General features: G+C 32.6%; 1 protein-coding gene and 1 long non-coding RNA gene across 6 annotated transcripts; both read left to right on the top strand.

Annotated features, from left to right (window-relative positions):
- Nucleotides 1-84,082: 84,082 nt before the first annotated feature.
- STXBP5 (syntaxin binding protein 5) lies at nt 84,083-277,343 on the top strand. Of its 5 annotated transcripts, none has more exons than XM_074309600.1 (28): nt 84,083-85,061; nt 87,506-87,603; nt 116,555-116,636; nt 118,750-118,850; nt 135,505-135,639; nt 137,812-137,875; nt 142,495-142,578; nt 149,952-150,075; nt 179,003-179,081; nt 198,463-198,617; nt 202,107-202,179; nt 203,668-203,815; nt 203,901-203,968; nt 204,292-204,332; nt 206,474-206,694; nt 210,808-210,986; nt 215,473-215,598; nt 216,708-216,859; nt 235,991-236,053; nt 240,890-240,949; nt 241,049-241,096; nt 254,926-254,976; nt 259,172-259,411; nt 260,908-261,277; nt 263,899-264,064; nt 271,521-271,632; nt 272,494-272,714; nt 274,237-277,343. In XM_074309600.1, the coding sequence occupies exons 1-28, from the start codon at nt 84,894-84,896 to the stop codon at nt 274,276-274,278; spliced, it is 3,471 nt and encodes a 1,156-aa protein (XP_074165701.1). In that variant the 5' UTR covers nt 84,083-84,893; the 3' UTR covers nt 274,279-277,343. The 5 variants fall into 5 exon arrangements, with proteins under 5 accessions (XP_074165701.1, XP_074165700.1, XP_074165705.1 ...); XM_074309599.1 differs by having other exon boundaries at nt 235,988-236,053; XM_074309604.1 differs by lacking the exons at nt 240,890-240,949; nt 241,049-241,096.
- Nucleotides 179,479-185,088, top strand: LOC141565876 (uncharacterized). The gene is made up of 2 exons (XR_012489171.1): nt 179,479-182,017; nt 182,999-185,088. It is a non-coding gene; the product is annotated as an uncharacterized LOC141565876 (long non-coding RNA).
- Nucleotides 277,344-288,358: the final 11,015 nt, after the last annotated feature.

Here is a 288,358-nt window from a genome sequence, read left to right as displayed (position 1 = left end):
ATAACAGTGTTATCTATTGTTACCATTACTCTAGGTATCCATATACTAAAACTTTACCATAAAGACAAGGTGAACATGACTCAGGCTCATGGGGAATGATATCAATCTAAAGAGATAACAAAAGAATTAGTAGTGGAGAGCAGTGGAGAACTTTAGGCCTGTTCAAGGATTTGGAGCATTATTTTGTGCTTTTCTTTTTCTGAAATCATTCAGAACGAGTGTCTTATTTATTTATGCCAACAATTTTCCCATGACAAATTCCTAAGTGACTCTAGATGAAATGGAGAAGTATACTGTTAAACATGGCTGGAAAACATTTGGATGAGTTAGAGCCACAACATTTTGAAAAGGAAATGAAGTAATCGGAGTCCTGCACAACAGTTCCTTGCAGCAAGAGAAAGAAAGAAAGAAAAAAAAACAAAACCAAAAACCACTGCATGAAACTGGTTCTTACAACATTCCTTCCAATGATGAATAATGCTCCAAAGCAGGCTTTTGACATGAATAAATTAAGCATAGTGCCTGTTTGCAAACTGGGTCATTCTCACTGCTGCTTTTTCAAACAATGCATAATGTGTAATGTTTTTTAGATTCGTTGACATAATACCAAAAATGAACTACTAATATTCTTTCTTAGCAGAGAATTTAAAATCCACACTAAGAATACATAATCATAGTTGGGGGCTAATTTGTTTAATGTATGTTTGCCTCTCTCTTTTCTCCCTCCACAAGAAAAAGAATAATGTTAGTTATAGCATAATTGAGATTTTGAATATTTTATTTAAAATTGTATTTCCTCAAGAAATCACACATATGAATAAATTCAATTCAGTCAGTTTTTATTAAGCACCTACCAATTGCTGTTCAAGACATATATATGACATACAGAAAGACAAACAGGAAACAGTCCTTGTTCTCAAGAAACTTATTTTCTCTTGTGAAAGCTTAAAGTTGAAAGATATCTCATGTTTGTCTTGTTCGTCTAGTTTCTAGATAAGGCAGAAATTTCCTCTACACCGTCTTGGATAATGTGCTATCTCTTCTTGAACAGTTCCTATAAGAATTTATAACTTAATAAAATAATTTAATTATTAATAAATAAAAGTTTCTTATAACAAAAATCCATTTCTAATAACTTTTATCCTCTGTTCAAATTCAGACCAAGAAAAATAAATGTTCCCTCTTTTCCATGTAACCAACTTTTCTTAAAAATTTTTATTTTATTTGGAGAAATAGAATAAGAAAAAAGAAAAACAGAATAGCAATACAAAGTGAAACAAAAGAGAACATCATCATGTGCCCAGCAGAATATCAAAGAGAATTCAAAATATATTATAACTAATACCAATTTAAGAGAAATATATAATAGTAGAAGAAATTATATTCATGAGCATCCATCTTCCTTTAAATTGTTCTTTGGTTCTCTGCTGTGTACCTTTTTTACTCCCCCCCCCCTTCCTTCTTTCCCATTACCCTCAAGCAGGCTATAATTAAGAAGATATTTTTATATATACATAAGTAGATATTACATAAACATACAAACACACATACACATAAACACATCCCTCCCTTGTCTTCTCTCACTGTTTGCTTCCCCACCTATCCCTCGTCCCTTATTTCTTTATAGATTTTGGAGGTTGCTATACCCTACATGGTATAGATGTAATGCTATCTATTGAACTCATTCCCAATGTGAGTAGGTTTTTAGAACTACAAGCCTTCCTCCTCACTCTAATGCCTCGGTGTCTATTATTCCTCTGCACCTTATTCGTATAATATGATTACTATTTTTACTTTTATTCTGCCAATCTTTCTTTTGCGACTACCTCATTGTTGATATAAATCTTAAACAAAAAGCATACATTTCCCATGTTAAAAAAAAACATAAACAATTTGTCCATGTTTAAACAATTTGTCCATATTGAGTTCCTTAAAATTGATTTTTGATATTGGATCTTATATGTTAAATTTTCTGTTAAATTTGGATTTGATTGATAAAAAAAAAATCCTGAAAATCTGAAAATTTATTTTATGTCTTTTTTTCATTCAAAAGTATAGAAACTTTTGCTGAATATAATATTTTTGGTCTCAGGTATAATTTTTTTTTGCTTATCTGTAAATATGATTCCAAGATCTGTAGTCTTTTATTGTAGCTGCTGATAAGTCTTGTACAATTCTAATTGTAGCTTCCCTGAGGGAGAGGGAGATGGAGAGAGAGGGAAAGAGAGAGAAAGGAGAGGAAGAAGGAGAGATATGATGGTAGGGACTGAATTCTAGGGAAATCACTTTGATGGCCAAATCAAGGCTGGATTGCAGTAGAGAGAGAAATCTGAGACAGATGCAGCAGTAGGCTAATGTACTTATAAGTATGAAAGGATGAGTGTAGGCAGCATCGAAGAGATGCTGCAAAGGTGATGATGACAAATCTGATGTGGCAATAATCAGTAACTGAATTTTACATTATATTAGTGTAGGAAACATGGAGATTAGAAAGTTTTGTATCAATGACAATCAACAAGTTTCCTATAAATTACCTTTAAAAGTTGCTCAGAGTACTGATAAGTTAACTTTTTTGTGCTACATAGTCAAAATATGTATTAAAAGGAGGCCCCATATTCATACTCATACTTTTTGCCACTAAGGCCAATTCTGGATCCACCACATTAGGATACCATTTTAGTTTTCTTTCCCTGAATAAATGACTGTAAATTTAGGAGACATAGTCTAGCTCTGGTAGTGATAAAAGAAATAAATGATTGTTAACTCATCAACAGTAACTTTGAAATTAGTTGCTTTTAAAATGCAAGTGCATAGGGACAACTAGGTGGTACAATGGTTAGAGCATGGACCCTGGAATCTGAGTTCAAATCTGGCCTTGGACACTTCTATGCTTGTGTGACCCCAAGCAACTCACTTAACCCCAATTGGCTAAAAAAAAAAAAAAGGAAATAAATAAAATGCAAGTGCATAATATGGCCTGAGATGAGGGCTAATGAGAAAATTTCAAATATACTTTAGTTCAGCGTCAGAATCTAAGTGAATTAGTGAGTAAGAAAAGTACAATTTAATGCATATTTTAAACTAAAACAAGTAAAACCTAAAGAAGTACTTTATTTCTCAACAGTTTAAACATGGGACTAATGATGGTAACCTAAATTAAAGAATAAAAGTGGGACAGTCCAGCCTGAGAAACTATAAATCTAAAGAAGTTGCTAATAAGAATAGTTCTCACTTAAAAGAAATTGTTTGGTACTTTGAAACTTGAGCTGCCATTTGCAGTAGCAATTCAGGTAGAATTAACTGCTTTAAACCTGAACTAATATACTTGATTATCAATATATATATATATATTTGTGAGTTGTCCTTTACACTCTTGAATTGTACAAACAAACTGTTTGCTTATATCATACTAAAGTTATCAAAGAAGGCTAAAAAGTATAAAGGTATATGAAGGTATATCCAAGGAAGCCAGATAGAGCCTGGGAAAAATCAGAATAAGGGGCTTGGATTTGTGTAGAGAAAATTTTGCTTTCCACTTTCTTGATTTGTGGGAAGTCTCAGGAAACTTCAAATAATCTAAAAAACCACAAGATAGAAAATCCCCAAACTAGAAAGGGCTACAATGTGATTTTGCATTTGTTCAAGAAGAAAATTACAAGTTATTCAATTCCAACCAAAAAGCACATAAATGTTTGTCTATCATTTACAAAGTACTTTTCTTTTCTTTTTTTGTTTGTTTTTATTTTTAAAGCCTTTTATTTTCAAAACATATGCTCAGATATTTTTTCAGTATTTATCCTTGCATAGCCTAGTGTTTCAGATTCCCCTCCCCCACCTTCTCTACCCCAGCACCCCACCTAGATAGCAAGCAATCCAATATATGTTATACATGTTAAAATATATGCTAAATCCAATATGTGTAAATATATTTATACAATTTTCTTGCTGCACAAGAAAAATCAGATCAAAAAAGAAAGAAAATGAGTAAGAAAACAAATTGCAAGCTAATAACAAAAAAGAATGAGAACAATGTGATCCATATTCAGTTCCCATAGTCCTCTCTCTGTAAATGGCTCCTTCATCATAAGATCATTGGAAATGGTCTGAATCATCTCATTGTTGAATAGAGCCACATCCATCAGAATTGATCATCCTATAATATTGATGTTGCCATGTGCAATGATTCCCTGGTTCAGCTCATTTCACTTAGCTTCAGTTCATGTTAAGTCTCTTCAGGCCTCTCTAAAATCATCCTCCTGATCATTTCTTATAGAGCAATTATATTCCATAACATTCATATACTATAACTTATTCAGTCATTCTCCAATTGATAGGCATCCACTCAGTTTCCAGTATCTTGTCACAACAAAAAGGGCTGCCACAAACATTTTTGCACATATGGGTCCATTTCCCTCCATTAAGATTTCTTTGGGCTATAAGCCCAATAGAAATATTGTTGGTTCAAAGATGCACAGTTTGATAACTTTTTAAGCATAGTTCCAAATTGCTCTTCAGAATGGCTGGATTCACTCACAGTTCCATCAACAATTTATTAGTGTCCCAGTTTTACCACATGCCCTCCAACAATCATCATTGTTTTTTTTTTTTTTTTTTCTGTCATCTTAGCTAATCTGAGAGGTATGTAATGGTATCTCAGAGTTGTCTTAATTTGTATTTATCTGATTAACAGTGATTTAGAGCATCTCTTCATATCATGAAAAATGGTTTTAATTTCTTCATCTGAAATTGTCTGTTCATATCCTTTGACCATTTATCTATTGGAGAATGGCTTAAATTCTTATAAATTTGAGTCAATTCTCTATATATTTTAGAAATGAGACATTTATCAGAATCCTTAAATGTAAAAATGTTTTCCCAGTTTATTGCTTCCCTTCTAATCTTGCCTGTATTAGTTTTGTTTGTATAAAAACTTTTTACATTGATATAATCAAAATTATCTATTTGGTGTTCAATTATGAGTTCCAATTCTTCTCTGGACACAAATTCCTTCTTTCTCCATAGATATGAGAAATAAACTATCCTATGTTTTTCTAATTTATTATAATATCTCTCTTTATGTCTAAATCATTTTGACCTTATCTTGGTATGTGGTGCTAGGTGTGGATCTCTTCCATACTAGTTTCCAATTTTCCCAGTAGTTTTTGTCAAATAGTGAGTTCTTATCCCAGAAGCTGGGGTTTTGGGGTTTGTCAAACACTACATTGCTGTAGTTATTGACTATTTTGTCTTGTGAGCCTAACCTACTCCACTGATCAACTACTTTATTTCTTAGCCAGTACCAAATGGTTTTGATAACTGCTGCTTTATAATATAGTTTTAGATCTGGCACAGCTAGGCCACCTTTATTGGCATTTTTTTCATTAATTCCCTTGAAATTCTTGACCTTTTGTTCTTTGTTATTTTTTTTAGGTCTGTAAGATAATTTCTTGGGAGTTTGATTGGTATGGTACATAATAAGTAATTTAATTTAGCTAGTGTTGTCATTTTTATTATATTCACTCCATCTATCCATGAGCACTTGAAATTTTTCCAACTGATTAGATCTGACTTTATTTGTGTGGAAAGTGTTCATATAGTTCCTGATTTCCCTTGGCAAATAGATTCCTTAATAGTTTATACTATTGACAGTTATTTTAAATGGTATTTCTTTTTGTATCTCTTGCTGCTGAACTTTGTTGGTAATATATAAAAATGCTGATGATTTATGTGGTTTTTATTTTGTATCCTTTAACTATACTAAAGTTGTGAATTGTTTCTAGTAATTTTTTAATTGATTCTCTAGGGTTCTCTAAGTATACCATCATATCATCTGCAAAGAGTGATAATTTGGTTTCCACATTACTTACTCTAATTCATTTAATCTCTTTTTTCTTATTGTCAAAGCTAATATTCTAATACAACATTGAATAGTAATATTGATAGTGGCCAACCTTGTTTCACTCGATCTTATTGGGAATGGTTCTAGTTTGTCCCTATTACATGTGATGCTTGCTGATGGTTTTAAATAGATGCTACTGAACATTTTAAGTAAAAGTCCATTTATTCCTATAATTTCTAGTGTTTTTAATAGGAATTGGTTTTATCAATGCTTTTTCCCTATCTATTGAGATAATATGATTTTTGTTAGTTTGATTATTGATATAGTTGGTTATGCTAATAGTTTTACTAATATTGAAACAGCCCTACATTCCTGGTATAAATCCTACTTGGTTATAGTGTATTATCCTGGCAATGACTTCTGTAATCTCATTACTAATGTTTTATCTAAGATTTTTGCATCAGTGTTCATTAGAGACTTTGGTCTATAATTTTCTTTCTTTGTTTTTACCCTACCTGGTTTAGCTATCAGCATCATATCTGTGTAATAAAAGTAATTTGTAGGACTCCATCAAGGTACTTTTCCAAATTCTGGAGATACAAAGATTAAGAAAAAGATATAGTCATTGCCCTCAAGAAGCTTACATTTTGTTGGGGAAATATAATACTTTTGTTGAATCATTTCAATCATGTCTCTTTGTATCCCCATTTGAGATTTTCTTGGGAAAGATACTGAAGTGATTTGCCATTTACTTTTCTATCTCATTTTACAGATAAGAAAACTGAGGCAAAAAGGGTTAAGTGACTTGCCCAGGTTCACCCATTTAGTAACTATCTGAGGCTGAATTTAAACTCAAGCCCTCCTAATTTCTCTGTGCCATATAGTGACAAATATAATCTATATAAATGGCTAAATATCTATATGTAAATAGTAAAATGAAGAAATTTCAAGCAATCAAGAGAGTGCTAACAGCTAGAGAGATCCTGAAGCAATCTAAATTAATGTGTTTTAAAGGAAACTACGAAGGCACAGATGAGGAAGAATGAATGCATTCCAGACATGGAATTATATATATATATAAAGCAGAGATGGGACATGGAAGATTATATATGGGAATCAGCTATCTGATTAGTTTGATTATAAAAAGGTGACTAAGGATACAATGTCATTAATAAAGATTGTCATGTATGGAACATATATAGGACACTTATATTTTAGTTATAAAATCAATTCAATCTCTTAGCAGAGTAATAAACAGAAAGCCCTCCCCCAAATTTGGATAACAATATAGGTGAGAAGATTTGTGACTAAGTCATTTAACTTCTTGAATGTGTCACTAATTCATATTAAATGACACAGACAAGTCAAATCTTTAAGGTTAAAACCTACATATAAGTCAGAGATTTATCTGGAGAGGGAATTCTCATGGCGAATTTCCTTAAAATGATGGAATTGCTGTTCTTAAAGACAACCAAAATTGGGCTAAAAGTAATGAATATGTGAAAACATTAAATTTCATATTCATTTACTATTATGGATATAGCTACATTGTATTTAAAGGACTATCAAGGTAATTTGGAGTATAGGAAACATTCAAGAGAAGTTGAAAGAATTTTTTGAAAAACAAAATATTTTTTCACTTGGCCTTGAAACCAAATCATATTAATACTTAGAGATATTGCAATTATTACTTCAATTTCTCTAGGAGGAATTTAACATCTCTTATGAAATTTAACTGAAGCCCCTATAGAGAAAGTACATCAGATTAGTATTAGAGGAGAAAAAAAGAAATATTAAAAAAGGATAATATGTAATCATTATTGGGGAAACAGTTGTGCATTTTTATTCAATGAAAATTTTATTACAAAGCACTAAACTGGCAGCTAGCTGACACAATGCACAGTCAGGAAGATTTGAGTTAAATTCCAGCCTCAGACACTTGTTAGCTATGTGTTCTCAAAACTTCCAGTGCTGGAACTCTTGTCTTCCCAGAAATCAGCCAGAGTCAGGATCACTAAACGTCTTTATTCTTGATCTTTTATGGTCAAGATCAGGGGATTAGGTCTAGCAATCTCACACACACCTTACTCCCTCAAATGCCACAAAAAACTGAGTGTGAGTCTCAATTTCCTCTTCCTCCTCCTACTCTTCCCACATATGTCACTTCCCCCTCTTTGTCCCACCAATCAAGTCAGCACAGAATAGCTGGGGAGAGTCAACTTTCAAACAAGTTAATAGGGAACCTTCCAATTGGCAATTAGTCTCACGTGCTCCATTATCAAAATGCATTTGCTCAGTTCTAGCCCTTTACATCTCCTACTTTCTTTTGTTTTAGACCACAGGTGGTCGTGCCATCCCTGACTTTTCAGAGAGGTGTGAACCCCCAAAAAGAGGTGATCACGCCCCCTCTGACTTCTCAGGAGGGGAGATGAAAGCACTAAAAAGGAGATAATCACGCCCTCCCTGACATCTCAGGAAGGGAGATGAAAAGCACCAAAGGGAAGTGGGGATTACTAGCGGGTTTCTGGGTTGAAGGGCCTCATTAGAGACAAGTATGCACAAACCCATCAGCATGGGAGTTATTACACAGGCACATAGCAATAATGCAGAGGCTATTAGTGATGACTCTCCCCACAGTCAGTGCAGACTCGATGTGGTGTAACAAACAGGAATTGTACATGCAAATAGTGATATAACAAACAATATAAATCAACACGGTTTTGTAAAAGGTTCCCAGAAGTCCTAGAGAAGGAGGGTATGCAAACATCAGTCACACATATGCCTTTTTCAGCAACCAAGAGATAGCCCAAAACCAATCTATTGTCCATTGCTTCACATGTTAGGGAATCCAATGATCCCCACAAATTTTAAAAGTCCCACATCAGTCTTTTTATATGTTATGAAATCCAATGATCCCTACAGGTTTTGAAGTCCCGCAACAGTCTTATGATGCCTCAGAGAATCCAATGATTCCTGAGGGCTTTCAAAGTCCTACAATAGTCTTATCATGTCTCAGAGAATCTAATGATTCCTGAGGGTTTTCAAGTCCAACAATTTTTGATGTCCATGAGTCAAACACCATAACTGCCAGGTTCTTTCAGTGGTGGGCACAGTCAGCAACAGAACCACCCAATGTTTCTTGGGTCTTCTCCTTGTTTCAAGGGTCTGCTCCGTTTCTCTCCGATGGACAAGGCAAATACGGTTCGTTGGCACCCATCTGATTCCTTCTCCATCTGTGGAGATACAAGCAAACCCTCTCCCCCAAGCAGTTAACCTATTTGGTCCCTTCTATTCACCACTTTCTGGGTCTCTCCACATCACCTGGCGATTATCTAAAGACAGTGAAGCTGCTTGCACTGGACACTGCCCTTCTTGTGGGTTATAAAACCTGTCTGCTGGAGCCAGAGCATCTTTGTCAAAAATTATAAAATTAATAGTATAGAGAACTAAATTTAGATGTTCTCTAGGGTTACCCGTGACTCCCCCTTTCTTTTGTTTTTGGAAGAGTGTCTTAATATCTGTTTCTTCTCTCTACTATTGCCTGCCCTTGAGGATTAAAGGGTATGCAGGTGGTATGTAAAATCTTATACAGTGCACAAAAATGTGCAAAATGTTTAGACATATATGCAGGTCCATTGTCTGTTTTTATTGCTTGTGGCACACCCATAATTGCAAATGTTTGTATAAGGAATTCAGTGACCACTCAGGCTGTCTCTTTTGCTGCTGGCATTGCAAATGTGAATCCTGAAAAGGTGTCTACCACGACGTGGATAAAAGATAGATGACCAAAAGATTTATAATGGGTCACATCCATTTGCCAAATTTTATTAGGTCTCAAACCATGAGGGTTCTTCCCTGGAGGGAGTGTAGGAGCATGGAAAGGAAGGCAAGCTGTACAGGCTTCTACTATGCTCCTAGCTTCTTCTCTTGTTATTCCAAATTGTAAACATAAAGCTCGGGGAGTCTGATAATATTTAGAATGAGACTCTTGTGCTTCTTAAAATAAAGAGTATTGGCCAAAATGGTTAGAAGGCTATCTGCCTTTGAATTACCATCAAAAATAGGACCTGGAATTCCACTATGGGAGTGGACATGCAAAATATAAATCTTACCTGGATGCTTTCTCACTTGCTCTTGAAGTTCCTTAAAGAGCTGATATACATTGGAGGCTACAAATTTTATTTGGGCTGTGGCAATTCTTTGTACCACACCCACTGAATAGGCTGAATCAGGTATTATATTTATGTCTCCCAGATAATAAGCAAGAGTTAGAATGATTGCATACAATTCATTCTGCTGAGTGGACTGAAAAGGAGTTCTAATTACTCTCTTTATAATTAAGTCATGAGAATATACAGCGCAAATATTATGTTTGGATGCATCTGTAAAGATAGTTGGTCCTTTAAGAGGAACTTTAGAAACCTTTTCTTCAAGAATCCATCGCCAATTATGTAACAGTCTGGTTATCTTTAATGGAGACCCGTGTGTAAAATTTGGAGCCATGGCTAATAAAATTTGCCACTCTGGGATGGTTTCACAGCACACATTAACTTGTGCATTAGTATAAAAAGTGTATATCTTGTCAGGTCTTATCCCAGATAATTGTACTGCTCGTTTAATGGCCTTTAATAAAATTCTAGCCACAAGCACTGGGTAAGGAATAAGGCTTTGTTCTGGTTGTGCCTGGGAGGTTCACCCACTCTATCACACTGTCTCCTTGATGAAGGACTGCCTCTTGTGTAGCAAAAACTGATATTTCCAAGGGTTTTTGAGTGACTCTTTCAACCACATTGGATAAAGCCAGTTCAACTTGTCTCAAAGCCTCTTGAGCTTCTTTTGTAAGCTGGCATGGTGAATTTAAAGCGCTGTCTTCCCTTAAAATGTCATACAATGGTTACAAAATGTTAGGTTCTTACTAAGTGCTAATGAGATAATGAGATACTAGGTTCTTACTAAGTGCTAAGTCAGTACTTGACAATTCCCACAGAATCGAGAAAGAGCTATCAATCTGTCAATCCTTTCCGTGTCTGGGCTGGGTGAGGTTTCCCGTGTTGGGACAAATTAAGCCACAGGCTCCACTCCTGGTGGTGCCCTTCCGTCAATTCCTTTAAGTTACAGCTTTGCAACCATACTGCCCCTGGAACCCAAAGACTTTGGTTTCCCAGAAGCTGCCCGGCGGGTCATGGGAATAACACCGCCGTATTGCTAGTCGGCATCGTTTATGGTCAGAATACAATGGTATCTGATCGTCTTCGAACCTCTGACTTTCGTTCTTGATTAAAGAAAACATTCTTGGCAAATGCTTTCGCTCTGGTCCGTCTTGTGCCGGTCCAAGAATTTCACCTCTAGTGGCACAATATGAATGCCCCTGACCGTCCCTCTTAATCATGGCCCCAGTTCCGAAAACCAACAAAATAGAACCAGGGTCCTATTCCATTATTCCTAGCTGGGGTATCCAGGCGACTCTTCCGCAGGTTGATGAGAAAAGATTTAGAAAGCAGTAAATAGAAGGTAATTAGATAGGTTAACTGCCTGGGAGAGAGGATTTGCTTGTATTTCTTCAGATGGAGAAGGAATCAGATGGGTGACAATGAGTCGTATTCGCCTTGTCCATCAGAGAGAGACAGAAAAAGAGAAAGACCTCAAAACAAAGGAGAAAATCTAAGAAACATCTGACACTGAAAGAGCATGGCTAACAAGAAGACTGTTAAAGAACTTTAAAAACCAGCAGGAATCATTGGATTTCCTAACACAAGATGAGACTAATGGACAATGGACTTATGGACATTTATAAATTCTCAATTTATGATTATTTGATCATGTTATTTGTTACATACTTCTAGTATGTACAATGTTACTATGTTACTATGTGTTTATATAATCTATGTAATTATGTGTAATGCCTCCCATATTGATGGATTTATGTTTCAAGGTTATGACCACCCTATGTTCTAAATCAAAAGAAAGGGGGAGATATTAGGTTCTTACTAAATGCTAATGAGATAATGAGATATTAGGTTCTTACTAAGTGCTAAGTCGGTACTTGACAATTCTCTAGTTCCGGCCTTTCCTGAGGAAGAGCTTGCATGCTTAGGAGGAGCAAGTTCATTGGTTGAAGTAATTTTTCCCAGAAGCCCTTGCATTATCCCACACCCATTCTCTGGGAGGATAAAGAGGGCAGCTCTGGAGGAAAAAGGGAGTTGTTTCTGGACTAGACTTGAGGCTGCTCTCTGCAGGAAAGGAAGTTGGCTCTCTACAGGAAGAAGAATCTGTCCAAGAGATTTGAGTTAACACAGCAGATCTCCTCCTAGAGAGAGATCGGCAGCTTCTGGAGACAACAGCATTACAGCAAGTGACAGGTAGTCAAGCCTAGCATGAGACGCATCCATTGGATATCTCCTATCAATTTCTGGAAGTCATTTAAGGTGTTTAGCTTCTCTGTTCTTAAGGAGGGTTTTTGTACTGTAAGCACCTTAGGATATACTTCATATCCTAAATATTGAAAAGGAGCATGTCTTTGAATCTTTTCTGAAGCTATGTGCAATTTATAATTCCTTAGTGTTTCTACAGTTTTTTTGTAGACATGCTTCTAACATTTGTTCCTCAGGTGCACATCCCAATATATCATCCATATAATGTAATAACATTACTTTTGGAAATGCTTTTCTTACTGGACTAAGAGCAGCAGCAACATACATTTGACACATAGTAGGGCTGTTTTTCATTCCCTGTGGCAAAACTGTCCATTCATATCTTTTATAAGGCTCAGCTAAGTTAACGCTGGGCACTGACAAGGCAAATCTTTTCATGTCCTCCTTATCTAGAGGGATAGAATAGAAACAATCTTTAATGTCTATAACCCATAGAGGCCATTCTCTTGGCAACTGAGTAGGAGATGGAAGTCCATGTTGAAGAGTTCCCATAGTTTCCATCTGTTCATTTACCTTTCTTAAATCAGTCAACATCCTCCATTTTCCAGATTTCTTTTTTACAACAAATACTGGGGAATTCCAAGGACTTAGAGAAGGTTGTAAGTGTCCTTGGTCAAGTTGTTCCTGTACTATGTCTAGTAAGGCCTGAATTTTATCCCTACCTAAGGGCCACTGTTCTAGCCACACTGGTGTATCAGTTTTCCATTGGATAGGAACAGGTGAAAGTGTTGGCAGGCCTTCAACAGCAGCTCTGCCTAAAAAACCGAAGTACTCATTTTTAACCCTAATTGTTGTAAAATGTCTCTTCCCCATAGATTGATAGGGATTTTTTCAACTATAAAAGGAGTAAAAACTCCTGTTTCACCTTCAAAAGGGGTAGCATTAACTTCAGCTGCTATTGATCCTCCTACCCCAGACATGTAGGTGTCTGCCTTAGTCCTTGGCCAGTGACTGGGCCAGTTGGCACCTCTAATGACTGTGCGATCTGTACCTGTGTCCACCAGTCCTTCTAATGGTATGCCATTTATATAGATGGTGAGCATAGCTCGGTCAGCTGTCACAGTTGCTGTCCAGTATATTCCTGGGTTTTGCTGCTTGGAGTCAGAACATGGGTGACTGTCACCATATTGCTTATTAGGGGTCTGTATCAATAAACCCAATGCTACTACTTCCCCTGGTTGATAAGTCACACATTGTCTACCTGTGTTAGTGACTGGGATATGATCTACACATTCCCCAGTTTCCCATATCAGTATATGAATGAACACTGTCTTGTAAGTACTCTCATGAGGTAAAATGGTCAAGCCTACTGTGCCTGGAAGCAAGGGATCCATGGGCTGGAGAGGAACAGATTTCACCTCTCCAGGAGGTATCTCAGTTGTCCCAGCTGCATACAACTCTATCCTCCTTAATTGTAGTCCCTTTCTCCCATCATGTTGCTTCCTGGCTGACTGATTGTGTAATCCCTTTCTCCCATCAGATGGCTTCCTGGCTGACTGGTCATGTCTGGGTATTGGACTTGGAGGCACTCTCTGGGTGTGGCATCAGCTGTCATCATGCCCCAAGTGTTTTTTTTGCCTGGGGCACTGGAGCTGGGCCCCTCATCCCATTTCCCTGAATTAGTCTACACTCTGATGCCCAATGGACTCCTCTCTTGCATTTTGGACATGGGGTTTTGGGTCTTGTTCTCCCAGCCTGTTTTCTCACTCTGTCTCTATGCCAACATTGAGCTTTCAGATGGCCTACTTTACTGCATTGAAAGCATTGACAAGTCTCTCTGGAAGTCCCTTGCCAAAAGGGACCCTGTCTTCCCATGTTGGGATCTTGGAAAATCTGCACCATAGTCTGGCTATAAAAGGTATTAGTGCCCACTGTGGCACAGCATCTTATGATCTCCTCTAAAGGAGCATCCTTACCTAGTCCTAGTATAATCCTTCTACAAACCTCATTGGCATTGTCTCTAGCAAGTTGCCTTACCAAAGTGTCTGTTACTTCATTTTCATCATTAATCCATATGACAGCTGTCTGCAAATGTGACACAAAATCAGCAAAGGGTTCATTTGGTCCTTGTACAATTTTTGTGTAAGTCTCACCCTTGTAGTTTTTCCTGGGGAGAGAAGCCCATGCTTTGATAGCAGCAGCAGCAATTTGCTCAAATGATGTTATGGAGTAATTAATCTGTACTGAAGCATCTGCATAAGAACCTACACCTGTTAGTAGGTCACAGGTGATTGAAGTATTAACTCCACTTTGACTATTTTGTTGAGCTTGAATCCTACAGAGCTGGCTATATTCAGAAAACCATAACAAGGTTTGTCCAGTTCTAAGCATACCTTTGCAATGACTTTCCAGTCACTAGGAGTTAAGGCTTCATAAGCCAAATTGTGTACTAATATCTTAACATAATCTGATGTAGCCCCAAAGAGAATGCAAGCTTTTTTCACGTCTTTAAGGACATCCATATTAAAAGGAGCATATCTTCTGCTTTCTTGATCTGCAGAATTATGCTGTTGAATCACGGGAAAAATTTGAAGTTTGAAATCATTATCTATTTCTTTTCCATTTTCAATCGCTTCAATAAACCCTTTCTGTAATCTAGTTATGGGGGTTGGTGATTACTGGGGGGGAGGTGCTGAAGATATCACTGCCCCTCTCACTCCTCCTCCTCCTTCCTCCATCAGTCCCTGAAGGTGGAGTTGATGTGGGCTGATCAATAATCTGCTCTGTAAGAGGGGTTGAAATTTCTTCAGGATAATAAAAGTCAACACACCCGAATCCCTCATTCAAATCCCCTTGCCCTCTGGCAAGGCCTTGAGTTTGCTTCTCTTCTATCTTTTGTTCCTCACACTTCCTCCTCTGTTCATTTTTAGAACTTTTCCTTCTCCTATAACTTGCTCAATAGCTTAAGTCTAATTGAATCACGTTGTATATATAAAATACCTCTGCAGAAATAGATCAAGACGCATTTTTTGAGTAAAATTCTTTCACTTCAAGTCCCACTAGGTTCCAGTTATCTACAGTTAGTTTTTCTTCTTTTAAGAACCAAGGGTTTCTTGAGTTTCAATGAGTCTAAAAGATTATCCATTTGTGGGCTGGTTACAAGTAAACTCTTCTCATCAATTATCTTAATTATATCCTCTATAGCATTTCTAGATGAGGCTGAAGCAGGGGCTGGGGTTGGAGCAGGGTCGGCTGAGGCCGAGGGAATGTCTGTACTTAACACCTGCCCCATCTCAGCTATAAGAGATTGCTGGTTTAGTCCTTAACAAGGTAAATTCCTTAATTCTATTAGAATACTCACCTAATCTCTTGGTCACTGGAGGCCTTCAGTGGAAGTAGGGTGCCAGCCCCACATTGAGCTCCAGAATGCTGGAACTCTGTCTTCCCAGAAATCAACCAGAGTCAGGATCACTAAATGTCTTTATTCTTGATCTTTTATGGTCAAGATCAGGGGATTAGGTCTAGCAATCTCACACACACCTTCCTCCCTCAAAGGCCACAATAAACTGAGGGTGAGCATCTCAAATTTCCTCTTCCTCTTCATACTCCTCCGACACAAGTCACTTCCCCCTCTTTGTCCCACCAATCAAGTCAGCACAGAATAGCTAGGGAGGGTCAATCTTCAAACAAGTTAATAGGGAACCTTCCAATTGGCAATTAGTCTCACGTGCTCCATTATCAAAATGCATTTGCTCAGTTCTAGCCCTTTACATTCCAGGAGATGCTTGCATGATAGAACTATCTTTCTAGGGAGTCATATACATAAGTACATGTTTTTTTTGTTTGTTTTTTTTTTACCTAAACATTTACCTAAATATATATATATTTTTAAATTTAGGAATGACACATATTCATAGATGGCATCTCCCATGGGGAATCTCCCACTAAAGATTTTGATTTTGGCTCTAGAATGACATGTACAAAGTAAACATGTCTCAAAAAGAGGAATCAGGTTTTTTCATTTCTCTAACTCATGTTTCTGCCCTAGTGTTCTGAGGCTATCTTTTTAATAAAATTTAGTTATGGTTCATGTCTAAGATCCCCTCAAAAGAAATCACCAAGGTCTCTTATGTACAAATGTACAAAAATGGGTATAAAATATACAATGGTAGTTTATTTTTCCCCACCTCAGAAAATGTTTGATATCAAAGACTCATAAGGATGTATTAACAAATTTGAAAAAACATAAAATAATTATTCATTATAATCATTATTCTATGCCAAATTAAAGCATTTGTGGAATTAGGGAATGAGCATTCTACTTTTGCTTCACATCTGTACTATCAGAATAACTCACAAAGTCCAAATAAAATTGACTAATTGGAATGGATTACTTAGACTTTTCAGATTTTGGTAAGATCTGAATGGTGGTCATCTTCTCTGAGAAGCAGTGTGGTTATAGTAGCTACCTCTAAATGGGAAACCATCATTCTACCTGATATATTCCTGATCTATAAAACTCTCCACCACAAATCTGTCAAGTCAGTTTCCATGGACCTCAGATTTAATTTGAAGAAATTAAAGAGCCAGGGACTTAAGACTGAGTCTCAGGGTTCATTAGGCATGTGTACACTGCTACTCCTATATGCCTGCCATCATAATGCCCAGTAGGAAAAGGGAAGGAGAATAAATCATTTTCCCTACTTATTCACCTCCCCAATCAAGGTCATCTAGCAATGCTAAGTATGTCCCAAAGCAGAAGCAAAGTCTTTTCCTTATTTTCTCTTCAAATCCATAAGGTGGGTGGCTTTTCTTGTTTCAGTTGACAGCATCTTCAATGCAACCCCCCAGCCTCCAGGACCAAGAAAAAACTACTGATTTATCTTATCAAAGCAGAGTGCATATCCAGCAAGAAGCTCTTGAGCTATGTGACATATATCCAGAGTGCATGTCCAACAGTGAGTCCAGCCCCTCAGAACCAGATTGTTGGCTTAGCTCCATGAGATCCTTCCTGTTAAACAAACAAATAAACAAAAAAATAAATACATGAATAATTATGATGCTGAAGATTTTATCCCTAGAGGGTTGAGGATCTGTGTGTGGGTGCTACACAGTGCTCTGAATACTGTGGGCACCCAAGCACCAAATAATAATTACAGTAAATGGATAATTTACATTGCTGGAAAAAATGCTGCCAATGCTCTGACAGAATCATTTGACTGTGCCAAAACTTTCGCATAAACTCTCTCTAAGTTTGGAAATAGTTAGATGCTGATCAAGAATTATTCCTAGGTGAAAGCAGTGATTTAATTCATCTTACTGTCAATTAATCTGTTTACTGCTAATTCAGTGGTGAAGTGTGGGAGTGGACTGGTAAAACAATTTTGTGTAGAATGGTAACATTTTTATGCTTCTTTACAAAACTGGTCTATGAAGAAACTTGGGTAATTAACCCATGGTAATTAGTTTTAAAATTCTATTCTCACTCAATGCAATTCTACAGGAAAATGGAGGCTTCAATAGAAATAAATTCACCACAGGACCATCAACCACTCTTACTGAAATAAAGGTCACACCCACCCACATGACTAACACTGTCATCATTAAGCAGCCCCATTTCCAAACACTTAGAAAAGAATCTCTGTTAATATATTTATGTATACATACACAGTGAAAAGCTATTTCTACATATTTGCTTATATATATTAAACTGGAATGAAAACTGGTGGAGGATAGGAGAGAAAAGTATGGCTGGAGGAAAGAAGGAAGTAAAAGAATTTAACAACCTCACTCTTGACTTACATGGGAGTTTCCTTTTAAGAAACTATAAAAAATATGACAAACCTACCAAATATAGCAAAATGCAGAAGTGCAATGTACTAAATAAGGCCCCTATGTGTAACAGAGATCAAGATAGGAATAAAGATAGAGATAGAGAGACAGTTAGTAATAAAAGCAGAAACATGAAGACCTTAAAACTTGATGGGAAAAAATGCATATATACATAATTACTGGTATTTATTATGTTTTATATATATATATATATATATATATATATATATATATATATATATATATATATATAACAATAAAATTGCCAATAATATCCCAAAATTCCTTTCATCAAAAGTAACTTAAAATCACTTTAACCTTATAAGGAAATCCAAATTCTCCTTTCTCATGTAAACTTTAAGTTTCTTTTCCCTTCATCCTTTTTAGTCCTCAGAGACCATATCTACTTCATCACATTATTAATGGTCAAGAACAATTATTTTCCTCGAGTCTCAATGTATCTAATTACCAAATAAATTCCTACCTTTTTAAAAAACCTTTTCATTCTTAATGTGTCATTGATTACTCTAAATGCAATTATCCATTTCCCATAATGCACCACAGCTTCCATTTTACATATGCAGCGATCAGAGTATAATCCTGATCATTAGATCATTAATTTTGAGCCAAAAGGGATTTTAGAGGTAATCTAGTTCAATCCCATCATTTTATTTATTTAGAAACTTGAGGAGGCATAACTTAAGTGGAAACTTGAATTACCACAAAGTATACTTTTCTTATTGTAATCATGCCCATACTTTAAGAGCATTGAAAAGCATTGTATGAAATGCTTTTCGGTGGCCACATAATTAAAAGGATGCTGGCTACAGAGGAAGAATATTTTATAAAGTATGTTTTCAAATTTGGAGGTAGTTTCAGGGGAGTTAAAAAAATTAAGTTGGAGATTTAGACCAAAAACCAATTTATTTATGCTCATACCTAGTATCTTTATTTGGAATGATAGATAGCATATTTATTCTTACTCATGCATGTTATCTTGAAGTAACAGCTGGTTTCCTGATCCTTTTGTGTTCTATGTTTTATATCTGTAATTATCTACATATAAGTGATAGTGTAGATAGTAATGTCTTATATAATACATGCATATATATTTTACATATAGTATATCTGGTATATGTAGCATATAAATATATCGTATATATATGTATATACATATCTTTCCTACATGTAGTTTTCATATTCCAATATGTTATTATAGACATATTATTTTATAAACTCCATAACTTAAGTGCATGCCCACCTAGGTATTTAGAACAAAAGGATAAAAAATAGCTCTGCATTGATTTAAGGATGGTGAAGAAGTAGATTCAAGCAAAATACAGAATTATCATGAATATGTGAGAGTCATAATAAAGGGATTTTTGGAAATGAACCATTCACTTATGAAACAAATGATGCTGCCCTTATGGACACATTTTCCTCACAAAGTATGACTACCTCTCTATCATTCAATTCCTATGGATAGAATAGTTTATTTTCCCAAGTTTCAAAAACACATTGTTTCATGGTCTCAGTCAAGAAGCTTGATCATGTAGGAAGATCTAGGAAGGAGGATAAGAGACAAAGGAACAAGGTAAGAGTCACCCTCTCTTTGATTCACTTATGAAGAAATGAGTTTTCATTCTGTCCAAAGCACTTTGTACAGTTAGATCAGAAAGCAATGTTGCAAACTTCATTTAAAAAATAGATGGAGGTAGAAAAATAAAAAAGATGAATACAAGCATGTTCTTCAACTACACACTGTCACAGTGATCAGTTATTCAAAATAATTACTGCAAAGCAAGAGGAAATGGTCCTATGTTGTGGCAACAGGGAAGGAGGTTGGTTTAGAGTTAAGGCAGAATTTCCTGATGATAGCTTAAAACCACAGTCAACTGGCATTTAACTATGGTGTGGGAGGCCCTGTGCTGGGTGCTGGGAGGATGCTGAGATCTGACCCTTGGGAATATATGGTCCACTTAGGGAGACGAGACAAACAGTAAGGCAAGCAGTAACTCAATAATACTGTCATTAGTGAGAAGAATGGATTCTAACAAGATATCTTGTTGTCTAAAACAGTGTTATCCCTGGTAGGAATAAAAATGAGTAGAAAAAGGCTGCATCTTAGGATTTCAGCCAGAGTACAATTACTTAACAGAAATATGCAATTACTTTAATTTATGTTCTTATCATTGTGAATGTTTCTTCCATTAGTAGATCTCACAACACATCCTATACCTCTTCGTTCTATGTGGTTGTTTTCCATATTTGTTGTTCTCCAAAATCCTTCTCTTTTGGATCTACTTTATATTTAGAGATATTGTTGCAATACTTATGTTCTTCATTGTTAACTTCGATTCTTTATACATGATTATTCCATTTTTTCTGGTTATGCTTGTCTTTGATGATATATTTTAAAAAATCATTATTATTTTTGTTTTCCCCAGTTACGTGTAAAACATTTTTTGGTTATACATATACATTCATTTTTTACATATTTCCATATATATCCAGTTGGAAAAGAAAAAGAAGAACAAAAGGAAAAAAACACAAGAAAAAAATGAAAATAGTACATGTTTGATCTACATTGAGTCTCCATAGTTCTCTCTCTGGATGAGAATAGCATTTTCCAAAAAGTTCTTTGATTGAAGGGGGGGTGGAAGGGGTGAACCAATTAAATGACTTGCCTGGGGACACACAACTGATAAAGGTTAAATGTCTGAAATTGAATTTGAACTCAGGAGGCCCTGAAGTCAGGAGGACTTCAGGGCCAGTGCTCTAGCCACTGCACCATCTAGCCTACCTTAATGCTACATTTTGCATCATTTTTTTGAATGCAAGTCATCATCATGGAAAAACTATAGGCTATCTATTTATTGATAAGCTACATTCTTTGGGTAAACTTCAATTTTTGCAGTCTTGATGTTCCATAATTTATAGAACACTAAGTCACTGAGAAAATATTAATTTTTAAAAGATGGGTTTTTTGTGTCATAAAGTAATTTAATACTGAAGGTATTACATCTATGTAAATGCCAACAAATGTGCTATTTTCTTCCTCTTCAATTCTCATTCCACTTCATTGTCCACCTTCAGTATACCTATAACATATATTCTTATAAAGTAGACAGATGCTATGGCTATGCAACTGCATGTCATAATCTGGGCAATATTTGTTGTTCATCTGCTTGGCTTTTCTTGAATGCATTACAAGACCAACGTCCTTCAGGTAGCCATGGAATTCATTTTATGGTTTTCTGACTTTCAATGCAATAAGGACAATACAGTATAAGTGAGTGCTAGACATGCTTAATGTCTTCCTATTTTATGCTTTACTTGCTATTGATGATCAGAAGATCATCACACATAATTATCACTATGACTATATCTGTAAAAGAATCTTACATGATTTGAACATATGTATGGGAAACACCTTGTCAGAAGAGAATATCTAAGGTTACATTTTATTTCACTAAATCAAATTGGCATGCTAGTTATTCTCTGAATCTAATATTACAGCTCATTTATCCATACATTCATATAGGCTTGTCCCCATGAATGAAATTCATTTTTTCCTCTACCCTACACTTTAGAATCTTTGACTTCCTTTCAGACTCAATATGTTCAGGTACCACTTTCCCCTTGAAGTATTACTTGATGGCCTCCCAGATAATTCTCTTTTTCAAAGTACCTTGTATTTTATTCTCTGTCTACATATCAAATCCCATTATCAGTAGAACGTAAATTCCCTAAAAATAGAAACTTTAAATTTTGTCTTTGTGTCCTCAGTACTTTGCACAGCATTTTGTAGAACGCAGGTGTTTATTAAATACTGACTTGTGAATTAAAATATTTTCTAAATAAAAAAAGCATGGTTGGATTTTCCAAGTAACTATACAATGGAAGAGGGATACATGGATATGTGTATATAAGATATATATCTGTGTGTGTACATATTTATTTATGATATATGTGTATATATATATGTGCATGTATGTATATGTATACATATGTAAATATATAGAGATTTTTCAAATAAATAGTATTGAAAATAAATCAGTAAGCAGTTGCTAAGCACTTAACTGGCACTGGGCTAATTGTTGAAGATATAAAGAAAAATCAAAAGCATTCCCTGCTTTCAAGAAGTTTCCATTCTAATGGGGTAAGAAAACATGAGCATAAATAGGTACACACAAGATATATGCAGAGCACTGGTAAAATAACTTTAGGAGGAAAGGTCAGCTGTCAGTCTGGGGAAAATGCAGATCATTTCTGGTAGAGACTATTTCCAACAGGGTAATGGAAACAAATGGTGGTTAGAAACAAAAGATAGACTTGTAAAAGAGAACAAAGCAAAGCCTACTTTGTTATTATCCACAACTAATTACCTTGTGTAACTATTATGAGTTAAAAAAAAGGAGAGATATCTGTGAAAGAGTCCAGGTGAGCTCCACAGAAGACATCAGAAATAAAATAGTAAGGAATCAGATTAGTAGAAAAGAGTAGAGAAGCTACTCCAGTTGTGGGGCTAGGGTAAACAAAGATATGGGTGTGGGCATGCTGTGGGCAACTGTTTAGTGGCATTAAAATTTTCATATAGGGGTGTAATGGGAAATGCAGGTAAAAATCATGTGGAAGCCAGATTAATGGGCCAAAGAGTTTGAACCCTATCCTGGAAGCAATGGGAAGCAAAGTTTCAAATAGTACTGGAACTATTGAGTCCAATTTCCTTATTTGAGGCACTAGAAGCTAAATAATGAAACACAGCTGATGCCTGAGGTCGAATTCAAACTTTGTAGACTCCTATGCAATTCTATCAAATATGACATACTGCCTTTCTGATTCAATAAAACAATTCTTTAGATTAACTCATCTAGCCACTTTATGTATACGTTTATATATATATAAATGTATAAGAGAGAGAAATGATGGAAGTAAAGAGATCTATTAAAAAAGATATGGTGGTATAGGTATATAGACTGAATAAGATGCAAAAGAAGACCTGAAAAAAGTATTGGTTAGACTTTGTGCCTGAAATGAATTAATTATAAAACTTTCCAGAAAATGGTCTAGCTTACCATTTGACCATCCAATATTCTATTGAACATTTGAATATAAAACACTTTCAGATAATGTCTGAAGAAGCAATTGTAATAATAAGAGCTAGTATTGACATAGTGCTATAAGGTTGCAAAACACTATGTATATAATATCTCATTTGATTCTTATAACAACATTATGAGGTAGGTGCTATTATCATCTCTACAAACAGAAACACAGAGAGGTTAAGAAACTTGGTTATCCAAGGTCACAGAACTTTTATGCGATTGAGGTAGGATTTGAATTCAGGTCTTCCTAATTTCAATTTTCCCACTGTACCCATTGTAACACCTACCTATCTTTAGCATATGACATAGAATAATCAGTCTATTATCATATTTCAATGAAGCAGCCAACAGAATTTAATACATAGTTCCAGAGTGATTTGCATAGATCTGGCAAGATGGATAATGCAATTATTTTTTAAAAATTTTTAAAAATTAAACCACTATTACTTATTATAAGAATAACCAGGATTTTTCTTAGTAGGCAAAAAGACAATACAGTTAAAGAGAGTCTTATCTTTTTTAGAATTAGCTACAGAGTTTGTGAGTATGGAATTTAGCTGTCAAAGGAGAAATATTCAGGAAGTCTCATTCATTTTCAAAGACAGCACTAGAAGCAAAATATTCAGCAATAAAATGCAGTGTGTTATGGACAATTTTAGTTTTTGCTTATAAGGCTGACTCATCACAGAAAACATTCTTTATACATTTAGAAGCAACAACAATGCTCATATCAATAGTCTTTTCTTATTTGCTGAGCAAAAGAATGGGTGTAAAATGTGGAAAATACTATTTATTTTAATATTACAAGGGCACATATTTGTCACGAGCAAGGATCATGGTGTTTGGAACCAGAGAAATTTTCTAGGTCAAAGAGGTCAAAGAGTCACATATCATTTCTGACACTTCCAAGTTTTTTATTGTGCTACATTTCAGAACAAGCAAGGAATAAGAAAGCCTTTAATATGCCAGTCCCTTATTGCTGCAAATATCCTCTGTGTAAAACCTCTCCTTAAACCACTACAGCATAGAAGTATAGGAACTCAGAGGAAGCAAAACCCTAACATTATACCACACAGACTATACCACAATACCCACTTGGCTAAAGAATCTGTTGTTAATTAGGGGTTTCCCTATTTCAAGACTATCATTTTATTATCATAGTAAATACAGGAATTCCAGGTGACTTAATTGAGCAGTTATGGTGTTCAGAAGAGGAGTTATTGTTCCCTTTACTTAATGACTGAGATGTAGCCAAAGCATCATTGTCAGCTGATTTTAAAGGACATAAGGTCCTATTGTTTTCGTGTTATCTGGAATGAAATGTTTCCACAGAGGATTAACATAGCAACGACACAACAGCCCATCTGCATACTAGTCCCTGCCTAAAATGGATCCTTGGCAATCAATAAACATTTATTATACACCTTATATGTACCAAGAACTCTGCCAAGTGAACTAGTGTGTTAAATGAACCCCCAAGAAAGAAAAAAGTGACAAAAAACAGTTTCTGTCCTCAAGGATCTTATAATCTAATGGGGGAGATAAAATACAAACACACACACACATACATTCACACACACACACTCACATATACATACACACACACACACACACACACACACACACACACACACACAGCAAAGTATAAAATAAATAGGAATGATTTACAAAGGGAAACACTATAATTAAGAGGGATTGGGGAAGGTTTCCATTAAAATATGAGATTTTATTTAGGTCTTAAAGGAAACCAGAGAGGTCAAAATAGATAAAGCAGAGGAGATAAACAAGATTTTGGGCATGGGAGATAGAAAAAGTGACTGAAGTCAAAGGAAAGAAATCCTGTTCAAGGAATAGACAAATCAGTATCACTAGATCAAGGAGCATATTGGCAAAGGATTAAGGGGGAAGAGGACTAGAAAGATAAAAGAGGGATAGATTATGAAGGACTTTGAATGCCACATGGAGAATTGTGTATTTGATGCTTTAAGCAATAGGAAATCACTGGAGTTTATTAAGTAGGGAGTGACATGATCAGAACTGCACTTCAGGAAAATCATTTTGGTGGCTGAATGGAAGATGTATTGGAGTAGGGCAGATAAATTCATCAGTAGGCTATTGAAATAGTTCAGGAATGATTTGATAAAGGCCTACCCTAAAATGGTGGCTGTGTCAGAGGAGGTAAGGAATATAGGGAAAAAAATATTTCCAATATGAAAGATAAGAAGTTCTAATTTGAACAAGTTGAGTTTAGACTTCCAGTTTGAGATGTTTGTAATAATGGCCATGAGAGATGGGAGATTAAAGATCAGCAGCAGAGACAGATAGCCCTCAGAATTATAAATTAAGAAATAGTAATTAAATACATTAGGAGCTGATGAGATCAACGAGCTATAATGTTTGGACCACATGTTGGTTCCCCTCCATATATACTAATAAAGATTAACTGTTTGTAAAAAGGCAAAAAACAATTCCAAAAACACAATAACTATCATCTTACATATCTCTAAGTATGTATGGATAAACTTTAGAGTCACCTGTTTTACCTGCCTGGCCATTAAGAGATAAAGGGGAAAGGCAAGGCTAAGCTACTTCTCTTGTAGAAAGATACTTGTCATCAAAGCAGAACAGTTGAAGTATGTGCTTATAGATGGAATCTCAATTTGGCTTCGTATTTTGTGGCATGTTTTATCAGCACCAATGATCCTTATGTCCACTTAGCTCTACAGGTGTAGGTACTACAGATACTTGTAATAGAACAGGTACCTACTGTTCCTTGTATTCTCATAGGAACAATCTTGAATTGAACTCTAGATTCAAAGTTGCCTCTTACTATTTGAGTAGCATTGCTTCCTCTGGCTGTGAGGCCCAGAAAGACTTTCTCCCACCTTTCTGACTGAATCTTCAATGAACTGAAATTTGTTAATTATTCACCCTTCAATGTATCATTTCACCTTGCCAGATGTGGGTCCTTCTCATCATCCAACCAATTCTGCTTTGTGGGACAGAATGAAAAAAAGGGATATCGTAATAGCATATTATGAGCTACAACTGGCATATTATGAACTACAACCCCTAATTAATGCAGTAGGGTTTATTCTTCTTATTGATCTGATACACTTTCTATTGAGAACACGGAATATCTTAGAAATCACTCCCAAATTCAAAGACTCTGAGTGCAGGCAAAAGATCTCAGAGGTCATTTAGCCCAGATTCTGCTTGAAGATCTGCACAAACCAATCAATCAGAAAGTATTTATTAAATATTTACTTACTAAGCAATGATTAAAAAACAGTGTGCTAGAATAGTTAGAGATCTAATCAAGGCCTCTTCAAGGCCCTTTTGTGACAAAAAAACATCTATGTGATACCCAGGGAAATCATGTAATAACTTCTCAGTACTCATATATTGCAGGGCAGGTAGCATTCCAGATTACCTTGCAATTTGCTTTAAAAAATTCTTATTGGGAGTTCCTTATAAAAAAACAATCATGGGTTCAGTTCAAAAACGTTCATCATCACAAGTACATTTAAATTTCATCTTGCACCCAGAATATTTATGAGTATGATTAAAAGTATTCAGTATTCTGAGTCATCTTGCCACTGATGTTCTGAATTAAACAACCCTCTGGAGCCTTAAGTGAGGCCTCAGCACAACTCCTAGCAACTTGATATGAAGTTAGTCTTCATGATCCTATCTCTAGTTACTATGGTACATCTATTTCTTCTGTTCTCCTGACCTTGTGGCCAAGCACTTTCTGCTCATGTGATTCTATCATTGCTAAGACAGGCAGTGATTCAGTTTTACTAGTTCATGCTTTCTATTGTCTATATATTCATTTTATAGATTATATAGTTCATGTTTGGGTCAATTAGCCATAATGTGCCATTGGAGAGTTCCATGTGAACTCTACATATAAGACAATCATGCAGTATATCCGTGAAGAAAATCCCTAAAATTTCAGTGTTGAAGTAGCATAAGCCTAAAAGATAAGGAAGAATTATAAACAGGCTGCTTCTTTCCCCATCTATGAGCACTCTACAGCACAGAGTGAGAAAACCACAGGCAAGTGAGCATTAACAAAGACAATATTTTCTTCATTACTTCATCATTCTCTTTTTTATAACTTTTTATTTTTCAAGATACATGCAAAGATAGTTTTCAACATTCACCCTTGCAAAAGCTTGCTTTCCATATTTTTTCCTTCCTTTCCCCTCTCCTCTAGGAAGCAAGTAGTACAATATAGATTAAACATATACAATTCTTCTAAACATATTTCAAGATTTATCATGTTGCACCAAAAAAATCAGATCAAAAGGGGAAAAATGAGAAAGAAAAAAAAAAACAAGAAAACAACAACAAAAAGCTGAAAATACTATGTTGTGATACATATTCGGTCCCTCTCTGGATGCATATAGCTTTCTCCATCACAACTCTATTGGAATTAGCCTCAATCACATCATTGTTGAAAAGAGCCAAGAACATTACAGTTGATCATGACATAATGTTGTTGCTATGTACAAAGTTTCCTTAGTTCAACTCACTTTATTTAGCATCAGTTCTTGTAAGTCTCCACAGGCCTTTCTGAAATCATCCTTCTAATCATATTTTATAAAACAACAACAAGTGTTATTGTTCATATACATTCATATACCATAACTTATTCAGTCATTCTCCAAATGATAGGCATTCACTCAGTTTTCAATCCCTACTGCATCCTTCTAACAATAAGATCTGCTTTCAATCTACCCCAAGTCCTTCTACTTTCCCAAAGATGAACAGAGACTAAAAGAAAATTCAACATAATAATAACAAATCACATTTGTATAATGCTTTTAAGTTTGCAAAGGTCTTTCCTCTCAATAAGCTTGTACAGTGGATAATATGAGTATTAACTTTTCCATTTAAAAATGAGGAATCTGGGGCTCTCTAAAATTAATTAAATTCTCCCTGGTTGATTTTACAATTAAATTCAACTTAAGAAACATTTTTGTGATCTTCTGGTTCTGCTCATTTCACTCAGCAACAGTTGATTTAAGTCTCTCCAAGCCTCTCTGTATTCCTCCTGCTGGTCATTTCTTACAGAGCAATAATATTCCATAACCTTCATATACCACAATTTACCCAACCACTCTCCAATTGATGGACATCCATTCAACTTCCAGTTTCTAGCTACAACAAAAAGAGCTGCCACAAACATTTTGGCACATACAGGTCCCTTTCCACTCTTTAGTATTTCTTTGGGATATAATCCCAATAACAGCAATGCTGGGTCAAAGGGTATGCACAGTTTGACAACTTTTTGGGCATAGTTCCAAATTGCTCTCCAGAATGGCTGGATTCTTTCACAACTCCACCAATAATGTATCAGTGTCCCAGTTTTCCCACATCCCCTCCAACATTCATCATTATTTGTTCCTGTCATCTTAGCCAATCTGACAGGTGTATAGTGGTATCTCAGAGTTGTCTTAATTTGCATTTCTCTGATCAGTAGTGATTTGGAACACTCTTTCATATGAGTGGAAATAGTTTCAATTTCATCATCTGAGAATTGTCTGTTCATATCCCTTGACCATTTATCAATTGGAGAATGGTTCGGTTAAGAAACATTTTTAAAGTGATCACTGTGAGTAGGATACTTTATTAAGAATTAAGGATAACAAGAAAAAATAAAATAGTTCCTCCCTCTAAAGAGCTTATATTCTAATAGAGAGATTCATTTATGATATAAGGAAGTATAGCGTATATAAATGATTTCAGCAAAAAGAGAGTGGGAATCAGGAAAGACTTCATACAGGAAATCCTACCATTTTGGTTCTTTGAGGAAAATGTGGTACTGTGGATAATTAAATCTGTAATCAGAGTAAGTAGGTTCAAATCTTGCTTACTATCTTTGTGATTTTGAGTAAGTCATTTAATTTTCAATTTTCTTCTCAATAACTTGAGGGGGTCAAACTACATAGTCTCTGATTTCCCTTCAATTACTAAACCAGTCTCAATGATTCATTCTGTAAAGCGAAGGTAAGATCGGAACACACATATATACACCATATGTACAAAGATAGATATTCACTGTCATAGAAAACAATTGATAGACTTGTTTAACTGGGGCTAGTTTAATTGAAAAACAGAGTGCATAATAGAAAATAATATGAAACGACTAGAAATATAGATGGAATCCAAATTGTAGACTTTAAACACCATACAGTTATAGTGTCTTTACTTAAATCAGTAAGCAAAACCAAACCAAACAAGTTAAAATCAAAACCTATTCATTAGGGTTTAAAAATGTATCTTTAGTTCTAGCTTAGAAGCCCATCAAAGATTTTTTCCTTACCACTTTATAAGAGAAACAGATATCATCACAAATCTTATGTATCAAAGTTCATCTGGATGATTGTATCAGGCCAAGCATGCTGTTCATATTCATAAGAGCTGGTCTTATTTACCAAAAAAAAAAAAAAAAAAAAAAAAAGAAAACTATCATTGAATTATCTGACTAGTTTATCATTTGCTAATTAGAAAAAATAATAACAAAATTCATCTGGAAGAATGAAAGGTCAAGAATATTATGGGAATCAATGAAAAAGATGTGAAGGAAGGTGGTCTGGCAATACCAGATTTCAAACATTACAAAGCAGTAATCATGAAAACAATATGGCACTAGCTAAGGAAAAAAGTGGTGGAACAGTGAAATAAATTAGCTATATAATAATACATAACAGTAAATTACCCAAGTAATCTAATATTTGGTAAACCAAAGATTTTAGCTTTTGGGACAAGAATTAACTACTTGACAAAAATGTCTTATATTATATACTGAGATAAGGTCAAAATGGATATATGATTTAGGACACAAAGGGCTTTATCATAGGGAGCATGTTCTTGTCATATCTATGGATAAAGAAGAGTTTTTGAACAAACAAGATATAGAGGGGATCACAGGAATGAAATAATTTTAAGTTCATGAAATTAAAAAGCTTTTGCACAAACAAAACTACCATAATAAAAATTAGAAAAAAAATAGAAAACTTGGGCAGGGGGAATTATGGCAAGTTTCTTTCACAAAGATCTTATTTTCTTTTTTTGGGGGGTGGGGTTTGCATTTTTTTTCTTCTTGCATTTTTTATTAATTTTATATTTTTTTTACATTACATATGCATGGGTAATTTTTTTTTTTACAGAATTATCCCTTGTACTCACTTCTTTTCCGAATTTTCCCCTCCCTCCCTCTACCCCCTCCCCTAGATGACAGGGAATCCCATACATGTTACATGTGTTACAGTATACCCTAGATACAATATATGTGGGTAAAACAGAGTTTCTTGTTGCATGGTAAGAATTGGATTCAGAAGCTAAAAGTAGCCTGGGTAAAAAGACAATAGTGCAAACAGTTTACACTCAATTCCCAGTGTCCCTTCTCTGGGTGTAGCTGATTCTGTCCATCATTGATCAACTGGAACTGAATTAGATCTTCTCTATGTTGAAGATATCCACTTCCATCAGAATACATCTTCATACAGTATTGTTGTTGAAATTTATAATGATGTCCTGGTTCTGCTCATTTCACTCAGCATCAGTCCATATAAGTATCTCCAAGCCTCTCTGTATTCATCCTGCTGGTCATTTCTTACAGAGCAATATTATTCCATAACATTCATATATCATAATTGCCCAATCATTTTCCAATTGATGGATATCCATTCATTTTCCAATTTCTAGCCACTACAAAAAGGGCTGCCACAAACATTTTGGCACATACCGGTTCCTTTCCCTTCTTTAGTATTTCTTGGGGATATAAGCCCAGTAGTAGCACTGCTAGATCAAAGGGTATGCACAGTTTGATAGCTTTTTGGGCATAATTCCAGATTGCTCTCCAGAATGGTTGGATTCCTTCACAACTCCACGAAGAATGTATCAGTGTCCCAGTTTTCCCACAGCCCCTCCAACATTCATCATTATTTTTTTCCTGTCATCTTAGCCAATCTGACAGGTGTGTAGTGTTATCTCAGAGTTGTCTTCATTTGCATTTCTCTGATCAATAGTGATTTGGAACACTCTTTCATATGAGTGGAAATAGTTTGAATTTTATCATCTGAAAATTGTCTGTTCATATCCTTTGACCATTTATCAATTGGAGAATGGCTTGATTTCTTATAAATTAGAGTCAGTTCTCCATATATTTTGGACATGAGGCCTTTATCAGAACCTTTAACTGTAAAAATATTTTCCCAATTTGTTACTTCCCTTCTAATCTTGTTTGCATTAGTTTTGTTTGTACAAAAGCTTTTTAATTTGATGTAATCAAAATTTTCTATTTTGTGATCAATAATGATCTCTAGTTCTCCTTTGGTCACAAATTCCTTTCTCCTCCACAAGTCTGAGCGGTAAACTATCCTATATTCCTCTAATCTATTTATGATCTCATTTTTTTTTTCTGAGGCTGGGGTTAAGTGACTTGCCCAGGGTCACACAGCTAGGAAGTGTTAAATGTCTGAGACCAGATTTGAACTCGGGTCCTCCTGAATTCACGGCTGGTGCTCTATCCACTGTGCCACCTAGCTGCCCCATGACCTCATTCTTTGAGATTCTATGATCCCATTTTGATCTTATCTTGGTATGTGGTATTAAGTGTGGATCCATATCTAATTTCTGCCATACTAATTTCCAGTTTTCCCAACAGTTTTTGTCAAATAATGAATTCTTATCCCAAAAGTTGGGATCTTTGGGTTTGTCATACACTAGATTGCTATAGTTCTACACTATTTTGTCCTGTGAACCTAATCTATTCCACTGATTAAATAGTCTATTTCTTAGCCAAAACCAAATGGTTTTGGTGACTGTTGTTTTATAATATAGTTTTAGATCAGGTACAGCTAGGCCACCTTCATTTGTTTTTTTTTTTTACATTAATTCCCTTGAAATTCTTGACCTTTTGTTCTTCCATATGAATTTTGTTATTTTTTCTAGGTCATCAAAATAGTTTCTTGGGAATCTGATTAGTATAGCTCTAAATAAATAGATTAATTTAGGGAGGATTGTCATCTTTATTATATTCGTTCAGCCTACCCAAGAGCACTTAATGTCTTTCCAATTATTTAAATCTGACTTTATTTTTGTGGCAAGTATTTTGTAATTTTGCTCACATAATTCCTGACTTTTCTTTGGTAGATGGATTCCCAAATATTTTATATTCTTAACAGTTGTTTTGAATGGAATTTCTCACAAAGATCTTATTTTCAAATTTTTAGGGAACTGAGGAAAATTTATCAAAAAATAAGATCCATCCCCAGAGATTCTAATAAATAGTTATTAGAAATAACCCACAACATTAGCAAAGTTGCAGGATGCAAAATAATTCCACATAAATGCTCAGCATTTTTATATATCACCAACAAAATCCAACAGCAAGAGATACAAAGAGAAATTCCATTCAAAACAACTGTCGAGAGTATAAAATATTTGGGAATCTATGTAGCAAAGGAAAGTCAGGAATTATATGAGCAAAATTACAAAACACTTGCCACAAAAATAAAGTCAAATTTAAATAATTGGAAAGACATTAAGTGCTCTTAGGTAGGCTGAACAATATAATAAATTTGACAATCCTCCCTAAATTAATCTATTTATTTAGTGCTATACTAATCAGACTCCCAAGAAACTATTTTAATGACCTAGAAAAAATAACAACAAAATTCATATGGAAGAACAAAAGGTAAAAAATTTCAAGGGAATTAATGAAAAACAAACAAACAAACAAACAAATGATAGTGGCCTAGCTGTAACTGATCTAAAACTATATTATAAAGCAGCAGTCACCAAAACCATTTTGTATTGACTAAGAATAGGCTAGGTTCACAGGACAAACTAGTGTAGAACTATAGCAATCTAGTGTTTGACAAACCCAAAGATCTCAACTGTTGGGATAAGAATTCATTATTTGACAAAAACTGCTGGGAAAACTGGAAATTAGTATGGCAGAAATTAGATATGGACCCACACTTAACACCATATACCAAGATAAGATCAAAATGGGTCCATGATTTAGGCATAAAGAATGAGATCATAAATAAATGAGAACATAAGATAATTTACCTCTCAGACTTGTGAAAGAGAAAGGAATCTGTGAACAAAGGAGATCTAGAGATCATTATTGAAATTTTTGATTACACCAAATTAAAAAGCTTTTGTACAAACAAATCTAATGCAAACAAGATTAGAAGGGAAGTAACAAATTGGGAAAATATTTTTACAGTTAAAGGTTCTGATAAATGCCTCATTTCCAAAATATATAGAGAACTGATTCTAATTTATAAGAAATCAAGCCATTCTTCAATTGATAAATGGTCAAAGGATAGGAACAGACAATTTTCAGATGATGAAATTGAAACAATTTCCACTCATATGAAAGAGTGTTCCACTATTGATCAGAGAAATGCAAATTAAGACAAGTCTGAGATACCACTACACATCTGTCAGAATGGCTAAGATGACAGGAAAAAATGATGAATGTTGGAGGGGCTATGGGAAAACTAGGACACTGATACATTGTTGGTGAAGTTGTGAAAGAATCCAACCATTCTGGAGAGCAATCTAGAATTATGCCCAAATAGTCATCAAACTGTGCATACCCTTTGATCCAGCATTGGCAACCTCAGTTACCATCATGCCCTACCTATCTTTTGATTGATATCTTGGAGCTGGGCTCCACCTCTCATTTCCCTGGGTCAATCTATATTTGCAGGCCCAGTAGAAGCTCTTGCGACATTTTGGACATGGAGTTTTAGGTCTTCTCTCAGCCTGTGTTCTCACTCTATCTCCATATCTACACTGAGCTCTTAGATGTCCAACTTTTCCATATTGAAAACATTGACAAGTTTCTCTAGAAGTCCCTTGCTAGGAGGGACCCTGTCTTTCCATGTTCATCATAGTCTGGGTGTAAAAAGTATTTTTTCCCACTGTAGCACAGGCTTATATCCCAAAGAAGTACTAAAGAAGGGAAAGGGACCTGTATGTGCCAAAATGTTTGTGGCAGTCCTTTTTGTAGTGACTAGACACTGGAAAATCAATGGATGCCCATCAATTGAAGAACGGTTGGGTAAATTATGGTATATGAATGTTATGGAATATTATTGTTCGGTAAAAAACGACCAGCAGGATGAATACAGAGAGGCTTGGAGAAACTTACATGAACTGATACTGAGTGAAATGAGCAGAATGAGGAGATCATTATACACTTCAACAACAATACTGTATGAGGATGTATTCTGATGGAAGTGGATATCTTCAACAAAGAGAAGATCTAATTCAGTTCCAATTGATCAATGATGGACAGAATCAGCTACATCCAGAAAAGGAACATTGGGAAATGAGTGTAAACTGTTTGCATTTTTGTCTTTCTTCCCAGGTTATTTTTACCTTCTGAATCCAATTCTTCTTGTGCAACAAAAAATTTGGTTCTGCATACATATATTGTATCTAGGATATACTGTAACACATTAAACATGTATGGGACTGCCTGTCATCTTGGGGAGGGTGTGGAGGGAAGGAGGGGAAAATTTGGAACAGAAGTGAGTACAAGGGATAATGTTGTAAAAAATTACCCAGGCATATGTACTGTCAAAAAAAATTATAATTGTAAAATTAATTAAAAAAAAAAGAAAGAAAAACAAATATGAGGTAACTCATGTAAAGCAAAAAAAAAAAAAAAAAAAAAAAGAGTCATTTACCGAGTTGATAAATGGTTAAATGATACAAATTCTCTAAATAACTAATTTTTTTGTGTGTATGAGGCAATCAGGGTAAAACGACTTGTCCAGTATCACACAGCTAATAACTGTCAAGTGTTTGAGGCTGCATTTGAACTCTATTTTATATCTTCTCTATTTTACTACCTAGCTGCCCCTCCAAACCACCATTGATTAAATACTAATAAAAATAACTCTAAGATACCACCTTATACCTAACAGATTTGTTAACACAACAGAAAATGAAAATAACAGATGTTGGAGAAGATGTGGGAAAATTAGGACACTAATCTACTTTTGGTAAAGTAATGAACTAGTCAACCCTTCTGGAAAACAATTTGGAATGACACCTAACAGCTGTGCATACCTTTTGACCCACTAGTAAATCTGCATTCCAAAGAAATCAACAAAAACGGAAAAGGAATATTTATAACAGCTTTCAGTGGGGGCAATGATTTGGAAATTGAGGGGATGCTTATCATTTGAGGAATGTCTGAACAAGTCGTGGTATAAGATTTTGATTAAATACTATTTTTCAATAAGAAGATATAGCTGGATAGTTTCAGACAAATCTGGGAAGACTTATATGAATTAATGTAAACTGACAAAACCAGAACACTACTATAAGGATAATCAACTGAGAAACATTTAACTACTCTGATCAAGACAGTGATCTAAGAAAATTCTAAAGGACCCATGATAAAAGTACTCCACCTCCAGATAGAGAGATGATGAACTCTAAACATACTTTTGATTGAAACATACTTTTAAAATGTTTTATTTGTTTTATTTTAGTGTTTTCTTTTGCAATATGACTAATATGGAAATATTTTGCATGTCTTCACATATGTAATCTATATCAAATTTTTTGCCTTCTTGAGGAGAGAGAAGTGGTGGGAAAGAAAGAAAAATTTTGGAACTTAATTTTAAAAATTATTCTTAAAATATTTTTATATATAATTAGAAATTTTAAACTAACTAAATAAAATATATTAAGAAAAATTGTTTTAATTTTAAAAAGAGCTGGGCTTGTCATTGGCCAATTCCTTTGTTTAAAACATAGATGTCTGACAAATTGGTTAATTTATGTAAATTAAATTATGTAAATTAGATAGAGTAAATTATAAACACAATCTATGTACCTTGTCCAAAACATTCTTTGCCCTGGGGAGGCAAAAGCATTTTCCTTTTATTTGCTTGCCCAATTCCATCTAGGAGTATTGAAATAGTAAACGTAGTAAAATCTTATGTGTAAAGGTGAAAAATCACTGCTAGTGCTGATTAGCAGGACTTTCAACAAGAAGAGTCATGCTGGGAAATCTTGATATTGATGCTAAATACAAATTAGCAAACTGATGGAAAGATATCCCATATCTACCTGTGGAAATATTAGGCATTTTGCCCATTTACAAAGTAACCACTGAGACTATTGGGGCCTAGTAAATACAATTTATCAAAATCACATTGTCAGTTGTTGCTAAAGTTGGTCTCTCAAGTGGGTAGGTTGAAATGAGAAGAGATCTTTTTACTGAAGTTAAAAAGATTGAGTGAGGGTAACAAATATTGTCTGATCCAGATAATAGTTTAGAAAAAGACATTACAAGTGATGAAATAACTATGTTTAATATCTCAGAACTAATTTAAATGATGGGAGAGGATTGAGTTCAGGGGTAAATGATTTTCTTCTTATTACTTCAGCTTTAGAATCTCTTTAGGCAGATGTGTCAAACACACACACACACACACATACACACATACACTTCTCTGAAAATGTCTATGCACATTCATTCCTCCATATGTTATTAATCAAAAGGATTTCGCTTAATTGCAATGGATTCAAAGGTATTTATAATAATTTTGAATTTGAAATTTGGAAACAAAGACTAATGGTGCTAATGAGATATACATTTTTAATAAAAGACAAATTGATTAAATGTCTTTCTTAGAAAAAAATGGTCCAGTGACATATCTTATGAAGGCTTATGTTTGGGTTCTTCATATTTTCAGGAGCACAGTATGCTTCTATCCTAAGTATTATATTTTGTTTGTTTTAGCATGGCATACTGGGATCTTAATTCCATGTTATATGAACATTGGTCAAAGGAACTAGAGCTCTTTGTCCCATAGAAGATAAAACTCAAGAAGAACAGGAGGTAAGGCATGATAGCTTCACACTGATTTCACTTGGCATTTCTTCAAGCATTAGAAAGAATTTCATATGGAAGAGAGATTAGATTTGTTCTATTTTTTGGTCTTAAATAGCAGAAAGTGAATTTTATCCCAGAGCCTATTCTTTAGGTAAAGGAATAGAAATAGGAGAATTAGAAGTATAGATTACAAGAAAGTTTCTGCAAAACTGTAGAGGAAAAAAGGGAAACAAAGTCTATAAATAATAAATGGTTAAATTAATTAATAAAAATATAATAATGCTTTTTACCTTTAATTTTTATTTAGGAGTCTTTGAGAAGGAATTAACTCCACAGTCTTCATCTAATTCAGTAAGACACTCAGTTAGCAGGATTAACCTTTTCTCTTTCATGGCTTTACTGTAGCTTTGCAGATACAAATTGCTTTCATTAGGGCATGAAAAGGCTTCTGGCTGCTAGTCTCAAAGAATCTGTTGACTTATCCTGATGTGAAAATGGCCAACATGCTGTTAATTGCAATTCAACCTTTATGAAAGAAATGAAGCATACTTATAAACACTTGTAGATAATCCATATCTATATGAAAATTCAAGAGTTATGTAAGTCTCATGTAAAACCAGAGAGTACAAAAAGTTATATTCAAGAGTAGAAGGAGAAAACATATCTTCTTGCATCTTTAGTCATAAAACATTAGATATCTTATGTGATTCAACCTTTAGCCATTTGGTCTTAGAAATTTTTCTGAATTGAACAAGTAGGAATAAAGCTAACAGACCAGAATAGGACATTGATGACATAGCAGTCTACAGTATAGTAATATTATAGTGTACAGCTGCACTATACAAGAACTTAGAATAGGATATTCCCCTGCTTTCACATATTATAAATGAAGAAGCATGGGTTTAGTACATGAAAGTTAAGGACCTTCTGCAAGGGCACATAACAGATTAAGGCAGAACCAGGATTAACTTCTATAATATCTAAATTTCTGATCTGTCCCCTACTTATGTCACTCTGCATACTATTATATCTACATCCTTTTTAGCCCCTCATGGGCACAGCTAACTAAGCCAGCCTGTTAGAGTTCCTTCTTAATGGAATTTCCATTGTTTTTTTTGCACACAGTTGTCTTTAAGAAAGATCCTGGAGAGAGACAATATAAGATTCTGCATAAAGAGCCAAGTTTAGTGTCAGCAAGAATCAGGTTCCAGTCTTTCTCAAACTATAAGCTGCAGAGAGCCAGTGTTGACCTATATTGCACAGGGAGTATACTTCATGGAAAGTACCCTGTACCAATGAAATCATAAGTAAAATTCAAAAACAAAATGCTACATTTGATCCTTTGCAGAATCTTTTTATGAATTTTCCCCCTTCCTTTACAACGTAAGCTCACTGAGGCCAAGGACTATCCTTCTACATGATTTTAATTAGATCTTTAACTTTTTTGACTAATGCTAGCTGCCTTTCAGAGTGCTAATCTTAGGTTATTTAACTTTAAAGTCTTTAATTTAATTTGAAGTGTGATATAATAGGGAGGAAATCTTCCTGAATTAAGAGTCAAATTACTTTGATCTAGTCCCAACTCTATATTAAATACTTGTATGGCCTTGAAAACATCACTAATGTCTATGAGTTTTAGTTTCTTTGTAAAATGAGGGGAATGGTTTAATTGATCTTTAAGGTTCCTTCCAGCTCTAATATTGGCAGCTAGATATTGCAGTGCATAAAATTCTGGAGTCAGAGAGACCTGATTTCAAATAAGGTTTCAAATTCTTACTAGCTGGGTAATCCTAGGGAAATCACCGATTATTTCTTTGCATTTTCTCATCTATAAAATGAAGTTATTTATAGTACCTATCTCCCAGAGTTGTATCAAATGAGATAATATTTTTATAGCTTCTGGCATTTAGTAGGCACTATAAAAAATAGTGGTTGTTATTGTTGTGTTACTACTATTAACATTGTATTTTATTTCTTTGGGAAAGGGGGATATCCATATCTGTGATTTCATCAGTTTAGGTAATTTGTGTTGTAAAGACTCCTTCCACCAATATAGCCTGGCCATTTGCTTATAATTTATAAACTTAAAAAATTGTCTGAGAATACTGAGAGATTAAGCAATGCCCTTAGTCACCCTGATAACATGCAGGACTCAAATCTAGAATGCACTCTGTTAAAATGCCACTAAAATAATTCATGTCTATATAAATGAGATAAACTAGTCTAAATAGCTTCATTCTTGTGGTTGTGCTGATAAAGGGATTTTTTTTTAATGATCCTTTATTGTTTAGTCACCCTTAAGTTATAGAATTTATTTCTATTGGGTTATTCTCTTCATCCATTCCTTTTATGTCAAGGTAAAAATTAAAAGCTTCATGATCTCAGAGCTATTTCATATTTTTAACTAATCCATTCATCACAATGTCGTGCCAGCACTTCCAATGAAGGGCCTATGGAACTATCCTAGGTCTTCCTCAATTAAGAAGGAATTCTAAGACATTATGCCTCCTGATCACAAAGGATCTATAATATCAACAACACAAAGAACAAAGCTGATCCTTATTATCTATAGCTAGGATATGTCATGGAGCAACTAGGTGGCACAATAGGTAGAGCACTGGCTCTGGAGTCAGAAGGACTCAAGGTCAAATATGGTTGAAGACATTTACTAGGTCCGTGACCCTGGGCAAGTTTACCACAGTTTCTCATTTGTAAAATGAGATGGAGAAGGAAACAGCAAACTACCCTAATGTCTTTGCTAAGAAAATCCAAATAGAGTCAGGGAGCGTTGAACATGACTCAAACAACTCAACAACAACAAAAAGGTGAATCATCCAATATGTACAAAGATTAGAAGACTTGCTTAGAGTCACACTTTTTGAAGAAGAAAGTTGGTTAAAGGAAGATATGGAGAATGTAGTAAAACTTTTAAGTTAACAATCACTTATTAGAAGTGTACTGTTTCAGATATTGTACTAAGCACAGAAGGTACAAAAAAAAAAAAAAAAAAAAAAGCAAAAGTGCTACAGCCTAATTAGGGAGACAAAGTAAATAATTATATACAAAATAATTTTTAAATGAGCAACAGAGGAAGTCAAAGAGGCCAGGAGAAAGATATAGGAAAAGAAAATTCCAGGCCTGAGAAATGGTCAGTGCAAAATCCCAAACTTGAGGAATGGAGTCTCTTGTGTGATAAACAGCAATTAATACAATGTTAAATGATCATGGAGTACTTAGAGGGACAATAGTGTGTAAAATTTTGGAAAGATAGGTTGGGACTAAGGCATAAAAGTCTTTAAATAACAGAGGATTTTATATTTGATCTCTGAGGTAATATGGAACCACTGGAGTTGAATGCATGGAATGGGGTTGACCTTGTTGGAGAACTGCTTTAGGAAAATCATTTTGACAGCTAAGTGGAAAATGGACTTATTTAGGGAAAAAAATTGAGGAAAGAAGGCCAACGAGAGGGCTATTGTAATAGTCCAGGCAGGAAGCAATTAGAATGTGCATCAAGGTAATGGCAATGTCAAAGGAGAAAAGTATATGTGTATGAAAAATATTGTAAAGGTAAAATCAACAGGTTTTGAAAACAGATTAGATAGGGGGGAGGGAGAGGTGAATGAGAAATAAAAGATCACCTAGGTTTTAAGCTAGAATAATGGAAGAATGGTGTTGTCCCAATAATAAGAAAGTCAGGAAAAAGGAAAAAAACACACAATATAAATACATATATTGTGTTCATATATTTATATATAAACATCTATACACATACATATTATGTGCATATTACATACATATTATGTGTGTATACATACATGTATATATGTATCTAAAATATCCATGATTAATAATATGTGAAAGAATTTTTTTTTAATCATCTATTTGAAAGTTAGGGACATTCTGTTCCAGAGTTAGAAGGTAGAAAAATCAAAAACCTTTATTTTACTTCTTTATAGATTAGTAAAGCATGAAACCTATTGACAGATGCTTGAACCACATATCATAGTTTGCAATTCTGTTTCATCCAAGTTTATTTTCCCATTAAGTGATATTTGCAGTTTCATTTGTTTTAAAAATAATAAGAACTTTTTTGAATGCTAAAAAGTAAAACTAAAAGCAGATGGGTCCTGTAACATTTGGCTAAGTAGTTCATAAAAATTCTATGCAGGCATGAAGGCGTGTAAAAATTAAATGTGGTCCCAGGATAAATTTTCTCTGGAGATCCTGGGTTTAAATTTCTCCTTAATGCTATCTATGCAAAAGCTTTTAAGCTATCTGTCCTCAGTTTCTTTCTCTCTGAAAGGGCAGGGTGGAGAGGGTCAAGCCAGATATCTCTGAGATTTCTTCCAGTTCTAGATCTATAATTCTATGTTTCATTTGTATGTTTACAAACGTCTAAGATGCACTTCACCTTTTTTTTTTAAAAATTGCTTTTTATTTTTCCAAATATATGAAAAGGTAATTTTCAACATTTATCTCTGCAAAACCTTGTGTTCCAAATTTTTCTCCCTCCCTCTTCCCAATCCCTTCCATGAGACAGCAAGCAATCCACTATAGGTTAAACATGTGCAATACTTCTAAATATGTTTCCATGTGTACAGGAAAAAGTAGATGAAAATGTGAAAGGAAAAAAAATGTGAAAAAAAAAAAACAAGCAAAGCAAAAACAAAAAGTAAAAACACTATCTTTGATTCACATTCAGTCTCCATTGTTTTCTCTTTGAATACAAATGGCTCAATTGAAACTGTCTTGAATCACCTCATTGTTGAAAAGAGACAAGGCTATCACAGTTGATCATCATATAATCTTGTTTTTTCAGTTTACAATGTTCTCTTAGTTCTACTCAGTCCACTTAGTATCAATTAATGCAAGTCTTTCCAGACTTTTCTGAAATCAGCCTGCTCATCATTTCTTATAGAACAATAATATTCCAGTTCCTTGCCACACCAAAAGGATTGGAACAAAAATTTTTGCACATCTTGGGTACTTTTCCCCTTTTTTCTGGTCCCTTTGGAATAACCAGAGCCAGTAGAGATATTGATAGATCAAAGGTTATTCACAATTCATCACAATTTTTATCCCTTTGCACTTCTCTCCAGAATGGTTGGATCAAATTTGTTCCATTTCACTCATGTGAGAGGCAGCATAGCATACTGGATTGGAACTAGGTAGATCTAGACTCAAATTCCTTCTGACGCTAACTGTGAATCCCTGGAAAAGTCTCATAACACTTCTGTAATTTAATTTCCTTATTTGTAAAATGGTCCTAACCAAATAAGATACTGTGTGTAAAGTGCTTTGCAAATATTATTATATAAATATCAAATTTCTAAAATTAATATTTAGAAATTTTATAACATCTTTTCTCAAAATTCACAACTTAACTAATAACTATCTCAAAAATGTCTGCCTTTGATTTTAGAAAGACATGGAAAGATTTACATGAACTAATGCTAGGTGAAACAAAACAGAACCAGGAAAACACTGTATACAGCAACAGCAAGATTGTGCAATGATACATGAGGTTATTCTCAGAGGTTCAGTGATCCAAGGCAATTCCAATAAACTTTGGAAGGAAAATGCCATCTTCATCCAAAGAGACAACTATGGTGACAATGTAAATTAACACAGAATATGTTCACTTTTTTTTCTTTTTCTTCTTTGTTTTTTCTCTTACAGTTTTTACCTTTTATTCTGATTTTTCTTTGCCATCATGATGCATGAGGAAATGTGTAAAAAAATGAATATACATGTATACAAAAATGCTGTTTTTATGTGTAATGCAAAAATAAAAATTAATTTTTAAAAAGTTAGCCTTTAAGATTATATCTTTATTTCAGTGAGCCAGAAATTAGTGGTGTAGATATCTTTTTCATTGGTACAAATTACTATCCATATCTTATTGTCCTTCTGTATGATCTGTGTCTATATTTTTCTATAAACCTAGCACAGAGATTTGCTCTATCCTCTTAGAGGTCTTCCTTAAGATCTTTGGATATATCATGGATACCATTAAAACATTTGGACTATCTATCTATTATACATCTTTTGATATATCTGATCCAATCTATGGAGAATTATTCATATCATGGATAATTTTTCTTAGGCCATTTCTTACATATGTCATTGCCATTGCTGTACTTTAGCCTACTCACACCATGCAGCTTTCCTAGATGATATTTTAGTTAAATAAATTCAGTAACATTTTTAGAATATAGAAAAAAATCCAATTTTTACTACTTTCTTCATGCATAACTAAAAAAAAAACAAAAACCTGATGTATTTTAAAAACCTCAAACTTCTACATTTAGACTTCCTTAAGGAATAGCTATTCTATTGTTAAAAATAATGATACAAATGATTGCAAATTTGTTCTCATGTGACTCAGAAATTTTTTGTGTAATTTTCCATCTTGTTTTGAGCATTGTGGAGTAGATCCAAGTATGAATATCTCTCAGTAGTCAATAAGAATACTAAGCTTATATTAGTTTCACAAGGAAATTAAAACAAAATAAAGAATGTGTCTTCATTATTTTATCACTTTGGGATATTTTGTTATTTGTCCCTTCTTTTGAAGAGGCTCAATGACACTATAGTACATGGATTTGCTTGTGAATTGGATTTAAGTGAGTCAGTTGTACAAAACATCAGTGTCACTCTCTCTTTTTGAAGTCCAGTAAAAGGACAAAAGTGACTAGATATGGGTTGGGATGCAATGGATGATCCTAGTGTTTTCAATGCCTAAGCTCAAAGTACTCTGCAGAGCCTGCTCAATTACCTCCATGTTATTTGAACAAATTGTTCTTATCTATTCATTCTGCCTGAGAAAGTCTTCATGTACTTGGGGTAGAAATCCCCCTAACTCACCAACAGGTTTGAGGCCTATAGTTTACACTCATTCTGAGAGTACACTCCTCTGAGACAGTTTACTTGTGACTACTGAGCATGTTACAGCTTCTTAGAGCCATAGGTAAGAGTTGGATGAAGCTGGGAACCAAAATAGATGAGTAGTCCTGAAAAGATCTTAGCAATCCCTCACACAAAAGGTGCTACTCCTCCCTGAACATCTCATATAACCAGCTAGCATGTGACTCAATATGGATCCTAAAAGATTCCTTGCATCTATACTTTCACAAAGTTAAATCTAGTGTTACATAAAAATTAGTCAGAAGGTAAGGATTGCTAGTATTACTCAAAGCCTTATAATTTTTATTGTTTTTAATAATATTTTTTGCAGATAATGATGAATGTTGGAGGGGATGTGGGAAAACTGGGACACTGATGCATTGTTGTTGGAATTGTGAATGAATCCAACCATTCTGGAGAACAATTTGAAATTATGCCCAAAAAGTTATCAAACTGCATACCCTTTGATCCAGCAGTGTTACTACTGGGCTTATGTCCCAAAGAGATCTTAAAGGAGGAAAAGTTTGATTATGACTCTGGAAAGGTATACATGAATCAAGGACAGTAGGGTGCTTATAGTTAAGCACCTACTCAGTGTGATTGATGGGATAATGGTTCTCTAATTAAGCATATACTTAATGTGATATAATGATGTAATCACTCTTATTGGGGTATACTTAGTATGATATGGTGATGTAATGTTCTACAGCTGGCACATGTTCAGATGCTGTAGTGATGTAACCGTACTGATGTATTTAAAGGCTGAGAGGACTGGGAACTGGGGGTCTCAGACACAGACACAAGAGAATACTCCAGACTCCATCTTTGACCATCCTTTTGAGTCTCCTGCCTCATTCACTCCTCCACTATGACCAAGGACTCAGATTGATCCTGAGGTCCTCCAGAGAGCTAGTCCCAACATTACAGGAAAGGCATCCATATGTGCAAAAATGTTTGTGGCAGCCCTTTTTGTAGTGGCTAGAAACTGGAAACTGAATGGATGCCCATCAATTGGAAAATGGCTGAATAAATTATGGTATATGAATGTTATAGAATATTATTGTCCTATAAGAAATGACCAACAGGATGATTTCAGAGAGGCCTGGAGAGACTTACATGAACTGATGCTAAATAAAATGACAGAATCAGGAGATCATTATACATGGCAACAAGAAGACTATACGATGATCAATTCTGATGGACATGGCTCTCTTCAACAATGAGTTGATTCAAACAAGTTCCAATTGTCCAGTAATGAAGGGAATCATCTACATCCAGAAAGAGGACTATGGGAACTGAGTGTGGACCACAAGATAGCATTTTCATTCTTTCTGTTATTGTTTGCTTCTCAGGTTTTTTTTTTTCTTTCTAGATCTGATTTTTCTTGCAGCAAGATAATTGTATAAATATATATATATACATATATTGAATTTTACATATAATTTAACATATTTAACATGTATTGTACTACTTGTCATCTAGGGGAGGGGGTGTGGGGAAGAGGGGAAATTTTGGAACAGAAGGTTTTGTAAGGGTCAATGTTGAAAAAAAATACCCATGCATATGTTTTATAAATAAAAAGATTTAATATTAAAAATATTTCCCCAATACATGCAAAGATGACTTTGTAAAACCTTGTGTTAATTTTTTTTCTCCATCCCTTTCCCTTTCCCCTTTTCCTAGACAGCAAGCAGTCTGATATAGGCTAAACATGTGCAGATCTTCTAAACATATTTCCATATTCATCATACTGCACAAGAAAAATCAGATCAAAAGGAGAAAAACATGAGAAAGAAAGAGAACAAGCAAAACTAGCAATAGCAAACAAGGTGAAAATATTATGCTTTGATCCACATTCAGTCTCCAGAATTCTTTTTCTGGATGTGGATGACATTTTCCATCACAAGACTATTGGAATTGCCTTGAATCACCGCATTTTGAAAAGAGCCAAGTACATCACAGTTAACTTTGTTACTGTGTTCAATGTTCTCTTGATTACATCAGTTCATGTAATGTTTCCAAGCTTTTCCAAAATTAGTCTGTTGATTGTTTCTCATAAAGCAATAATATTTCATTCTATTCATATACCAGAACTTATTCAGCCATTCCTCAATTGATGGGTATCCACTCAGGTCTTTTTTTCCTCTTTTATATTTTCTTTGGGATATAGACCCAGTAGAAACACCAATATCAAAGAGTATACAGAGTTTAGTAGTTTCAAATTGTTTTCCAGAATGGTCAGATCATTTCACAGCATTACCAAGAATACATTAGAGTTCCAGTTTTCCCAAATCCCCTACAACATTTGTCATTATTTTTTCCTATCATCTTAGCCAATCTGACAGGGAGTGAAGTAGCACCTCAGTGTTGTCTTAATTTGCATTTCTCTAATCAATAATGATTTAGAGCATTTTTTCATAAATTAGAAATGACTTTAACATCTTCATCTGAAAATTATCTGTTCATATCCTTTTAACCATTTATCAATTGGGGAATGACTTGTATTCTTATAAATTTGAGTCAATTTTCTTTATATTTTAGAAATGAAGCCTTTATTGGAAATACTGACTGTAAAATTTTTACCTCAGCTTTCTTCTTCCCTTCTAATTTTGGTTGCATTGGTTTTGTTTGTGCAAAATCTTTTTAATTTAATATAATCAAAATTATCCATTTTCAATTCATAATAAATTCATAATTCATTCTTCTTTAGCCATAAATTCCTCTCATAGATTTGAGTAGACTATCCTTTGTTCTAATTTTCTTTTAGTATCACCCTTTTTGTTTAACTCATGAACTCATTTTGACCTCATCTTAGTATAAGGTGTTAGATGTTGACCAATTTCTAGTTTCTGTCATACTATTTTTCTAGCAATGTTTGTCAAACACTGAGTTCTTATCCCAGAAGCTGAAGACTCTAGTTCTATCTAACACTAGATTATGATACAGAGTGTAAGGGTGTATTCGGGGTGAGAACACTTTGTTCCAAAAGCCATGAAGGTATGGGAAGCAGGTGTTGTGGAGCACTTAGAGCTTGGTTAGACATCAAAGACACCAAGGTCATCCACTACATCTCAAGTCATCACCAGTCATCTTGACTCTTTTCTGCCACTGAATAATTGTGGCTCTGGAAGAGACTGAGGCTAATGACTTTGTACAACTCTGACTCACTTAAATCCAATTTACACATGAATCAAAAGATATCACCATACAATTTTACCATTCCTACCCTTAAAGTCCTATGTTGATGGTGAGTGGCTAAGAAGCAGGTGCAGATATAATGGAAGTCACAACCCTGCACGCAGGTGGCCCAGGCCATAAGATTGTTTCCTCACTAGAAATAGCAGTTTTAATTCACCAGCCCCTTAGGTGTCTGAGCAGCCTTTTAAGGATCATATTGCTTAGTTCAGTGTGTGAGGAAGGAGGTAGAAAATGTGCCCTAAAAGTTGTCTGCTTTTCTAAACTTGGTCTCATTAGTGCCTCAGTCAGGGATCCCATACTAAAGTGGAGACACTAAAAATGTATAAAGACTCCAGAAAAGTTGATTCTGCTCATCATCAGTACATGGTATCTGCACATAGTTATAGACAACACAAATCCAGTAGACCTGAAAGAATAGGTCTTGTTGTGAGAGAACTAAACAGGTATATCCAAATAGCAGCTCTGAGTGAAATAAGGTTGACAAATGAAGTAGGAACTAAATACATGTTTTTCTGGAGTAGCCACAATAAAGGAAGAGTTATGAAATTGGTATAGCTTTTAGAATCAAAACTAATCTAGCAAACAAGCTCACATGCCTTTCAAAAAGAGTCAATGACAGGCTTATGACAATGAATTTTTGTTAGGTTCTTACTAAGTGCTAATGAGATAATGAGATATTAGATTTTTACTAAGTGCTAAGTCAGTACTTAACAATTCTCTAGTTCCGGCCTTTACTGGGAGTTTTATTTGTGAACTCCTGGGGAGGCGCAAGTTCATTGGTTGAAGTAATTTTTCCCAGAAGCCCTTGCATTAGCCCATTCTCTGGGAGGATAAAAGAGGGTGGCACTCCAGAGATAGAGAGTCTCTGCTCTAGGCCACACTTGAGGCGGCTCTCTGGAGGAAGAAGCCTCTCCTCTAGACCAGAGAGCGATCGGCAGTTTCTGGAGACAACAACACATTACAAATTTTGATACTTGCAGGAAAGTAACATGACACTATCATCAGTGTCTATGCTTCCACCATGATGAACTCTGATGAGATCAAAGAAAAATTTTATGAAAACCTAAAGACTTTTATCATTCATTAATGTGGCAAAAAAGGACAAGCTTATAATTTGGGATGACTGTATTGCTAGAGTAGGCTCAGATTACCAGACTTGACAGGGAGTACTTGGGAGGAACAGAGTTGGAAACAGCAACAGCAGTGGTCATTTACTATAAAGCTTTGTGTATCTTATAGCCTTCTCATCACCAACACCATATTCAATTTACTATAGTCATTAACTATTATATATCCTGTGAATCTATTCCATTCTGCTGTTCCACAACTCTATTTTTTAGCCAGTATCAAGTAGTTTTGATGACCATTATATAGTTTTAGGTCTAATACAGTTAGACTATCTTTCTTCACATTTTAAAAAAAAATTCCTTGAATTCTTGGCCTGTTGTTCTTCCAGATGAATTTTGTTATTATATTTTTCTAGCTCTATTAAGTGATTTCTTAGCAATTTGAATGGTATGGCACTGAATAAGTAGATTAATTTAGGTAGAATTTTCATTTTTATTATATTTGCTTGGCCTACCATGAGCACTTGGTATTCTTCCAATCGTTTAGATTTAAGTTTATTTTTTTAAATTAATTTTATAATTATAATTTTTGACAGTACATATGCATGAGTAATTTTTTTTTATAACATTATCCCTTGTATTCATTTTTCCAAATTTTCCCCTCCCTCCCTCTACTCCCGGCAATCCCATACATTTTACATGTGTTACAATATAACCTAGATACAATATATGTGTGTAAATACCATTTTCTTGTTGCACTTTAAGAATTGGATTCCGAAGGTATAAGTAACCTGGATAGAAAAACAGTAGTGCTAACACTTTACATTCACTTCCCAGTGTTCCTTCTCTGGGTGTAGTTGTTTCTGTCCATCATTGATCAACTGGAAGTGAGTTGGATCTTCTTTATGTGAAGATATCCACTTTCATCAGAATACATCTTCATACAGTATTGTTGTTGAAGTGTATAGTGATTTTCTGGTTCTGCTCGTTTCACTCAGCATCAGTTCATGTAAGTCTCTCCAATCCTCTCTGTATTCCTCCTGTTGGTCATTTCTTACAGAGCAATAATATTCCATAACCTTCATATACCATAATTTACCCAACCATTCTCCAATTGATGGACATCCGTTCATTTTCCATTTTCTAGCCACTACAAAAAGAGCTGCCACAAATATTTTGGCACACACAGGTCCCTTTCTCAACTTTAGTATTTCTTTGGGATATAAGCCTAGTAGTGCTGGATTAAAGGGTATGCACTTCACTTACATTAATAGATTTATTAGCCTAAGTTAGACAAAATGGCTTCTAATTGTTACTTTAATTTTCTCTTCATTGGTGGCAAATTCACCCTTTTCATTTTTGATACTGACAATTTTATTTTCTTCTTTCCTTTTTCTAATCAAATTAACTAAAAGTTTATTTTGTTGGTTTTTTTTCATAAAACCAATTCAGTTTTGTTTATCAGTTCAATAATTTTCTTACTCTAAATTTTATTAATCTCTCCTTTTATTTTCAGAATTTTAAATTTGGTATTTAATTGGGTTTTTTTTTTAATTTGTTCTTCTAACTTATTTAGTTGCATGCTCAATTCATTGATCTCTGGATCAAAGGGTATGCACAGTTTGATAACTTTTTGGGCATAGTTCCAAGAATGGCTGGATTCTTTCACAACTTCACCAACAATGCATTAGTGTCCCAGTTTTCCCACATCCCCTCCAACATTCATCATTCCTGTCATCTTAGCCAATCTGACAGGTGTGTAGTGGTATCTCAGAGTTGTCTTATAGATTTAAGTTTATTTATGTGAAAAGTATTTTGTAATTGTGTTCATTGTCTTACAGATAGACTTCCAAATATTTCTCTTTCTATCTTTTGCTGCTGAACTTTGTTGGTAATGTATAGAAATGCTGTTGATTTATGTGGGTTTGTTTTATAACCTGAAACTATGCTTAAGTTGGTAATTGATTCTAGTTGTTGTTTTTTTTTTAACTTGATTCTCTAGGATTCTTTAAATATACTATCATATATCATCTGCAAAGAGTATTAGTTTTATTTACTCATTAGCTGATTGAATTCATACTTATCTGTCTCCTTTCCCCCATCCCTCCTCTTCTGATCACTACCTCCTCAATTTGCTTCCCCCTTTTCAGACCCTCCCTCTTTATTATTCTTTTCTCCTTCTACTACTGTTCTCCCTTCTATTAGGTTCCCCATTTCCTTTCCCTTTCCCTCTCCTACTTCCCTATAAGGTGAGACAAGCTTCTATATCAGACTAAATATGTCTAATATTCTCTCTTTGAATAATAAATTCTGATTGAAACAGACCTTTTATGAAGTCCTTCCAAAATATATTTTTTGGGAAATTTGTTATACTCCAAATATTTATGGATTCTGTCACTCCAAAATCTATTCAAAGGCTTGAGGGAATGATTCTAAGGGAAGCCAGGAAAACCTCAGGCAAAGTCCTATCTCCTCTCTAGGCTACATTTTCTATCTCTGTACCTTTGTACTTATTGTCACTTATGTCTGGAAAGTAGTACTCCCTTCTTATTTCTATCTCAAAGAATCTCTCTCTTCTTTTCAGATATAGTTCAATAACCATATTCTGCATGAAGCTTTTATTAATTCCTTCCAAATCCTTGTGCTTTCCCTCACAGTCTCACTCTATCTCTGTCTCTCTCTGTGTATCTCTGTGTGTGTTCCTATCTTTCTCTTCTCTCTCTTATATATACATATCATATACATTTATTAACTTTATATTTTTATGTTGCATATATTCTTTTACATAATTCTTATCTCATAAGCACCTTGAGAATAGAGATTGATTCATTCTTTGTATTCATATCACCAGTGTTTAGCAAAGTATCTGGCATATAATGCTTAACAAATATTCACTGACTGCTTTGTTGATCTTCTCTGGATGATTTTATAAGGAAATCAAATAGATGAAGAATGTCTATTGTCCAGATTATGACTTTCAAATAGATGGGCAAGCAACAAGATTCATTCATCAGTGTAAATATCTTATATAGATACTACAAATGTTCAATAAATTGGGCCCACAATTAAATAGAAATAGACTGTTTTCAGAAATTTGCAAAATTATGATCCCAAATCTCTCAGATACAGTGTTTTTTAATAAACAATCTTTTTTAATAACAATGATCTATCAATGTTATTATATAGTTGAGAGCCATGAAACACTTCAATCAATAAATAAATAAAACTGTGTCACTCGGAGAGTAAGGAAGATATGCCTAATATATGTGAGGAAGTTATCACATAAAAACAATAAAGAACTATTTACAAGTAATAAATGTCAAAGGAATGGACAGGAAATTCTCAAAGGAAGAAATAATTTGAGATATGACAAAGCACTTCTGTGGTTAAATCTCATACTTTTTAAATTTGTAAAGCTGACGAAAAAAGAAAGAAATGACATGTTGGAGGAGCTGTGGGAAAACAGGCGCATTAATGCATCTCTGGTCAGGTGGAAGGTCAGGTTAGAGGGCAGAACTTTGAACAAGTATATTTGAAACAAGTGTACTTGAAAAAGGTGTTAACTCAGTGGAATTTATGAGATGATTGTTCTCTAGTTCACATATATACTTAGTACTTAGTATGGTGATGTAATGGTTCTCTAAGTTCACATATAATCAGTATGCTGTAATGATGTCATTATGCTAAGGTATATAAGGGCTAACAAGGACTGGAAGATAGACATTCTATCTTTGATTAGCCTCATGGTGGCTCTCCTGCCTCCTGAACTATGGGGGAGACTAGTTCAGACTGGGAAACTGAAAGCACAATAAAGATTTTGGACTTTATTCCTGACTATTCTCATTATTCTGCTGAGACCAAAGCTGGTCCTAAGGCCCTCCAGAAAGCCAGCCCAAACATTACAGTCAGGCATTCTGAAAAAGATTCTGGAATTACATCCAAAAAGTTACTAAACTATATATCCTTTGACTTTTCAATCCCACAAGTGGGCCTATACTTCAAAGAGATTTTTTAAAATGATGAAAAGGCCTACTAATTTTTGTTTTGGAAAAAAGAACTGAAAGTTAGAGGGCCTATTACTTGGGAAATGATTGAACAAATTGTGTGTGTGTGTGTGTGTGTGTGTGTGTGTGTGTGGTATAACTATGCCTCAATATGATATTGTGCAATAAGAAATGATGAAAGGGGAGATTTCAGAGAAACCTTAGAATGAATTGATGTAGAGTGAAGTGAAAAGAACCTAGAAGACAATCTATAATATAATAATATTGCAAAAAATTAACAATTTTGAAAAACTTGAGAACTCCTCATTACAATGATCAATCATGATTCCAGAGATCCTTCTGAAGGATACTACCCATCTTCTGACAGAGAAGTGATGAACTCAAGATGCAGAATAAAATATACTTTTGAAAGACAGGACCAATATGAACATTTATTTTAATTGTTTTATATATATACATATATATATATAAACAAATATATATATATATATATATTTGTTACAAGGGATTTGTTCCCCTGTGGGAGAAAAGAAAGGGAATTAATCTTAAAAAAAATAATTTAGACATAAGGAATTATTAAGAAGAATTAGAATAAAGGAAAACATCCAAAATGTATTATGTCTAAGAAGAGAGATCTTTATATTTAACATATATATATGAATATATATATATATATATATATACACATATACATGCTTTAACATATGTCACAAATAAGGGATAATTGATGGGTAACCTATGTGTTACACATGTATCCTTGCAATGTGAGGAAAAAGTTATGAAAGTCCTTATATTATGTTGAAGACTTGTAAATTTAGAAGACATGGATAACAATACCCAGGATGAGCAGACAAAGAATTATAATTTATACCTTTGGGAGGGCTATCCATGCTGATGAGATCATAAAGTTTATTTGAGTATCTGAGTAGAGAGTTTTTACATATTAAAAATAAATATCAATAATTTTAAAGCTAATGTTCTCCAAACTTATATATATATATATCATATATTCTATAGTATTTGATGTCATATTACATAGAATGTGTAATATCACATATCATATTATATTAAATATGTCAATATTCCAATGCATCAGTAATGTTATATTTGTGAGTATTCTCTCCAATGATGCTGATTGCAAAAGAGCTATTCCTGTTTATCCTATGCAATTTATGATGTTGTTATTGTTGTTATTTAGTTATTTCAGTCATGTCTGACTTTTTGTGATCCTATTTAGGGTTTTCTTGCCAAAGGTACGGGAGTGGTTTGCCATTTCCTTCTCTAGCTCATTTTACAGATGAGGAAATCACATCATTTCTCGTGCACAATTTTTTTTATTTGTAATATGTTACAACTTACTAATACATGTCATGAACCTCTCTGTTGTCCTCTGGGTAATTCTCAATTGCAAGTTTTTTTGTGGGTTTTTTTTTTTTTGGTGTTAGGAATATCGGTCTTTCTTTAAGGGAGAAACTGGAGATCAATAAAAGCACTTTGCAGTTTCCCAAAGGCAATCCAACCTGTTCTTTTCCCACTCCAGTAAGCTATGTCATTGTCCATTTGCAGTGTCTGTCCTAGCCATATGGAATTACATAGTAGATATATAATCTATCTGACTGCATGTAAGCATCTGTTCAACAAGCATTCTTCAAACATTATTTTTTTTCCTTGATAAGTAGTTAAGACAAGCTCTTCTGAATAATTATGACTCTCATTTGGGAGGCTCTGCAATGTTCTTGGGGTTTATACAACCAGGATAATGTTATATATGAATGTATGCCCTCACTACTTATAGGTAATAATTCTTTAACTTAATCTCTGTCTTGTACTTCCTTCATGCAGTAGTAAACACACTTTTATAATGCCTCATTTGAAATTAATAGTCAATAGATAATTTACCAAAGTTATCTCTGTTCTTATCTTCACTGAAGTGCAGGTTTGACCATGATACCCCATCCCCATCAATTTAGTAAACTCCAGTAGTTTCCTGATTTCTCCAGGATTCAACATAAAATCTTCTGTTCGTTTGTTCATCTTTTAAATCTTTTTTGATTCTCTTACACCTTATTTACCTCTGTGTATTCTATGTGACACCAGCTAGCTTACTGTACCTAGCACAGAAAACTGCATCTAGAGATTCTGGAGCATTTTTACTTATTGTCATTCATGTTTTCTCTCCTCATCCAGCCTTCTTCAAATTTCATCTAAAATCTGACTTTCTGAAAGAATACTTTTCCAGCTCCCATTAACATTAGACTTCTCCCTCTGATATCATCTTCAGTTTATCCTGTATATATCTCTATGTTCATAATTGTTTAAATGTTGTCTCCTCCATTAGACTGTAAATCACTTAAGAGGAGGAAGTATTTTTGCCTCTTTTTATCCCTACAGTTCTTGGCACATAGTAGTGATTTAATAAATTCATTTTGAATTGACTTGTTCATCTTTTAAGCAATCCTGTATAATTTTAACATAGGGATAAGACATAACCCTATATAATTTTAACACAGGAATGGAGGGGAGTATCTTTAATAGCAATTTACTCTACCAAACCAAAAGATTGTTTTAAAAAGAGAAAAACAAACTAATTTGTCCACCATAACAAACATTTATTAAGTTCTTCTGAGGTATCAGGAATGGTGCTAAATGCTGGAGATGCAAAGAAAGGCAAAAAAATTCCTGTCCTCAGAGAGCAAACATTCTTATAGGTAAGATATTTTATAAATAACCACATACAAAAAGATTTATAAGCATAAATAGAAGGTTATCTCAGAAGGAAGGTGAAGTTAACCAACAATAAGCATAGTGGAATCCTAAGTTCTCCACATCTTTCAGTCAATTGTATTATTGTAAAAATGTGTTTGACTGGAATATTACTTGCCAAAGCCTGCCTGTTTCCATTATAAAACCTTATCAAGAATGCCCTTGATCTATGTGTAGATTAATATCAAAAATTTTGTATAGCAGGAAAAATTGGTGCATGGTTCAGTAGCTTTTTATATTCTCTTATTAACTTTTATCCCTGCTAATATTAAGACCTGCTGTTTTTTCCCCCAATCCTTTGTTTTCCTTTGCTCTTTCATATATCTTGAAAATTGATCTCTCAATGCCTTCATGGTTATGTCACTTATAGCACAGACCTCCTTTATGTGTGCATAAGCTCACGTATTCAAAGCTAAAAAAGATTTCATATTATCCTGTCCTGTCCCCTCATTTTACAGATGAAGAAAGTGAATCCAGAGAAGTTTTTTGTCCAATGTCTACATGAAGCAAGTAAAAGAAGAGAAATTTGAACCAGGTCTATTTTCTGTCTGCTTCCTTTTCCCAATGTTGCCTCGTAATTTAGTCTACCTGCTCACCCCTCTTTCCTGACTTCAAGACCATACTTATTTCTTCAAAAACTCATTTGGAACTTGATGTTATCAGTCAAATGTTAACTCTGCTGTCCATGATGATGAAAAAGGCTTTGTAATTAAAAATTTTTACAGATGTTTTCCATTTTAAAAAGTATGATTTCTATTATATTCTTAAACACACTTAGGAAACTTTGTGTTTCTTATCAAGACTTTTTAAAACTGGTTTTTTCCTTCATTAATTCTCTCCATTTTATGTTCCTAATTTTTTACAGTTTTCTTTATATAATTGTACAAATGGTAGATCTTTTAAAGCTACACTGATTTTGACTTTCTTTGGAATTTTCCATCACACCTTCTTTCCTCAGGAAACTTATTGGCAAATCTCATTATTCTGCAAGATTGAATCTATCTGTCACTCATTTCTCATCAGTACCCTCTGTGCCTTTGAATGGACCCTTTAGCTAGAGGACAGAGCTGTGAGCTCCAGGGCCTCTATTTAAGAAAAAAGAGTTACAGTACAGTCCCCATTTTGCACCAGCAATACTGCTTTTGGATTTCTCTCTCATGTACACCTGTACTTGGTATCTCTGCCCCTTTCTAATTCGTTTTGTATATTATCTCCCCACATTAGCAGAGATTGCATTCTTTTAAAAACTGTTTTTTCATCTCTAGCACTTAATACAGTGGCTAGAACATAATAGATGCCTAATAAATGTTTGTTGATTGACTAAATCTAAATTAGTTTTCCTTGCTATTCTACTGTTAACACTTCACTTGGCTAATAAGCATCGATCTTCTTGGTTTGGCAATTTACATTGATTAAAGTTCAGTGGGAAGAGGATAGCTAAATGGCACAGTGGTTAGAGCGCTGGCCCTGAAGTCAGTAGAACCTGAATTCAAATCTGGCCTCAGACATTTAACATTTCTTATCTGCCTGATCCTGGGCAAGTCACTTAACCCCAATTGTCTCAAAAAAGAAAAGAAAGAAAGAAAAAAGAAAAAGAAAAGAAAAAAGTTCAATGGGAAATTATTATAAATGATGTCAATATACATTCTTTCATCCATCCTTCTCCCTTTTTTTTAACATTAACAAATAGTTAGAATTATTGAAATAACAAAATGGGGTTTTGTTTTCTAAGTGCATGCCAATTTTTTTTCTAACTTTTCTTTTTTCTTTTAATTTTTTGTTAATGTTGAACTTTAAAAAGTTGGTATTTGGATGTACTCAGTAAACTGATTCAAAAATCATTCTCATATATACTGAACTATTTCTTCCTGTTAAAATAGAATAAAAATCATATTTTGTGTATTTTTATTTATCATATATTATATCTTCCAGTTTTTTCTTGAAAAAATGAACATGATGTAGAGTTTGAAAGATTCTATTTGATTATGCCTCAGGAAATTCATTATAAGGATAACCTCATCATCCTGTAAAATCTTATAAGATCTCATCAATCTTGGCATTCTATTTACCACTACCTTCCACATCTCTGATTGGAGGATTGGGCCATGAATTCCAAACTTCTATTTAAGCAAGAGATCCAAAGTCATAGGATTATCAAAGATGACCTATAACCCCAGGGCTAAGGTTATGCTTTTGTTTGATCTCTTTCTTTAATTTTGCCTTAATATCTCAGGGAAAATTTTTGACTCTTTTCTTATTAGTAACTTGTTTAAAATTATTTTTTAACATTTACTAATAATTTTATATTTTAACTCTAAACAATAGTGATTTGTAAATACACATGTACACATAAATAGAATTTAATTATGAAAAAAGCTATTAATTTTATACTATGGAATGTTATAAAACACTATATTTTTATCACTCTAAATTGATCAATTAGCATTTATTAAATGTCTACTATGTTTCAGGAACTATACTTGATGCTAGGGATAAAAATATGAATAATAAAACAATTCCTACTCTTATAGAATTTATATCCTACTGGGGAATAAACATATATAAATACAAATAAATACAAAATAGTTACGTGAAGGATATGACAAACCTTTTTTTTTTTTCATTTAATTAGCTGTCCTGTAAGAACTTAGATACTATATTTCCAGTGTTTGAATCTATATATATGTATACCCACATATATGCTTATATACATGTATAATTAGTCATGGTATTGATTCATTGTTTGTGGTATGCAGACATAAATATAAGAGAGTTCCCTGTTTTTCTTGTTTGAAAATGCTTTATCTGGTTACTGCAACCTGTTGCTTTGGGGAAATTGCCTAAAGCATGAAAAACATCATTCCATTCTTTTATTTAACTGCAGATCTTTAAGTTTTAAATTATTGGTCTTTCTTTGTTTACCCATTACAACTTTCTCTTATGTTTAACCAATACATAGTTCAGGTCATAATTCCTTTTATTTTTCTCCTTTAAATTCTCTTATTTATGTTAATTTTCCCTCTTTTAAAACAAAGCCTAGAGCTTTTTGTTTTATTTTTGTTTGTTTTACTTACTTTAAAATGAGTCCTATCTCTTGAAATAAACATTTCTAAATCTGCACAAACCCAAATTCCTTAAATTTACTTACTTTCTTTCTTTCTTTTTATCTTTTCTTTTCCCTGACCTGAAAAAACAAAGTATCATGATTCCCTTACTCTCATCCAACTCTCCCTACCTAGCTCCTTAGTTTGAACAACATCCCTTTATGGAACTCTTTTCAAAGACAGTTGTGCTCAATTCATCTGCTTCTGGACTCTCTTCTAGATATTCTAGAATTAAATATCCTACTAATGAAGTTTGCACATACTTTTCTTTGCTGCATAGTTCCATAAAAGGTAGAGTTTCTGACAGAGGAACAATACCTTCTCTATTCACTCAAATTCATAGTTTGATTACAAGTTTCTATCATGCCTCCCTTGCCCATATCTTTGTTTGAAAGAACCCCTTTGAAGTAACCTCATTACCAGGAATATTAATTTAAAAAAACTTTTATTTTTTTAATTAACAAGCATTTATTTTCTCTCCATTCTATCCCCCACTTACTCTAAATTACACTAAAAGTCAATTGCCTTGGCTTATAGAACCCACATATAGCCTTTCAAATTTTCTCCCTTTTGATTTTATCCTATCAATTTCTCTTTTTCCTTTGGGAATTTTGAGTTCCATTTCTACTATTTTTGTTCCAAATATCTACTATTGAGAAAGTGAAAGCCTCTGGAGGACATGTCCTATATCTTCTTCTTTTTTTTTTTTTTTAAATTTGTGAAAAGGAAGGGAATAAGCATGTATATAGTACCTACTATGTACTAAGCATTTTTATAAGTGTTATCTCATTTGACCCTCATTTATAGTTAAAGAAGCTGAGGCAAATAGTGGTTAGATTACTTGCCCAGAGTTATATAGTTCCCAGCTTCTTAAACCCCATATGGGGTCTCATAACTAAATATGGAGATTGTGAAATTATATTTATTATAAGTAAATGATTTGTATACCTATTTTATATACCTACATGTTAGGATTCTTACAAGGTGCTAAGTCACTGGAATAAATAGAGACAATAACTATCTAATTTAGCATGGTTCAATATGATTGATCTGACACTACAAGGAGAAGTTATGGGCCAGAACTTGAAACAAGATACTGAGTGGAATTGAGGAGACAATGGTTAAATCTAATTTAGCATTGATTTAATCCTACAACAAATAAAGGTTTCCTTGTGAAATAATGATTGAGTATACTCAGTGTGGGACATATAAGCAAGAAACTCTCAGAACTTCGGGAGAGAACTTTAGAGAACTTAGGGAGAGGACTTCCAGGAGATTCACAACTAGAATTGACTTCCGGGAGAATCACAAGCCCACTCTCTGGGAGGAGATTCAGAATCAAGATTCACTCTCACTTCCATGGTTGTGCTGGCTGGAGACATTCTGACAAGAGGTCTGGGGAACTGAGGAGAGAGGAAGGCCTCCAGAAAACTAGCTGAGCCCCAAGTGATGGAGATAAGACTTGGAAGGATTTAGACTTTAACTCCTGGCTACATTTTGAGATTATTGAAACGGAACTGAAGCCAAGACTGACTCCAGAAGCTCCCCAAGAAACCTGCTCTAAGAGAACAATTACATTTTAGAGAAGAGAGCATCACACCTATATGCCTAAGATCACTTAAAATTTTCTCAGGCAAAAATAGGTCATGAGTAGAAAAAGTTTAAGAAAGCCTGATGTAGCTAGAAAGTGGCTGAGGTCACATTTGAAGTCATTTTGACAACAGAACCAGTTTTCTATCTACTGAATGATTTCCTCTTGCCTCCTATTTGCTTCCCTAATGCTTAGGACACTTCTTGGCATTTAGTAGGCACTTAAAATATTTTTGATGGATCAATTGATTAGAGATAGTTTCGGCAATAGCTCTTTATTTTTGTGATTTCTATATTGATGATTTGAATTTCTCTCCCATTTTCCATATATATATTTTCTTTTTTTTTTGGGGGGGGGAGGAAGGGTTAATTCAGTTAATTCAGTACTTTGGCTTTCTAAATATTCATAAGATATAAATTATACACTAATCTACACCAGGGAATTCCTCCTCCCCCCCCCCCCCCCCACTAAACTAAGTATATTATTGATTAATGCTGAACAGAGCTGGGACTAGAATTGGAAAGGGTTTATGGTTGTATTTAGTTATTAATTAATTTCAGAAATATAAAGGAGTGATCAAAAATGTCTTCTGATTTTTGCTAAGTGATAGAATAGGTATCACTGGGAAACTAGTGCAGAACGTTGATGGGGAATAGTATGTAAAAAAAAAAAAAATGAAAGACTCCTATGTGCAATATGGAAGCCTGTAAATGTTTCTGGGTCAGTTTGGGTTCACATAATAGGATTTTATACTGGTGGAAATGTTGACAAAGAATGAGAATCATAGCATAAGTTGGTGACAGACTCCTTATCTAGTATAGGTTGAATACACATTGAAACTAATGTCCCTTCCTGGAGAATGAAATCAAGTGGGCCTTAGGAATCATTGCTGACAATAAGGCTAGTGGAGGTAATGGAATTCAAATGAACTTTTTAAAACCCTAAAGCTTGATGTAAAAGTGCTACACTCAATATGCTAGCAAATTTAGAAAACACAACAGTTGCCACTGAATTGAAAAAGATCAATTTTACATCCTAATCCTAAAGAATAGTGTTAAAAATGTTCAAATAAATAATCAACTGCACTCATTTCACAGACCAGCAAGGTTATACTTAAGATTCTGCAAGCTAGACTTCAGCAAAATATAAACCAAGAATTACCAGAAGAGCAGGATGATTTTTGAAGAGGCACAGAAAGCAGGGGTCATGGAGTATGGATTATGAAGAAAGAAAAGACTTCCAGAAACACATTTCATTGACTACATTAAAGCCTTTAACTGTGGTGGATCACAAAAAATGTGGCAAGTTTTCAAAGAGATGGGAGTCTCAGAACATCTTGTTTTTTTGAGAAACCTGTATGTAGACAAAGAGGAATAGCTAGAAATAGACAAGGAACAACAGATTGGTTTATGATAAGAAAAAGAGTCAATAAGATCATATATTGTCATCTTATTTAAAACACACTTACACACACAGACACACTCGCATAATACATCATGTGAAATGTCAGGCTGAATGAATAAAAAACTGGCATTAAGGATAAAGAGATATCAGCAGTCTTACATGTGCATGTACATGATACTACTCTAATGGCAGAGAGTGAAGAGGAAGTAAGAAGCCTCTTGATGAGAGTGAAAGAGGAGAGTATAAAAGCTAACTTTAAAAAAAAAAAAAAAAAAAAAAAAAAAAAAAAAAAAAAGCTAAGTTTGACATAAAAAATCCCTAAGATCTAAGCAACTTGTCTCATCACTTCATGGCAAATAGAGGGAGAAGAAATGAAAGCAGGGTCAAATTTTATGTTCTTGGTCTCAAAGATCACTGCAGATGGTGACTGTAGCCATGAAATTACAAGATGTTTGCTCTTAGGAAGGAAAATTGTGGCAAATGTGGATAGCATACTAAAAAGCAGGGCCATTGCCTTGCCAACAAAAGTCTATATATAGTTAAAATTATGGTTTTCCAGTAGAAATGTATAGTTGTGAAACTTGAACTATAAGGAAAGCTGAGCACCACAAAATTGATGTTTTTGAATTATGTTGCTGGAAGAAGACTTTTGGGAGTCTGTTGGACAGCAAAAAGATCAATTTAGTCAATACTTTTAAGAAATTAATTCAGACTGTCCACTGAAAGGTCAAATACTGAAGTGAAGATGGAACTCATTGGAAAAAACCCTGATGTTGGGAAAGATTGAATGCAAAAGAAAAAGGGGACAGCAGAGGATGAGATGGATGGACAGTGTCATGAAAACAAACATGAATTTGGACAGTCTTTAAAAGACAGTGGAGGTTATAGGGATCTGGCATGCTATGGTCCATGGGTCACAGAATCAGAAATGACTGAATGACTGAATAACTAATACCTGTGTCAGAGAGTGATTTCCAATTTCCTGACTTTGCACATATTCAGATGCACACTATCCTCATTTCTCCTCTTGGAATCTCTAATTTCCTTCAACATTTGGCTTAGTTGCAACCATTTCCCCTTCTCCCATTCCCCTACCCCCAGCTGACAGTGTTTTCCTCAAAAAATATTGTATTTATCTTATGAACACTTATGTATATTTTCTCCTCTAGTAAAAAGTAAGCTCTTTGAGGACATTTGTTTTTTAAACTTCATGAACACACAGTTCCTAGCATTTATGTTTCATAAATGCTTATTGCTTGATTTCAGTATCCAAGGAAGATGGTAAAAATCTCTCAAATAGATGTTTTGTCGGAAAGGAAAACTTCTAAATCTAAATCTAAAAGTTTTCATAAGAGAAGAGAAAGCAATTAGATGTTGTAAGTAATTTCACCATAACCTCAATGTGTTTGCATTTGTGGGTCCATGACAGTTATAATTTGAGTAAAATGTTTTTTATTGTTCTCTCTTTAGTTGTTTCACTCATATCTGTCTCTTCATGACCTTATTTGGATTTTTATAGGATAATATACTGGTGTGACTTGCAATTTCTTTCTCTAGCTCATTTTACAGATGAAGAAACTGAGGCAGAGTTAAGTGACTTGCTCAGGGTCAAACAACTAGTGTGTGTGTCTAAGACTGGATGTGAATTCAGATCTTCCTGACTCTTGTCAATGATCTATGCACTGTATCACAGTGATGCAGAAGAAAGAAGAAAGAGGAGGAGGAAGAAGAAGAAGACGAGGAGGAAGGGAGGAAGGAAGGAAGGGAGGAAGGAAGGAAAGAAGGAAGGAAGGAAGGAAAGAAGGAAGGAAGGAAGGAAGGAAGGAAGGAAGGAAGGAAGGAAGGAAGGAAGGAAGGAAGGAAGGAAGGAAGGAAGGAAGGAAGGAAGGAAGGAAGGAAGGAAGGAAGGAAGGGGGGAGGGAGGAAGGAAGGAAGGAAGGAAGGAAGGAAGGAAGGAAGGAAGGAAGGAAGGAAGGAAGGAAGGAAGGAAGGGAGGGAGGGAGGGAGGGAAGGAGGGGGAAAGAAGGAGAGAAAAAAAAGAAAGAAGAGGAGGAGAAAGAGGAGAAATTAATGTTCCCAGGTAGTAGTGTGTCATTTGATCACTCTCAAATCAGAATGATTAAAAAATATGCCCCAAGTTAAAACTGGAAAAAAATATATCAGAAACTCAGCATAGACCTATATGTTACACACCCCATACCAAAATAAGGTCAAAATGGGTACATGATTTGGATATAAAGAATGATACCATAAGCAAATTAGGAGAGTAAGGGATAATTTACCTATAAGATCTTTGGAGAAGAAAGGAATTTATGACCAAAGAAGAGCTAGAGAACATTATGAAATGCAAAATGGACTACATTAAATTTTTGACTACATTAAATTAATAAAATTTTGCACAAACAAACTCCAAAGAAACAACATTAAAAGGGAAGTATAAAGATAAGAAAAAACATTTTACAGCCAGTATTTCTGAAAAGGGTCTCATTTCTAAAATGTATAAAGAATTGTGCCAAATTTATAAGAATACAAGTCATTCCCCAATTGATAAGTGGTCAAAGGGTATGAACAGACTATTTTCAAATGATGAAATTAAGGCCATCTATAGTCATATGAAAAAAATGCTCTAAATTACTCTTGATTAGAGAAATGCAAATTAAAACAACTATGTGGTAACAGCTCATACCTTTCAGATTGGCTAAGATGACAGGAAAAGAAAATAATAAATGGAGAGGATGTGGGAAAACTGGAACACTAATGCATTGTTGGTGGAATTGTGAACTGATCCAACCATTCCAAAGAAAAATTTGGAAGTATATTCAAAAGCTATAAAATTGTGCATATCCTTTTACCCAACAGTGCCAATAGTGGGTCTATATCCCAAGGAAATCATAAAGGAGGAAAAAGTACCCACATGTGCAAAAATGTTTGTAGCAGCACTTTTTTATGGTGAGTAGATGTCGTTTAATTGGGGAATGGCTGAATTAGTTGTTGTATATGAAGATAATGGAATATTATTGCTCTTTAAAAAATGATGAACAAGTCGATATTAGAAAAGCCTGGAAAGATTTACATAAACTGATGCTGAGTGATGTGGAGGGCTACAGATAGTGAGGAACTCTGGGTGAGGTATAAGACCCTTCAGCCCAGAGGGAACTTGCTAATAATGTTGGTTTGGCTCCCATCTCCCCTAAAGACTCTCATCTTTCTTAAGAAGTCAGAAGTTGGTGATAACCTGTGCTGTGATCCAAGCAGAGTGATACCAAATGGAAGTGATACTAGGTGGCAAACTACATACAATAGCAAGTTGTTCATGTGGTCCTACTTGCACAGTATATACTTAGCCCATACATATTAAAGTATATAAAGGGGAAAGACCTTGGAATAAATGGACTCTATATTTTAGCCATCCTCAGGAGTCTCGCCTCATCACTCTTTCACTAAGACAGTATGTTTTTTCATCCCGGTATGGGGGCACTAGAAAGCACAGTGCATTTTGTTGTCCCAACTTGGGGGCTCTAGAAAGCAGGATACAACAGAGTGAAACAAGAAGAAACAGAAATGAATTGTATATAGTTATAGCAAGATTATGTGGTGATGAAAAGATTTGGTTCTTCTCAGTGATTCACTGATCCAAGGCAATACCAATAAAGTTTGCATAAAAACATCATCTGCATCCAGAAAGAGAACTATGGAGATTGGATGTAAATCAACACATGCTATGTTCACTTCTTTTTTCTGTTTTTTTTTTCTCTCCTGTGGTTTTTTCCCTTTTGTTCTGCTTTTTCTTTCTCAACATGATTCACAAAGAAATGTGTATTAAAAAGTTAACATACATGTATAACCAGGAAAAAACAAATGAAATATTTTTAAAATGTCATACTCAATAATTAACATCTTCTACTTGCCATCAAGTAGAAGTAAGTTCCATCTACAATGAGATCCTAGATGGTAACTAACCCATTGATGTTGAGATATTGTTTCCTGAAAATTTAGTCCTGAAATTTAGTTAGAAATTTAGTCTGCTGCTGGAGCAGGTAGTTGGTGTAGTGGATAGAGCATCAGCCCTGAAATCAGGAGGACCTGAATTCAAAACTGGCCTCAATCACTTAACACTTTCTGGCTGTATGACTCTGGATAAGTCACTCGACTCCAATTGCCTCAGCAAAAAACAAACAAACAAAAACAACAAAAAAGAAATTTAGTCTGCTGGGATAGACAGATTTTAAGTATTATTGACCATATAATATTTAAACAGTTTCTGAACAGAGAACCAGATATGGAATGAATGTCAAACAACAAGATAGAACATGAAAAGATTTACTAAATTAAAAAAAAAAATTAAGCAGTATAACATAAGCAGCTTCTAAGACAAGATACAGTAAAGAGCAAATTATTCTGGCAAGTAACCCAAAAGAGACTAGGCCGTTTATTATGATCACATAGAAATCAGAAATCCCCTAAGGAAAATCAGCAGCCTAGGCTGTTTCCAGTCCTGTCAAGGAGGGGGTTAATCACTCCTTACTCTGAAGACAAATAATATACCATGTGGAAAAAAGTTGTGGATTACAGCACCAATCACATATGTGAACAGTAATACCATTAATGTAATTTTCTAAAGTGAAAGATAGAAAAAAAAATGCTTCCCAAAGAATAGCAAAATATACTCCCAACCTATATAGAAATTTAAAACAATACACGGTAGTGGAGTGGTAAGATGGAGGAAGGAGGAGTAATGAATGAAAAATCAAAGAATTTTCTAAAACATGAAACTTGAGCTCAAAAGTTTATAAAACAAATTTTAACTCTGGAAAAATTCTATTTCATTATAAAATCTATTTTTTTTTTATTTCTAATGTTTTCATCCCAGCCCTGAAATTCAAATGTAATACCTCCTCAGAAAGCTACTCTTCCCCAGTCTCTTCTTACTCTCTTTCTTTCTCAGCAATTCCACTCCAGTTTCTTATTCCTCAAATTGCTCCTCACATCCCAACTCTTGTAGTATCTATCCTTTACAGATGGCTCAAATAAGGTCCTTGAGTCTACTCAGATCTGCAGCTCAATTTTTATAGCTAATTCTCCCTTGACTCCATAATTAATTCTCTTTTATTCTGCCCAGAATTCAACAATGATGCATAGTTAATTTGTCAGTTCTTCCAACTTTCTAAGAATACAACTTGAAGAAGAGTTGATGATTTGTGTCAACAGTCTCCCATATAAAATCACATATCTGTTTTTTAAAAGCCCATTCATTCATCAGACAGATGAATGAAGTCCTAACAAGTACAATGTCACAATTTAAGTCCTAATTTTAATGCTTTCTCATGGAGTAAAAGAGAATCCTAAATTCTCTATAACAACTGAGCACAAACTCTGGAAAAACTTAAATAACATAAGTTAAAAACAAACTCTAGGTTCATCTAAAGATCAGTCTAACTGAGTTAAATGAGACCTCTAATCTAAAGTTTGAGTATCAGGTAATGATTTTATTTTTTGCCATTTATCAAGCATTCCCATGGAATACAGTAGATATGATCTACTTTACAATCCAAACCATTTATCTTGCAGATCTTTGATAAACTGAAGTAAACAGATGCCTTTCCATTTACTATGTGCTAGGAACACAAAAAGATAACACTTAAATTCTTGTTGTCAAGGGATTAAGAACCAAAGGGGTGGGGAAAAGAGTTTATCCTCCTAAAATATTATTATAAATATATTTAGGAAGAGTTCGTCAGAACATAGCATTATAGTAGGTCCTTAGTTACCCATCAACTATTAACATCAATCAAAAAGTCTTGATTAAGCAGCTATTATTGCCAGGCAGTGTAATGAGCCTTGGGAATACAAAGATAAATAAATAAAACAATCCCTACCTTCAAGGAGTTTACATTTTGTTAGAGAAGACAAGATGAATGGCCATAGAAGAACACATAAAATACTAGATAACCATCTCAATATCAAACAAGGGTCAGCTTAGACACACCAAGCCCTACAAATTGAATAAGAATGGAAAATATATATTAATTGCATAAATTGAATGTTTTCATTATATAGCTTTAATTCCTTGGATTATAAACTGCAGAAAGTTTGCAGATATTTACATTGTAAAAGAAATTTGCTCTTTAAGAGTTACCTAAGGCCAATGAAATCAAAATATCAAAATTTTTTAAAATCAAATTATGCATTTTCTGAGCTGATGAGTTGAAAAAGTTGATTCAGACCAGAATAAAAGCCAGGATAGTAATTTCTTTTACAAGGAATTAGAAAAAATAAACAAACCATTGAGAAGATGTGATGTGATTTTTTTTCTAAGTAATAGATATTTGAAGAGCTGAGAGCAGAAGTCAGAGAATTTTTCAGGAACAAGATGCAACCTGGAGAAGACTTGTAGGTGTGAGTGGCAAAATTGAATAAAAGGAAAATTGAGAACAGCTGCCTAAGAAGAATAATGGGGATATGCTGAGTAAGAGAGGTTATAGGACATCATGGAAGATCATGGGAATGTTTTACATGGGAAACCATTATGATGTGCATTTGTTATTGACATAATATCTGCTGTCATTGTTAGTAATTTCTTAATCATTGGTATTTTCGTAACTAATAAGCGTGTTTGAAACTATCACCTATTGTTATACATAACCCAAAAGTGAATTTTGATATGTATTCTTCCCCGCTACACTTTGAGTGCTGCTACTTCTATTGTTACATGTTTCTAGTTTGAAAATATAATGACAACGTCCTTAAACATGAATATTTTAAGAATTAAAAATAAGTTTCTATTTCAGGTGATAAATAAGCATCATGAGCAGATGAACTCCTAGCAACAAGGAAATTGTTTTCATGCAAATATACTTAGTCATTGAAAAAGAGACCAAGAAGTATTTTTAAAAATTCAATGTATTGTCCATTTTCCCACAAAATCCTGTCATGATGAGCACATTTATAATTATGATCAAATAATGTTTGTCAACACTGGCAACCATAGTGCTATGACTGATTTTGCAAAATGTAGTACATTACTTCAATGTACTTATGAACTCAATGATGTGGCTATTCCTTTCAACAATGCAAGTGGTTGTGGGTATAGCGATTAGAATACTAGCTCTAGAATGAAGAAGACCTGAATTCAAATTCAATTCATGTTGATTACTAACTGTGTGATCTGACACAAATCACTGGGCTTGTTTTCTCATCTATAGCTTAAAAAGGGTTGGATTAGATAGCCCCTGAAATATATTCCATCTCTAAATCTACAATCTTAATATATCTAATATATAATTTATAATATAATACTTTAAGAAAATATAGCATAATGAATTGAAAGCTGATTTAGGAGTCAGGAAGATCCCTGACACATAGTAAATAGATAATTCTTTGGCAAGCCACCAACCTGTGACTCTCAGCACTATAGTCTTATATTTAAAATCTATTGAAGAAAAAAACTGCATTAGTAGAGGAAGTACCAGGCACTGTACGAAGTCCTTTAAAAATATGATCTCATTTTATTCTCAGGAAAATACTGAGAGGTAGGTATTATTATTATCCGCACTTCATATTGAAGGAAACTGAGACAAGCAGAAATTAAGTGATTGCCCAGGGTTCCATATTTGAACTTAGGTCTTCTTGACTCTAAGTCCAGGAATTACCAGGACTTCCCTACACCCCAGTTAAATCATATCCAGCTATACACTAAAAAACATATGCATAAACAGGGGAAATATCATATATATATATATATATATAATGTTTAAAGAATTGTGATTCATAAATATCAACATTTTGAAAGTAAATGACAAATTAAATTTCTTGGTTAGAATTAAGATAATTTCTTTCAAAGCTATAAATATAATGGATACTTACATGCATATATTTTACTAGGTGTAGTGGAAGAATTCAATATTTCGAATAATTCATAGGCCAAAGAAATTTTATTTGTTATTTAACATATTTTGAGCAATAACAAAAGACTAGATTTACCCTATCCCCAGGCAGATTTAACAGTCTCCCTAAAGGGCAGCGCTGAGATGTTTTATATAGAGAGAGAGATGCGATTCCTAAGGAGCTGAGAGACTTTGGGAGAGAGAAATAAAGTAAAAAAGAAAGAGAGAGAACAAGGAGAGAAGACATAGATTTTGAATGGTGAACCAGGGTTGGAGTTCCTGAAGCAGTATTCACATGAGAAGTTGCCTGTCTAATGTATCCCTTCATTTCCAGCATGTCCATCACAGAAGACTACTAAGATTAAGTTTCATAGATGAAATAATTCTCTCTTCTTCTCTTCATTTGAGCTGAGATTTCATTTCTCAACCTGGTCATAGACTCCCCTATTCTACTCCTATATATTCTATTGCCTAAACTAATCTATACTGCTTCCTTAATTACTATTTTGCTTTCTTACTTTGATAAATATATACTTACAACGTGAATCTTTTGTGTTATAAAGATTTAGTGGGAGTAAAATTAAGCTTTTACCTTCTAGATGTGGAGGAAGACTATTCCCCATAACTAGCATCCAGTGAAAGTGGTTTTTATGCTGAACCCCAAAACAGAATCATACCCCTAGGCTGTAAATATCAGATGTAGAATAGATAGATTTAATTCCAAACCCAATGATTATTTTGAAAATAGCTAAAGGACATATAGATCACCTAGTCCTTCAATTCATGATCTATTTGTTATATGAGCATTTTTTTTCCTTTCTTTTTTCTTCTTTTCCCTGAGGCAATTGAGGTTAAGTGACTTAAGTCACACAATTAGGATATTAAGTGTCTGAGGCCAGATTGGAACTCAGGTCATCCTGCCTTCAGGGCTAGTGCTCTAACCATTGTGTCATCTAGCTGCCCTTATATATGGCCATTTTTAACAGAGACCTTTGATAGTCTCTTGTTTTATGCTTCACTTGGTATTAGTTATCAGAATGTCATTGAATAAAATTATTTGTTTTTAAAGCTTTCAAAAATCTTTTATGGTTTTGTGATGTTATTTGTGAGGGAGACATGAAGTTGAGGGAGAGTGTACAGATAGAATAAATATTGGATTCCTGAATTCATAAGTATAGGGAATTCCAAAATGAAGAAACCTCCTTTTCAAAGGCAGTTTGGAACCTTCTCTACAATTCAAAGTCTTAGAGAATTCTGACTTGATCCAAGACAGACATTTGGTATGTTGAGCCCTGGTACACTTGACATGGAGGTAATTTCTCTATCCATTCTGCTATGATGCTTCTCAGTGTGAATGCTGAATGCTTTTTTTAAAAAATAGGTAAGAAACAATGGGTAAAGTGAGATCTTAAAATCAACATGGCATCATGGATAGAGTTCTGGACTTGGAATCAATAAGACTCTATCACTTAATAGCTATGCGGCTATGGATAAGTAATTTGTCTTTCCAAGACTTATTTTTCTCATTTGTGAAATGAGAGAAGCAATCAAAATCGGAGAGAGGCCACTAAAACATAAAAGGGGAGATGAATAGAGCATGTTGCATATTGACAAGAAAGTCATATATTAACTATCTATATTCCATTGTATTTTGTTAAATATTCCTCAATAACATTTTAATCTGCTAAACCCCTCATAGTGGGTGCAATGTGCAGGTGTTTGACACTTCTGCACTTGAACCTTTAATTTGCCAACCAATTCCAGATACTGCAGGACCTGGAATCAGAAGACATGAATTCAAATTCAGATTCAGACTTAATATCTGGGTGATCCTGGACAAGCAATTTCTGTTTGCCTTATTGTTTCCAGCAAGAAGGATAATAATAGCACCTGTTTTCCAGGGTGGATGTATCAAATGAGATAATACTTGTAAAGCATTTAGCACAGTGGCTGGGACTGTGTAGGTTCTTAATGGTGAATTATTCATAGTATTATAACTATTTTTTCCAGTTGGCAGCATCTATGAAAGTTTTCATTTCCCTGGCATAATCTCATAATCTCAAAATGTCATTTCTATCATCATCATCATCATCATCATCCATCATCATTAGATGGAATTCAAGCCTACATTTTTATATCTCTAAATTTCAAGCTCTTTCAGAACTACTTGCAAATATTTATAATACATTGTGCTAAGTATTTTGGGGAAAATACAAGGATCAGTAAGACACAGTCCCTCCACTCAACTTATGTATAGTCTAATCTTTTTGCACACTAACACTAATATTTATACTAGTTTGTACCTTCCTTCTAAATAAAAATGTGGGACAGACAACACCTGAACATACCACCAGGCAACTGAGCCAAGACAATACCATTATGGAAATTTCTCAATGATTTCCTGAATTGAATTCAATCATTTTGAATAAGAATAGAGAAAGTTACAGTAACAAAGAAGGATTTTACATATCAGCATGCATAGGAATTTGTTCCTCGTTTTTATTTTTACTATAGTCCAGCCCTCCAACAGTCTGAGGGACAGTGAACTGGCCCCCTATTTAAAAAGTTTGAGGACCACTGCAAGAGTAACAGAGAATATGGTTCCATAATACACCTAAAAAGTCCCCATCAGAGGAGAACAACCTAATATTTTAAAAAGAATTAGAAGGAGTTAGGAGACCCTGTTTTAATCCCAGCTTTAGCATTCACTGAGTTTCCTAAAATGAGCAAATCACTTACCATCTCTGGGCCACAATTTGCTCATCTTTATCAATGAGGAGCTGGGGACTAAATATCATCTCAAAAGTCCTCTCCAACTATAAAACTCTATGATTTAATGATTTATTTGATTAATGGCCTAGTATTGCTTCCTCTGAACCATTGACTCCTATAGTCTGATCTGGTCTTATTGGCTACAAAATAATAAGTCCTTATCTGGGAAGGCTTTTTACAACATGCCTATGCATTTGATATTACAGAGATAAAACCCTCCCTTCACTATTGTCCTTTGTTCTTATATTTAGCATTTGGCTCGCAAAGGAGGCCCTATTACTTCTAACAAATGGAAAAATTGTGACTGGTGTGAAAATGGAAGAGTTCATGCATAGCTGCTAGCTCTGCACTTAGTACCCTCAGGCTATATATATATACCCTCATCTTGGGTTGAGTTGCTGGTGTTATGCTTGAATTTCCTGTGCTTCCAAGTGTGAGAAAAGGCAATAAAGATAGGGTTTTTTTTTCCCATTCTTTATTAAACCATTGATTATTATCAAAGTGTCCCTTTAAAGCTTTATGACAGCTCTTTCTCTCCATTTTATTCTTTAAAATAAAAAAAAAAAGCTCAACAAAGCCAAATTTTTGAAGTTCCTCTAATAGACAATATAACTTTTTAATAAGACCTAATTTATTAATTTTTATGTGTTATAATGTCAGTAAAATTGGTTGTGAAGAAATTGCTTTGTAAACCTTAAAAAAACTATTCAAATGTTATTATTGTATTCTTTTGACTGATAAGGTTTATGGAGAAATAATTGCACTTTATGATCTCACATTAAAAAAAAGAAAACTATCTACGACTACTCACTTTCTTGTGGGATTTTCATAGAGAGTTAACAGAGAGTTAACTCTAACAGAATAGAGAGTTAAAACAAAAAAATTTACAACAATTTAAGACACATCTGAAAAAAACTCAAAAAAGAAAAATATTTAATACTCGCTAAATAGATATGATAAATGATTTAAATATAGTTTTCTTAAATTTCACCAAATTCTTTGTTATGTAATGTTAGTGAATTAGATGGAGATCTGAGCTCGCTGAGAGTTTAGTTATGTATTTTGGAACTAATTGAATGACTAAACTTTTAAAATAGCTATGACCATTTAATGTTAATTTAATCCTAGAGATCTATTTTTTGCTCTGTATTACTTAACATTATTATGAACGACTTAGTTGAAGGTCATTTCAAATTTGCAGATAATGCAAACCTGATAAGGACATCAACACTTTGAATGAAAAGTAAGAATTTTAAAATACCTTGATGATTTAGATTGATGTTCAATTATTTTTCAGGCATAACTGACTTCATTTTTGGGGTTTTCTTGGTAAAAATACTGGAATGGATTGCCATTTTCTTTTCTAGTTCATCTGACAGATAAGAAAACTGAGACAAACAGATTAAATGACTTGCCCAGAGTCACATAGCTAGTGTCCAAGGACAAATTTGAACCAAATCTTCCTGATTCTAGGCCAAGTTCTTTATCTACTGTTAACTAGCTGCCTCTAGAAAGATGACCTTACTCTTTGTACAGTTTCTTTTTTTTTTTTTTTTTTTTTTTGTTTGTTTGTTTTTTAATCTGAGTGAAAAACAAATCAGCTTCAGAAGTATAAGACCTGGGAGGAGTAGCTAGAAAGAAATTACTCTGAAAAAGATCTGTTTTGTTGAATGATTAAAAAGTCAATATTAGTTAACAATATTCTATAGACAAACCAAGATGCTAATATAATTTAAAATATGAAGTGTCAAACTACTATTAAATGTCAGATCTGGGATTTAAATCTAATTTTTCTTACTCCTGGTCTAGTTAGTACTCTTTCTACTATAGACTACAGTATAGTCTAGCTACTCTAGACCAAATCATGAATTTTTGTTTTGACTGTGCCCCATAAACCAGTTGTTCCTGATCTTTAAAAAGTCAATTTAATTCTCCAGGCCCAGAGAATTCAACATCAGATTGGTTTTTAAAAAATCTCTAAGATTTTTTCCAGCTCTGAAATTCTATGAAACTGTATCTTTGATTTACTCAAGGATAAGAAAAACTTGGCACAAAGGAGATTGTAAAATGTTGATCAATTTCATGTTTGCATATGAAAATTTACATACATATATAATTTTAGATGCAACATGAGAGAAAATGAATAGAAAGAAAATGATAATTTTCCAATACTCTGCCCTGGTCAGCTCATAATGGAATGTTATATTCAATTATGGGTGTTACATTTTAAGAAGCATATTTATAAATTAGAAAGTATCTATGAGAAGGAAAAGGAACAGTGAAGATCATCAAAGTCATGCAATATTAAGATCAATTAAAAGATATGTGTAGCTGGGAAAAATGAACAATTATTGGGGATAGACCAAGATAATGATGGAGATAATGTCATGATGTTGTCTTGGGAAGTAAAGGATTTCCCTTTATTAAAAGTCTTCTAGTGAAGGTTATATAGTCAATTCTAAGTATGTATAGCTGTGAATCCCAGTCAGGTATGGTTTGTTTCAAGAGGCCCCTGAAATCCTTTCTAATTCTGTGACTGTGTGAGAATTTGAAATAGGTAGTGTGCAGCCAAGAGGAGATGCCAAGATGAAAGGCCCTGCCACAGCAATCAACCTCAGTTGACATCATCATACTGTATACTAAGACAATAAAGGACTAAACATTTTTCATTCCTGAGAGGAAAATAAGTTTCCTTTTTCTTTCTTTCCTTCCCTCCTTCCTTCCTTCCTTCCCTCCTTCCTTCCCTCCTTCCCTCCTTCCCTCCTTCCTCCCTTCCCTTCCTCCCTCCCTCCTTCTCTCTCTCCCCCTTCCCTTCCTCCCTCCTTCCCTCCTCCCTTTCCTAACTTCCTTCCTCCTCCCTTCCTTCCTTCTTTCCTTTCTCCCTCCCTCCTTCCTTCCTCCTTTCCTTTCTCCCTCCCTCCTTCCTTCCTTCTTCACTTCCTTCCTCCCTTCCTTTCTCCTTCCTCCCTTCCTTCTTCACTTCCTTCCTCCCTTCCTTCTTCACTTCCTTCCTCCCTTCTTTCTTTCTTTCTTTCTTTCTTTCTTTCTTTCTTTCTTTCTTTCTTTCTTTCTTTCTTTCTTTCTTTCTTTCTTTCTTTCTTTCTTTCTTTCTTTCTCATATCACTTGAAATAAAAAATAAAATTTATTGATATCACTTGTATTTGTCAGTCATTTCATAATCCTCTTTCCCATGAATATTCTCTTGAAACAAAAAAAAAATTAAGCAAAAATATTTCATACAGTGATTATATCTAACAATTTATACAATGTTCTGACCTAGCAATCCTCCACCTCTCTACCACGAAGTATCAGGTATGCTTCATTATCTGTTCTTTTAGATCTTCATTGGTTTTAAAATTTGAATTCAACTTTATTTTGGTGGTCTTTTCATTTATAGTATTTTAGTCATTGTATATATTATTTTCATTCTACTCAATTTCAGTTTGTACAGATTATACCATGTCTCTGAATTCCTTTTTTCTGTTATTTTGTAATATAGAATAACATCCCATTGAATTAATATGATACCATAGTCTAAAAGCTATGCTATATAAATGCAATGGAATATTAATAACTGAAAACTTTCATTCCCTAATTCATGGATACCTGCTTTATTCTAAGTTCTTTGCTACCTATTATTGTATATTTCAGCTTTGTTTTTCTTTTATTTCCTTAAGGAATAATGCCTAATGGTGGGATCTCAGTCAAAGAATATGGATAGCTAAATCCTTTCTTGCCTAATTCCAAATTGATGCCTCAACTGGTTGAACTATTTCACATTTTTACTAACAGTTTATAAGTGTTCCTAACCCTTCTAGTACTACAATGCCATTTTTTTTTGGTCATTTTTTCAGTTTGCAAGGATGTGCAAAGAAACCTCAGGATTGTTTTCATTTTCATTCATCTTACTGGCGATTATAAGTATTTTTTTAGATATAGTTTGCAACTCTTATTTTGAAAGTTATTAATATTTTAACCAAATATTTAATGAAGAATGATGGTATTTTTGTCAATTCACTTAATATAGGGTAATCTAAAAATCTTCCTGTAGTTTTAAAAAAGTTTAAAATTTCAGAAAAACTTTTAGAACACCCTGAATTTTAAATATCACACTTTTACCAGTAATATTTGGTGAAAATACATTCCCTACTATTTCACTTGTAATTCTATCTTTATTAATTTTATTTGTACAAAAGCTTTTAAAATTTACTTGTTTAATTAAGACTTCTCTCTTCAACTGTAATTGTGAGAGGTAACTAATCTTATTCTCTATTTTTTTAATGGAGTGATCTTTTATATTCATGTCACTTTATGTTGAGCTTTTTGTGACATATGGTGTACACTGTTGGTTTATATGTAATTTTTTGCCAAAATACTTTCTAACTTTCCCAGAAGTTCTTGTCAAAAAGGGAGTTTTTTTCTTAGAGAAATGTGTGCTAGATCTTTTCTATTCACTCACATAGCTACCATCCCAGCATGCCCTTTTCACCATTTTAAATTTTTTTGTACTATCCCAAAAACCTTCTAAACTGATCTACCTGCTTCAGTCCTCCCAATTCCAATTATCTTCCACTCAGTGGCAAGTTGAGTGCTAAAGCTAGGTGGTTAATGAGCTCCAGTGAGTGGTTCCCTATTATCAGCAGAATCAAAAATAAACTTTCCTGTTTGGTATTTAAACTCTTTATAGGGTGTCTCCTCCCTATCTTTCTAGGTTTACACTTAACTTGCTTCCATATAATTTACAGACCTGCAATCTTAGCCTTACTATTTCTCAAATATTCTTCTCTACTTCTCACCTCTGTACTGGTCTGCATTGTTGGAACTGTGTGCTTCCTCACTTGGCTTCTTTTTGGATTGAGCTCAAGTCTAAGCTTCTGTACAGGATTTTCTCACTTCCTCCCCTCTATCCTTAATAGTATTATCTTCTGTTATGAGATTATTTTCGATTTTACTCAGTATATATTTTATGTATCTAGTTATTTGCAAATTATCTTTCCACATTAGAATATAAGGTCCCAGAAGATAAGGACTGCTTTTTATCTGTCTTTATGTCCCCATTGTTTAGCAAATGCCTGGCACATAATAAGTGCTTAATAAATTATTGTATGATTGATTGAGTTAACTAATCGCCAAACTATTGTTTTCAATTATTTCATTGGTTCATATGTTCCACTGATTTTGCAGATCTATTTTTTTAAACTGATTCCAATTGAATAATTTTGGTGACTTATTTTTTAATACAGTTTGAAATATGGTACTGTTATTTTATTTCTATATTTATTCATAATTTCCAAAATGGACCTTTTGTTTTTCCAAATTAATTTTTATTATTTTGATTAGTTTTATATGTTTTCTTAGAATTTTGATTGGTATAGCATTATTTTTGTAAATTATTATACATAGAATTGCCATTTTATTATATTGGCCCATCCCAAATAGGAATAGTGAATACCTATTTACATTTATTTCTGTAAAAAAATTTTAAAAATTTATATTTATATAACTCTTTCATGTGTATTGGTAGGTTCACTCCCAGAGATTTTATATATTTTATAGTTATTTGGAATGGATTTTCCTTATTATTTTTCTTGCTTTTCACTATATTTAATAGAAGCAATTGTTTTTATATTTATTTTTAAATCTGCTTTCATGCTCTGCTAGATACATGTCTATGTTTTTCTTTTTTTTAATAGTATATTTGGTTGAAAGAAAATTGTAATACTTACAATTGACTGAAATGTTTAGTTCTTGTTTAACAATGAAGACTCACTCCAATGTTTGTCAGAACATGTAATTATAACAAAATAGGTTAAAGTCTGGCAAATATGATGATTTATTAGACAGTACCTGCCTTGATTATTTTGTCCCCAACCTTATGGTTTGTTTATTTAGTTGATAGTGTTGAGTAAGCCTGCCAAAGTCCTAATCATTCTTGGACATTAGCCAGTTGCTATAAATAGGTAGATTGACCATAATACATATACCAGGTGGAGTTGACAACAGCAGGATCAAAAGTTAAGTGCAGCATGGTTTATAGAATCCTTTAATTCCTAAATTCGAGGTATGCTATTCATTAGAATAAATGTGACAAATTCATATTTTATTAAATGAAGAGAGGAATACATAATTTCATGCACATAACAATGGTTAAATTGGCAATGATCATAGGATCATATATTTTGAGCAGGAAGTGACTTTAGAATTTAGTTAGTCCAATCCCTCATTTACCGATGAGGAAACTGAGGCTCAGAAAGATTAAGAGATTGGGACTTGTTTAAGGTAATATAAGTAGTAAATGGAAGAGCTGAAATTCTAATCCTCTAAATCCAGCATCCTTTCCACTGACAAATAATTTGTAGTATTTCATTAGAAGTACACATACTGTATTATCCAAAAAGTTTCTGTCAAGAATAATCTTCATTTTTTTCCTTTTTAGTCAGCATTCAGTACATTGGAAGTAGATTAACAGACTTCTCTAAATATGAAGGAATGGGATAGAAATCAAAAGGAAAACATTTTATATTCATTTTTAATGCCTAGAAATAAAGCCATTATTGGTCCTGTGAACAAAACAAGATTAACCATTCAGAACAAAAGTTAAAGTGAGGTACCTTTCTTTTCCCCTTGGAGTAGTTCAATGGAAAAGTACTGAATTTGGAAACAAATGAACTAGGTTTTATCTGGCACTATCTGTATGGTCTTAAGCAAAACACTTCTCTTGGCCTTAGTTTCCTCACCTGTAAAATTAGGGGTTTGAACTAGATCTCTATTGTTCTTTTCAGCCTTAAATATATAGACCCAGGAGATAGAAAATATGATTCTTCTATTTCAGAAAACAGGGACAGAAGCAGAGAACTAAAATTTTGCATGAATAAACTTATAAACAAAAAGAAAGTGAAATAAGGAAGAACCCAAAATATTTTTATATAATTAAATTAAAATGTTTAGCATAATGAAATTATAAATAACATACTGTCCATATGGTATATACTTGGAAAGATCTTCAATTTCATTAACTGGTTATTCACCCCATCAAAGTAGGATGAAATATCGAGAAGTTTCAATCACCACTATGTGCAATAATTCAAGGATTCTTTATTTCCTTGAGATGGATATATTTTTTTCAGTGACAAAGACTACAGCCCCTCTTATTCCTCAATAGAAGGTGCTCCTGAGTTGCTATGGTAGGAAAAAAAATCCCCTAGTGGCCAACCTTCTGGTGGTAATATGCCTCTCAACACTAGCTAGGGAGATGGCAGACTTACAGTCTGTCACTGCCAGGCTGTACTTGAAGCCTTTCCAGTTTGAATGAGCCTGCCAGGGTTTTTTACTCTGCTGCTATAACCTTTGAGAACTCAAGGTTGCTTCTATATACAATAAGGAATTGGGGTTGCATTTTAGTGGTTAATAGCCTGAATTACCTAAATGACTAGTGGTAAAATTTGAGAATTGGAGAAGATTCTTGATAGTCTTTTGCTTATTACACTATTTGAATTTATCAATATATCTATGATCTCATTGGCATGTATGCTTTTTCCAGTGGTGCCGTTGGCAACTCATCCTTATCTTCTATATGATTCCTGTAATTACTCTAGAGAGAATCAACTTAACTCATAGGATTTCTTATTTAAAAAAAAAAAAAAAAATCATGGTGTTGTGAAATATTTAAATTACCTATTATCCCTCAGTCTTACAACATTACTGTTTCTGATCATTTATGTCCTTGTTATTTTCTCATGCCACTCAGAATAAATCATTATTAGTAAAATGCTACAACTTTTGTATATTATTCCTTTCTCCTCTCCCCCTTCCCTTATCAGTGAACTTTGGATGAGAAAGTGGTGTTCCATGATTCACAGACTTATGTTTTGAATATAATTTATAGTTTTAAACAGTTGCCTGAGGCTCAGAGAGATTATATAACTTGCCTTTGGTCATACAGATAATAAATGTTGGAAGTTGAACTTGAACCCTGCCTCCTTCTTCCTGACTCCAAGTTCAAGATTTTATCCACAGCAGCATGTTGTTACCAAGAAACCAATCTTCCTTAAAAAGATGAGTCTTTCCAGCTTTGAGAAGCTTGGGATCATTGAAAGCACTATTCAATCTCCCAAATGTAAATCCAGCCTACTCCTGTTTGATTTGGAGCCCAACTCACTGACTCTGATGTGGAGATATATAAATATATTTTCTTGACATTCAAAGTTACTATATTGGTACAGCCATAATAAGGATTTTGGAATCTCCATTGAAAGACTAACATTAGGTTAAAGCTCTCTCTTGGTTGGATTAGATATAGTCTGATTGGAGAATTTGGTTTATTTTATGTTTACACCCTAAAAAATTTTCCAGCTTTATAATCCCTAACAAAAACGAGATAGTAACTTAAGTATGTCTAGTGACAAAAAATGAATATGAAAAATATATTTGAGGTGTGAGGGATAATCTATTAAATTTGTTAGTTTCTCTTACTAGGGAATTAAGTAGATAATTTGCTTTTTATATCTTACCATTTCTTCTTTCCTTTATGCTACTTCTTTAGCTATATGAAAAGTTCCATGCTCTGGACTTTTACCTTTCTTCCTTTTTTCTTCACCCTGAAGTATTGTCTTTCTTGTGCCTTCCTTTTCTTCATCCCTTACTTTATCTTTTCCTTTACTCCCAAAATATTGCTTACTCTGTACCCCCCTCTATCTGAGCATAACATGGTATAATGGAAAGAGCACTGGATTTGGACTCAAAGAACTGGACTTCAATCTGGCTCTGCTACTTTCTCAATTTTGCATCTTTGGAGAAGTCGCTTAAGTCTCTTGCTTCTATTTCATATGTAAAAATGAATAATAGTTAACATTGTTCATATAGAGTTTTAAGATTTGTAGGCAGGGAACGAGCTTCAAGGTTTCTTCCAGGTCTCACTCCTGTGTTCCTATGATCTGAAATGAATCCTACTTAAGAACTACTCATTTCAAGGCAAATCAGTGTAAGGAAAATTTGATGGATGGCAAAGGGTAGTTAATGAACTTTGAGGATTCCTCACACCACAAGATGTGTGCCTGTTCTGTCTTTAGGGCTGGTTTGTTCCTCTTTAGCTTAACTGTTTTTAGCTTCTGGACATTGTAGGTACATTAGAGACAACATATGAAGAACACAAACTATCTAACACCACCACCACAGCATAGTTGGTGAAGAGTTGCCCACAGAGTCAGAAACATCTGGAACCAAGTCTCCGGTCACATATTAACTATGTGACCCTCTGCAGATCACTTCTCAATACTTGATAGCAATGATGTCAGATTCAAATAGAAACAGAAACTAATTTGTACAAAAGGATCCCTGGGAGCAAAATATTGACTTAATTTTGAAATCTAATGTTACCTATATGTTATTATATTTTATTTGTTTTGTTAAATATATCTCAATTACATTTTAATTTGGTTCCTCCTGGCCTGTGTTTGATATCTCCGTCTTAGTTAATTTGCTAAGACTTAAGGGTCAAAGAAGGTGTAGACATGTTTTTTATATCCTAGAATTCCCTATGGAGTCATAGATATATAGCTTAGGCTACCTATGTAATTGTGTTTTTTTTTTTAATTAATTTTATAATTATAATTTTTTGACAGTACTTATGCATGGGTAATTTTTCTTTTTACAACATTATCCCTTGCACTCACTTCTGTTCTGAATTTTCCCCTCCTCTCCACCCCCTGCCCTAGATGACAGGCAGTCCCATACATGTTAAATGTGTTACAGTATATCCTAGATACAATATATGTGTGCAGAACCGAATTTCTTGTTGCATGATAGGAATTGGATTCCGAAGGTATAAGTAACCTGGGTAGATAGACAGTAGTGCTAACAATTTACATTCGCTTCCCAGTGTTCCTTCTCTGGGTGTAGTTGTTTCTGTCCATCATTGATCAACTGGAACTGAATTAGATCTTCTCTATGTTGAAGATATCCACTTCCATCAGAATACATCTTCATACAGTATCGTTGCTGAAGTACCTATGAAATTGTTATCTGTAGTTCAGAGAAACTGCACATGTTCAATAAACATTAAAAAAGAAAACAAAACATTTCCCTAGATCCTACTTACAGAATATATTCTCCCTTACCCCCATCCTTGAGAAAAAAATCTATATAAACTACACTTCCCAGAAACCTCTTGGGCCAAACCCAACAGGCCAGGCCAACTAGTCCTGAACAGTTATCCTTAGAGTAAGCAATAGGAGAAAAATTGACTTGGACTCAGAGCTAATTATAGGGTAGGTAGAAGGTACAGATACTTGTAACCTTTTAGCTTTACTGAGCACTTTTGACTCCCAACCTCTCCATTACCCCAACAAAAACTCAAGCAACCCAGATATCACAATATATTTGATTGTATTTGATCACATTATTATTAGTATTGGCAGCATTAATTCTGCCAGGAGCATGAGGCATTCATTCCTGAACGCCCCTTAAGTTCTCTCCTTTCTAGTTAATATGTAGGTAGCCTTCAACTTTACCACATTGAAAAGAGCCATCTCAGCTGTCCTGATCTATATGTTGTCCCTTGACCCAAATGGCTGGGACGGAGAAAGTGAGACTGGTGACTTTGCACAACCTTCCCTCACTTAAATTCAATTCACTTGTGTGTCACTGCTTTCCTTCCTTGACGTCATGGTCCTCATCTAGAAAGGACAGAAGGACAAACAACCACCAAAGTGAATACAATAATTCGGATGCAACTCTAATTAATCTACAACCTTCTAAATTTAAGTTCCTTTGCCTTTGTTTGTGAAGGGCTAGACTACTGGGTTCTCAAACTACAGCCCGCTGCTGAGGACGTTTATGCGGCTGGGTTATGGCAAATGGGCTGAGGGGCGGAGATAGAGTGTGAGCTGTTTTTACTATAGTCCGGCCCTCCCACAGTCTAAGGGACAGTGAACTGGGCCCTGTTTAAAAAGTTTGAGGACCACTGGGCTGGAGGATCTTTGGGAGAGGGGAAAACACTACTGGTTGGAACAAGAACTTGTACCTTTCCCCCACCTTCCCCCTGCTTCCTTCACCTCACCATACAGAATGGGAATGGGAATGAAGGAAACGAAAAAACAAAATGGTAAAAGGAAGCACTCCATTATACAGTATGGTTACAAAAAAAAGGATGGATTTTAAGGATTCTATTAAAAAAACAACAGTCAGACTTGAAGTTTAATCTTCAATACCAAATAAACAAATATATGAAAAAAAGTTAATTTAGTGGTATATCGCTGTAATGTCCACGAAGAGAAACCGATTTTTTAGGGAATCCTCAAAATGCTGATCTCATTCTCTTTGTGAATGCCCACTAGCCCAGCCCACTTCTAAGTGCACAGTACAGGGAAAGGTACATTGCTTTCCCTGGGATTCAGTTTTTTGCTTTGTAAAATGAAGAGGTTGGACTTCTAAGGTTGCTTCCAACTTTTATGCCTATGGTTCTGCAAGGTTGGGGACAGAAACCATATTTTTGGGTACCCCAGTTGGACTTGCTCTGGAAGATAGGTGGGGATGGGGCTACTTTAATTTTAATTGTCCATTCCAACCCATCACTCCGTATGAGGAGATAACTATTTCTCTGTTTGGGGAGATTACATTGTCTTCTTTCCGCAAAATTAAAATCGATTTAAAAATTACATTAAAAAAAAAAAAAAGATAGCCTAGCCACCCGCATGTAGTGGGCCCAAATATTAGAAGGTTGCAGTAGAGCCTCGCTTTGCTAAGCCCCCCTAACCGAAGGCTCTGGTGCTCATGGGATGCAGGAGAAGCCACTCCGAAGGAGAGGCAGAACTCTGGCCATTGTCTGGGATTTAGCAGAGGATAATTTAAGATAGCTCTCTCTCGGGGGCTGAGGGACAAGGAAGAGGGGCGGTTATGGCTGCGCATGCTCAGCAATCCAGCTCCTCGGCTGCCTTCTGCTGCTGTCGCGGCGGCCGCAGTTAACTGTGGTTACTGCTCCTCCTCCGGGCGTTGGTGCCGTGTGCGGAGGGAGAGCCGCGTAGCCAGCTGGGGATGGGAGAAGCAGGAAGGCAGCCAGGCAGCTGACGGGAGGCGTTTGCCCGCCTGCCTGCTTGCGTCCCCGGCCGGCCAGCCGAGCGAGCTGCAAGGAGTAGGAGGAGGAGGAGGGAAGTGTCAGGACTGGCGATTCGATTCGGGTCGGGTCGGATCGGGTCGGGAAGGCTGCGCTGCTAAAAGAGGCCCCCGGGGGGAGACTCCAGCACTGACACCCGCACACGCCTAGAGTGAGGAGGAACTGCCGGAGACACTGCGGGGGAGGGGGGCGGGGGCCCGGAGGGAGGGGCGGGGGAGGGAGTGGGAGCTCGGCGCAGCTGCGGCCGAAGTCAGAGCCTGAGCCCGAGCCGCGGGGGGTCGGGGAAAAGGGAAGCCGAAGAGAGCCGAGGCAGTCGGGGTAAGGGCCATGGACTCGGTGGCGGCTGCGCCAGCAGCCGCCGCGGCGGCGGAGGGGATGGTGAGAGGAGGCGGCGCGGTTCGGAGCCACTCCGCCACTAGGTGAAAGGTTTGGTGGGGAGACACTGTCGGTGACTGAGGAAGAGAGACTGAGAGACGAGGGGATCCTGCGGAGGGCGGACGCGTCGGGCGGACTCGGCTGTCACCCGGGAGCTGCTGCTGCTGTTGCCGCTGCTGCCTCCCAGTGGAGGGGAGGAGGAGGCGGCGGCGGCTGTGGCACCAGCAGCCGACTTACAGCAGTCGGGGAACCCGCTGGAAGCAGCGAGCCGGACCTTCGTCTGTCTGTCTGTGTGTCTGTCTGGGTGCGGCTCCTGAGCTGCCCTTTCAGGATCCCTGTTTGTTTCCCGTCGTCGGGGGATTTCCTGCTGGGACCTTTCACTCCTTCCTCCCTCCTTCCTCCCTCTGCTTCCCCCACATATCCTCCGCCTCTTCTTCCACCGTTTTCTTCTCTTTAACCATTCTGTCAAAACTGCCGCCCGGGATCGCCTCCCCCTCCTCGGTTCACGTCCACGGGGGACGTCGCTCGCTGCCCTCTCTTTGCTCTCCCCTCCCTCTGAGCCTCTAAGCGAGGGGGCCGCAGAGGCGCTGGGGGGGAAGCCGCGACTGCCGTGGGAGGACTAGGAGCAGGAGGAGGAGGAAGTCTGGGGAAGAGGGAGCGCCTGGGGAGACCATGAAGAAATTCAACATCAGGAAGGTGCTGGACGGCCTGACAGCCGGCTCGTCGTCGTCGTCGTCCTCGCAGCAGCAGCAGCAGCAACAGCAGCAGCAGCAGCAGCCAGGAAGCCGGGAGAATGAAGTGCAGGAGACGCTCCAGTCCGAGCACTTCCAGCTCTGCAAGGTGACTGACTGGCCGAAGGGGCCGCCCGGCGTGGGCAGGGCGGAAAAACCGGAGCTCCCACGGAGCCCGGGCGTTTTCCTGGGGAGCCGGGTAGTCCCCATCCGGCTCCGAGGGGTAGTCCTCTCCTGCCTGTCTCTCTTCCTGCCCCTGTCCCTGTCTATCTCTCCCCGCCGCTGTCTCAACCCCCTTTTCCGTCCGTCTCTCCCTCTTCTCCCCCTCCCTTCCCCACTCTGACTCTTACCCCCAGCACCCTAACTCGCTCTTTCCCTCCTCTCTCTCTCTTCTCTTCTTTCTTTTCTCTCTCCCACCGCTTTCCTCTTTCTCCTATTTATTTATCATCTGTTTGCTTATCTATTCATCTACCTACTATTCCATTTCTCTCTACTCATTTATCCATCTCTTTCTACATTTTTTATTCATCTTTTTATTTTTATTATTTGTTCTTTTTATTCTTTATCTCTCTACTTACTTCTCTCCCCCCTCCCCCCCTTTCTTTCTTTCTCTCCTCTATGGAACCCTAGAAACCACTTTGTGATTAAAAGCCTCTTAGGAGACTATTTTCTCCAACTTCTTTGCTGTGAACTCTTTTGACCCTTCCTTAATGCAACAGTGATTCCAAGATTGCCTCATTTACAATGCTGACTATTAAGTTAGTATGTGGAAGCAGTAATCTGGAGGGTTTTTTTATTTTTATTTTTATTTTTTTTTTTAAGCATAAGACAGAATCAAAAAACCCTGGTGGCCTCTTTTGGAAATAACTTCTAATGAAGATCGGTTAATAATTTTTGAACTTGAATTTATGGATTCTTTTTTATGGTATTGGTATAACAAGTTAATATTGGGATTCTTGCTTGTAGAGGCTGATGATACTCACAAGCCAAGGTCCTTAAGTTCAGGAAGGATGATGCAGCAAATTAGTTCCCTGTTCAATAAGACATACAAATTAATTTGAATATGGATGTCTTTATCATATGAAATCTTTCTATAGAGAATGTATTTTGAGCATGTGCAAATATACTTTTAGCATTATTGCTCTTTCGTTTATTATGGACTTAAAAGTAACAGCATAATTAGGTATACTTGTGTTGAGTTCTACTGTTCCTTGGAAAGTGTTGAGTAAAAGGCTTGGTGATTGCTTTACATTTGCCAAAGTGTATCTATTACATCATTTCGCCTAAAAAGGCATTCTGTATGTAGCATTATCCTAGAGTAGTGCTGATAGACTTTTTTTAATTGGAAAGGTTAAATGCAGCTATAAAATATACTTGTAGGTTGATTTTGGTAGCATAGATATTCTAAACATATAAATTTTTTTCCAGATGTAATATTTTCCTTTTTTTAAAAAAAATATTTTAATAGTTTTTATTTACCAGATACATGCATGGGTAATTTTACAACATTGACAATTGCCAAACCCCTTGTTCTAATTTTTCCCCTCTTCCCCGCCCCCCCAGATGGCAGGTTGACCAATACATAAACATAGAAATTGATAATGGTGACTTTCATTTTGATTAGGAAAAACAGGCTTTCCCCCTAAAAAGTTAAATAAATTCTATGAATTCTTCTCCAGTCTTTTCTATAGACTCATCCTTTGCCCTAAAACATAAATCATATTTAAATCTTTGATTCTCTCTCCCTCTGTCTGTCTGTCTCTTTCTCCTCCTATATAATTAGATAGTAAAATATTGGAGTGAAAGGATTGTGTTCTTTTTGTTTGTGTATTCTTAGCACCTACCACAGTGCTTTGCCTAAAGAGGGTGCTTAATGTTTGTTTGAATTGAATAAGCCTCTCCCACATAAGTCTGACCCATTAATTCTTTCAAAATAAATATTCTCCTGTTGAAGTTGTTTAATTTTATAAATTGATAGAAACATCATTGTTGAAAGAGTTGTTTAAGATTACATATTATAAACATTTTTCGAAAATGGAGTAATACTGGTTTTTAGAAAGTAAGCTCCTGGGAGAGAGAAAAGTGTTTATTTTTGCCATTATAGAACTCTCTCTTGAAGGAATTTGACTAAGAGAAATGGAACTTATTCTTCAATTTTTCTATATTAATTTTGATGGCTTCATTAACAGTTGGCTGTTCTTTTAAAAGTCTTTAGTCTTCTTTTATTTGTGTAAAAATGTCTCATGATTTAAATGACCGGCATTTTTTGCCATTTTAGAGAGAAGATATCCAAAGGGAAGATGTTCTAGGAGACACCATCTGAGACATTAAGTAGAAGTCACAATTTTACATTTTTTTGGCCAATCTTGAGCAATTTCTGTTTTGGAATACTGTCTGTGTTTCAGACTGTAGTATTTGTGTTTTTTTGTTTTTAACTAGATTTCAAATCTTTTTCTAAGATGTAATAATGAATTCCTCCTGTTCACCCTGTTTTTTTTTGTTTTTTTTTTTGTCTTGTTATTGCTGTTGATTTCGTCACTTCCTTATCCCAAGACTGTTCGACATGGATTCCCCTATCAACCTTCAGCCTTGGCATTTGATCCTGTGCAGAAGATCCTGGCAGTTGGAACTCAGACTGGTGCTTTAAGGCTGTATCCTTTCATTTTAATTTTTAAAATGTGACTTAGTTCCCACCAACCTCTAATAGCAAATGAACAGTTGGAGTTGCCTTCTGTTAAATGCAGAAACGAGAATGCGGTTTTTAACTGAGGGAGAAAAGAGGTTTGTACCAACCTTAGTGATAGGTATTAGTCTTTATATTTCTGTTTATCTTGCTGATCTATGTATCTTGTTTTCATTTATAGGTTTACAATCCTTATATGTAAACACTAGGTTAAAGATTGTATAGTTTGGAACTTTCTTGGAAAAAAGCTAGAAGTTTAAGAAAGGAAGTGGAAATAGCTTAGTAGCATCTGCTTGTAAAATTATGGTTCAGCACTTTTATTTTAAACCATTGAAGGAGTTAATGAAGAGTTTGTTTAAAAAAAGAAACAAAGAAATATAATCTATAGATTTTTATTAGTTTTCTGTGTGGCATTTTGATATAGTATAAGAGGGAGAAACTTAGAGCTCATTTCCCATCTTGACATTTTCTAGCTATGTGATTAATTTAAACTTCTCTAAAGTCTAGTTTTCTCTAGGAATGGCAAGTATCTACAGTTTTTTAATCTTGCAGAATAGTTGATTGTGATCAAATGTGGTATGTGTAAAATTCTTTGCAAATATGAAAAAGATATATTCATTGATGATTAAATACCATTTTTAAATAAATTGGGATTTTAAAATTGGTTTATTAAAAATTGATATCCCAGATCTTGTGCGATCTGAAAAGTCATCCAAATGTAATAGTGCTAATGAAGGCATTAAAAAACAAAAAAACAAAAAACAACTTTTGTTTTAAAAAGATACTTCTAAATCTTTTATACTCAGTAAAACAGTATATAGAAAAAATTTAGGTTAGTCAGTTGTATTTGAAAGAAAAACAAGCAAATTAATAATGCCACAGAAGTAAAATATATTGCATTGTTCATTCAAAGAAATTTAAAATGTCTTATTTGAAGTTTTTTTCCAAATTTCATTTTATACTTTTTGAAGCTTATACTTTATAGAAAATATTTCTGTTTCTTCTAGTTGGAGTTATCTAGGAAGATCAGTTTTATTTCCAAATATTTGTGTAATGTATTTGTCTTTATGTTACTATGCTATGTTACTAACTATAACATTTAACTAACAACACAAATACATTTATTGTCAAAATTTAACTTCAACTCAAGCTGTACAAATGATAATACAATAACCATTTTCTGTCCAATGCTAGGTAAATGATATTAATATAATGTGGAAAGGCATTAGTATAAGCAATAATAATTATCTAGTTAAACAAAGTTAGTTCATTACTTTTTGTTGTTTGGGGTTTGTCTGATATTAGCTTTCAGAGAAGCATTACCACTGTAATAGTTATATCCATTATAATTAAGGACAAATCATAGTCTCAGTAGATCTACTTTGATAAAATTCTTGAATTATTTGTTTAAACATTAGGCTTTTTTCTCATTTCACAATCAGAGCAAAAGCTACCTTTGCTTGCAATTTTTGAATAATTTAGGGTAAAGTATGGTCTCAATTTAATTTTATATACCACATTCAAGAATGTCCTTGAATAATGAATCCTGTTTTATGATTTGAAATAAAGTAGGAATTGTAACTGAAAATATATTCTTTGGGCATTAAAAAGAATTGATCACTTGTTATAATGATTTCACTTTATTATATTTTAATTGTTTGAGGAGTGTAACTTTTTTTTTTGTTAGAAAATATTTGCTTTAGTTAATTAAATCAGATATTTAAAAGGATATTTTTTTCCGATTTTTTTTCTAGTGAGCAATTTTTTATGTTTTTATTTTTCATTTCTTTGAATGAATACTGAATTTATTTCTTGAAAGATCCATGCCATTTTTAATAGGTAATTTTATGTTGTATGATTGCCAGTTAAGTGCTACTTATGAATCTGTAGTTACAAAACATTAAATCCTGATTGAGTTACAAAGTAAGATATTCCTGGTATATAGTTAATATCCTTAAAAGATATGTAAAGGGTGTCTCTCTCTCTCTCTCTCTCGACACCTTTTACATATCTTTTAAGGATATTAACTACTTAGACTCAGAGCTGAGAGAGGGGGAATCAGGGATATAATTCCTAGTAAATTTGATTAGAAATAAAGAATAATTGTGCAATTATAAGACAATTGGGGAATATTATAAGTTTGTGTACTATATTCATTGAAAATATATAGTAAGCAGTTGAAGGACTTCTTTTTTTGAGGCCCTTTATTAGTATATTGAGATGAGATTAATAAACCTATATCTGCTTTCTAATTTTGCTAATGTATTTATGCTGTAAATTCTATATTACAAGACTGGTTTTCTAACTAGCTAAACTAGTTAGATGTTTAGATAACATGTTTTATGAAATATATAGATGATTTGAGAGTTTCTGAAAGAGGGCAAGGCAATATAGTGAAAGACTTTGTATCTATGCTACGTGAGGATCATTTGAAGCAACTGGGAATATTTAGCCTGGAGAAGATAAGGCTTAGTTGGAGATATAATAGCTATGTCTACATAGTTGCTCTAAAATTTTTTTTTTACTTTCACTGATTCTGCTTTCTTATGTTATTTTTTATTCTAGTCATATTAACCTTTTATTAGTTACAATGCCTTTAAATTGAGAAAACATATATTAAATACCTACTATGTGCTTCTTACTCAGGGTACAAAGTAAAAAATTAAATGATTCTTTCCATTTGTATTGTTGTTTAATCTACTTGGTGTGCTGGAAGTGTGTTGGAGTACAGTCTGTTTGTAGAAGTATAGTAATATGAGGAAAAAGAAAGCAGTAAACTAGAAATAAGGTGTAATATTCTACAATGATAAGAGGAGAAAGGAATGTATTCTAAGCGTGAGGCCTAATATAAAATATAATGAAAGGGGTGAAATGTAGGGTTAGGAGAATAACTTGTAGAGTTGTTTGACTGAAACAGGGTATATGAAAGAACGGATAATATGACATCAAAGTAGAAAGTTAATTTGAAGACAAGTTGGATTGCTTCATATATTAAGGCATTTGTATTTCATCTTAGAGGCAACACTGTGTCATTTAAGATTTTTGGGTTAGGGTATGATATGCTAGGATCTATATTTTAGGAATATTAATTTCACAAAAGTGTGGAGATTGAATTGGAAAGGGAAAATACTTGAGCCAGGATAATAGGATGTTGCAATACTCCAAGCAAGAAGTGGTAAGTGCTTGTAGTAAATTGTGTTATGACTGGGGAGAATTGGACAAATGTAAGAGATTTCAATTGGGAGGATTTAGTAACTTATTGAATATAGGTAATAGAAAAAAAAAGAAACGGTTGAGGTTACAAACCTGTTTATTTACGTGATGATGGTGGTTGTTATTTATCCATTTTCAAAGAGGACTAATGACATCTCAAATGAAATCTTGACTTGTGGGTGACTTGTATTGAATAAGTGAGGCAAAGTTGCACCAAATTGTCATTCTTACTTTTTCATTCATAGTCATTGGAATCCAATGGCTGGATTTGTAATGGTTGGATGGGTAATAGGAGTATCCAAAAAGCAGCTATCTCCCTGAAGTGAGAGAGACTGATGTAGCAGGAATAGGGAATAGCTGTCAGTAAAGAAAGCTCCAGAGATATAAAATAGGATGAACACTGAGAAAATACCATTTAATTTGGGAGTTGAGATTTCTGATAATTTTAGAGAATAGTTTCATTTGAGTAGTTGTGTTGGAAATTAGCAAAGAGTTGAGGAATGGAGTCAATCAATGTAGAAAATTCTTCCTAGGAGATTGACTGAAAGAGAAAAGAATCACAGAATTTGAGATGTGGAAGAGACCTCTAGTCCAACTCATACATGAAAGAATTTCCTACTATGATGCATCAGTCAGGTGGTTGTCCAATCTTTGGAGGTCTTCAAAGGACAGCCAACCCTTTCTAGAAATAGTCCATTCTACTTTTGGAGACCTCTATTAGGAATATTGGGGGAGAGGGATGGTTTTAGTGTGGGGGTTGGTTTTTTTTGTTTTTTTTTTTAGCATCAACCTTAAATTACTTCTTTGAAACTTGTACCTGTTACTTCTCATTTCAGCCTTCTGGAACCAAATAGAACAAATCTAATTCTTTCTCAACTTGAAAGCCTTTCGAATGCTTGAAGGTAGCTATGGTGTCCCCTTGTCCATTCTCTTCTCCAGGTAGTTCTTTCAACTGATTTTTATAGAGCATGTACTGGGAGTTCCTTACCATACTATTTGCCATTTTCAAGCTTACCAGTATTATTCTTAAATTCTGATACTTAGAACTCAACATAATAGAAAGACATTGATGGGGGTAGACTACAGGGGGATCTTTCTGTTTTTGGAAACCATATCTTTTTCTTGAAGCCCAAGATTACACTAATTTTGGGGAGATACTAATTCTTTGAGGTTTCAGTTCACTAAAACTCTATATATATGTTTTTCAAACCTACTGTCTAACCATGTCTCCTTCATCTTAGATTTAGTGAAGGTTTTTATTCTTGTTTTGTTTTGGTTTGGTTTTTTTAATCCATGTGATATAGGAAAGATATCTTGTGAGGAACTAGGGTCAAGAGAAATTTTTTTTTTTAAGCTTCAGAGTTTGGGGCAAGTTTTTAAGTCGTAGAAAAAGGAGATTGATAATAGGTAAAAAAAGATAATAGATTGATGTCAGAGAGAAGGAATGTTTAAAGTTTAAGATCTTTGAAGAAATGAAAGGGAATATAATTAAGTATAAAAGAAAAAGGGGCTACCTCTTTCTTAGTGAAGGAGGAGAAACTAGGGAATGGTGTTGAATATGGAAGAAAGTATGGAGAAAGCTCACAATAAATGTCTTCTTTTCTTAGTAAAACAGGAAGCATGAGAGAAAAATGGTGAGTGTAAGGAGCATGAAGAAAAAAATAGAATAGTTACGGGGTATATGATAGTCTTGTTTCCTGACTTTAATGTGAAGCATGTAGCAGGAGATAGTAGCAGCATACACATTGAGCTATAAGGAGTTAATACTGCATTATTATTTGGCAAGTTTTGAGCATCAAATGGAATGAGATAGTGAAGAATTCAAAGTAGAGTTTAGTGTGTAGTAGCACTGGTCAGTCATAAATGAAGACGGAAGAGGTTAGAGTTTGAAAGAACAGGGTAAGGTGAAGGGATTGGTTAGAAGTCATAGTGAGGGTGAAGAATAGGGTTAGCTGAGAGAGAAAACGATGGAAGGACTAAGAGGTCTCTCTCAGAGAGAAGAATTTCAAAATTCTAGATCATGGAGATACTACCAACCTGTCGGTAGCCATTTCATTTAAGTACTTACTATGAGCCAGATACTTACTAAATAGGGAAAATAGAGACAAAAATATGAACCAATTTTTGCTTCCAAGGTAGTTACATTCTACCATAGTAATTGGTAATAATGAAACCAATGATCTGATCTTCCCTAAAAATTACTGGGGAAAGTTAAAATGTAGGTTATAGGAACTGAGGGAAATTAAATGAACTGGAAATTCAGGATTTTAGAGAGTTCATCCACATATCAGTATGAGGGTAGAATTTGGAGTAGAGTGGGGAAGTTATTAAGGAAGAATTTGAGTCAGATACTGATCTCTGAGAAAAAAAGAATGATCTTAGGGTTGATAGGAGACTGAGATGGGAATTTGGAAACCCTATAGTTTCTAATGTTGGACTATTTGATAGTGCCAAGGACTTTAGTATTGTAATGGTAGAGAAACTGAGGCGAGATAGAGGTTAGAGAATTATAATCATTTAATTTATTGGAAAGTAAGTCAGTTGACTGGATCGGACTCTCTTCTCCAATTATCCAGTCCCGAGTGTGAGATATAGAAATTCTTTGTAGGGAGACAGAAACAATGACATAATAGGGAGCAGATGAAGATGACATAATGGGGAGGCACCTGAGATGGGAAGGTTATCTGATATTCTGATGGGGAAAAGTATCTGATATTCTAATATATTGGGATGGGGAGCAGCATCTGATATTTTAAAATATAAGATCTTTTATCCTTATCAATTACTCTGATGATCAAGAGGGAAAGATGTTATGGTAGCCTGAGGTTTGGGGCAGAATGACTGAGGAAGGGCAGTTCAAGGAGACTTGTGGCATTACAGTATAAACTGATACTAACCCTATAGTCTAATGCCAAAATATTGTAGGATGAGGCATGCCTAGAATACACTCTGAAAGTGGAACATTTTAAGTTTTCTCAGCTCTGAATTGATAATATTAGAGATATTTTTGATGACTATGCAAATTTGAACTACCCTAAATAAAGCAAAAGCAATATTGCTGGATTTATCTAATAATGTCTATAGAGTAGAATTAATGAAAATCTGGGTATTTGAATAATGTTTGAACCTATTTATTGAATTCATATATGGAAACTTAAAAAATACTACAAACATGCATATTTAAATTCTAGATTCCAGAAGAGGATTTGAAAGGGTATTGGCTGAAATTAAAGAAAATAATTATCATTTGCATAGGCATAAAATTAAGAGGATTTTAATTGAAAAGTGCAATAAAATTTCAAAATTATCTTTGGTATCTTTAGATTTTTCCCTATTAGAAGAACCCCCAACTGGTTCATATTACAGTATATTTAAGGGCATTGCAGGCATGTATTTTAAAGGATAGAAAGAAAGTTCTAGTAATATTCAAAAGCTAAGAGGGACTTTTTTCCCAAAAGTGATTTTAATTAGCACTTTACCCTAGCTTTGTAAATAACATTTTCTGTTTTAGAGCTATTATTTAATTTATTTTTTACTTAAATCATATTCATATTAAAAATATTGCTATATCATGAAATAGAAGGTTATATAAAAATGCTAATCATTGCTTGTAGCATTTTATTAATTATGTTAAACATTCTTATCCAGTAAATTATACTTTAGGACATGAGGTGAATAAAAGTTTGTTGGAGGGAGCAAGGAATGGGATAACCTTCTGAATGTTAAAGTGGTGCTTTGTAGCATCTATTTTAAAAGTACCTGCCCTGAGTGAGGTTATCCAAATCTCTGGAATAATGATTCTGAGTATTTTTGGAATTATTCTATTTTTTCATTTTCTTAACAACTTCTATAAATATAGATTAATATAGAGTGAAAGAAATATAATTTTTCTTATTAAATCTTTTTATTTTTCAAAACATTTGCATGTGATGTGAGTTAGGTAAGGGATACCTAGATGAAATTAGGGTTAATTGAGATGTAGTGTCAGGTTCGGTGTACAGGGAGTCAAATAGAGCTCTCCTGCAATGCCTTTGGATTCGGCGCAGGGATACAGAGTTAAATGAGGCCTAATAGTGGCGAAAGAGTCCCCTGTAAAGGAATTTACAGACCCGAAAACCTAGATTAATAAAAGAGGTTTATTTGGGGTTTGGAAATAAGGGTAAAGGTAGAAAGACGCCAGGGCCAGGCTGGCACCGGGCGGACAGGAACCCTTAACATGGCTGGGGTAAGGATGCCATGTTATTCGGCGCAGGGATACAGAGTTAAATGAGGCCTAATAGTGGCGAAAGAGTCCCCTGTAAAGGAATTTACAGACCCGAAAACCTAGATTAATAAAAGAGGTTTATTTGGGGTTTGGAAATAAGGGTAAAGGTAGAAAGACGCCAGGGCCAGGCTGGCACCGGGCGGACAGGAACCCTTAACATGGCTGGGGTAAGGATGCCATGTTTGGGGCTCCTGCAAAGGAGCCTTTCTATAATGGGGGCTTTTGGTAATCTTGAAGGTGGGTGGAGTCCCATGTTGGCTCCTGGTGGGTTTTGCCCAGGGTTAGAATTGAATAGAATTCAAGGGTTTTTAGATAAGGAGGAAGCTGTTTGTGGGGATTGGGGAAACCTGAGCAGATCATTAGAATGGAGATTGGGACAGCCCAAGTTAGCTCAGATCTGGTGAGGGCTAGGAAAGCACGGATATCTCCCATTGGGATTTATGGGGGCTGGGAATTAGAAAGGAATCTTTAACCCATATCACATGATCAGTTCTTCAGCATTAGCCTTGCAAAACCTTGTGTTTCAATTTCCTCCCTTTTACTCCCTCCCCTACATGGCAAGTAGTTCAATATATGTTAAGTGTGTTAAAAATATTTGTTAAATCCAATATATACACACATATTTATATAATTATCTTGCTGCACAGGAAAAGAAAGAGAAGCAAAATAAAGTTCAAGCAAACAACAACAAAAAGAGTGAAAATACTATATTGTGAACCACACTCAGTTCTCTTTCTGGGTGTAGATGGCTCTCTTCATCACTCAATAATTGGATCTGATTTGAATCATCTCATTATTTAAGAGAATCCTGTTCATCAGAACTGACTTTCGTATAATCTTGTTGTTGCTGTGATTTCCTGGTTCTGCTTATTTCACTTAGCATCAGTTCATGTAGCTCTCTCCAGGCATCTCTGAAATCATCCTGTTGATGGTTTCTTGAAATGTAATTTCTTTATTAAACTTCTTGCGTTAGGATGAGGAGTAAACTGAGGTTCTAAACCGAGATAGATCAGTTCCTTTGGGGATGTCTAATTATCTCTTTCCTTCCCAAAGTCCCAAAGGGTGGGTCCTTTAGCGAATGAATTTCGCTACTCAATGCTATGTGGAAACAAAGTCTTTATTGATCAGGTGATCAGGATGGAAACATGAAGGGTCAGCAGGCAAAATGGCTGCAAGGTACAAGGCCAATTTTGCAAAAAATAGATTTTTGGGGACTCTGTTTTACACATGAGCACAGTCATTCAGATGCAGTGATGTTTGTATTCAAGGAGGTTCCAGAGAGTTTTGTAAATAAGACAGGAGTTCTCTGTTGTTATCTCCTCCTGCCTCTCCCAAAAAGGAATTTCCTGCTGTATTTGGCCTATCTCTTTTGATCTTGAACAAAATCTTTCCTGACCTTATCGAATTAGTTTTTCTTTGATTGGAATGAGTGAGGCATTCTTTCATAATAAAATGTGAGCAACACATATCACTTAGCACAGTGTCTGACACATAGTGGGTGCTTAATAAGTGCTTATGGACTGAGTGACAGAATATATAGAAATAAATTCAGCTTCTGTCATACTAGAGAAATTTCTTGTTTAGTGTGTATCTGTAACATAAAAATGCAAGTTGGATGTTCATTTGTTATGTGAGATGGTCTTTACAATGTTTATTGTTGTCTCTATTATATAAACAGTACTTTTTTTTTCCCTGTTCCAAATATATTTTTCCCTAATGTGCAAGACTTTAAGATGTGATATACTGCTTATTACCATATTAACATACATAGGAAAGTTATATTGGAAAGATTTAGAAATACTTTTTGGAAAGAAAAAAGAATTGAAACTCAACCAGATTCTCATTCTCTCAAATCAGGGAATAGTTGTTTTGTAATGAGAATAACTATTTGCTCATTGGCACTCATAAGTTCTAAAAGGTAAGGTATCAAGAGATGTATTTCCCTTTTGCTTGTAGAAAGTGCTTGTGCTTTGGATGATTGAGTATCCAGAATAGGTGAGAAATGGGACCCTTTTTCTACAATTCTTATTTTTTCCTAAGATGACATGGACTTTAGTTAGACATCTAATTTTGAAGCCTTAGTGTTGAAAAATAGGGAAATCTCCTTCGGTTTAGAAGTTTAATCTCCAGTTCTTTCTCCAAGGAGAGAAGCTGTTCCCTCTCTCTCCTCCCCACCTCAAAAAAAAAGAAAAGAAAAAAAAAAAGGGCTAGAAGAACAGGTTCTTGCTTCTTATGACTTCAGAAGAACAACAATTGATAATATATGTAGATTTTTCCCTAATTACTTTTCCAATTAATTTCTTTGAGTAGGGAATGTCCTTTTTTGGTTAGAGGACAAAAGCCCATTTTATTGAGTTTACTATTTTTCTTTGAAGTTTTACAAGTAAATGCTAAGCTGGTTTAGGGGATGGGGAGAATTACTTGTAGGAGCAAAACTAAAAATATTTATCCTTGATCTCTTTTTAAATATTTTACAATGTAGAGTGCCTCCATCTGTATACTTTCTCCTATTTGGGGATTTGAGACTGTTTCTCTGCTTGTTTGACAACTTTTTCCTCAGTCTCTTTTGTTAGACTTAATCCACCTCCCCGATTAATATTGGGGATATGCCAAAGCCCTGTCCTTGTTACTTTTCTCTTCTCCTTTTATATTATCTCACTTGATAATTTCATCAATTCCCATGAGTTGAAATTATTTTTTGCAAATGATTTCCAATTTATTTATCCATCTTTAGTCTCTTTTCCTCAGCTCCAAGCCAATGCTACCATTGTGCTGCTGGCTATTTAAAACTGGATGGCATAGAGATGAACTATAATCACTGAGAGAGGGAATAGAGATAGATATCTTAAATAGTTTTGGAGTATTCCTATAGCAAATAGTACATGATACAGCAAAGAAAAGAGCAGTGATGTCCAAGGAAGAACAACACTTCTAAATCTAGCGAGGAAATAGTATTCAGGAAAGACAATGGAAAATAAGCACGCTTATTTTTTTTCCTATATTACATTGAAAATAGTACTTTATAATTTATAAAATACTTTATATAAATTTCCATCTTTAGTGGCAGCCTGTTCTTTTTTCTGTTGTCTATACTTTTTATGAAATTTTTTCTTATATTGAGCCTCAATTGAACCTGCATGGAATATAGTAAGTGATTAATAATTGCTCGTTGATTGACATTTGTAGGTTAATCTGATATCCTTCCTTCATTTGACAATTCTTTATAAATATTTGAAAGCTGCTATTCTCCTTTCCTTAGGATGTTCTCCTAATTAGTTTCCATTTTAAAATTCAAAATAAGAAAATTATTCATTTATTGCTCATTAAAGGCTATATATAATTCTCATTTTTAATCCTTAAAACAGTGCTATGAAGTAGATTACTTTTTCTTTTTGTCAGATCTGATTTCATTAGTTTAGGGAACTGAGTACTCCAGGTGATTCTTAGCAATTTAAGCTGTTTTGTAATTTTAAAGTCTTAAAGTTGTTTAGGACAATGGTGTCAAATTCAAACTGAAATTGGTGAGTGAGGACCACTAAACTGTACAGCAGAGTCCCTGCAGGCCTCAAAATGCCTTAGAAAACACATACCAATGTTATCTATAGAGTATTGTATTTTTAATTTTGTTAAATATTTTCCAGTTACATTTTAATCTAGTTTGGAAAGCTCTTGGGACTGTTGTGTTCCACATGTAGCCTGTAGGTCACCTATTTGATATCTCTGGTCTAGGACACTGAGGGATTAATTAATAATTGATATTTATGTCTTTTTTCTCATGAAATCTTGAAATTTAAGTATGTATTCTTTGCTGACTTGCCCTTAGAGGATAGTTGAGAAAATGTATGTTCCTCTATTTGTAGCAGAGCTAATGGGAAGGGGAAGGAGTGGCACCGAGAGTGTGAAAGATTATATACACTATCATATGTTTGATATGATAGTTGTTTTGCTGAACTGTTTTTCTTTTAAAATTTTTATCACAAGATAAAGTTTACTGGGGAGAGCATGGTGAGGAAAGTATTTGGAAATAAGAGTGATTTAAAAACAAAACAATATAGTATAACAAGTACCCTCTCTGATGTCAGAGGTTTTGGGTTCAACTCCCACTTAACTTGTTTGACCTTGATCAAGTCACTTAACATTGCTTAGCTTTAATTTCCTAATCTGTAAAATGAGGATGTTAGACTTTCTTGCTGCTTATGTCCCTTTCAACTCCAGATCTATTATTATATATATATTTACTAAGAATTTTTGCTTTTAATAAAAAAATGTTCAATGAGTTTTGGGTGCTTTTTAAATAACTATTTTTGTGTATTGAAATTAAGGTTTATTGTTAATTTTCTTAGGACGTAACAACTCGTGAAGTAATGTCTTAAAATTAACATTCTAGTAAACAGGATGAAGTTGAATGGAGTTTTCTTTACAAAGAGATGGCAAGGCTTATCAAAGGATGTTTGTAAGGCATGGCATAGTTCCAAATGAGGCAGATCTTCCAAATGAACAATTATCATGTCATACATAGAGGAAAGAAGCTATAGTGGCCACTGTGTAATTAATTTAGGAAATAATTAGCCAAATAATTAACCAAATTATTAATGAGTAAATATGTTTGATGATAATTATTCAAAATATTTATATGTGTGCATTAAACAATTTTGGTTAGGCACAGACATGGTGATACCTTGAAGAGAGACTTATTGATGATTTTGTCACTGACTTTTTTTCAAAAGTTATTTGAGCATAAATTATTGTGTTAAAACATAAATGCCAATGAAGGAGAAAAAAGCCTTTCTTAATGAATCATAGAATAATTGTTGTTTTAGGAATTTTTTTCTTCTATTAGTAGTTTTAAAAGTGGTTTCATGGTCTTAGTGTATTAATATTAATGTATAAGTGTGCTTATTTGTCTTTTGGCTGCTTTTATACTATAGTTGGGTATTATTTAGGACAATTTTATGATCATTCCTATTTATGTATTAGTCTTTCTTCCATATGCAATTAAACTTAATTTCATTACCTCATTTTACAAAATCACTACTTTTGTGTCTTATTTTAAGAAATTTTGTTTCATAAATTTAGTATAGGGTTTTGAAGATTTTTTTCATTTAAGTATTTATTTAAAAATCCAACAATTTTGAAATTTTAGTATCTATGAAAATCCTTCCCTCCATTCTCCCATTCTCCCATACCACCAACAGTACAATCTAGCTCTGGAGATACTCTAAGGAGACAACAGGAATGAAACCAATGTAGAAAATATGTAAAAATTTCTGAGTACATTTCTGTTAGTTTTAGCAATAGATTCATGGCAGATTGACTTTTAATAAACACTTACAAAGATTATTTCTTTTGATGAAAAATTCATATTTCTATATTTTACCCTCAGCAATTAATGCTGGTACATATGCAAAAAATTATTTTCATGGGTGGCTTTTTTTGCAAATAATTATCAGAAGTTCAATACCAGATTGACAGATTTAGTGAAATAATCTTCCTTCTGATTTATTCTCATATTTTCTTACAATTTTTTTCTCCTCTATCCTCCCCTCAGTTTTGTTTAGAGTAAGAATGCTTCATATACTCAGGACAAGATAGCAGATGTACTTTAAAAAGTTTTAATAGTTCCAATTATATTTATTTTCCTCTAAGATAGGCAACATAGATGTATTCAAGATACTTTGATTTGAGGGTTAAGGTTCTTTATTACTTTCTTCCATTGATTTTCTCTAAAATGGAGTTAGTGCTTTGGACAGTTACTCTATAAAAGATAAATATAGTATAGTTAAGATATGTATATATTTATAATTTGTGATTTAGAAGTAGATATGTCTCTAGAGGAACTCTTTTTTAAAAAAAAATTTAAATTTTAAGATCTTATACTTCTTACTTATTATAAATCAGTCCGTATAGAATTCAAGGGCTATATAGTTTTAAATTTTCTATTACCTCCTTCACCTAGTAAAATGCCTTGCTTATAATGTAGTAGATATTTCATAAATGAATGCTTGATTTGAACTGTTGAATAACTGTTGTAGGAAATATGTTACAGACTGCCTATAATTGAGAAATTACAGAGAAGCTATCAGTTTGTTTATTGTTGAAAATATCAGGTGAATGTGTTTGTGTGGTACTTAAGTATAAAGGATGTTTGTTCTAGAGTTATTATTAGTTTTTTACTAATAATATTATTATTAGTAAAAAACTAATAGTTTTTTGTTTGGTTTTGTTTTTGCTTTCTTTCATTGCTAGCAAGTTATTAATTCTTCTTTCTCATGATTTTCCTTCCAAAATGTTGACTTGCTTTTTTTTTTTTTTTTAAGGGCATTCCTTGTTAGGTTGTTCATTGTAGAGAATGCTTAATTCTGTCTTTTCTTTAAACTACATTATCTTTTCCTGTAATAGCAATGACTCTGCTTTTTCATAACAGTACCCTGCCAAATGTGACGATAAATCTAGTGATATCAACTACATCGGAATTTTTGTGCTAAATTGATTTCCCTTTAGGGTATTATTTTTTCCCTTCTTTTTTAAAAGACAGTTTCCCTTCATTTATTATTTGTTATTATTATTTTTTTCTAAAACAGAGTTAGTGAATTTGTACAGTTACTTTATAAAAGACAAGTATAGATATAGCATTATCATTTTTTGATAATCTGTTTGGAAGTAGATAGGTTAAGTAGAATGAGAGAGGCCAAAATCCTGAAGACTACAGAGAAGTTTTATATGTTAAGATCATGAAGACTCTGTTTAGGAAAAGAATTGGTAGGCCATATTTGCAACAGTGTAAGAATTACTTATGTGAATGAAGTAAGTCACTGAATGAAATTCACAAATATTTCATTTGTGTAGCTCTGAGTAAGGAAACTCCTTTACCCATATAAATCATCAATTATTTTGTAATTCACAAGTTACCAAAGATATTGAGAGATTAAGTGATTTGCTAGGATTTATTCAGCTAGATCATGATGGAATTTAGACTTGAACACAGATCTATCCTCTCAGTTCAGTTCTTTCTCCACAGTGCCACATTAAGTATAATGAATTGCTTTTTATCCTTGTTTCCTAAATGATAAATAACTCCAACTGATTTGTGAGAGCGAAAATAAGACTCAATTAAAAGCAAGAAGAAAGAATAACAAAGATATATCATATAATTGAATTAGTTAAATATAGAATTATTTTAACAGGTATTCAGCTTTGAGAAATGGGAAAAGAACATTGGAAATAACATCAACAATGATTATAATTTTATACAAATGTTTAACTAGAGTAAATATGTTCGAGTTTAAAAGAACCAAGAAAGTATCTTAGCAAACATTTGATTTACTTATTAAAGTGATAGATATTGCTGGAAGAAGCTATCCTACTTAAGATTATAAATTCATACTTATGAAGTTTGATGGATGAGTTTAAATAGTATTGTTTCATTTAGCAGGGAGAAGTTATGGGAATAAAACTAGTTTAGAGAATGCTTGGCAAAGAGATCTAACTAAGCAAAGTCATGCCAAGTACATTATTCAAGGATGAAAATGGAGAGACAACATCTTCATCAGAGACAATGGAACTACCATATATAGAGCAACATAAATGTCAGAGTTTTGAATGTGTTATAGAGGAGGTAGAAATGACATTCTTGATATAGAAATGAGAAAATTAGTGATATCATGATAAAGTGGAGAAAATTGTGATATCATTGATAAATTAAATCACAAGATATCAAAAGGAAAGGAAGATAATATATAACTGTGGGAAAAAATCTCTGGCCACATTAACACTTCTTCCCTCTCTTCCCCCCAAGAAAACCATAACAATGATTGAACTATTGGCCTTCTCTCTTAACATATATAAAATCTTTAGTAATTTGTACATGAAATGAGAACATTCTCAAAGAGGATACTACTAGAGCAAAAGTTGTATTTTATAAGTGACAACCTATAAAGGATCCTATCTTTACTATTCTAGAAAGAATAGTAAGAGATAGTAATTACAAAATTATATTATATAATTGTTGATTTTGAAAAAATCATTTATATAAAGATTCTGCCAGTAAATCTCTCAATGATACATTAGTATCATTTAAGATTATTTGAAAAGCATAGCCAGAGAAATAATCTCATTTCAAAGCCTTTCTGATCATAAACAATCTTGCAAGATATGGAATAGAGCTATATATCCATCATTGTGATAGAAGAGATCAAGTACAAAATCTCAGTTAAGAATTGATTCTCTCTAAATGCTAGGAAGCTTCAGATGTCCCTGATTGCTGATAACACCATGCTGACTGTATCAAACTCTAGGACATTGCAGAGCTAGAATAAGAGAGATATGTAACTATTCATGAATTTCACTTGAACATCCACATAGAAAAGACTAAATAGAATGAATAATAAATTTGAATGGTAAAGCTGTTGATTTGTCCATCTCAGAATATACATTTGGAACACACAGTACAGACAGAATAATTAATCCCAGAATAAAACAGGCTGAATTACCTCAGGACATTGCAAAACTTTTTTTGACAATCTCAAAATTTCTTTGATAATCTTAAATTTCTTGTAAAAACAAAGTCCCCCCTCCTTGGCCTTTTTAAAAATATTTACAGTTTCTTGGTGGAGTTATAATAACAAGCTATGAAATAATTTTTAAAAAATTAAAGATGAATAATCCATAGACAGCAGTGGAGGGGTAAGTGGTAGATGTTACTAAGTTCAAATATATAATCAATATGGAACTTTGAAGAAGACTAGAGTAAAAGATAAGAAATTTTGACAAAAAGAAAAAAATGGGTTGATAATATGGCAAGGATGAGGAATATGAGTGTAGCCAGAGGTAGCCAGTCCTAAATCATTGTAAATGTTAAAGCAAGAAAACCTTTAACGAATTAGATAACATGCCCCCTTCATATGTGGATGTGAATCAGTTCCACAGGATTAAAAAATAATTAGGAATGCCTAATGTAACAAAATATAGATTCATATGAATACAGTAGTCTTAGTTAATAAATTTTAAGTATAATTTATAACAAAGATTCTTTAAAGAACTAGTAATAATAAATATAGTTAGATAATGTCTAACTCCTAATTTATTTCTATAATATTTAGATTCTATATTACTGAATTCTAGTATTGACATTTTAACATATTAAAAATAATATTAACAATCAATTATTAGCTTAATTGCTTATTTAAAATCTATTTTAATGTTTATTAAATGCTTGTAAAAGACAAAGTTATAAGATATATAGATTTTTCTTTTTTGAATAATTTTGTTGTTTGGAATGTAAATGATTCTGGAAAAAACAACAACAATGATAAAACTTCTAGTGATTAGAACTATCAAAAAATGGAATTGCCTACCTTGAGAGGTAGTATATTCCACCTGTTGGAAGACAATTAGCATTTGTAATATCCATAATGGCAGATGTTGTGAAAAGGTTTCTTGGTCAAGTATGGGTTGGACTAGTGGCCTTTGAGGTTTCTTCTAGCGTTTAGATTACGTGATCTCAGAGGAAAGCAAGAGAATTTTCCTAGACTGAAGAATGGATGATAGTAGGTTCCTGGATTGAAATTTTATCTCTACCAATTGGGACTAGGAGGAGAAAGACTAATCCTGAAGCCATTACTACCATTTAAGAAATGGCAAAAAGCAATACCTGTGGAGGAAAAGAAGTCAATAGTTTTGGCAGTCTATTTCTTGACAGTATTCACCTGAAATGGTCTTTTATTGTTGTTTTGCTACCCAAGTAGTAATCAGTTAGAACTAAGTTTGGGTTTACATGTAAGAAGTTCTTGGCTATTGTTGGATCTCACTACAAAGCTGACTTTATTTAAGTGAGTAGTTTTTGAGTCAAACATGGTGGTTTTATTTCTGTATTATTGTTAATTAGTTGGATTATGTATGGAACCTAACAATAGATTTGTAATAAAATAGATGTTTTTGAAACATTATATTTTTATCCTCAGTGTTATTTGTAAATATTTAAAACTAAAAACTTCTAGGGCTTGGCTAGATCTGGAATATTCTGTAAATGAGTTTGTATATATTAATTGTGAATGCCATATCATTCTGCTTGGCGAAGAAATCCAAATGTCTTCTGGCTAAATTAGTTCTGAACATTTTTGGGTTTTTTTGGACTCTATGTTGTGGTAATTAATTTACAACTATTAAATAAGAAATTGTTATTCTTAAAGGAATATCTTCATAAATAGTTGATTTTTAATAAATGCATCTTTATGTTTCCTATTATTCATAATGTAAAGCTAGTTTTGAATTGGTCTCTGAATTTTTTATAATTGCATGCAATTATTGTCTCACTTCTTACTGAACTAGGAAATAGAGCTTTTTAAAAATTATTTTGATAACTAAATTTTAATATAATTGGTTTCCTTTATAATAATATATATATATATTATTTTTAACATTTCAAAACATCATTCTCAGAATATATCTATATACATAAGTTTTTACTTGTCTGTTGAATGGATCCACAACATCCCTGAATTTCTAGATTGTCAGTCTGTACATAGCTGATATAGAATTGACTTCAAAATTAATAACCCATTATTTCCATTCTTTTAAGATATAACTAGTTTTACCTTTTTGTGTGTGATATTGTTGTTGTCTGCTATTGTCTAAGTTCTTATACTTTAATTGAAAAAAAAATTAATGAGACTTTTCTATAAACCCTTGCTCTCTTTCATTTCAAAATATAAAAAGAAAGAAAGAAACAAATGATTATTAAGTAGTTACTTTATGCCAGGCAGTGCATTATTTTACAAATATGAAGTTTATAAAAATGAGGTTTACAAAACCTCATTTAATTCTTAAAACAACCCTAAGAAGTAGCCATAGTTTTAAATGTTTTTTGGTCATCTATCCCTCTGCCTGCATTTTTGCATTTAAGCCACTAAATATCAAGAGATAAATATTGACTTGGTTTGGATAATTTTTGTCTTATAATTATCAAATCCTGGGATGTATGGATAATATTATATTTGAACATTATTTAAAATGCTACTAGGGAAAATATCAATATAAATGCTTCATTACTCAGTAATCATGAAATTTAGTATTTTGTAACTTTCTCCACTATTTTGATTTGAATCTGATCTTAAGTATTAACTTTTCTTCATTAATCATAAGCCATCATTGTTTTAGATTTAAAATTCATTCATTGATATTTCTGAATTCATTTAAGTTTTTGTAGAGTTGATTATCCTCGACATTTTACCCCAGTCTAGGCTAATAAACTACATAAAAGGGAAAGAAGTATAATCAGTTAAATTTCTAATATATCTATGTTTATTGGACTATTAAGGTATAATGCCTATATTCAGTTTTTTGTTTTGTTTTGTTTTGTTTTGTTTTATTTTTTTTAGTTATAACTTCTTATGTGTAAACCTAAATATGGAACACTAGCTTGAAACTAAATCTAGAAGCCTAAAAAATATTTTGCCTCTTATATGTTTTAGTTTAAACAGGAAAGTGTTTATTTAAGAAGTAAAATAACTTCCTTTTTTAAGAGTTTTAGAGTCCTAAAGTTTTTGAACTGTGTCTCTGCAGGTGGCCATTTGATTTACCTTTTCTAGCATCTTTTTCATTCTCTGGCAGAAACCCTTATAGATAGGAATTTTTTAAAATATAGTTTTGCATAACATGATTTTTACTGTTGAACAAGACTTTTTTTCTGATAACATTGAAGAAATAGATACACATGGTCTTAAATTTCTCTTTATACCTGTGGTTCACATATTTAACAATGGGGGTATGACTTAGGCTCAGGGATAGGCAGAGGGAATAGTACTTAGAAGAGGAGTAAAACAATGAGAACATACCTGAGAAGAGTGAAGGAGTATCTGAAATCCAAAATCTTTTATCCATTAATCTGGATTGGTTTTTATAAATATTTATTAAAGGTTATTAAGAAGCATATTTTATTCACCATGCTTATTAATAAGTCTAGCCATATTTTTTAAAGGTAGGTTACAAATATATTTCTCTCCTTAAAAGTTTTATTTAATGAATTTTGTTATTTTTCTCTATATTCCATTTCTTTACTTCAGAGGATCTTTGATCTTTTACTGTGAATCTTTCCTTCAGTGATAGATACTAATTGCAACTTATCTGGGCCTTTTCAAGTGTATATACTATTAGATTCTACTGTGTTCTTCCTTAAATTTGCCTTTAGTGATTTCTCTTTCTTCCAGATATGTTAAGGTTATCCTTGGAATTTGTAAAAAAATAATTGTAAAGGTGGATTAATCAGATTCTCTTATTCATACTGCTTTCTAACATTAGCTGCAGTGATCTTCTAAATTAGTAATTATGACAAAAATATAAATAGGTCATAGTGTTAACTTTTTGAATTTAAGTGATTTGATGAAATTCCCAGGATAAGTGAGGATAAGATGAAATGCTCTTTAGGCCTTTGAATTCAGTTGGACCTCCATCAAGTATTTAATACCACAGGGACTTTGAGGTCTTAGATCACCAATTGGAGGAAAGTGTAATACGCTTTCCAACTAACTAGAGGTGATATAGAGGTGGATGGTCCCCAGGAGTTTGGGGACTATTTCAGGAACAGAGATGACTTTCTCCAAACTACCTAGGCAGCACAGGAACTTGCTCAGATTAATTGTTAGGGATGGATGTGACAGCTTAAATTTTTAGTTTTAGTACTGAAAAATAGCTTACTTTTCCATCTATCTTAGTATCTATCCAGAAATGTCTTATGGGTGTGTCAGTAGGGGAGCTTTGAATGCCAAACAGGATTTTACTTTTGATAATAAGGTAATAGAGAGTCCTTGTAATTTCTTAAATAGGGGAGGTGGGTATGACATGGTCAGATTTTTGTTTTGGAAAAATTGATTTAATAGTTGAGCAGACTATAGTGAGAGGAGACTTGAGGCAAGCAGTTCCACCAGAAGATTATTGCAGTAATTCAGGTTTTAGTTTGACAAAGGCTTGTACCAGGGAAATGGTAATATCAAAAAAAAGGAGGCAGCATATAGAAGAATCATTATGGAGTATAGAATTCAAACAACTTGGTGACTGATTAGATGTGGTAGTAGCAGGGTTAGGGTGGAGGGGCAAAGTTGAAAGAGTGAGGAGTTAAGCATGATTCCTTTGTTTCAAGCCTGGGTTTCAGGGAAGATTATTTCTTTATTTTATTTTATTTTAATTTGTTTATTACTATTAGAATTTTTTGTTTCATTGTTTGTTTTAGTCACTAGCTAAACTAATAAAATTAGGGGGAAGATGTTTAATACTTGATTATGAGGGGAGCATAACAGAGCTTTTCCTTTGCAGATTTCTTTCTGGCTTTCACATAAGAATGCTGACCTACATAGGTTTGTGGGGAAAGGAGAAGCTTTATAAATATTTTTGATGTTAAGAGAGATTAAAAACTATATATTAGTTTACTTATATAGTTACATTTGCTTATTTATATACCTTAATAAGCAATATCAATTCATTTACCTTTGGAGAGGAAGATTGGCACTTGCAAGTAATTATGAACATCTTAAAAAGCAAACATATATATTATAAATAGGGGTTTAAAACCTCAGAAACCAGACATTATTGAAATCATTGCAGTAATTAAAATTTTGTTGGCCCCGCAACACATGGTAGGGACATTCTCTGGATACCATGTGAGTAGTCCACTTGTTGTCTTTCACTGTTGCTTTGTAGATTTTCAAACGAGATAAAGTACTCAATCTAGGAACCTTCACATAGTAGGCACTCAATAAATAATTTTAAAAAATATGCTATACTGCTAGCTTACCTTTTCCTGGCCATACATTTCTCTGTTTATATTCTTTATATTCTTTATATTCACTTATGCATAACTCCTTGTTTGTAATGTGTTTCAGCCTATTCATGCTTGTCCCATATCTTTCTTTTGGATATTTCTTAACCTAATTTCTGCTAGGACTGATATTCTATGACTTATAGTTATAAAACATGACTGGAAAAAATGATTATTAAAATGTGAATGTTTGTTTGAAGACAAACCATGGGATCATTGAAAAACCTATTCAATCTCCATTAGGAAAATGGACTTACTACTCTCCTTTTCAACTGTGGACTCAGCTCATTGTCGATTATATCTGTTCAAGATAGGATATTGAGGCCTACTTATTCCCTTTTTATACCTTCAACAGTGTTACCTCAGACATTTATTGACTCCATGGTCCTTAGTAACCAGTCACTATGCTAGATAACTCTTAAGACTATATTTGAAAATAAAAGTTAATCCTCATTGATGGAATGAATTTCCTAACAATTGTTAAGTCAATGAACTCACCTCCAGTCCCAAAAATGGAAGGGAAAAGGTTCTTTAAGAAATGGTCTTGGTGATCTTGCTGTTTCACACTTCATTGTTCTTTTTTTAAATGCATGTCACATATGCAATCTAAAATTGGATTCAATATTAATGAGCTTAGAATACCATTTCATTTCATTTTTAGTTTTATAAGTATTCTGGCTTTAAAATAATAGTACTAATGACAACAAGAAGATTATATGATGATCAGTTCTGATAGACATGGCTCTTTTCAACATTAAGATGATTCATGTCACCTCTAGTGATCTTGTGATGAAGAGAGACATGTACACCCAGGGGACTGTAGGAACTGAGTGTGGATCACAACATAGCATTTTCACTCTTCTTCTTTGCTTGGTTTTGTTTTTTTTTATCTGATTTTTCATGTATAGCAAGATAATTATATAAATATGTATGTCTATGTTGAATTTAACATATATTTCACCATGTTTAACATATATTGGATTACTTGCCATTTAGGGGAGGGGATGGGGGAAAAAGAAGGAAAAATTGGAACACAAGGTTTTGCAAGGGTCAGTTGAAAAATTATCCATGCATATGTTTTGAAAATAAACAGCTTTAATCAAAAAAATTAAAACAGAAAAAAATAGTATTATATTGCTGACTTCATTCTGAGTTAAAAAAAAAAAAAGCCACATCAAAATTTTAGTTTTACATTTAGCTTGAGGCATTTACTAGGTTAGTGATCCTAGATAAGTCACCTAAGTAAGCTATGTGTTCCTTTTTCCTCAAGTATAAAATATAAGCTCATAATAGCAATACTGTCTAGAGTTATTGAAAGGGTGAAATGAGATCTATTTGTAAAGTGCTTGTACTTTACATGTGCCAGACATAATATACACTAACTGCTTATTCTCTTTCTCCTCTTTGCTCTTTGAAATGTAATAGAAATAAAAATGGGTATGATTATAAGGGTCTACCCACTACTTGCAAAAGTATGGGTTCAGAGGGAGGTGGCTATATGGCAATACCAGTTGCTATGAAGAAAGAGCTCCAATTTAGGAAAATGCCAGTTCGGTAGTATGAAGCAGATAATAAAACTAATACATTCAAAAGTTACATAAAATTACATATATATCCTTTATGAAGTAACTCTTTGTTACTTCATACCTACAATATCATGCACATAAAGTTCATTGTGCCACAGGTTAGAAAGAACATTGATAAACTTGAGTACATTTAGAAGGAGGCAGTGAGTTGGGTGGGAAAACCATGTCATCCATGCAGACATTTGTAGAGCAATGAGGATATGAGCCTAGAGAAGACTTAAGGATTTAAAGTTGACTTTGTACCTTGTCAGATTTCCCATATGAAATAGTGAAAATAATAGTAATTGTGGTAAGAGTAATTGCATTTATAAAGATTTGCAAAACACTCTATGTGTATTCTAATTCTATCCTCACCACCATGTGAAGTGCTATTGTTAGTTTTATTTTATGTCTGCAAAAACCAAAGCTGACTTGAATAATGTCACGCAGTTGTTCAGTGTCTGAGAAAAGTCAAACTCAAGCCTTTTTGGTTTTTAAGTCCAGCATTCTAGCCACTGTGCCATCTGGCTGCTTTAAAAAATAAATTTGGACACTGGATATTGTTGATCCTCATTCTAGATTTGCTTCATACAGAACTTCTAGTTGAATATTTTGCCATGGTTTCATGTTGATTTGAAGAATGGTGGTGCTCTTGACCAAAATGAGGAAGAAGAGTGAGTTTGGGTATAGAAAGGGCAAAATGAGATCTGAGAAATTTATTGCAACCCATCCATACTTGCTAATGCTGTGTGATTCTCACAAATTTTCCCCACTAGCTAGCTGTTATTGTCCAGAAGCACAGAGTTCATATTGTAGTTACCTGTTGATCTATAAGGTAGATGCCAGACCTACCAGACAGTGGTAGGAGGAAGTGAGGTGGGAAAATATTGAAGGTATTTCAAGATAAACCATCTTAATTAGGTTCTAACTGGTTCTTTTTTAGTGTAATGGGAAAATGAGGGCTTCCCAAGAGTAGTCATTTGATAATTCTGAAGGGAATCCCAAAACCTAAACTTCATTAATTCCAGACCCAATTTCAAGAGTCTGTTAATCATTAAGACTCTGGGAACGAGAATGAAGGACCTTGCTCCCCTAATAGAAAGATCTAATCTCCTGGACCTTTACTTAACTTCTTAGAAGAAGCTAACTAATTAATAAACTGGAGAGATTCTAAGAGATTTGTAAACTGAGTAATCTCTATTTGTTGAGGAAGCCTGATGTAAACCAAGTCTCCTTGGTTATCCTAGTTTAATGGATTACTTACTTCTAAACACATCTCTTGGTGAGGGCATTATATTAAATTATTAACTAAGGTAGATAAACTAAGGTTTATCTGAGGAAATGAAATAGGGTATCTATCTTCTAATATTCTGAGATATAATGCTTAGAGCTAGGATTTTTCCACTATTTCACACCAAACAAAGGAGATGACAATTTTGTTTTCCTTACAAAATCAATGAAGATCTTTGGAAATGATATTTCAGGTACAATTCTTTAAAAAAAGAAAAAGGAATGAATTGCAATCTAGCCAAGTCTCCTCCATCTTGTAAAGGTAAACAGTTGTAAGCCATTGCAAAACTGGCTATCATAAAATTTAGGTCAAAATTTAACAAGTTCATGTTACTTCCAAGCATGATTCTTGTGGTCACAACTATATAACTCATTTCAATCTCTGTAGAAATTAGTCTCTCTAGACTGGTTTGAAGTCCAGTTTGGAGAAGTTAGCTTCTTGCGAAATTTTAAGAATAAATACTTCTATTCTTCATCTGAGATATCTCTGAGTATTTGTAAATTGGATTTGGCATATCACATATCTTCATTGTAGATCAGGTCATCCCATACTTTAATGAGGGGAGCAAGGATAAAACTCATACTTCATGGGGAGTGTCTGACTCCAACTAGGTCCTTTTTATTGAGTACACAAAGGTAGGGTCCTACTTGGATAGCTCCTGGCTTGAACTAGTTTATGAGCAGATGCCTTGGGAGACTAGGGATCAAATTACTTTGCCTTTTAGTGAGTATCAGGCCTTTTTAGGAATGAAGTTTTGACAAAATAGGAGGAAAAAAAGATTAATTGCAAATTAAGGATTGGTTATTAGTGTAATATTATTTTTCCTCAATACAATTTACTAGGACATGGTACAAAAGTAATAATTTCTATAGCCAAAGAAAAACATTTGAAAAATCTAAAATAATTTATTTATAGTTCTAAAGATCAATGCATTTTAATTTGTGTTTGTAGGTCATTTGTTTTTCAAAAAAGCTTACTTTTTATTGGGGCATTTACTTTTGATTTTGTTTTGTTGTTGTTTAGTCATTTCATTATATCTGACTCTTTGTGACCTCATTTGTGGTTTTCTTGATAAAGATACTAGTGGTTTGCTATTTCCTTTTCCAGCTCATTTCACAGATGAAGAAACTTAGGCAAACAGGGTTAAGTGATTTCTGCAGAGTTATATAGCTAAAAAATATCTGAGGTTGATTTTGACTTCAAAAGATGAGTCTTCCTGACTTTTATCCATAGTTGTCCTTTTAATTTCTTTTCTTTTTTTCTTTTTAGATTTCTAAAATAGTATTTTATTTTTCTACATACATGCAAAGCTATTTTTCAACATTGCAAAAATAATTTTCAACAATGCAAAACCTTGTATTCCAAAATTTTCTCTTTCCCCACTTTCCCCAGACATCAAGCAGTCCAATATAGATTAAACATGTGCAATTCTTGTAAACATATTTCCACATTCATCATTTTGTGCAAGAAAAATCAGATCAAAAGAGGAAAAAGCAATAGAAAGAAAAAAAAAGTCAAACTACAATAACAAAAGATGAAAGTACTGTGCTTTAATCTACATTCAGTCTCTGTGGTTCTCTTTCTGAATGTGGATGACTTTTTATATCACAAGTCTATTGGAAATACCTTGAATTACTTCATTGTTGAAAAGAGCCAAGTCCATCACAGTTGATCATCACATAATCTTGTTGCTTGTACAATGTGATCTTGTTTCTACTCACTTCATTTAGTATCAGTTCATATAAGTTTCTCCAGGTCTTTCTGAATCATCCTGTTGACTGTTATAAAACCATAATATTCCCTTACATTCATGCACCATAACTTATTCAGCCATTCCCCATCTGATGGACATCTATTCAGTCTAGTTCCTTGCCATTACAAAAAAAAAAAAAAAAAAAAAAAAAAAAAAGCTGCTAAAAATATTTTTGTACATGTGGACCCTTTTTCCTCTTTTATGATTTCTTTGGGATACAGACCCAATAGAGACACTGCTGGATCAAAGGATATGCACAGTTTGATAGTTCCAAAATTGCTCTCTAGAATGACTGGATCATTTCACAATTCCATCAACAATGCATTAGTGTTCCAGTTTTCCCATATCCTCTCTAACATTTATCATTATCTTTTCCTGTTGTCTTAGTCAATCTGATAGTTAAGTGGCACCTCAAAGTTGATTTAATTTGCATTTCTCTAATCAATACAGATTTAGTGCATTTTTTCATGTGACTAGAAATAGCTTTAATTTCTTTGAAAATTGTGTGTTCATATCCTTTGACCATTTATCAATTGGGTAATGGCTTGTATTCTTATAAATTAGAATTAGTTCTTTATATATTTTAGAAATGAGGCCTTTATCAAAAATACCGAATTTAAAATTTTTCGGCAGCTTTCTCCTTCCCTTCTAATCTTGATTGCATTGGTTTTTGTTTGTGTAAAAAGCTTTTAATTTAATGTGTTCAGAATTATCCATTTTGCAATTAATAATGTTCTCTAGCTCTTTATTGGCCACAAATTCCTCCTCCACAGATATGAGAGGTAGATTATCTCATTCTCCTAATTTATTTATAGTATCACTCTTTTTGTCTAAATCAAGAACCCATTTTGACCTTATCTTGGTCTTGATTGCATTGGTTTTTGTTTGTGTAATTTACACAATTATCCATTTTGCAATTAATAATGTTCCCTAGCTCTTTTTTGGCCACAAATTCCTCCTCCACAGATATAAGAGGTAGATTATCTCATTTTCCTAATTTGTTTATAGTATCACTCTTTTTGTCTAAATCAGGAACCCATTTTGACCTTATCTTGGTATATATTGTTGGATGTTGATCAGGATTTAGTTTCTGCCATACTATTTTCCAATTTTCCTAGCAATTTTTGTCAAATAGTGAGTTATTATCCCTGAAGTTGGAGTCTTTGGATATATCAAACAAAAGATTACTGTAGTCTGTAGAGGGCTGAAACTCTGAATCAGACAAGAGAGCACTTAAGGCTACCTATTTGATGTGAGACAATATATTTGGATAATGGCTCTCCTCACTTTTGGTGCTTGGTTTGGTAGTGAGATAATCATAGGCAAGGATTCGAAGTTGAAGGGAGAGGTTCAGAAGCACTTGGTGTCAGGAAGAGGAGGATTTCCAGGTCCTATTTTTCATAGAAATTCAAAGGCAGAAAGTCTTTAACCATGTTGGCATATACTCCTTTATTTCAGACAGCCCAAGAATCTCATTCTAAATATCATCAGGCTGCTCCAGCTTTACATTTGCAATTTGGGATAACAAAAGAGGAAGCTAGGAGCATAGTAAAAACCTGTACAGCTTGCCTTCCTTTCCACTCTCCTATACTCCACTCCCTCCAGGGAAGAACCCTTGTGGTTTGAAACCCAATGAAATTTGGCAAATGGATGTGACCCATTATAAATCTTTTGGTCATCTGTCTTTTATCCATGTTGTAGTAGATACCTTTTCAGGATTTACTTTTGCAATGCCAGCAGCAAAAGAGACAGCCCAAGGAGTCACTGAATTCCTTATACAAGTATTTTCAATTATAGGTGTGCCACAAGCAATAAAAACAGATAATGGACCTGCATATACTTCTAAACATTTTGAACACTTTTGTGCACAGTATAAGATTTTACACACTCCTGGCATACCCTTTAATCCTCAAGGTCAAGCAATAATAGGAACATGAATTGTATATGCAAATACATATAACAATATGAATCAACATGGTATTGTAAAAGTAGTCATTGACTATTATGTTTTGTGAACCTAATCTTTTCCACTGATCTACTACTCTTATTTCTTAGCCAATACCAAATGATTTTGATGACTGCTGCTTTATAATATAATTTTTGGTCTGGCACAGCTAGAACACATTTATTTGCATTTTTTAAAAATTAATTTCCTTGAAATTCTTGACCTTTTGTTCTTCCATATGAATTTTGTTATTATTTTTTCTTGCTCTATAAATATAATTTCTTGACAGTTTGGTTGATACAGCACCAAATAAGTAGATTAATTTAAATAGAATTTTCATTTTTATTATATTAGTTTTGCCTATCCATGAGCATTGACATTCTTCCAGTCGTTTAGATCTAACTTTATGTGTGTGAAAAGTGTTTTGTAATTGTGTTCATATAGTTCCTGGCATTGTCTCGGCTGTTGGACTCCCAAATATTTTTTATATTATCTATAGTTATTTTCACTGGAATTTCTCTTTGTATCTTTTCCTACTGGGCTTTGTTAGTAACGTAGAAATTCCAATGATTTATGTGGATTTATATTATATCCTGCAACTTTGTTAAAGTTGTTAAGTGTTTCTAGTAGTTTTTTAGTTAATTCTCTAGGATTCTCTAAGTATACCATTATTTGCAAAGAGTGATAATTTTAATTCCTCATTACCTACTCTAATTCTTTCAATTTCTTTTTCTTTTCATTGCTAAAACTAAAATTTCTAGTATAATATTGAATAGTAGTGGTAATAATGGATTACCTTATTATTTCGATTCTGATCTTATTAGGAATGCTTATAGCTTATCCCTATTACATATAATGCTTGCTGTTGGTTTTAGATCTACTTATAATTTTAAGAAAAATTCCATTTATTCTTATGCTCTTAATTTTTTATCCTTTATCCTTTCTTAACAACATTGAATATATAATAATCAATAATTTAGACTGTTTATTGCATAATATGTAACTGAAGTATGTATCTCAAGCTGTTTTGCATATCTTTTGTCATCTTCTTGACGAAAACTCCTTAATAGAGTTAATCAAGCTTTGGTCGTCCAGGAGTAGAATGTTATTGCCAGCATGATAGTGGTGCTGCAGTAATCCAGCTCCAGTTCCTTATTAATGAGGTTAGTGAATTACTTTAATCTCTCTTAGTTATATAAGAATCATTTATACATCATATTTTTCTTCTGTGGAGAGTAACTAAAAATGTATTTGCAAATCATTTCTCAGTCATAGGATGAGAGACTAAGAGGTGGAAAGGAAAATTAGAGATTATCTGGTCCAACTCCTACAGTTTGCTGTGGTCCAGGGAGCTTGTGACTTGCTCAAGATTGCACAGGTAGTAAGGGGGCATAGCTGGGATTCAAGCCCAAGCTCTCTGATTTCAAATCCAATGCCTCTTTCCATTATACTATGCTTTGTGAAAATGAATTTAGTTTCAGTAAAAATAAAATTTAATGAATGTTAGTTATCCAAGTTTCACATACTTTAATAAATTCCTTCAAAGTATAGGCAGGTGTGGAATAGAAAATTTGATGAATATTTTTCACTGAAATAATGATGATTTTGAAGATGTGGTCAACTTGTAAATTAAAAAATAAAAGGTATTATGCATGCAGTGGAGTTGTCGTTTTGCTATTACCTCCCAGTATGAACTTCAGTAAATTAGTTTATATGTTTGGCTCTCGGTTTTCTAATCTACTAAATGAGAACATTGGGAAGAACTCATAATAGTAACAGTAACTGACATTTATGTAGCTAATTAAAGTTTGCAGAATGCTTTGCATATATTGTATACAGCATTTGATATTAATAACAATCCTATGGGAAAAGTTATAGGTATTATCACCATCTTATAAATGAAGATGAAATTCAGAAATAATTGATGATTATATAGTTAATAGATATTAAAAGTTAATAATTTAAATTTCATTCTTTCTTGACTAGAGGTTTATTACTGATACTCTCTTTATCATGTCTCAGATCTCTTAAACTTCTATTTAACTCCAACATTTTATGAATCTGTATGTCTTGAAATATATAACATGTAAACAATAAAAGATAGTATAAAATATTTTTGAAATAGGATTTTGGAAAATAAATTTAGCTGTTTATAGGATTTCAGATAAGTCGGGAAAAATGCAGTAAGTGCTTAATAAAAGAAGGATTACCATTTATGTATCTTCAATGTCTCTATCTTTGTTGGAAAGATGTAGTGATACTTTGGAAGAAAAGTTGAAGAGAGAAGTGGAGGAAAAATTCCTTGAATAGTCCAAGGATTTCAGACTCTTTAAAAATAACAGTGGCAAATAGATCTAAAAATAGAAGTAGAAGGATGGCACAGTGGGGAGAGTAATGGACCTAAAATCATGAAGGTCTGAGTTCAAAGGCATAAAGCCTAAGACATTTACTGATTTTACTAGCTCAGTGACCTTGAGCAATTGACTTAAATTGTTACTTCAATTTTCTCATATGCAAAATAAAATGAGATATTTGTAAGATTATCAATCTTGAAGAATCACAGAAATACACTATCACTTATAGATGATAAAGATAGGTGGTGGTGGAAAGTGTTAGTTTGGAATTGAGTTAGTTTTCTAATTTATATAGGCTGAGTAAGTCATGGTAATATTTTAAACATTCAGGGTGGTTAAATGTTAATAATGCAAGGAAGTTCAGTGCTTCAAGTAAAAAATTAATTGAAATTGCCTTTGGTTATTTGATCTTTCTTATTCTTTTTTCTTTTGGTCTACTTGTTATGGTAATTGTTTTACATTAGTTAAACTTTATATAAAATTATTATAATTTGTGTCTATTCCCATTTTCACAAACAATTACTGGTTTGAAGTAAAGGTTTGTATTCTTCCAACTGCTACCTTAATGAAATTACTTTATTGCTATTATTTTCTGCTATGTTGTCCAGAGTATTTAATTTGTCCACAGTGGTCAATTTATTATTATTCTGACTTCTAGTTATATGTGTTTGTATATCTAGTAGAGCATCCATGATCTTAACTGGGGTTCTAGTGTTAAGGAATTTCATTTTAAGTACCTAAAAATTGAGTGCATATAAATTATACTTGTCTTACATTTTGATTAGAGAAAGGTTGCTAAAACTAAATTTCTTAGAAATGGCTCCAGAAAAGGAGTTTGAACTACAAAAAAATTTTTTGGTAGATGCTTAATAATGCTTAATATTTATATATGATATGTAATATAATTGACATTATGTTAAAGGGAGCTCTTGTGAGTGCCTTGGCTGATGATACTTTACATTTGTGGAATTTACGTCAGAAGAGACCGGCCATACTGCATTCACTGAAATTTAGCAGAGAAAGGTAAGAATTATATCAGTTGCATGATATAGAAAATCTTTGTTATTTTAATCTCTCATTTATTTTCCTTCCCTTTAAAAAATAATACCAAAGCATAATTCACTTGTGTTATCACTTATGATTCTTATAACCTGAAAGTCGGCTAAAGCTAGAATGTTTAAAACTTTCTTAAGAGATGGGGCACAAAGAATTTAAATGACTTATCTAAGGTCAAATAACAAATCAGTGAAAGAAGATGAGAGCACTACTTCTCATGCTAAAGATAGGGCACTTTGGGCAATACCATATTTGTTTCATAACTGTTCTAAAGTGATTAAAGATACCATTTTAAATAAAGTTTACTAGGCAGGCTCTGGCCTCTGGTTTTATTTGTTATGACAGAGTGAATGCGGTTTGTTTTTTTTTTTTTAATTTTGATTATTCTGTAATATTGATATATTTTAAAAATCAACTTGGTTTTTTATTTTTAAATATTTTGTTAAATATATTACTATATAGTTTATAATCTTATGTGTTTTCTCACATATTGAAAAATGTTAGTCTTAAGAAACCCATGACAAACAAAAAATAAAGAACACAAGATTTAGTCTACCATTCTCATTTTGTTTATGAAGAAACTGAAACTTGGAGTAATGTGACTGTCCAGATTCCCTTAGGGAATAAGAAACAGTAAATATCTAAATATTGCTCCACATTCAGTGTTCTTTTTGTTCCCCAATGCTAACTAATTAGCTCCTGATTACTCTTCCTTCCCACATTAATTCATCTAAAGAATCACATAATCTGGTCTTTCAAAGTCATGTTAATCTGGATTTATATAAGTACTTTAATGAGAATACACAACTCCAAAAAGCATAGATCTACTGTATATGTATAGTCTAAACCTTTCTTATTCTTTGAATATAGATATTATAAATATGAAGTCATATTTTACTCTTCCCATCCACACAGATATCAATTTTTCCTTATAATTTCCTCAGATGTTGTTCAGCCATCTTTCCTACACATCCTGACTTAGATGATTACTGTAGTTTGTTTGGCAGTCAGAGTCAAAACGCTGTCATTTTCTTACCTTAGCTTTGGTACATTTTTCGGTCAGAGGGTGGGTACAAGTCATATCTTGAGTTATGCTGACTCTTGGAGTTATTTCTGTATTAGTATCCTTTATACAGATATTTGGTATAATTTTAGTCAGTTTCTAATGAAAAGAGCCATATATATCTTCTATTCATTTTGTCCTTACAAACTAAAGATGACATTAAAAAAAAAAAAATGTTTAGCATGACACTGGGTAGATTCCATTTGGTAAGAAAGAGCTTCTTCTGAGTTTAGATGAGCTTTATGCCTATACTATTCTTATATTAGCCTTTGATTAGTGATGGCCCTTTACATGGTTACATTCCTTATTATTATTGTTACTAGGCCTTAATTATTTCTTGTAAATAGTTACATTCTCAAAATTTTGGCTTAAAATCAGAATTGGAAATAACTACAATTAGCTCATTTTCACTAAAAGACTAAACCAAATATTGTAGAATTTCCATTTTACTGCCTTTCATAGTAGAAATGCTAATGTATGGAACATAATGTACAAGTTAATTACCATTAAAAATGAACAATGTCCAAATATCTTTTTTTAAAATTTTATATCACTGGGAATATTTTTACAGACAGAACAATATCACTTATTCTTTGATTTTTAATTATGGAAAAATGGACTCAGAAAATGATCAAGTTAAATCATCAGGATTTTATAGAGTCCTTAATGTATGTCTGGCATTGTGCTAAATGCTGGGGATGCAAAGAAAGGCAAAAGCAATCAGTGCCCTTAAAATTTACAGACTAATAAAGGAGGTAATAATAAGTAGCTATTTACAGAGTAAATGAAAAGGTAAACCTTAGAGGAGAAGGCATTTGGGATGGGAAGGAAAGGGAGAGGATAATGGGAATTCCTTCTTGTAAAAGATGATGTTTGAGCTGAGTCTTGAAGGAAGCCAGTGACTCTAAGAAATAGATAAGGATGCAAAGCATTCCAAACATAGAAGACAGCCAAAGTAAAGTTCCAGAGATGGGAGTTGGAGTGTTACGTGGGAAGAACAGAAAGTAGGCCAGTAATATTGGATTGTAGAATGCATGGAGGAGAGTAAAGTATAAGAAGACTGGAAAGCGATAGAGAGTCCAAGTTGTCAGCGGCTTTAAAAACCAAAGAGAGTATTCTATATTTCATCTTGGAGGTAATAGGGAACCATTTGAACTACTACTACAACAAATGTTCCAAGTCATAGCACTGTTCACTATACCAATTGCACATGTATATCTGAACTATACATTGACATCTTTACAAAAAAATCCTACCATATGTTAAGGTATAAAAATCTGACAAATGTAAAAAAAAAAACAAACATCTTATTTACTGATGAAAATGCAATAAAAATTATATTTGTTAGCAAAATCTCTTTTCAAGCTTCATTAATTAACATAACTATCTCATCTGCAGAAACTATTATTAGGTTGAATCTTTACAAGGAGTTGCTTCCTTGAAGAGTGTTTTTGAGGACTGGTCTTGAAGTAAGGCTGACTATATTGGGTGTACTATTGCTTCTAGGGATTTTGAGTTAAAGGCTAATTGATGGTGGTTGATCAGCAATTGGTGTTGGTAGTAAGTGGGAAAATGGGCCCCTCTCCATAATCATTGCTGCCCTGAATGATGTCTGCAGTACTAGGTGGTAGAAGCATGGATGATAGTCTTGAGGACACTGCTCTTTCCAAGCCTCCTGGCTTCAAAGCCTTTGAGGGAAAGTGGTGATTGAGAAAGTAGTTATGGTCTGACTTGTCTGGCTAATGTTTCCTCTTTTATCTCCTCGAGGATATTCCATTATTTCAGCTAGGCTCAATTATTTGTCCATAAGCTAGATTTATAAATGAATTTTATATAACATTCAAATAATTATTTTCAATATTTGCATAAACTTAAAAGAAGAAAAAGAAAGATGCATATTCTTTCTATTATAGAAGAGACAAATCAAAAAATTTATATACCAAAAATATTTCTAAATGCCACTGTTATGAATATTGACACAAAAATTTAAATGAAACATTAGCAAAGAGGCTACCACATGTCAAAAAGATTATGTACTATAGCCATGTTGTATTAATTTTAGGCATGTAGTAGGTTCATTTTAGGACAATTATAAACATACTATGTTATATTAATATGAATAACAATCATATGATTATGTCAATTGATGGAGAAAAAGTATTTGTCAATATTCAATACTCATTTCTTTAACAAAAATGGAAAGCATGGGAAGAAATAGAATTTTCCTTAATGTGATAAATATCTCTAGAAATAAGAGCCAGCATTATATGCATTGAGGACAAAAAAGGATCTTTCTAATAAGATCAAATGTAAAGAAAGGATGTCTATTATCATCATAATTATTTTATGTATCGATTGAAATACGAGTTATACACGACAAGAAAAATAAACCTAAAGAGTACATATAAAGACATAAAGTCATCATTTAAAAAAATTAGTTGAAATGTTTCATAAAAGTTGAAAGATATTAAATCCACATAAATAATTAGCATTTCTGTATGATACCAAGCAGAAAGAGATAAATACATTTCATTTGAAATAATTGCAGATTTTACCTACTAGTGCGCACATGTGTACATACACACACACACACACACACACACACACACATGCACACACAATTATGATAACAAATGTAAAACACTCTTCACAGAAAGAAGACAGACCTAAACAAGTAGAGAGATGTTAATTTTGTTCATGAATAGGTTGAATTAAAAGTGCAGTACTACATAAGTAAATTTATTTATTCATTGCCATTTCAAACTACCAAAAGATTAATTATATAGTTAGAAAAGATTGTTGGTGGTTATCCTTTATACTCAAAGAATATCAAAATGGCATCACTATATTGGGGTTACTGTATATTAGATCTGATTTGAGCTGATCAGACCATGACCTTGGAGGGCTCTATCACAGGTTGGGAACAAATAGCCCTGTGAATATTTGGGATGGAGATGTCTCTAAATATACGTATCTCACATTTCTTTTGAGTTACTGCAATTTTGCTTTGCTCATAGAGTACAGCACCTTTTTTGATGCTGGCATTCCTTGCTGGACTGAATAATTATTCAGAAGCCATGCAAGCATGCCATCATGGAACTAGAATGCAATACTAATGAACTTCTCCAGGCAACCAAATTTTGCCTTAGTCTTCCACAAGCCCTCACAACTGGCAGTATCAAAGACATTGTTCTATTTCCAGCATTTCTCCTGTAATTGTTGGGCAGCAAATGCTGCTGCAACTATTAACTGCTTCTCAGCCCTTTGTAAAGTTTCTTGGGTAGATAACCATCTCCCAGGTGAAGGATCAGTTTTTAAGGTAAACTTTGACTAGAATCTTACCAACAGAATTAAGAGAGAAATCCCTTCTATAATTGTCAGAGGACAGCAATGGAGGAATCCTTGATCTTCCTTTTGCCATTTTTAACCCAGAAGTTTTTAGTCAGCTCTTGTATGAGCAGTACATCTCCTGCCTTGTAATTCTCTGCCAGAATGGAATCAGCATTAAGTGCTTTGATACATGAGAGTAGCTTAATGGTATTCAAAATCTCTTATTCAGTTGGAAGTTTGACTAGAGAGGTATTGACTTTAGTTTGAGGTATATAGTCAATGGCCTCAGCATTGGTTAATGATGATATGTTTGAGAACACTATGGAAGTGTTCAGCCTATCTCTTCAGGATTATATTCTTATCATTGATCAGTGTGGTTCCATCAGCATTGAATTATTGAGATTCACCACAGATCTTTGATTTATGAATAACTTTCAGAGCACCATAGATACACTTTATACTATTAATATCAACGTAAAACTGAATTTTCATCTTCCTTTTTACTGAGCCAAGAATCTTGCATTATTCTTAACCTTTGTTTATACTTTTGATGGAGTTGAATACTTCCTGCCGACAAACTCTGTGGAGTTCTCATTTTTCATTTAGTAGCTCTGAATTTCCTTATTATTTTCATTAAATAAATTCTATATTTGTGAGTATTCTGAGCCAGATGAGTAAATGTGATGCTGTACACCAAATCTCTGAAAGCTACCTACTCTTTTTCTGTTCCACTATTGCCAGCCATGTATTAGCTTAGTTTTTCCTCAAAATCAGCAATAAGTAATTCCTTCATGGAAAAGCGCTCAACAAATTAGAGTGCTTCTGGTATCATGCTTTGGGGCCATCACTTTTTTTTTTTAATGTGAATTTTTAGCTCAGAAAAACTAAGTCTATGATTAGTACAGCACTCTGTACCACAATTGTCTTTATCACTCTTATAACCTGCTCTATCCAATGACATAGTCTATTAAATGCCAATGTTTACTCATAGGGGTCATCCATAAAGTTTTATTACATTAAGGTAAACAGAAGATAGTATTGCTGATTAAAAGTTCAAGAGGCACACAAATTTTCCTTATTAAGTGATCTTTGCTGTTGCAGTTTCTGACTATTCCTTCCAAAGATTCCCTGCCATGTCCGATAGTCTATTTGTAATCTGGCAGTAAAGTCACCCAGAATTACAAGCTTGTCCTCTTTTGGCACATTGATAATGAGGATCTCTATGTTTTCATAAAATTTTTCTTTGACCTCATCAGGATTTATCATGCTGGGAGGGGTGGGGAATAGCTATGGATGATGGTGGCATTGTGAAGAGTCTGTTGTTTATTTCTTGAACACATCCAGTCTTGTTGGCATAGATTTGAGTGCAAAATCTGTATCAGCTTCATAGTGCTCTTTATTATGGTGACCACTCCAGAAAAACTTGTGTGCATCTCTGACTTGAATAAAATGGCCTTCATTTGCCAGCCTTGTTTCATTCAGGAATATTTGGATATGATACCTATTGAGTTCTATAACAACAAGAGCTCTTCATATTTCAGTCAATGAGCTTTTGTGTTGTCCATGATTGTGCACACATTACATGTGCCAATGGTGAGTGGAATCATCTTTACAAAAGCTTTTGTACATTTTTGTATTTGTGTATTTCAAGCACAGGGTGGGATATCTGCCTGCTGCAGTAAGTAGGACAAGGATAGGTTAGGGGGCCATGTGCCCTAGTCTATCTCTGTATAGAGTTGTGACTACAGTTCCCAGTGTAGCTCCACCTGCTGTTTTTTCACTTGCTTGCCATCACAGGACTTCAGTAAAAATAATAAAATAGTATGGGTGGATGTCTTTTGATTGGTGCATGAAGTGGATTTAAGTGAAGCAGAGTTGATCTCTCTTCGAGAGGCATCGGAGTCTAGTGGCAGGACAAAATTCAAGATAATTGGCAATGACTTGGCATGTAGTGGCCTTCATGGCTCATTGGAACAAACTGTTCACATGTGCCTATTCCATTGGGAAAAGCCTTCATGTGCTTGGGGTAGATACTCCTTAACTCACTGATGGGTTTGAGGCTTGTCAGTGCCTACTGAAATAGATTTACCTGGGTGTGGCCATTGCAACATGCCAAGCTTCTTTGAATGACAGGTGAGAATTGGGTGGCAGGTGGACATCAAAAGTGAATGAGCAGCTCTGAAAAGGACTCAGCAAGTCCTCATTCCAGAAGTACCAGTCTTCTCTGAACAACTGTTCACCCCAAAGATAGTAATAACTAATCTGGAACAATAAAAGGTCAAGAATTTTAAGAGGAATGAGGAGTAAAGGGAAAGGGCCCAGCAGTACTAGATTTTAATCTATTCTATAAACTGAAAATTTAAAAATGAGTACTGGTTAAAAAAAAAGGGAGGTAGATCAGTGAAACAAAAGCAACATATTGAAGTAAAAGAATCTAGTAGTGCAGTGTTTGATAAGGTAAAGACTTAATATTCTACAAAAACTACTGGGAAAACTGGAATTCAGTCTGGTTAGGTTAAGATAAAAACCCTCATATCATATATGCCAAGAGATGCTCCAGTTGACATTATAAACCTATGTTTATAGGTGCAAAAATTACCTTTAGATCTTTTGGGAAAAGCAGTTTATTACCAGATGAAGGATAGAGAAGATCACAGATATATGTATGTATATCTACATATAACACATACACACACAGATTGAACAAACGGGACCAATACATTTACAATTAGAAGGGAGACAATTGAGAAAATTTTTTTGCAACAAGTTTTTCTGATAAAATTCTAGTTTGCAATGGATTCAAATATATATATGATAAGAGCCATTCCTTAATTAATAGTCAAAAGATAAGACTTTTCAAAGGAAGAAACCTAAGCTATATCAAAAGAACTATTAAAATCACTAGTAGAGAAATAAAAATTAAAGCAACTCTAAAGCTCTTAAATCTTTAGATGAACAAAAATCACCCAAAAAATGAAAATAAAAATATTTTAAGGATTTTGAGAAAACTGGCATGCTAATATGCTATTGTGTGTTGATCTAAACCTTTTGAAAATCAGTATGGTGATATGTGTACCACTCTTTGATGTAACAGTATTACTACTAACCTATACCCTAAAAAGATAAAAAAAAAAAAGGAAAAAGATTCATGTATACAAAAAATAGTTAAAGCAGCCCTTTTTTATAGTGGTAAAGAACTAGAAACTGAAATATCAACTAAGGATTGAACAAATTAATGGTATATGTATGTAATAGAATACTATTGTGTAATAGAAATATTCAAAGAGACTTTCTAAGAAAAATTTTATGAACTGAATCAGAGTGAAATGAGCAGAACTAGGTAAATAGTTTATACAGTAATATTATAAAAGCAGCAAATTTTAGAAGATTTAACAACTTTAACTTCATATTAGTGAAATGACCAACCATGAATCCAGAGGACTGACAGTGAACTTCACAACAGAGATCATGACTTAAAATGCAGACTGAACCATCTATTTTTGGACATAACTAGTGTGAGAATTTGTTTTCTTGGTATGAGGATTTTTATTCATTTTTTCTTAATGGAAATGGGAAAGAAACATAGATCTAAGGACAGGGTTTATCATACCCTAAATGAAAGAAGTTGCTATGTGAGCTATCAGAATCTTTGCTAGTGCTAAGTTGGTACTTAACAATTCTCTAGCTCAGAGTTCACACCTTTAGTTCAAACCTTTAAAGTAGTTTACACTTTTAAAGAAGCTTACTCATTGGTCTATAAGGAGTTCCCACAAGCCCCTGGAGTAACCACAAGTCCATTCTCTGGGAGGATAAAAGGAGCCAACATTGAGTGGTCAAGGCAGTTTTGAAGACATTATAGTCTGGAAGAAGTCAGTCTGGAGTGAGTCAAGGAAAGGACTTCCTGGGAGAACTTCAGGGAAGCTCGAAGAGATTCAGAGCCAGAATTCAGGAAGAAGAGGATTCTAGATTCTACTGTGGTGCTGACTGGGGACACTTGAACAAGAGCAGATTCACAAGAACTAAAGGAAAAGCCTGCTCACGGAGATTCACAACTAGGATTGACTTCTGGGAAACCCACAATCCCACACTCTTGGAGGCAGAGTCTGATTCATTCCCACTTCTACCTTTGCTCTGGCTGGAGGCTCTAGAAGCCTCCCAAAGAAACCTGCTCTCAGAGAAAAGGATTTACATAAAAGAAACCTCCTCCCAGAGAAGGATTATAATTGAGAGACAACAGACCATTATAAGGAACAATGAGAAAATTTGACAACTGTTTGGATATCTAAATAATATAATCAGTGCATTTATTTATTAAGAGTATTATGTGGCAGACACTGTTCTAACTGGGAATACAAAGTTAAAAATTATATGATTCCTGCCTTTAAAGATCATTCATGCTAGTAGGTCTCTTTTCTTTTAATTTTATACTTTTTCCACCATGCTCCAATTGATTGTAGTTATGATACTGTATTGTTTTAGACTGACTGATGTTTTGTGGGACATAAAAAAGAGCTGTCATTCATTTTTCTTTTCTTTATTTTTTGGTGGTCTGGTTAGGTATTACAAGTACTACCTTATTTGTATTCTTTTGATTATTTTTATGCTTCTTGATATTAAACACGATAGTACCTTATATTTCTTACTAGCTTAGGATCTTGGCCCTACATTACAACATTTTCTCTTGGAAAGCCTTCATTATCTTTAATACTGATTATATTGCAAATTAATACCCCCTCAGTGTTAACAGAATAATAAAATACTGAAAAGACTACTCTTATTAATTAATAATAACAGCATAGCAACTAGTCATCATTATTAGCATGATAAACATTATTTACGTTGTAATTAACCAAAAAAAAAAAGGATATCTTGTGATGAAATTACTAGTAGAAAAAAAAAGTTTGGTATTTATTCAATGGGGATTGTATTCTTGCCACTTGTATAACACTTATTTATCATTATATAAATTTAGATTCTGCAATTCTGCTATCTGCTTAACATAGGGATATAAATATTATATATATATATGTGTGTATATGTATATATACATATATATATACATAACAAATTTAAATATATAATTTTCTTGAATGTAGTTATGATCTTGGCATTTTAAATGAGGTGTTAAAAATATCACTTTGCTAATGCAGTAAAGTGGTACTGAATTTACTTTGTTTTGTTCACACAGGCCAAAAATAACAGATATCCGCATTTTTACTTTTCGCCTCCCTTAAATCTTTGCTTTGGGGAAAGATAATGTTACAGGAGAATGTAAATAGTGTCTTATCACTGTGGTCTTTCTTTGGCAACTCTTTGGAGATGTTTCTATGTTCATTGTTTACTATCATCTCTAATTGATCTCTTAAAAATGTAATGAAATGGTATAGGATGATTTACTATTAAGTTGTCACACATCTTGTCCAATTTTTAGAAAATATAGCTTAATTGAGTTTAAATGGTAATTGTTAGTTTAAAATAGCTGGTTCTGAATCACTTCATATCTGAAGTGATTAAAGGCAGTATCCAAGTAGGGTAGAGGTAGCCTTTAGAATGTGAGGGGGAGGGGATTTTGTTTTTCTTTGTTTTACTTAGATTTTATATGCACAGTAACTCGAAAGAGTTATTTGAATGATTGATAAACTGAATAGGGATTGTAAAATGTGACCTCATTGATATGGAACTACTAGATGAAAAATCTTCCTTTACAAATGCAGGTCAGCATCCTTTCTGTAAGTTCTAGTTTTAGACAGTCACCTAGAGAATTGGAATTCTAAATAATTTGTTCAGTCACTGAGCTAGTATCTATTGAAGGTCAGGAATGAATACTGAATAATTGACTCATTTTATTTTCTAATCATCATGTTCTTTGGGCTGATTTTTCTTCACAATTCTTTTTTAATGTTAGACTGTTTGCTCTGTTCACTGCATAACTTTTCATTGCCTTTCAAATGACCATTACTTTTAATTCTTCAGAGATAGTGATCTTTTATAGTTTGCATCTAGTTATAAAGTATTAACTAAAGAATTGTGATATTAAAAATATGTGCCTTTTTTCAAGGAGGAAATAATAAAAAAGTTATTAAAAAGGTAGAGATTAAAAGTTCTATATGATTTTGAAAATGCAACCCAGCCTGTTTTCTTATTCCTCCTCCTCTTCTTTGGTAGAGTAGTATTGTGAATTGAAAACCAGGTTTAAGAGTCTAGAATACCAGCGTCAACTCTGACATGTCAACTGTGTAAGCCTGGACAAATTAATTTACTTCCCTGTATTGTAAGACTAACTTGCAGAAAAATTCCCATGTGTAGTTTATGATATATTGTTTGTGGGAAGGGGTAGCATGGAGGGAAGAGAGTTTGGAACAAAAAAAATTTTAAATGAATGTTAAAATTAAAGATGTAATTGGGAAATATTAATACTAAAATACATTTTAAAACTTTTTAAAAGATTAACTTGCCAAACAATTATCAGATTGCATTGATAAATGGGGTTTCTTTGTGTGGGCTTGCCAATGAAATCACAAATCCAATTCAGTGAAATAGGGGATCTTTCCTCCTCCTCCTCCTCCTCCCTCTTCAATGAAAAGACCAGAGCTGAACAGAAAAGTTGATTTTCAAATATAGAAGTCAAAAGAAGCATACGAAGGTAAAAAGAGAAGAAAAAAAAAAAAAACAAACATTAAAATGTTTGGGAAGATATGTGTAACTCTTGACAACTGTTTTCTTTGTTATAGGTATACTTAAAGGGTGTAGGTAGGTTTAAGTTGACTTTAATATTATGATACAAAAAAGAAACTAGAGGTGGAAAAAGGATTGTAATGCAACAAGAAGAAAAGGGAAGTAAGATGGGATAAAAAGATCTTTCCAGTTGTGGGAAAGAAGGGAGGGGAATGAGCATTGTTTATACCATAATCTCTTCAGATTTGTCTCCAAGAGGGAAAAATCATACAAATTTGCCATAAGAACTTGTCTCGCTCTAGAGGGAAATATGAAGAAAAATGGGAAAGGAGAGTTTCCTTAGAAGGAAGGGCGGAAGTAGAAGAGGAAAGGGATAAGAAAGGAGTGAGGAGCTAAAAAAAGGAAGGGCATATTGAGAGAGGTGATGGTCGGAAGCAAAACACTTCGAAAGAGGAAAAGGGGGAAAGGAGAGACAAAAATGTAACTCGGGAAATCACAGGCCCAAATTGGGGGGGAGGGAAGAAAAGAAATGTTCTCTAAGAAGTGGGAATGTAAAGAGAAAATGTGAGACAATCCCTGTCTTTCAAGAAATTTATATTTAATTGAGAAAGACATATTTAAGGTGAGTTGTGACTTGATGAGCTGTATTTGGGGTCAAGGACATTACAGGAAAGTGTATAGAGTCATACCCTTTCTGGGAATGATAGGATTAATTTGATTTTTGTTGGTTTAAGGAATCTTTTCTGAGGTACACAAAGGCACTTCTATTTTTTTTTTCTTTTGATTCTTTACATGCGAAGATTATACCTTTTCTGTGTCATCTTGATAATCAACAAGTAACAATAAGATGGTGCTGTGTTCAGTTATGAAAGATTTGGTTCTTTACAGCAATTCAATGATCTAAAACAATCCCAGTAAACTTTGGGATCTGCATCCAGAGTGAAAACTGTAAAGACTAAGTGTAAATCAATATATGATATATTCACTTTTTTTCCTGTTTCTTCTGTTTTTTCTTCCCCTCTCCTGTATTTTCTCTTCTTTTCTGATTTTTCTCTCCCAACATGATTCATAAATGTGTATTTAAAAAATTAATTTATGTATATAACCAGAAAAAATTCAACAGTATTAAAAAAAAAAAGTAGAGAGGATAAGCTATTAAATTAGAAGCAATAAGTACAGTGGAAAAAAGGCTGGATTTAGAGTCAAGAGCTTGATTTAAACTCTACATCTGCTACTTACTATTTACTTATGTGACTTTGAGAAAGTCATTTAATTACTCTGTTTTAAAAACTAAACAATATACTTTTAGAGATGCAAAAACAAGATATTCAATAAACTTCTGGTTATTAATTTCAAACAGCCTAAAATTGAGTCTCTATTGTCAAAGGTATTCACTATTGTTATGAAGGATAACCAATAAAGAAATAACCTAGATGGGGGGAAAAACAAACAAACAAACAAAAAAAACAACTATGGAGACAAAGTAAATCAACATAGGCTGTTGTTTCACTTCCATGCTTTTTCTCCTTTGTTCTGATTTTTCTCTTCAAATATGAATTCATAATGAAATAAAAACAAATGTATAACCCAAAAAAATATTTTTACATGTAACCAGGAAAAATAGAAATAAAAAAAAAATTGAAAACACCCCCAAAAAAGTCTTTCCTTACATTCTGCCAGTTTCTTCTTGTTTTTCATATATAACCAGGTACTTTATAATCTCTTAGTCAGTCTTTTCTTTGGGATCTGAATTGAACTAAAATGGTGAAGGTTTACCAGCCAAGGATTAATCTGGGATTCAGGAATCCCAGAATGCTGGTTCAGAGGTGAGATAGAATGCTGGACTTGGAGTGAGGATGGTTTATCTCCCTATGTTCAGATCTGACCTCAGATACTTTTAGTTGTGTGACCCCCAGGGAAGTCACTTAACTGTGTTTGTCTCAGTTTCCTCATTGGTAAAATGAACTGGAGAAGAAAATGGCAAACCATTTGATAGAGCTTTCTTTGATAGAGCTGGGCTGTGAAACCCAGGGGTATTTTATGACTAAGAATTGATTTGGATTTTTTTCATCTGTGAATTTCTAAGTGTCTCAATTTATTTCCCCCCTATATTATACCTGTCCTTTGTTATCTAGTTTGGTGGACATACATAGGCAGATTCCTTCTCTGTTCCTACTTGTTTTTAATTTCATTTCATTCATTCATTTAATAATATTTAATATCAATATTAATAAGTTTATTATTAATATAACATGTTATAATATAATGAAATAAATACATATTATGTATGAGTATGATATAATAATCAATAATTAAATATCTATTGCATGCCAAATGCCAAAACCCTGTGCTCAATGGTAGGTATCCTATATAAAGATAAAATGAAAGCATCTTTGTGAGGAATGTATATGTTCTGATTTTTAGTTTTTGAATATATGATCATTATACCTATGTATTTCTCTCAACTCCTCCCTTAACCTTTAATAGAATTGATAAAAATATAATATGTAGGGAAGGAATGATCTTAAAATGTATGTGTGTATATATATATATATATATATATACACACATATATATACATACATACATACATATATATATATATATGTATGTATATATATATATATATATATATTTAATGCTTTGTTTCTTTCTGCAAGTATGATTTTGTCTCCATTTTTTACATTGACTTTAGCTTCCATATTTAACTTATTTGTCCTCTAAAAAAGTCTGATTTTGTGGGGATGCAGGTTACAAGGGAAGGGGGTAGGCAACTATAATTTAAAAATATATATATATTAATCCTTTATAGGAGGGGTAGGGGATTTTCACCCTCACAACATGAGCCATATAAGGTCTATGTATTTATTTGGTTTAGTCTTGCCAGTGCAAATTCTTACTGCTTAAGTTCTTTAAGTTGGTAATTTTGTGTGACCTGTGAAAGATGTTATAAATATCCAAATGGACCTTGGCAGAAAAAAGCTTCCCAAACCTGTTTTATACAATTAGTTCTAAATGAAAAGACATTCAGGATTCCAGATCTTGTTAATTTTTGGAATCAGGTAAAAGGAAAACTATATTTTAGTAGAGTCTTTTAAAAAATACCTTTAATTTATTTGGCACAGTGAGTAGTAGCCATTAAACATCATTTTAGAAGATTTTACTGAAGGTGTTGCCCTGAAGTATTTTTTTTAAGCTAAGGGTTATACACTTCAAAAGGTTTAACCACTTTTCTTTATAAATTTAAACATTTAATGGCTTCTAGTAATCCATTTCTGTGTTGTAGCCTGCTTGGCAACTGATTGGATAGGTAGGATGAGAGTATTTGAGGAAACGTTCAGCCTCTCTAGAGGGCTAGGTAAGTTTGAAATAGAGGATGGTTTTGGAAAAAAATGAGTTTTATTTTGGACTTGGTTATTAAATGCTATCGCCCATCTAGTTAGTCTAAGAAGCAAGCTGGTGATGTGAAACCAGAACTCAAAAGAGATATTATACTTAAATACGTAAATCTGGAAGTTATCTGCATAGAGTTATATAATTGAACCCAAGGGGAGGTATATTACCTCTTGAGTCAACCTATTCTACTTTTAGACCCCTTGGATTATTAGGAAATCAGTCTCTGCAGCTTCTGCCCCTTTCTACTAGTTGGGGGATGTACTAGAGGACAAAACAAAAAAACAAACAAACAAACAAACAAACAACAACAAAAAAAAGATAAAACAGAAAAAGTCTAATAATTTTAACACATGACAGGTATTCAAGTACCTGAAAACTGCTATTATGCTGTCTTTCTTGTTGCCTAGAAGTTCAATAGATAGCATTTAGTTCATAAATGTTTTTAAAGCAGTGTTGTCTAAAAATTTAAAATGTTTTGCTAGAATGGATAACTAGAGACTCAAAGCAAATGATCAGCACTTATGGGAGCATTATGTATTTTTATAGGAATTAGAAATATATATATATATATATATATATATATATATATATATATATATCATTTAAAAAGAAAACCATTGCTGATAACCATTTCCTTATTTCTTTATTTTTAAATTAGGCAGTAGGTTTTGTAAACAACTGAGAAGTTTGAAGTCATGCTACAAATAATGTTTGTAGTCTTTCTTAGGAGTTTAAAAGTAAGCCAACTATGAATAAATAAAACCCTCTTTATTCCCTTCCAATATTCATTATTTATTTTGAAGAGTGAAATCATTTTAAAGATGACTTTGGCTTATCAATAATATTGATGGCATTCTTTTGTTATCTGTTCTATTAAGCTAAAATTTATTAATGTCAAGGATTCTGTTGGACAAATCACTTTACCTTTAGGACTTAGTTTCTCATTTATAAAATGAGAAGGTAGAATAGATAATCTCAGAAGTCCTTTTCTACTCTTAATCTCTGTAATCTGATGATTCTGTATTTTTTCTGTAACATCCAAAATAACTTAGTTCTGCTTAACTATATGAGCACTCAAATGTGTGATTGACTGCCAAATATAGTAGATTACAAATCTTGCTGTTTATCAGGGATCTTTAGACAGCAAGCTTGCTCTTAAGTCTCTGTTTTACTTTTTAGGGGCCTCAAAATCAGATTAAAGAATTAGGAAATTTTAGACAAGCAACCCTGATTACCTCATAAGAAAGATTTGACATTAATCAATTGTCTTATGAATTCTAGGTCCTATATATTTTCCTTTATATTTTATGTATTTTTCTGTGCTCTTCACTACTTTGATATTGTTATGTCTTTGTTTCTGAACTCAAAAACTGGTTTAGAATTTTGGGTTTTAAATTCTTCCTTGGACTGTGTTTGAGATTTATTTAAAAGTCAGGAAATTTTACATGAATTGATCAATAATGTTATTATTTGAAGAAAGCATAAAATATAAATTTATTTTCTAAAGTTTTTTGGTGGTTTATAAATCTGATCTCATGAAGACCTGAAGAGAATGTTTATAATTCTAAGTAAAAGAAAATCTAAATATTACAAAAGCAAATCTGTATGTTACATTGTATGTTGTCAGGTCAACAATATTTTAGATTGGAAAAATCTACGATGAATACAATCATTAAAAGAAATATGAAGTCATATTTTAATATTTGTTTTTAACCTACTCAACATTATTGTTCTTTGATTAATTTTTATTTTGGTCATTTAATTGTTTTAGATTATGTCACTGTCACAGATTATCTTGAAATTTGAAGAGTATCATCATATATATTAGATTACAATAATAAAGCTTATTTAAATGTTCTTAGTTTGAGTAGGTAGTTTTGTACATTGTAACACAAAAATACTGGATTTCAGGGACAGAAGACATGGATTTGATTTTTGTCTCTGCTAGTAATTACTCTGTGAACTTGAGCAAAATTATTTGCTCAAGTTTCTTCATGTGAAAAAAACAAATTGTTCTTCTAAAGTCTAAATAGGACATTTTCATCTAGCTGTTGCCTCAGCCTGAATGTTTTATGTAATGGTTAACTTGCAGTGTGGTTCTTTAAGATTGGCTAAAGAGTCTTCTAATAGCATTTTTGCATATATCTTCTCTTGCAGGATAACATTTTGCCATTTGCCTTTCCAGAGCAAATGGCTCTATGTGGGCACAGAAAGAGGCAACATACATATTGTCAATGTTGAATCCTTCACACTCTCAGGCTACGTCATTATGTGGAATAAAGCCATTGAGCTGTAAGTTTGATCTAGTAATTCATGTTAAAATTTTTATTGCATATTAAAATATTATATATATTAGTTGTTTAATAAATACTTTTTTAGAAGAAACTGAGTTCCTGTCAAACATTTCTAATATTAGGTTTATATTCTTTCCATTAGTGATTAATAGAATTCTCACCCCCCCCAAAAAAAAATGTTGACATTTATGTGAGTCCTTTAAAATTCTTTTAAAGAAATATACATGATCAACTAAATGGCCCAGTAGATAGAGAGAGTGCTGAGCCTGAAGTCAGAAAGATCTGAGTTCCAATAGTGCCTCAGACCATTATTATCTATAAGATTCTAGGGAAGACATTTAATCTCTATTTGTGTCAGTTTTCTCCTGAGTAGTTGTAAAGATGAAATGAAATAAAATATGCTTAACATAGTGCCTACAAGAGTAGACATGATATAAATATTATTTTGATGATTATAATAAGGAATCCTTGTGGTTTTAATGTTGTTTGAATTCTTATTTGTTTAAACTACTACAGTTATCTCTTCTACATTGTGACTTACCCCACCATGGTTTCGATATAGTGTGGATTGGGATAAGAAATTAAATGGAAATTGAGGGGAGTTTTGCAGAAAGTGCAGATGACAAATGAAAGCTAGCAGATGACACAGAAAACGTTTAGAAACTCAGAAATGCATAAAATATATGTATGGTTTTGTATAATATCAGCATAGTTTATCTTTTAATACTATAAATATATGCAAATTTTACAATAAGATACTATAAACACCGTATAAAATAAAAAAATTCAGACTTCTTTTCTGGCATGAAGGGAGGGCCAAAAATTTTACATGGATTTCCAGATTTCAGAGGTGCCCCTCAATGTGGAACAGATAACTGTACTTGATAATATATGTATTTTAAAAAGATGCTTGTTAAAATTTATATAGCAATTGTATGGGCTACCTTGAGTGAATTTTTAGATTTCATTTGCAAATTTTTAACAATCATACTAATGTTTTATTAGTATTTATAGTTGAGTAGAGGCAACATGGTCTAATGAATAGAGAGTTTGCCTTGGAATTCATACACTATTCTGACACACACTGCTGTCATTTAAATTCTAAAAAAATCTATGCAACTCTCTGAGACTATAATTTGTATAATGGTTGCTGATCTGCATTGGTAGAGGAAGTTTTCTTATTTCCACACTAGACATTATTTCTTGTTAAAATTCTATAATGGTAGCCTATAAGTCTTTTAGATAGAACTGATTGTAATGGAACTGTATTGATTTTTAATTTTTCCTTTTTCTTCCACTATTTTGTTACTCACAAATACTGATTTCTATTTTGAAATTCATTGTAACTCTCAAATTATTGTATTTTTTGTTATATCTATATCTTTGACATAAGAGTAATTTAGTGATATGCTTCTTATTTGTGGGAATAGATATAGCAGACATGAAATTTCAAGCTTTTTTTCCTTCCCCATTGTAGGGCTACAATTATTGTTGGTATAGTTTTTCATTATTTTAATGTAGAACCCAACTTCAAGTGGGTGGGATTGGTAGCAGGTGTCCATATAATCTCACAGATGGCTCTCAAAGTGGGAGTGGTCTCTCAACTTTATAGGGATTTAAGAATAGGGACATGCTTCCGCCCACTGAATAGGCATCAACTCCACTGTATTTTTATCTGTAGGGGCCCTATTTCTCTGAATAAAAGTGGGTGGTATAGCTTTTGTTGATTACTTAAATTAACACCGACCATCACTTTATCTTTAGTTTTAGTCTATTTGTGATCTGAGCTATGAAATTAGATGGGTTGTCCTCCCAAATGGGATTATAGGAGAAAGGAGAGAAGTATATGGTATATTTCTTTGTGATAGCTTTTAGCTCTGCCAAGGACAATTTCCATTTCTATATGTAGATTTAAATGCAATTGCAACTTTGAACAAACAGATTTTTTTTTTTCTTTCAACAGTTGTTAAATAGTAAGGATCCTAGTATAATTATTCAGCATTAGCTATATATTCATGATGGATTCCAGGACAGAATCAATTGACAATATAACTTCTATCTTTAAAAAAATATATATTATTTACATCTTACTTATTTAACTTTTTGTGAATATTTTTAAATTTTTGGAAATTATTAAGGAAAATCTTATTATACATTTTTTCTTCTTTAGGTCATCTAAATCTCACCCAGGACCTGTTGTTCATATAAGCGATAATCCAATGGATGAGGGAAAGGTAGATTGTATTTTAAATTTATTACAAATATATTTTTGAATGTTCTACATAAGGACAAAAGCTTGCTAAAAACCTAAAAATGCCTAACTTAATATCATAGATCATATTTTTTACTCATTTTGTTGTTTATCAGGAAAATGATAAAAAGAATTCTTATTGTAGAGAATCTAGCCTGTGGCCTACAAATTTTCAAATACAATAAAACTGGATTTAAGCTGCACTTTCTTAAAGTAGTATTTGTCATAACTATTGGCCTGATTTTTGTACATATTGAGCTGGTTGTTCACCCATACCCTCATTTAGGCCGTGACTGCTTCTTGCCTAGACTGTTGCAAAAGCCTTTTAGTTGGTCTCCTTGCCTCAAATCTCTCCCCACTCCATCCTTCACTTAGCTATGAAGGTGATTTTACTAAATATAAATCTTAACATTTTTATCTCATTGTTGAGTGAAGGTAGTCTTTCAGGAAATAAGTATTTATTAAATGCCTATTATGTGTCAGGCACTATACTCAGAAGTTTACAAATATGCCATTTTATCCTCACAATAATCTGGGGGGAGGTAGCTGTTGTTTTTATTCTCATTTTACAATTGAGAAATCCAAGGCTTAATAAGGGTTAAACGAGTTGCCTAGGTTCATACTTGAACTCAGGCCTTATAAGTGCAAGCTCAGTGAGCTATCATCTGTTCCACTTAGCTGTTTTGTAGTTCCCTATTACCTAGGATTATATATTTATATATATATAAAACTTAACTTTAGCATTTAAAATTCTTCAAAACTTGTTACCTTCCTCACTTTCCAATGTTATCACACTTTATTCCCCTCTATTCAATCTAGAATACAGCTCTGTTGGCCTCCTTGCTGTTTCTCTTACTCTATATTCCATTTCTAGTCTTAGTGCCTTTATTAGTGACTATCTTCATTTCTGGAATGGTCTGCCCTCTCATTTCTGCCTTTTAGTTCCTTTTTTTTTTTTTTTTTAAGACAGTTCAAATCTCAGCTTCTACAGAAGACTTTCTTTATTCTTCCTTCCTCTTTACTCCTTAACCTTCTAGTGCTTTTCTCTCTCAGACTGCCTTTTATCTATTCTGCAATTGTCTTATATGTACCTAGTTATATGATTTTTGCTTCTACTTGATTATAAGATCCTTAAAGGTAAAGATAGTTTTTTGCCTTTCTTTTTTTCTTTTTCTCTTCAACACTTAGAATACTGCTTTGGTATGTGGTAAGTTCTTTCTAAATAGTCTTTGACCAAGAGACCTGAAATATAAATCCAGCAAACATTTAATAAAATACCTTATTCAGATTTTACCAAGTCAAAAGTATACATTGATTTAATTTGGAAAATCTTGGCAAGTTCTTAGAATTTCTCTGTCTTCATCTTCTGTCCCAGATATTAATACGCAAGTAGTAATCATCATCATAGTTATCTTTTTGCAAAAGCTTATCTTAAGTGCTATTATCTGAAATGATAAAATGTTTCATGAAATTATGTTTCTTGTTGCCATTGGATACACAATAAAAACCAGCCCTGCCAATTCTTTTATATTGTTCCTCAGGCAGTAATTGTGAGCTATCCTTTTATTTAGGTGCAACTTTCTTTTATATGGTCAAGATTGATAGAATTTATTTCTTCCATTAGTATGTACACTCAGTCATATGATAATGATGCCATGCTTAGAATACTGAAAACTTAATATTCATAGACATACTGAAAATTACAAGTCTTTCCCTTCTTCTGATACTTTGTCACTGTTTGGATGCAGAAGGGAGTCTATAGGGCTGAAGTGCATTTTACATTTTTGTTTTTTGCCTAATTGAACATCAAATGGCAATCCTGAGATGATAAACCTCTCTCTACTCGGGCAATTCCTCTGAAAATAGACAGCTTTTATAGCTTTGTGGTAGAATGGGCTAAAATTTGTGCCCCTTTGATACAATTTGTGATCAAGAGCAGTATTTGTAGTTGCTGTATGCACTACTTACCGTTCCCTGAATATGCCTTTTCCTAAGGTTGGGATAATTTCAATCTTTTTCCCTGGAGTACCTTCTTCCTTACAGATTCTCTCAGTGCGATTTGAGAGATTGTTTATGTAGCTTAACTCTCTAATTAGACTATAGTCTAACTCTAATATATTTTTAGGGTAGTATTCCACTTCAACCGTAGCAGAAAAAAATCTAGGTCTTATTTATATAGATATGTGACTGTTATTAAAAATGGTTTGAAATTGTTGAAGAAATAATACTTTTTTAGTTTCTGTATGACTATGTGCATTTTTGGTTTGCTGCTTTTTAGGAGTCAGGAGAACCTAATAAGAGTAGTGGGGAAAAAGTAAACATCTTAGACATATAAACAGGAATAAATGTACAATAAAAGATATTTAAGAAAAAAGAAAATATATTTTGACATTAACTTTCTATTGATTCACTGAATGAATTCTATAAAAGCAAAGGTTAAAGTAAAACTACTCTGAATATAATTAAAGGTGCTTTGTAACCATTTTTCATTTCCTTTTTTTTAATGAAAAAAATTAAAAAAATTTTTTTCTCTCAATTGAGAGGCCATTTTAAACAATTTTGGTTTCTGGTCTGTGATGTCTTCTATTCATCCGATATTTAAAATAGGGATGTTAATTTTCTTTTATGCTACAATTTCTTAGCACTGAATGCTCCTAGGTAGATTATACTTTCTCTGAGAAGAGTTATAAACCTCTGCTCTTCCAGTCTTCATTTCACTCCTAAATTACTCATTAAATGGAATTGTGCCAAACTCAGCAATTGAATCACTAAGGACTGTGGTATGAAGCCAGTATTGCAGGAAGTCCTAATAAATCTTAATATAATTTTACTGTTAAAGAGTTTAAGCTTAAAATGGCACTTAGATTTTAGGTTCATCCTGAATCACTTGCTTTCTTTTAAAAAGAGAGATATTTTAGTTTCTTCACAGAATTTATAAACCATCCACTAACACAAAATATGGCCTAAATATGTATCTTTCCAACATCTTCTGAAGATAATTGTAAAGTGATTTTAATGTATTCTCATTATAGTACATTTTTTCCTTGAAGCCACCAATATAAATCTTCATTTCTTACAGTAAATCAATTTCATATTATTCTGTCCCCATAATAACAGAAAGATTTCCTAAAAATCATGAAAACTTTAATGTCACAGTAAATATACATCAAAAGCATTTGAAAAAGAACTTTAAGTTCTTTGAATTAAAGGATTATATATTATTTAGTATTTTACTCAAATTATAAGTGTTTTTATAAATAAGTGAATATTTTTATACTTCTTGAATATTTATTAATTCTTTAAAATTACATATTTAGTTGTATCTAGAAAATCATCACCCAACATGTCCTTACTCAGTTTTTGTAGTAGCTTTATATTTCAGAGTCAATTTTTTAAAAAGATCAAAAGCAGTCCAATGAAGGAGAAATAGGCACAGAGAATATTTAAACCCTTGAATAGGAAATACACAAATGCATAGGTCTCCTGTAGAAAAGTACTATGAGCCAATGCAGTATTGTACTTCTTTGTACTCTGACTTATTTTTCAAAATATTTTGTGATTTTTATGCATTATTGAGGTGCTTTTTAAAGAAAATATTTACCCAGCTGTTCCAATCTCTTGATCTGATATCTAGTAACAAACTCCTGCCTTATCCTTATAATGAAATATTAATTCAGTACATAATAAATAAGGTATTTGGAGAGGTTGAAAAAAGGAAATATAAGAGAAGGTACATTTTGCTAAGAAGTTATGAATTTTAGATTGTTCAAATAAAAAATTTTGATTATCGTATATTAAATACACATGCCAAATTTTGGCTTTATTTCTTTAATAGAGAGCTTTTTCAAATTCTCTAGAACTTAACCAAATTTTGTCCTCATTCCAAGATTCTGTAGGAACTAATATCTTTTCAATTTTAAAGGAATATGCAAAAAAAAGAATTAAAAATATATTCTGAAATTTATTTTGAATTTTAATCAGAATATCCAGTATTACACTGGTTATAATATAGTTTTAAGAGAAAGATAAAACAGTATGTTTTTCTCAGGTTCTTTTTTTATTTTTTTAATCCAGAATTTTCTCCTGTGTTTTACAGTAGACTCTTGGATAAGAAGCCTAATTGGTCTGAGCTGTTATGTAATGCCTGCCACTAATTTATACTATACATGATAATATTTAAAAGATTTTGCACGACTTTAGAGGGGAAAAAATGACATTATGGTGTAGTAGTATTAAAATGAAGTAACAGGAAGTTTTTAACAACAAAATATTTTAGGGAATGGAAAATATACTTCTTAAGTACATCTTTGTGGTTATTTTTAAAGTAGTTCTTTTTAAAAAAAAATTGTGTAGTTAATGTATATTAAAAGGGTCTAATTCTTAAAAACCTAAATATTTATGTAGATAGAGTGCCCACAATCTATGTGTATGCTAGTCAGAGATGGAATATTCAGTGATTTTAGAAGTTACTACTCCAGAGAAAATGAGAAAACATAAAAAGATGTTTGTTCCTAAACCTTTGCTTTCTGATAATAACTACTATATGTATTGTAATACTATGTGATGTTTTTTTTTTTTTTTTTTTTTTTTTTTTTTTTATAGCTGTTGATTGGCTTTGAGTCTGGAACAGTAGCATTATGGGACCTCAAATCAAAGAAAGCAGATTATAGGTACACACATGATGAGGTGAGTCTCTTTAATTAAAAATCAAAATATTTTGTTAATGTTTTATTCTTCAATGTTTAGAGTTCTAAGCAAGATTCCCCTAATATTTAGACTAATTTGTGTTTAAAAATTGAGCATCATTTTCTTCTCTTAGTAGAAGAAAAGGGAGAATATGTATGGAACCTTTCAGGAACTATCAGATTTAGTGTATTGGTCATTTTTGCTGAACTGTTTTTTTCCTCCTTTCCTTTTTTAATCTTTTATTATGAGGGGGAAGGTTGCTAGTTGAGCATTGAGGGCTTCTATAAGGTTATATAATAACAAAAGACATTAATATTTTTTTTTAACTACAGTAAAACAAATTGAGTACCTTTAAAAAAAGTTAGCTTTTTTCAGGTCACAGAATATATTTAAACAATAACATATATGAGATGGTCTTTCCAAGGATTATGTTAATATGAGCACTGGAAAAATCTTACTTTTTACAATTGGTCTTTTAATTTCTGTAGAGTGCTGAATGTTAAATGTATACATATATATGCACACACATATATGCATATATAATGTTTATGCACACAAATATATATACACAATGTAGTTTAAAAATTTAAATTGCCTGACTTCTACTTTTGTCAGTATGTATGTTCAAGGAGGTAGAGAACTTATAAGGGTTATAGAAAAATGAAATAATATATATGTGTAATATAGGTCCTATTAAGATATTATTAGTAGTGCTTTGCCTAATGACTAATAATGGTAAATTAATATCTTCGAAAAATTATTATTTAAAGTTTGCTCAATACTTGTTTCCTATTTCTAGAAGTTCCCTTCCTGTCCCTTATCCCATCTTCTGCTCAGTTAATTTTCTACTTAGAAGATTGAGACTACTGATAAGAGTTCATTCAACTTACCTCTTCTGTATCTCAAAAAATCTGAACATTATTAGCTTTTCTCTCCTCCTTCCCTCCTATTTCAGAAGAGGGTGTGCCATTGTTAAGTTTTCTCATCTATTTATTTTGATCTTTTTCTTTCATTTTTTTGAAAGGACTTTCTTTAGCTATTCCACTGTCTCTCTTGCATCATTAGTCTCTCTATATATTAGCTTATAGATTGTCTTCCTATTCTTTAAAAATATATATATATCTTTCCTAAGATAATAACAAATGTTGGAGAGGGTGTGGGAAAATTGGGACAATTAATACATTGTTGGTAGAGTTGTGAAATGATTCAACCGTTCTGGAGAGCAATTTGGAACTATGTCTAAAGGGCTGTCAAAATGTTCATACCTTTTGATCCAGCAGATTAGAATACAATATTTTGTAAGGGTGAATGCTAAAAATTATCCATGTATACATTTTGAAATTAAAAGCTTTAATTAAAAAAATCTTTCATTAATCCTTTTTATCTTACGACTCAAGCTACTGACATATTTCTTTTATACTATTCAATGCCAATCTCAATAGGAAACGTTTCTAAAGCTCTTGCCTTAGTCTACACCTACACTTCTCTTACCCCTTGCAGAAAGGTTTATTTTCTTTATTTTTTTTTTATTATAATACCTTTTTATTTTTCAAAATACATGCAAAGATAGTTTTCAACATTCACCCTTGTAAAAACCTTGTGTTCCATATTTTTTTCCCTCTCTCTTCACTTCCTCCATTCCTAGGCAGCAAGTAATCTAATATAGATTAAACAAGTTCAATTCTTCTAAATGTTTTTCTACATTTATCATGCTTCAGAAGATAAATCAGAATAAAAGGGGAAAAAAAGAAAAAACAATCAAGCAAACAGCAAAAAAGGGGTGAAAATATTATATTCTGATCTGCATTCAGTCCCCATAGTCCTCTCTCTGTATGGCTCTCTCCATCACAAGTCTAATGGAAAAAGTGGCCTGAATCACCTCATTGTTGAAAAGAACCAAGTTCATTGCAATTGATCATCACATAATCTTCTTGTTATACACAATGTTTTCTTGGTTTTATTCATTTCACTTAGCTTTAGTTTATGTAAATCTCTCTAAACCTCTTTGAAATCATCCTGCTAAGTTTCTTATAGAACAATAGTAATCCATTACATTCATGAATCATAACTTATTTAGCCGTTCCCCAACTGAGGTACATCCATTCAGTTTCCAGTTTCTTGCCACTACAAAAAGAGCTACCCCATACATTTTTGTACATGTGGGTCCTTTCTCCCTTTTTTGTGGTCTCTTTAGGATACAGATCCAGTAGACATACTATTGGATCAAAGGGTATGCACATTTTAGAGTCCTTTGTGCATTGTTCCAAATTAGATTAGTTCACAACTCCAGCAACAATATATTAGTATCCCAGTTTTCCCATATCTACTCGAACATTTTTGATTATCTAGGAACATTTGTTTTTAACCTTTCTATTTAAATTATTCTTATAAAAGTCACCAATGATTAATGATCACATCTGATAATTTTTTTTCACTCTTCATGCTCATTAATTTTTCTGTATTATGAGATGTTTTTAATTCCTTTGCCTTGAGAGATAAGAAGAAAAAATACTGTTTTGGTTCCCTTTCTCTTCATTGTTTCCTTTTTTTTTTGCTCCTCGTCTTTTTCACAAATGTGTGTTTTTTCTTTTGTATCTTTTTTCCTTCTCTTTTGTTCTCACTGCCATTATTCTAGTATAGGCTTCATTTTTTTTCCTTTTATGATTTCAGTAGTCTTCTAACATTTTCCCAGTTTTTCCTTTTTCCTCTTCCAACCTGTATTTTACCTTGCTTACTGACTTATTTTTTATTATCTATAGATTTGGCCAATACTAAGGACCAAGTTAGTGTCTGGTAGCTGTGTCCTTATATATGATAAGGAACACTAGCTTTCATCTGGAAAAGAATAAGCAGGTAATTCAGGCAAGGCTAGGAAACTGACATGAATAGGAACATTTACCTATATAGAAACAAATATCAGGACTCAATTATATGAAGTCTCTTTCTGGCTCTGTGATATGATTTTATTTGTGATTCTTTTTTATTATTTTTTTTCTCACTTGTGAGTTTAGAACTTTAAGAAAAGCTTTTACATTAAAAAGTGAAACTTACAGTCATTTCCATATACATTTTAAAGTTACTTTTCCTAATTTAGGACTCCAGTTTTTCTATGGCCTGAGCCCACACCTAAAACAAATGATTTGCTTTTACAATAAATCATCTAAGTCCATTTGAATTGAGTTTTTCTTTTTTTAAAAAAATTAGTTATAGCTGCAAGACAAACTAAGAATTTGTTCTTAGATATTGAAGTAATTTAAATTTTAATTATGTTTTGAGCTACTTGGATTTGAAAAATAAAGGTCACAGACACAAGGTCTTTTTAATTTATCTTGTGCTAAGGTAACAATAAAATGAAGTCAAAACTGTACTCTCAAAAATTTTATTTCTAGAGTACTTCCTTGCATATCATTAGACCTTAATCTCTTGATGTTTAAACATTAGGGGCAGAAAAGGCAATATAATTAACTTTTTTACTCTATTTACATAGATTATTTATAGCAGGAATTGACAAACTATGGTTTGAGAGAAGGCCAAATCTGATGCAGACTGTTTTTATATCAATCAATGAGCTAAGAATGTTTTCTGTCTTTTTAAATACAATAAAATTTTATTTAAAAATGTGAAAGCCATTGTTAGCTCATAAGCTGTAGAAAAACTTAGGAAATAGAACATTTAGCTATACTTTAAAGTTTGTCATCTGGATCTGATGAACTTTACCTCTTCATGTGATGGTAGATTTATTATATTTAATTATTGAACTATTGCCAGTTGGCAGGACAGATTTGGCCCATGAGCCATCATTTGCTGAACCCTAATTTATGGGAAAGTTCAGGATTTTAAAAATGCAACTTTAGTTCTATATAACTAAAGGCATTCTTCTTTACAACTTTAGTAGAAATATTAGCTATTATTACTATTATTATCATCATTATTGACATAGTCCATGACGTTTTTGGATCTTCTTTTCTCTTTTTACCCTCTCAAAATGATCTCATTAGTTCCTGTGGATTAAATTATTACTATGTTTATAACTTCCAGATCTACATATCCAATCTTGGACAGTCTCTTGTATTCCAGTCCTGAATTACCAACTGTCTTTTGAAATCTCCCCTACTGTATATGCCATAGACATATGAAACTCAACATATCCAAAACAATTTATTATCTTTCTCTCTCCAACTTTCCTATTATTGTGAAGGTATCACTATCCTTTCACTCTCTCCGATTTTGTAACTTCCTGAGTCATCTTCAGTTCTACCATTTCTCTTACCTTTTCTCCTATTACCAAATCTCATCATTTTTCACTTCACAACATTTCTTACAGTAGACTTCTTCCCTTTATTCATAAGGCCACCAAATTAAGCCCTCTTTATGCCTTCTCTCTTGGAATGTTCTAATAGTTTCCCAATAATTCTCCATGCTTCTGGTCCCTCTCCATCTTCATTCTCTGCCAAAGTAATGTTTGACATTGTTTGACAAAGTAATCACAAATCTGATTATATTGTTCCCTTGCTCAACACACTCTAGTGATTCTAAGATAAAATACAAACTATTCTGTTTGTCTTTTGCAAGCTGGCCCCAACATATCCTTCCTGTTTCATATATATATTATTCTTCTTTCTTTAATACGTGGGCCACTTCAAATAGGCGTTTCTCTCTTACTTGTATCTAGTAGTCCAATTCTTATCCCTTTGTTTCCCCCTCTTTAAAAAGTTTTTCTTATTGTGAACTTAAATACCAAAAAGTGATGTCAGTTTTCAGGATTGTATATGATGCTATGGATATTCATTTCATATTGCTTGCTACTTTAAAAAAAAAGTACATAATTTTCACACATTATTTTCAAAAATTCATACTTAACTGTTTATCCATCAAATCTTGCTTCTGTTATCTTTTGTGCATTTAAAAATAATGTTTCATGGTCTTCTCATTTTTTTGGCATTGTTATTGCTTATCTTGCTTTACCTGTTTTCCTCTTCAAGTCCCGTTTAAAAGCAAATGGCAGGAAACTTTTTAAAAGAAAAAAAAACATAATTAAGGAAAAGGAATATACCTAAAAACCATATCAAAAAATGCCTATCTCTGTGCCTAAAATGCATCACCTCTTTGTCGAGAGGTAGGTAGGTATTAAATTTCATTATTTATCTTCTGAAGCCATTGCATTTATCAGTGTTTTTAGGTGGTCTTTAGAATTTGTTCTTTTTTTTTTTTTCTTTCTTAACAATATTGCTATCCTATTATAAATTATTCTTGGATTCTGCTCACTTCATTCTACAATAGTTCATTCTATCCCCAAATCTGAAATTTCTTTTTTATACCACAATAATATTTGGTTACATTTACATAACACAATTTGTTTAACTATTCCCCAATTAATTCGAGGTTTAGCAAATGTTTGTTGATATATTCATTGTTTTGGACAGTTCCTATGGCTAAAATATTGATCATCCTATAGCCAAATTAAGGTAAAGAGCTTCTTTGATCTTAGCTTGGGGTTTATACTTGGATACAGATTTCTGATTTTTCACTAGGCATATACTGGAAGCATTCCAAATTTGGTTTAGGAATTTTTGTTCCACTAGAATAACCTTGAAGAATTCAGAGCTCTTTCTACATCAGAATTTTTTGTTTTGTTGTTGTTTTTGTTTTTGTTTTTTATAGCACAGGACTAGGTCTTCTATAGAAGGGTTGCCTATCACCATAAAGGTAATTATGTTAGATAGTTACTCACAAGAACACCATACTTCTAATTCTCATCCTATCATTTTTTGTTTTTGATTTAACTGAATTTTTCTTTCCTCTTTTCTTTTTTTAATCATTCACTGATCTTTTCAGAGATGGCCAGCTATGGTTTATATTCTGAGCCTTTTTCTTCAAGGTTTATGTCATCATAATGAAAGGAGAAAAGAGCCCTGACTTTGACTTAGATTTGAAACTTGAGCTCAGCTTTTCAGATGTCAAATCTAGACTTTGTACCTTCACCATTATATTGATACTTTCCTTGTATTAACAACTTTATAGGTGTTAACTTTTTTCTCTTTTCAAAATGTTATGCTTTCTATCTTGCCTTCACATTTCTGATGTGGTGTATTCTTCCTTTATGCCCTACTTGGGCTGCCTTGTCTTTCTTCTTTCCTATTTATGTCTTTTCTATTCCATGAGTATTGTTTTTCCTATTATTTGCTTACCTTTGATCATAATCTCGCATTCTTCTCTCAAGTTGGCAAAATTAGGGTACACATAATGATATAGTTTTTCAATGCAGAGTCTTGTGTGTGTGTGTGTGTGTGTGTGTGTAAGTCAATGGAATAAAGTCTATTAAGAAGGTCCTTAATAAGAAAGAATATTTCATTTTTTGTTTTTGTGTCTCCAGTACTTAGCACATTGTCTAGGACTTCAGAGGCATTTAATAAATGCTTGATGGTTGGCAGATTTGAAAGATAATAGAGAATCACCAAAAAATAACTGTAAACACTTGATGATTTGTATGGAAAGTACCTCATTTAGGACTTAATAGATATTTTACCTCTCTATTGTTCAGAATGTGTCTGGGCCATTCTTATTGAGTGGTATATTTTTCAAGAATGCTCAGTAATTTTTGATATTAGCCCCCCAAAAAAAGAAGAAAAAAAAGTTAAATTTGCTTTTTTGAAAATAAATTTCCCCCAGATTCAATAGAAATAATCCTTTGAGTAGTTAAATTATTTCCTGTCAATTGTACTCAAGAATTGTCTACATAATAGAAAAGAAGAGAAATGATGAAATACATTTAGTTTTGTTGTATAAGCACTAGCCTTGGATCCCTTTTTTAATGAAACAAGCAAAAAAAAAAATTACATTGTTCAGTAGATTTTAAACTTCCATTGTCCTTTGGTAATAAACTTTTATAAAATCAATTGTATCCACAAGTGCTTATTTTCAGAGATGCTAATAGCCATAGAAAGGAAAGTGTAAAATAATCTATTTTCAAATGAGTTTACTGATGCTTTTAAGTGTAAAGCACTTTGTAAATCTTAAAGCAATACATAAAGTGAACCATCATTATTATAGTAATATACAAATATATGGATGGTATTATACATGCAGTAATACAAATATATACATATATGTCACTAGCATAATGTTTTCATCATGTTGATTAGAGAATTGAAAAAAAGGGCAAGAATTAATTATTCATTAATTTCAAATAAAATCTTATTTTTCTTACAGTTAATGTAGTAAGGAGTAACATTGCTACTTCTTACAGTAATTATACTGATTTGAGGATATTTTAAAAACTCTAAAAAATAAATAATATACAAATACAAAATTATCTTAGTTCTTAATTGCATCTTTAAAAAAATTAACTTTTTCTTCTTCTTTACCCTACATAGGCTATACATTCAGTTGCCTGGCACCATGAAGGAAAACAATTCATTTGTAGTCATTCAGATGGCACTTTGACAATATGGAATGTAAAGTCTCCTACCAAGCCTGTTCAAACAATTACTCCACATGGTAAGGCTACTTATGATTTAATACTTACTGTGTCATGAGAAGATTTTTTTTTTTGTACCATCTCCTTATTTCAATATGAATTGAAATGTTTTTGGCACATGTAAGTATGCTTTTATATTTTAACAACCCAAAAAGGAAAAAAAATATATATATATAAAGTCATTTTGTTAAAAATTTAAATCAACTAGTATCTATTGTGCCAAAGATTTGTGAATTTAAGTTTTGGAAGACTAAGGAAAATATTTTTTATTAGACCATTTCTTGAAAATGTCCTTTCTCAAGTAGACTGAAAAATCAGCTTTGTAATATATGCAAGTAATTTCTTTCTCAGTTTCCTCATTTATAAAATGAATGAGTTGGAATACATGAATGTGCCTACCATGTATTAATGTTTTGTGATCATGACTTTTAGCATGGGGGCTGAATTTATATTAAAAATGTAAACTAATTCACTGAACCATTGCAGTTTAGCACCTTTGCAATTTATATACTTAGTTGAGCTTGGAGAAGTTTAGTTAAGATTTTTTGTTTGTTTGTTTTTTTACTGAGATCACACAACCAATATGAATATGCTTGTGGTGCTTTCTAGATATAAGAATCGCTATCTTAACTACTTTGCCTGTTGCATCTCAGGAATCTATAATTATTTAAAAATGCAGAAAAAAGTTTTACATTTTCCTTTCTATGGCCTATATATGTCAAATACTTTCTAGGCATCTTTAAGGAAGTTATATATTTTGTTTTTTCCAACAGCATATGAATTTAATGATTTTTACATGAAGGTTTGCATATTTAGAATATTATCAATTTAATCTTTGTAGATAATGTAGACACTGTGAGTCTTAGTTAATACTTAATGTATCACTGCCCCCCCAAAATCCCCCTTCAATAGATTGTTGTCAGAGAAACAGTTATGGAGAACTGGGGGTCATTTTTTATATAAGAATGTAAATATATAATCATAAAGGTGATTTTCACATTCATATTCATAAAAAAGAGATTTTATATCAAATTATTTTTAAGATAAGTAAATGGGAGATTAGATTTTTTTAACGTGGTCTTCTATTGGCTTCTATTAAGCTGTAGGCATGTTTTAATTTTTGTGCATCTAAGGACATTGCAGTAAAGAAATTTAAGAAATAAAATGGTTTTTATTTTCTAAAGCAACAGGGATTTATAGAAGATTTTTTTTTTCTTGCAGTGGTTGATTAGTAATATTTGAAGCCACATGATATGCAGTATAAATTGCTAGCATTTTACAGCAGTAGTCATCATTTAGAAATTTGTTTTACATTTTCTGCAATAAAATTTAATGGTATATTCAGAAAACATTTTCCTTTGGTAGAAATTTCATCTTGCCATCATTCATTAAACATATTTTCTTCTTACACCATCATCCAGTAGAGGGAGTTTGGTGTCTAAATGTCAAGACCAGCAAATCAAATTGTTTACACAGTAAGCCTTGAAATATTTGTCCAAGCAAGATTTAAGTTTTGCCAACTACTTTGAAGCCTGGAAAGCCAGTGCAACAGAACATCATATTAACAAATTTATGTTATCTATTTCTAAATTCACAAGAAAACGAAACAGAGAAACATCATACCATAGTGGAAAAGAACGTTGAACTTGATGTCAGGAGAATCTGAATTGAGACTCCAAAGTGACATTTAGTTGTGTGTGCATGGGAAAAATCTAATAATCCCTATTGAACCTTATCAGGAAAGCGGAATTGATAATAAAACCCTTGGTACCTCCTTCACTGCATTGTTGTAAGGCTTGAATTACTATGTGAGGTGCTGTGTAAACCTTAAAGCACATGATACATGTTGCCTGAAATCTGTATACTAAAAGAAGAATAGATAATAATTTAATGACTCACCTAAATGAAAATTTCATCCTTCAAGGGTAGATGGTATTATGTGTTTGATTCTTACTCTTGGTAGAAAATTAGTTTCTGGGATAGAAATAGGAAACTAGAGAGAATTAACTACTCTGTTTTTTTAGTTAGTGGTAGAAAAGAGGAAATCTTGATATGATCTGATATGTACTGTAGATTTTGGGAAAGTTAAGTTACAAAAGGGTTCAGAGGAAAAGATAGGGAGACTTTTATGTTCTAAAATTTTAAATGGGAAACCAGACCTGCCCAAGAATGAAATTTTGAAAGGAAAACACTTCTATTAAGGAAGAATGGAATTGGGGTGAGGAGGATGTGGTGTACAAGTCTCCAAAAGAGAAGCAAATCAGCCTATATTGGAACACAACAGATTAGAGTTTGTAGGCGGTCAATGTAGAGAACTGGATTTAAGAGTGTAATCCTGACTTTTCTAGCCTAGGGAGATAGTAAAGACCTAGTCATAAAATATATGTATGTGTGGGTGTATTTATCTAAATCTATATCTATATATATATCATGCTAGAATAATCTTATTCCTATTTTTAACCTGTTTACTGAACAATTGGTTACTAGATATATTTTAAGAAAGATTTTGATAAAGTACCTCATACTTTTCTCATACTATTAGATGTAATTTAGATGATATAATTAAATGGATTAAAAATGGCTTGTTGTTGTTAATGTTTCAATATCCTTATGACAGAAAATCTTCAAAATACTCCAGGGATCTGTGATTGTCTGTGTGCTATTTAACATTTTTTCCAGTAATTTAAAGGCATGTAAAACATCATAATCAAGTTTGTAGATGATGCAGAACTGGAAGGGTCAGCTAACACACTGGAAAATATAGTCAGGATACAAAAAGGTGATTCTAGGCAAGAGCACTGGTCTAAAGCTAATAAGATGAAAATCCAGTAGGGACAAATGGGAAGTATTAACATTTGGGTAAATAAATAATAGAAATACAAGATGAAGGAGGCTTGGCTAGATTGCAATTCATTACTTTTTCTTTTTTTAAAGAATTGTACCTGAAATACCATTTCCAAAGATCTTCATTGATGTTGCAAGGAAAACAAAATTGTTATCTCCTTTGTTTGGTATGAAATATTAGAAAAATCCTAACTCTATGCATTATGTCTCAGAATATTAGAAGATGGATACCACAGTGTACTTAAATGGAATTACAGCTTTGATTATTCTATTATTATTTTCCTATTTAAAAAAACAAACTAGCATTTGCATAGTGCTTTCCAGTTTGCAGAGTGTTTTGCATATTATCACATTGTGTCCTCACTAAAACTGAGCTAGGTTAAGTGATTTGCCCTGAGTCACAAAGCTAATTAATGAGTGTCCCAGGCTATATTTCAGCTCAAAACTTACTGATTCCAAGTTTGGGACTCTAGCCTCTATACCACCTAACTACCCAAATTCTCAAATTTAGACTTGTAAAACTTTTTTTTCCTGCTTATCTGAAGTCTTAAAATTGATTATATTCAGTGAGTATAAAGGAAATAGAAACACTAACATAATCTTTCTAGCAAGCTCAAGAAGTGTGGGCTAATAATTGCTGACATTTCAGTTCTATCTATTCCTGCCTCCTAATTATATCAGCATTTTTTTTTCCTGAGGAAATTGCTGTCTTTACTGAGAAGAGGGCATACCAGAATTTTCCAGCTTTGTTCTACTTCCAGTGTGAACCCAAATTAGTATATCAAGCCGGAAATTTCCATAGTTGCAACCTTTGGGGTTGTAGTCTCACTTTCTGCCTTTTTGGGAATTCCTAATTCTAATTTTCATGAAGGCAAAGTAAACACATGTTAATTGAATTTTGCTCTTTACTAGTATATAGTATTAAAATGACACCTAGTGGTGAAATCTGATAGCCTTCTCCCCCTCCCTGCTTTTTTGTTTGGTCTTTTTGTTGTTGTTGTTAAGAAATCACTAGAGGATAGTCAGTTTATGGATTCATTGTGCCAATTTTTCTGAGTTAAATTTAATGGAAAGAGATTATACTATCTCAGAAATGCATTTTGTTTTTTAAAAGAAAAGATTGGGTAAGTAGTTGTCATTAAAGTCATTTTCTAGAATGAAGCACTTTCTTTATACATGTGGAACATTGATTTCTAAAACTTGTTTCCTCAAAAATCCGAGTAGATTTGAAGTTCTTATTAACTTTCCTACATTGTGATTGTTGCCTAAGACTAGAGAGCCAGTCTTGAAGCCAAGAAATCTGGTTTTAAATCTCTTCTGACTTCTGAGTCATACTGGTTCTGTGACTCTGGGCATAGAGAAAGTGAATTTATAGAGGTGATTACTTTACCCAGTAGCTACTATATAATGAAATGAGAAGTCGTTTCCCTTTACTAGGTTATTTGATATGTCGTGATATATCCCCTGTCCAGATAATCATGAAAAACATAGCTTTAATGGATTATTTAAAATTCATCTACCTAGTTAGCCACAGCAACATTAAATAATTAACCATTGCTGAAAATTATCTTAATAGCTTAATTTTAATAGTAAAATTCTAGGTATCACTTCTGAGCTATTTATTTCTCCTTGAAAGATATGAAATTGGAAAAATAAGGGATTGCTTGAATTTAAGAATCTCTTTTCTAGAATTGCCTTCAAAAGATTATCCCATCATTAACTCTTCAAAAGATTATTATGGCTTCAAAGGATAACCCCTAAAAGATTATCCCACAAAATGATAGCATAGAAAGAGTTATAAGATCCAGAGTAAGTCAATTAACTACTTATTCTCAGTTTTCATATATTTAGACAGAAGATATGGGATTAGATTAAAGTTCTTTATCACTCTTAATTTCAAAATCCTTTTTGGAGTAAAATTTATCATTCTTATAAAATCATGTAGAGAATTCCTGTTGTGTGTGAAGAATTGCAGTAGAAGTTTAGGGTCCAGAGAAGACATGGGGAAGATAGAGGGGACTATTCTTGACATGTGAGTTTGGAAAAGAATACTATGTATGAAATTAATAATAATTAGAGCACACTAACACTAGTCCTTTCTCTCATCTTATAAATAAGAGTACAGAATCTGAGGTCAGAGTGGAAAGAACGTGACCAAGGTCACACATCTGTAACAGTTCAAACTCATAATCTTTGACTTCAAATTTAAAGATTTTTCATACCACAAGGTTTCATACCACAAACTACTATGTTCCAGTTTCCTCTCTCTCTTTTCTCTGAGCTCCATTAGACCTATAGTCTTTAATTACAGTTATGATGCTCTGGTACCTTACCCTGAACCCTGAGCCAAAAGAATTATGCTAAGTAGTGTACTCCTAAGTGAAACAATGTAGTACTAGCCAATTCTTGCAATGTCAAGGAGCAAAATAGTGATTGGTAACCTGAATTCAAGAAGACTTTTGCAGCAGGTAACTTTTAAGTTTTGAAGGACTTTATTGGGTGTGAAGAAGAAAGAGTTCTTGTTAAGGATGGGCTAGTACATGCTGACACAAAGATTAAGGCAAGCAAGTTATTTGTGAAAAACAATCAAACAATTAGCTCAATTAAATTAGGCTATGAAAGAATTTTGTTAACTTGTGACCTGAGCGAGATATTAAAGAAGTATTTTCTATTATGTGATAAGAGGGGGGATAATTAGTATATCAATACAATGCTTTCTTAAGCCAACCATAACATTAAGTGATATTTTAAAATATCTTACCTTAATTTTTTTCCCACTATATCTTCTATACAATAAAATTACTTCAGTAAAAAACAAACTTGAAGATATATGATATAATGTATTTTTCCAAACCCATTTACTTCTGGGTTGATTTCCAGTTTTCTTTTGTTCTTTTTTTTTTTTTTTTAATAGTTTTTATTTACCAGATATATGCATGGGTAATTTTACAACACTGACAATTGCCAAACCTTTTGTTCTAATTTTTCCCCTCCTCCCTCCCCCCAGATGGCAGGTTGATCAATATATATTAAATATGTCAAAGTATAAATTAAATACAATATGTATATACATGTCCAAACAGTTGTTTTGCTGTACAAAAAGAATCAGACTTTGAAATAGTGTATAATTAGCCTGTGAAGGAAATCCAAAATGCAGGCGGACAAAAATAGAGGGATTGGGAATTCTATGTAGTGGTTCATAGTCATCTCCCAGAGTTCTTTCGCTGGGTGTAGCTGGTTCAGTTCATTACTGCTCTATTGGAACTGATTTGGTTCATCTCATTGTTGAAAATGACCACATCCATCAGAATTGATCGTCATATAGTATTGTTGTTGAGTATACAACGATCTCCTGGTCCTGCTCATTTCACTCAGCATCAGTCCATGTAAGTCTCTCTAGGCCTTTCTGAAATCACCCTGTTGGTCATTTCTTACAGAACAATAATATTCCATAATATTCATATACCACAATTTATTCAACCATTCTCCAATTGATGGGCATCCACTCAGTTTCCAGTTTCTGGCCACTACAAAGAGGGCTGCCACAAACATTCTTGCACAAACTTTTTCTCACATAAGACTCATCTCCAAAGTCTAGGTGTTGACTGATTTCTTCAGGCTTAGAATATTGTCCTTCCTTGTCTCTGCCTATTTTGTTGTGGTAAAGGAGTTTTCCCAACTCAATGAAACTATCAGCTATGCTGTATAGGATTACCCAAGGCTCAGTTCGTAGTGAAGAGTTCTGATAAAAGATAAATCACTGGAGAAGGAAACAGCAAACCATTTCAGTATGTTTGTCAAGAAAATCCAATGGACAGTACTAAAATGAAGAAAAAAGGTTAACATCAGAAGATGACCCCCTCCAGTTAGAAGGTATCTAATGCTATTGGAGTAGAGTATAGCTCCTGTATTAATGAAGTGGCTAGGCCAAGGCCAAAAGGAAGTTCAGCTGCAGTTGAATTTTGTGATTAAAGGAAAGTCCAATATTGTACAGATCATTATTACATAGGAACTTGGAATGCAATAGCTATTTACCAAGATAAGCTGGATGTGGTCAAACAGAAGATGGAAAGATCAGTATTACATAGGAATCTGGAATGTTAGATTCATGAGCCAAGATAAGCTGGATGTAGTCAAACAGGAGATAGAAAGATTAAACATAAACATTTTTGGTGTCAGTGAACTTAAATGAATGGAAATGGATGAATTTAATTTAGGTGATCACTACAATCTACTATTATGGGCAAGAATCCTGTAGGAGAAATGGATTACCCCTTATAATCAATAAAAGTATAAGTAAGGCATACTTCTCAAAAGTGACAGAAAAGATGTCTGTTCAAATCCAAGACAAATTATTCAGTAGCATAGTAACATAATTCTATTCTCCAACTGTTGATGCTGAAGAAGCCAAAAATTGATCTTCTTACATGAAGACCTACAGCATGTTCTAGAAATAACACCAAAAAACATTTTATTCATTATGAGGGATTGGAACCTAAAGTAGGAAATCAAAAGATAATTGGAATAGTAGCAAGTTTAGCCTTGGAGTACAAAATGAAGCAGGGCAGAAACTAATAAAGTTTTGGAAAAAAAACTCACAATTCACATTAAACACTCTTTTTCAACAGTTTAACTCTACACATGGGCATCACCAGATGGTCAATATAGAAATCAGATTAATTATATATGCCTAGCTATCAAAGGTAGAGAAGCTTTATACAGTAAATTATAACAAGACCTACAGCTAACTTTGACTCAGGTCATGAGCTTGTTTTCTTTTTTTTTTTTTTTTTTTTTTAATTAAAGCTTTTTATTTACAAAACTTATGCATGGGTAATTTTTCCAACATAGACCCTTGCAAAACCTTTTGTTCCAAATTTTCCCCTCCTCCCCACTCCCCTAGCTGGCAGGTAGTCCAATACTTGTTAAACTTGTTAAAATACACATTAAATCCAACATGCATATACATATTTATATAGTCATCTTGCTGCACAAGAGAAATCAGATGAAGGAAGAAAGAAAAACTGAGAAAAAAAAATGCAAGCAAATAACCACAGAGAGAGTGAGAATGCTATGTTGTGTTCCACACTCTGTTTCCATAGTTTTCTCTCTGGATGTAGATGGATCTCTTCATCACTGAACAAGTAGGACTGGTTTGAATCATCTCACTGTTGAAGAGAGCCATATCCATCAAATTGATCATTGTATAGTCTTGTTGCCATGTACAGTGATCTCCTGGTTCTGCTCATTTCAGTCAGCATCAGTTCATGTAAGTCTCTCCAATCCTCCCTGAAATTATCCTGCTGGTCATTTCTTACAGAACAAGAATATTCCATAACATTCATATACCATAATTTATTCAGCTATTCTCCAATTGGTGGGCATCTGCTCAGTATCCAGTTTCTTGCCATTACAAAAAGGCCTGCCACAAACATTTTTGCACATGTGGGTGCCTTTCCTCCTTTAAGATCTCTTTGGGATATAATCCCAGTAGAAATACTACTGGATCAAAGGGTATGCACAGTTGGATAGCCCTTTGAACATAGTTCCAAACTGCTCTCCAGAATGGTTCAATCTGTTCGCAGGTCCATCAATAATGTATTACCATCGCAGTTCTCCCACCTCCAACATTGGTCATTATTGTTTCCTGTCATCTTAGCCAATCTGACTGGTGTGTAGTGATATCTTAGAGTTGTTTTAATTTGCATTTCTCTGATCAGTAGTGATTTAGAGCACTTTTTCAGATCATGAACTTAAGAACTTCAAGATGCATACAGAAATTGGAAAAGAGTAGGCAAAATCATCATACTATCATACATATGACTTAAATAACTGAATAAAGATTTGCAGCAGTATTGTACATGAGGTAGCAACAACAGCCAAAAAAAAAAAAATCCAAATAAAGAAAAAGAAAAATAGTTGTCTGATGAGTCTATAAATAGCTGAGGAAAAAAAGGAAAGGATAAAGAGGAAAGACAAATTTAATTGAATTTAGAATTCCAGAGATTGGCAATAAGAAGTGAAGTTTTCTTAAATGAGCAAAGCAAAGGCATAGAAGGGGAACGACAAGCTCTCAAGAAAAAGGAGATATCAAGGATGTGTTTCATACAAAAAATGGACATATCTGATAAAGGAAAAAAATGGTAAGGGCTTAACAGAAATAGATGGCAAGCGGTAGCAAGAATTTACAAAAGAACAATTTAAGAAAGAGCTTAACATTGCCAATAAACACAATAGGAAGGGTATTAAAGAGCCAGACATCTTGAAGAATGAAGTGAAGTGGGCATTAAGATTGATAACATTGATAACAGTAAAATGATAGAATTCTTATTTAAAATTTTAAAAAGATGATGCTGTTAATGTGTTGTACTCAATATACCAACAGATTTGGAAAGTTCTAGAGTGGCCACTGGAATGGAAAAGATAATTTAATCCCTGTTCTGAAAGGGGCAATGCCAAGGAATATTATACTCATGTCACATGTCACCAAGGTTATCCTTAAGATTTAACAAGGTAGACTTTACAATATGTGAACTGAGAATTTCCAGAAGAGAAGGCTAATTTTTGCCAAATGATTGCCAATTGCCAAATGATTATGGAGAAAGCAAGGGAATTGCATTTCCAAACTCTCTTGCAAAGTTCTCATTTTCTTTCCTCACTTTTCTTCTAACTCTCTTTTAAGATCAGAACTGGTTAGCTTTCTGGAAGGCCTTCGGACCAGTCTTAGTCTCAGCAGAATAATCGCCATGAGAATAGCCAGGGATAAAGTCCAAAGTCTTTATTATCTCCTTCACAGTCTGTCTCCTTTGCCTGGGGCTGGGCTACCTTTCTGGGGGACCTTCAGCTGGGTCTTGGTTTCAATGGAGAAATGCAGGAGAGCTACAAGAGACTGGTCAAGTCTTCTCCTTGTGTCTGCGTTTGTCCCCAGTTTATATGTTCTATTACAATTAAACCTATTCATCATACTGAGTATAAATCAATCATTATATCACTAGAGAACCATTATTTGTTGTAAGATTAAATCAATCATATTGAACTAGAGAACTATTAATCACCATGCTAAACTAGATAACCATTGTCTTATCAATTCCCCTGAGTTAACACCTTTTTCTAGAATTCTGGTCCATTACAAAGATCCTTTTTGAATCCTTCCAAGAGAACTTTGTGAGATAGAGGCCAACTTATATTACCCTTTGGGGCTTCATCTGGAGATGGTTTGTCTTTAAGATCCTCAGTGTTTGAGGTCTGTTTTCCTCTTTCTCCATAAAAGCTATCTATGGTAGAGGGTTTTTTTTTTTTTTTTTTTTTAAAGATTAAGGTCTGATCTTGCGGAAAAAGGGAAATGTCCTAAGCTTCCTCTTTAGGCAATAGCAGTTTTAGGTTGTCCTGAGGCTGGTGTTGCTGACTGACTTCTGGTGTTGGATGGGTATGGCCAAGTCTTATATTATTCTGGGGTTCAGAGGCTCACTTATTTGCATTTTGCATTTGCTACACCGCCTTGATTCCTTGTGCTGCACCGGTGCTTGACCATTCCTCTCTTTTCCTCCCTACCCAATTGAAACAGATCTTTTCCAAAGTTCTTCCAAAATATCTTCTGCTGGAAATGTGTTACACTCTAAATATTTATGAGTTCTGTCACTCCAAAACCAGTTTAGAGGCTTGATCTGCTGTTGCTCTGAAGGACACTAGGAGGAGCTCTCCACCATCTTGGTTCTGCCCCTCGGAATCCCAGAAAAAAAATCTATTCCTGCTTAATGGATCAACAAAATTTGGCAAGTCCTTATAAAGATGGAAGTATTGAAGAATCTTACTTTTCTCCTGAGGAACTTGAATATAGGCCAACTTAGAATTGAATTTGGAACTGATTGATTTAAGATTGAAAAAGGAATATAGCACAGTTATTTATTGTCACCTTATTTATTAATTTATGTGAAGAATACATAATCTAAAATGCCAAGTTGGAGGAATCAAAACTGGAATTAAGATTGCTGATAAAAATATCTTCAATCTTAGACATACAGATTATCATTCTGATGGAAGAAAGCAAAGAGGAATCAGAAAACCTTTTGATATTTTTTAACTAAAGCTTTTTATTTTCAAGACATATATATAGATAATTTTCAACATTCACCCCTGTAAAATTTTGTGTTGCAAACCTTTTTTCCCTTCCTTCCTTTATCTCCTTCCCCCCCTCCCCCCATGGCAAGTAATCCATTATATGTTAAACATGTGCAGTTTTTCTGCTGCATGAAAAAAAATGAAAAACAAAACAAAACACAAGCAAACAACCACAAAAAGTGAAAATACTATGTTGTGATCCACATTCAGTCTCCACAGTCTTCTTTCTGCATGCAGATGGCTTTCTTTATCACAAGATCCTTGGAAGTGGCCTGAATCATCTTATTGTTGAAAAGAACCACGTCTATCAGAATTGATCATGGTATAATCTTCTTGTTGTGTTCAATGATCTCCTGGTTATGTTCATTTTACTTAGCATCAGTTCATGTAAGTTCTCCAGACCTCTCTAAAATTATCTTCCTGGTCGTTAGTTATAGAACAATAATATTCCATAACATTTGTATACCATAACTTATTTACCTATTCCCCAGTTTCCAGTGCCACTACAAAAAGGGCTGCCACAAACATTTTTGCACATGTGGGGCCAGAAAGCCTCTTGATGAAGATGAAAAGGGAAAGTGTAAAAACTGATTTGAAGTTTGACATTAAAAAAAAAAAAAAAAAGTTCTTGGCAACTGGTCCCATCACTTCCTGGCAAACAAAGGGAGAAGAAATGGAAGCAGTGTCAGATTTTATATTCTTGGACTTGAAGATCACTGCAGATAGTAACTGCAACCTTGAAATTAAAAGATGTTTATTCCTTGGAAGAGACAATATGGCAAATCTAGACAGCATACTAAAAAGAAAGATATCACTTTGCCAACCAAAGTCTATATCAGGGGTTTTCAAACTACGGCCCACAGGCCAGATGCGGCCATTGAGGACGTTTATGGCCCATCGGGTTATGGCAAATGGACTGAGGGGTAGAGACAGAATGTGAGGTTTTGTTTTTACTATAGTCCAGCCCTCCAACAGTCTGAGGGACAGTGAACTGGGCCCCTATTTAAAAAGTTTGAGGACTACTGGATAGATAAAACTGTTTTTTCCAGTAACAATATATGACTTGAGAGTTGGATTATGAGGAAAGCTGAATGCTACTCAGTACTTTTGAATTATGGTACTTGGAAGACTTTTGAATCTTTTGGACAGCAAAGAGATTAAATCAGTCATTTCTTAAATTCCTGGTCTTCATTGGAAGGTCAAATACTAAAGCTTAAATATTTTGGCCACATAATGAGAAAATGAGAATCATTTGGAAAAAAACTTTGATGTTGGGAAAGTTTGAAGGCATAAGGAGAAGATGATTGCAGAGGATAAAATGGAAAGATACTCTCTGTGGATAGACTATAAACTTGAATAGACTAAGAGAGACAGTGGAGAATAGAAGAACTGAATGATTCAGGGGGTCATGAACAATCAGACATGATTGTGCTATAACAACAACATCATCTCTACTTTTTGGCTACTCTGGTTTCCTTCATTCTCAGCTAAAATTCTACCATCTAAAAGAATCTTTTTCTATTCCCCCTTAATGTGCTTTCCTTCTTTTAATAAATTTCACATTATCTGGTATATATTTTATTTGTACACGTATGCATTTGTCTGCTTTACTAACTTGTGAGTTCCTTAAGAGGATGATCACTCTTTTGCTCTTCTTTGTATCCCCTGGACAAATGCTTTTTAACGTGGCTTGACTTTACCTAAAGCTATATGTTTTGCCATCAGGCATGTATTGGAAGTTGCTTGGATGATATGTTGATGTGGAATATAAAATGACAAATTTTCAGTAATGCATCCTGTTTTGTGTTCAGTTAAAATTATTAGCTTCCCAAGAAACTATGGCAGTAGTTATAAATGAAGCTAATTTATTTGCTTTAATTTTGTTCTTGTTAAATTTTCTCTTACAAGAGTCTTGTGCTTAGTACTCCTTTTTATGTATAAGAATAAATAGCCTTTCCCATACTTTATTCATGTTTTGCACTAAGACCCTAAATTAAAATTGTCCCTGGGATTTTGGATGGTGGATTGGAGTTCTGGAGAATTACAATGATAAACAAAAATTCCCAGAATTGAACTCTGTCCAAGCCACAACACTGGATCAAGACTATGAATGGTGCCCTAAGAATGAGTCTTTCCAAAGTTACAATAAAATTAAAAGTTTTAGAATTGAAATCTAGTCCAGTTCCTTCATACTTCAGAAAAGTAAATGGTAGTAAATTTCCCTAGATCTTCTCACTGGTGTAGGTAACAAAGCCTGGGTTTTGAACCCATGTCATCTAATATCACATCTAACTGTCTACAAGTAAATAGGATAATTTTTTTTTATTATTTTTATGGCTTTTTATTTACAAAACATATGCATGGGTAATTTTCAAAGACAATTTTATTTTATTTTATTTTTTATTCAAATTTATTTAATATTTTCCCTAGTTACATTTAAAACATTTTTTACATTTGTTTTTAAAACTTTTGAGTTCCAGATTTTCTCCTGTTAAGAAATTATACATGAAGTTATACATTTCCATAGTCATGTTGTAAAAGAAAATATATATCTCCCACCCTAATTAAAAAAATACCTTAAAATAAAATAAATTTTAATAAAGAGAGAAGAAAAAAAGAGAATGCTTAATCTGTATTCAGACACAATAAGTTCCTTCTCTGGATATGAATAAGATTTCTTATAAGTCCTTCAAAGGATTTTTGGATCATTATACTGCTGAGAATAGTTAAGTTATTTGTAGCTGGTTATCTCAGAACATTGCTATTCCGTTGTATACGGCAGTACATTTCATTTTGCTTGACTTCATGGAGGATTTTGCAGGCTTCTTTTTTTTTTTTTTTTTTTTTTTTTTTTTTTTTTTTTTTCTGAGAGCATCCTGCTCATCATTTCCCATAGAATAATAATTTTAAATCACAAACACGTATCAAAATGTATTCATCCATTCCCCAATTGATGGTCATCTCTGGAAAAGAAAATTTTTTTGCATTTTTTTCCTGTCACTACAATTGTTTTTTAAACTGACAAGGACTGGTTTTGGTTAATTTTTATTGGTCCTTTATTCATTCACACATTTATTTTTATCAGATCTATGATTTTTTTCAGTGAAGGAAGCTCCCATCAAGAAATTCCTTTTACCAATGCCTCTGTCATCTCTGTGATGTACCATATTAGATATTTGGCTGGGGGCAATAAAAGGCTAAATGATTACTTAGGTCTTAAGCTGGTATGTGTCAGAGGCAGGAGTTGAACCAGATCTTCCTGACTCTATATATACTATACCACCTGTTTATGTAACACTTGCTTTAAAAAAAAAAAAAAAAAAAAAAAAAAAATATATATATATATATATATATATATATATATATATATATGTATTTTTTTCTCAATTTACTATTTTTTACCTAGTAAGTTTTTTTTATTTAAACTTGAGCAAATTAAATTCAAGCAAATCACTACACCAAAAATGCTCACACAAAAAACTTCAAACAAACCCAAATCCTTTAATCCATATCTACATAATATGACAAAACAAGTTTTCATATTATCTATAGTTGAAGATGTATGAATTTTTCTGCATTGTAAGTTATTGCCTTTCTATTAAGTGATGTCATGTGTTTTGCTTGCATTTAATGCGTTGCATATAGTTCTAAAATCTTTCTGAGTTGTTTTTCTCTGTGCTATCATTTTATAAGCTATATTCCTAGATCTGCTACCTTAATTCTGATTGATAAAGTCTTGATATAAATTTCCTACTTTACTCTGAAATGATCCATTTCATTGCTTCTTATGACATAATACATTGCATTCATACACTGTTATTTGATTAACATTTTTTTCTATTAGAAAGACAATGCCTTAGTTTCTGATTTTTTGGCTTTTCTAGATCCTTTCCCTCTTTCTTTGCTTTTCTGGGAGCATGGGCTTAATGATAGTGTAACTGGGTCAAAGTCTGTATGCACAGATTGGCAATTTTGGGGACATAATCTCAAATTGCTTTCCTAAATGTTTTGGAGTAATTCACAGCTCCACTAGCAGCGTACTAATGTATCTATTTTCCCATAATCTTATCATTTTTTGTTATTTTCTTATTTTGCCATTTTGGTCCGTTAGTTGTGAAGTAGAACTTCAGAGTTTTAATTTTTAGTTCTAATTTTTTGTGGTTTAAAACATTTACTCATGTGTTTACAGGTAGTTTGGATTACTTCCTTTGAAAACTGCCTACTAATATCCTTTTTTATCATTTAGTTATTGGAGAATGGATCTCAGAATTATAAATTTCAATCAGTTTCTTTTATATCTTGAAAAAGAGGCTTTTATACAAGAAACTTGTTGCATAGGCTTTTCCTTCTCATTTACCCAGCTTCTGTCTAATTTTTGCATTAGATTTATTTGTGCAAAAACTTTAAATGTTATATAATCAAAATTGTCTATCTTGTGTGATCCTTAATAATTATTTTGGTAAATTATCTTATGTGAATTTCTTTATCTCTTGTTTAGTAATGAACATTTCTCTATATACATAGATCTGAAAGGTAATTTCTTCCTTGTTCCTCTATTTTGTTTATGATAGGACTTTTAAAACTAGATCAGTGATATCAGACTCTTAAAAAAGGATTTCTGTGGGCTGCATATTGACTTAAGGGAAGAAAAAATATAGCCCAAAACAAATTAATATCATCTATGTTTGGATGTAATTTTAATTTATTTTATTTAGAATTTCTAAATTATATTTAATCTGGTTTGGCATGACGCTTGGGAGTTTGGCCAGTAGTTTTGACACCTGTGATCTAGAACATGTATTCTTTTGAAGCTATTTTTGGTACATGGTATATTTCTTCCAATATATGACAATTTTTCCACTAGCTTTCACCAAAAAAGTATGTTGGCCTCTACTCGCATTGTAATTGTGTCTTTGGGTTTATTAGATTTTAATTTTGCTATGTTTGATTTTGTATATTGTGAAATTAATTTTTAACACTCATTAATCTTTTTTTTAAATCAATATCAAATTTTTTCAGTGATTATTTATAGAGTAGTTTGAAAACTAGTATTGATAACCCTCTTTCATTCCCACTTTTTATTATTTGTTTTAAGATTCTTGATTTTATTAATTTTTCAATATTTTCAATATTTTCTATTTATGTAAAATTTGGGAGATTAATTAGTACATCACCATATAAACAAATAAATATTGGAGTCACTGAATAAGGTTATTGCCATTGTTGTGCCTTTCAAGGAATCTTATGTAATTTTAATATGTGCAAATTAGGCTTTAATTTGAGTAGAGTCTCTAAAACTATATTTTACTTTGCTACTTTTATTCCATTGAATTAGCCTATCCCTTAGCAATTAATATTTCTCCAGTTACTAAAGTCTTTATTTCTGCAAAGAGTGTTTTATAGTTAGATTCATATAGTTTCTGATTTAATCTTGTTAGATGCCCTTCTGAATTTTATAGCTTCTGTCATTTTGAATAGAATTTTTCTTTCTGTATTTTCTTGCAGGGTTTGTTTATATAAAGGAACAATGATTCTTTATATGGATTAATCATATATACTATAACCTTGCTAAAGCTGTTAATAATTTTAGCTAATTTTTTGTTGAATTGCTAAAGTTCTCAAAATATAATACTGTATCATAAGAAAAAGCATAATTTTGTTTGCTCTTTGTCTTTGCTTATTCCCTAAAATTCCTTTTCTTATTATATTGTTATAACTAGTATACAACCTATTTATGAATCCTTGCTAATTCTTGGCAGTTACTTCTTCACATTATGAATGTTCATAGATCATCTCTTTAGTTTTTGGCAGAACTCAACACCACATAATTGTATAGATGGATTTGTGATCTCTTAAATTTGATATTCTCATCTGTGCCTGACGATTTTGTATGACTTTTATCCATATAATCCCATAATTCACCACAGCATGTCAATTCATTTTTCTGTAGTTCTTTGTGTTCTCTTGATTTTATGAAGATAGCAATAAAGTGAACAGGCTAACAGTTATCCTTTTACTCTAATAATGTGCCCTGGCCCATCTCTTTTTTTCTTCATACCTTTCTTTCATGGTAACTATTCCTATATTTTCCTAGAATAATTCTTCATTTGCAGATAATTCACATTTTCCATATGATTAATCTTTTTTATTAATAGTTTTTATTTACCAGATATATGCATGGGTAATTTTACAACATTGACAATTGCCAAACCTTTTGTTCTAATTTTTCCCCTCTTCCCCCCTCCCCCCGCAGATGGCAGGTTGACCAATACATGTTAAATATGTTAAAGTATAAATTAAATACAATATATGTATACATGTCCAAACAGTTGTTTTGCTGTACAAAAAGAATCAGACTTTAAAATAGTGTACAATTAGCCTGTGAAGGAAATCCAAAATGCTGGGGGACAAAATTAGAGGGATTGGGAATTCTATGTAGTGGTTCATAGTCATCTTCCAGAGTTCTTTAGCTGAGTGTAGCTGGTTCAGTTCATTACTGCTCTATTGGAACTGATTTGGTTCATCTCATTGTTGAAAATGACCACATCCATCAGAATTGATCATCATATAGTATTGTTGTTGAAGTATATAACGTCTCCTGGTCCTGCTCATTTCACTCAGCATCAGTTCATGTAAGTTTCTCCAGGCCTTTCTGAAATCACCCTGTTGGTCATTTCTTACAGAACAATAATACTCTATAATATTCATATACCACAATTGATGGGCATCCACATAGTTTCCAGTTTCTGGCCACTACAAAGAGGGCTGTCACAAACATTCTTGCACATACAGGTCCCTTTCCCTTCTTTAAGATCTCTTTGGGATATAAGCCCAGTAGTAACATTACTAGGTCAAAGGGTATGCACAGTTTGACCACTTTTTGAGCATAATTCCAAATTGCTCTCCAGAATGGCTGGATGTATTCGCAATTCCACCAACAATGTATTAGTGTCCCTGTTTTCCCATATCCCCTCCAACATTGCACATTATCTTTCCCTGTCATTCTAGCCAATCTGACAGGTGTATAGTGGTATCTCAGAGTTGTCTTAATTTGCATTTCTCTGATTAATAATGACTTGGAGCATCTTTTCATATGGCTAGAAATAGTTTCAATTACTTCATCTGAGAATTGTCTGTTCATATCCTTTGACCATTTATCAATTGGAGATTGGCTTGATTTCTTATAAATTAGAGTCAATTCTCTATATATTTTGGAAATGAGGCTTTTATTGGAACCTTTGACTGTGAAAATGTTTTCCCAGTTTATTGTTTCCCTTCTAATCTTATCTGCATTAGTTTTGTATGTACAAAAACTTTTCAATTTGATATAATCAAAGTTTTCTACTTTGTGATCAATAATGATCTCTAGTTCTTCTTTGGACATAAATTCATTACTCTTCCACAGGTCTGAGAGGTGTAAACTATCCTATGTTCCTCTAATTTATTTATAATGTCATTCTTTATGCCTAGGTCATGAACCTATTTTGACCTGATTTTGGTGTACGGTGTTAAGTATGGGTCAATGCCTAATTTCTGCCCATATGATTAATCTTTGTATGATTTTCAATTTTAGTTTTTTGGAGAAGCTGGAAAATTTTTAATAATTAAAATGTTGGCCTTTGTTTCTCAAAGAAGTTTGAAGTCATTAAAATAATTTTATGGTTTTCCGTAGATGAGACAACCTACTTTTTCCCCTGCTTTTAAATCCAGGCCAAACTTCTTGTTTCTTTGAAGTTTCTGCCCAAAATATCTACATGTTTTTATTTCTATACCTATTTGTGTTTGTTTGTATTTGTAATTATGTGTGTATTTGTAATTGTGTAACACATACACATATATATACATACATATATATGTACATATATATACATATATATATAGTTAACACATAAACTGGATCTATAATTTCCTTATTTTAGGATTTTTTTTACAAACAGAAGTGAACACATTCTTTGTAGCTTAAAGATAGTGAGGTTATATGACTTGGCTAGGGTTATACAATCAGAATATCTCAGACTTAGAGCTTGAACTCTACGTTTTCTTGGTTAAACTATCTCTTGACAGTACAATAATGTCTGTATATATTTTTATGTATACATACAGCATTGATAAAATTAAATAGCTCAATATTGCCCATCCAACAACATGTCATAGTTTGGATAATTGACATTCTTTATTCACTTGGTTTTTCCTCTTTGAATAGATAGACCAAATTCTTTTGAATTATTCTTAATGTTCTTGAGACCCTGTAGTTTTATGGAACTTGAAGCAATTAGCACAGTGCCTCTTCTAAACAGGAACCTCTAGAAAACATCACAATCTATAGGAAATTTCTCCTTTTACTTGGTTCTTCTCCATAATGATGTTTCCCTGTTGTGTAACTTGCAATTGTGGACTCATTGAACAAAGTTACTGCCATTGTTGTGTCTTTCAAGGAATCGTATGTAATTTTGATATGTACAAGTGAAGCTTTGATTTGAGGAGAGTCTTTACAGTTATATTTTACCTTGCAAAATCAAATGCTGTCTTATAGTCTACAAGAGTAACAGGATTTTATATTCTTTGTCTCAGCTGTTATGCAATGATAAAAGATAAATTCTACAATGAATATCAGCTGCAAATCCCTCTCTTTTTTACCTTATTATGTATACTGTTAAATAAAATTATATGCATAAAAATTTGTGTATAAATGGGAAAGTGCTTATTAATATTCTCTTGGTCCTTTTTTGAGGGAGGAGAGATAAGAAGTTTTCCTCCCTGTGCCTTTGAAAACTTTCCTTTTTTTCAGATAGGTAGAAAGTCAAATCTCTCAGAATTGTCAAAATATCATTTCCATCATCAAATTTCTCCAAAAATAGTTGGGCTTGTTTAGATCTTTTTCCATCTATATTTTCTTCATTTCTATTTCTTCTACAAGCATATCTAGGACTGAAACATTAAAGGTAAACTGTATTAATTCCATTTTCTTTTGTGGTAAATAGAATGTTTAAAATATTTATAGACTTAACAAAAACCTTTCATTTGTTATCTTCCTTACTGTGTTATAAATGCCCTTAGGCAGACACCTTAGTTGATATCTCTTGAAGCTTTGCTTTATTAAAATACATTTTCATTTTCATATCACACAGATTTACTCCTCTTTCTTTTTTCTCTCACACAAAATCATCTTTTAGGGGGAAAAAAAGAATAATCTTTCTAAAAGAAATTGTCCAAAAACAATTCTGATATATGACATGCAATGCTTAATACTCCTAATATTTCCCATGCTACAAAGAATGAAAGGGAAGTATCTTTTCATATCTCTTTTTGGGAGCTAAATTCAGTCATCTTATTTTCTCATTCAGTTTTATTTAGTTTGTGGTTTTTGGTGTTTCAATTTACATTTTTATCATTTGTATGTTGTTTTCTTGGCTTTTTCTTTCCATGTTTCTCCATATCTACAATCACCATTTTCATGTAGCACATTTTGTCAAGCAGTCATTCATTTGATGAATATGTATTATGTTTCTAGTTCTTTGTTATTCTAAATATGTCCTTTTGATACTGATCTCCTTGGTGTGTATGTGTGTATATGTGTACATATAAGTGTGTGCACACACAAACACACACACACACACACTCACCCTAGTAATGGAAGCTCTAGGTTAAAAAGTACAAATTTAAACTATAGAATTGATTTTACTTGCATTTCTCTTTTGGGGGAACTTAGAGCATTCTTTCCTATGGTTTATTAATGCTTTTCAATTCTATCAAGAAATGTTTGGTCATATATTTTGATAATATTAGCTATTGTTTGACCATTTATCTATCAAGGAAATGGCTTTTGGTCTTATTTCTGTTAATTATTTATGTTATTTAGATATCAGATGGTTATCAAATATGTAATAAATTATTCTTAAGTCATTCAATCTCTTCTTTCTAAACTTTCTTTAAACTTTTTTCCCCCATCATTCTTTGTGTTGTAATGCCGGAGAAACTGAGGCAAGATAGAGATTAGAGAGTTTTTAATATTTTATTAATTGGAGAGTTTAATTGACTGGACAGGACTCTCATCTCAAAGTATCTAGTGACGAATGGGAGAATGCCAAACCCTTTTATATTTTTCAAACAAAGAAAAGAAGAGCGAGAAGTCTTAATGAACCAGGGAGTTTTACAACTTAAGGGGATTGAGGCAGAATAGTTAAGGAAACTGAGATAGAACAATTCAGGGAAACTCAGTCAGGACAATAAGGGAAAAACTAGCGCAAAGAAACTGAGGTAGAACAGCTGAAGGAGACTGTGGCATAACAGTGTTTCATTGTGCTGCTGTTCATACTCTTTCTGTCCTTCTCCATCAGATTTTACAAATAAGTTTCTGTTATGATATAGTATTGCCCTTAGCTGCCGTGTCTATATACTTGGTAAGTTAAGTCAAAGGTTTGCTGCTTAATTGAAAGCCATCCCTTTTCTATCTTTTTTTGTCTTTGTATTAACTATTGTCTTTTGCAAGTTAGAGTTACACAAAAAGGCAAATCAAGAATGACTTCAATGTCAGTTAAAATCAGTTTCCTTTTTCTGTGATATTATTTAACATTTGCCAAGTTGTCTTCATCTTAGTGATGTTTTTTTGAAATCAGACAAAGTTTGTTTGAGGCTATTTGCTAAGTGTTTTTGTTTTGTTTTGTTTTGTTTTTTTTAAAAATAGTTGCATTTCCCTAACATCAACTTTAGGAGCACAGGGTCACTTCTATCTTGTGATGGAAATCTGTGATTACTCTATCAATGTATTGTTTTTATAAATATAAGTTCTTTATGAACCATTCTATTAAACTTTTAAAAGTTGGTTTCCATCACTATAATTTTCCCCTCTATTTCTCTGTCACTTCCCCAGAAATAGTACTAGCTAATATAGTAGTAGCAGCAGTAGTAGTAGTAACAGCAAGTATTTTTATATTGTATACTGAAAGCCAGTTAACTGTTTGAAGTACTTTGCAAATATTGTATATCATTTGAAATTCACATCAACCATAGGAGCCAGGTACCAATAAGGAAAGTGAGACAGACAGGTTATGTGATTTGCCTAAGTCATACAGCTGTTGCATGGATTTAGACTGGGGTCTTCCTAGCCATAGGCTCTGTGATCTGTCTACTATACCGCCTTCATGTCTGTGTAAAAATAGATTTTTTTTAACAACAAGAGAGAAAGAGAAAGAAAAAGAGACAGAGAATGAAATTATTCAGTACATTAAAAAAAATGAATATATAAAATGTACCATACTTATTGATCTCTGACCTCTGCAGAGGTATAAGGGTGTTTTTTTCAAACCTTTTCCTTCAAGTCATGTTTGTTTGTTTGTTTGTTTTTAATTTTTAAATAATTGCTTTTGGTTTTGTCTATTTGTGTAGTTATTTCCATTTACATTGTTGTGCTCATGTTTTTGTTTTCTTTATAAGTTGTTTTCTTTAGTATGTTTCTTTAATTGCTACTTCATTGTATCCATTCATATAGATCTTTACATATTTCAGCACATAAGTCATTTCTTAAAATACATTTTGTTACTCATGCTTCTGAGTCAGAGAGACTTTTCCACTGAGATCTGGATCAGAGGCTTTTCCACTGGAATCAGCATCTTGTGGGTCAAAAATGCGAAGGTCCCTGCTAGCTCCTCTGAAGGGCTCAGAATATGTCCTTGTCAGGATAAGCAAAAGTCCTTGCCCGGCTAGGCTCAGCCGGTAGAGTATGAGACTCTTAATCTCAGGGTCGTGGGTTCGAGCCCCATGTTGGGCGCCAAATTGTGATCATCTCTTCAATTATAATCCTTCTCTGGGAGGAGGTTTCTTTTCTCTGTGAATCTTTTTCTCTGTCCTCTTCTTCCCCTCCAAAAGTATGGGATTGCTGGATTTGCGAATCCACAGGACGTCTTCTCCTTGACCCAATCCAGAACTCACTTTCCAGCTTATGTTTTCTGGTTTATTGAACACTGAATTATTGGATTCCATTGTTTTTGATTTGCCCTTGTGTAGTCTGTTTCACTCATCCTCTTTTTAAACCAATGCTAGATGATTTGAGTGACTGCTCCTATAGTGTAGTTTGGGGTTTGGAAATACTAACATCTTCATCCCTACCTTTTCATTTTTTCTTTACTTGTTTTACTTATTTTTTTCCTCAAATGAAAGTTATTATTTATTGATATTTATTAAGTATCCTTTTCATATTTTGATTGGTAAATAATTAAAATAGTAATTTTGTTATTATTTTTATTGTATTGACATGACACATCTATGATCATTGATTATTTTCCTAAAAGTTATCTTTACTGTTTCTTCCTTTTTATATTTGTTTGCAGTATTTTTGAGTCCTAATATATGGAGAGTTTTTTTTTTTTTTTTAAGCAGTTCCATGTCTTGCTGAGAAACAGGCATTCTTTAGTGTGATCCTTAAAAGGGGCCTTAAGTATTCTAGCTCTAGTTTCTCTAGCAATTTACTCATATTTCATATTTTCCCTTTTGTTGAGACCCTGGATATATTAGAATCAGCCGGAGTCAGGATAAGCAAAAGTCTTTATTCTTGGTCTTTTGGGGTCACAGTCAGGGGATTAGATCTTGCAATCTCCACACCTCCTTCCTCTCTCTCCACTGCCAAGAGCATGAATTAGTCTCCTCCTCCTACACCACCCACTGATCTTACTTCCCCTTCTTTGTCCATACCCACAGATCAAGCCAGCACAGAATAGTTTGGGAGGGTCATCCTCCAAACATGTTAATAGAGAATTGTCCAACTGGTAATTAGCCTCACATACCAGGTTACCTTGCATCTGCTCATTTGTAGCCCTTGACAGCCCTTATACTTTTTTAATCATTGTTTACTCTCTATATTCCTAATATAATTAAAGTTTCTAAAGTACCATTTTGAATTCTGTCTTCTAAATAATTTTTCCTTTTGCCTTGTAAATCTTCTTTCTTGTTCCTTCCCACCTCCCATGGCAACTCCCTTTGTAATTCTGTTTCACTCTTAGAAATACCATTTTCTACACATAATAGGGAAGATATTTCCCAATGGTAGAAATCTGTGTCCCTGACCATATAGTTAATTTAAATTTTGCCTTCTCTTATTCATGGATCAATCCATGGGATCATGCATTCCCATTGTTTTGGATGTCATTTACCCCCGGAAATTCTGATTCTCTTTCTTCTGGGACAGGATTAATAGTCTCTCTAAGCAATAAATCTCTGCAAATTATACCCATTATAATATCTTAATAACCTTTTGTAGACTATCTCATTCATTCATCAGTGGTACTCCTTCAAACCACTTAAACCAAATTTTCCACTTTGTTTTATCTGGTTTCAGCCCCTCTCTGCTTTCTTCTTTATTCTCCTACAGGCTTTTCTTTTTCTGAAAGACTTCAAAAGTTTTTATTCCTTCATTATTAACCTTTGTTTATTAACCATTATTACATCACATTTCCTTCTATTTTTTTTATTTCTTTCCTTTTATGTGACCTTTCCTTCTGTTATTTAGTCCTACAAAAACATTGGTTTATCTGTGTGCAGAATGTAGGGTTTAATCCACTCTACATACACACACACATACATACACACACTCATGCTTACGCTCATACATCAGGCCTATTTCTTTGCTATCACTTCTATTTACCTTTTCATTTGGCCTTTTTCTTTCTTCCTTTCTCTCTCTCTCTCTCTCTCTCTTTTTTTTTTTTTTTAAAGAAAGAAATCTCTTAATGTTCTTACTATTATATGTCTGTGATTGCTGGATTTGTTTACTTTTTTTGTTTCTATTGTCTGGGGTGTTTGGAAAGCAAATGATTTCTTCAGATTTGTTTTTTTTTCTTCTAGCAAAGCTTCAAACATCCCTTCTTTTTTTCATTAATAATTGGGCTAAGGTGTGCCAGATAGCTTTGTATCAACTGGAACTCTTCAGAACTCTTATTTCATTCCATTCTAAAAGTGCAGAGTCCAAATTTCCTTTTATTTACATTTGGAGATCTTCTTTGCATCACTTGCAGAACTTAATACCATTGGAAATATTAAGTGTAACTGCTGTGTCTTGAAGTTTTAAATTTAGGTGGTTTTTTGTTTGTTTGTTTTGTTTTGTTTTTCCCCTGGAGGTTGATATGTGGATAGCTTTAATTGTCACTTTTTCTTGTATAATGTTTTAAATTTCTTATGATGTTCAACTTTTTTGATTTGCCAGGTTCTTCTAGAAGACCTTAAATCTTTAAGTTGCTTCTTTCTATATGCTTCAATTTTTGAGAGGGATGCGTTTTATTTATATGGAAATCATATTACATTTTTGATTTTCACTTCTGTACTTTCAATTGGTCCTTTGTTTCAGAGTATTTGAGTTTCCAATTAGTTCTTCTTTATTTTTCTTGTATGAGACTTTCCATCATGAATTTAAGCTGTTCTATTTTGTTAATTATTTCTATTGTGAAGGCTGCTATAATTTGTAATTTTTCTCTTAATCTTTTCAGCAATATTAGGAGGATATAAAGTTGAGTATTTTTGCAAGCCCATGGTAAGCTTTAGTCCTACTGACAGCTTGATGTTGGTAGTACCAGTAGGATATGTTGAATGAGCCTAGTGAGTCAGGATTACTTTTCACTTCTGTTATTAGTTCATTGGATTTTTATGTCATTTTAGTTCTTGATAATCTAGATCCTGGGTTATTGATGATCATGGATCCTTAATGACCTAGATAAAGCTGAAATTGGTTTAATCTTTTACATATAATTCTTATGTTCTAGAGGTTTAAAACATTTTAAGGATTGAAGAAAATGTCTAGTACTCCATTTTTGGTCATGTGACCTAGGTGATACTCTATAAATCTTATTTTTTTTGTTCTATACACTCTAAATATGACGTCCTTATCAAATGGACAGGTGTTCACAAGAAATTCTGAATTATATCAAATATGCCAAATCCTATCAAGAAAACCAGAAGCAAAAAAGGAAGTGGGAATTTAATGGAAAGATAGCTCATAGGTTTTATATGGAAATCTTAAAAACAAAGGAGTTGACATTCTAAATCCCAAAGGCAAAAAGAAAGAAATGTATTTTATTAGTTACACATTGCAATGCTGATAATAAATACTTGCAAAGAATAGCATGAAAAAAATTGGACCTTATGAACTTACATCTAATACAGAAGATAAAGAGGTAGAGAAATTCTTCTAAGAACCAAATATATATTGCCAAATTAAATCAACATATTAAAATACTCTGCAGTTTTAAAACAAAAGTGGTTACTAGCAAAGAAAAGATATTTTGCAAAATATGATTCAGTAATAAGGGATAAGACTATAGAAAAGCCTCATGCCTATAAAATATGAATCGTTCAAGGAGAAACAAAGTGAATTAAACACTGAGCATCAAATAATATCACAAAAATGAAATTAATTATATTTTAATGGAATACTTGTTTAATGATGTGGGAGGTTTTTTTTTGAAAAAGTTATATTTACAATCTGACTCTGAAGTTGTTTGTAATCAAAATTAAAGATTATGAATGATTTAGCTTGCCATTTCCAATATTTTTTGTAGTATTTTATTTTTCCAAAATTTTTAGTTCCAATTTTTTTCTCCTTTCCTCCCTTATCTCCCTTCTCCTCAAGATAGTAAACAATCTGATAATAGGTTTTGCATATACAATCATTTTAAACATTTCCATATTGGTCATGCTGTGACTCCTCCTTTCTCTCTCTCTCTCCTCCAAGTTTATTACCTTATACAAGTTGAATAGCAGGGTGTTTTATCTCCAGTCTTCCGGACATATGATTTATCATTGTATTGACCAGAGTTCTAATATGTTTTTCTTTACAGAGTTGTTGTCTTTTTATAAATTGATTTCCCAATTCTGCTCATTTTATGCTATATAATTTGATAAAGGTCTTTCCCATTTTCTCAGAAATTGTTCATTTCATCAATTTCTTATGGCAAAGTAATATTGTATTACCTCCGTATAACCACAATTTGTTTAGCCAATTCCCAGTAAGATGACTCTTTATTTTGGGCCTTTTCCTGACTTAAATGTTTGCAAAATCATTTCTCTAATGCTGTCTATCTCATTTGGAATTTCTTTCAGTCCTTTGCCCTAGAATATTTTGCCACTCCTATGGTCTGATGACCCTGAAATATCCCTCTTTAAGGAATCCTTTCCCCCTTCCATTAATTCAGTTCCTTCAGGAGCTTCCATTTTGTAGAGGCCAGGACCCATCTTACCTGCTTTTATTCCTCTCCTTCACCACCTGTATTTTCTTCTTTTTTTGTATTTTATGTATTATCTTATTATTAATATGTGAGCTCCTGGAGAGTAGGCAAGATATTGAGAAAAACTTTTTCTAGAAGGTAATGTTTTAAGTTGAGACTTAAAGGAAGTCACTTAAGTTAGTAAGGGAAGATGAGAAAGGAGAACATTCCAAGCTTCAGATACAGTCAAAAAACTGCTTGGGCCTGGGAGATGATGTGTCTTGTTCAGGTAGTGAGAAAGAGGGCAATATCTGTGGATCCTTTAAGAGTATGTGGCAGAGAACAAGGTGTAAAAAGATTGGAAAGGTAGAAGAGGGTCAGATTGTAAAGAGCTTTGAACATCAAACAAAATTTTATATTTTTTCTTGGAGACAGTTGGGAGCCCTTGAAGTTTGTTGAGTTGTGTGGTTGTACTGCGCTTTATTTAGGAAAATCAAAGTGATTTTGATGGCTGAATAGATGGATTGGAATGGCGATAGACTCAAAGCAGGGTTGCTTTGTGTAGGCTGTTGGCTGTTGCTATAATGTAGGGATCAGGTGATGAGGGCTGTCACTAAAATGATAGCAGCATCAGAAGAGAGAATAAGAAATATTGAAATTCACAGATCTTGACAAACAGATTCTATATGGTGAATGATAGTGAAGAGATAAGGATGACTTCCAAGATTGTGAACCCAAGAGACTGAGGAGATAATGATGCCCTCAAAAGCAATAGGGATATTTGGGTTGGAGTTAGGGGAAAAGTAAATCAATTCAATTTTTTATGCATTGATTTTTGTATAAGACATCCAGTTTTAAATGTCTGAAAGACAGTTGGAAATGTAAGATTGGCAGTACATAGTTTTGGCAAATCCTGTCTCTTATAAGTATTCCTTTTGTTTTCCCTGTCTTTGTAAGTATATATGTAAGGAGCATGTTAAAATTTATCAATTATAATAATAGTTGGGGGGGGTTTCCCCTTTTCAGCAGCCAGTAGGTTTGTAAGATGGAAAGTTAAACATGAGTATTTAGTATTATTTTAATTGTGTTTCTGAATTAGAAGCAGATGTTCATCTATAGTAAAAAGGATGAAATTTTCATCAACTTAATGAAGTTCCTTTTATAGGGTTTGCTGCATATTTTAATTTGATGTAAGAGAAAACTTTGTAATAATGAGATTCATCCAAAGGTTACATCATCTATTTTAGAAAATAGTAAACTTTCTCTTACTTGAAGATTTTAAACCAAACCAAAGTTGGATGACTCTTACTGGAAATGAGTTTTTTTAATTAGAAGGATTTTTTGTTAAGATGTGGGTTGGATTAGATAGTTTATACTACCTCTTCCAACTCTGATTCTTTTATTTCATAAGTCAAATAGAAATATTTATGCTGAAAGATTTTTGTCAAAGTCCAAGTGCTCATGAATGTATTGAGGCTATTTTGTCATACTGAAAGTCTGCCCTTGTTCATCTTTTGTACTTAAGAAACTGAGATTCAATTCCCCCCTTTTCCCTTTCTGGAAACACATTGAAATATTGCTTTTTACATGTTATATGATCAGACTTTTCAGTCTTAAATGGTTACTAATTACATTTTTTTCAGTACTATTTCCTTAAGCACAGATTTTATGTCTCTCTTCTCCCCTCCAAATTAACTTTAAAATGTATCCAGTTACATTTTATCACATTTCACTTTCATTTAAAAAAAATCTATCATGTAGAATACTTTAGAATTTAATACAAGGCAATATCTTTTAGGAAAGCAATTAAAGGATGGGAAAAAACCAGAACCATGCAAACCTATCCTCAAGGTGGAATTCAAAACGACTAGATCTGGGTAAGGTTTTACTTCATTGACAGCATTCATTGTCTATGGTTATTCAACATGCAATACTTTTTAATTGTTTGTTTTAAACAACTATTCCACATCCCTCTAATGTACTGTTTTATTTCTATGTTCTCTTGGTTTGAAAAATTATGGTGAACATTAAAGTCATCAATAATTGAAACATACTAATATGCTACATTTTAATTTTGATAATTGTTTTTTAGTATAATTTCTTGAAATATTTCAAAATTTTCTCTGGCTAATATTTTTACAGTGTTTTTTTTAAAATCAGTTTTAAATACTAATATCTGTATTTGCTAGTGAAAATTTTAAAAAGTAGAAATTTAGAAATTAAATCTTGGTGGCAATCCCTTACTAATTTTATTTCATTATAAAACATGTATTCTTATTAATTTTAATGCAACTTATTAATTATTTTAAAACTAAGAAAATCTGAAAGCTACAAAAATTGGTACAATTTAACACTTGTGTAAAAAATTATTAAAACTGGTATTAGAAGTCATATGTTTAAGTCAACAAGTATTTATTAAGCATATACTACACACCACATATTGTACTAAGTCCTAGTGATATAAAGAAAGGCAAAGAAAACTGTTTCTGTGTTTTGGCATTTATAATAAAAAATTTACCATTTTGAATTTTTTTAAAAATTTACTTATCTGTCAAACAAAAGACCTTTAGACTCCCACAAACCTTTACATAAAGACTGTCAGTAAAAGGGAGAGATTGTATTTGTTTAGCACAATTGCTAATGGAGCCATCCCCTTTTTCAATATATAGTTCTTTTTAATTCAGCCCTATTCTTTTATGGCTTGTCTGTTAAAGAGAGAGGAACTTGAAGATGTTATTGCTGTTTTATGCTACCAATATCCTTGAAATATTGTGAGGAAACAAATGACTTTGATTCCAAAGAATCTATTTTTTGTTGATCTTAAAGCACTGTTTTGGTCAAGATGAGGTTTATAATTTCAAAATTATGTGAAATAGTCTAGACATATTCATTGTTCCTGGTAAAATATATTACAAAACATGTGGTGATAATTCAAAAAATGAGGAAATTTTAATTGTCATTAATGGGTCAAGCAGAGTTAAAATTATGGCCATTTTTTGAATGAGCTCCCAGGAAGTCATTTGTAAAATGTTCTCCTAAGGGAATATTTGGCTCTCCATGTTTGTTGCAAAAATGGTGAAAGTGGGAAAAGGAGAATATGAAAGACTATTATCAAAACTATTAAAACATCAGAATAAAAAATATTTTAGTCAGTTCATTGCATTTGAAATTCTATAAGATAATTTTATTTTAATTATTAATTCAATTCAGAAGCTAATGCATACATAAAAAAATTACTTAGAAAAGGTATTTCCCTCTCATACTCTATTTCTTCTTTTCTTCCTATGTAGTACTTGAACTTACAGATTCATAATTCCTTCAGAAATTATAATAATAATTGTACCAAATAGTAACAATAATTCTTCACTGAAAATGTATATGACAAAAGGCTTTGTTATTCTGACTGGTAGGTAGAAAAATTACTGGGCAGACTAGTAGGCCTACTCTCCTGAACTGTCTTTTCCATTTATCTCTTTAACTTAAGATAGACATACTACTTATCCTTGAATTGTACCTTTATTTATTTCATCACTCCAATTTTTTTTCTAATCTTCCTGATATAGACAGGAGCTTTGCTTTATTTAGAGTTAAAAACTTATTAGAGCTCTTCACACCTTTCATGGCTTTTCTCAGATTACACCTTCAGTTTCTTTTTTGAATCATGAGATCCTCTGTAATTAAATAGAAACTTTAGAAGAAATCTAATCCAAATTCCTGTCCAATGAATAAATCCCTTCTAAAACACTGAGCCTCTCCTTGAAAACCCTTAAGGATGAGGCATTTCTTCATTCATAAGCCATTTTGTCTTCTTTCTATTTAGTAATCCATTATATATCTCCATATCTTTAATATAATCAATTTCTGAAACTTCTGGGGCAAATTTCCAAAGTTGTAGATTTTCAGATATTGGGTCCCATGATGAATCTTATTTAGCAGGTTCATCCAATGTTGCTTGGCATATTGTTTATAGCATTGTGACAAGATAATGATTCCAGTTTGTAGGCAACTGGTTTTAGCAACAGAGAACTGCTTGCTGACTTGATTGTTTTCCAAGCTTCTCGAGGAGTATACCTATCCCTTTATATAGGAGAATATTGTTAAGCATATAAAAGTTTGCTTTGCTCCAATATTAGCCTAATATCTATCATACATTTTGTTGTGATTAGATTATCTTTCCTCCAGAAGCTTAAAGGCTGATCTTGCTATATTTAAATACATAATCAATTTCATTACATTTTAATGTATATCTCAAGGATCTAGAGCATTTTTTTTTACTTTAGCTGGAAATATCAGCAACTTTCTTATCAAATACTAGTTTTTTAATTATAGCTTTTTATTGACAAAACATATGCATGGGTAATTTTTCAACATTGACCCTTGCAAAAACTTCTGTTCCAAATTTTCCCCTTCTTCCCTCCACCCATCCCCTCCCCTAGATGGCAGGTAGTCCCATGCATGTTAAATATGTTAAAGTATATGTTAAATACAATGTATGTATACATATTTATACAATCATCTTGCTACACAAGAAAAATCAGATTTAGAAAGAAGGTAAAAATAACCGGAAGAAAAACAAAAATGCAAGCAAACAATAACAAAAAGAGTGTAAATGCTATGTTGTAGTCCACACTCATTTCCCATTGTCCTTTCGCTGGGTGTAGCTGGTTCTGTTCATTACTGATCAATTGGAACTGATTTGGATCCTTTTATTGTGAAGATAGCCACTTCCATCAGAATTGATCCTCATATAGTATTGTTGTTGAAGTATACAACGATCTCCTGGTTCTGCTCATTTCACTCAGCATCAGTTCATGTAAGTCTCTCTAAGCCTCTCTGTATTCATCCTGCTGGTCATTTTTTATAGAACAATAATATTCAGCCATTTTCCAATTGGTGAGCATCCATTCAATTTCCAGTTTCTAGCCACTATAAAAAGGGCAGCCAAAAACATTTTTGTGCATATGGGTCCCTTTCCCTTCTTCAGTATCTCTTTGGGATATAAGCCCAGTAGTAACACTGCTGGATCAAAAGGTATGCACAGTATCAAATAATAACGTATTTTAATTTTTGAAGTTAGTTTTATTTTTCCATGGAATTTCCATTGGTTTTGAATGATTTTAGATTTGGGAAATTCATGTTAAAAAAAGAGATCTTAGAGAATTTGAAGAATTAGAACATTAGATAGAATATATTACTTATCCATAAATATCATATTTGTCTATATGTATATTTCACATATCCACCTATTAATAGGCATAAAGCTACAGAAGATATGCTCAAAGTTCATAGAGAAAAGGATATGGCTTTTATCAATATGCCAGTTAGTAATGGACAGTATTATTTTAATATTTTGAAATCACATTCCAAAAGGGGAGAGGAGAACAATCTCTGGTCTAAAAAAACTAGAAGCCCATCTTATTTAAGGTGATATTATTCTTTTTTAAATTTATTTTTTATTTTTTATTATATCTGTTTATAAAACATATGCATGGGTAATTTTTTCAACATTGACCCTTGCAAAACCATCTGTTCCAAATTTTCCCCTCCCCCCAACTCCCTTCCCTAAATTCATTCCCCAGGTAGTCCAATATGTGTTAAATATGTTAAATTAAATGTTAAATCCAATCTATATATACATATTTATACAGTTATCTTGCTGCACAAGAAAAATCAAATCTAGAAAGAAAAAAATTACCGAGAAGGGAACAAAAATGCAAGCAAACAATAACAGAAAGAATGAATGTGCTAGGTTGTAATCCACACTCAGTTCCTATAATTCTCTCTCTGGGTGTAGATGGTTCTCTTCATTACTGGACAGTTTGAACTGGTTTGAATCAATTCATTGTTGAAAAGAGCCACGTCCATCAGAATTGATCATCATATAGTCTTCTTATTGCCGTGTATAATGATCTCCTGGTTCTTCTCACTTCACTTAGCATCAGTTCATGTAAGTCTCTCCAGGCCTCTCTGAAATCATCTTGTTGGTCATTTCTTATACAACAATAATATTCCATAACATTCACATACCATAACTTATTCAGCCATTCTCCAGTTGATGGGCATCAATTCAGTTTTCAGTTTCTAGCCACTACAAAAGGACTGCCACAAATATTTTTGCACATGTGCAAAAATCCTTTAAGATCCTTTGGGATATAAGCCCAGTGATAACACTGCTGGATTAAAGAACATGCACAATTGGATAACTCTTTGAGCATAGTTCCAAACTGCTCTCCAGAATGGTTGTTTCTATTCACAATTCCACCAACAATGTATTAGTGAAGGGAAGACTATTCTTAAAAATAGATTGAAGTACCTATATATTGTTAAAAGATCACTTTTCCCAGAAGCTTTGAGTTGAGTTAGTAATCATAAATCAATGATTATTAATTTTTCTTTGACCTCATTTTCAGGTGCAGTCAAACTTAGGACTCAATATATTTTTGGACCTAAGCAATTATTCTCTTTCTATCTACACTAGGGCATTTTCACCCAGTCTTTCCTCCTACCCTCACAGACCCTATCAGGAAAATCCATCTTTTAAATTCTTAATATTATAAAGGCCATTTAAAATTATTTCAATTGACATGAGAAACCAGAAGTTTGTATCAAATCACACATTTATTGAATATCTATTATGTAAAAAGAAAATAGATGATCTTGATATGGTTGATATATCAAATGATATTATTTAGGAGAGCACCAAATGTTGGGGTTCAGTCATGTGAAGAATTCACAGTGGCCATTCTCTTTGGCAAAAGGTAGGTTTATTTCGAAGAGGTTACAGATAAAATGAAGACAATAGAGATTTGGGAGAACACAGCAAAGAAAAGAATTTCAATAATTAATTATGGAAAAGACAAGTTATCTAGTGGAAATCACAATTAGCTAGGAGAAAGGAAACCCCTCTTGAGAAGGTGGGACATGTTCTTAGCTGGCAGACTAAATAAGCATCCTCAAACAGTTAGTTAGCTATAAGAACAAGAAAGACACCATAAGGTATGGTGTGGGAATGAGAGGAGAAACACCATGTGGCATGGGGGAGGAGAAGCAGAAAGACACCAAGAAGCAGAGTGTCATAGTGGACTGACCCAAAAGGAGTCAGTAAAAATGGTATGAGTTTTATTGGGGAAATTTAACCTCAGAGACATGAATGGAATTTCTTAGCTGGTATCCCGGGGGGTCTGTCCATGACCTTCACCGATGGTGGGCTTCAGGGATTTGACATAATTTGGATTTTTTGACCGGTCACAGGAAGGTGGGGCTATCAGGTTGAACTGACCCCCCTCAGTGGTCTTCCCTGTTTGCCTCAGGGCAGTACTTCAGTCTTTCTCTGCCAACTGCACCTAGCCATCCAAGACTCACCAATATTTGTCTTTGATAGTACTTAATTAGAAATTGTTTTCTGAATGATTTTCTGCCTCTGATTCGCTCTAGTAGAGGTTGGGGCAGTCATTACTGCTATGGAACATAGACATTATTTCAGGCAAAACTTGGATAACTACCTAGTCTAATGCTGTTAAGTTATTATGACTCTGACCCCCCCCCCTTCCACATGGATTAAAATATTGATCTTCTTATCAAAATAACTTTTTCTCCAAATAATTTTATTCCTTATTTCTTTAATAGTTCAAATTTTCAGTGGCCCACTACCATTGCCACCTGGTATGACTTGCTGGGTGTTTTTTATTTTATTTTTTTTTGTTTTTATTTTGAAAGACAAGACATAACTTATCATTTAGCTCTTTTTGTAGGTTTACCAGACAATAATATCCCAACTTTGGAGGCTCAGAGTAGTTACACTTTCTTTTGTTAGCTCTGTTCTACAGTCTATATTACTTAAAAACAAAACAAAACAAAACAAAAAAAAAAAAACTGGAGGAGACATTTATATTGAGATAGATACATCTGAAAACAGCTTCTAGTCATCAGCTTGGTGAAGTCATCACCTATTTGATGTGACTTCAGAGCTTTTAGTCATGTCTATTCCTGTGGAAAAAACTGATGCTAGCATCTGATGTAGCTGTATGTCATCAGAGAACAAGATTACTGGAGGATAGGGTGTGCACAACGTGAGGGCTGCTAAACCCTTTACAAAACTGTTTTCCTCCTTTGGTGTCTACCTGAACCACCTAACTCTCACTTCTGGCTCCAAGAAGCTGTAGCTGTTGTTCCTGCCACATCCTCGTAGACTATTTTGGCAGATTGGTTAAACCAGGCTGAGAGTAATCAAGGGGTCTAAAAGTCTACAGTGAGTTAGGGACGTGTCTATCCCAAGCATGGAAAGAGTTCCTATGGTGGAATGATGGATGAGAACAGGTTGTTCCAATGGCCATGAAGGCAGGTGTAGCTGGTACTATGGAGTTTTTAGAGCTTGGTTAGACATCTAAGACATCAAGGTCATCTGCTGCATCTTGAATTATCACCAGGGGTCTTGATTCTGTTTTGCCACTGAACAGTGATGACTGGAAGAGAAAGTGAGGCCGATAACTTTGTGTACCTGTCTCACTTAAATCCAATTTATGCACAAATTAAATAAGTAGTTGTTTGTAACAACTCATATAGCAACGAAGCATCTGCTCTATCATCCTTACTTCCATTAATTGTCTTCCATCAATTCAGAGGAAAAATAATAGCCAAGCCATTTTTCTTTTCACTTACACGCTTATTCCCATATTAGATGGCTTTAAGTATGTTTCTTTTAGTTTAAACTATGTGATGTGCGTTTTTTTCTCCTAAGTTAAAAAAAACAGTTTTGTTAAATTGTCAGACTTTAGTTTTTACTCTTTTTCATTATAAAATGTGGGGAAACAGAATCCTTTGTTTATGTTCAGAATTTGTTTCATAAATTAAAAACATTGTTCCTATCATTTCTAAATTTTGGATTCTAGGATTGACCTATGAGGATAATTTTTTTCTTATTTTTAAAGTTTTTTTAATGTATTTATTTTTACTGATATTTTAGATTGAGTTACACATGTATTGCTTAAATACTAACAAGATACTTAAATGAAAATCCATTAAGACCTTTTAGATTATTTACAATTATATTTAAAAAGTAATATAATAATTATTATACCATGATATTCATAGTTACCCAGCAATTTGATGTGCCAATTGTTTTAAAGCTTATAAAAAAAATCTTTTAAAAATATTAGCTATTATACTTCCTTGTTTCTCTTAAATATTTACAAGCATTTAGAAGCATATGTAAACATTATTTTAATTGGGTAATTGTGATTATTTTCTCCCTTTTGTAGCCTTATTATTAAACAGACAAATTTGATTTTTATTAAAAGCAAAAGGTCGAGAATGTTCAACTGAAACCCAGAATTTTCTCATTGTAATTTTCTAGCATATTTTATTTAACTGCTACCTTTGTACTTTTCAAATTGTCCAGAACATAGTTACTGAATAAGAAGTTATATATGCCCCTTTCCTCCCAAGAAATACCCCCCCACACACACAAAACAAAATATAATATAACACCAGACAGTTTCAAAGACATTTTTGCCTGAAACATCACGGTCATGGCTTAATTAGATGCCTTGATATTCCCATGAAGGACAATCTAATAATTCTTAAAGCAACTATATTATTGGGAAATGTAAAAACTTTAGCAGTGTGTAGTGATCTAATTTTTCAAAAATATCTACAAAGAACTGTTTCTTAAAAATTATTTTACCTGGAAATTACACAAAACATTGGAATAATATAAAACATTAAAAATCCAGTGGAATCTTCTTAAATATTAATCTGAATAGTGATGTCATCTATTAAGATACTAAGATTTAAGTTATCTCTTGTTATGCCAATATTAAAAAAAAAAGTCATCCATAATTGATGCTATTGGCCGAAATCTTGAAGTATCACTTTTATTATTGATCAGCTAATCACCTAAAAAAGTTATTGAATATATTATTTTTTAAAATTTATGATTGTTAAATTTTGGGGTATAATTTTTCTACTATGTCTAGCCATCTAGGCAGCTATGTACTGGGCCTGAAATCAGGAAGACTCGTTTTCCTGAGTGGACTCAGACAGCTGTGTGAACCCAGTTGGGCAAGTTACTTAGTCCTGTTTCTCTAACTTTCTTTATCCATAAATGATCTACAGTAGGAAATGGCAAATCATTCCAAAAAAGCCCCAATGGAGTCATAAAGAATTGAGACTTGACCCAAACAACTAAATGTCACATGTGTAGCAATGTAGGATAGACTTTTATTCTTGTCCCTTATAATTTCTTATGTATTATATAATATTTTGCACCTTTCTTCAATTTAAAATACTGAAGTGGATCTTTGACACAATTTGAACTCTTTCCCAGATTGTAATCCATCCCAGCCTGCCCAATCTTTGTGATTCTTATCCCCATGCCTTCCCAGAAGTTCAGCACAAGGGTCCTATGCCAGTCTTTCCTTTATTCTAAGGGTACCAACCTATAAGCCAGTATTTCTACCTGTCATTCCTCACCCTAACATAATATCAGTCTACTTTCTTTTCTTGTCATAAAATTCTCAGATGACATTTACTCCTGCAGTTCTTTAAAGTTCCTCATTATGTTTATGTTACAGCTTACTCACATCAAACATATTCTTTTCCATTGCCCTCTGTGTAGTAGTAATTATTAATTCTTGAAGACTGTTATATTCTATGTTTTATTGAACAGCAAAAAAAAAAAAAAAAGTTAAGCATTAAAAAAAATAGTCCTTTGTTTTCATAGGAATTTGAGGGTCATTATTGAAGCTTTGCATTAATGCAAAGGGCAGTCCAGGCTATTTTATTCCCTGTGTTCATTTCTAGACCCTATTTTTTTCTCTGCTGTTTGAATAAGACTTTCATATTGATTAACAAACTCTGTAGGTTGTCCAGCCAAATCTATGTTGAAATCTGGACAATAGACATTCTGCATTTAATTGGTGTTTCCTTTGTATCTAGTCAGATTACATTCTTTTGATTGATTACAGATCTTATTTAGGAGACACTGAGGCATTTGCAATTTGATTCCATCAGCATAGTATTATTTTTAAATAAGTCATCTGGAATATTTAATATCCACAGAGAATCAGATTTCTCTTCTATTTTAACTGTGGTGTATCTATTTAATCATAATGGATAACATTTTTTAGCAAACATCAGTTTGTTTTATTTTCCACTGTATATTTATTTTCTGAAGGTCATTGAAAATAATTGTTTTAGTTGTTATATTTTTCCAGAAAATCTTGAATGATTTTAATATATGAATAAGAGACACTTTTTAAAAAAAGAACCTATGAAGCAGCATTTTGTTCTACCAAATCAAATGCTTTTTCATAATCAATAGCTAGCATGATACTATATTCTTTATATATTTTTATCCGTTATGAAATATTAAAAATGTGATTCATTGTTGAATATTATCATTTGTAAAAACCTTGCTTCATACTACTGTTCTCATTAAGCATATCCTTGATTTATGCACAAATGACACATAAGAATTTTCGAGAAATAACCATGGTTTATAGATTAGTAGTTACTGATATTTTTTAAGTCTTTTTTTGATGTTGATAAGTTCAAAATTTTTTTCTATGCTTTTAATACATTTTCCCCTTCAGGTATTTGAATGTTAGTTTTAAAATTCCCTCTCAATTGTCTCTTTCAACATTGGTCTCCTTTATATACACATGGTTTCATTAGGTTGACTTTTCCTCTTTTGTTTTCTTTAGTGCCATTTTTATCTTCCTTATAATTCACCATAGGCTGTAAAGTTAGGATTTGAATGTAGTGCTTCCATTGTTTTTAATGGAGAAAACATTTTTAATAATATATTGTTCATATTTTTTACTTCCATTCTATTCATATTTTTATAGAGTAACTTTGTTTAATTAGATATCTTATACTCTTTCAAAACAAAATCTGTATGACCTCTTCAGTAACAGTGCCAAGGAAGAAAAATACCATTGTTGATGATTTAAATGTGACATCCTTGTCCAGAAAAATCACTGGAGGAACTAAATCATTTCAATTTTGGTATCCTTCTTTTAGATTAAATTAAAGAAAAGAGAGACTTTGCAGCTAAATAGAGTGGCAAATAGATATTCCTTGGGAGAGACAAAGAAAGGAATTGATAGAATGGGTTTTATAGAAAAATCAAGAGTAATAAGACATATGCTATAATGGAGTATTAGATTGTCATATGTATCAATTCTGATAAGTATTTGCAAAAAAAGACTATATTGCAAATGTCTCCAGCTTTATACAACAATACTGATTACTGAGAAACAAAGAATTAGAGAAATTGTATAAAGATCATTTGAGACTTCCCAGTTTAAATCAACATGCCCCTTGACTTCCCTGAAGGGAGGAAGATAGAGTTGAGGAGAAAATGTATAGGAAAGCAAGGATCAGGAAAAAAGAATCAAAGAGTTTAAAGACTATAGAGTATACATTCATTTCCTTGCCTTTTTGCTTCCAGTCCTGTAACTGCACCCTCCATCCCCTACTCTGATGATTGTTGACAACTTAATGCATCTAGGCAGCTTTAGATATCCAACCATCCTAGCATGATAATAATCCCTCTGCTTTCTACTTCTTATTCTCAGAACAATGAAAATGCTAACTGTTTTTGGTAGAGATAGTTTTCTTATTTAGGAATTCCTTCTGCTAGTGATATCACAGATTTAGTCCTATATCTAATTAAATAGCTAAACTCTTCTAGCCTTCCTTGTTCCATAGTGCATTTTTCTTCTGTCCCACTCAACACTCTACCAAAAAAAAAAAAAAATCCATTATCTTATCTTACTTTCCCTAACTTTGATTTTTTTTTTTCAAAACAGCATCATAAGATTTGGATAACAACCCAGGTCTCTCTCTCTCATCATCATGTAACTCTTAATATTCTTCACAAAGGAAACCATTCTGTATTGATTAGAAAATTTATCTAAATGTAAAATTCTCTTGCTACCTGTTCATACTTTTTCTTTGTCCAAATGTTATGTAATACCATTATTGCCTTTTGGCTTATTGGATTTATTTGACTTTTTAATGCTATTATGGTGAGATAAACAGTATCTGACAAGACTATTCTGTTTGTATAACTCCTTTCAATGGCACATTTCAATGAAACTATTTTTGATGAAATATAAGTTGAAAACTAAGAAAGTTTGAAGCTTAATTATATTACAGATTTTACTTCTGTTGACACTTAGCCTAATTGAAAGATGATGAAATCATTTTTAAAATCTTTAGTTTCAGTTTGATTAATCAGACATTTGTTAAGGATTCACTACATGCAAACATTGATTTGAACTTTTAATATTTGAATTTGATCTTTGATATTTGAATGGATTTGTAATCTAATTGATAGGGATACAGGAGCAGTGGTTCAAATTGTACTCCATCCATACCTTCTAACCCCAAATCATTCTTTTCTTTGTCTGGTATCTCCTACATATGCTTTCTCCTCCATATCTTGACATAGTGTGGGCTTTTCTAAATTACAAATTCAATCATGTACTCTCTATTCAGTCAATTCCAGTTATTCCTAATTGTCTCTAGGATTAAATATAAAATTCTTTGATTTATAAAATCCACCATAACCTGCCTGCCTGCCCTTTACCCTTTCTAGTCGCTCTAATTATCTTTTGTATTTATACTTTGATCCAGTGACACTGGCCTCCTTCTTGTTCTTCAAGCATGACATTCCATGTTGGGAGTTCTTCAAACTCTGAATGTTTTCCTTCCTGACTTAGATGCCAGAAAGTGTTAACTCTCTTTGCCTCGGCATCTTGACTTTCTACTGTCCCACTTTCAGAAAGCTGTCTCAATCTCCTTTTTATGCTAGTGCCTTTTCTTTTTCTTTTTTCTTTTATTTATTTATTTATTTTATTTTATTTTTTTCCCTGAGGCTGGGGTTAAGTGACTTGCCCACGGTCACATAGCTAGGAAGTGTTAAGTGTCTGAGTTCAGATTTGAACTCGGGTCTTCCTGAATTCAGGGCTGGTGCTTTATCCACTGTGCCACCTAGCTGCCTTGCTAGTACCTTTTCTTTGAGGATTATCTCTAATTTATCCATATATAGTCTGTCTGTAGTTGTTTTTATGTTGTCTTCTGCATTAAACTGTGAGATATTTGAGAGCAGGCAATGTCTTATGTGTTTGTGCGTGTGTGTGCATGTGTGTGTATCCTCAGAGCTTATATGGCTTGTCCATAGAGGATTGAGTTATTTCTTTCTTTTATTCAGCCCATAATATCCAAATGATATCCTTTATGTTATGTTGTCATAGTTATCAGCTCCAATAACAGTTGGAACTGATTCAAACCTATTATTTATATATATATATATATCACTGTCTGGACCTTTGGGTTTAAACTTCATCTTTAATTCTTCAGAACTGTTGTTATCTGTTAATATAATCACTGAAAGAATATTGAAATTAGAAAGATGGGGTTCAGTTTTAGCTTAGAGTATAAAAAGAACTTTGTGGTTTTTTTCTTTTTTTCTGATCAAAGTATTTTTTTCTTTAAAGCTTTTTAATTTTCAAAAAATATGCTTGAATAATTTTTTGCCAATGACCCTTGCAAAACCTTGTGTTTCAATTTTCTTCCCCTTCCCTCCATGTTCTCCTCTAAATGGAAAGTAATCCAATATATATTAAACATGGTAAAAATTTATATGTTAAATCCAATATGTGCACACATATTTATACAATTATCTTGCTGCAGAAGAAAAATTAAATCAAAAATAAAAGTGAAAAAGAAAATAAAATGCAAACAAACAAGAAAAAAAGTGAAAATGCTGTGTTGTGATCCACACTCAGTTCCCATGGTCCTCTCTCTGGTTGTAAATGGCTCTCTTCATCACAAGATCATTGGAAATGGTCTGAATCACTTCTCTGTAGAAAAGAGTCACATCTCTCAGAAATGATCATTGTATAATCTTGTTGTTGTCATGTACAATGTTCTCCTAGTTCTACTCACTTCACAGCATCAGTTCATGTTAAGTCAGTCCAGGTCTCTCTGAAATCATCCTGATTGTTTCTTATGAAACAATAATATTCCATAACATCATATATCATAATTTAATCTGCCATTCCCCCACTGAGGGGCATCCACTCAGTTTCCAGTTTCTTGCCACTTCAAAAAGGGCTGCCACAAACATTTTTGCACATGTGGGTCCCTTTAACTCTTTAAGATCTCTTTGGGATATAAGCCCAGTAGAAACATTGTTGGATCAAAGGGTATGAGCATTTATTATAGCCCTTTAGGCATAGAACTCTGGGTTTTTTTCATAGCCTATGTTGCTTCTCTTTAATTCTTTATCCAATTCATTATTCACCATCTGTTTGTTGAAAAGGACCTTGACATCAGGGAGAAAAAGTAGCTTTTATACATTCTCAAGTGTAAAATGAAGAGTTATTTGCAAGAATTTAGGCCATAAAGGCCTGAGACTGAACTTATATGTTAGCTGTACAAATTTAGTAAAGCCAACCTATGCAAGAGATGTTATGGAGATAGAAATGACTGAATGTAAAGACTTAGAACATAGGCAGTGGACCTTAATATAATGTATGAAGGTCTTAATTTTTAGTTAAACTTTAGTTTTTTTCTTAATTTTTTTGTTTCCAAATCTACTTTTCCTGTTATGTCATTCTTGATGATGATATTAAGAGGATCAGTTCTTTGTTATTTTCAAGAAATATTTTAAAATGTTGGAAGAGAGTCATTCACATAATAATATTTAGGATAAGACAATGGATAAAGCACCATCCCTTGGAGTTAAGAGGAATTGAATTTAAATCTGACCTCAGACTATTGATACTTACTAGCTTGCTATATGTAGATAGGTAGCTAGGTAGGTAGATAAATAGATTGATAGATAGATAGACATACATACAGATGGACTTAATCAAATGCTTTTTAAAAATAATCAGCAAACATTAAGTTTAATTCTCAACACATTTTAGTCAATTACTGTAGAGAAGTAGTCTGTTTTGTAATATAAGTTGTAAAAGACTGCCTGTTTTCTTTTTATACCTTCAAGAATACTCACAATGTTATAACAATTTTTTCTCACCAAAATTTCATAAAATTAGTAAAGTAAGCATATATATATGTATATGTATATATATATCAGTATTTTTTATCCTGAATTGTTTTTTGTTCCAATGCTTACCTAATCCTCTAGTATCCTCCCCTCTGTCATATTAATTAAGAATCCATAAGCATTTTCATGATTTTATCACCTTCAGCATTGACCTCCTTTGTGTATATATAGTTCAATATCTTTTTTCCCTAACTTTTTTTAAAGTGTAATTTCTACTTTTTGGGACAATTGGGAATTCAGATATTTCCAATCCAAATGTGGTGTCATTAATTAGGGGTAGGAGTTTGATGTTGAAATTTTGAGAGAGCTTTTCCACTCTTCATCTGTTTTCCTATTTAGTTTTCATGCTGAAATGTCCTTAGGATAGATCTTGTTTAGTTGGACTTTTCATCAAGTTATTCTCCTGTCTCGTAGTGCTATAGGAGGTAGTAGCATTCATAACATTCCATCTTTGATATCTATAAAATATGATAAGCACAACTTTATCCTAAACCTGTATTGCTTTTGGTTGTTATCTTCTTATTTGGAGAAATAGATCATCTTTGTTGATGGAATTTTTTCTTTTAAATTCATTTAGTTTCCTCAATTGAATTTTATAAGTAGCATTAAGAAATAGTAATAATTTGTGCTGATACATTTTTTAAAAATTCATTCCTAATTTTTTTTACATCTTTAGTTGTTTTTTAAATAGGTCAGGTTCAAATTTCCTCAATTAGGTATCATATTTTCTTATTTTTAATTTGCTTTAGTACTGATTTTGATCTTTGCTATAATTTATTATTCTAATTAATCAGGGAACTGATGGAGAAATTACTCTTAAAGTAAGTTATTTTCTATTTTAAATGTAATCTATTTTAGATAAATATTTGTGTGTATACATATCTCTATACAAAGAGGAAATATCTCTATTTATATCTATATCTATCCAGCTAGTACTAGCTTATTAGGGCATCCCAACTCTCCTTTTAAAGGAAATATTTGTGATTAGAAAATTGCTCATTGTCTACTTGAGGAGTCTCTCTCATCCTTCTCCAGCCCCTTTGTTTTTGTTTTGTTTGTGTGTGTGTGTGTGTGTGTGTGTGTGTGTGTGTGTGTGTGTGTGTGTGTGTGTGTGTGTGTGTGTATTTTAAGGCTTCTTTGCCTGGAAATAAACTTCCCTGGATATTGGCTTCTGTCCCATTCAAATATTATCAGGAACATTATCTAATTGGTAAAAATTTTTCTTTCCCCTTTTTTTAGGATGCTTAGATACAGGCTTCGCTTTCCCAACTTTGGTAACTACTGAAGAAAATTAATTCCTTCCTGGCTTGAAGAGCTTTTATTTTCCTTCTGTAAAGGAAATATAAGCATTTTTGAAAAGGAAAACTATGGTATTTCAGTTTTGAACAAAATAAAGACATTTTTATCAGTTGCTTTAGGAGTACTTGTGTATTAGAACATGTCAGGAATATCATCAGGGACAAATAAGCAGAAACAAATTTTAAGACCAAAATCATCAAATATTCTAGAAAAGAATAGTCAGGTCATCAATAGATTCTTGCTATTCAAAGTATGTTCCTGGTGTATTGCTGAGTATAATGCTAGTGTGAAGCTGACTCAAAGCATGGTACATGATGCTAATGTGTTACTTTTCTTTTCCTGCAATGGAAGAATTTAGGAAGTTGTGTCAGAAGTATTTTATAAAAAAATCATTATTTTTTAGAAATTCATTTAAAAATTTTTTGAATCTTCCTCCTTTCAGCTGTATGGTATCAGTTATCCATGTGAAGTTATCCAAAACCATTCATAGTAAATATAAAAAGAGAGAAGAAAAAATACACAAAAATATTCTTCAATCTGTACTCAGAGTTACTTATTATTTTTTCTCTTGGGAAGCATTTTTTAATCAGGATCCTTGGGAATTATCTTGGATTATTGGATTGATTAGAATAGCTAAATCTTTCTTAGTTGATCATCTTTACAGTTCTATACAGTGTTCTCCTGCTTACTTCATTTTATATCAGTTTATAAGGCTTCCCAAATTTTTTTTTCCTGAAGCCATCCTGCTTTCTTATAGCACACTAATATTCTATCACAATCATATATCATAACTTGTTCAGCCATTTCCCTAATTGATGCACATTCCCTCAATTTCCAATTCTTTACCACTTCAAAAAGAGTTGCTGTAAATATTTTTGTACAAATAAGTCCTTTTCTTTGACTATATCTCTTTGGAATATAGACTTATGGTAGTATTGCTATTCATCACCAGAGTATATGAATTTTTATATCCCTTTGTACATTGTTCCAAATTGTTCTCCAGAATGATTAGACCAGTTCACAATTCTACTAACAATACATTAGTGTATTTAATTTTTCATATCCTCTCCAGTATCTGTCATTTTCCTTTCTGTCATTTTAGTCAATCTGAGAGATTTGAGGAGATACCTCTGAACTATTTGTTTGCATATCTCAATTAAAAGTGATTTAGAACATTTTTTTCATGTCTATTGATAGATTTGATTCTGATAAATAGAATTTTTAAAAAGAACTATGTGGACCTGAAAGTTTTCTTTCTCTCTCTGATGAATCAGAAAATTTTTGAGTAAATTGTAGTCTTTCTGCAGTGCTTCCTTCCTAGCTTTACCAGCTTAGCCATACAGTTGTTATTACACAATAAATATTAACCAGACAACCCCTTAGTTTCATGGAACCCAAAGAACAAAAGAAACTTTGACTTCTATTCCCAATATTCATCTGTTGAACACTGGCTATGTTATTCACTATAGGATAGGCTTATTGAATATGTACAGTAAGCTTGACTTTTTTGAGGTGCTATAGAGAAATGGGACCTATGACTTCGTATTATTTATTTAATCAAGGTGAAATAAGTTTTAGTTTAGTGCTAATTATTGTGGAATTCAAGATCACAGAGATCCTGATATAGAATCTGTAAAGTATAAGTCAGATAAACCATCCAAATAATTGCTATATTTTAAGTTATAGTATTTTTGAAGAAGAGGGTCATTTGAGTTAGGACTTGAATCCATGGTAGGAATCTTCTGGGAGAATTCTGAAAAAAAAATATCTCAAAGCTGTTTTATGATAATAATAATTATTGCTTTTGACTTCAGAGTATTTCAGATTTTAGATTACTAGGATTTGATTTTTAAAATAAAAAAACTTAGCATTCTTATTTGTATCATGTTTACCTGTAAACTCAGCATAAACTATCTGAGTAAAGGAACTTCATGTTACATATTTATCTGATTCTACTTAGCACAGCGTATTATTTTTTATTAATTTTTTTTTTTTTTTTAGGCTGGGGTTAAGTGACTTGCCCAGGGTCACACAGCTAGGAAGTGTTAAGTGTCTGAGACCAGATTTGAACTCGGGTCCTCCTGAATTCAAGGCTGGTGCTCTATCCACTGTGCCACCTAGCTGCCCCTTGCACAGCGTATTATTAAGTGCATACTATAGATTTGATAAATAATAAATTATACCTAGCTGCTGAATATGAAGAATAAAAATATGACAGAAAATAAGAAACATGCTTCTTTTACTTCTTTTTTTTTTAAGATTTACAAAAGATATATTTTTTAATCTTCATAATGGCTTTTTATTTTCAAAATACATGCAAAGATAGTTTTCAATATTCACCCTTGTAAAACCTTGTATTCCAAATTTTTCTTCTTCCAGTCCTCCACTCATCTACTAGACAACAAGTAATCCAATATAGGTAAAACGTGTAATTCTTATAAACATATTTCCACATTTGTCTTGCTGTACAAGAAATATCAAATCAAAAAAAAAATAGAAAGAAAAAGAAAAGCAAGCAATAACAAAAAAGGTGAAAATATTATATTGTGATCCCACGTTCAGTCCCTATAATTTTTCTGGATGCAGATGGTTCTCTCTATCACAAATCTATTTCACTTCTATTTTTCAGTAAGCAATATTCATTGATCATCTACTTTATGTACTCAGCATTATTAGAGGCATGAGAAGCTTAAAAAAAGGCTTGTACAATTTGTTTTAGTGAAATATTAATTAGTTTTGGAACAAATTATAGGATACGTAGAATACTGATAAATTTAGTGATGTCGATTCTAAGAAATTCAGAGAAGGAAAAAATTATTGAGGGTTTGATGAGTTATCAAGTCTTCATGCAAAAGGTATAACTTTGTAGTTGAAAAGAAGGGATTTGTTTTACATAGATTAAAAAAATTAAGGAGAGGGCATTTTTAGTATTGAAAATAGCATTAATAATGACAATAATAGATGTCAATACACTGTCATATCATGTCTGGAATTAGAATTTCAATTTCAGGAGTAACTCAAAATAGTTTGAAAGATGTGATAAACCAGATAATAGTGGGTTTTGAAAACTTTATTGAAGAATTTTAGACTTTGTGAGATACATAGTTAATGAACAAAAAGAAATGTGTTTTAGGAAGACTCATTGAGCCATATTGTTTATAATTTAGAAAATAACCTGGAACCAAAGACAATTTTCCTGGACCCAGTAATGAATTAATAAGAATCTAACTGAAATAGTAATGAGAATCTGAACTGAAATAAAAATGGGATTAGAGTGAGAGGAATAGGAAGGGGATGAACTCAGGTACACTTCAAAGGATGGATTGCTAGGACTTTTTTTTTTTTAATTAAATATAGGAGAAAGGGGAAAAGTTATGAAAAGATAAAGAGAAAGGGCACAATGATGACTCATTCTAAGAAATATAAAGATCATCTGTCCTTATCATGGATAAGCTTTTTTTTTTCAATCTTTTTATTGTAGATATGCAATTTGGTGCAAATATATTAAATATTCAAATGATTTCATGATCTATCCTACCTGTAACCATAACAAATTTCCATGAGGATTACTTTTATTTTTTTCTATTTCATTATCTGAGGTCATATTAAGAATGCTAATACAGTTGTATTTTTATTTACCTGAGGTATAAGAGATTTTGTTCTGACCCATTACTTTTTTTGAGATAACTAATACTTCTTTTCATGGATAAGCTTTTAAAAACTTTTTATTTTGTTGTGACAAATTCAACATAGATTATTTTCATAATAATAATTTACTAATGTAAAGTTATTTTTGATAATTTTATCAAATGACAATAATATATGATACACCCATCCATATGTTTTATAACCAAAAGTGTTTCTTTTTCCATTTTCAGGGAGCCTTTTATCATTCTTTCAGGTGGTTTGTCCTATGATACTGTAGGAAGGAGACCTTGTTTAACAGTTATGCATGGAAAAAGCACAGCTGTGCTAGAAATGGACTATTCAATTGTTGATTTTCTTACACTTTGTGAAACACCATACCCAAATGGTAAGCTATATAATAATATTCTTTATTCTTTACTTTGTCCAGATTTTTTATTTCATTGTCAGAAGAAACTTCCTTAATGAATGCAGATGACCAACTATTCTGCCCATTACATTGGTCTTAAAGAGTTGTCTGGGGCACTGAGAGGTGAAATGATTTGCCCGGGTTTAAATAGCCAGTATATGTCAGAGACACTACTTGAATTCCAAGACTTTCTCTAGCACTGTACCATACTGCCATACTGTCTATTCTGCCTTTCATGCCTCTTATTATTCAGTTGTGTCTGGTTTTTAGATGCAAGGTCTATATTATAAGAATGTTCCATTACTCATTCTTTCTGGTAACCTTTTGGGGGAATAGATACAATTGTTTCAACTTCTCCTAATTTTTCTTTCCATTTCCCAGGTCCTTTTCATTGTGTGCTATGGAACGATTGCACTATTATTAATGTCCCTCTATCTTAAGCCTTTTTTTTTCACATCCCTTCCATCTTCATATATTCATGACAAATTAACTTTCTTCCAAAGACACTACATCCCTCTATAGTTTTACCTTTTCTTCTCATGCCATTGATGCACTAGGGAAGGTAGGAGTTGTCATGTTTTTTTGTTTAGGTTTAATATATCCACCTATAGTATGCTGTCCTGATCCGTTTAGCTGTAGATCCACCAGTCCAATTATTGTTGCTTTTATTTTTAACTTAATAAGTTTTATTAACTTCATTGTGGGATTAAAACCTTTTTCCATTTAGTGGTTAAGATTTATTTAAAATTTCTTTTCACCACTTGATTAACTGTGGAAAACAATTTTCTGAATGAGACTATTTCCACTTCTTCAATGAATCACAACACCTTATATGTAATGCCAGAGAAATTGAGGCAAAATAGAGATTAGAGAATGTTTGATCATTTATTAAATGGGAAAGATTTACTGGGACCAAATGGATCCATGGTTTGGACCCAGGACTGAATGAGACTATTGTCTCCAAGAATCCAGCAAACAATGTGAGTTCTCAATGACCTATATACACATGGCTCAGACTCAGGGGGTATACTGAGGCAGGGGCAGGGGCAGAGTACTGAGAGCAGGAATGGGTCTCTGACAGGGTGGTCTGAGCCTCCAGAGAGGGATGATATAATAGGGGGAGCCACCCCGGACATGGGGAGAGGCATCTTGATAAGACAGCATCTGACATTCCCATAGCTTGGGATAGGTAGAGGCATTCTGATATTCTAAATCATAAGGTCTTTTATCCTTATCGAATATTCTGATAAAGAGGGAGGGGAAGTGTTACAGGACTGAGGTTTGAGCTGATAATTATAAACTGAAGCAGAGAAATTGAGTCAGGACTGGGTCAAGATAATTAGGGATACTGAATTAAGACAATAAAAGAGAACTGTGACATAACATATATAATATTTTGATGAAGGAAAAAGCTTTACATTTCACTAGAAATCAAGGTATCTACTAGGTCCAGCTATTTCCAGAGCATCTGAATTTAAACAATCTATCATAGAATATAGACTGAGGAAGGGAATGAACTCAAGGATTACCTGAGGATCATTTAAATTAGGCTAGTTTTAAAAACTAGTCAATTGTTTTAGGATATGAGAAAGATCATAGTTATTGAGGAAATAATGTTTTATCATCTCTAGTCACAGAACAAGGAGAAGCGTAGTATATTTACACTCATATGGCTTCTACACTCTATATATTGTTTTCCTGTATTTGCTTACTTTTCATTAGTTTTCACAAGTTTACTCATGCTCTTACTATTTACCAGTTTTTGCAGTGCAGTAATACTTCATTACTTTCATGTGTCATTTGTTCAGACATTTCCAACTTGAAGATCATCTATATGTTCAGTTATTTGGAAACACAAAAAATGGTATTTGGTGTATATATAGTATATGAAACCTACCTTTATTTGACTGATTAGCTTATATGCTTGGTATTTAAGCATAATTCCTGAATAATTGAACCAAATCTTCAATAACAGTCCTTTCTTTTTACAAGATCCTCATTTGCTTTTATCATCTTTTCCCATTTTTGCTGATTTTCTGAGGGTAAGGGCCCTCCTTTTTTTTTCTTGAAATTTTCTATTTGATTCAGTTAACTATACCTTCTTGTCTTCTTCAACTTCTACTCTAATATTAGAGGACTTCAAATATTATTACCTTCCTGACAATGACCTTGACCTTCATTACCTTTGAACCATCCGCAGGGTTGATTATACTTTAGATCTCATTATCTCATAAGTATATCATTTGTATGATTTCCAAATTGACATCTTCATCCCTGATCATTTATTTCTCAATCATCCTCACTCCTCCTGAATATTAATTTACATCCTTACAAGAAGCTTAAATCTTTCTATTCCTCTCTGTTTTCCCAGTCTCTCATTATATCTCACTTTCTTGTCATCGTCTTGACTCTATGTTAATGAATTCTTTAAAAATCTCTTCTTTCCTCCCCCCTCACATTTCCCCAAATCCCCCCACTTTTTATATGAAAAGAGATGTTTCATTTCTTTTCAGATTCCTCCTGCTTATGTCATCATCATTTCAAATCTGCTCCACATTTATCAATTTCTTTTGAAATCATTACCAACTCTGGTTCAATTCACATCAAGGTGTAATAAGCCTTGACTCTTCCCTTAACTATCCTACTCCTCCCAGATACCTCCTTAATTCAGATCCTTATCATTTTTGCCTGCCCTAGTATAATATCCTAATTGGCGAGGCTTTCTTTTTTTTCCCCAGGCTTTTTGCCTCTCTCTCTTCTCAGTCTGCCTTTCACATAGCACTAAAACAATTCATCCCAAGGCACAGTTCTGGCTTTTTCATGTCCTTGATAAAAATAAAAAACTTTCATGCCTCTTCAGAATCAGTAGGTAAAAATAAAGTCCTAAAATTTAAGGCCTCTACATATGACTCTTTTTCTAAACTTACTTTGTTCCACTTATATTCAGTAATTCAATTTTGTCACTAGAGTTGACTACTTGTGGTTCTCAGAGTCATTACTATATTAACTTACTCATTTATCCATTCCAAAGTCTTCATCTTTCTTTAAGGATCATTAGATCCTTAAGTATTAGATCCTAAGTATTAGAAATACTACTTCAGGAAAAGATTTTCATGTATATATCAATAACAAGCAAAAAACAATCTTTTGATTTTTTTTTCATGTAAACACTTGTATAGCTATGATACTGAAATGGTGATAATTGTGTTTATAAATATTCAGATTTGAATTTAGGTTTTCTTGATAATATATAGGCATAAAGATTTGAAATTATGGAAGTCACTGTATTATCAAAATCTGCTGTATAACATATGAAGTTTTAAATTGATCGTCGGGGAATCAGAATGTTAGATAAAGGTTTTGGCAAAGTGAAATAAATGACAAGTAAAACTGCAATCATGAAATTTCTAAGGTCCATTCTATTTTTTTTAATGTTTTAATTTTTTTTCTTTTGTTTTGATATTTTAGATTTTCAAGAACCATATGCTGTGGTTGTCCTTTTGGAAAAAGATTTAGTACTTATAGACCTTGCACAAAATGGGTAAGATTTGCAAGTTTGGAGGTAACAAAAAGATTCATTTGCAATAGAATTCATTGTTACAATTCTTTAAAACTGATTTCAACTGAGCAGTTTCTGAATTATTTTCCTTGCTTGAATTTGAAGAAATGCCTTTTCTCTGATGAAACTTTCTTATTTCATGTGAATAAAATTATTAATTCCCAGCATTGTTTTTATAACAAATTCCAGAGGCTTTCCTTTAACAGTCTACAGGAAAAATATCATTGGTGTTGTAGAACACACACACACACACACATACACACATACACACACACACACACAAAAAAAAAAAAAAAAAACATCATTAGAAGATTCATATAGTCCTGTAATCATATATCTTTATCTCAGTTTAATAGTTTAATTGAATAATTGAAAAGCCAAGTAGTAATTCTTTCACATTAGATCTGTAAAAAGATTTTGTTAGTTAACCTTAGCATTATCAAAATTTCATTTTTATTTTTATATATACTCATTACTTACTATAGTGTCAGATACAAAATAGGTTCTTAATAAATGCTTATGATTTATTAAAAGGTGATTTGAAAAGTATAAAAGCAATATTTTAGCTAAACTCTAAACACGGTAGCATGTTAAAAAATTTAGGAAAATACTTTTTATTTCCCATTTTGTCAGTAGAAAGTTAATTTTTTATTTTATATCATCTGTTTTATCTATAGCAATCTTCTATGTCTCCCTCTTCTCTCTCTTCCCTTCTTCCTCCTCCCCCCATTTCCTATTAAGAAAAGTTGAAGTTAATTAAATATAAAATCTTATTTAGGAATTTGTGCTGAGTATAATGGTTTCTGGTTCTTTTGATCATTTTGAAGAATTCCTATTGCTTCAGGGTCTTTAAAGCTCTAAATAATTGTTTATTTAGCAATATGTATATAAGTTCTTTAAAACCATACATATTTTGTTCATTCAAAAGACTTCTTGTTAGAAGAGAACATAACGTCATCCCCTTTATTTTACCGATGAGGAAACTCTCAATGTAGATCTTTTTTTAGTTAAATTTGAAGTTGGCTATAAGACAAGGAGAGACAAAAAAAATTTTTGCATCTTCAAGTTTTGTTATATATTTTATTTATACTTTTCTAAACACTTTTTTTGGACACACTTGGAATAGTTCTGCATTTCAAAGGGCAGTGATTTAAGTAACACTTCACTATGATAAAATCCACTTACATTAATAATTGCATTTAAAAAATTGTTTATTTCACATTCAAATTGTTATGTAACTGTTTTGAGGATCGTATGGACTTTAAAACTATTAAAGAATTTAGATTATCTAACTATTAAAGAATTTAGATTATCTAACTATTAAAGAATTTTGATTATCTTGAACTTACACTGTTTCAAATCTAATAATATGCATTTAGATTAATTTGCATTTCTATTTTGCATTTAAATACTAAGTAATTTTAGTTTAAAATTGAATGTTCTGACTTAAAATTTTTTCTTGTTGTAAAGGTATCCTATATTTGAAAATCCCTATCCACTGAGTATACATGAATCTCCTGTTACCTGTTGTGAATATTTTGCTGATTGTCCTGTAGATGTTATCCCTGCACTTTATTCTGTTGGAGCCAGACAGAAACGCCAAGGTTACAGCAAAAAGGTACTTTGTATTTATTTTTTTAGCTTTTAGCTGAATCAAATGAATCCTGTGGTTCATTTTTGTAATAGCAATTCTTTTCTTATAGGAATGGCCTATTAGTGGAGGAAACTGGGGACTAGGTACTCAGAGTTATCCTGAAATTATCATTACAGGGTAAGTAAGTTTCTAATCTGATTAAATCAGTAAACTTTACCTGAATATGATTTTGTTTAGTTCAAACAGTCCTTTGCATTGTGATTTTTATGTTATGATTTTATTATTATATTATAATTTTTATTAAAGATAATTCTTTGAAGGACATGCTATTTTGACATTAATTTTAATTTTTTTTATGGCAAGGCAATTCTTTTTTGAAATTAGAAAATGATCATGCAAAATTTAAAGCTTGACAATTGTTATTTTTATTGAGAAAAATTGTGTATGAATATTTTTGCTCATTTTTTCACCACTTTATTGTCTCATGTTTAATTTCATAGGCATGCAGATGGATCTGTCAAGTTCTGGGATGCCTCTGCAAGTAAGTGATTTAGACAGCTTTGAATTATTTATATTTGATGTGTCAAATATATACACATTTTCTTTGTAATTAAAATATTATGAGGTTTCTAGATTCTTTAATCTTTTTAGCAGTTTATGAATTTTAGAAAAGTTTAAATGAGATTAGCTTTAATATCCCAAGTTTAAATCTTTTTTTCCAAACTCAATAAACATTCAGTATACCTAAGACAATAGTTAGTACAGAAAAAAACCTATGATTTCATCTTTGTGAAAAATCAAAATATGCAAATTTTCTCCATCTAAATAAATCACAATCTGTAACACTTTATTTACTCCTCCATGATGACTCTTATTAAATGTACCTGTGAGTATATTAATTAAGAGCAATCTCAAAAAAAAAAAAATACAGAATCTTTCATTTACTTCTGTTTTTATTTTTCTACAACATAGAAATATTTGAGAGGAGAAAAGCTTATTTTTATTGATTGTGGAATTTTCTAAATAATTTCAGAATCTATTGCTAATGTAGGTCACAAAATGACCAAACTTTTTACAAATACATTTAATATAAATGAACTTCTTTTTAAAAAAAAAAATTAATATTATTTTTTTTCCAAATGTAAAGATACTTTTCAACATTCATATTTTTTGTAAGACTGATGAGGTTTAGATAAGGTATACATAAATAAAATTAGGTTTAATTGAGGTCTAGTGGCAGGTTTGGGATACAGGAAATCAAATGGATCTCCCCTGCAACCCCTTTGGATTTGGCACAAGGATACAGAGTTAAATAAGTTCTAGTGGCAGTGCAGAGTTCCCTGTAAAGGAATTTACAGTCCTGAAAACTTAGATTGATAAAAAAGGTTTATTGTAGGATTTGGAAGTAAGGTTAAAGACTGGTTAGTAAAACGCATTAGATAGAGAAAGAAATACACCAGGAGGTCTGGTGGACAGAGAGTCTGTGATACAAAGCATGTTGCTAGCATGTTTCAACCCTCTACAAAGAGATGATTCCAGGTTGGCTCTTTTATTTGGTTAAAGGGGCCTGTGGGTGGAGTCCCAAGCTGGTTGCTTGCTGAATCCGCCAAGGACCAGAACCTGCCAGGTGAGGGTTGAGAAACCTGAGCAGATCATTAGAATGGGGGCTGGGTACAGCCCAAGTTAGCTCAGATCCAATAGGGGCTGAGAGAGCCCATTGGAATTCAAAAGAGTGCTTTTGACCAGATCTTGTAAATCAAAGGTCAGCCATGGAGGTTGGGGATCAGAAAGGAATCTTAAAAGGGGCTACCATCAGCATCAAGACTGTGTTTCAAATTTTTTTCTCTTCCTTACTTACCTCCTCCCTGAAACAGCAAGTAATCCAATATATGTTAAACACATGCAAGTCTTTTATACATATTTCCATAGTTATCATTGAGCAATTCTTTTAAATATATGTACATATTTATTGTGTTATGCAAGAAAAATCAGACCAAAAAGGGAAAAAACCATAAGAAGGAAAAAAACAAACAAAAGGTGAAAATACTATGCTTTGAACCACATTCAATCTCCCTAGTTCTTTTTCTGGATACACATGATATGTTCCATCCCAAGTCTATTGGAATTGCCTTAAATCATTGCATTGTTGAGAAGAGTCAAGTCCACCATAGTTGATCATCACACAGCTTTGATGTTGCTATGAAGCATTTCCTTAGTACAATTAACATATACTTATTGGAATTCTTTGGGGGTCCAGTTGATAATTGGATAGTTCCAGGATAAATGTGGGATAGTTTGTTATCTAGGAATATGTAATGACAGTATGTAATCATAATGATTTTTCTTTTTCTATAAGAAAAACTTTATTTTTTATCCATTTTCTCGTATACATGGATATTTACAAATGGTGTATGTACATTGTTTTAATTTTCCACCATCTTATACATATTAAATAAGTAAAATTTTCAAGATATTAAAACCTCTCTGTTGTTAATTAAGAATGGACTACATACAGAAATCAATGTAACCATAAATCTGTCTGGACCAGATACAAAAAATGCCATTTGGGATGATTGTCATTCATTTGAGCAGAATTAATTAATGATACATAGTAATTGAATGAATAATGTATGTAGAAATATATGAATATATATTAATTTGTATAACGTTTTTTCTTTCCAGTAACACTTCAAGTACTATATAAGCTAAAAACATCTAAAGTATTTGAAAAATCAAGAAATAAAGATGACAGACCAAACACAGACATTGTAGATGAAGATCCATATGCCATTCAAATAATTTCATGGTGCCCAGAAAGTAGAATGCTGTGCATTGCTGGCGTCTCAGCACATGTCATTATCTATCGATTCAGCAAACAGGAAGTAACAACAGAAGTGATTCCGGTAATACTCCCTAGTTTGTGTAAAGTTTCCAATGCCTACTTTTTTTCAAGTTTATAAACTATTTAAAGCCCTTTTGCTGTGAATGTCGTTATCCAAATTCTAATATCCGGCTAGCTTTCTGAAGGACTAGTCAGGGATAAAGTCCAAAGTCTTTATTGTCTCCTTTACAATCTATCTCCTTAGCCTGGGGCCAAGCTAGTTTTCTGGGGGGACCTTCAGATGGGCCTTGGTTTCTGTTAAAACTCCAGATTCTCTTCATCTGGTAAGTCGTACTTCCAGTCCTTGTGGTTTCTGTCAGTTCAGCGTTATTTTTGAGGCTGATTTAACTAATTGGTAATTAGGGAAGAAGGGGGCTTACAGATTCTTGTGTATCTTCTCCGCCATCTTGGCTCCCAATGGGCCTTGGTTTCAGTGAAGGAATGCAAGAGGCAGGAGCGCCACCAGGATTGTGGGAGATGGAATGTCTCTCTTCCAGTCTTGTTGGCTTTTATATACCTTATTGTAAATACCAAATGTTTAAAATATCAGTGGTTATTTGTGAGAATTACTTAGGTAGGTATACTTACGTACTTTTTCTAAGTATTTTGCTAAAGATTGTTAAAATTAATGGGTTTTAATCATGGACCACTTAGGCATTCTGATGAAGCCTTTTTTTTTTTTTTTTTTTAATATCGTGGACTACTTTGGCTTTCTGATGAAGCCTGTAGACCTGTTCTCTAAATAATGGTTTTAAGAACATAAAATTTAATACATAATATTACAAAGTAGGTTTTTGGAATGCAATTAACAAACTATTAGGGGGAAAATGCCCATGGCTTCTAGGTTTTATTTTATTTAAGTTCTTATGCAACAATTTTTTTTTAAATTTTCTAAGTTCTTTTTTAAAACACTGAGTTTTATATTAACTTCATATAAATTATGTTCTAAAACATAATTGCTTAGGAAAAAAACTAAGTTAGAATTGGATATTTTATTTTGCCTCTCTGAAGTCTACCTGGTACTTTTACAGTATATACAAATGAATAAGTAAACAAATAGAGTAAACATCAGGCTATTGTTATTTGCAGTAAAGAAACATTTGTAGTTTTGCCAGTAATTGTAAGGATAAAACAAGGGTATATTTCTTTTCTCCACTGCTTCAAGATAGAATTATCAATTGTACAATGGAAAAAGCACTGAACTTGGAGTCATAGGACTTAAGTTTGAATTTCAACTCTGCCATTAACTTTGTGACCATGGGATAATTAATGACTTCAGTTCTTTGATCCTGTTTCTTCATCTATAGCATGAGAGAATTAAAGTAGATGGCATCTAGGGTCCTTTCTAGCTCTAGATCTCTGATTTGTATTCCTGTGATTCTATCCCTAGATGATATATGGCTTAGAAGGATCTAGAGAAATAGCAAAGCAATTAATTGAAATAATAAATGGCTTTGAGAAAGGAGCAGGCTACATAAAGTAAACCTATATAAAACAGGGCCAACAATGAAGGAGGAGATAATAGGATATCCCCATTCTAAATAACTGCAAAACACATAGTATATCTACAAGGCAGCTTTTCAAGGTATACTCAAGACTTTAGTGTAGATAAATTTTAAAAATGTTTAAAAAAATTTTTTTTTAAAGAAAAATGTGAATGTTCTGTTGTCTCTCAATTATAATCCTTCTCTGGGAGGAGGTTTCTTTTCTATTAATCCTTTTCTCTGGGAGCAGGTTTCTTGAGGGAGCTTCTGGAGCCAGCCTTAGTCTCAGTTCTGTATTGTGTCTTTCAAAGTCTTGAATGTTTTCCTGTCAGAATCTCTCCAGCCAGCTTCAGTCTCTAGCTCCCTCTGAATCCAAAGCCTCCAGTCAGCATGAAGGTAGAATCTCGAATCCTCTTCTTCCTGAATCCTGGCTTCTTTTATCCTCCCAGAGAATGGGCTTATGGGTATTCCAAAGGTATTCTTTCAGAAGACTAAAGGTGTAAACTCCTTTTAAAAGTGTGAACTAAAGGTGTGAATTCTGAGCTAGAGAATTAAGTACTGACTTAGCACCTAATAAGGAACCTAACAGAAAAACAGCAAATAATTGGTTATCTGTTGCTTATGGGTAAACTTGATCAATATAATAGTTGATGAGCTTTGCATTGATTTGTAAATTTAATGGCCTACTAATTAAACTATCAATGTGATGGTGTAACAATCAAACTACTAATGGAAAAACTTTATGGAAGTAAAAAATAAAATAAAATAAAATTCATTTAGAGAAATAGAAAGCCTGGAATAGCCAGAGAAGTTATAGGAAAAATATAAATGACAGGAGAATAATATTTCTAGAAATTAAATTATACTCTAAAGCATCGTCATAAAAAATATTTGTTACTAGTTGAAAAACACAAATGTAGATCTGAACAAAGAATCAGAAGCAATAGGACTCAATAACAGTATTCAATGGATCTGAGAATGTAAATTACTTGGCAACAAATAGCTATTATATTTCAACTTCTGGAGTAATTAGAAAGCAGTTTGATAGAAATTAGATTTAAATTCACAGGTTATATCACAAGGGACTGTTGATTGCGTGAAATTGGAAACTTTTTCACAAAATCAGTACAATTAGGTAAAAAGTTTTTACCTCAGATAACTCTAATAAATATCCAGGAACTTAGTAGATAAATGTCAAAAAAATGAGAATAGTTTTCTTCAGAAGAATTGGAGACTATCTGTAATGCCGGAGAAACTGAGGCAAGATAAAGATTAGAGAGTTATAATATTTTATTTGAAAGGGAGAGATTTACTGGGACCAAATGGATCCATGGTTTGGTCCCAGTGCTGAATGAGACTATTGTCTCCAAGAATCCAGCAAACAATGAGAGTTCTCAATGACATATACACAGGTGGCTCAGATACAGGGAGTACACTGAGACAGGGGGTGAGGCAGGGTGCTGAGAGCTGGAACATGGGACTAACAATCCGGTTCTGACAGAGTGAGGGGAGGCATGGGGGACATCTGACAATTGGGATTACAGAATGGGGAGAGGCAACCAACATTCTGATGATGTCTAAGATAGAAGGTCTTTCTCTTTATCGGGATCATCATGATAAAGAGGAAAGGGTGGTGTTTCAGGATTGAGCAGAATAATTCAGGGAAATTGAAGCAAGAAAATTTAGGGAAACTGAGGACAATTAGGGAAACTGAGTCAGGATAATAAAAGAAAAGTGTGGCATGTTGGAGAATGGTATATGATTGTTATGGAATATTATTGTTCTGTAAGAAATGATTAGCCAGATGATTTCAGAGAGTCCTGGAGAGACTTACAGGAATTGATGCTAAGTGAAATGAGCAGAACCAGGAGATCACTGTATACAGCAACAACTAGACTATATGATAATGTCATCTACATCCAGAAAGAGAACTGTGGAAACTGAATGTAAATCAACACATGCTATGTTCACTTCTTTTTTCTTGCTTTTTTTTTTTTAATCTCTCCCAAGGTTTTTCCTTTTTACTCTGATTCTTCTTTCTCAATATAATTTATAAAGCAAAATATGTAATAAAAATGAAAAACAGTAAAAAATACTTTTGTAGACCTGGAAAGAAATGTCCATTGATTGGGAAATTTCCATTAAAATTATGTAATGGAATATTACTATACTATTAGAATTATAAATATGAAAAAAATACAGAGAACCATGGAAAGTCTTATGTGAATTAATGCAAAGTGAAGTAAGCGTAAACTATAAAATTATGCACAATCAGTTTAGTAATTAAGTATAAATAACAAAATAAGTTACAAAAAATACTTTAAATATCTTAGCAAGGCTTGGTCTTGAAGAAAAGATAAAAAAATAAGAAATGCTCCTTTTCCTTTTCTTTGAAGAATTAGGGATCTATAGATCTATATATAATACCACACAGACAATGTGAGGCTTGGTTGGCATACTTGTTAGTTTTACTGAATTTTTCTTCTTATTTTTTAAAATCTATAACAAAAGTATTCATCTCTAGGTAGAGGAGGGAGAACTGGCATTTTGGAAAGTGAAAGTAACAAACTATATCAATAAAAAAATAAGCAGTATATAAAATTTGTTACATATATATATATATATAATTTTTTTTTTGTATTTTGCTATAGATGCTTGAAATAAGATTGTTATATGAGATAAATGATGTGGACTCACCTGAACTTGAACAAGTTCCACCATTGCCAACACCTGTAGGTGGTTCCAACCCTCAACCTATTCCTCCTCAGTCTCATCCCTCAACTAGTAGCAGCTCATCTGATGGACTTCGTGATAATGTTCCTTGTTTAAAGTAAGTTTTATGTACTTAGAAATCTTGAGGAGTTATGCTACTTTTACCAGTGTTTCTTGTTACTTGTTTGGATATAATGTAAACTCTGGTAAAATGAAAATTCTGTCATAGAATAAAAAGCAATATTGTCTTTCTAATATCTGACCACATAGTGTTATGATAGTAGTAACAATGGACATTCTACAGTAAGATATTAATGCATTACATTTTTATGCTTATTGTCTTTTTGAAACTTTTTATAATTTTTTTGCTAAATTTGAATGTCATATTTTCTAGTTTTCTACCGTTAATGTATTTCTTGAGTTTGTATTTTTAAGTTTCTCCCAGTTTCATTATGCCTTTTGAGGAATTATGAACGAAAACATATACAGTAGCCAAAAGTCACTTATATCTTAGCTAAGTATTAATGGGTTTTTTTTTTGGGGGGGGGTTATATCTTAATCAACTTCATTTTGTTACCCTATTTGACCAAACTAATGTATTAGGGAGATAACTTAATCAGGGCAACTCATGGTCTATTACTCTTTAAATATGGTTTGGATTATTTTTTTTGCCTAAATGATTATTACTGTTGAATCTCACATGGAACTTATTATTTGCTCTCAGAGTCTTCAGAGATCATTGTATAATTTATCACATTGGCTTGTCGTTTCCCTACCTGAAATTTTCTTCTGTAAACTGGAAAATACTTGTGTGTACTTTCAAATCAATTATAAAAATATAATATAATATCTCTCAGGATTGAACTCTGAGGTACTATATTGTAACTCAAGCATATACTAAGAAGTTTGTGCATTGTAAACCATTTTCTGGTCCCTTAGTACCTTAGGTGTTTTCTTTTAATTTGACCTATCTTCTTTAAAATCATTTGAAATATTATTCTACCTAAAGTTTTTCCCATTAAAAAGACAGGAAAATAATTATTTGTCATCTCCTTTTTACCTTCAAGGACCATTTGTGTTCATGACAATCCAGTAGCCTTACTATTTCTCTGACATTTTGCCTTTGGTCTATTTAAAGAAACTATACTTGACTTATCTACATGTTTACAGTTATGTTCTTTCCAGTGCTTTTTGGGGGCATTTTGTATTTAGTATTTTAAAATGCTCCCTTTATCCAGGGAAAACAACCATAACAACAAGAGACAAATTAAAAACTTCTGCCTTTGTCAGTGAATCTTTCAAATGATTCTTTTTCCCTCTTAAGCTATGGTGTCTCTAGCCTTTAGGATATATATTTTTCATATCAGTCAATCAGTCATTAAAGTTTAATAAGCTTCTATATGTCTAGCACTATTTCAAATACTATAGATACAAAGACAAAAATTATTACAGTCCCTGTCCTCAAGCAAGTTATATTCTATAGAAGGACACCTATTCATAAATGTCTAAGTTATTTCAAGTAGGTTCTAATTGCTGAAGGCATAGGAAATAGAAAGGAGAAAAGGTGTGAAATTCAAGCAGAGTATTGAAGAAGTTGTGAATTTTAAGAAGTGGAGGTAAAGACATAATGTCTTTGGGGCTTTGAGTATACCCTGTACCGAGGCTCTTCAATAAACTCCAGAGGTTCCATATCAGTCACCTCCAGGATCAAATATAAAATCTTTTTGGTATCCAAAGACCTTTGTAATTTGGCCTCTTATTTTTCCATTTTTACCTTATTCACCTGCACACATCTTATCATATAGTGACATCGGTTTCTTTGCTATTTCTTTCACAAGACAATCCATATGCAGACTCCAAACAAAATCAGTGCAGCTATAATAAGAAAAATAATGAATGGGGTGGAGTTATACTTTGCTTCAAATATCTCTAATACATCCAAAATTGGCAATAGAGAATTGGCCCAAATCTATTATACCAAGACCCCAAGCATGGTCATTAGTGATCAAAGCATGTGAGTGATTTTCAGAGGAAGAAATTCAGGCTCTCAAGTCATATAAAAATGAAATCACTAGTAATAAAGGATATGAAAATTAAAACAGCTCAGAAGTATCACCATATATATAGTATATATGCATACATATGCACAAAGGCAGTAAAAGAATATTGTAAGAGAGAGTAGAGTATGAAAGGCATTTAATAGAGCTGCAAGTTAATTCTAGCCTTTTAGGAACACTAGAAAAGTTAATTATTAATACTACTTCATTTAGCAATCCCATCATTGAATATTTAACCTAAGAAGATTAAAGAATACTACTTATAGATAGAAAAAAGCTGGAAATGTTATCCCATGATTTGGATGGCTGAACAAATTGTGGTATATGAATGTGACAGGGTGATGTGAACTGTGAAGCTGGTTGGCTTTTGGTTGTTGTGTTTAGTATTCGAAGAGGACCAAAACCACATCATTCAGTTTGGATTACTGTACAGTATATATTGACTGGCTATTCATCTTGGAAAGCTCTACCACAGATCGGTCATTTGGAATAGAGATGTCTAGATAAATTTGTACCTCTCAAGTTTCACTACAATCCTGCTTTGCTCATAGAACATAGCTCATTTGATACAGGCATTGCATGCTGGATGTCCTGTGTCAATGTCTCCCATGTCTCACAATTTATGCCAAAGTTCTTCAGAGCAACCTTGAGAATGTCTTTGTATCATTTCTTTTAACCTTTGTGAGAGAACTTGTTTTGTGTGAATTTTCTGAAAAATCTTCTATGCACTTCAACAACATGGTCAGGCCTTTGAAATTGCCCTCTCTGAAGCAGAACTTGAATGCTTGAAGTTATGCTTAGGTCTCAGTGTCTGATACCTTATCTTGCCAGGTGATCTTCATTCTCTTCCTAAGACAATTCAAATGGAAATGATTAAATTTCTTGGAATATACTGTTGAGTATACACAGCCTTACTACAATAAGATCAATAATAAGACCAACCCAAAATCTTTGTAGACCTTCAGTTTGGTAGAAAGCCCAATATGTCTTTTCTCCCAAACTTCTCTTTGGAATCTCCCACACACTGAACAAGCTCTGGCAGTATATGTATCAACCTCATCATCTATGTGTACATCCCTGGAAAGTATAATGCTGGGTTATCACACTTATTTACAAATTCAAAATTTCTCCTTTTGCTATAACCATGGTTTATATATGAATTGTGGCAGGTCAAAATTCGCACAACCAAAAAATAATTTATTCATATTTTGTTGCCTCTTAGCTTCAGAGGTTTCATTGAGTATAAAATCATTTGTGAAGAGTCACACACAAATTCTCCCTCCCCTTTAATTTTGGCTTGTAGTTTTTTAAAGTAAACTAATTTACCTTTGGCATGGCAATTGACCTTGGTGCTCTTTATAATCTCATTGAAGAGGTCCAACAATATTGCTGCAAACATCATGATAAAAAACCATGGGAACAAATATGCAATTTTTCATTCCACTGGTGACTGAGAAAACACTAGAGTATTATTTTTTATCCAGAGTCCATTCAAGCATGTAGTCATGGAACAGGTGTATCATACTAAAAACTTCTCCAGGCAACCAAATTTTGCCCTGATCTTCCACAAGTCTTCATGATTGACAGTATTAGAAGCTTTGGTCAGATTAATGAACATTGTGTACAGACCTCTGTTCTGCTTCTGTCATTTTTCCTGAAATTATGGAGCAGCAGTCGATATAGATTTCTCCTCTGCCATTTGTAAATTCACATTGGTTCTTGGGTAGATGACCATCTCCTAGATGAAAGATCAGTCTGATAAGGAAGACTTTGACAAGAATCTTGAAAGCAGAGATTAACAAAGAAATCCCTCCTGGGATTGTCAGATGCTAGCCTATTTCTTTATCCTTTAAAGAAAGGGACAATGGAGGCATCCTTGATCTCGTGGGGGATAACCTCCTTTTGCCGTTTAACTCATAAGATTTCAGTCAGCTTTTATATGAGCAATAGTCTCCTACCCTGTAAATATCTGCCTGAATGGAATCAGTATCAGGTATTTTAATACATGAGAGGCATTCAAAACCACTTCGGTTAGAAGTTTAGCTAAATAGGTATTGACTTCAATTTGAGGTATATAGACTGTGGTCTCAGCATTGACTAATGATGGTTTATTGAGAACACTGTTGAATTGTTCATCCTTTCTCCCTAGGATCATGTCCTTATTACTAATCAATGTGACTTCATCAGCACTAAGAAGCTGATATGCACCATAAATTTGTAGCCTATAAATAGATATCATAAAAACATTTACATTGTTGCTACCAATGTAACACTGAATTTTATCTGCCTTCTTATTCTGTATTTTTCTGAACTTCTCTTGCACTTTACTTTTCCCCCTTAGAGCTGGACAAAGTTGGTTTTACTCAACTATTTAAATAATTGTGATTTATAAAATAATTGTCTTATATATAATTATAAATATATATTCTCAGTAAAAAAAAAAGTGTTGAATCAGTCAGTCAACATTATGTTTTCACTTGTAGCTGCAGGATAATGAGTAATTAAAAGGAGAATGAAAACAAAGTAACACATTTTTATTTGTTTCAGGGTTAAAAATTCTCCTCTCAAGCAGTCTCCAGGCTATCAGGCAGAACTGGTAATTCAGCTTGTATGGGTAGGTGGAGAACCACCACAACAAATAACTAGCCTTGCTGTCAACTCTTCTTATGGCATGTAAGTATAAATTGGGTTTATTACCAATCTCTTCATAATATGGCTTTATTCCCTCTTTTCTTTTTTTAAATTATAAATAGACATTATTATAACATCTGCATTTTTTTGTGCATTCTCTAGTATGTAATCTTCTATGATAATGTTGCACTGAAATAAAGATAATTAGCTGATAAAACAATATAACATTTAGGAAACAATTGTAAGATTATTTTATTCTTCTCCAAAGAATATTTTTCTTGATATTTTGGTCTAAGTTCTTGAAAAGGATCTTGTTCTTTCCATAGCATGACTTAATTTATAATCGTCTATAGCATAAACTTCAAATATGATGTCATAGCTGGATGCTATATGTTTTATATATATATATATGTGTGTGTGTGTGTGTGTGTGTGTGTGTGTATACAACATACATATATTTACATACACACACTTGTATACATGTCAATGATATATGTTTAATACTATGTATAAATATATATATCTTTATGAATATGTATTCATGTGTATGTGTGTGTATATATATGTATATATAGAGAGGGAGACAGTTTCTGATTAGTGCAAGTAATGAATCTCATTATGTAGTTGTATGTATTCAAATTTACATTCTTTATAGTTTTAATTTTGGAAAATATGGTCATTGGTTCCAGCGCAATGGAAAGATGCAATGCTAATTCACATATTATAAGCATATCAAAGGATTCATTGTTCAAACTAATTATGACCTAAACTATTTTTGTAACTCCCATTGAACTTGTAAACATATAAATATGGAAATAGTATATTACATGCAATATGTCAGGGATTCTTTTAATTATTTGGTATGAAATTTCTTTCTAACTAATAGATATAATAGCTGCCTTAGAATCATGGAGGTTAGTTGACTTTCCAGTAGTTCATATCTAATAATCATCTGAAGCAGGCTTTGAATTCAGTCTTCCTGATTCCAAATCCATCATTGTTTCAACTGTATGCTATTCTACTTCACTGTTATGTTATTTAATTATGATTCATATAGGGTATATCAAAGCATAATTCACGAACATGTTATTCATTTCTTATATCATAATATTGAAAAGAAAGTCTAGTAAATTCTCTTTTTTCTTTTCCAGAGTAGTTTTTGGCAATTGTAATGGTATTGCAATGGTTGATTATCTCCAGAAAGCAGTGCTTCTCAACCTTGGTACCATTGAATTATATGGTTCTAATGATCCTTATCGACGAGAACCCCGATCACCAAGAAAATCTCGACAGCCATCAGGAGGTAAGCGCAAAAATGGTGCAGCTCCAAGAAAAATTGAGACCCTTTTAAAACCTATCTAAACTATTCATTACTTCTGTGAAATAAATACAAGTTATTTGGTTAAGTTAAAAAAAAAAAACTATAAAATTTTCCCAAGTCTTTATCTCATTATTTGTAAATTTTAAAATTATTTGTGTACATGTAAAGACTTTTTTGAATGAAATCCTCTTTATGTAACTTTCCATAGACTTCATAAGATTATTAATTTTGTGTGTGTCATAGATTACTTTGAGAGTCTAGTTAAGCCCCTTGGTGCTTTCTCAGTCACATTTTTAAATGCATAAAATAAAATATATAGCATTACAGAGGAAAAGAATTGCATTAAAATGTAGTTGTCAGAATTTTTTTTTTTAAGTTAGTAGACCCTAGATTGAGAACTCCTGATCTAATGATCATGATCACAATTAAGAATTTTCCTAATATATCAAAATCTTTTTAAAAGCAATTACCTTGTTTCCATTTTTTTTGCTTACTATTTTTTCAAGTATGACAGATAATCATTTCAATTCAGCAAACATTTAATATGTACCTACTTTGTGCTAGGCACTGTGTTAGGAAGTGGAAATACAAAGATAAAAAGAAATAGTTCCTACCCTCAAGGAGCTTATGTTCTAAAGGGGAATGTAATGTATACACAGAGAAATAAATAGCTGTAATTTGAAGAATAAGAAAGCTAGGAGGAGGGTCAGAAAAGACTGCTTCATAGAAGAAGTGACTTCCAGGTTCAACTATAAAAAAAGACATGGTCTCTGAATATTTAGGATAGGATGTGAAACTTTTAAATTTAAGGAATGGTAGTTTGACTCCAGCATAAAGTTTGTGAAAAGGGATAATAGGAAATGATGCTGGAAATGTAATTAGGAACTATATTGTGGAAGTCCTTAAATGAGCATCCCCTCAGTTTTAATTCTTTGCCATCATAAAAAGAATTATTATAAAATAATGTTCATAAAGATCTTTTTCTCTTTTTATTTCTTTTGGATGCAGAGTTCTTAGTAATATTAGCTGTATCAAAGAACTATATGCAGTTTTCTCTCTCTTTGGGCAGAGTTCCAAATTTTTCTCCAGAATAATTAGACTAAATCACAGCTCCATGAACAGTACATTAGTATACCTGTTTTTCCACATCCCCTCCAACATTTGTCATTTTGCTTTTTTGTTATGTCAGCCAATCCAATAAGTGTGAGGTGGTACCTTAAGAGTTGTTTTAATTTGTATTTCTCTAGGGAGGGCAGCTAGGTGGCACAGTGGATAGAGCATCAGCCTTGAATTCAGGAGGACCCGAGTTCAAATCTGGTCTCAGACACTTAACACTTCCTAGCTGTGTGACCCTGGGCAAGTCACTTAACCCCAGCCTCAGGGGGGGAAAAAAATTGTATTTCTCTAAACAGTGATTTTGAACACTTTTCATGTGACTGATGATAACTTTTGATATTTTTTCTTCTGAAAAATTACCTGTTTATGCTTTAATATGCTTTGACCACTTATCAATGGAGAATGGCTTTTATTTTTATGAATTTGATCTAATTCCCTATAAAATTAAGAAATGAGACATTTATTGTAAAATCCACCATCCTTTCCCTCCCAGTTTTTTTTTTTCCTTCCTATTTGGCTACATTGTTTTTCTTTGTACAAAATTTTTTAAATTTGATGTAACAAAAATTATCCATTTTACTTCCCATGGTCTACTTTTCCTCTTTGTAACATGAAACTCTTCTCCTATCCATAAATCTAACAGGCAAAATTTTCTGTGCTCCTTAGTTTATTTATATCATCTTTTACATCTAAATCATGTACTCAATATGACTTATATTGGTATATAGTATGAAATGTTTATGCCTAAGTTTCCTCCAAACTTCTTTCAAGGAATTTTTGTCAAATATTGAATTCTTGCCTCCCAAGCTTGACTTTTTGGATTTATCAAACACTAGATTACTAGAATAATTTGCTTCTACATGTCATTTATGATACCACCACAAGTGTATTAGTGCCCCTATCTTGTTTCATAAAGTTTTTTGTTTGTTTGTTTGGTTGGTTTTTTGCTTTAAGCTAGCATTCCTAATACAATAATGAATAATAGTGATGATAGTGGACTTCCTTGTTTCACCCCTGTTCTACTGGGAAGGCTTCTAGTTTATCCACATTTAAGATAATACTTGCTCTTTATTTTAGATGCTACTTGTCATTTTAAGAAAAGCAACATTTATTCCTCTGTTTTTCAATATTTTTAATAGGGGCAGGGTTATATTTTTGAAAAGCACTTTCTGCATCTATTGATTTAATCATAGAAAAATTTTTGTTATTGATAAGACCAATTGTACTTTTAGTTTTCTTAATATAAAACCAGCCTTGAATTGCTATAATTCCCACTTGGTCATACTGTGTGATCTTTGTGATGTATTTTTGTAATATCTTTCCTAGTGGATTATTAGGTTTTTTGTATATTTAATTTTTTTTGCAATATTTCTTAGAATAATTGGCTTACACTTTTCTTTTTCTGCTTTTGATCTCCCTGATTTAGTAATTGAAGCCATATTTGTGTCTTAGAAGGAATTTTTAAAGATTTTTTTGCCTGTTCTTTCAAATATTTTATATAATACTGGAATTATTATTTAAATGTTTGGCATAATTTTCTTGTAAATTCATCTGGTCTTAGGATTTTTTCCTTAAGAAGCTCATTTCTAACTTTCTTTTTCGAAGATAAGATTATTTAAATACTCTATTTCTTTCTGTTAATCAGTTTTTAATAATTTTTATAAGGGCAGCGAGGTGGCGCAGTGGATAGAGCACCAGCCCTGAAGTCAGGAGGATCTGAGTTCAAATTTGATCTCAGACACTTAACCTGGGCAAGTCACTTAACCCCAATTGCCTCAGCAAAATAATAATAATAATAATAATAATAATTGTTATATTTTATCTTCATTTGTGATACATTTATTCCATTTTCATTTTTAATGCTACTAATTTGGTTTCCTTTTTTAATTGAATTATTCCAATAACTTATTTTATTGGCTCTTTCCCCCCATGGAAAAGCTCCTACTTTTATTATTAGTTCTGTTTTTCCCCATTGGATTTTTTTAAACTTTCATTTTTTTTTTAAATTTGTTGATTTTTAGGATTTCTATTTTGGTATTTAATTGGGGTTTTAAATTTTGTTCTTTTTCTAGGGTTTTTTTTTTTTTTTTTAACAGCTTTTCCAATTCATCGATCTGCTTTTTCTTGTTCTGATGTAACCTTTAGAGATAGAAATTTCCCCTTAAGTACTGCTTCTGTTTATTCTTCAGAATGTGATCTGTTGTCTCATTATCATCATCTTTAATTAATTTATTGATTTTTCCCCCTATGATGTGTTTTTGATGAATCATTCTTTAAAAATAGAATATTTAATTATTTATTAATTTTGAATGTCTGCTTCCAAGACCCTTTATTGATAATTTTGTTACTTTATGAGCTCAAAGGGGTGCATTTAATATTTCTGCTTTGCTTCATTTGTTTATGCTCTATGATCAATTTTGCTGTGAAGTTGCTGTGTTCAGCTGAGAAGAAAATATACTCCTATTTCCATTTATTTTTCCTAAGGTCTATCATATCTAATTTTTTAAAAATTTATTTTTCTAAATTAAGGTCTATATATAAATATAGTCTACTTCTTCCTGTAATTCATTTTGCTTTTTCTTTAAGTATTTCGATGCTCTGCCATTTGTTACATAATTGTTTAGTATTGATGTTATTTAATTGCCTATAAGATCTTTCAGCAAAATATAACTTTCCTATCGCTTTTAATTAGGTCTGTTTTTTGCTTTAACTTTGTCTGAGATCATGATTACTCCTCCTGCCTGCCCTTTTTTTTTTAATCACAGCTGAAACATAACAGATTCATAATAATACAGATTATCTAAGTGAAATAGATGAATGTTTACAATGTGAGAAGGAAATAAAATACTTTGTGTCCCTATCTTAGAAAAAAGAAATTGAAAAAGTAATAAATGAGCTCCCCTAAAAAATACAATTCAGGACAAGATGAATATACAAGCAAATTCCACCAAACATTTAAGGAATAATTAATTCTAATATTAGCAGAAAATTTGGGGGTAATTCAGCTAGAATGTTTGTTACCATCTTGGCTCTGGCTTGGAAGGATGTTTTTGTTTTCGTTATTTGTGGTTTTTTTTTGTTTTTTTTTTAAATCATACACGTGATCAAGAACAAAAAAACTAAGTTAAAGTGAAACATTTAGAAAACTAGAATATTCAGAACATTTAAAAATGTTTAGCAAAAAGAAAACATTTTAATAATTTTATAGTTTATTATTTGAGAAAATTAAATCAATTAAAATTGTTCTATTTCCAGTTAGTCTCTTAAAAGTTTTCATGATATAACCAATCATTAATAAAAATGAAATAATAAAATTCATGTCATCTTTCTTTAATTTGATTTAAAATATTTTTATGTTGGCATAGGATTCACTTATACTTATTTCGTTTTTTGCAAGTCCACATTTTTATATTGTATATTACTTAAATGCTATCATTTCAACAAAATACACATTCAACAAAATACATATTACTTAAACCAGGGGTTCTCAAATTACGGCCCACAGGCCAGATGCAGCGGCTGAGGACGTTTATGGCTCTCCAGGTTATGGCAAATGGACTGAGGGGTGGAGACAGAGTGTGAGGTTTTGTTTTTACTATACTCCAGCCCTCCAATAATCTGAGGGACAGTGAACTGGGCCCCTATTTAAAAAGTTTGAGGACCACTGACTTAAACACTATCATTTCAACAAAATAAGATAATTAGCCTTTTTTCATTTCTTTGCAAAAAATTACATTGCAATACTTTTATTTTGCCACCATTAGATGCATATTAGAATTTTTAAAAAATTTATTAACATTCATAAAAACATATATTTGCATTTAATATGTAAAACTAAATTAGAAATAATGCCAGCATATTTTAAAGCATATTATATCATTTTTTAAAAATGAGTGTTTACTGATAATGATGTTTTATTTTTGAATGTCTCCAATATGCAAATAGCTTTCCAAGTACCGGAATTTTTGGTCACAAGAATGGGATGGCTTATTTCAAGAGAGAGATCTCACCTACATAATATATGCTAAATTTTTGCAAAAAAAGAAATTACCAGTGTAGTGATATCTCCCATGGAATTGTTGAAAAAAAATTAAAATTATTGTCTTTCTGTTTAAGCTATAGTCAAGGCATTTGACAATTGGTGACGTACAAATGATATCTGGTGGATAAAATAAATCCTTTCATCTGATAGTTCACTATGGAGAGAAAGCATGGTATAGTAGAAAATGTATGAGACACAGGTACAGATTGAACTTCTGCCTGAACACTTGTAAATCTTTCTGAAAATGAGTTTTATTATTTGCTAAAGTAAATGTAATAATAATTTAAATATATATTTTGTTCTTCAGGTAGGTTTTATTTTTTTCTAGCTCTCTAAGATAATTTTTGGTTGTGTGATTGGCACTGATAGGTAAATTGTCATTTTTGTTACATTGCTTTGATTTATCCAAAAGTAATAGATGTTCTTTCCAGTTGTTTAGATCCTGACTTCATTTGTGTGAAAAGTGTTTTGTAATTGTGTTCATGTAGTTCCAGAGTTTGTTTTGGCAGATAGTCTCCTAAACATTTTATACTGCCTATATTTTATTTGAAATGGAATTTCTCTTTCTGTCTTTTGCTGGTTATTTTTCTTGTTATATGTAGAAATGCTGATGATTTTTGTTGATTTATTGTATATTTTGCAACTTTGGTAAAATTGTTAATTTTTTTCAACTAGTTTTTAGTAGATTCTGTTAAGTATACCATCATATCATTTGCATAAATCTCTGAGGTCATATTTGAACTCAGGTCCTCCTGACTTCAGGGCTGTATACCAATTAGCTGCCCCCTAATTTCTTTTTCTTCTCATTGCTATAGCTAACTTTTCAAATACAGTATTGAATAGTAACAGTGATAATGGGTATCCTCAATTTACCCCTGATCTTACTGAGAAGGCTTCTAGCTTATCTCCCCATTATTTGGGGATTATTTTGGATAAATACTATTTATTATTTTAAGGAAAGTTCCATTTATTCCTATGCTCTCTAATGTTTTAATAGGAATGGGAGCTCTATTTTTTCAAAAACTTTTTCTGCTTCTATTAAGGTAGTAATATGATTTCTGTTGGTTTTATTACTGATACAATCAATAATGCTGATAGTTTTTCTACTACTGAACCAGCCATGAATTCCTGGTAAAAATTCTACTTGTTCATAGTGTTTTATCTTTGTGATACATTTCTATAATCTCCTTGCTAGTTAAATGTATCATCAATATTGCCTCAATATTCATTAGGTTAATTGGTTTATGGTTTTCCTTCTCTGTTTTAACTCCTCCTGGTTTAGGTGTCAGCATCATATTTATATCATAAAAGGAAATTGTTAAGACTTCTTTTTCTTGGTTTCCCAAATAATTTACATAATATTGAATTAAATGTTCTTTATGTATTTGTCAGAATTCACTTGTGAACTCATCTAGCTCTAGGGATTTTTTCTTAGGACTTTCATTGATGATTTATTCAATCTCTTTTTCTAAGATGGGATTATATAAGTAAGCATTCTTTTTCTTCTTCTGTTTATTTGGGCAGTTTATATTTTTGTAAATATTCATCAATTTTGCATCAACTTCTCTCTTTTGAGAATTGAATACTATACAACATTTATGTGGAATATTGATATTATTTCATTGTCTATGGTACTTTTTAGGAAGACATAGGTTCCTTCCTTGTCTCTTTTTAATTAGATCTCTTTTTTGTTGCTACCTGTTTTTTTTGTTTTTTTTTTACTTCACCTGAAATATAATAGATTCTGCTACAGTTGTTTACCTTTACTCTTTGTGTGTCTCTCTGCTTTAAGTGTATTTTTTATAAACAACATATAGTGGGATACTAGTTTTTAATCAATCTACTAGTTTTACTCTGCGATCTGCTTCCATTTTTTGTAGGGGGTAAGTTCATCCCATTCACATTTACACTTTTTATTACTAACTGGGTATTTTTTTCTATTCTTTCTTTTCTCTTGTTTATCCTAATCTTCCTGCTTTCACTCCTTTCCTCTTCACCATTGTTTTCTTCTAATCCCTGTAAAGGGCTGGAACTGAGCAGATGCACTTAACCAAGATAACCTAGCACTTAAGGCTAATTACCAGTTGGACAGTTCTCTATTAGCATGCTTCTTCTACTTTTTTCATACTTTTGACTTTGTGCGATTGACTCTTGATATCTTATCCAATTCTAATTTTAAGAAGTTTTTTTTTAATTAGCTTTTTAAACCTCCTTTTCCATTTTGCCAATTCTTTTTTTAAAGGGAGAAAAGAAAACAAGCATTTGTTAGATGAGCCAGGCACTGTATTAAGCACTTTGAAAATATTATCTCCCCAGGACTCATGAATCTGGGAGGAAGGAGCTATTATGATCTCCATTTTACCATTAAAGAAACAGAGGCAAGAAGTGGTTAGATGGCTTGCTCAGGATCACATAGATATTAGGATCTGAAGGCATATTGGAATGCATATATTGTTGATTCCAGGCCCACTGCACTAACTGCTTGATTTTCTTTTCTTTTTCTTTTTCCCATCTCTGTAAGTTTTTTTTTTTTTAATAATAGCTTTTAGTTTTCAAAATTCACCCTTGCAAAACCCTGTCTTATTCCAAGTTATTCTCTCTCCCTTCCCCATCCTTCTCTTCTAGACAGCCAGTAATCCAATATATATTAAGCATGTGCAATTCTTCTGTCCATATTTCTGTGTTAGGTTCTTACTAAGTGCTAATGAGATAATGAGATATTTGGTTTTTATTAAGTGCTAAGTCATTACTTGACAATTCTCTAGTTCCGGCCATGACTGGGAGTTTTACTTGTGAATTTCTTAGGATATACTTCATATCCTAAATATTGAAAAGGAGCATGTCTTTGAATTTTTTCTGTAGCTATATGCAGTTTGTAGTACTTTAGTGTTTCCATGGTCTTTTGTAGACATGCTTCTAACATTTGTTCCTCAGGTGCACATCCCAAAATATCATCCACATAATGTAACAATATTACTTTTGGAAAGGTTTTTCTTACTGGAGCAAGAGCAGCAGCAACATACATTTGGCACATAGTAGGGCTGTTTTTCCTTCCCTGTGGCAAAACTGTCCATTCGTATAACTTTTATAACGCTCAGCCAAATTAACACTAGGCACTGAAAAAGCAAATCTTTTCATATCCTCCTTATCTAGAGGGATAGAATAGAAACAACCCTTAATGTCAATAACCCATAGAGACCATTCTCTTGGCAACTAAGTAGGAGATGGAAGTCCAGGCTGAAGAGTTCCCATAGTTTCCATCTGTTCATTTACTCTTCTTAGATCGGTTAACATCCTCCATTTCCCAGATTTCTTTTTCACCACAAATACTGGGGAATTCCAAGGACTGAGAGAAGGCCACAAGTGTCCTTGGTCAAGTTGTTCGTTCACAATGTCTAATAAGGACTGAATTTTATCACTTCTTAAGGGCCACTGTTCTATCCACACTGGTGTATCAGTTTTCCACTGGATAGGAACCGGTGAAAGTGCAGGTAGGCCTTTAACAGCAGCCCTGCCTAAAAAGCCGAAGTGCTTATTTGTAATCTTATCTGCTGTAAAATGTCTCTTCCCCACAGATTGATGGGGATTTTTTCAACCACAAAAGGAGTAAAAACTCCTGTTTCACCTTCAAATATCCATCTCAAAGGCCTAGCACTAACTTCTGCTGCTACTGATTCTCCTACCCCAGACATGTAGGTGTCTGCCTTAATCTTTGGCCAGTGACTGGGCCAATTGGCATTTCTAATAACTGTACAATCTGGACCCATGTCTACTAATCCTTCAAATGGTATTCCATTTATATAAATAGTAAGCATAGGTCGGTCAACTGTCACAGCTGCTGTCCAATATATTCATGGATTTTGTTCATTGGAGTCAGAATCTGGGCAACTGTCACCAGGTTGCTTATTAGGGATACGTAACAATAAGCCTGATGCTACTCCTTCTCCTGGTTGATAAATCACACGTTGTCTACCTGTGTTAGTGACTTGGATATTAGCTACACGTTCTCCAGTTTCCCACATCAGTGTATGGATGGACATTGTTTTGTAGGCACTCTCAGAAGGTGAAATGGTCAAGCCTACTGTGCCTGGAAGCAAAGGATCCATAGGCTCAACAGGAACAGATTTCACTTCTCCAGGGAGTATCTCGGTAGTCTCTATTGCACACAACTCTATTTTTCCTAATTTCAATTCCTTTCTTCCATCTGATTGCCTTTTGGCTGATTGATCATGTCTTAAAATTCTCTGGATGTAACCTTGGCTGCCATCATGCCCCACTTGGGGGGCTGAAGCTGGGTCCCGCCTCTCATTTCCCTGGGTCAATCTACATTCAGAGGTCCAGTGGAGACCCTTGTGACATTTCGGACATGAAGTTTTAGGTCTTCTCTCACCCTGTCTTCTCACTGTATCTCCATACCTACACTGAGCTCTTAGATGTCCAATTTTTCCACATTGGAAACATCGCCAAGTTTCTCTAGAAGTCCCTTGCCAGGAGGGACCCTGTCTTTCCACGTTCATCATAGTCCAGTTGTAAAAAGCATTTGTTCCCACTGTAGCACAGCGTCTTATGATCTCCTCTAAAGGAGCATCTTTGTCTAATCCCCATATAAATCTTTTGCAAATCTCATTGGCATTTTCCTTAGCCAGATATTTGGTCATTATTTCTGTAGCTGCATTTTTTCCAATAGTTATTTTGACAGCAGTTTGCAAACGTCCCACAAAATCTGCAAAAGGTTCATTGGGACCTTGCTCTATTTTAGTGAAAGCCTCTCCCCGCTCTTTCTGTCCAGGGAGGACACCCCAAGCTTTTATTGCAGCCTTAGCAATTTGCTCATATATTGTCATGGTATAATTAATCTGTTCTGAATTCTCTCCATACTTCACCAGCTAAGTGCTCAAAAGTGAATTGTATGTTAACTTATATTTCCAAATTGCATCTGACTTGGATTTTACATAATTCATGAAACTCCGCAAGCCATAACAAATTTTCTCCAGGTTCCAGGCATGTCCTTGCTATGGATTTCCAATCATTCGGGGTTAGGACTTCATAAGACAAACCATCTAGTAACATTCTAACATAAGCTGATATAGCCCCATAAAGGGTACAACCTTTTTTTCAAATCTTTAATTTTATTCAAATCTAAAGGTGCATATTTTCTCCTTTATGACCTACAGAATCAATCTCTTCAATCACAGGATATGCATGTATAAAATCACTTATATCCTGTCCTTCTCTCTTAGCTTTAACCAATGCTTTTTCTAATCTTGTCATAGGCTTAGGCTGCTTCACAGGTGATTCTGTTTGTGTTTCTGCCTCTTCCCCTCCTCCTTTTTGCTCTACCCCTGAAGGGTTAATTGAGGGAGGAGATGGGAAATGCTCCTCCTGTTGCTCAGAATTGTACTTAACTTCATTGTTATTTGATTCATCCTTTTCACCTAGTTTAGTTGACACTTCCCCATTTTGCTCCTTCTTCTCTTCCTTTAGAATAACATTTTTTAAAGCCATTTGAATTAAATTGTAGGTATGAAGTGTATCTTTGGAAATTGAGTTTGGTCCGGAACCAAAGGGCAAAATGTCACAAGGGCAATTGTAGTGTTCACCTAATTGCTTTCCTACTAATTCCCATTCATCTGGATCCAATTCTTCTTCCAGAGAAAAACAAGGACATATGACCTTCACAGTTTTTAAAAGTTCAGTAATCTTCTCCAAAATTATAATCAATCCTTGGCTTTTCATAACCTTGATGATGCTCTCTAAACATTTTCCTTGAATAGGTGTTTGCCCCATTTCACTATAAGAGATTGCTAGTTTATCCCTTAACAAGTTAAGTTCCTTATTTATCTATTAGAACGCTCACTTAATCTTTAACAAAGTTTCCTTGTTACTCACAGTTCTAGGTCAGAGAGACTGAGATCTGGATCAGAGGTTTTTCCACTGGAATCAGGATTGCGTCTGTCCCTGTTCGAGCGCCAAATTGCGATGGTCCAGTCTAGCTCCTCTGAAGGGCTCAGAATAAGTCCTTGTCAGCATAAGCAGAAGTCCTTGCCCCACGTTGTAGACGCCAATATGTAACGTGCTGTTGTCTCCAGAAGCTGCCGATTGCTCTCTGGGAGGAGATCTGCTGTGTCAACTTAAATCTCTCGAACAGATTCTTCTTCCTGTAGAGAACCATTGTCTCCAGACAGTTGCCATTAACTGTGGTCCAGAGTAGTTATTTCCCTCTTTTATCCTCCTAGAGAATGGGCGTGAGATAATGCAAGGGCTTCTGGGAAAAATTACTTCAACCAATGAAAGAGCATGGCTAATAAGAAGACAAAGAACTTTAAAAACCAGCAGGAATCATTGATTTTCCTAACACAAGATGAGACTAATGGACAATGGACTTATGGACATTTATAAATTCTCAATTTATGATTATTTGATCATGTTATTTGTTACATACTTCTAGCATGTGTTATGTTACTATGTGTTTATGTAATCTATGTAATTATGTGTAATGCCTCCCATATTGATGGATTTATGTTTCAAGGTCATGACCACCCTATGTTCTAAATCAAAAGAAAGGGGGAGATGTTAGGTTCTTACTAAGTGCTAAGTCGGTACTTGACAATTCTCTAGTTCCAGCCGTGACTGGGAGTTTTACTTGTGAATTTCTGGGGAAGAGCTTGCATGCTTAGGGAGGAGCAAGTTCATTGGTTGAAGTAATTTTTCCCAGAAGCCCTTGCATTATCCCACGCCCATTCTCTGGGAGGATAAACGAAGGAAGTCACTACTCTGGACCACAGTTAACGGCAACTGTCTGGAGACAACGGTTCTCTACAGGAAGAAGAATCTGTCCGAGAAATTTGAGTTGACACAGCAGATCTCCTCCCAGAGAGCGATCGGCAGCTTCTGGAGACAACAGCAAGTTACATTTCTGTATTTATCATGCTGGACAAGAAGAATCAGATAAAAAAGGAAAAATAAATGAGAAAGAAAACAAAAATAAGCAAACAACAGAAAAAGTGAAAAAACTATGTTGAAATCCACATTCAGTCCTGATTGACCTCTTTCTGGATGCAGATGGCTCTCTCCATTACAAGTCTGTTGGAATTGGTCTGATCACCACATTGTTGAAAAGAGCCGTGTCCATCAGAATTGATCATCATGTAATCTTGTTGCTATGTACAATGTTCTCTTAATTCTACTCACTTCACTTAGCATCAGTGCATATAAGTCTCTCCAGGCCTTTCCAAAATCATCCTGCTGATCATTCCTTATAGAACAATTATATTCTATAGCATTCATATACCATAACTTATTCAGCCATTCCCCAACTATTAGGCATCCACTCAGTTTCCAGTTCCTTGGATTGGCCGGTTCTTAAAAGAGTTTTTTCAGTAAAATTTTGTATGACTCTTTCCAATTTGGGGGTTTCCTTTAGCAAGTTGTTGATTTTTTTTCATGATTTTCTTATGTTATTCTCATTTCTTTTGCCACTTTTTTTCTTCTGATTCTTATTTTTAAAGTCCTTTTGGCTCTTGAGTTCTTTTTGGACATGTGGCCAGTTCTTATCTTTCTTTGAGACTTTGAATCAAAGTATTTTAACATTGTTGTCCTCTTCTGAATTTGTGTTTTGGTCTTCCTTATCACCATAATAATTTTCTGTGGTCAGGTTCTTTTTTTCTTTGGTTCCTTATTTCTTTCTAGCCTATTTTATTACTTTTAAAGTTGAGTTCTGCTCCTAAGGTGAAAAAAGCACGGTTCCAAGCTTCTTTTGCTGGAGGTTACAGGCTCTGGTTACTAAACTAGTGTTGCATCAGGTCAGAAGGGACCCTGGTCACTTGCTTAGTTCTCTGCTGAGATCCACAAAATGGGGTGGGGGATGGGAAGCTGATGTTGCACCTTGGCCATAGGTAGCCTGATTATTTGCTTGAAGCTAAGAGGGACTCTGGCTGTTCATTTGGTGCTGTGCTGGAATCTATAGGAGAGGGCCTGATACTACATGGTAGGGGAAGGTGTGGACACTTGTCTGGTGTTTGCCTATACCCGGGAGGGTTGGGGAATGCAGAGAGAGACTGATTGCTTGCCTTTTGCTGCATCAGAGCACAGGGTCTTGGTCACTGACTTGTGTTGGGGCTCATTGTCTCCCATTGGCTTGCTGAGGCAGAGCCTGTCGTTGTCTTGCTAGAACACTTGCTGCCTCGGACCGCACTTCCCTTTTACCTGCTGTTCTTTCAAGTTGTCTTGGGCTGGAAAATTGTTCCACTGCATTTTAGTTTGTCAGTTTTACCTTTCTAGAATGTGTTTAAAAATGCTATTTTATGATTGTTGGAGGCGAATTTGGGAGAATTCAGGAGATTTTTCTGCTTCCTCTGTCATTAAAGCTCCTAGAAGTTTTTCCTCTTAGCCCTTATAAAATCTTAAAACAAAACATTATTTGGTAATCTAGAATTCATTGCTAGTTAGGTTGTTCTTGAAATTTGTTTCTTTTGCAGCATGCTTCTATATTTTTGTATTCCTCCTCAGTTATCTTCCCTGGTATCTGTCTTGCATTTTTGACTTTTGAAAATCAGAACTCAGTCATGAATCCAAACACAACTACAATTTTCTTTTTTGACATTACTCTTTTTCATTGCTAATATTCATATTAAATTTTTAGAATTTTATTATTAAGGGGCTGCTATCTTTTCTGAATTCTTTAATATCTTAGAGCATGGAATTTTTAGCTTTCTTCCTTGAAGTTTTTGGAAACCTAGAAGAACAGAAATAAGGTAGTTTGGAAAAAAAGTTGGGGAAAAGCAATTAAGGAAGTTTGAACTGAATCTTAATTGAAACTGAATCTCAGAAGAGATGGAGATAGATATATAGATCTGAGAGTCACTGGAACAAAGATGATAAGTAAATCCATGGGAACTGAGAGTGTACAGAGAGAAAAAAGAACACCCACAATTAGGGGACATTATCTGGATGATGAGCCAGCAAAAGGATGTTGAAATGAGGTTAAACAAGTAGGAGCAGAACTAAAGGAGTATCATAAAATCTCAGAGAAGAGAGAATGAATGCCCAAGAGGAGAGGATGATTAATGGGTTCAAATGCAAAAGATATGTTAAAAAAATATGATATACGAAAAAATCAGATTTAGCAATTAAAAGATTATTGATCAACAATTGCATGAGGAGGAAGAAAGTATTAGGGTTAGGAGATAAGATTTTATCTTTCTCTGCCTGAGCAACCTCAATAATAATTGATACTTCTACAGGGGAAAAAATGGACAGGAGAAATTTTTTAGAAGAGGGAATTTAGGCATAACATCTTAAATATTTTCATTCTATGAAAAACACAAATGCTAAAGAATGAGTAAATAAGTATACAGATCATGAATCAAGAGGAAAAGTTTAGAATAGATGGAAAGGGAAAAGAATCAATGATGAGAAGAGGGTAAAGATACCATTCTTTAGAAAAAAAAAAAAACAACAAAAGAAATTATAGGGATGAGAGGGATAGGGAATTTTGTTTTAGCCACTTAAATGAGAAGAGAAAAATGACAAGAATTAGATAACTAATTTTTTAAAAGGAAAAATGGAATCAGTAAGTTAAGAAAAACCTCGAAACTAGGAAAAGGGTTGAAAGTATTGGAGAGTGGCAGTGAGGATGGGAAAGAAATAGCTTGTGGAAATGGGGTTATATCAAAGTAGATTTATCACAATTTTTCTAGGCTCAAATTTTTGACATAATAAAGGAAGAGTGATCAAAAAGAACGCACCCCTCAAAAAATACTAGAAACACAAGTAGAATAAATAACAAACTTAATTAATTTTATTTATTTATATTTATTAATAGATTAATTATACATTAAGACAAAAGAGAATGACAGATTGAATAAGAAAACAAACCCCAATAAACTGATTTTTGCAGGAAATATTTATAAAGACATATAATAAAAGTGGGAGTCTAGAAAAAAATTACTATTAACGGAATAAAAAAAAAGAGGCATCCCAGATCACACTATCAGACAAAGCAAAAACAAAAATTCGCAAAAATAAACAGATAAACAATTCTTACTATGCTGAAAGGAATCACAGATAATAAATTAACACCAATTTTAAACTTTAAGCAAGTTTAAGTGGCATGGCATCTAAATTTGGAAAAGAAAAATTCACTGACTTACAAGAAGATAGAAATAATAATAATAGATATTAACATCTTTCCAAATTGGACAAATCTAATACAAATTGGGTGGGATAGAGTGTGTGAATTGTCATTTCTCGGAGAGGATCAAATTAACATTATTAAGTTAGAGTCATGTTACAGTGTATCCAGTTATAGCTGATTAAACCAGTGTGAGCTCAAAATGCTCTACCACAGTTCAGGCACAAAGAGCCCGTGTGAACATTTGAGGTGTATTTTCTATATCTGCTCATTTGTATTTGTTTTGAGCTACTTCAATTCTACTTTGTTTATAGAACATAACACCTTCTTTGCTGAAGGCACACCATGCTAGCAAGTCCTGTGCCAGTAGTTCTTTTGTCACCCAATCAATTCCAAAGTTCAAACAAAAGAGAAAATATAAAATTGAACAAGTTATGTTATGTTAATATGTTAAAACTAAAAGACTCATGGAGCTTTCTCAATGAGACTGGTAAAAATATTTATTGCTCACTAATATATGGCACTTATATAAAAAAAAGACCAAATATTAAATTCAGAGAAAAATATATGTAAGAAGAACAATTATACTAAATATATCCTTTGCAGACCATAACATAAGAAAATTAGAAACAATTTCACAGAACACGAATAAAAGACATGCTCTTAAATGGTAACCTAATAGTAAAGTCTTACATAATGAGTGGATTAAGAAACAATAAAGATCATAGGAATTACAAATATTACCGTGAAAGGCAATAATAATTAAAAACAAAATATCAAAATTTCTTGATGTAACTAAGTTAGTCTTCATGGGAAGAATTAAGTCCCTAAAACACATATTAACAAAATGAAAAAGATTAATGAAATAAATTGCACTTTAAAAATTAGAAAAATAGGGGTTGGAGTAAAGATGGCAGAAAAAAGGCAGGAACTCATCCAATATCTTCCCCTAACTGCTCCAAATTCCTTTAAATAATAACTAAACAAATTTTAGAGCATCAGAATGCTCAAAAAATAGAATAGAAAATCTTCCTGCTGAAGGCAACTTAGAAGATCAATAGAAAAGTTCTTTGACACCAGAGTGGGAGTTCAGTGTGCAGTTCCAGTGCAGGCTGCACCAGCTCAACTCAACCTGGCCCCATGCCAGCAAAGCAGGAACTGACCAAGGCAACTCTGAATCAGCACAATAATGACTTCCAGACCTCTCAGTCCAGAGAACTTGGAAAGTTGATGGCAACAGTGTAGGAGGCCAGCATGGACTCCCAGCACAGGCTGCACCAGTGTGGCCTATCTAGCCCCAGCCCCAGGCCTGACAAAGCAGGACTCTCTTGCTTTAGCACATTAGATCTTACAGCTATAGTGGGGTGGGGACATTCCTAACAATCCAAGGCAGAAAAGAGTTCTTGTGGTACAGTCCCTAGAAGGATCTCTGAAAAAAGCTGCACAAAACTCCAGAAGCTTGGAACAGTGCACCCTTCATCCTGGAAATAGAGTGGTACTTTAACAAAGAGTTAAAAGATGAGTAATAGTCTAGCTAAATAATCAAACAGTAAAAAAAAGTTTCTGACTATTGAAAGTTTTTTGACCATGGTAGCAAGGAAGATTCAGAGCACAAGATGATAACAAAGTCAACTTTCTACATCCAAAGCCTCCAAGAAAAATTAAAATTGGGTTCAGGCCATGGAAGAGCTCAAAAGGGATTTTGCAAATTAAATTAAGAGAGATAGAGGAAAAATTAGGAAAAGAAATGAGAGGGGTGTAAACTGAAATACAAAAAAACTAATGAAGAGAAGAATATTTTAAAAAGCAAAATTGACCAATTGAGAAATGAGATACAAAAGGTCACTGAGGAAAATAATTCCTTAAAAATTAGAATTGAGAGAATGGAAGTTAATTAGTTTATGAAAAATATGCAATAAAGCAAAACCAAAAAAAAAAGAAATTAAAAAAAATATGAAATAGCTCATTGGAAAAACAACTGACCTGGAAAATGGATTCAGACGGTAAAATAGAAATTGAAAGAATTCACTTCCTGAAAGAGATCCATAAAAATTTCCAGGAATATTATATCTAAATTCCAAAACTCTCAGGTCAAGGAGAAAATATTGCAAGCATCCAGAAAGAAACTATTCAAATATAGTGGAACCACAATCAGGATAACATAAGTTTTAGCTACTTCTATATTAAAAGATGGGAGGGCTTGGAATATTGAGAGAGCAATGAGTTAGGATTACAACCAAGAATCACCTACCCAGCAAAACTTGAGTTTAGCTCTTCAGAGGAAAAGCTGGACAGTCAGTGAAATAGATTTTCAAACATTTATGATGAAAAGACCAGAGCTGAATGGAAAATTCTGATTTTTAAATATAGAATTCTAGAGAAGCATAAGGAGGTAATCAAGAAAGTAAAATCATAAGGGACTTAATTTGGTTTATCTGTTTACCTTCCTACATGGGAAGATTATACATATAACTTATCAGAACTTTCTCATTATTATAGGAATTTGAAAGAATATATATAGACAGTACAAGTATAAGTTGAATATGAAGGGATAATATTTTTTTAAAAAGATGAAATTAAGATGTGAGAGAAGAATGTGCTGGGAGAAAGAGAAAAAGTGGAATGGTTTTAATTATCTGCCATTTTAAAAAAAGAAAGAAAGAAGGAAAGAAAGAAAACACTTTTACAGTAGAGCGGAGGAGGGGCAAAGAGGGGAAATGAGTAAATTTTACTCATCAGAATGGGCTCAAAGAGGAAATAACACCCAATATGGGAATAGAAATCTATCTTATTCTGCAAGAAAATAGGAGGGGAATAAGATATAAGGGAGGAGGAAGATAAAAGAAAGGTCTTATTTGGGGAGGGAGTAAAAAGTAGCAAAACACTTTTGAGGATGGGTAGGGTAAAAGAGAAAAAAGAATAGAATAAATAGGAGGAAACAGAGTAAGCAATGGTAATTTTAAAAAGTTTTAAAACAGGTTTCTCTGATATTGCCCTATTTCTCAAACATAGAGGAAATTGAGTCAAATTTATTAAAAATTAAGAGCCATGCCTCAGTTGATAAATGATCAAAAGATATGATCTATGTCCATAGGACTGTAAATTCTTGCATATCTTTTCATCTAACAGTACTACTATTACTACTAAGCATGAATCCTAAAAGATTTTTTTTAAAAAAAGGAAAAGGACCTATATGTACAAAAATATTTATAGCAGCTTTCTTCTAACTACCAAACCCCAAGCTATTAATAAATGGTATCTTATTATGTGGTGTATATATAGTATACTCAACTTTAAAAAAATATTATTAATATAACTGTCCATAATATGATTTCATCTATGTAGAAAGCTCCTTAGGGAGAAAATTGCCTCTCTACCAATTCAAATTATCACCTGTTCTACAATTTATAGTCTTTGAAAATTGGCAGAGTACTCAGACATTAGTTGACTTATCCAGAGTCACACAAACTAATGGGTGATGGGATTTGAACCCAGTTTGTCTTAACTCAGGAACCAGCTTTCTATCTCTTATCCTTACTGATTCTACAACTATTTCTTAAGCCTGGTAAAATGATAAATTGTACTTTTGCCTAAAATGTGATATCCTGTTATTTTTTATATATTCAACACAGTTCATAAATAAATCATTAGTACAAGAATAGTACTGTTGGCATAGTTATTGTCTACTAATTTGTCTATCAGCTAAACACAGGGAAAAACTAGGAACTAAATTATTTTGAACAATTATGTTACTTGCATGTGTGTATTACAACATATTATAATTTATAATTGTAACTTTTATTATATTTATATTTTTCAGCAGGTCTCTGTGATATTAATGAAGGAACTGTAGTGCCAGAGGATCGTTGCAAGTCCCCGACTTCTGGTAATTGTAGTTTTTCTCCTCTTTGGCAATTATGATTGTATAGAAGCCAATAATCATTATGGTTTATCAATTATATACCTGTTTAAAGAAACAGGTCTACAGGAGCATTGTATGTATGATGTTTGGATATCTGTGATATTTGATTTAAGATGGGTTCTTCATTTGATTTGTGAAGTGGGTATATGTACACATACATGCACAAATGTGTATGTATACCTATGTATGTGTATATATATATATATATATATATATATATATATATATATATATATATATGTGTGTGTGTGTGTGTGTGTATATATATATATATAATATATATATAATATATATATATATATAGATATAGATATAGATATAGATAGATACAAATTTGTAACTTTTTTAGTATTATTGGTTTCTTTTATGATCCAATGTAGTTTATTTTATGCATTTCAAAACATTCTGAGTAGGGGTCCATGCAACAAAAATAATTTAGAATTCCTTCCTTAAGATGTTTCATTTTTATTAGATTGAAAAGGAATATAATTTCCTTTACTAGGAAATCCATACCCTTAATTAGTACAAAGGTCATAGAATAACATGCTCTATTTTGGAATATTTTATTCCCTTTGAAATATTCATTCTCTTGATTTTTATAGATTATAATGAGCTCCAGTATTTTTCAATAATATAGTCATTCCTATTATTTTATGGTGGTATGGAAAAGAGAGTAAAAGTATTATGAAATAATTGTTTACTTTCCTACAGTCTGTAAATAAATGTTTTTCCTTTTCAGTGAAAAGGCTATTAACACTTAAATTACCTTTGATGTTAATTAAATTTAAAGGATTTTTAAATGAGAGTTTATAAGATAAAAGGGCAAATCTATTATGCAGCTGACATAGAATGATTTTTTATCTCTTTTTGATCCATGGTTCTATGTGCCTTATTTCTTTGTTGAGATTTTTTGAAGAACATTGTGCATGGGGCCCTCTATCCTTACTCTTAGTTTTAGGTTAAGAAGAAGTGAAGTTAATGAATTAGTGATTCAGGATAGGGAGAAAAAAATATATGTTCATATGTGTGTATGTATGTAACAACAGTTAACTACTATATTTTATTAAAGGGTTTTGACTGTGAATAGTCTTCAGTTTTCTAAAATATTAATATTCCTCTCAAGTGTCTTTATTTTATAATCAATAGTTTAGCTATGGAATCTTTTAGGCTTTGAGAATAATGTAAATAATATATTCAAAAGCTAAATCTGAATTTATTTTCAGTGAAATGAATGCAGAATATAAAACATATATTTTTATATATTATAATGTTTTGTAATTGTAATGTAAAACATACATATATTTATATATTATAATGTTTAAATATATAAAACAAATATATTTATATTTCATATAAAATATGAAATACAAAATCTATGTCTTGGAAACATTAAAATTATTTAAAAATTGGTATGATACATACAGACTTCCTACTGCCTGTTGAATATCATAAAATTCTGAATGTCATTATTTATTACAAAATTGACCAAAACAAAGTTTATTCTATCTATTCTAAATGCTGAGTTAATAGTTTGGAGTCAAGACCATAAGCCAAATTATGCATCATATATTAAAATCAATGTCTTATTTTAAAAAAAGTTAAGTAGACATTGAAAAATTTGGAAAATATTCTAATTTGGCCTTCTCAATGTAACATTGAGGTCTCACCTCAAAGTTAAAAAGGCATTCATCCTGCCATTGACATATATACAGTGTGATCTTAGCACATCACTTAACCACCCCATTCCCCTAGTAAGCATTCAAAAAATGTAAATTACAAATTAGTTGCTAATCTATATCAGGGGAAGGAATTTCCTTACTGAGAGTTTCTCACCCTGGTGAAATCACAAATCTAGGTTCTCTCAAACTCCCACATGTCCACAGAAGGCCTTAGCAATTGAATGACAATACCTTAAATAAACCAACATTGTTTCATTAAGAATTTACTAATTAGACACAAAGTAAGGGAAACTTAAAATGATTAGAAATAATGAAAGTTAATGATAATTTTTTGTTAAAATTAACATCATATGGCTGCATCTGATTACTTTAAACACTATGATAAATATAGGCAGTAAAAGATTTTTAGTCATACTTCTAAAAATATAGAATAATTGAGTTTCATTAACTCAGCAAATTTACAACAAATTTATTGTTCTTTCCACAAGCTACAAGACATTCCATTGTGGGACAGAATAACATTTACTGGTAAATTAGTGCAAATTACATTCGAGTAATGAAAAGAATGAAGTAGAAGAGGGATGAAATTTGAGAAATTAGAATTATACATAACTTAGATTGAGATTTCTATGTCCTGGGATAGCTAGGTGATGCAGTGGATAGAGCACCAGCCCTGAATTCAGGAGGACCCAAGTTCAAATCTGGTCTCAGACACTTAACACTTCGTAGCTGTGTGACCCTGGGCAAGTCACTTAACCCCAACCTCAAAAAAAAAAAAAAAAGAAAAGAAAAAAAAAGATTTCTATGTCCTTGTGATGTAATACAAAAGGGATAAAAGTGAAATTTAATTCTTTTTAAGTTACTTTAAATTCAGATTTAAAAAAAAAAATCTTAATTATTCCAGTAATTAATAACATTTTCTCTTGTTATCATATGAAAAATTCAAATATTCTTTATATTTTGGTACTATATGCTCTTGTTTCTGAAAAATGAATGCTCTCCTTTGTATATCCTACTTCATTCAGAAACAAGAATATGTAATTTGTTTATAATTTCAGCTTAAAATGACTCATTTCTGGGAACTTTAGTCGTATTTCTCTTAAATGTTAAATTTTTACATATAAGCTTTCTATCAAATTATACAATAAAATGTGATAAATTCACTATACCTTTTACTTTTAAATTTGAACATTTCAAATTAGTGGAACATATTAACACAACTTTTGAATTTTCTCAATCAGATAGGACTATAACTTAACATTTTCGGGGGGGAATATAACTTTAGTTTTGCATATCTACATAATATGTGCTTATGTGTATATGCACTCAAATATAGCAGTAATTTCACTCTGCTTAAAAAAAATATTGCAGAATTTTATATTTGCTGTTGATATATTTTAAAACCTAGGCAATATAAAATATATATCTTCCAGGATGTTGATTTTTGTCCTTTTTTAAAAATGAGGTTTTAAAGTGTGTTTTTGTTATATAATAATCTCAAAACCACAGTGACCTAAAGTTAAGATTCTATTTTGAAAATTATAATTTTCCCAGCATAAAGATGATTATATTTATTAATACTCAGTGAATAAGGTAATTTTAAAAAGAGGAAAAATAGCAGAAAAGTCAGGGAACATATGCTACCCAGATAGTATTTTTTATCTGTAGTGTAATCATAAATAAAAACAATTTTCTTTGAATTAATTGATTTAATTCTACAATTTCATTTGCATATACTTTTATTTGAATAAAAAAGAAGTGAAATATTTTCTTGTGTTTATAGTTAAAATGTATATTTGTTATGTGTGAATGTACAAGAGAGGAGTTATTTTTAGTAACAGTTTTATATAAAAGAGAAGCCTTGGTGAAGATGGGGGAAAGAAAATTTTAAAACAGTAAAGTGAAAATGGAAAATCAGGAAAATAAAATTGTCTAGATAATTTCTCTAGTAGTTATTAGCAATAATAGAATTTAGGAGCATCACTTCATTTATTAGAATAAATTCAAGCATTTACTACATCAGAAAATTCTTAAATTCTGAAAATTTTGAAGATAACTATAAATTGGAAATATAATTTGATCAAATAATTATTTTTGTTTCATTGAGTTTTCTATATTTTATCCCATTTTTATAGATTTTCCTAAAAAGACAAAGGAATTATATTTTAATTATATTTTATTTTAATACAGAACTCTAAATAGAGATTTCTATAACACGTGCAAACACCATACTTATTTGTCAATAAGTCTTGAAGCTTCTGAGCCGTTCCAACAACTCACTCTTCCTCAGTTCCCATATCTGATCAGTTACCAAATCTTATTGATCCTGCCTCTTAAATAGCTCTTGAATCCACACCTTTCTGATCATGGACCTATCACACTGGTACAGAAATTCATTTCTAAATGCTTGTTCACTGATTGGCCAGTTGAAATTTCTGAGTAGCTACCTAAAGACTGCCTAGTTTTTCTTCTCACCATCATCCATGAATTTATTAAACTGGTATTCTTGAGGCACAAAGTTTTATTTCTGCTTCTTTGCTTTGTAAAGACTTTCTTACATATTTGGAATACTCTTTTTTTTTTTCCTACCTCTACTTTTAGGAATTTTTTTAAACTACCTTTAAGATTTAGCACAAGTTTCACATCCTAAAGCTTCTCCTAGCAATTCTCCCCTATACTTTTTTTTTTGTCTCCTTCCCCCTGCTGCAACTATTTAGTAGCTATTTTAATATAGAATTTAATTTTGATTATATGTATACATATTTTCTACTCCCAGTAAATTATGAGCTATGAGTTCAGATACTATGACTTTTTTCTTTGCTTCTCCGACCATTAATACAGTGCTTTATGTATTAAAAGCCTATTAAATGCTTGGATTGAATTGAATCTTGGTTTAAGATTTAGTTCTGATTATTATTATTGTAATAATAATTCTAGAACTATTGCAATACTAACTAAATAAAAGTTCTACTTTCTGCAAATCATACTGTTATAATTTAGAGATTATTTTGGTTGTTTTTTTTTTTTCCTTCCTTTATTATAAATCTGCCTTTGGTAAAACTTCAGTATTTATGAATGATTACCATTCTGCATGTTCATTTCATTGTCTTCATTTATGTAGGTTCTACATCACCAAACAATTCTGATGATGAACAAAAAGTGACTAATTTTATAGAAAAGGGTATAGTATGTTATTTAAAGCATTTCTTTATTTTATTTATGCTTCATTTAATTTTCTTTGAATAGATTTTGACATTTTATTTCAAAATGTTATTTCCAGTGAAGACCAAAAGCAGAAAATTTTCCAAGATGGTAGCCAATGATATCGGTAGGAAATAGAAAATTCTCTTTTTTGTTCCTAATCCAGTGCCTTGCTATACACACAATGCTAACCCCACTTTAAAAAATTATCAAATGGCATTCATTACATTCTTTCTGTATTAATTTATTATTCTTTGTGATAAATAATAATCTTTTGGATTACTTCTAAACTCATTGGGCTTATAATTATCAAAAAAATCAATTACATGTGGAATGCAGCTTTTTCTTTAATTTAGTGCGAATTTTTCTGTTTTTGATAATGTTTAAAAATATAGCAGGGTTCAGTTTATTCAGTAAGCAGCATGTTTTCAAAAAAAATTTTTAGCTGTTCTTATGTTCATTTTTTTCTTTCAGTTATTTACCTATTTTTTTTTAAGGTCACTAAGGCAATAATTTTTAAGGGCAGTAATTTTCAGTTTTTGGAATCAGTAATTTTGTCTCTAGAACCTTTTGGTCCAAAGGAAATTTTATAGCTATGACATATATCTATTTGCTGCAGCTTTATTTTCATAGTCCATAAATTTGAAAGTCTTCCAATTCTGGAGAAGAAATAAATTATCTTCTTACCAAATTTTTGTTTTTCCACACCAAAAAAACTGGGGCTAATTTCTGAACAATTGCTATCAAAAAAAAATTTTTTTAAACTCAAGTGTAAGCCCTAAAAATGCCTATATGAAATTTTCATAATTCATTTGAAATTTAATTCATGTTGCAAACAAACATAAATTGAACCCTGTTATGGTCCTGTGGGTAAATATTATTGGGATGCAAAAAGGGGGAAAGTCTGTGGTTTCTTTTGGAAAAGGAGCTTTTCTTTAATGGTATTGCAAAAATGTATTTTAATCTTTCTGTGACATTGGTGGTTTGTTAGTAAATCAATAATATTTATTAAACCATTAAAATTGTATACAGAAAATCTATAGTACAACTTTTTTTCCTTGTTCTGTTGTGTAACATGTATAGTAATCTTCCTCAGTAATAATCTATTTGACATATAGCTTAGGAAATGCACTTTGGGGAAATTAGATTATTTTGGTAGCTTAATTATTAATGAAAGACAATATACAGATATGTTATTTTGATTATATGTTATTTGAAATAATGTTAAGAGATTAAAAATGGTTTCAATCTTTTTACTCAGCAAATGAGTTCTTGTCAGTTTGAGAGTTTTTTAATTTAGAGATCAAGTACAAAGTTCACAAAGTATGCCATGGAAATAGCACTTGATTTTGCCAAATAAAGATGCCTATTTGGCAGTAGCTGAGGATAAAGCATAATTTCTAGAATCATCAGAAATATCAATTGGACCAATGTTCTTAATTTCCCTAAAATAAGTTCTGGCAGGAAATGATTATTTTCCAATGTTGCTATTAATGCTATTATTAGAAAATGAAGATAAGACATAATATGTCTTTTTATCTGGATCCCAATTGTCTCTCTTTTTTTTCTTGTTAATTTTATAATGATAATTTTTTGACAGTACATATGCATGGGTAATTTTTTACAATATTATCCCTTGCACTCACTTCTGTTCCGAATTTTCCCCTCCTTCCCTCCACCCCCTTCCCTAAATGACAGGCAATCCCATACATGTTAAATGTGTTATAGTATATCCTAGATGCAATATATATGTGCAGAACCGAATTTCTTGTTGCACAGGAAGAATTGGATTCAGAAGATAAAAATAACCTGGGAAGAAAGACAAGAGTGCAAACAATTCACACTCATTTCCCAGTGTTGCTTCTCTGGGTGTAGCTGATTCTGTCCATCATTGATCAACTGGAACTGAATTCTCTATGTTGAAGATAGCCACTTCCATCAGAATACATCTTCATACAGTATTGTTGTTGAAGTGTATAATGATCTCCTGGTTCTGCTCATTTCACTCAGCATCAGTTCATGTATGCCTCTCCAAGCCTCTCTGTATTCATCCTGCTGATCATTTCTTACAGAACAATAATATTCCATAACATTCATATACCATAATTTACCTAACCATTCTTCAACTGATGGGCATCCATTCATTTTCCAGTTTCTAGCCACTACAAAAAGGGCTGCCACAAACATTTTAGCACATACAGGTCCCTTTCCCTTCTTTAATATTTCTTTGGGACATAAGTCCAGTAGTAGCCCTGCTTCATCAAAGGGTATGCACAGTTTGATAACTTTTTGGGCATAATTCCAGATTGTTCTCCAGAATGGTTGGATTATTTCACAAACACCAACAATGTATCAGAGTCAGTTTTCCCACAGCTCCTCCAATATTCATCATTATTTTTTCCTGTCATCTTAGCCAATCTGACAGGTGTGTAGTGGTATCTCAGAGTTGTATTAATTTGCATTTCTCTGATCAATAGTGATTTGGAACACTCTTTCATGTGAGTGGAAACAGTTTCAATTTCATCATCTGAAAATTGTCTGTTCATATCCTTTGACCATTTATCAATTGGAGAATGGTTTGATTTCTTATAAATTAGGGTCAGTTCTCTATATATTTTGGAAGTGAGACCTTTATCAGAACCTTTAACTGTAAAAATGTTTTCCCAATTTGTTACTTCCCTTTTAATCTTGTTTGCTTTAGTTTTGTTTATACAAAAGTGTTTTAATTTGATGTAATCAAAATTTTCTATTTTGCGATCAATAGTGATCTCTGGTTCTCCTTTGGTCACAAATTCCTTCCTCCTCCACAAGTCTGAGAGGTAAACTATCCTATGTTGCTCTAATCTATTTATGATCTCATTCTTTATGCCTAAATTATGGATCCATTTTGATCTTATCTTGGTATATAGTATTAAGTGTGGATCCATATCTAATTTCTGCCATACTAATTTCCAGTTTTCCCAGCAGTTTTTGTCAAATAATGAATTCTTATCCCAAAAGTTGGATCTTAGGCTTTGTCAAACACTAGATTGCTATATCTCTACACTATTTTGTCCTGTGAACTTAACCTATTCCACTGATCAACTAGTCTATTTCTTAGTCAATACCAAATGGTTTTGGTGACTGCTGCTTTATAATATAGTTTTAGATCAGGTACAGCTAGGCCACCTTCTTTTGATTTTTTTTTTCATTCCCTGAGATTCTCGACCTTTTGTTCTTCCATATGAATTTTGTTGTTATTTTTTCTAGGTCATTAAAATAGTTTTTTGGGAGTCTGATTGGTATAGCACTAAATAAATAGATTACTTTAGGCCAGTTGTCTCTTAAAATAGACTTCCCTTCTACCACATCCTGTATTCTGGAATTTCAAATCCTTGGTTTGATAAAACTTTTCCTCCTTATTCTTTGAATATAGACCCATCTTATTATTATCCTTACCATGTTTTACCACTCTGTCACTTTTATTACTTTGGTATCATCTATTCTGCTATGATTAGCAAAGAACCTTTTCAATGATCTTTACACTATACTTTCCAAGAACACTTCATAGATAGTAGCAATAAAGCAGAAATCCCACAGAATGGCCAGGAAGAGATTTTTTAGTGATCTACTTTGTATTTTTATACATTGCTTTTGGAGAAAAGGAAGTTTTAAGAAGCATTTTTATTTGTCAAAGAATAAATAGCATAGAACAAGATATAAAAAGGAGCTTCAATGAGTCCAACCTTCTCTGATTTGAAGACCTTGAATAAATGTTAGTTAAATATGTGAATGACATAAACTGGGAAAGAGGAGATGACAAAATCAAGATTTAAAATTGTCTCACTATATCAAAACAACAAGATGAAATTTGAAGGAGCTTTACATTTAATTTCAAGAAATGTCCAATCAAAAGGAAACCTAGATTAGTTGCAATTGCATATGATGAATGTGTAAGAATTCTGGTTATTCACAAAAATATAAATGATTTGATACGGCTACTAAACCTAATGTCATTTTAAGCAGTATTGATAGAACAGTAATGTCTAGATTATGGGAAGATAGCTCCATTAAAAATTTTACTACTGTCAATAGTTAGAATATTCTGTTTCTTTCTGGATACACAATTAAAGAGACATTAACAACCTACATATCATCTAGAAAGACCACCAGAATAGCTAGAGACCTAGAAATGTTGCCATTTAAGAAACACTTGAAGGAAATGCATGTATTTAATATTGGTGAAAAGGAAGACTGAGAGAAGATGAGAGAATTGTCTTTAAATAATTGACTATTAATAAGGAAGATGGATGGAATAGACATTCTGTCTTACTAAGGACATTGTGAAAGAGATGACTAATCTAAAAGTTTAAGACCTGGGTTTTAGTCTTTACTTTATTATTTATTCTAGACCTGAGTGAGTCACTTGACCATTTTTTCCCTCTTTTTATTTTTTTCTTACTTTTATTTTTCTTTTAAGAAGGAGGAAAAAGCACTCAAACCTTGAAGGCAACATATAGGGTATTATTATTAATACCTTAATATTGCTGAATGTCTAGAATTAATGGATAGAAAGTACGTGATTTTGTCCCACTGAAAGAAACTTTCCTTCCCTAACTCACTCCCTCTCTCCATACCTTCTTTTCTTCCTTCACTTCTTTGTACCTTCTTCTATTCCTTTTTTTTCCTGCCTTCTTTTTCTCTTACCATCTTTTTACTCTTCTTCCCACTCTCCTTCATTCTCTTATTCCATGGAAAACAGAAGCTGAATAACTATTTGTGTGGGATGCTTTGAAAGGGATTATTATTCTGAATTGTAATTAATAATAGACGATTTTCAAGTCTAAAATTCTATAATTTAATCAATATTTTATAAGACAGGAAGAATTTGACAACTTGGAAAAATGTTTTCCTTGTGATTGATTTCCTCTTTAGGATGATTATTGAGAGAAATTTGTATTTTTTAAAATATAAATATAATAATAAATAAATATAGTATTTTTTAAAAGATTTATCATTAGCACAATTGTGAACTCATATATTTGATAGTTTCACATTTTTTAACTGTTTGTTTTAGTATTTGGCATTTTAAGATCTCCTATATCTATTTTAATTCGAATAAACACAGATTCATAAATATGGAAGCCAACTTGGGCACCTAAAACCAATCCTTTCATTTTATGAAAAAAAAGAGACATCATCACATTAAAATCAGTTCAAAAGTGGCATCCAGATCTCCTGAACTCAGTCTAGTGCAAAGATTTTTCTCTACTTTACAATACTACCTTGGATATGCTTCATGTTTTATACACATCTTATTTTTTTCTTATGTAATCTCTTTTTACTTTACTTTCCCTCAGTTCCCTACCCTCAAATTTTTCTAAATTTGCAGGTTTAAAAATGGAATCCATAGTGATCCATTTGGGATTTTTTATTACTTGAACAACAAAGGTATGTATTAGTTGCATTTAATAGAGTAATAAAATTTTTAAATCATTTTTTTCATATGCTATAAAGCTAAAATGAAATAATTTTAAAATGTTTTGTCTTTTATAAAGGTATCTGTTGCTGCAGAGTTGGCTATTGAAGATAAGTTTAAAATGGGATTATACAAGTCTGCCTTAAACAACACTAATTAACAATCCATGTATATGTGACAGGAATATTTTTGTGCAAGGTAACTTTAATATTATATACTATTAACTCATCTTAGTTTAAATATGGATGGATAGGATTTAAATTTTACATATAACAACATTTTTCTTTTATCATTTAAGGTAATGTGTATCCTAATGAGGTTTCTTTTTCTTTTACAGGGTAATGCAAATCTGAAGATTATTGATATACTGAATGTCTTAAATTATTTTTGTTTGATTATTTATGTATTTTCCTTTAGAAAAAATAAAACATGTTCAACAAATTTAGAGCTCTGGAGTGTCTTGTCTTTCCATCTGTATCAATATAGCCTAATATTTGAATTGTCTTTCCATGCTGACTCATCTAGGGCAATTCTTGTCTACCTGTAAATGTCACATAAACTTTCTATTTAGCATATAAGATAGCTTTCTTCTGGTTTCTTTACTATTTAGAGGATAGTAGTGAAGTACTTGTGCTAGCTGTTATCCTTCTCTTTCAGCACATACCTAATCTACTTTCTTTTTAAGTCATACATGCTATTCTTTTTTCCACCATTTCACTTATAAGTCATTGTTGATAACATGTTGCAGTGGACGTGTATTTCCCATTCATATTTCCATTGTCCTTTGGATTTAATGAAATTTTACTTCTTCTCAGATGGTAGTCTTCAATTACTTAGTCATAGCATTGAAAGAAAAATGATTGGCATTAAAGATGAACTTTTACATTAGCAAACATTCAGGAGCATTCAAAATGTTACAGTTTCTCAAATGAAATACATACTGATTATTTCCTAGTCAAGTACAGGCCTACCTCTTTATCCATGTTCAGTGCCTACCCAATATATGATATATACTAATAGACTAACCTAGTGGGCTATCCCTCCAAGTGCATATTGTAATCTAGGAAATACACATTTTTCATCTACTTTGTTTTTCTAGTGTGAATTGGTCAAATCAATCTCTTTCACATGACCATGGATTTCATTGAGGAAACATGTATGGTGTTCTGAGCTCAATGCAGTTACACAGTGTCATCTACAAATAGTGTTTGGAGAACCTCGTCATTAATAGGGCATCTCTCTTCTCTTTGAATTCTGTGAACAGCTTCTATGACACTGGTTAACACCTTAGGTGAGCAAAAATCTTCCTCTTTAATGCCTTGTATAATATTGATAATCAGTGAATCATTGAACAAAATTTCTGTGGTTGCATCTATTTGGGAATCTATATTATCCTTAAAATACATGTAGGAGACATCTTGTTTGAGGAGTACCTTAATGTTGTATTTTGTTCTATGAGTCTCCTACACATAAATTATCTGAAAACCACTGATCTTTTACCCTTGGGTTTATCTACTTCATTGTCTTGCATTTTATCTAAAATTCATCTATTCATCTAAGCTACAACTTGTTCTTTTGTTTAGTTTTAAAAAAAAAAAAAGAACAAATAAAATCAACTCAAGTAAATAACAGTTTTAATCTCTTCATTTTTCCCCTTTCACTAAAAATATATTATATATATATATATATGAGATTCGAATTTTACTCTTATCAGTATGTGTTTTGGGAAGGGCACTGCACAGATTGTCCAAAGATCACCTTTCAATCTCTGTGAGCTACTTAATAGCCATGACAATGGGTCAGACAATTAACCTCTGAGTCTCAATTTCCTCTTCTGAAATATGATGGGGTTGAGATAGATCTCTAAGGTCCTATCAAACTCTGAAATTCTCTGATTCTAATTCAAATGCTTTTTCAAAAATTAAGTTAATAGATACAGTACCATTTTACATTCTCTGCACCTCTCAATCATTTGATTGTTATGGTATTGTCTGCTATAGAAAGTAAAATCTAAAATTTTTCTTGTTTATGTTTTCATCAAGAACCTCTTGCATACATAATATCTTCTAATAAATATCATTTAAAATTAAAAAGCTGACATATGATAGTTGCTGATATCTTCTTGGTCACTTCTTTTTGAAATGATCTATTCACTTCTTTTGAAATCTTCCTTTCTTTGAGAAATCTTGATCATCTGTCACTGAATTCCTTTAAAGTTATATAATTTCCAGAATGGATTCATCTATTTAATTTTGATCATGTAGAGTTGCTTCACAACTTCATATTTTTCAAATGCTGCATGACATTATACATCTAGTACTGCTGTCATAGTCTCAGTTTCTTACTGATGAGAATGTATCACTGCAAGCATGTCTGTTTCATGGTGTCACGGGATTTTAGAGCTGAAAAGGACCTTAGAGAACATTAGTCTGATTTCTTTCCTCTTTTATCAGTTTGTTATCCTTCCAGTTTCATTTATTCATGGTCCCAGAGTAATTTGGATTACCTGGTTTTCTGTGTGACTTCTATGTAGACTTATTTTTTTTAAATCATTTCCCCTACTTTCTAATGCTCCTCCTCACCCCCCCCAAAAAAAAACTCTAAAAAACCCATCATATACCTCACATTGTTGCGTATAAACCTGTCTACATAATTAATGTTTTGGTGCCTCTGAAGATCATGTTGGCTGCCTAAGGTCATGTTTTGGACTTTTTCTGCCTTTTCATTATTGTGATTAGTTTGCATTTCTTTAAGAAAATATGTCAAATTACTTTATTTCTTGTCTATTTCAAAAAGCAGCAGATCATCAAACGGGAAAAGGCTGAAGTTGCTAGAATCTTAAGTGTTGCCTTCTACTTTCTTCTAATTTCATTTTGATTTTTGATACCCAAATTATATTTCTAAACCGGCAGCAAGAAGTCTGTCTAATTGAGTCCTTGAGACTTAAGCTGTATGAGTTTGGGCAGATTGATTGACTTTTCTTGGCATGGATGTCTTCATTTACAAAATGGGAATTATGATAATGTCTCTCTTGGATATTAAATTTGCTTTCTATTTTAAGGAAAAATTCAATTTAATGTGCAAGTATTTTATACAGTATAAATCAATATGTAAACATAAGACAACATTCTAATATGGGGCTGTCTCTTAGATATCCTTTGTTTCCCCTAAGATCTTTCAGCCTTTTTTTCCTGGTATTCCATTACTACTAAAGCTAAGTTCTCTATAAGTTCTTACTTCTATTCAATAATTTTCCTTTTATTGTAATTCAGTACTGCTCAAAATTTTTCAAAGAAAATAAATTCCTAGTATCAGTGAAAGTTATACAATATTGTATTATACTAATGGGTTAGAGAAAATAATAAAGGGAATAAATCAGTATATAAATGAAATACAATAGAATAGTGTTGCATATTTAATAAATCCTTCATCAGACAACAGAAAAATTCAGAAAGCCATACATAATTAGATTTTATATTTATGATTTTATAATATAATCTTAGAAATTTGAGCTTGCAAATGATTATGATAATGAAAAAGAGTATTAAATATATACTTAAACCTAATTGACATAATGGATTTATATAACATATTTTTAAAAAGTAGAACAGCATAAGCTATAAGTGGGATTTTACTAAAGTAAAATATTATGCCATAAGAGATTTCTGGAACCGTTTTGCATCAACTTGGGTAGATAAATCAAATGGATATTATTTGTTATATTAGATGACCTTTAAGTAACCAGGTGGTATGGTGATAGAGCTCTGGTCGGAATCGGAAAGATTTTAATTCAAATTCAATCCCAGACACTTAATAGCTGTGTAACCCTGGGCAAGACACTTAATTTCTATCCTACTTTTGCCCCGGTTTCTTAATATGTAAAATGGGGATAATGATAGCATTTAACTCTTGTGGTATTTATGAGAAAAATCAAAGTAATTGTAAAGCACTTAACAGAGTTCCTGAAATTACTTAAATATTTTGGAGATTTGTATTGTTCTTTAGTTTTTCCCATTATATGAAATACATGTCTATGTATACTCACATATATTCATTCACATGCACAGAGGCAGAGACACATACACGCACGCATGCACATGGCACGCCCCCCCCAATATCTATATAAGAAATGTATGTATATATGATATATATTCATTTTAACCTACCATAATGAATAGGTGTTTATATAAATAATTCTCTTAAGTAACATTTCAGTAAGAAGACATAAATATAGGAACAAACATTAAATAATCTTTGATTTAGTGATTTTTATTTCATAATTTTTGATAAAAAAATTTAAATCTAGAAAATCTACCCAGAATTTTTTTTGTCTATGTTTTCATTTTTCAGCATGAATGATACTAATATAGATGAAATGTTTACATTATTAATTAAAATAATGGACTTTCTTTCCAAAACTCATCAATTATATCAAAATGTTTTTTCCTAGTAAGGACTTCGAATGGAAACAAGAACTTTTAAATTCTACAAAACAGGATACATTTTCAAAATGTTTTATAAATGTAAAAAAAAAATAGATTTTCACATTGTAGAAATCAGTGACATGAAAAAAATTAAATTTCTCATTTGGATGGGAATTTGGAGCCATAATTCTTTCAATAAGAAAAATTGCTTAAATTTCAACTAATATTTTCATTTATTTAAAATAAATTAATACTTATTTTATAATTAATGCTTTAAAATAGATATTTATATTTAACCTCTTTAAAGTTAAATATAAGGCCCTAAGTCTAGAGTTGGAAGGGACTTCAGAGGCAATTTAATTTATTCTTCGCATTTTATGGGAGAGGAAACAGAGGACCAGTGTCACACAAATAATGAACATCAGAAACAGGATTTGATATCAAGTACTGTGACTTTTTTTACATTTATTTGTGCTACCTCATTATACATTATATATAATAATTTTAGGTAACACTTTGTCCTGTCTCTAATTAATCATTCATATGATTGCAGGTTTGGTCCCAAAGGGGAAACCACTATCTCACGTCAAAGAAGGACTCTTTAGCTCTTTACTGCTAAAACTCTAAGTCAAAAGTCCCTCTATTAAAGCTTACCTTTAATACTAATCTAATAGATACAGTTTAAAGCAAAGGCAGTTACTAAAATGACATGATAAGAATAGTAATTACAAAATTTTCATGGAAAGAATGAGCAAAAATTTAAAATATACTGATAGCATATTTATAGAGAACATGAATAGACAAGATAATAGTATTGTGAAGTCAGTGTTCCTTTCCTTTTACTTTCTCAATATAACATATCTTTTGGAAGGCTTTCTCAGCTGGATTCCCTGTGTTTATACACATCTAGATCTCTCTTTAATTCATAGTCAGCTCTCTTTTTGTTTTCAATGGTCACCTTCCTTGTAAGGTACTAGCTACTCTTTGTATTTTTACTCCCTCCTACACATTCAGTATCCCTTAGTGGGCCTAATTCCTCCACAAAATCCCATGCTTGATAGGAGGGGAAAATAAAGAAGATGAGAAAATCTCTTTCTCCCTTCTTTCCCCAAATCTGCATGGCTGCAAACTGTACCACATTCTTAATTATTCTTCAGTTACTCCCAACTTCTTCCAAAGCTGACTAGTTTATCTTTTTAAAGGCTATGGGGTTGTTTTCAATCTTTAACTAGCCAATGCCAAAGTCTCTAATTTTAGCCAGGAAATTGTCTTCATATTTCCTAAAGAAACTGGAGAGACAAGAGTTGGGAGGTGTATTTTGTACTTGTTTTAATGTATAAGTACCTTGCCTCCTCTATGATCTTTTCCTTTACTTTCTATGATTATAGCAATGAACTAGAAGGAAGCCTAATAAATGTCTTTTTTATCTTCTCACTTCCCTGGAAAGATTTTTTTTTAACATAATGTAGACTTAATTTTAGTTTTTGGAATATGAAAATTGACCTGACATCAAATTGCTAAAATTAATTATATTGTTATTTGTATTTGTATTGTTTACTTTTTGGGGTGGTGGTGGCAGTTGGGGTTAAGTGACTTGCCTAGGGTCACTCAGCTAGTAAATATCAAGCGCTTGAGGCCAGATTTAAACTCAGGTCCTCCTGACTCGAGAGCTGATGCTTTATCCATTATGCCACTTAGCTGCCCCTGTTGTTTACTTTTTTAAAGTAAACTGAGAATTAGAATAACTTTTACCTTGATAATGTTCCTCCACCTCCAATGACCCTCTCCCCATTTACCATCATTTACTGAAAGTAACCTAGAATCTTTTCTCTACTTTATTCCTTATGTTTATTTTCTCTTTCTTATTAGCTAAATTCTTTTATGTGGCATTGTCTTCCTCAATAACAGTATGTGCCCTTTAAGAGTGAGGACTATCTTCATCAGTTCCTAGTATATCGTTTGGCACATAGGAAGTGCTTAATTTTTTTTAATTGATTCATGTAATTCAGGCATTTTGTATGTATTTTGTATGTATGAAAGCAGGGTAGGTAAAGAACCATTATTTTTAAATGTTTTGGGATAGTTCTGTACTAGTATAAAATGAACATTTATTCAGTGTCCATAAGTTGTACATTTAAATATCATTAGCTTAATTCCATTGGCCAATTTTTTTTGTTAGTTTTGTTTTTTGGTGATTCTTGTTTTTTCTCCATGTCTTATATTTTAGCTCCTGAATAATGGCAAAAATAGGTTTGGTTAACAAACTGAATTTTGTTCCTTCCCACCTGCTTTGTACACACACATACATACACACACACACACACACACACACACACACACACACACACACACACACACAAAACAAACAAACTAGTGTTACACTTTATTAAGTTTGTCATTGGGTCCAAAATAAGATAGATGATACTTTTGCTTTTTGGTTTTTTTGTTTTGTTTTATTTTGTTATTTATTTATTTTGTTATTTGGTCAAGCTATATCTGCAACACTGAGTTTTCTTATGAGGATCAGATATTATGAAGTACTTAGACAAGTTGGAGTGTATCCTGAAGGTAACAGAATAGCAAGGGAATTTTCAATTTAAGGGTCTTGTAAAGGAATGGGGCATGATTAGTCTACTAGGTAATCATGGCCATCTTCAAGTATTTGAATATTTGTTATATAAAACAGGAAATTTATATGTGTGTATGTGTATATATCACACACACACACACACACACAACTTTTTTCTTATAGAACAGAATCATGAATGGTTGAAATTTTCCTAACAGTTCTTTCCAAAAATAGCACTGATCTGCTTCAATTTCTTCTAAATAGATATAGAAAGTCTGGAGTCTAATCTCACTTTCCACTTGAAAGATAGTAATGCATAGTGGATAGAGAATAGGAGTTGGGACTTAAGAGAAGAGCTGGTTTCAAAATCTACCTTACTAGTTATGTGGCCATTGGCAACATACTTAATCAATCTGAGTCTCATTTTCCTTATCAGTGTATGATAGAGATGATACCTGTTGTGTCCAACATTCATAGTACTCATGAGATTCCAGTTAGATAATGGATAAAAGCTTTTACAAGTTGTAAAGTGCTAAATAAATGTTAGTTTTTCTTAATTTATTCTCTGAAAATGGCATTAGAAAAGCATGGATCATCTCAAATGGTGACTCATTAAAAGGCTTTAATCTGGCTTTGGGATGTTGTCATATATATACATCAAAATGAGAGTATCATGTATTCTGGGAATTCACTTCAAATATAAATAAGGGCACATTATGAAGATTTGAGAGAAACTGAAAATTTCACAAGTATTACTTTCCTTTTCCTCCCTTGATTCCATCCATACCGAGATAAAGTACCAATCTGAGTAAAACTACCATTTTTTAAAATTAAAGCCTTTCTGTAAATGTTTTACATGATTACACATATATAACCCACATCTGATTGCTTACTATCTCAGGGAGTAGGGAGGGAAAGGATAAAATTTGGAACTCACAATTAAAAACAAACAAAAAACAAAACAAATGCTTACAGAATTTTTTAAAAATATGTAATTGGGAAGGAAAATAAAATTAAAAAGACTGAAGGGAAAAAATAACCTTCATATGATGTTTAAAGAGAAATTAGAAAGTAATGGTTAAAATAATTTCTAGTTGCCTAACTGGAAGCAGTGTAAGCAATGTTAGTAAAAATGAACAATTAAATAGGTTAACTTCTAAAAATCTCATAAGTGAGATCTGATAATTCTAAAAATGTAACTTTACCAGCAACAAGCAATATTTCTATGTTATCAAGAAATTTATAATTGTACCAATCTTCATGTTAATACTGTTTATTAGATATGCATATAGGTTCTAAAATACTGTTTTTCACATACAAATAAGAAATATGTTATTAACTTATAAAACAATATGCTTACCGAGGAAAGGACTACTGATTATGACATTTAGATTTAGTAAAAAGAATTAACCTTGACTAATTTAAAAAGTATATTTTATATGTGTGTGTGTATGTGTATACATTATATATCATTTTTAAGTTTAAAGTCACATTTTATTTTACAGCCAAGATGTCAAGAAAGTTAAGCTTACCTACAGAACTGAAGCCTGATTTAGGTAAGTAAAGATAAATTAAATATATAGTATTTAAAATCACCATAATTTGAAAATAGTAAAATAATTGTGATACTTCTTGAAAATGGCATATCTTGTAGTTCTCTCAGGAGCTCTCAGAAATAATATTTGTTGGTTAGTAGGGACTTATGGAAAACAGATTTTTGGAATTTCCTGATCCTTTCTTTCTACTTTAACATTCAAATCTGAGAGAGAACAATTCATTTTTAAAATTATAAATGAAAGTACAATTAAAGCTTTTCATATGTGTTATATAGTTGTGCTTCTCTCATTCTATATTTTTGCAGTTGTTACTTTTTTTAAAACCAAATATAGTACTTTACATTTGTCCCCATTAAATATTTTCTTATATTGGTCTAATCCTCCAATCTATTGAAATATTTTTAGGCTCTGACTTTTTTTTTTTTAAATAAGTAAGCTATCCCTCTGAATTTTACCTCATCTAGAAATTTGAACATGCCACCTATGCTTTGTCAATATAATTGACAAAAGTGTTGTCTGGTAAGAGACAAAAACAAATTTGCAGTATGCTCTGCTAGAGATGTTTCAACTGGATCACCTTGATGAATTAATGGCAGCATTTTGGGTATGGTCATTCATTCATTCTATTCTAAGTCTATTTAACTGAGTTATCATAAAATCAATTAACCATTTAACACCTACTTTATCTTAGAATACCTTGTTCTAATTACTGGAGATACAAATAAAATGAATGAAATAATTACTACTTAAAACGAGTTTATTTTCTAATAGGGGCAATAACCTATATACATATAGGTATATAGAGAACAAATCTAAAAAAGGCTAACTACAAATCAATAAGGAAGTAGTTAAACATAAGGTAATTGAGAAGGACCATACTAAGCACTTAAAAGGCTCAGGAAAGTCTTTATGTAGAAGGTCTTATTTGAACTGATTTGAAGAAAGAGAGAGATTCCTGCGTGAACAGCAGAGAAGAAAAACTGTCTAGTTTCTCAAGGGTAGAAGTATCTAATGAGGCTAGAAAAAAAAATGATTTAGACAAGATTGTTTTGAAGGGTTTTAAAAGCCAAATCTGACAAAGAGAGCACCATTTCTTTTATTTTTTTGTCCAGAGTTGGCAAAAGTAACTTTGATTTGCTGAAATCCAAATGTCTGGTGTTCTTTTAATATAAATATTGATATTGTTTATATAATTTATATGTAAATATAATATAAATATGAAAATAAAATATATAAAACAACAAGAAAGAAAGAACCTTTAGTAATTGAGAAAACCAAGTATTCCTTTATTGCTATATAGTTCACTGACTGGCTACTATATTTATCTGACTAGAAGACTACTGACCATTTCTATGGGCTTCCCATAAAATTTCATATGCAACTTAGTCAATAAACATTCTCCATATACTGGGTTTTTCTTGTGTAGTTTCAAAGTAGAGAATGAGCATAGAGGAGAGATGTTATGTAGGTAAAATATACAGGACTTTGCAATAGTTTGGATATAGAAAAGAGAGAGTAATTGTGGATGATGCCTAAATTGTGAGGGTGGGTAACTGGGAGGATGTTTTTGCCCTCAGGAAAATTAGGAATAAAGACAAGTTCAGTTTGGTATACGTTTATTTACATGGTATATATTTAAATTAAGATATCTATGAGACAACTAGAGATGACTAAAAGGTGGTTGGAGATATAGATTGTGGATTGGGAAAGAAGTTAGGACTGGACAAGCAGATCTGAAAGTCAGAAAAGAATGTTATTTTTTGTTTTGTTTTGTTTTGTTTTGTTTTTTGATCAAGTAAGTGGGAAATTTGTGGATAATGGTGGGATCTAGAGTATGATGATGCTCCCCTATATTTACCTTTGCATTAAAGCTACCAAGTTACAAAATGAGTTAGTTTTAAGTTCTTAATCAATTCTTCCTAAAGTTTACCTCTTTATAATCTGCAACAAATGTTGGCCTACCAAATGACCAAAGGTCCCATGAAATTGTATTTTTTTGCCCATGAAAGAGTGATAAAAAGCAAAACTTCTATTTAAACCTAAAAGGAGAACCAGTTAAGCCAGCTTTATGTTATTTAATTTTCCTTCTCTCTTCTGATTTCTAGAAATAGGGATAATGAAAATGTTAATACTGGTAGATTTAGTTCCGCTAATGTCCTCTGTGTCATTGCACAGGAATAGTAAACCTCTGAAAATGCTATCAAAATACTATAAGTGTTGACTCCCTCTATTAGAATGTGAGGTGCTTAGGGCAGCTAGACAACACAGTAAATATAGTTCTAGTTCTTGAGTGGGGGTGCGGGTGGCTAAGTTCAAATCTGACCTCAGACACTTAACATTTAAAAGTCACTTCACTCCAATTGCCTCACAAATACAAATAAAACAAAACATAGAATGTGAATTCCTTAAGACCAAGACTCTTGCTTTTCTGTTTGTTCACTCATTTCTTTGTACAAAATGAGTTACTCAATAACTTTTTTCATGTATTCATTTAGTATACTAACAACTAAGTTAATATTTGTCAATTTTTTCAAAGTGCATCTTTATATGACATTCTATCATACAACAGTAGTAAAAAGAGGCTATAGAACTAAAGCCAATTTATATTTTTCTCATTTTCATGGGTTGCTATGCTACTAAATGCTCTCAGCTATGATGAGCCTCTTTTTATATAAACGGACTAGTGCTCTGATAGTAAAAAGTCTCTTGGATGAAGCATATTAAATTTTTTTCTAATAATATTGAATCTTCCAGAGCTTGTATTCCAATGGCAAAGCCTTCAAGTAACTTTCACATAGAAATGAAATATCAAAATAAGAATAAAAGACTTTAAAATAAGAGGCATAAAAATGTCTATATATTCCAGTCCTGAAAAATAAATGTCTCCAGGAAAACATATACACTTAAGTTTATGAATCAATCTATTATATATAGTAAATAGAAATTATTAGTATTTGATTGTTTCTTTTGTGTTCTAAAATTATATTTCCTTTCTAATATTTAAATAGAAGATAAGACAAATATAAAATGATTATGCTTCAGAGTATATATGCCAAGACTGCAGTTTTTTAAAAATCTCAAAGAAGGAAAAATTAATATTTAGTGGATGGCATCAGAGAAAGTTTCTAAGGTTGTGTTCCCAAGTAACAGGGTCTGTTTTTTTAATCTGTGCCTATCTTTGAATACATTACAAATAGATGTTTATTGATTTATAATTTGATACGGTTTAAGGCAACTAATATTTATTAAGTCCCTGTTATTAGCAAATAGCATGCTAGATATTGAAGATACAAAAACCAAAAAGTGAATCAGTTTCTGCCTTTAGGCTCTTGCAGTCCACTAGAGTGAAACAATAGGCACTCTGATTCAAGTAATTTTGAGGGGGAAGGATATTTGATATTTGGAGGATCAGAAAACCTTTTGCTCATTGTTGGTAGTAAGAAACAGAGATGAGCAGAGAAAGTGTTTAAAGCTTAGAAGACAATCAGGACAAAGACACAGAGACGGAAATAGCACATTTAGGGAATTAGTAAGTTGGACAGTTTGGCTTGAAACCATGAGAGGAAATTGAGTTAAATAGTTTTTTAAAATACATTTGACAAAGATTGCAAAAGGTTTTAAGTGCCAGAAAGGGTAATGTTTTATCCTTAAGGGAAAATTATGAGTCTTTTTGAGCAGGGGACTTACATGGTCATAGTATGATGTGCAAGTCTATCAGTCTGAGAATTATATGGAAAGTGTGTTAGAAAGTGTGTGAGTACAACCAGGAGGCTATTGTAATAGTCCAGGTGAATAATGAAGAAGATGAAAACAGAAGAATTTGTGGGACACAGACTCAGCAAGAGTTAACAGCTTGATTGGATATGGGGGTGGATTAGAAAGCAAAGCCCTCAAGACAGTTCCAAGATTGGGAATATGAGAGTAACTAGATGGATGGTATTCTCTTAACTAGGAGCTGATCATGAATATTATTATGTACAAATTTGATAGGGATTTAGAGCAGGTTATCCAAGCAAAGTTATTTAATGGTATCAAGCAGATATTGCATAAATAATCAAAATAAATAAAAAACATTAAATCATTTAGTAAACTAATTTTCACTTGTAATGAAATTAATCTTAAGGGATGAGTTCATACAAAGATATCTGTCATTTTCTTGTTTCATTTATGTGGAACAAATTTCTGGTTGTTACAGATATAAAAGACAATTCCTTCAGTCGGTCACGGAGTTCAAGTGTAACCAGTATTGATAAAGAATCCCGAGAAGCAATTTCAGCTCTTCATTTCTGTGAAACTTATACACGAAAGACTGATTCTTCACCTTCCCCATGTTTATGGGTTGGGACTACTTTAGGTACAGTGCTTGTCATTGCACTGAACATTCCTCCAAGTGGTGAACAAAGACTCCTTCAGCCAGTGATTGTGTCTCCAAGTGGTAAGTATTTCTGATGAATAAATTTAAAATCCATACAGCTTTCCAATGTTGTATTGTAATAAGAAGCTTTTATTACTATTATTTTCATAATCAATTGATCCCAAGATTTGGAGAATTTTGTAGTTTTTTTTCTATGAATGGCACAGAACATGAAAATAGATTTTGCAAAGTTTTTAAAAATGAATGTTACTAAAATTAGTATTATTAAAGGTAGAAATGAGAGAATAAGTGTTTTATTATTGTCATATTGTATATAACATTGTATATTATTGTACATATTGTTAAGGGTTATATTATTGGACAGAATAATATAACAAGTTCTGCTATTCAAAGCAAAAGTATAAATAATGGGCAAAACAAAAACTACATTGTTGACTATTCTGAGCTTGATTTTTATGCAAGTCTTAAAAGAATTTTTCCCCTTAGGGTATGAGAAAAATGTAACTCAAAAATTATTGTTACAAAAAAAACACAAAAAAAATCATGTATAAGTCATTGTCTGTACATATACTCTGCCATCATTCATCATTCAATCTCTAACTTCTCTCATAAATTAAAGTTATCAGAAGTACATAATCTTCCACATTATCCAGAGTGCAAATGTATTTTAAAAAATGAATCTTTAAAATAGAGAAGAACATGAATAATTGCTCTAGGAAGAAAATCAATTTTAGAATAAATTAAATTTAATTAATTAAAATTAAATATTAGCATGGTATATATCATTTCAAATTTAATATATTTCCACTTAATTAAATTGCTCATAGTTTCATTTGATCGGCAAAACCTTTATGAGCTTCAGAAGACATTGAATAAAAGTTGTTAGAAAAGTAACAGGTATCTTTTTGAAAGGTTGGACTGGAATACTAAATTCATTCCACATGTATTTGGAGGTATATTTAAGGATATTGCAAAAATTATTGTATCATATTTTCTAAATGAAAAGAAGTGAAATATTATGCAGTTTCTTAGGGGGAAAAAAGGAGTAGTCATACAAAATAAAGATTTATTACTAATATGACTGAAGTAATGCCATATATGTATATCTTTATTTTTCTTTAAATAGCTAAAATAATAGAAATTTCTCATTTTGAGATTAAATGAAAGAAAATTATAACCAGCAGCTCTGTAGTCATCCTCTGTTTCCTCTTAGATAAGTACAGTATCCTGTGGAAAAAACTGGATATTGATGAAGAAGTAGTTCTAGGACATTTCAACTAGTATTCCAATTTAATGGCATGGAAATTACTTAACAGTGACTTAGTTGAGTTTACATAATAAATAATTTCTGATTAGATTGTGAGATTTGTCACTAATGTAGTATCTCTCTTTAAGACTTTTCTTTAAGGAAATTCTCTTATTCAACCATTTTAGTATCTAAAATTTGAATTTGACCTTTTTAGATAATAAATTGGAAAAAAAATTATTTCAGATTGGGAAATTTGTTGATGTTTTAATTTATTTAACTTTATTTGATGATTTTTTTTGTTGTCTAGGTACCATATTGAGATTAAAAGGGGGAATCCTAAGAATGGCATTTCTAGATACTACTGGATGTTTAATGCCACCAGCTTATGAACCCTGGAGAGAATACAATGTGCCTGAAGAAAAAGATGAAAAGGATAAGTTGAAAAAAAGACGACCGGTCTCTGTATCTCCTTCTTCCTCTCAGGAAATCAGTGAAAACCAATATGCAGTGATTTGTTCTGAAAAGCAAGCAAAAGTGATCTCACTGCCTACCCAGAACTGTGCTTATAAGCAAAATATAACAGAGACCTCATTTGTTCTTCGTGGAGATATAGTGGCATTGAGCAATAGTATTTGTCTTGCATGTTTCTGTGCCAATGGACATATTATGACTTTTAGGTAAGAGAAATTTAGGATTACTTTGCAAGATTTTTTTTTTAGAAGAGAAAAAAATAGTATCTCTCCAAGACCTTTCATTATTCTATTTAAGTATGATGTTTTTATTGGCTCATAGATTTATTCTTTTGTCTGTTTATATAAGGAAATGCTTTAATCTTCCTTTATATCAAACAAATATATGAACTTCAGATAATGATACACAACATGATTTAATCTCTCTATATATTTGTAGGTATTAGATTGCATTTTCTTCTATTTCCTGGAAGAACAAACCTTAAAAGTCTATGGATTAATCTAAATAATAATATATATCTTTTATATAGAAATCTAGTGTTTATAAAGCACCTTTTTAAAAAAAAATAGCTTCCTATGATATATAGTGCAAATATTAATCTCAAATTCATATTTTAAAAAATTGAACTACCTATAAGTTAAACAAATTTTCTAAGGTATGCTTCACCATCTTTCTATATCCTAAATTTGCTATGGGACAAAATAGACAGATGTGCTGTGATGATGACCAGTTGTTTTTAACCATTCACAATAATGATATAAATTCTATTATGTTTCTACAATCCTATTAAGTTGCTATGTTTTTCCTGTTTCTATACCATAAAAATATGATTTTATCATTTAGTGAGTGACTCAGGCAATACAACTAGTGTCAAGATGTGAGATCTGACTGACTTTAAGGCCAGCTTTGTATTATACCATACTAATTCTATAACTATATATGATACTCATTTTGTTTTTATATGGCTGCTATCCTTCAAATAATTAAATTCACTTTTCAGACCTTTGCAAGTAAATAGTAAACTTAATAAACCTCTTTTTAGGTAATTAAAACCTAAATAAGTTATAAAACATATTCATGTAACTCATTAAAATAGTCATATGCACTTTCCTTCTTTAATTAAAATGTACCACTTCTAATAATAAGTACTTCTTTTATCTTTCTTTTAACTTATATACTTTAGTATAATTTTAGTACAATAATGGAACAAGGGAAAAAGAAAGTGAGAGGTTTATCAGATGTATAAGAGAGGGTAAGTGTTACTAAAAGGAAATGTAAAGAAAAATAAATCATAGAAAAGAAAGATTACTAAGCAGGGGCGCCAAGGTGATTGATAAACAATAATCACCTAAATTTTATATAATGCTTGAAAGCTTAATGTTTTCCTATCACAATGAAAGTAGAAAGAATTCTGGCATTTAAGGGTTTTTTTTTTTGTTTTTTTTTTACGATCTGTCACTGTCAAACTTTCCAGGCTTATTTCACATTACTGTCCTCTGTGCATTCTATATTCCAGTCAAATTGAGTTACTTCATATACATTTTTCTCATGCCTTTGAAGGAATTCATTTCTTTCTTACCACCAGTTCTTTCCTGTTATGTTCATTTTGTCACTCTTTGTACTACTTCCATCCTGATACCCTGCCTGCTCCCTATGCCAAAAATTGCATTGCATTTTATATGTTCTGTGTTTCTGTGTTTTAAAAACCTAGCACATAGGAGGCACTTCATAAACACTTAATAAATGAGTGAATGTATCCTATGAAGTAGGTAGAATGAAAGGATAATTTTGCTTTTTTACAGATAATAAAGCTAAAGATCAGAGAGTTTTAGGAATTTACTCTATGACCACGAACAAGTAAGTTTAAAAACTGTGGTTTGGACCCAAAGTCTAGTCTTCCTTTTTACACTATATTGTTATGCCTCCACTCTTTCATGAGAATAGACCTATGAGATAGAAGACCTTAGTGCAATAATGGAATAATTCTTATTGATCCTCAAATAATTAATTATTTTTGAGTCAAAGAGAACTTGATAGAGTGTAAAATGTAAAAAAAAAAAAAAAAAAAAAAAAAAAAAACAGGAAAAGTAGGGGGGGGTTAATTCTAGAGGATTTTGTATTTGATCCTAGAAGTGATAGAGAGCCATTAGAGTTTTTTGTTGGAGTAGAGATTTGTGTGTGTGTGTGTGTGTGTGATGTAACACACCAAATACCAAATAACTTTTGATTTACAGCATTGACAAAAGAAAATCATTTAAAATTTCATCATGGTGGAAAGTGTTTCAATTTTTAAAAAAATTAACAAAGTGGTTTTTATTAAATGTTTTATGATGATATGAATTACATCAGAATATATATTTTAAAAGTATAATTATCTTATATATCAATAGTTACTAACTTCAATTCATTTCAGGAGGCATTTATAGCCGGTGTTCTGCTAGAACATGGGGATATAAATACACAAACAAGAATCAGTACATCATTATTGGGAAATAAGGAAAAAAAGTTAAGCATTAGGCTTACTTACTGTTCAACCTACATAAACAAAAGTTTTATAATAATGTAGTCTAGCATCCTTACTAATAATGTTATCACATTACTTAAGTAAAATGTCTATTAACTAATTATTCTATGGTTGCCTAGATATATCCTTTTTAAGGAATTCATCTTTAATTTGTTTTATAAATTAGGCTTCATATTTTAAAGTTCAGGTCTACTAATGTTCTAATTATCAGTGATAAAAAGATATGAACTTGAGTTTTAAAAAAGGTTGAGGCTAAAGTCTAGTCTTATTTATTATTAATAATATTTTAAACTTTTTCTCAAGTTTGCCAAGTTTAAGGCCACTGTTGGATGTGTATTACCTGCCACTTACCAACATGAGGATAGCAAGAACATTCTGCTTCACCAACAATGGACAAGCATTGTATCTTGTCTCACCTACAGAAATTCAGAGACTCACCTATAGTCAAGAAACTTGTGAAAATCTCCAGGTAAATGGCAAAAATATTATTAGTTTTATCAGAAGTAATTTCTCTACTTGGCATCCATATATATACTTGGTTCTTGACATCATGGTGATGATTTGTCTGATAATCCTGCGTGATCAAGTTTAAAATCTTTTCTAATAAAAGGACATCATTTTCTTCATCTCTAAAATGAGGAGATAGTATTAATTATTAAGTCTTTTTTGTGTTTTAATGGATAAAGATTTTTCATGGATATCTTTTGTCTTTAAATAAAAATTTATTTTTTTTTTTGGAGCAAAACTTACATATGATTTTTCCCTTGCGAGCAGTTTTAATATTCACTAAGATAACAATTCAAAAAGAAGTCTTTCCTAACCTAATACAAATACTATCTGGTCATGAAACTTTTCTCTAATTTCATCTTCCTGCAATTCTAATTTTAGCAGTTCTTTTGTTTTTCTCTTTATTTTCTTATATTCTGCCTACTATTATAATTATTTTATTGTTTCATTTTCCTTAATAGTTTATTAACATGTCCAGATTTATTCATTTTAACTCCCATAATAGCATATTTTAAAAATTAATCATACAAAAATGTGGTCTTTACATAACATTCCCCAGAAGATAAACTTCTGTAGACACTCCTTTGCAGGTTACTTATTTTTCTCTTAACAGGTTTACATACTGCTTTTTATATACTATTTACTCCTTTTTTCTTAAATATTTGATCTTTAGATATTAAAATGATTATTTCAGTTTTTTTTAATGGTATGGCTATATACACATTAATGATACATGATTTTCATTGAAATATAAAAATATTGATGGCTTTATTTAGCTCTGCTCATTTCTATGCCATTCTTTTTACTTATTTAACTTGACTTTAATAAAGAACAAGTGAAATGTAGCTGTTTTCTAAACACTTTTTTTCTATTAATATACTGAAGGAAAGGAGAGCATTGCTACCCCAAGCCTTATGTACAAGCATAAGGAAATTTTAGAACAAGATTAATCTATTATAATTGATCATTTGTTTATAATTTTTACCTAAATATTTTATCAGATTTTTTATATTATATATTACATTTATGTTATTATTATATTTTACATTACATTACAAAATCTCAGGAATATCTCCAGAATCATTAGAACTATTCACATGAAAGTGAGAAAACAGTTTAGCAAGGAAAAAATGGGTTCCTTCTAGACTTGATGAGTTTGCACTCTCTAGAAGAGTTCATAAATATTGTACTGAGATTAAAGAGAGGCATAAGGCTAGATATGCTGATCTGGAAACCATCTGCATATAGATAATAATTAAACTCAAAGTTGATGAAATCATCAAAAGGAGAATAATCCAGGAAAGAGTCTTTGGGTAGAAGCACATTTTGGAGAGAGGGTGGGATGTAGATGATGATCTAGCAAAGGAGTTTGAGAATGTGCAGTTAGGCAGGAAAAATTGAGAGGAATGAATCTGGAAAGAGAGAACTTTTGGCATTACTTGCTACAATGAGGTCAAGAAAAACATGTTTAGACTTCAAAGTCATGGACATGGATGGCTGGAAAGGTAGATCATCTAGTAAAATTAAATAAGTTTACAAGAGCAAGATAATGAGTTCTGTTTTGAAAACAGAACAAACTATAGAATTTTGAGTTTGAGATGGAATATTCTGGATTAGAGTTTATAAGCAAGATACATTAAAGAATCATCTCCATAGGGCTAATATAATCCATAGTAACTGATAAGATCAGTAAGGGAGAGAAACAATATTGGAAAACATGAGACACAAGACAAAGCCTACTGGAAACTCCCAGTAAGAGGAGAGATGTGAAGAGTAGATAGTAAACCAGGCAAAGCATTCTGATAAAGGAGTATTTGAATAGCTCAGAAAAGAACAAGAATCTGGAACTAAGATTCCAGTATCATGGAAACAACTGAAAGAGAAATTATTTAGAGGGACGTTAGGTTAACAGTGTCAGAAACTGTAATTGGGCTAAAAATAATGAGGACAAAGGCAGGGCTATTAAATTGAACAATTCAGACATTCCTGGTTGCCTTGGAGAAGAAGTTTTATTAGAGTAGTGAGATCAGCAGCCTAATTGTAAGGTGTTTGAAAGCAACCAGGCAGGAAGGAAGCTAATTTCTAGGAAGTTGAGATTGACAGAAAGAGAGCTAAAGTTTGGGACCGTAGTTTGATAGAATGTTACTATTGAGTGAAAGGTTTTTTGTTTAGGTATATTTACAAGTAGTAGAGGGAAATATTGAAGATGAGACGTATTGATCTTTGAGACAGGCTTTCAGAAGGGATATTTAAAAATTTACTCTTAACAAGGTGGGAGAATCTAGAACAGAGCAGAGTTGTGGATGCATGAGAATGAACAATGATCTTGGCATGTGAGATAGTATAGCTATAAGTAGCTAATAGAAGCTAATAGAGGTAAATTCCTCTCCTTAGAAAGAGGGGTGTGAAGAAAGTATAAGTGGCTTGAAGAAAAGAGTTAAAAGAACTGCTGTGATGGTAAGAGATGAAGAATATGAAGTTTACCATTTACTAGGTGAGATTATCTCAAATGAATTTGCAATCATCCTTTCTGGCACAGAAAGACTTGGGTATAAGAATGGAAAAGGCAAATGGTAGAAGTGACTCTAGGCTGAAGATTAGTAGTTCATGAATTGTGCTAAGTAAGGAGAGACTGAAGTATAGAAGATAGTATATTATTTAAATGGTCAATAATAAGTTCAGGACTCTAAAAAGAAGAAATGAGATTAAAAGCAAAACTAGTTTATGTTTCATCCAACGTAACCTATTTATGTGTACAAAGCATTCTATTTTACATCCATGCTTTTATATAGTCCTAGTACAAAAGTCCATCTCCATTGATTATCCTACTCCACTTAAAAGGCTACTTCTGGATTGAATCAATCACAAACAGTTGGTAACTGGACCTTTATACTTCCTTGAATCAGCCTAGAAACTTAGCCACACTTTTTTAAAAATTTGTCTAAAAGAGAAAAGCTATTTTAGAGCCAAATAAAGATTCTGAGACTGTATAAGCAAAGAGCAAAGAATAGGGTCATAGAGACCTAATGCAGAAAAACTCAGTAGCTTAGGGGGTAACAACAAAAGGAGGAAGAAAAAGTATGACTGAGCTATGGCAGAAAAAGTTTTAGAAGGGCCATACACCTAAAGACATCTCAGAGCAAAAGTCTCAGGCTGATACCACCAGTGTATCTTCCTATTCAGTGACAGGAGAGTCCCAAATAATGGTCAGCTCTTTTTTCTTTCTACTCTCCTTCCCCAGACAATGAAATTTAATCTGATATAAGATAAGAGTGCCCAACTTCTGCCTAAATGTTAAGTATTTTCCTAACCAGGGACTTCAAATGATTGTGATTGAATTCATAATCTTTCCTCTAAAATAAACTCCTTAAAATAGACAAGGCAACCAATCCTTAGAAGTCATGGCCTTTAAACTTAAAAGACCTAAGTATTGTAATAAAATATTACAGTGGAAAGCAGTCCCTCTTTACTTATGATAGTTAAACTCTTCTTTACCTTAGGACCCAATTTAAATGCTCAAAGGAGCATAATACCTAGGCCATTCTTGATCCCATACCATTCTCTAAGTAATTGGTACTTTTATCTTCCTGATACTACTTTATTTTCACTTTCAAGATTTTCTATGTATTAATCTCTATAATAGGCATTTACATGCTTTGTATACCATGCCAGTAAAGTAAACTTCTTGCCTATTTATAGTCTGAGAATAGATTCAGCTTATTTTGGCTGACTTTCACTTTTCTGGAGAAACTTTTATGGTTTGAGGTGCAGGAAAAGGAAAGATAAATGTTGGTCCCTGAAAAAAAACAAAACAAGTTCCTCAGGGAAGAAGTAAAATTGGGGCACCTGGGAACAAGATCACTTCCTTCCTCTGATCCTGAACAGTGGGACAAGAGCAGCATGTAACCTTAGGAAAGTTTAAGAAGAAACTATCTATGAGGTATTTTCATTACTGTCATCTCCTTTTCCAGAATAGATGGTCATTTTGCATCTCAGTACTGCTGTGGCCCTCTACCATAGTTTCCTTCTGACTTTGTGCTGCTCAGACATAGCACAATGTCTTTTGAGTACTATGTGAGAGTGTAATGTTATGGTTAACTTTCTGGAGGTCTTAGGACCACCTTCGTTTCAGCAGAGTAATCACCATGAGAATATTCAGGTGGGAGATGCAATGTCTCTCTCCCAGTCCTTGTTGGCTCTTATATACTCTTATCATAAGTACATCATCATAGGTGTCAATCTTGTAGAACTATATTAAGTACTAAGTACATGTAAACTAGAGAATCATTATCTTAATTCCACTGAGTTAACACCTTGTTTTAAGTATACTTCTCCAGAGTTCTTCCCTTTACATGAAAGAACTAACCTTGGAGTCAGGAAGATTTGGGTTCAAATTTTACCTCTATCTTAAGTTAACTGTGGACAAATCACTTAAGCTTTCAGTACCCCTGAAATATCTAAGATGATAATTCTTTATCACAAAGAGCTAGAAGTGTAACCTTGCCAATCATAGTTAGGAAAGGAGTCAGTCAATTAGTCCCCACTCACATTATTCTCTGAAGTCTGATCATGACTTTATATGTCTTATCAGTCCAAACACTGGTGTCATCAGTGAACAGAGAAAAAAGATTATGCTGGGCAGATTTCTGAGTCGGTAAAACCCACTAAACAGAGAAAAAAAAAAAGTGTATATAGGTAAGCTCACTCTTTGGTATTGACCAATTCAACATTTGTGTTGAAATGTCCAAGATGAAAGTAGTTGACAACAATCACATTTTCAAATGCTTTAAAGGTGAAAGGGATAACTTACATGTTTGTTGGATGACTGAGTCAAAATCAAAATGATACCTGACATTTTTGTATAGCCTTTTAAAGTCTTTATACTTTTTGTTTCATCTATACAATAATCCTATAGGTATTACAAATATTATCCCCACTTTATATAGTCTCAATAGAAGGTTAAGTAAATTCTCCATAGTCAAATAGGTAGTCAGTAACAAGACATATCTTCCTAATTTCAAGTTAGGTATTCTACCTATAATACCACCCAGCCTCTGTTTAATAAATCCAAAATGTGCTGGGACAATAGGCTGGATCTAAGATGAAATAAAATAGAGATAAATGTCAAATCCTTCACTAATTTTTTTTCAAAGCTCACTATAGTATAAGATGGGTTATGTTGTTTAGTGGCAATATTGTTTAGTGAAAAGAGCACTGAAAAGGAATCACAATAATCCTGGCAGTGGCACTTAGTTAAATCACCTTTTCTAGGAGCTTCAATTTATTCATTTGTAAAATCAAAGGGTTGGATTCAATGGCTTTGAAAGTCCCTTTCAGCTCTAAATCTGTGATCTAGTGTGAAAGAGTTTAGAAACTTTATTGAACTATAAAAAATGAATGTGAGTCAATAGTATAAAATGGCTATCCTAAAAGCTATGAATTTATGCCATAAGTGGTATGAGTATAAGAAAAATATGAAGTCTATACTACATTATGTTTGTCAGATCATATCAGTAATACTCTGTTTAATTCTTGCCACTCTTTAAAGACAGTTCTTAACAATCTAGAGTGTGCCCAAGGGATGACAACCAGTATCATCAGGGAACTCAAAAGTAGATGTATGAGGAAAGGAATATCTAGTTGGAGAAGATAACTTGTCAAAGATTTGAAAATGGTGAAATATCTGAAATACTATAAAAGAGAAATGAGATATAATCTTCTTGGCTTCAGAGGAAAAATTAGTACTAATTGGTGGAAAGTTGCACTAACAACGAATGAGCTGTCTAGTAGACAATAAGTTTCTTATCATTGGAAGTGTTTAATTAAAGTCTAGGTGATAGTGAATTCATTTGTTAAATAAATAGTTGGGTAAGATGCTTTATTTCCATGTTTAAATCCATCTGCAGAATTCTTTAATTTTACCCACTTTTATACTTTACTCACAGGAGAATAGATTACTTTCTGTTTCCATAAATAGTTTTAAGTATAACAAGTTTTGTTATTAAAGTATTCCCAACATACTAGTAGGAACAGCAAAGATAATATAGCATAGTACTCACTTGGATCTCACATTGAGACTGAAGCCCACATCAGTGTCATGTATCTGTAGCTATTGGGGGGAGGGAGAGGAGAGAAAAATTTTTTTAAAAAGAAAGAGATTAATCTATCTCCTGGCATTTAAAACTGATTTTAAATGTTAGAATATGATGTTTTCTCAGTAAGGTTACTGGAACTGTTTTTGCCTTCCCTAATTTGCTTTCTCAACTTGTGTTAACTCAGTAAAATTGACACTTCAGAAAAATCCTCAGGTTTTTAAATTGACACTGGTAGGTCAGCCTTGCCCCCTGTAGACTCCTCCTACCAGGTACCTAAATTAACTTAATTATAGACTTGTTCCACCCTCCCCATGAGAGAATGCTAAAGCATCGCTATGTAAATACACTACTATATTTCAAGAAATGAGATACTAAGATGTATTGACATAGTGAGGGAAATGCATAGCCTTCTGTAGCTCTTTTTTTTTTTTAAACTTTTGCTATGCTTTTAAGATGGGCTCCTATTTGTACCTAAGAAAATATTTCCTAATGTCAGCTGAACTAATTATTATCACGAATGATGATTCTTGAATGATTAGTAATTTTTGCCCTCTGAATAAAACATTGAATCTCTACTATATTAGATGGTAAAAAAAAAAAAATCAGATATAGGTGAATAAGCAAATAGAATCATAAAACTCAGAACTGGAAGTCTCATTTGGCATATAATAAAATGTAGTTTAGAGATGAAGTTATATCTCATCATCACATGGTGAATTATAAAATTCTAGAAGTTCATGGTTGGAAATCACCTTAGAAGTCATATATTCCATTCCATATCTAAAATCAATAATGTTCCTTAAAAACTTCCAAATTAATGATCCTTTTTGGTATAACCAAAGCTCAGACATTTGATTCCCAATATTCTTCACCATTATATTGTCACATCTCATACAGTGGTTGTATTCTGTTTGTAATTTCCATATTCATGTTTGTAAATATCCATATTTCTTGAAAATTTTACTTCCTTTTTGAACATGATTATTGAAGGTACTTTATTAGCTACAACTTTTGCTTACATACAGGAGAAAATATAGTATTTACATGTATATCCAGCTTTGTAACAAAATTCAGTAGGAAAAATAACAATTTGATTTAGAGAAATATACTGTATTGCTAACTTTTTCAGAAGAAATTTTCTAGAATAAAGTTTTGTTCACCCAGTTCATTAATTAATATGTACTTTCACAATCTATAAATGCCAGTGTATATTAATAAGATTAAACTGAATATATATCCTAATGCTTTTGGGAATTGCTTTATTTTTCACTTAAGGAATTTTCATCTTCCTTTTAATAATTATAATATATTTTGATTTTAAAGGAAATGTTAGGTGAACTCTTCACTCCAGTAGAAACACCTGAAGCACCAAACAGGGGTTTTTTTAAAGGCTTATTTGGAGGTGGTGCACAGTCCCTTGACAGAGAAGAACTCTGTAAGTTTAATTTATTTTTATTTTAGAAAAATATATCACCAAAATGAAACATTTAAATAAAATTTTTAAAATATATGATATTCTCCAGGATAAGGAAGAAATAGTATCTCCTATTATTGATTAAATCTGTCTTGATTAAATCATATCTGGTGTATTGTATTCAGTTTGAGGACCTACAGTTAAAGAATAACCCTTGTGGAAATTTCTTAATAGTTAGGACCTTTATTCCTAATACTATGCCTAAATTTGTCTCTGTAACTTTTTTTCTTGACTCTCTTACTTCTATTCTCTGATGCCAATCATAAAATATCTAAATCTTCTTCCCCCTGAGAACCTTTCAGATATAGTTATCCTATCTTCTTTTCTAACACGTGCCATTCTTTTAGCCTAATCTCACGAAAGAGTCAGAGCTCTTGACTATCGTAGATACTCATATCCTCTGGTTTATTTTGAATTTATAGATTTGATTAAAAATAAAGAGTGAAATAAATCAATGATAGAGACATTATATAATACAATAAAATTTTGCTTTTTCAGTATTTTCCTTTCTATAACATACTAATTAAGGAATCGCTTGAATTTTATATAGTTAAGTACACCTGTCATCAGTCTTTTTCAGTATATTTGCTTCAAAACATCTACTATGAAGGTAATTTTATCAATGTATTGGATTTACTTGATTATTAGAAAAGGTAACAGTAGACGATTCACATATATAAATACTAATTTTTTAAAAAATTGTAACACTTTTAAAATTACATATAAATGGTAAAAAGTATTATTAATAGTTTGGAATTTTGAATGACAAGAATGTTTTCTCTTTTTAAAAAAATTTGTTATCTTATCAATTAATATATTCAGTTGGAGAATCAGCATCTGGAAAGGCATCCAGGAGTCTTGCTCAACACATCCCTGGTCCTGGTGGAATTGAAGGTGTTAAAGGAGCAGCCTCTGGCGTAGTTGGTGAACTGGCTCGAGCCAGGTTGGCATTAGATGAAAGAGGACAGAAACTTGGTGATCTTGAAGAAAGGACAGCTGCAATGCTGTCAAGTGCAGATTCATTTTCTAAACATGCTCATGAGGTATGCCTAGAAAATATATATTGATTAAAAGAAAAACTTAAGAAGAAGCTTTTTCTGTGATTGAATATAACAAATTATTGTTTACTCAAGTAGAATCATGGACTACATATCAAGAAATTGTGACTTTTCTCATATCTAGCTCCCACACTATTATCCCCCACCAAAGATTTTCCTTCATCTCTAAAACAAGGTCTTACTAAATAATATATAAAAAGCCTTTTCATATCAGTATTTTATTTCTCCTTGATTCTCAGACTTTTTGCACAGATGCATTTTCATACGTCAGCCTTATGTCTACATATATTCTATTTATATTCTAGAACTTAATTAGACTCATATAATTAATATTAGAAAATATGTAATTTATCATTAAATAAACAAATACTTTCAGAGCTTGCTTTATGGCACTATAATTTCATAGTCCAGTATGAATGGATTATATAGCATACTCCATTCATACCCTCTCATCCTATGTGACTTTTGGCTAAATCCTCCTCTTAATCTTTTTTTGGAGAAGTTTGACCAATATTTTAGGGCCCTTTCATACATTGCTTAGATACCAAAGACTTGAAATACTTCCAAGCTTGTTACAACTTTATTTTTTCCAGAATCAGGAATTTCGACTCATATTCCTGTATTTTACTCTACCTAACACTGGATGTATGGATACCACATGCAGCTACTAGGAGTTTGGAAATAGATAGTTCCAAATAGTTCTGATTCTAAATACTAATATTTTATGTTTCTATGAAATAAAAGTTCCTTCAAATACACTTCTCCAGTATACTGGAGGTGTAGGGAGAGAAGTGGTGATGATTAGTAGGTTTTGAGTTACTGGTTGTTTCTTTTTCCAATTACATTATTTTTTAAAGAGACTTAGAAGTATTATATAATTTATTATTCAGCTTAATTCCCTCTAAATATATTTTTAATTAGCTACCTAGAACCTGAATTCTAAAATACATAATGCTATTCTTGCCATGGACCAGGAGGAACTACTTTTTAATCTATGGTGTCTCCTCACAAATGTATATAATGTGTTCTATACCTTTGGTAATTTAGGCAATAAAAGATGAAAAAAATCAAAGCAAAAGCTCATTCCTCTCAAGCTGCATAAAAGCAGATATTTTTCTCCTTATCAAGCTGGCTCCTTGTCTTGTGTATTGGTCAATCTAATTAAAGCCCTCTTTCCTCCTGATCTTTAAAGCATAGGTTGGCTTAAAAGTGAATTTGTATCAAATTCTAAAAAAAACTATCAAAGAACTATCCTAGTAACTTCAGTACTGTCTCAAGCCTGCATCTTAGATGGGTTTACCTTTTTTTACCCTTTGACTATTCTAAATGTGAATAAGATGGTTTTAAAACATTTATTCAAATATTTTATGATACTTTTTTGATACTTAAAATGTCTAGTTTACAACTCATTACTAAAAAAATTACTAAAAAAATTTTTATTACTATTTTCTACATATATATGTGTATATATATATTTTTTTTTCTCTCTCTCTCTTTCTCTCTTTAGATGATGTTGAAATATAAAGATAAAAAGTGGTACCAGTTTTGAAAGCCAAAATCCAGTTATATCCAACTTTGTCTGGAAGAGGGGAAAAAAAATCCTTTTTTTTTTTTTCATTAATTTCTTTAAGACAGAATTGAAGGGATATTCATCACTGGATACTGTTCTTTCCTAGCACAATCATGCACTGTTTTACCTCAGTCATGTGGTTTTAACTGGGGAGTGTTGTATTTAAAATGCATACACACACACAAATGGAGTATCCATGTATGTACCAGCCATGAATTAACAGCTTGAGAAGCAGCAGGTCACACAGGACACATGAAGAGGAAAGAGAAATTGGCACAAAGTGGCACTGGCAGTCTTGGATCAGTTCACATGCCTAGAGATTTTGTGCTATTGTATCAGCTATCAGTGTGGAGTTTCTTTTGAGAAGAGTAGTAAATCAGGGGTTCTGGAACTAGAACAATCAAATTCGCATCATTGAACCAAACTATTAACAGCGGTCATGAACTTCCCTTCCCCTTAAGTGGGTTGGTCATCATTATCAGTAGTGAGGAAGAATTAAACTGTTTGCCACCATCTGTTGAGACAGACAAAAGTTAAAGTATTGTCTATTGATAATGAAAACAAACATAGTTGACCTGTGGATGGACTATTCTTGGATCTCTGTTGTATTCAATTCATACTCTGTCAAGTACAAAACAAGGAGATGAATCACTTTTCATTGAAAAGTGTAAAGAACATGAACTGCTCATATTTCTGGAAATTTCTTTGTAAAATGGCTATGCAGTGTGAAAAGTGAAAAACCTCCATTGTGGTGAGGAGAATACTTCAATGTCTGTTGTTTTTGTTCTCGTTAACTCAGCTAATGGTAGTTTTGACCAAAAAAAAAGTTATTGATTAAATTTGTAAAAATATTAAAATTGGCTAAAGTTTTAATTTATGCTTGATTTTTTTTTTTATAAAATGTTTAACCAAATGTACCTTTGCATCTATTTAATTAAAATGGCTAACATGGTTTCATTATTTCAGTAAAATGTGCAGCTCTATAATTAGGGGGGAAAAAAAACCCTTTATTTGCTACCAGTACACTCAGGTGATGAGCCAGTTAAAATTTACTGCACATACTATAACATGGAAAATACCAAGCATCTAATGTCAGTAATTCTATATAAATCTATCCAATGACCTATTTTCTGTAGATTTAATATAATATAAATCTGTACATGTCCTTTCAAAATTTTAATGAGCCAAAAGAGAAGATAATGTACATTTTGGTAACTAAACTTATTATTTCCAGTACTAGGGTCTAATACAAAATAAGACCAACAATGAAAAATTAAGTACTGGTTTCCCAGTATAGTGTTAATGACAGAAACAAAAGGACTGATTAGATTTGGAAGCAATCTCACATTAATTCAGACAAGACAGTGAGATTCTTGACTGCTCTATTAAAGCAGTAAAAAAGAAGTGCATAATAGGAGCACTAAAATTATTGTTCATGAAATTAAAATATTTTGTTCTGTAAGTAATGATTGTCTTGTTTTTTCTTTAAAGAATAGAGCACAAATTGATAATATATATATATATATATAAATGGTTTTCTTTCCTACTATAGGGTCATTATGGCATACTTGTAACATCTTAACTTTATAGGATTACTTATACTTTTTTTTTCTTTTTAACCATTTCATAATGAAACTTTTGTGTTTACATCTCATAAAAAGTGCACTACTGGATAAAAATGTTTACATTCAGGTTAGTTTTAAGTATCATTTGATAAAGACATAATAGAAGAGTTGATTCAAACCAATTTAAAAAAAAACAGCAGCCTTTTTCTGCAGAAAGCTTTTTGGAATTTGCACAGAGCTCTGGTGAATAACTTGTTATTTTATATAATATTTTCCCTATGATGAAAATGTAAAAATTCACAAATTGCTTTATTTGTATCATATTCCTATACCCTACTGTTCTATGTTATGTTATCATAAAATATATTTAATACCTCTTTGAAAAATACAGTTCAACATATGTTATGGAAAAAATTAACAAATTTGGAAGAGTTGACAAGAAGCACTAAGAAAAATATTTTGTTAGTCCTCACAGAATGCCACATGTGTAATAATGCCAGCTATTTAATATTCCACAGGATTATTTTATGTCTGTTAATTATTTCATTTGTGAGTTCACATATTGGTTACATAATGAACTAATATTTAATTGTTTAATTTAAAAATGAAGGAAATAAGTTAAAATTTTACATATCCTCAAATGGATACTTGGCTCCTCTTCTTCCTTAAATCATATGTCACTGATAAATGGCAAACTAAACATTCACTGTAAGATTACAAAATTAAATATTCTATTATTGGATTGGAACTTTTTTCAGGGATCTACTTAATTCAGTTTTTGGTGGGAGAAACAACCTGTAGTAATGATTACAATTCCTTAACAATTATTGTATAAAATTTGGTTCTAGTTCTACTTAATCTTCAGTGAAATAGGTTGCAGTAGTAATTCCTTAATGATTATCCTATAGAAGTCAATTTTCTTTTAGAAAGTTTTAACTACTTAATTTTTTTTCTTTTAAAAAAATGTAAAAATTATCATTCAGCCAAGAAAAAAAAAGGACAAGGCCTAGGTGCAACAATAAAACATTGGTAATGCAAAGAATAAGGATCATCAAAATGTTTAGTGTGCTTCTTTCTTATTTTTTTTTAATCTGCCTTTTATTGGTTAATATTTCAAAAGACAAGTAGATGTACTTACATACCCAATTCATCTTATTTTTTCCAAACTAAAATTCATTTATATATTCATATATGTATGTGTGTGTATGTATGCACACTTACGCTTGGAAAGAAATTTGTGGAAAAAGCTCTCTTACTGTATTTGCCAATATTTTGAAAATTCTGTATAGTATTTGTGATGTTAGGAAAGGGGTTATCATAATCCTCTAGATTTGCATTTTGGTCATGGAAAAAAATTTTAATGTTTTGTGGAAGAATGACTAAAGATACAATGGAGCTATTGTTGATTTCATTTCTTTTAACAAAAAACTCCTATTTGTTATATGTAAATTATTACATTTAATTATATTCAGTGCTTTCAAGTGGAGTTTTTTTTTTTATTATTATTATTCTGCAAAATTGTGGTTTCTCTAAATGTTACTTGATGTAAATATCTGTGTTTCCAACAAGTCTGAAAGTGTTTCATATGTTTAAATATCAGGGGTGGGATGGGGAAGGAGGGTGGTTATTTGGACAACACCATAGATTTCAAAGTTTTATCTTCATTTGTATCGTATTTCCATTTGTGTTTGCTTAAAACACTTCTCACATGACAAATTAGAAAGCTATATCCAAAGGATTTTTTTTTTGTGTGTGTGTGGTAGACTTATTTTAACTTTTTTTTTTTTTTTTTTTTTCTTAATAAAAAGCACTGATAATACATGAATTTAAACTTGGAATTTTTTCTGCACTTTTTTAAGCAATGACACTTTTTCTTATAATTTGATTTTTCCACATTTCCTAGTTCAAATGAAATAGTATATGTGTACAAACACATCAAAATCATAGCCATGCAGATAGCTTTGCTTTTGAAAATTAAATGGTTAAGAATTTAAAAACCCTTGAGAGAAAATTTTTCAAGGATTAAAAATACATATAAAACTAGTTGCTGTATATTAGCATTCTCAGTCTGAAATTATTGCAACACTTTCAGATTTGTTTCAAGATCATACAATAATAATGTTATATTTATACATACTGCTAAAGAATATACTTTGTTTTCAAAAAAAAATTTTATATATGTACACTTTAATTTAAGAAAAGATGAACTTGTTAAGTCAGAGTACTTAAAAAGTATGTATATTATCCATACAAAAAGTTATGTTTTACGCTTCTAATAAGAAATATATTCGTATCTCATATCGAGATACAAGTAATTAAAAATCTAACATACTTCACTAGAAATCTTTCACACACTTGGCAAGATAATATCATAAGTCTTATAACCCCTCTTTTCAACATTCTCAATTATTATGTTTGGTGGGGGGAATATACCCTCAGACACACTTAATTGCAAAATCTTTCTCAATAGCTGCAGCTTGCTGTTGGATGCCTACCGTGACTTTTTGTTTTAAAATATAAATTATATATATATATATTATATATAAATAGTTTTTCAGGTATTTTCTTCAGCATTTTTAAAATAAATTTCCAAAAACTAAAACAGAGTTTATGTATTTTTGTGTGAAGAGATTTCTTTTGTAGTTGATAGAATTTGTTTTTTTCAGTTTGATATTTAGTAATAAGTATTACTGTAAATTTTTTTCCAATTTTGATTTTGAAAAGCATAGCACTTTTTTTTTAATCTTCATCTGGGTTAAAATTTGTTGCCCATATGTTAATATTGTTGGATATTTTAGAATTTGAAAATGGGTATGATGATATATGTGTTTATTTACAGCTTTTGTTAATTGAACCTTTCCATATCCTGAATGATTTCTTATAAAATGTTACATGATCATTTTCCCTATAGATACAAATTATTCACTACCATAAAAGTTTCAGATTTTGTAGATAAAAATTGTTTATTTTGGGGAAAGAAAATTAAACGTGAAAAGCTTACAATACTTCAGAGAATTAATTTAATTCACTTAAATCAGTTCCCAGTTCAAACAGTTATAACTTTTGTTTTCTACTGTAAATCATATACTTTACTAAATTATCCTATAGCTCTCTACAAACCTCTACAACCCATGTGGATATCCTAGTTTCTTTCATGTATGATATTCCAAGCCATCAAGTAAGTGTACTTCTGATTGACTACACCTCAGAGGAATAATGAATGTCAGTTTTTTTCACATGTACTTTTCAAATGAGAATAATAATTGATGAAAATATATAGTATATAGTTATTGACTAAGTCAATATTAATTTAGTGTGGGTTTTTGGCTCAAGCACTTAAAATGGGAACAAGTTATTGTGATAGAATTGTGTTCGTTTGAAATTTTAGCTTTTTAAATTGTGTTTTCATTATGAATGCTTAAAACATTGAGCTAAAAATATGCACATTGAAAAACGAAAATAAACATAACAAGGCAATGCTAGGGGGTATATATTGTGTTTTAAGTATATATTTTTTTCTTTGTAAATAAACAGTATTATATTACTTTAGACTTGACCTCTACTAAATGTAATAGACCTAAGAGACACATCCTGCTTTCCAGTTATGCAACTGCTTCATTGTAAAAGCACCACCAAAAGATAATATGGTAAAGAAAAAGAGTTTTTCTACCATAGCCCATTCACTGGGCAAGCATGCTTAAAGTAGAGTTCTAGTTTCTATATAACTTATACTGTACATGCAGAATTTTTTTTTCCTTCATTGAAGTTTCTTTTTAAGTTGGTCTTGCTGAGCCCCAGTTGCTATCTTGAAGGTAATTATTGGAATATGCATTTTTAAATAAGGTTGCAAATCCATTTGTCTGTATAGTTTCATATGAACTACAAGCATACTGTTGCAAACACTGAAATTTGTCAGAATTCATACATATTTCACATTCATGTAATTGAACTCTGTCATTACATCAAAAGGATTAAAATAAGGTAATGGAATATTTTTGTAAATAAATACCTGTCCACCAGGTATTTTAAAAGAAAAAAAAATGTGTTATATGTTTCTGAAAAAAAAAATGTTCATATATATATATACATGTATATGAATGTGTCATTATTCTGAACAACTCTGATTGGGCAAAATAAACTACTCAAATTTCTCCTGAAACAAAATAAGCCCTTTTCTGGAAATTTAGTCTTTTAGTTTTTGGTTGTTTTTTCCCTCTTAAATGTGAGTTATAATTATATCAAAACGGTTAAATTTTTAGACCAAGGAAGGTTAATTTCAAGACTGAAAATTGCCTATACTAGCAAAGGGAAGAACTTAAATAGAATGCCAATAGCTAGTAATAACTACCCACAAAAGACTCCTTCCTGGAATTGATTAATTAAAGAATTCTAAAAGTGTACACTCCTTTTCATGTTATTTTCATTACATTTGAGAATTTAAAGACTGTGGCAATTGTATCCTTAGATGAATGTGTTAAAAGTTGGGGAAGAACATGGTATTCTTTTGTAATGTGGCCTTTCAACACATGATGGCAGTCCTGTTACACTTCTTTCAGCATTAGGGAAGAATCTGACCCTTTAGATTTCTGCCAGATGAAATGTGTAATCTTTTGAAGTAACCGTTTTTTGTTAGACTTATTGACTTCTTCTTGAATCCTTAGTTCAATCTTTCAAATATAGTTGGACAAAATGAGCTCTAAAGTTACATATTTTTAAATGAGAGTTTTACTAATGCCTCTTTGCTTGGGTAACCTGGTCTATTCATTATAAATCCTTCAGTATCTTTGCAGATGATCTCAGGCATCAGAGAATGACACAGCAACAGATGGGGAAAAGGCTGAATATTTGAGCATCTGTTTAAAAAGATTTTTCTTGGCTTTGAAAAGAGTCATAATTAGCATGCCATTAATGGTATTGTTTAAATTTTAATATGTATTCACAGATATTCCAGTATAGTCCAATGTACTAATTATGAAGAAATAAAGTTTCAATATTTAAATCAGTTTTAATAATCATACTGCATTTTTACCATTGTGAGAAAGTAATGAATTATGACCACTTTCTATAAATACACAATTTTTGTTGTTGTTGTTGAGTCATTTTAATTATATTCAACTCTTTTTGACCCCATGCAAGGTTTTCTTGGCAGAGATACTGGCGTGAGTGATTTCTCATTTCCTTCTCTAGCTCATTTTACAGATGAGGAAACTGAGACAAACAGGTTTGAGTGATTTGCCCAGGTCATTCAACTAGTAAATGTTTGAAGATATATTTGAACTCAAAAAGATGTCTTTCAGGCTCTAGGCCTGGCACTGTGCAATCTAGACCATTCTTTTCCCAATATGAGCACAGCTAAATTTGCTTAGTTTCCACATAGTATTGTGGTAAGATGAATTTTTTTTAACAGTTTAATACTAGATTAAAAGATTTTCAAAAGTCAAATTTTACGAACTTATTTCACTTTTTCAAGTCTTACAAATTAGTTTTAAATTGATCTTTCTGTGGTCCATATTCTATATGCTTGGAGTAGAAGGGAGGATCTGATTTCAAATATTGTCTCTGCCATTTCCTGTCTGTATGATTTTGGACAAGATGTTTCATCTCTCTGGGCTTCTGTTTCATTATTATTAAGGAAGTTGGACCTAAATCTACAAAATCTACTAAATCTACCAGTTCTAAATCTATTAAAGCCCACGGAAATATTTTTCTTTATTGACATGGTATCTTATACTATGCAGGCACAATCAAGCTTTGCTAAATATAATGGAATTAAATACCATATTATCTTCTATTACTCATTTTAAATTAAGGCAAGCATTTTCTGTACTATTTTCAACCAAAACATTAAATGTTTTTAATATCAATTTTTTTTAACTAAATAAGTAACTTTTATTGACTTTTGAGTATTGGGATAGAAGAGTCTAAATAAATTAGTGTATATGCTGAAATACAAGTGAAAGCAAAAAGTAATAAAGAGAATAATGAAAATCTGGGCTTTTGGTAAAATCTCAACTGCCAGCTATATTAATATTCCTGTATCTCAATTTCTGTGATCCACAAAAAACCTCAAGTATTATAAGTATTATAATTGGGAATATAACTGGCTGTATAATGCTACTGTTTGCTAATGGTTTTGCTATTAATTTCATTGTCTCTCTTGAAGCTTCACCATAACTGAATTTACCTCTCTTTTACTGTTTCTGTTTCTCAATATGACTGGCCCTTGACTACTCATAAAATTAAAAAGAGAGAGAGAGAGAATGCAACTATGCCATTAAAAATTAAAATTAATTTCATTAAATTTTTTCATTGTCACTACCCTTTCCCTGCCAAAAAAAAAAAGCCCCCATAAAAATACCAAGCAATATCCATCAGGGATTTGTGTTTGTATTTAATAGAAGGTATTATTCTTATTAACAAAACAATGCCAACTCAGAAGAGAAAGTTTGTAAGAGGATATTTGGAAAGAAAATGTAAGTACAAGATAACTATGGCTCAAAAAGTACAATCTAATGACTATTATGATTGTTCACATTGTCAAATTTAGTGGACAATCATCTTAAGTTCAATAATTGTTCAAATTTACACATACTATTGAGAAGACAGTGTGGTATAGGTACTATGATAAGTATAATATAGTCAATAATATAGTGATCATCCTTATGGTCAGAAAAATCTTTTAAATCTAAGCTCCATAGATGGTGTTTGAGATTATAGATCAGTCAGTGTATCATACAACTCTAAGGACTAACTAGGAAATCCTGAATCAGCCTTTCTTCCCAACATATACATATACTGCATACATTTTTCACATATAGCATCATAATTAAAAAAAAAGAAATATATACAAGAGCACTATATTTTAGAAGCTTTAGGACATTTTGTATCATGTTTTTGCTCACAAATACACATATCTTTGTGTATGTATGTATATATATATATATATATATATATATATTAACATATCTATAGATTATATTTTTTCTGTTAAAATGACTTTCTTAACTACTTTTAGATCATTTTCTTGGGAATACTGTATGTGCTCCTCCATCTAGTGGCCAAAAATATGCTTAGTTGATGAACTGAATTATTAGTTACTTTCTTCTATTTTAAATTCCAAATATTATTTAAAATCCAAGTTCTTATGCAAAGAGTATCAGTTCAAAAATTAAAACAAAACAAAACAACAACAAAAAAAAAACATGGGTTCTATCTAGCCCTGATTTTGTCACAAATTATATATATGGATTCGTGACCTTGAGCAAATCCTTTAAACTCGTTATTTTTCCTATTCTGTAAAACAAAAATACTAGCTCTACATACCTCACAGGATTGTTGTGAGGATAAAATAAAATGAGATTTTGTAAGAATATTTGAAAAGATAAAAATAAATAGATACAATGTTAATGAATTTTCAAAATAATTTAATGCCTCAGAATGTGTACCTGAAAAATATAAAATATATGAACAAGTAATTTGCTTGAATTGAAGCAGTGAAGAACACTTGGCAAAATCAGTAATGAAGTACCATTGGCAAAAATAAACATGGATTTATTTTTAATATTTTTCTTAATATATCATAGGTAGCTATTAGTATATGAAAGTGTTCTAGAATTTAATGCATTTGAATCTAATATATATTTGCATTGCAATGCTTGACTGACAGCTATAATCAGAGATAGTCATATTCAGACTAACAAGTGATTATTCAAAACTTAACTAGAAAAAGAATACTAATACCTTGTATGTTCTAGATACCCAACATATTATTGAGTGAACCCTATTTTATAAATTTTATGGAGTTGGCCATTTTGCCACTGCTCAGTTTTTAGCCAGAGCAGAGCTAAAGGGTATTTTAAGTATAATCTACTTCAGTCTCCAAAAATAAAGAAATGATCGAGAGAGGTAAAAAGACAATATTTTATGCATCAAACATAGGCTTTAAAGATTGTTTAAAATATATCTGATTAAAGATTAAAAATTGGCAAGAATGGATTAGGATTCCTATCCTTGTGTGATTAGAACAAGTAGTACTTAAAAGATTTATACCTGTTCAACCAGGTTCACTGACTGACTAAAGACTCTTACAAATAAGATGTTTATCTAATTCTAATTCTTAGCTTTTGGTTTGAGCCTAAATTCTCCTCTATTTTAGTAAATATAAATTTAGCCTTTGATTCATTAGCTTATCAATCATCTAAAGAAATGAAAGACACCTGAAAGATAACTTGGCTTTGATAAATTGGGTGAGCCCAATGTAGATATACAGATTTTCTATCATAGATTATTTTTGAAAATTAAAATATTACCCTAGTTCAAAAAAAAAATTATCAGTATTCCTGCTTACTTATAACATATATTTTGTTTTTTCATTTTTATCACTACATACTATAGGTGGTATGGGCAGGATGGGGTAAAGGGTATTGAAGAATCCGGATTCAAAGAGAGTGAAATTGGAACCAATCTAGTCCAAACAATACCTAAATAGGAGTTCCTGTTTCAACATTTTGGTATGTAGTCATTCAGCTTTTGCTTAAGGTGGTTGGTCCAACTTATTTGGGGCCATCTATAATGGTTGGGAAGTTTTAGTCAAAATTTACCTCTTTAAACTGCTACCCAATGGTACAAAAACAGAAAGAGTAATCCTTCCGTTTCACAGCTCTTCAAATACTTAATTATAACCATGATGTCCCTCTTAAGTCTTTCCTTGCTTCTGATTCTGAAGATTGATTGATCTATCAATCAAGTTCTTTTAATCATCAAAACTTAATCTCATACAGGAAAAGGCAATTAAAATCTGAAGAAAATAGTTAAATAATTTTTATGAGATACATGAAAAGTGCTTCAGTAGAAAATTGTTCAAAAAAATTATACTGTTAAACAGTTTATTCATAAGTATGAATAGCTTGTTACATTCATAATCTGATCCATAATCTTCACAACTCTGCCACACCATTCTCATTGACATGCTTAGTCCTGTTGTCTAGGGAGGACCTAATTCTCTGAAGGACTTGTGATTGTTTTTATATAAACACATTTTTTTACTCCTTTTCCATTTGTGTGTATATCTTGGATGTCTATTATCTAGCTATTTGTATGTGAGTCATTCTTAATCATATAACTCTATACCCATATCTACGATATTACCCATTACCTTTCAGCATTTCCTTCATTTTTTTGTATCATAATATAAATTTAGATTGGGAATAGACCTGTCAGATCACCTAGGCCAGGTTCAAAAACTAGGCCCAGGCCAAGAGAAGTCTCTTGTCCAACAACACAAACTTGAAATATATGGCAGATCTAGAATTATAACCCAGGTCCTTTGACTCTAAACCCAGTATAAATCTTCACCATATTATACAATCTTTCTAAAATTCTTCTGAGAATGTGGTATTTCCTGGTTTCCAACTATATAGTATCAGTAGAAAAATACTGATGTTAAATAGATAACATCCTGTACCAGTGAGTGGTTAAAGATTACTATAAAGTATTATGCACTCAAAGTCTATGCTTATCTCTTCTCACTCAGTTTTGGGCTTAGCTAATTATTCATTTGATATACATCTTCAAGATTACACATGGACTTAGTGAACTTTGTAGCTGCTTGACATAATGTGGAAAACATCCATTTTGTTTTTCAAAGATATATGTCTAATCCTTTTAAGTTTTCAAAGGCTCAATGAAATTAAGACCATGTCATCCATGAATGGGGGCATTTAGAAGAAAGAAAAGGAACCCTTCTTTTCTTTGAAAAGGACAGCCTCCATGACACTGGAGACTACTACTTAGGTGAGCACATCTCCTTGATTTATTTCTCCCTGCATAATATTAAACAAATCATTGAAAAAAATTACATATTCATCTATGAGTGAGAGATACCTTGTTTGATAAGAATTTTTAAAGTAGCATTTTGCTTTATGGAATCAAATGCTTTTGTAAAATCAAACAGTAAACATAGTGTGGTATTTTATTTTTTATGACTTTTAAGGAATGAAAAAATGTCTTTTAAAAGTTAAAATATTTATCCCTATATGGAAAGATGATATGTGTAAATCTTGTGAACTGTATTTTTATTAGGGGTATATTTAAAGGGCATAGGTATGAGTTGACTTTAATGTCATGATATAAAAAAGAAACTAGCAGTGGAAAAGGGATTTTACTGGAAGAAGAGGAAAGCGAAGCTAAAATGGTGTAAATTACATCACATGAAGAGACAAAAAAGGCCTGTTACATTTGAGGGAAAGAAAAGAGAGTGGATGAGCATTGTTTGAACCTTAGTCTCATGAGATTTGACTCAAAGAGGGAATATCATACATATTTAATTTGATATAAAAACTTGTCTAATCCTATGGGAAATTAGGATGAGAAAGGGGAATGGAAATGGGGAAGCTAATAGAAGGGAAGACAGAAATAGAAGAGGAAAAAGATAAGAAAGGGGAAGAGACTGAAAAAATGGAGGGCATATTGAAGGAGGCAAGGCAGAAGCAAAAACATTGATGAGAAGGGAAAGAGAAGAGAAAAGTATAACTCCGGGAAAATAGGATGGGGGGGGGGGGTGAGAAATACAGGGCAATTTTAAATGAAATGGATAGCAGAGTGGATTAAAAGCCAGAATCCTATAATATGTTGTTTACAAGAAACACATTTGAAGAAGAGAGATGAGGCAAATTAAAAGTAAAAGGCTGGAGCAAAATTTATTATGCATCAGCTGAAGCAAAAAAAGCAGGGGTAGCAATGCTGATACCAAGACAAGGTCAAATTGGGTTCATGATTTAGACATAAAGAGTAATACTACAAGCAAATTAGGAGAACAAGGGATAATCTATCTCATAGATCTGTGGAAAGCAAGAAATTTATGGCTAAAAACAAACTAGAGAACATTATGAAATATAAAAATGCCATCTTCATCCAGAAAAAGGACTATGAGGACTGAATATGGATCACAGCATAATATTTTTCACCTTGTTTGCTTTGCTATTTTTTTCTTCTTTATAATTTTTTTTTCCTTTTTGATCTGATTTTTCTTGTGTGGCATGATAAATGGGGAAATATGGTTAGAAAAATTGCACGTTGAATTACTATATTGATTTGCTTCATCTCTAGGAGAAGGGAAGGAGAAAAAATTGAAAAAGAAGATTTTGAAAGATCAAATGTTGAAAACTTATCTTTGCATTTATTTTGAAAATAAACTATTATTAAATTTTTTTCAACAAAGGAGAGTCAATATTCCCCTTTCCCCAAAAGAATAGAGGTCAATACATTTATACTCCATTTTGAAAGGTAGACTTAAATTATTACATGATGCATAAGCAAGATAACTGTATAAATATGTATACATATATTGGATTTAATATGTATTTTAATATACTTAATGTAACATGCACTCCTGGCAGTTACAATTACTAGTCTGTCCTAGGCCAACAGAGTACCTTTGACCACTGACCTTTGCAGTGTCAATTTTACCCGGCTCGCCGCCTCTGAAGCCTTCAAAGGTCTCTGGCCACAATTTCTTGAATAGTAGTTTAATAACTGGTAGTACACTCAAGAACAGCCACATGTAATCTTAAAAGCCTTTATTATACCTACTCACATAATGCCCTGACTTGATGCCCTGACTTGTTAGTTCCCCAGTGAACACCTGGTCTGAAGACCCACGTGTTCACTACCAAACTTCTTACCTCTCTCGGCTATCCATCAGCTTGGCTCAGCTACCCCAGGCTAAAGCCAGATTAGAGAGTCCCAGGTTAAAGAGAGAAACTGCTATCTGCAGTGGCTTTATAAAGGGCCTGTGAGGTCACACACACACAGCCAATCAGTGAAAGAGCCGTCACCCATTACGAAGCTATCTCAATATGGCCAGAATCCCACCCACAGGGCAGTCCTATATCCACAGAGAATACTTCTGGGCCACTCAAATCTCCTGTTGCGCTGTGGTGCCGCCCATTTAAAGGACCCTTACAATTCCCTTCTCTTGTTTTGCGGGAATCGCATATCTCATCAAGCTAAACTTTTAGCACCAGCTATAGTTCACTTGATCCATGAGATGACAGAGTGTTATGCCCAAGGAAGTACAAAGCAGCAGATCAGTAAACAGAAGTATGACAATGAGAACTAGGCTCAACAGTGGCCCAAGTGTTCAACCCATTCATCAAAGTCATATTCAAGGGGATAATAAGCCAAAGAGGTTGGATGCCAATGAGGTAGGATGTCAACACTGAGGTGGGAAGTCAACAAGGTAAAACATCACAATTGTAGTTAACAATTAAATATCAGTGAGGTAGGTTGTCACAATTCTAGTTACATTTATCACAATTCTAGACCAGTTCTAATTTCTCACAATTCTCTATTGCACTTTTCACAATCCTAGAACAATTCTACTTTCTCACAATTCTCTATTGAACTTTTCACAATCCTAGAGCAATTCTAGTTTCCCAGGTGCACATAAGCAAAGTCATGTCAAGTAACATTGTCTCAATAACAATGGCAGGTGG

This window comes from Sminthopsis crassicaudata, chromosome 4 (assembly GCF_048593235.1).
Source record: "Sminthopsis crassicaudata isolate SCR6 chromosome 4, ASM4859323v1, whole genome shotgun sequence".
NCBI classification, from domain to species: domain Eukaryota; kingdom Metazoa; phylum Chordata; class Mammalia; order Dasyuromorphia; family Dasyuridae; genus Sminthopsis; species Sminthopsis crassicaudata.
This window is presented reverse-complemented; position numbering and strand designations above follow the sequence as displayed.

Bases quoted from the DNA above. Each gene is read 5' to 3' on its own strand.
- STXBP5 (XM_074309599.1), top strand. From the start codon at position 84,894: ATGAAGAAATTCAACATCAGGAAGGTGCTGGACGGCCTGACAGCCGGC. The intron at 179,082-198,462 runs GTAAGGTTTTAC...TTCCATTTTCAG, and splicing joins TTCAAAACGACTAGATCTGG to GGAGCCTTTTATCATTCTTT. The intron at 236,054-240,889 runs GTAATTGTAGTT...TCATTTATGTAG, and splicing joins TTGCAAGTCCCCGACTTCTG to GTTCTACATCACCAAACAAT.